Genomic DNA, 252,221 nt, shown 5'->3' with positions numbered 1-252,221 from the left:
GTCTCATAATTGATGGCAGACACTTTAAATCAGAATAACTTTTTTTATAAATCGACCAAACGACTTCAGCTTCTAGACAGCTACTAGATGACATGTAATGAAAACTCAGGAAAAATTGCGTTATATAATTGCGTTAATTGTCGAGCTAGGAAGTAGATTTAACTTTGCTGCCACTACGAATTATTTGGTAGTTAGCATGATTTTGGACCATCGTATAAAAGATCGACTGTTATCCACGGAGAAGAGCCAACAATTGCAAATTGAAAAAAGATTTCGAGATGAGAATCGGTAAACTTTTTACAAACATTAAAATATTAACTAAACAGAAAGTATGACGAGTGTTGAACGTAGACATCAGATCCTTTTAAAAGGGCCTAGCCGATTTATGGTCAAAACTGCCCTTAGAGGTTTTTCAATGATTAATGAACAATTCGAAAGCTGACTAAGAAAAACCCCTCTGAGTAAAATTTCAACCCCCTATCTTGCCCATGAGGTTGGTTACAGGGTAAATTAGATTTCGCGCTTCTCCGCGTATTTTCCGCACTCTGATGCTTCCTAAAATTCTGAAAAAATGTGACATATTTTGGATTCTAAGGCTGACTTTTGATAATTTTTTCAGATTTTTTTGTTACAAACTGTGGTCGTAAAAAAATGAAAAACCTCCAAAAAATCGGAAAAATGCAGATTTCTCAAAAATGTGAAAACATGCTATTCTACTGTTTAGTTCCTTGTTAAAGTACTATAACAGGCAGTGTCGTCAATTTTTTCTAGATTTTTTGTTGTGAGACATCTTCGTCAAAAAACAATAAAAACCGAATTTTTTCGACGTTTTTGCTATTAGGAGGAAAGTTACATTTGTTGGTTTTATCGCAGATATATATTAAGTAATTTTTAGCATTATTAAATTGAAACAAGTAATTGTTTGACCTAGAAATGTGATTTAAGAGAAAGAGTAAATTGTATTTTGTGTGATATATACCAGAATGTTCGTAAAGTTTTGTAACATCGCCAGACGTCGAACTAAGGAGCGGATACGCTGGGGTTCTTATCCCGTCGGTGGTAAATGTTTTTTCCCATACATCATCTTTATTTTTTCAATTTCTTATATTATTTATTCATGTGATTTTAACAATATTTTTTTAATGTTCTAAAAATATTGAAGTAACATTGATTAGGCAATGAATATTTATATTATTGTGTTCGTCCACGATTTCCGCCAGATATGAAATTGCTTGTGAAAATTGGTAAGATTCCGTGAAAAGAATTTTGAAATCCACTTCTGTCATTTCCAGAAAATCAAGAAATCAATACTGTTTGAAATGGAATCTTTTTGCGGTTCCAATTGTTTTGACCATCTTAATCGGCTATGCCCTTTTAAATCTTATCACCTATACGTGCACAGTACCGAATGACAGGCTGTTGGAACTTCCAACTTGTGTGAAAGGTTGTAGACTGGCACATATTGGCACGAATGCGTACAAATACATATCAATATTATACAATATTTATATATCCATTCCTTTCAAAAACTATTTAACGAAGTTTAACGTTAATTTTCAACATTATACACAATTTTGCGACAATACATTTTTACGACTGTACACTGAACCGGAGTATAATATAAAGGAATATATAAAATACCGTTCTTCACATCTAGTTATTTACATAAATCTAGGAAATAGTTGTTATTGCATAATTATTTTCAATAAGGGTTATACAAATTCTGAATCAACATTTCACTATCAAAATATATAATAAAACATCGCAAACATTTAGCATTGTCAATATACTAAAATGCTTGATAATATCGATGTGCTGATCTTCCCGCTGTAACTCGCATCATGTCATTTTACGCCTGATTTTATTTCGAGCCGTTCGCTTCGTTGCGAGCAGCTCGCATCGGTGCGGATAGCTCGCATCGGTGCGAGCAGCTCGCATCGTGCGAGTACTCGACTCGACTCGAAAAGCGAGTCCCGGCTCGACTCGACCCGAGCTCGGCTCGCATATGCGAGCTTGGCTGCAGGCCTAGTATAAGAGTAGACCAATCACCATATGCGGTTTCGTGTCTCACATGTAAACAACTGGTTTTCTTACGCCCTCTACGCTGACGAACGATAAATGTTGGAACTAGATCTACAAAAATTATCAAATATGGTCAAATACAAATGATTGACGAGTTATGTACATATCTGATGTTATGATCAGAGTTATGACTATATGTTCAAATTATATTTTTTAATTTGATGTCATTATGTTATATATCTACAATTATCTTTATCAATACAATATTAATAAATATAGATACCATGTTTCCAAATTATAGAAATACAATTTTTATAAATCTTGAACGTAAATAACATTTCTCCATACGTATAATTATTCGCATTTCTACAATTTTTTAACACTATTAATACGCATTCATTTTGAATATCTTTTGTAACTGAACTTGAAAAAGAAATTAAATTGAAATTTACTATATATTTCCATGTATATTTCATTTAAACAACATAAATTTTAGCTTTAAAATTTAAAGAATCATGTAAAATATCAATTAATATTAATTGTGAAATTCGAAAGAGTCAAGAATTAATTAATCAATAATTATGTAGTTGATCGTTTTTTGCGAGATGTCAATCTATTTCACTATTCACTCAGAACGTAGTTGTATTATTTTTTTGCACGTTTCTAATGAGAAAATAAACGACGAACGCAACGTACGACACGTACAAACACTACCGCATTCATCGAGCTCGATCACACTTGTTCAGTCGTGATGCCAGAATCGCGTGACGCCGCACAGTGGTGCCAAATGGCCAAAAAGCGGCAAAAAATCTGTAAAATGAAACTGTCCAACGAATTTGTTTGAAAATCTGTGGAAAGATTGCCACAGTTACAACGCTTATTTGGCAAAAAATTTTTGCACAAAGTTGTTAATATTAAGTAATATGGGCTAATCGAAAATCTCTGTTTCCTGCCCATTTTTTATTTATGGAAGCATAAAACAAATCCTTTAATAGATTTTGGTCTGGAACTAATCGTTTTGGCAAGGTGTAATATTGATCTAACTTTGTGCAAAAATTCATGAGACCCTTTCGTCACAATTTAAGTTTAAATATCAACTTTCAGAATTTCCAAGGGTGAATCGTGCGGAAGCTACGATTATTTGATTTTCCAGGTGAAATTTTTTAGGAATATTTCTAATTAATAAAGCAAAATGTGAAGTGCATATGATTTATTAATTTTTCATGTATACAAAAATATTTAATAACAACTTTTTTTATCTTACATAAATTATTTTTATAGCGTTCATTGGAGCACTACCAAAAAATACCTGTTGCATTTTTGCGACAGTGGTCCAGTGAACGAAAACTTTGTTTATTTAACATAAAAAATTGTTATTAAATATTTTTTTATATGTATGAATGTAATTTTTTTTATTATCTGATATGTATCCCTTAAAAATTCCACCTGAAACATCAAATAATCGTGACTTCCGCGCGATTCATTTTTGGAAATTCCGAAAGTTGATATTTGAACTTTGTTTATCCCGATCTTTGATGCTTCGGTATGTATCGGGTAGGAAGGGTTGGATCAGCTCGGTGGTGGAGAAAGTTTGAAAGGGTGAAATAAAACACTGCTTTAATCGGGGAAGCTGGGTTTCTGCGACGACCAAGAGTTATTTTAATGCTCACTGACTCGGATACAAAAAACTAGACTTGACACTTCGATGCGTCGGAATGTCTCGCGGTGATCGTTTCAGAAGCACGATTCGCTACTCTAATCTTTCAAAATCAACCCGGATCGTTAGGCGAGTCACAACAGACAGCCGGCTCGGAGTCCTCGCGGAAATAAGTTGGTATCCCCACCATCCTTGCCTACTTAGGAGCTCGTCAATTTGAACGAAAACGGTAACGGCAATAACCCCGGACGAAGCGGTAGAACATTGCTTTTGAACGTATACGACCGCGTCAAACAAACTTAAATTGCAACGAAAGCATCTCGAAGTATCTCATGATTTTTTGCACAAAGCTAGATCAATATTATAACTTGTCAAAACGATTAGTTCCAAATCGAAGCTATTCAAAGGATTTTTTGTATTCCTCCATAAATAAAAAATGAGCGTAACGCAAAGGGGCTTCAGGTTAGTCCATATTACTTAATGTTAAACAACTTTTTTTGGAAAATTTTTTTTGCCAGTTAATAGTTGAAGCCATTTGCAATAACCCATATGATTTGTAGATCCCTAAGTATTCAATTATAGGCGGAGTAATTACATAACTATCGCACTGAAAACTGATGAATTCTCAGGAACGAGGAAATGGTTATTGACCATGCGTATATCTCCATAAAACAAATTTTTTCAAAAATCTGACTGGCACATCATGCACGTACTATTAGGCTATACAAAAATAATTTCTTTTTATAAACATCAAAAATTTATAAAAAGGATTTTTTGCCGCCTTGGCACCACTGTGCGCCATCCCACGTGAAGGGTTGTGGGGGGGGGGGGCACTCTCTCGTACCGTCGTCTCCTTAAGGCTCGTACAGACCTAAACATTTCGACGAACATTGCGCCGAACAGCGAACGAAACGCAAGATCGCGCCGTTCGGTTCGCCGAAATGAATGTTGATTTTGCGTTTCGTTCGCTGTTCGGCGCGCCGTTCGGCGCAATGTTCGTCGAAATGTTCAGGTCTGTACGAGCCTTTACGTTGCTTCTATTATGCACGCGCTATACACAAGCGTACCCCTATTCTGTCCGTGTGAGCTGCCTGCTCGACTGTTCGACGCGTTCCACCGAATTCACGTTACCAAAGTTTCGAGCGCCTGAGCCGCAATCGATTCCCGGTTCGGCGAGGCGCACATTTTGCTACAACTTTTAAACTAAAAAAGATATCAATGCGAAATTTGGACTAGAAATCTTTTTTAAAGATCGGGTTTAATGGCGCATACTAAAATATGTTCTATATTTTTTACATAATTTTTTTTTTTGTTGATTTTTAAGACAGAGCCGGATAAGATGGTCAAAAGTGCCTCCAAACCAAATTAATTTTTAGTCGTACCATGCTCAACAAAAAATTACGAAAGTGTTCACGAGTATTCTACCTAATATCATACACGACTGAGATTTTTTCAGAATTTTTGGCTGCAAAATCAATTTTTAAACAAATCCGAATGCATAAAATTGCCGATTTTATATCGAAGTTTTCAGTTGACCACGTTTATTGGTCTTATTTTTTATGGGTCGTATTTTTTACAGATTTTCCAGATTATGCAAACGCGTTTAAGAAAATTGGATAGTTGGATGTCCAATCATTTGGAGAAAGTGCACATTTCGAATTGAAGTTTCAGAGATACCAGTTTTATAAAAATTCAGTAGCTAGATATTATTGAAACAATTTTTCCGAATTTTTTCAGAATTTTGTATAAATTGCATCGTCGTTAAAAAAAAGGTGTAGGTGTATTATGTAATATTGAACATTTTTATATTCAGGAAAACAGTGTAGAACCTGCAATATAAAATATTTTTTTTTGCGTTACATTTCAATATATGACTGTGACTCTCAACAGTTTCGGTTGGCGCTGGTCGTAACATCTCCGGCTGAGAATCTGTTGGTCCGGGATCGAATCCCGCATCGAATGAAAAAGTTTCAATTTTTAGATATTTTCAATACACCTTCAGAAAATTGTGGCGAGTGAATTGATGAGGGACTTTTCCTGGTGAAAATGTGTCCAAACTCGAGTGTAATCGAACAATTTTTATTAATACTTAATGTTGATAGGGAATCGAGGATTATTGGCAATTTAAGCTTTTATATTTTTAATGGGAATAATAATTTTAATTGTAATAAGTTGTAGAGCTTATCCCGATGAAAACGAGTCCAAACACGACATCATTTGGACTATCTTTAATGAGATTGTAATTTTTATCGTAACATTACGTATCAGTGAAACTTGTTCGATTATACTGGAGTTTGACCTCATTTTCATCAGGAAAATCCTCTCCATTCGCTCGTCACAATTTTTTGAGGATATGTTGAAAAATCTAAAAGTTTAGATAGAGGGAAACATTAGAGGAAAACGTTAGCTTTAGATAATGACCTGGACGATATGGATGCTATGATGGTCAACGACAATAATGACGACCTAATCTCTGACGACGAGGTGTTACTGGATGAGTTGAAAGTGTCTGGTAAGCCACCGCTGTGGCAGGCCACACATGCGCAAGAGACGAATGACAACGGGTTAAACATAGAGGCAATATGTTTATGCCCGTGGTTGATCCTTGGTGATCTTTCAGGCCTTTGATGTTGTCACGTCCGGTGGTTCGATCGCCCATGAATAAGACAAATAAAACTTCAAATAAAAATTATGCCACGCGAGGAGAGAAGAATAAATAAGATTAAGATAAGATTCTAGGAAGTAAGACGGTGTCATGTCCGGTGATTCGACCGCTTAAGAATCAAACGAATAAAACTTCAGACAAAGAATTATTATGAACTATTGTTGAAACCCAATAATGTCACGCAAGGAGAAGGAAATAAATAGGATTATGTTAGAAAAATCGAAGTAAGCAAACGGTCGAGGCAGGCCATGTGGTTTTTGTCAGCGCGTTGCCCTTCCACAAGGGAAAGTCCTTTAGCTTGGGGGTGTCATAAACAAGGAGGCATACTGTCGAAGGCGTTCTCACGGCTGAGGATTTTTGGGACAGCAGGACATTCTGATTCTGACTGTCGTCGTGTACAGTTGTCGTGAATAAAGATTCATAGTATTTTGTAATACGCCCACATTTATTTAAGTTAACGATATCGCGTTATCTATCTCTCTAATACTTTCTTACAATTAGGATAGGCGTTAAAATTTCTAGAAAATTAGATAGCGAACAAAACCATTCCAATTATCCTCCTGCGAGAGACGCAGCAAAGATCGATGTCACCCCGACAAATAAACAGAAAGTGTGTCCAGTTGCGCCAAGTTCCAAGAAGGAACACTAATCCCATGGTAAGAATGACGCGCATTAGATAAAAAAATCAAATCAATATCCTATTGAAACAATGGACTGTCCATCCTATAAAAGGGAACCAATACTTCAAAGACCAATCATTCTGTCATAAAGTTTGGACCAGACCAGTCCGTCATAGAAGTGTCCATTCAGTTTTAATAAAGTTTCAGTAAAGTTCAAGTTCAGTGAAAGTTTCATAAAGTTTAAAAGAAGCGATAATTGGAATTGGTGAAATCTGCGACCTGCGGCTGCGATATTGGAATTGGTAGAACCTGCAACCTACTACCTGCGAACCGCAACAACTGCGATTAGCGGTATTTCCGACCTGCGGTAACTGCGATCTGCGGAACCTGCGACTTGTAACCGTATCGATTACATATCGACCGGGCGGCGTGTCGCATGAGCGACGCGGACCCCCACCACGACGTCTTGGTTGTCCTGTCAACCTTCTCATAATGAAGGATTGCAGGATCCCCCACTAATTAGCGTGCGCGCGCATCGATACAGGCGGCAATCAACGGCCGTAGCTGTTGATCAAATAATAACTACAACGAGAGGAAGGCAACTGTATCGGTCCCGAGCCGAATTCTCGACAAAGGGAAGTTGATTTTCTTGCTCGTTTCGGTATACTTCCGTGCGGAGATTCGCGGTATATTTCGTACCGAGTCAGTGCGGTTAACGTCATTCCACCGACACCGGAACGCCTCCGAATCCACTGACTAGTGACGACGGAGGCGATCCTCAGGGTCGGCTGTCTGACCGACGCCTCGTACGTGTCGTCATTCGGGCAGTTTTCCTGAATAATCAGCTAGTGCTCGTATGCTACGACGACTCACGTTCGTTCGGGAGAATCACGACAAGAACGCGTAACCCCCGGGACAGCGTGACGTGAGTAACGTACGATGAAATTATAAGAAAGGGACCCAGACGTGGAGCCAGGACTGGGCTCGGGTAACTGCCTACGCGATGGCACGATTGTACGAAGTCGCGATAGATTAAGCGCGAATTGCGAACAGCATCGATCTAGCAACCGTCATATTGCGGTTATTGTACATACAACGAACACCAGAATATATCTTATTTCTACCTCCAACATCGTCTCCGAATGATTCAAAGTTAGTTTGAACCTCTCCGTCTTCCAGTGCCTGGAGGCACGAACCTTATCTTACTAGGGTCGTAACCGTCCCTATTTCTCTATCGGAAACTCAACATCGATACGTTTTTCTCTCACGCGCTTTCCTCGTGAGGAGGCGACAGCGTGCGCGTGGTCTGCGTGCGTCCACGACCTCGCGTGGAGGCGCGGCCGGTCGGGGACGGGTTCCGTATTGCCTGGTTCATTCCACCAACACCGGAGTGTACCCGAACCCACTGAATAGTGACGACGGGACAGTCCTCAGGGTTGGCCGGGTGAGCTAAGGTCTTGTACGAGTCGTCATCCGTGCATACTCCCCGAAACCTCGGCTTGGTGTACGAGTGTTACAACGACCCCAGTCGTCCGGCGGAGTCGCGACGACAAGGTTTGGATGCGGTCAAAGTCGCTCCTCCATCACCGGAGATCATTCTGACCCGCTGCAAAGTGATCGCGAATGATCTTCTCAGGATTGGCTGAGCGATCGTAGCCTCGCACGAGTCGGCATTCGTGTGCGCCTCCCGAGAGATCGGCAGCGTGTACGGGTGTTGCGACGGACCTCGATACAGCGGGCGAGATCGCTCGGACGCGTCGGGACGACCGCGTATAAATACACGGCAGTAAAAAAAAAAAGGAGAATAAAACGGTTACAGACTTGTGGACTTGCGGTGTCCACTTAACGAAGCGAACCCAACAACTCGGTAAATTAACATTATTATTATTGAACGAAATATTTGTAAGCTATCTAGTTTATGCGTTAACTACACATAATCTCTATTTGTCAAATCATATTTAAAATATCTGATTCAGCATCTAATATTGAATAAATCAATAATTTTGTTTGTTTTTGGAAAATAAGAATACAAGTTATTTAAAGAATCCTCAATTTCCTGAACCGTAGCCGGTGAATGCAGGTAGGTTCAAAACTGCGTCCTATCTCATAAAAATCATAATCCGTCCTACCTGGGACGTAACAATGTTTTTGCACTGCGAGGTGCCCGCTATTTAACTATGGATAACTCGAAGGACCACCTTCCAATGGTCGGAAGGAAATAAATGAATGGAATTCGATATTGTAGCAAACAAACTATAATTCAAACTAAGGATGTGAGAAAGCTGCTGGAAGGAGCCAAATCCCGTCGAGGCTACAAACCATGTATCTAAAGAACTATACCGAGCTAGTTGGACTTCCAGAGCGATCTAACTGGGAGAACACGAGTTACCGAAAAGCTAAGCTCGGTTCTCCCCACTACTCTAGAGTTTAACCCTGCTTCGGGGGTTTGGTGGGAGGATCTAGGGGCTGGGTGCTTGAAGCAGGCCCAGGGTGCGCCAAGGCCACACACGCTTGGCGACCGAACCCTGGGTTTTTCGAAACATGTGCAAACTATTCAAACTGCAGTTTCAAGCACCCGGATGCGCTGAGCCTAAGGGGCGAACGGTTTCGAGTGTTTTATGACAAGGGACGCATTGACGGGACCCAGGCACGGACGGTAACATTATTAGCTAAGTGGCCATGACAGGCCCATCGCCGTAGCCAAACTACGAAAAGTCACGTACCTGGTCTGCTGGCAAATGTCAAGGCCCCTGCCATAAAACCGTCGCCCAATGCGAGTCCCTACAAATTGAGTTTGTCACAAATAGATCGCGAATAATGCATTCATGGCATCCTTGACCAAAATCTCACTACAGAAAAATAAAAAAGAGATCATACGCGATCCTTACACCGTTTGAAGCGTAATAAACCCTCCAATATCAGATATACCTTTTCCAACAGCAATTTTTGCAAAATAATCCATAAAAATCTATATATCTGTGGGATCAGGACCCCCAGACCAAAAGTATGTAGGAGATCGGGAAGAACGGGAGGGTTCCGTGGGTGAGCGCGTTAGTCGATCGGCTACCACCAGTGAGGCCGTGGGTTCGGTTCCCGCGGCGGCGGTGCCCTCGTTTTTCCCGAGATCCTACAATTGGGGGCTCAGCCGGGATTGGGGGAACACCGATCGCCGCACGATGGCGCTGTGAGAAAAACTGCGAATTTGTGAGTTGTGTTACGAGTTGTTACGAGTTGACGAGAAATTACGAGTTTACGAGAAATTACGAGTTGTGTTGGTGGCTCTGTGTATGGCCACAACACGAAAGAGAAACGATGAGACGACGCTGTGACGGACATTCGAGGGCGAATGTCGTCGCAGGATGGCCGAGTGTGGGATCAGGACCCCCAGACCAAAAGTATGTAGGAGATCGGGAAGAACGGGAGGGTTCCGTGGGTGAGCGCATTAGTCGATCGGCTACCACCAGTGAGGCCGTGGGTTCGGTTCCCGCGGCGGCGCACAGTGGGCAATTTGGACGAAATCGGATTCAAAATCAAGGAACTTTCGATAGGAATGCGGTAGAGCGGTGAAATTTTTTTTAAGTGAAAGCTGAAACTTAGTAGAATATGGGAAAAATAGAGAGATTGTGGTCCGAACGTTTTTTAACCTCGAGAAAATTCGTTAAACGCGCACAAATTCAAGAAAATGTTAGTTTTTTCAATACCACGCCCGGAAAAAAATTTTTTCTAACATGCTATACATCATTTCCCATAGATTTTTTCACGCTGATTTCAAATCTGGTCTCAAAATTTGTCTACGACCTCAGGATTTTGCAAAAAATAGATTTTTGTGACGAAAAACTAATGAAGTCATTTTTTCGTGAAAATGATTTTATAACACTCTAGTTTGAAGGTATATTGTATTTTCATATATAAAATTCAATAAAAGTAATAATAATGACGTATTTGAACGTTTTGAGTTACTTACGGAACATGAAGCGCTTCACATCTCGTCACCACTTGACGTATCGCTGTTATTGCTACTGGCACTTTCTGCAAACTGTCTGTGGTTGTAATGTAGTATAAATTAGATATCTATTGTCCATAATTATATTTTCATTTACAGAGGAAGTAAGGTAAGTATTTAATCTTTTTAACTTACGCATTTTCTTCGACGAAGTTTCTACATTCTGCTGCTATTTTCTTTCTTCGGTACAACTTTAATCGATCTTTTAGTAATATGATAGAAATTTTCGGGTCGGTTAAGTGCATTGCGCGATTAAAAACATCTAAGATTCTATTTTTTCGACTATTTTGTCGTGAGTGAAGTATCATGTTTTTTCTGTACAGTTTATGCCACGATTCATTTGCATCTTCTGAATAATAAGCTATTGGCAATAGAAACTGTTTTGCTATTTCGCAACCATGCTTTAATAACTTATGCAAGGTAGGACTCATTCGAGCCCACGGGAATAATGTATAATGAAAACAATATGTCTCCCAACAGAATTCTTCGAGCTCTTTTATTTTTAAGGGTTGCTTGCATTTGAAGACTGATAATATTGTAGCAATATTTTTTATAAATTGCACGTCGATCTCCAAAGCTTCTGCAAATATTGTCGGATTTTCGAAAATATAATTATGGACAATAGATATCTAATTTATACTACATTACAACCACAAACAGTTTGCAGAAAGTGCCAGTAGCAATAACAGCGATACGTCAAGTGGTGACGAGATGTGAAGCGCTTTGTTACGAGCCAGGGCTGCGAGCAACGCGAGAGGCCGACGAGGGGGTTATTACTCCTTGAATATGGTTTCTATTATTAGTTAATATTGAAATCTTTGTTGATTTGAATTAGGATTAGTAAGCCTCGTAACTTATATATAATTTAATTGATACAATCCGAGCGGTAAGATTGTATCATGTGGGAACGTTCAATTATTAGATTAGGATATCAGGCAATAATTAAAGGTTGTAGATTACGCGAGTTAACAAACAAGACAAATATATTCTGAATTGGAATAGTTACAAGTGTAATTGTCTGTGTCGCGAGTGAATGTGGTAAGTGTACAATTAGAGAAATTGTTACCTAGTGATGCACGGTGTTGACGCACTGGCAATGCGGGGTCGGAGAGCGATTGTTGAAAGCCAAATAGAATATACACGAACTAACGGATTCTATAAGGTTACGTTTGATTCGAAAGGGACTTTTACCCGATCTCACTAGAACTGACTCTTACGCGTGTAACGCGACGTGACTGCACGATTACTATACCGCGACCGAATCACTTCTGAATCTCTACTGAACCGCTTCTCGACTGAACCAAAGAGGATGAAAATGCATGGGTTTATATACCCTAAAAATGAGAGGGGAATGTATCTGTTTTATTTTACGGTCGCATACTCGTATTTGTCGTTTCTAGTGAGTTTAAGGTTTGCAGCTGGATCTTTTGTTTATAGGGGTAAAACGAAGGGTTAGCCAGGATGTTTCCTATCAAAGACTATCTTGACAAAACATTCCAGAAGGGGATGTTTTGAAGATTTCCATATTAGGAAATCATACGGTGCTGTTACTGAATCATGCTTCGTGCCAGCTGCGTCCAGCCGGAGTACAATTATTAAACAAGGCGCCTGTTGGGACGCTTTTCGTTCTCAGAAAAAGAGATTAGAACTTCTAATCGAAATGAACGTGGAGATACGTCTCCATACGTAACAGCTTCATGTTCCGTAAGTAACTCAAAACGTTCAAATACGTCATTATTATTACTTTTATTGAATTTTATATATGAAAATACAATATACCTTCAAACTAGAGTGTTATAAAATCATTTTCACGAAAAAATGACTTCATTAGTTTTTCGTCACAAAAATCTATTTTTTGCAAAATCCTGAGGTCGTAGACAAATTTTGAGACCAGATTTGAAATCAGCGTGAAAAAATCTATGGGAAATGATGTATAGCATGTTAGAAAAAATTTTTTTCCGGGCGTGGTATTGAAAAAACTAACATTTTCTTGAATTTGTGCGCGTTTAACGAATTTTCTCGAGGTTAAAAAACGTTCGGACCACAATCTCTCTATTTTTCCCATATTCTACTAAGTTTCAGCTTTCATTTAAAAAAAATTTCATCGCTCTACCGCATTCCTATCGAAAGTTCCTTGATTTTGAATCCGATTTCGTCCAAATTGCCCACTGTGCGGCGGTGCCCTCATTTTTCCCGAGATCCTACATATCTGTACAAAAATGTTTACTCCAGTAAAAATACGCGTTTGCAAAATTAATTGATCTTCGCACACAACTCGATTATTTGAAAATTAATTCACTGTTTCATTATAGATATAAACATGCCAATTTTTATCATTGTCCCGTGCTAATTACCACGGATCCCGCACCGAGACACTTGCTCAACGCGAGGCGTTTTGCAACGATCATGCTAATTGAATTTACGGGATTAAAGCGTACGCGTTGCCGTAGTAACCGTGATTTCCATAACTGGAAAGCCACCGATTATGTAATCCTTTCTGTCTGACGCAGGGCGATGACAGTGTCACGTAATAATCAAGAAGAAAATATAAAAAAAAAAACTTTATTGCTCAACCGGAGTTGAGTACTACTCAGTTAGTTACAAAGATTATTACAATGATTGAAATACACGGAGAACGTACGTAGGCGATACTAAAACAAAACTGAACGCTCGTGCCCTGGGGCGGCGGCCTCTTATACCGTCGGAGACAACTGACCGCTGAGGATATTTGATCCCTTCTTATCAACAGGACTTCTCCGAAGGTGGTGCCGTGTGCAACGAAGGTGTTGCCGTGTGCAACGGGCCATAATCAGGTGTGGTCCCTGTGACAACAGCGTGGTCGAGTGTACGAACGAAGGCGGAGAAATTGCATTACACGTGTCTTGGAACTCTGGCAAACAGAATATGCGGCAGCCCATGGTACGTACCGCAATACTTGCGTTTGCACGCCGTTCGCAATGCTGCAAAACGCTCCCCTGGACACGATTATACCGTTACGCGATATAACGATCCGTCAAAACAATGAGCTCGGTTACAACACCGCAACGAACAATTGATTGAAACTTGTTCGATTTGTAATTGGAACGGTTAAAACTGCTATGCTTTCGAGAGGATGCGATCAACGTTGATTCCATCGTGAATTTTTATATAGTTTGATGTATTTTGATATCTCTGCTCCACCAGAGAGGTCCTCCAATTAATCCAGTTCTTGGCGAATATATAGATTGTATTCAATAGTTTATCTATTTAAATTCTTTAGATGTTTTAAGTGCTTGGAATAATTAAAAATTGAAAATGATCTCGATTTTCTAATATTCTGTGACACGCAGGTGGTTTGAGATCAGATAAATCAGGGCTGTTTAACTTCTTTTCCGCCGCGAGTCACACGACGCTCCCACCATTCCCCCTCTACAATCTCCTCGGAATGACAGCAAAATCAATTGAAAACAAAATTCTAAACAAATCCCGGGAAATCTTGTTGTCTCATTCTGCCGCGCTTCGCCTCGCTTGCTTTCTTCGTTGCGCCCAATCCCCTCCACCAACGTCCATCGCGTAGAGAAGCACACGAGCGAGACGGAGCGCGGCAGAATGAGACAGCTACGATTCTCCTTTCCCCTGTGACTGCCTAGCTTGTGGGACGACGTCGTACGCAGTGGGGGTTTCTTGTCGAAAAAGGAACATAGGAAATGGTGTTAAAAATGGAGTTTAATTAATATTGGCAACGGTAATTTTACGCATATCAAATTATCGTTTATTCGCCACGAACCTGATGATTGCAGGTAGAAAGGAGCTTCTACATTGTAATTCTAGGTATATGCAACGGTTCTGGAGAGCACACAAAATTAAGACTACAAAGTAAGAGGGGGTTTCTGCAGACGCGACAGCATTTAGAAGGAAATTGCGTTTAAATATTCATCGGGCACCCGTGCTATTGAATAAAATCTCGCTAATATATTTCGCCATCGTTGTTTCTACTTGCTGTGGACACTGCCGATGCTGTCACTAATTTATTCCTCGTTGGACTCGCCATTTCTCAATTCATCTTAACCATACCGTAAGAGAAAACGATCGACGATGAAGAGACTCGCTCATTTTCCTATTAAAAACTAACGAAATATTCGGTATAATCTGAACTACTCATTTATACTCCATGGGAACGATTGCGTGGGGCCGCGGGCCGCGGTTTTGTAAGAAACACCGTGGCGACCTTGCTCCTATTTCCGATTTCCTTTACAGCAGGAAGGAGCCGTTCTGCTGGAGTCGAGCTCCATCAAGGACGACGTGATCTCTTGTGCTTTTTGGAGAGAGAAAACGACGGTCGTTCAGGCTCGGGAATACGATCTCGTCAACACACCGTACAATCTTCTGGTCGCTGCTGGCAAGACTCTCAAAAGTATGCAATTATCCCCTTTCAATATCCATCATCATTCACATTATCATTATTGTTCATCTCAATTGAAATTCTCAGGATTTATTAGCTCATTGGACACCTGAAGACTTTATTCAATTTTTATGCCATACATTCTCAGTATCCACTGAGTGGAGGCTCTATAAAATTGGGACCCTACAAAATTAGGATTTAATGCAATTGGGACCCTATGAAATCGGGACTATATGTAATGGGAGGACTTGCAATGAGGAGACTTGCAATGGGAGGATTTGCAATGAGGGTCGGTGCGGTAGGGGGGCCTTGTAATGGGGGCTATGCAATAGCGTGTTTTTGGTAGTCGAATCTTTCTTCGGGGAACAAAAATGTCTGATGCACGTGTGAATGTTTAGGTAACGGGGTTGGTTTCCATGACACGGCGTTCGACGCGACCGGCGGTGCAAAATGGTTATCGGACGTGGGTGGTTACGCAACGGCGAGCAACTTGTTGATTCGTGTGCACGGCGCGCTGATGCTGGCTTCTTGGATCGGCACGGCGTCGATCGGGATCCTGCTGGCCAGATACTACAGGCAGGCGTGGGTTGGCTCGCAGTTGTGCGGAAAGGACCATTGGTTCGCCGTAAGTATCCAATTTTTCCTCTGACCGGGATCAGACGGGTCCAGACGGTTCCGGCGACCGTGGATCTGGATAAGGGTCTATTCATATTTTCCGGAGACGAACGCTAGTTCCGATACTACCATGTTTTCTATATTCATACGCACCCGAACCGTAGCAAGGCCACTTGAGAGAAACATGAGATGCACGCGTCAACCGCTAAGAGCCGCACACGGCGGGTGTTTGTTACCTAACACCCGAACAGTTTACACCCCCCTCTACACCACCGGGAATGCCAATGCATCCGCTGAGAGGTGGGCACCCGGTGACAATACTTTGGGTATTCGATCTCCGTCGATGCTGTCCGGCCGTCGAGTGCCACGATAGCATCCGAACAGTATCGATTTTCGAAGTCGAGAAGAGAATATTGTTTGCAATGTTGCAACGTTAACCCTTTCGCTTCGGCAGTCCAGTCCGCCGAAGAACCGTCACCGAACGGAAGCATGCGCCAGAAATGTGCACAGTGCGCGTGATTTTTGTATATACGTTCTTCTAAGTCTTAAATAATTACTATACTTAATAAAACAATTATTGACTCAGAACGTAATTTTATTATTTTATTTCACGTTTGTAATGAGAAAATAAACAATGAACGCGAAGGTTATAATATTGTTACGAGTATCGATATGTTTCGATATCGAGACATTGCGCCGAATGGTCTTCGTTGCCGCGTCGTCTTAGTGACGACGATACAACGGAGACATGACAGAGTCGGTTGACGAACGTCACTGAGGGAAGTCGCAAAGCTAAGTACTCCTCCTCTATTTAATAAAGGTCTCTTTGGTATTTCACTCGTTTTATTCTTTAAAGATGCCCCGAACCCGTAACACTGGTGTCAGAAGTGGGATTTCTCTGGCGGCGAGTTGTGAGGGAACCGGCAACGTCCGGAGCCGACAGATTTTGAATTCGGAGGCTTGCATGGAGGAGCGGTTTGCTGCCTTGGAACGGCAGGTCGAACGACTGGCGGGGCGCTCTGAGGAGAGATTGGCGGAATATCAGGCCAGATTTGATCAATTTATAAATTCTTTCGAGACTTTTACTTCTCACTTTTCTGGTCAGCGTGTTTCAAATAATGGAAATAGTGATGTTCGCGTGGATGACAGTGTAGCGGATTGTGGGACCGGTAATGTTTATAGTATGTCCTCTGTCCCCTATCGCGCTAAACCCGCGAAATTCAATGGGTCGTGTTCGTGGACACAGTACTTCACACAATTTGAGAGTTTGGCTAAGGTCAATAATTGGAACGAACGAACAAAAGTAATAGCTTTGTTGGATTCGCTCGAAGGGGAAGCTCTCTCGGTACTGACATGCGTGGAAGAATCGAACGGACCGATTTCCACGCGTTGGTTGCTGGTCTGAATGCTCGTTACGGCACTGAACACTTGGCCCAGTTAAATCGTTACAAATTTCATAATTATAAACAAGGGGCAGGAGAGTCTCTTCAAGCTATGGCAGAACAGATCTGCCTCCTTTCTCGCTCGGTCTTCGCAGATTTGTCTCTCGATTGTCAGGATAAACAGGCGCGAGAAAAATTTGTCGAAGCAATAAGAGATAATAATTTGAGAAAGGACGTCACCCTCGCTTCGATTAATGCCACTTCGTTGGGGGCGGTGCTGGATGTAGCGTTGAGAACAGAAGCTCTGTATCATTCGAGTAATCGTCGTGTTGAGCCTTTTACTAAGGCATAGTCTGGCTTTCAGTCTCGGCGCCAGGAATTTCGGAATGGCCACAATAATGGTCCTCAAAACTACATTGTGGATCGCAAAAATAACGGGATCGTTTGTTGGAACTGCGGAAAGCCAGGCCATCTATCTTATAATTGTTCCGATGCTAACTTAGTTTCAAATTCTGGAAGTCAACGGTTTCAAAATTTGCAGAGCAAAAAATTGAAAGAGGATAGAGTTCCTTTTTCGGGAAACGAAAGGGGGTCTGCGTAAAGGGGATTGCGGAGACCCCGATTATCGCACATAAAGGAAATCCCCCGTTCTTGGTAAATTCTAACGGTATCTGCGCAGAAGGTTTTTTTTTAACGAGGTTGCACAGAAGTTTTTGATAGATACCGGGTCGGCGGTTTCGCTTGTGAGAGGTACGTCACAGAGTGACACGAAAGGATCTGACATGAACTTGATGTCAGTTACGGGGGAATCTGTCCGAGTTTTCGGCGTCAAAGAAGCTCAAATCGGGATCGGAAAATTTAATACTAAACATGTATTCTATGTTGTTGATATTTCGGACGATTGTATTTTAGGCCTGGATTTCTTGACGAAACATAATTGTTCGTTAGATTTGAAACAGAATTGTTTTTCTTTTGATGGAGGAGAGAACGTTGATTTTGTGGGCTGTAGTTTTAGAAGACCGAAAGAAACAAATATAGCCGTAGTCGATTCTGCGATTGCTAATGAATCCGTAGTTCCTTCATTGAGTACGTTGAGCAACGAATGTAGCGCTGTCAGAGAGGACAGAGGGATGAATGAGAAGGCTGAAGTGGCCAAGGTCGATGTCGTGGAAGTAAGGGACGATTATGTTGAGTTTTCGCAACCTGACGGATCAACTTCGGCCGGTAGAGGAGAACAGTCCGATTTGCCTGGATATTTAAAATCGATATTTGAAAGTTTATTTTTGATTTGTTTCCAACATGTGTGTTCGCCAAAGATAGAACTCAGATAGGCAGCTGTAAGGTCGTTAACCCTTTCGCTACGGCAGTCCGCTCCGCCGGAGTGACGCCACTGAACGGGGCACCGCGCCGAAAAGTGTGCACGATGCACGTCGGTAGTCTTTTCGGTGTTTACAAGTTGCCGGATATAGACGGCACCCGTACACACAGGTCGTCGCGTGGATGCCGGCTATAGACGGCACCCGTAGCGAAAGGGTTAAACACAGAATTGACACTGGAGAACATCCTCCGATTAAGCAGGCTCCTCGCAGGGTTCCTGTTAACCGGAAGGATGAAGTTCGTCAATTGATTGCGGAAATGGAGAGCCAAGGAGTTATTGAAAGGTCTTATAGTGCTTGGACTTCTCCAGTAGTGCTTGTTAAAAAAAAAAAGATGGGTCGACGAGATTTTGTGTGGATTATCGTCAACTCAATAATATCACAAAGAAGGATTCTTATCCATTACCTCGTATCGACGACACTGTCACAGGGACCACACCTGATTATGGCCCGTTGCACACGGCAACACCTTCGTTGCACACGGCAACACCTTCGGAGAAGTCCTGTTGATAAGAAGGGATCAAATATCCTCAGCGGTCAGTTGTCTCCGACGGTATAAGAGGCCGCCGCCCCAGGGCACGAGCGTTCAGTTTTGTTTTAGTATCGCCTACGTACGTTCTCCGTGTATTTCAATCATTGTAATAATCTTTGTAACTAACTCAGTGGTACTCAACTCCGGTTGAGCAATAAAGTTTTTTTTTATATATTTTCTTCTTGATTATTACGTGACATTTTGGCGATCCTGCCAGGATCCACTAGAGTCAGTGTAAACGAAATCACGCGTTTCGGCCCACGGGAACACTCGACCCAGAGGATCAGCGGACCACACCACGAGCTGCATACGTGCACCTTTGGAACCACGCAAAACGAAGAAAAAACCAGAAGTAAGTAACTCTGGATCCCTTTATAACGTACAGAACTAGGAGAGATAGCTTCTCTAGCAACAGTTCGAGAGACAGTGTAGATTCAGTTAGAATCATGAGTAAACCACAACCGAGCACCTCTGACGCTCAAGTGAAAGAATTATTGGAGACAATTAGAAAACAGAATGAGACTATTACTCGCCAACAAGATATGTACAGCCAAAGAATTTCCATGCTAGAAGCCGCTTTACAATCGGTAGACCAAGAGAATAAGAAACGCGTTAAAGAAATTGAGATATTAGGCAGAAATCTAACGGGCTTGAGCATGACTGAAGATGACGATGCGGATTATACTTCCGTCATGACCGAAGACGATTCCGTGATTAGATCTAAAATCAAAACCACTGCACCACCTGCCCCAACGCGAGAAAATGCACCTGGCGAAACGAGCTCGCAGAGCTCTAACCTGAGAGCCAAGGATGCTATACGTTACATCCCGACGCTCAACGGAGATGATGATGTAGGAGTTGAAGATTTTATTAAAGAAGTCAAATCACTCCGAAGCATGTGTATGGAACGGATGCTATTGTTGAAAGCAATTAAAGTAGAAAAGATAGTAGGCAAAGCAGCACAAAGCATTCGTAACATGAATATTGAAACGTATGCCGAGCTTTACGAAGCACTGCGTACTAATGTAGCCACACAGGCTTCTGCAGACGAATTTAGCGAACAACTTCGGGAAATAAAGCAAGGAGCTACCGAAACCGTGCAGAATTTCAACATTCGATTCCGTAAAACTTTGAATAAACTAACGTACGCCATTACTAACGAGTATCCACAACCCATAACCAGAAGAGTAATGATGGAGGCAACCATGAAGAGAGTTACGAAAATCTACATAAACGGTCTCAAGAGAGAGATCGGACACATGATATTCACCAGCAAACCCACGACTTTGATCGAAGCTGAAAAGGAAGCTGCCGATGTGGAGAGATACCTCCGAGAAGAACGCCACGACTCATTCCGTCGCCAACGCCCAGCGATGGTCAGACCACCCGTTATTCCAAACAAGAGATACCAGAGCTACGTACCGCCGCGCACGCCGCAGATTCAGCCGACCGCTGTCACCAGACCCAGCCCGTTCAACCAGATGGAGAGAAGACCGCTCATCGACCGACAACAGGTTAAATGCTTCAAATGTGGAAAAATCGGCCACACCGCCAACCAGTGCTCAAATTTTCAAGTGCGAGCCCCACAGGAACGCGGACCCCCGCGAGTGAACAACACTGTGGTATCAACCGAGGAAGAAACGAACTATTACGAATCAACACCGTCACCGGGCAACTACCAACAATCCTATTACGATCCCCATCCGGACAACAATGGAGATTTCTCGTCGATTCAGGAGCAGGAGTCAACCTTGTCAGACGAAGACCTGCAGGAATGAAGATCTATACCGACCACGAAACCAAACAGTTTGCTATGGGACATTCTAAATTCCGAACGAACGAATTCACTAATTTTAGAATAGCCGGTCAATTTATAAAATTGTATATCGTAGACGAAACTTTTCCTATCATTGAAGACGGCATATTCGGGTTACCAGCCATGAAACAATTTAACTTCAGCATCACTAACGATCATTTGAAATTAAACGACACGATATTAACATTTCAGAATCAAACTATCAAACCAGGCGAGAGAATCCACGAACTTGTGTACCTCGAGGGAAAACCTACCACGGTATGCTTTATCAATTGTGGCGAGTCAGAAAAACAAATTACTAACAATATTGAAAATTCTAACACCTACGATCAAATATCCACCTTTAAAGAAATAATTAGACTTTCACATATAGAAAACAGTTTGAAACAACCTATAGAAAAATTGCTTCTCTTTTATATCGATGTTTTCAATTTAGAAAAAGAATTCCTACCTTGCACCAACCTCACTAAACACACGATAACACTAAAAGAAAACAAGGTCATTAACACAAAATCGTACAAACCACCTGAATGCCACAAAGCAGAAATTAGCAAGCAAATGGACGAGATGTTAGAAAAAGGAATAATTGAACCCAGCGATTCCCCTTACAATTCACCAGTCTGGGTGGTACCGAAAAAATCAGACGCATCAGGCGAACAAAAGTGGAGGATAGTTATTGACTTTAGAAAACTGAACGAATTGACTGACCAGGACGCATACCCCTTACCCGACATAGACGACATTTTATCACAACTCGGAAACGCGAAATTCTTCTCAGCTTTAGACTTATCCTCGGGTTTCCATCAGATCCCGATGGAAGAGAAATCCAAAAAATACACCGCCTTTTCTACTCCCCAAGGACACTATCACTATAATAGAATGCCATTTGGACTGAAGAACGCCCCAGCAACTTTCCAGAGAATGATGGATACCGCCCTACGTGGACTTATAAACAAACATTGCTTCGTGTATCTAGACGATATTGTAATATTCGGACAATCCATCGAAGAACATAACAGAAATTTAGCAATCGTGTTACAAAGATTAAGAGAATTAGGATTGAAACTGCAACCGGACAAATGTGAATTTCTAAAGCCAGAACTAGAGTACTTAGGCCACATAGTAACCTCTGAAGGAATAAAGCCCAATCCAAAGAAACTAGAAGCCGTTCAAAATTTCAAAATCCCTAAAACACCGACCGACGTAAAATCATTCTTAGGACTCGCGGGATATTATCGAAAATTTATACGAAACTTTAGCAAAATCGCGAAACCATTGACCGAACTGACGAAAAAGACCGTACCGTTTCACTGGAACGAACAGACGCAGACCAGCTTTGACACACTAAAAAAGAAATTATGTACCGCACCAGTTCTCAAATTCCCTGACTTTGAAAAACAATTCACTCTAACGACTGACGCAAGTAATTTAGGAATAGGAGCCATCCTTTCGCAAGACGGACACCCCTGTTGCTATATTTCACGAACTCTCAATCCGCCCGAACGAAATTACTCGACTACCGAAAAGGAGCTGTTAGCAATTGTATGGGCAACTAAAAGACTTCGACAATACCTGTTAGGAAGAAAATTTATTATTAGAACCGATCACCAAGCCTTGACATGGTTACAAAATTGCAAAGACCCCTCATCTCGACTGATCAGATGGAGACTACGACTAGAGGAATACGAATACGAAATACGGTACACTAAAGGAAAAGACAATACCGCTGCCGACTGTTTATCCCGAATTCACGCGATTACAGCACAAGACGAACCCACAGACTTACTGTCCAGATACCAAACCTGGGAAACCTCAGACGAACTTCCGAAACCACTAAAGATCGTACCCAATAAAAAGAACTTCTTCCAACTAACTTCAGACCAATTAGGCGCGTACGAAGGTAAAGAAAAATGGCTAAACATATTGAATAAAATCATCAGGAACACGAATCGAATTGGTATAGGAGACAATGATATTTCAATTCAGGATAGAAATACGATCAAGAGAATGCTCATGTTCTTTAACGACACGGACAAAGAGATAGAATTTGCATGGGAACCAGTAAAAGAATTGACCGACGACGAAATTAAACAAATTATCAAAGAAAATCACGAATTAATCGGACACCCCGGAATACAGAAAACCTATGACAGAATCAAAATTAACTACAAAATACCGAACTTGTTTAAACTAATTCAGGAATACATTGAGACATGCGACACTTGCCAACGAGCTAAACTCACGCGAATTCGCCCAAGAGAAGAACCATGCATAACCGACACCCCGATAGACTCGAACGAAAAAATAGCTATGGATTTGTTAGGACCGTTACAAAAAACGAAGAACGGTAATCAGTACATACTCTCGATTCATGACGAACTGACTAAATATCTTATACTAGTACCCCTCAAGACGCAACGAACCGAATCCATATGGGACGCCCTACTGAACCACTACATTTATGTATTCTCCGCACCCAAGAAAATACTAACAGACAGAGGACAGAATTTCATTTCCGAACTAATGCAAAGATACGAGGAAGCTTTTAACATAAAACATATCAAAACTACCGCATTCCACCCGCAAAGCAACGGATCCCTAGAAAGAACGCAAGCAGTTGTCACTGACATGTTAAAATCGATACAACAAACATCCACCGACGAATGGGACGAACAATTGAACTTTGTTTGCTTAGCGTATAACACAATGACACACGACGCCACAGGCTACACACCTTTTGAACTAACGTTTGGACACAAAGCTAACCTACCTTCAACCATTTCCAAAAATCCTCAGCGAAGTTACGAAGACGAAGTATCCTTTCGAAAAAAAGAATGGGACTCACGATTGAAAAGAGCCCGAGACACCTTGCTAAAGAGTAAACAAAGATATCAAAGAGACCAGCGACGTAAAATTATTAAACCGCAATCAATTTTCAAAGAAGGAGATCAAGTTTTGATACACAATGATCATAAGGAACACAAATTAGACATAGAATGGTTAGGACCATTCACGATTGATAAAGTATGCACACCGTATTATGTCATTAACGATAAGAAAGTACACGGTAACAGACTAAAATCTTATTTTCCAGGACGACAATCCTCTTCGCGGGATTAACTTGCCCACACGTCACTATAACACCATTAGATACCCAGAATAACATATTTTTAGAAAAGATAAATAAGGGTTATTTATACAGTAGTACCGCCAATGTGATAATAGGTCTAGACACGAGCGAGATGTTTAAGCAAATCGAAAACATAGCACAATATAAGAACGAAATCAGTAAATCAGCTACTAACTTCGACTATACCGAAGCATTAGATACTTTAGACATACGTATTAATAATATTAGACAATTAGCCAGTCACGTAAGAACCCTCATACACCAGAGAACGAAGCGAGGATTATTGAACTTTGTCGGATCAATCTCTAAAAGCTTATTCGGAACACTAGACACAGACGATTTGGATTTGATAAATAAAAACATTGACACCTTATTTGACGACAACAAACAGATTAAAATCATACTAGCTAACCAGACTTCGCTTATAAAGAAAATGCTTAACACAAAGAGTTTAGAGAATTTAGAACGTTCATATAACCAATTAACGCAGCAATTGAATACAGAAAGCATATTTCCTAAACTCATAATGAAAATCGATAATGCCATACAGGATTCGCACTTCCAACTTGACGAAATACTAAACGCGATCATTTTAGGTAAACAAGGTATCATTAGCCCACAGATTATAGAACCCGAAAAGTTTGTAAGCAACTACGCGAAGATCATAGGACATCACACTTATAACATTGCCATTGCGCCCAAAATCGAACACTTTCAATTCATACTCGACATCAGTGACTTAACCGTTTTCACGTATAATGACAAATTATTTTTCAAGATTTCGATACCTCTAGTGCTCGAACAAGAGTGGGATATAATGCGCGTATACCCCATCCCGCATAAAAGAAACAATATATTTATGGCACCCGTGATAGAAAATCCAGTATTTCTAACTTCAAACCTCCTTTACATAAACACTGATCTCGACTATATCACCAAACATTGTAAACGAAAGATAGTCATGATTTGTAAACAAACGCAGCCGATCCACAACAGTAATTCCGACAACGACTGTCACAGCGAAATTATTAATTACAAGAAGAACATCAACAATTGCGAGATATCCATTTATAAGATCGACTACATCAGTTTTATACCGCTGCACGCCGAAAATCAATTCTTAGCGATACCCTCTAAACCAGTAGAAATTGACGCGATATGTTCCACAAAACATAATATTCAGACCATTGACAGACCATCTATAATTAGTTCTAACGATTCATGCGATTTATTGTTTAATAACGAGTACATGCGAATAGGCGAAAGCAAAACCGAACTAGCTTACGATATGAAAATGAAAACCGTAGAACTTAATAACAATGATAGTTACATTCACATTTTGGAGAAGATCAAAAACACGCCGAAAATTATAAGCAACATTGCCTCGTACCGAACTTCCGCGGATCAACTCGATAGCGAAATATCAAAGCTAAATTTCGAACATAGAATAAAGACTTTGCGATCGTATGGTATGAGTACATTACAAATAATAGGATATGTATCGGTAGGATTGATAGGTTTGTACATGCTCAACAAGTTAGGATTACTCGACTGCCTGAAGAACTGCGTCCCCAGAAAACTTTGTTTCCACCTGCTCTGCTGTAAGATCAAGAAAGGGCCACAAATCCACAACGACTTCCAACCAACGCAACCGAGTGCGCCAATCAACCTGTACACCACTGTAAGCCGCCCTTTGGCAATCGAAGACAATGAGGGAGGAAGAGTCTTGATACAGCCCCAGCGGGTCCGCTTCAAAAAGAGCATCCTGAAGAAAAGCCTCCAACATCGAAGCTGCGGGACCAGCTCCACTCTAAGAAGGGGGGAATGTCACAGGGACCACACCTGATTATGGCCCGTTGCACACGGCAACACCTTCGTTGCACACGGCACCACCTTCGGAGAAGTCCTGTTGATAAGAAGGGATCAAATATCCTCAGCGGTCAGTTGTCTCCGACGGTATAAGAGGCCGCCGCCCCAGGGCACGAGCGTTCAGTTTTGTTTTAGTATCGCCTACGTACGTTCTCCGTGTATTTCAATCATTGTAATAATCTTTGTAACTAACTCAGTGGTACTCAACTCCGGTTGAGCAATAAAGTTTTTTTTTTATATATTTTCTTCTTGATTATTACGTGACAACACCTTGGATGCTGTCGCGGGGTCGTCTTGGTTTACAACTTTAGATTTGCAAAGCGGTTATTGGCAGATAGAGGTTGAAGAGAGAGACCGTGAGAAAACGGCTTTCTCAGTCGGCGAGGGTTTATAGCAATTTAAGGTCATGCCGTTTGGTTTATGCAATGCTCCGGCTACATTTGAGAGACTGATGGATAGTATTTTGGTAGGGTTAACTTGGAAGAAATGCCTCGTTTATTTGGATCACATCATTATATTTGGCAGAACTTTTGAAGAAGAATTAGAAAATTTGCGGTTGGTATTTACCAGGTTACAGAAAGCGAAGAAGAAGTAAAATATTTGGGGCATATTATCTCGAGAGACGGTATTAAGACGAATCCAGATAAGACTGCTTCTATCGAAGGTTGGCCTAGGCCAGAGAATAAGTCTGGTGTTAAGAGCTTTTTAGGCTTGTGTACTTATTTTTCACGGTTCGTGGAAAATTTTACTACAATTGCGAGGCCTCTCTTTGATCTGACCGAGAATAAGGATTTGTTTTTGGTCATCTGATTGCGAGGAAGCATTCGTGAAACTGAAACGTTGTTTAGTTTCGGCCCCAATTCTGGCATTTCCATTACCACAAGAACCGTTTATTTTAGATACCGACGCTTCTAATGTAGGTATAGGGGCAGTTTTGTCTCAGATCCAGGATGGTGGTGAAAGGGTGATTGCTTATTTTAATAAATCTCTGAGCAAGGAGGAAAGGAATTACTGCATTACTAGAAGGGAATTATTGGCAATGACTAAGGGCATGGAACACTTCCATCATTATTTGTATGGGAGAAAATTTAGGGTACGAACGGATCACGCAGCGTTGATTTGGTTGTTATCGTTTAAGAAGGGGTCCAGAGGGTCAAATGGCGAGATGGATCGAGCGTCTTCAGCAATATGATTTTGAGATTGTACATCGGAGTGGAAGGGTACATTCTAATGCTGATGCATTGTCTAGGAGGCCTTGTTCGGAAGAGGATTGCAAGCGTTGTTCTGGTTTGGAAAAGAAAGAGGCGAGTCTACGGAACGAAAAGATTCCTGTTTTTCGTACAGAATGTGATTTGTTTGATGATCAAGATTGGTTCGGTTCCCAGCAGAACGACCCCAATTTAGAATTGATTTTAAGAAGTAAGAGTAGTGGACAGAGGCCTTCTAAGGAAACCTTATCATCTTTTACGCCAGAAGCTAAATTTTATTTTCTTATTTGGGATTGTATTCACATTAAGGACGGCCTGTTATTCAAAAGGTGGGAATCTGCGGGTGGTCGTAAGATCGTTTGGCAGTTAATCGTTCCAGAAAGTAAACGGGAGATGATTCTTCGAGAGGCCCATGATTCAGTCTCCGGTGGTCATTTTGGAGTGAATAAGACATTGAGTAGAATCAGGAAAAGGTTTGACTGGTATAACTGTATTAGGGATGTTGAGAAATGGTGTCGCTGTTGCGATGTTTGTGTATCGAGGAAAGGTCCACGTGATCTTGGTAAAGGGTTACTACAGATTTATAATGTGGGCTTTCCTTTCGAACGAGTGGCCATGGATATATTAGGCCCCCTTCCTAAATCTACTGCCGGGAACCGCTTTATGTTAGTTGTTTCTGATTACTTTACACGTTGGCCAGAAGTGGTATGTTTGCCCAACTTTCAGTCAAAGACGGTTGCTGAGGCCTTTATTACACATGTTGTGAGTCGTCATGGTGTCCCTCGAGAAGTCCATTCTGACCAGGGACGTACTTTCGAGTCGAATGTTTTTAAAGAAATATTAGCATTACTAGGTATCAAAAAAAAAAAAAACGAGGACGACCCCACTACATCCTCAGTCGGATGGCTTAGTAGAAAGGTTGAATAGAACAATTCTTCAATATCTTTCAATGTTCGTTTCCGATCATCAGAGAGACTGGGATGAGTTAGTTCCTTTGTTCCTTTTAGCATATAGATCAGCAGAACACAAGACATTGAAACTGTTTCCTTCTATGGTGTTGTATGGTCGAGAAATTTTATTACCCTTGGATTTGATTAGAGGAAGTCCTTTAGAAGGGACTTACGGTCTAGATGAGTTCTCAACTGTGGCGGACCCCTTGGAGAAGGGTTGATCGGACCCAGGTAGGAGCGTCGTCCGCGGGCTGGGACCTTGGACGCACTTGGTCGCCAGGCCCAAGCTTTTCCCGAGCGCACACTTAGTCGCCGGAAGTCTGTTCCTACCTGGGGTGCACATTTGGCGACCAGGTTCGGGGTTTTTCCTTGGCGTGCACATTTGGCCGCCAACCCTTGACTTTCGCCAGGACACGGATGTTCGGTGCAAGGACACGAACTTTCTCCAAGGGGCACGTACAGGAAGCGACATCCCCACTCCAGAAGTTTCCTTGTTCGAAGGAAATTCCTGGAGGCACGGGGAATAGATATAAGCGCGGATTCTGACGGATGACAGAGGTCAGTGAGTCGTAGTCAGTCAGTCGTTGTCAGTTGTCGTCCGTTGTTTGTAGTCATCCGTCCGAGTATTAACACGTTCCGTAGCGTTGACATTTTGTCGCGTCGTTAGTTCGTTGTTTTATTTGTTCCTTGTTACGTTGTTGAGTTTTTGTTGTTTTATTAATAAATGGTTATTGTTGTATTGGGTGAATCTTTACTTAACACCCAAACTACCACACATACCAAACAACTAATCTTAAAGATAAGATGGATTCTGTTCATAAATTTGTCCGCGCACAGTTAGAGATCTCTTCACAAAAATGAAACGTCATCGTGACTCCAGAATTGTAGAAAGATCTTTCCGAGAAGGGGAATCGGTCTGGCTTTATCAGCCTCATAGGGTTAAAGGTAGATGTCCTAAATTACAGCCCAGTTGGGAAGGTCCTTACGTTGTTGTTAAAAAATTGAGTGAGGTAGTATATAGAATTCGCAAGAATCCTAAGAGTGGGTACAAAGTGGTGCATGTCGACCGCTTGGCTAAGTACCACGAGAGGTGATATTACTGGTTTACGTAAGATTCTGGGTTGACTGTGTTGCTTAAATCACTTTTTTTTTTTGAAAAAATTGTATTGTTTGCTCTGGACTTTTGGGAAGATTGTGATATGATTGTGGTCGAGAGAAAGAACAGTTAACTAGAAAGGATTACAGGTAGTCAGGATTCCCCGCTTCATTCGTACGCCAAGGTTTAGGGGTACCATGGAGTTAGGTGAAAATTTAGGCGAATGAATGTTGGTACACTTACTCCCCGCATCCTATCTGGGGTCATTGATGCTCCAGAGACGGAACGGCAGATGGGAGGAAGATCAGGGCAGTTTTTGTCTACGGTTCTTGCATGTCGAGACCGACATTAGCAGACGCCTTGATCGAAGTGTACCGTGAGTGGTACGATGCATGACTCGAACGAGAGAGCGAGTGTACGTTCGGTTATGGACATTGTTTATAATTTCGAATAATTTCGAATAGTTTCAACTTCGATTTGGGTTATTCGACTCCGCGTATGCACACAATGGCCACCTTGACGGAAGTAGGGGACAGACGAATTTTGATAGTTAAGGGGAGATAGTCTCGAGTGATGATGCGGAGCTAAGTCTGGAATTGCCATATCGTGTCTTTTCAATATAACCTACGTTACAGTGGTACTCGTGACATTCGACCCCGAAATTTTGTTGGAATCGACAACTTCAAAGGAAGGGGAAGGAGGACACCTGATACCCAGGATAAGAAGATACCTACTGTTAAACTGTTCTTTTAATGTTCTGTTAATGTTATTCTGCTTGGTGGGCCGCTAATTTCCCCAGGTTTTTAAACCGTGGTTTTCCCTGGGGCAAGAAGGGCTTGCTTGTGACGTCCTTTTTGGGCAAATGCCAAATTAGTCGTGGTGCTGACGGGTCCACGGTTTTCGTTTCTTTGTGTTTATTCCCGCGGTACCATTGGCCTTGTTGATTGAGAGAGTTGAAGATGCCCCGAACCTGTAACCGTTTTATTCTTCTTCTCCCCGTTCCTGTCGTGTCTTTCCACGCGCACGCTATCGCCTCCACACTATGAAGGCACGTGAGAGAAGTCGTATCAACGTTGAGCTTCTGATAGATAGATAGGGACGGTTACAACCCTAGTAAGATAAGGTTCGTGCCTCCAGGCACTGGAAGACGGAGAGGTTCAAACTAACTTGAATCATTCGGAGACGATATTGGAGGTAGAAGTAAGATATATTGTGTTATACTTGATATATATACAATAATCGAAATCTTTATAAGTACAGTAACCTCAGTACGACGGTTGCGGGATCAATATTGTTCGCAATTCGCGCCTAGTCGATCGCGACTACGTCGAATAGTGCCTTCGCATAGGCAGTTGCCCGAGCCCTATCCTGGCTCCACGTCTGGGTCCCTTTCTGATGCTCTGATCGTGCTACCGTATCGCGAATTTCCCGAACGAACGTGAGCCGTCGTAGCATACGAGCACTCGTTGCTGGCGCAGGAAGTGCCCGAATGACGGACACGTACAAGGCGTCGGTCAGACACCCGACCCTGAGGATCGTCTCCGTCGTCACTAGTCAGTGGGTTCGGAGACTATCCGGTATCGGTGGAAAGACGTTAACCGTACTTACTCTGATTACCGTATCGCGAATTTCCCGAACGAACGTGAGAATTGGCTTCCTTTTGAGGAGAATACGGCTCGAGACCGATGCAGTTTCCCTCGTCTCGTTGGAGTTATTATTTAATTAATCGCTACGGCCGATGCTTGCCGCTCGTAGGACTTTATGGATCCGTGTCGTGCGGTTTATACGACACTTCCTCAGTTTGAGGATATCACGAGACGAAGGAACGCAGTCGGTTTGACTGTATCGCCCCTGAGTCGGTTTGACTCGCTCGCTGCGTACCGAACAGCCCGAAATTCCCGAACCCGAACAAACTCGCGACCAGACGTAGAGTGGCCTAATTCTCTCGCGCATCGACCTCATTCGATCCGTATCGCGTGGGGATCGATGCGCGCGCACGCTAATTAGTGGGGGGATCCTGCGATCCTTCCTTAAGAGAAGGATGACAGGACGCCCAGGGACGTCGTGGTGGGGGTCCGCGTTGCTCATGCGACACGTCGCCCGATCGATACATATCGACATGTAATCGATACGGTTACAAACCCGTAACAATGTTTCGCTTGCGATTCGTACGCTCGATCCAAATTTTCCCCCACCCAGTGGCGCAAGGTCGATAAACGCGCAATTCTACTTTTCCAGTCTTCCGTACCGGAAATTCCTACCTCGAGCGCCGGTTCCCCGTCTGCTCGTCGGCATGCCCGCGGTCTCGGTTCTCGTCCGAAGTTTAAAAATGCGGGCGAGGATTGGAGTGCAGTATGGTACGCGGTATTATAGGCGAATCGGAAACTCGGTAGATTTACGTCCCAATCGCGATGGTCGCGGCCGATATACAAACACGATCATTGTTTTTAGTACGCGATTTACCCGTTCGACGGGATTAGCCTGAGGGTGGTACGGGAGCATGGTCGTGATCGCGATTCCGTACGTTCTCGCGAGCTCGTGTATCGCTTTGTTAACGAATTCGGTCCCGTTATTGGTGAGAATTACTTCGGGAGTACCCCAACGCGAGAATATTTGGTTCCCGAGGGCCTCCGAAATTTTGACCCCGGTGGCTCGCTGGAGGGGACAACATTCGACCCATTTAGTAAATAAATCCTGAACGACCAGGAGGTATGAAAATCCGGCGCGACTCGGAGCAAGCGGGCCCATGAGATCGGCGGCATTGACCACCCACGGGGGGGGGGGGGGCTTCGTCACGACGTCGTCCCATCAGCCCGGAGGGGAGTTTTTCTTCCACCTTCGTCAGCTGACACGTGTGACAACGTCGCACGTATTCCACCACGGTTCGGAACATGCCCGGCCAGAAATATCGGGTCGCGACTCGGTGGTAAGCTTTCTCCACCCCTAAGTGGCTCGCTTGCTCCTCGTCGTAAGCCTCTCGCAAAATTTCGGTAACGCGATCTCCGGGTATTACGAGTTTCCACTCGTCCAGATCGCTTCCAAGCATCTCAGTTATTAATGGATCGGTTCTGCGATAGTAGAGTTGCCCCTCGCGGATCGACCAACCCAAGTGCCCTTTCGGGTTTCCCTCGACCGTACGGAATTTTTCCTCGCACCACCCCAATTTAGTCGCGCTGACGATCGTCAACTCCCCTTCCCCCTCAACGGTAGTCTCGTACATTCGCGAGAGCGCATCCGGTACGTGGTTCAACGCGCTTTGTTGGTACGCGATCGCGAAAGCATACTCCAATAACTGTAATGCTCATCTCGCTGGTCTCCCGGAGGGATTTTTCAGTGTACGCAGCCAACGTAAACTATGGTGATCGGTAATTACCATGAAGCGGTAACCCTCCAAATACGGCCGGAACTTTTGCACGGCCCAGACTATCGTGAGGCATTCCAGTTCTGTCGCGGAATATTTTCGCTCGGCCTTGGTTAACGCGCGACTCGCAAATGCGATTACCACATACCGTTCCACCCCCTGGATTTCTTGCGCCAGGACGGCTCCCAGTCCTACAACGCTCGCATCGGTCTGGAGGACAAACGGTATATCGAAGTGGGGGCACGCGAGGGTAGGGGCGGTCACGATAAGTTCTCGAATTTGCTCGAAGGCGGATTGCTGGCCGTCTCCCCATTTCCACGCCTGTCCTTTCCGTAGGAAGATGTTCAGCGGTTCCGCGACTGTAGCGAAATCCGGGATGAATCTCCGATACCACGAAGCCATACCAAGAAATCGCCACAGTTGTCTCGCCGCAAATCGTCTTATATTCCGCTGAACAGGAAAGGACAGAACAGGCGCGACTTTTTCGACATCGACTTTCAACCCCTCCCTGCTCTCCACGAACCCCAGATACCGCACCTCCTCCCGACAGAATTCGCATTTCCCTTTAAGTCGCTTAAAAATCTTCACGAGCCACGCGACATGGTCGTCGAAAGTCGTGGTGTCGTCGAAATACGCAAAAGCATAATACGATAATGTCATCTAAATACGCAAAAGCATTCGGCACCATTTCCGGACCGATGAGCCGATGTAATAATCTTTGAAAGGTCGCAGGGTCTCCGGTGAGCCCGTACGGCATACGCTTAAATTTGTAAGCTAAGATTTAATCCGCCACTGTATATATTGTTTATGTAAATACTCATATGTTCATGTTATTGATAAAACGAACGTCGAAAAACGAAAAACGAACGAGACGATAAAAGGACGAGCAGTCTCGTCAGGTCCGATACCGGAGAAAGACGTGTTGTTAATAAATGATTTTATGCTTCCCGTCTGTTTAAATTCCTTACAAATTTAAAGGATTAGTGCTCGATGCTCAATGCGATAAATCCGTTGTGTACGCAGCCTTTAGGATTCGAAAGGAAGCGACAGGCGGTACGCCGGCGTCTTGTACGTGCGTTCACAACTGAATTAGCTGGATCATTGTCTGAATGGGGAAAAAAGAGACAGGGAAATATCAAGTGAATGCAAATACGGTAAAAATCGGCGCGTCATCCGGTTGACAATCGTTGATGTCTCCAAGGATATCTGCCTCTGTTACCTCCGCCGAGAGAAAGTTTATCTGTCAGGTAGATTTTCAACAGAAAGAAAATACGTATAATATAGAAAAAATTGAATGAGGCACATTCTGAATCTAGTAAGAACAAAATAATGGAATGAAAAAGATTTAATGTCAGTTCTTCGGTATTATATGCCACGTTCTATGGAGAAGCTGGTATCGCTGGTTGCATCCAACGCCGAAATCAAGTTTCTGGGTCCGCGAGCGGGGAGCCACTTGCCGTTGGATCAGCACGGAACCTTTATAACGCGGAAGGCCAAGCGTCCTGACCGACAACTTTCTCCCATTGAGAAGTCTGCCATACACGGCTAAAGAATCTATCGATAGTCGTGCCTCGGTTCTCGTTACGTCGAATTCCCCGTTCTGCTCTTCTTAATTAGTGTTCCTCCAATTAAGGGCATTGTCTCGGGCTCGCTCGGAAGCAACGCGTCCTCGAAATTAGCGGATGCGGCCTAGGTTTATCTACGAATCAAGCTCGATCGACTTTCGCATAGACCGAGGATTCCGTTTGCCCCTCGCGCCGCTCCCCAGTGCTTGATTCGCAATTAATTCATACGTTACAACAACCCGGCTGCTATCTTATTTCACAAAACCCGAAGATTACCACACGCTGGCAGGACACCGGTCGTCGGGGCCGACTTCAGAGAGAACTTCTCCGCGGTTCCCAGAAGATAAACTCCGCATTTAGTTGACCCGTTTCCTCGGAGACCACCTTTTCAATGAATAATTTAATTCGATCGTAATTAATGCAATTTATTTCGCCGGGGATAGTAGTAATTTAATTAGACCACCTGTGGCGAGGACACGTCGCATGAGACCAACACCGTTCGCCGATAACTCGTCTTCCTCTTTCCTGTCTTTCTCCACCGGCACGGCTGCGATTCGTCTGGCTCCAGTCTGGAAGCTAGATTATGATCTCGACACTATGAGGAGATCCTAAAACCTCCTGCTGCATTCGTAGAGCGCGCTCGAAGATCGGTAAAACTCGATTAGCGGCTTTTTAACGAGACGCCGCTTCCAGTCACTCGCATAAATCCGTGATACCCTTTGTTTCTTTAGTAATATGTTCACCAATTTATAGATATAAATGCTAGTCGAAACAGTCAATGATGAACAGAGACAGAAATGAATAGTTGAGAATTTCAGTAAAATTAAAACTCTCCGCGTAATAACTCAATCATTCGAACGCTCAATTATTTTCTCGAAGAAGTGGATCTTCAAAACAGCGAAAAGCTTCAGGTTTCTTGTTAGCAATGTCGGCGATCATTGGGACCACCTGGTCTGGCAATTTTTTTGCACAGATAGCGATCCGTAGAGTCTAATTACTCCCGATAATTGGCGCTATTATCGCCATCCCCGGATCACTGTGCAACGAAGATGAGAATACGGTGGGAAAAAAGCGCAAGGAATAGATCGATCAAAGATGCAATTAGCTGTGCCACCATCCGAACCAGTTTTGTTCTTCCTTCGCGCTCCTCTTCTGTATGCGTCTAATTAAGGCTAATTACGGTAGCCGCCTCTTTGACGACTTCACTCCCCTGAGAATGTTTGTAATTTTCCGAGTTACGCTTATAACACGGAAAGAAGCGATCGGGATGATTGGGGCTGGAGGACCGAAAAATGTTTGGTACCGTTACAACTTTCACCTGGTCCGATCGATAAACCGCACTTTTTGTCGGGAACTGCTTAATCTCGAACATCAACGACTGCCAATCGAACCCCTGCCACAGCGGCACCTGCATCGACGGAGAAAACAGCTTCAGTTGCAACTGCTTTCCAGGATTCACCGGGAAACTCTGTCAAATACAGATTGTCAACCTCTGTCAAATGAGATTTTGTTAATATTTCGTTTCTCAACTTTCAACGTGATTTAAACGGAGTAACTGGATCATAAAGGAATATGTATATTATATTGAAACATATATAGATTCCACTGACACCAACGAGTGTTAAGAACATTAAGGATTCTTTTAATGGAAGGGATTTAAAACGATAAAATTTCGAAAAAAACGAAGCTTTGAAATTTAAAAATGGTAGTCGTAATTGTATTTTTTATCGTAACGATAAATGGAGATACGTACGTATATTAAGTGAACCTAAAACAGTGTATAAACGGAAATTAAATTTAACCCTTAGCACTCGAGCGGCGACTCTGAGGCGCCATTAAAAGTATCGTTTACAGTATTAAATTTGTTTGTATATTATAAAATGAAAAAGAAAAATTATAATTTCAAAGTCCTACTGAAAAAGAAAAATTTCAGTTCCACTGGGTGTATTGGTCCGACGGCTCTTGTGTACATAGAATGGAAATATTCCAAGTCAGAAAAAATGTTTGATTTTCGAGTTAAAATGGCTTCGAGTGCAAAGGGTTAAAACTATTACAGTGACGAGCAAAAGTGTAAACCCACTTCGTTAGTTTTACATAAAACGTGATAATACAACCTATTTTTCAATTGAATGATAAGGCTTAGGTAATAATAATTATATGGTGAATGTGATAAACAAAACATAACAGTTTGTGTTAGATAATATTAACAATATATATATAAAATGGAAGCATATATATACATGTCTGCATCGGAAGTATTTGCTACCGGAGAGGGCTATTCCTTTCGTGCATAATAAAACACTGACGAATTTGACTCTGGAGAGCAACTCGCGACAGTTTTATTCTCAAATGCACACACAGTCTTAGAGTGTACTGTACGTTAAAAATGTTGTCATTTCAAATAAAAAAAATGTTTTCTTCACCATTTATTTTGCAATTGTTTTAGACAAATGCAATGTTTTCGTGGCAGGAACATTTTTCAAAATTTGAAGAATACGAGGACCTTTTTCAAAACATCGGACAGTTTAAAATTGACGAAATGAAAGTTATTGAAATGAACGCTGCACCATGATATGCAGCCTCCGACGGGTGGCGGTAGAAACTGCGGCCGAACGAGGTAACATAAGTGCAGCATTCACTTCAAATAATTTTAATTCTTAAAAAAAGAATTGCCAAGGAGACACTTTGGGCTATATCCTCCTTTTTTCAGAATCAAATCCTCAATTTTTAAGAATATTCCTGCCATGAAAACGTCGCATTTGTTTAAAACAGTTGCAAAATAAATGGTGAAAGAAACATTTTTTTCAAATGACAACATTTTGAGTACACACTCTTATGTTATCACTAGACTGCGGATGTTTATGCAATTTCCAATTTTTGCAGACAAATTTCCAGAAAATGAAATGAAATAAAAAACTACTTTTTATGGGAACAGCCTCTGTAAATCCAAAACAAATGAAAATCATGCTAAATTCTATCGAATTTTATTTTATAGCATTTTTTAAACATTTTCATAAGCCATAAATGCATAAAGAGCCGCAGTCTAGTTATCACTATAAGGTCCTAAAAACTTATTTTTATAGGTTTGTTAGTTCTAGTCATATAATTTAATGAAAAAAGAGTGACACTTTCTTTTACTTGTCTGTAAAATCAACGAAATCTACAATATAAATTACTAAAAACTACACAGTTCATAGATACTAAACATAGTTCATAGATTACTAAAAACTACAACATATTCAAACTTGAAAAAAATGCATATGTATATTTAATGATGCATAGATATATTTATACAAAATATACATTTTCTGCATTTGTCGATAGGAACAAATATCCATGTGCCATAAATGCATACAGATGAAGATTATTTCATGTGTTGCAAACATGTCTATGTTGAAAATTTCTTTTGATTTGTCAAAATGTATGTTAACAGGCAGACGCGTATCGCTGAAAATGTCCAACAGCATGCGTTTCACGAGGGAGAATAAGTCTCTGTCGTTGCAACAACGAGCGTTTTACGAGAAGAATGGATATTTGGTGTTTCCCCGTCTTGTGCCGCAAGAGATCCTGGATAAATGTCACAAAAGGCAAGCTAATGATTAATATCTGTCCAATGAGTATCGGGACTGAAGCCATAAAAAAAATTATTGAAGATATATTTACATTGGGTTGATAATCTTCAAAATATGGCCCTGCTGCATCAATGCAGAGTTACCAGCGGGTTTCCACAGCTTCCCGTTGGCAGGAAAAAATCAATCCCCATACTTATTGACCCTGTATGCCCGTATTTGAGCCCCAGATTTCAGTTATTGTGTTACAGTAGTCTGCCCGTAACTTTCGTATCGTCGGGTCTATCGAGCGACAGTTCTAGTAGAGATGCTACATTCTTTGTAGTGTGCCGAACGTAGAGAAGGAGAGCGATTAAAAGAGAAGGAGGGACTGCCGTTCGACGATTCGACTCTCCGCGTCTCTCTCTTTTCCATTCGCCGACATCTTCCGCGCCTGAAACATTGATCGCCTATTACACGAGTAATTAGAATCGTACTTGTATCGTGTTTGGTGTCATGTGAAATAGAAAAACAAGGCGAATACGATGGTAAAAGTTTGATAAAAGAAATTACAAAATTAGAAAAATTATTATCTTTTGCCTTGCTTGCATTAGTGTGAGTCTCGCCGATATTCGACCCTTTGCTGCACCGTAGAGCGTGCTTACCGCTTGACTAAATGCTTCCAAGGGGATCAGTGGTGCAGATAAAATTTGGACAGTTACGGTAGAGACCTTTGCAACAGTTACGGCGATAATACAGTGAATTCTCGATATAAGTCCCTTACGCGATTCTGGCGAGGGACATTTAGACGAAATCTGTGGTTCTTGCCGAATGTTGCATTTGCATCACACAGTGTACGCCGGAATCGTAAATGATCCTACACATTGAATGTCCCAAACACGGGACATATAGACGGATAGGGACAAGAAAGCAAAGAAAATCTCTCTCTCTCTCTCTCTCTCTCCGATACAATGTTGCATGTAGAAAAGAACAGCGAAGCTCGAGAGCCGCCGCGCCGCTCCCGAAGTGTGTAACATAACACGGTCGGGTATATCGGTGTGAGACCAGAAGACCACTACTAATCCAATTACACAACTTCTTTATTTTTCATTATTTTTTCATGAAACTTTCGCCAACATATCCGTGACATTTTTCTAATTAAAATTAAACCAAATATGATATAATTCCGATGATATTTACTTGTGTAATGAACAATTAAAGCCACCTTCTATTACAATTATATTAACAAAAATTAGTGTAAACATGATCCGAATAATATCGTGTTTGGTATCATTTTAATCAGAAAAATTCCACAAATATATTCGTGAAAGTATCATAAAAAGATAATTAATAATAAAAAGAGTGCAAGTTTTGATTTAAAGGCTTGAGTTCACGCCAGTCTTTTATCTTTCCCGAACGCTTCGACTCTCCGCATCATTTCACAAGTAAATATTATCAGAATTATATCATATTTGGTATCATTTTCATTCGAAAACTGCCACGAATATGTTGGTGGAAGTCCCATGAAAAAATAATGAAGAATAAAGAAGTTTTGGGTACCCACCGTGGTGTGGGTAGTTCAGGGACCTTTAAACGTTGAGCTTATGGGATTTATATTTTATATTGCATGCGCTTAGTAAATATCGCATTTACTATTATAGAAAGCTAGTGTTCCGTAATCTGCTTATTTTCTCTCTAATCACTTTGCTATCCTATTTCTCGCATACAATGAAGCGGAATGAACGGAAAATTCACTATAAAAAGTGTGCCTATCCCTTTTGTGGTTTAACAAACCGTACTACAACGAACAATATTTCTTTTCATTCATTTCCAACGAGAGATAGTGATAGGTGCGTAACGTGGCTGATTAACTGTGGCGTAGATGATTGGGTGGAAATGTCTGATAAAAAATTACAAAATCAATATGTGTGCAGTCAACATTTTTCTAATCATTCTTTTTACGCGTCGGGTAGACTGCGCAAAGATGCCGTACCGGAAATTTTTCATTCGTCCGATATGAATAATAATAGTTTTAGCACTGAGTCAGACACTATGTCTATACAAAGTTGTAATGGTTTGGAACAGCAGCTAATGGAAACCCAGGTGCAATTAGAGCAAGAGAAGAAAAAATATAAGGCTCTTCGCTTGCAATTGCGGGCAAAGTGTAAGGCAATGAATCGGTTGCAAGATAAGCTTTCTTCAGGCAATATCGATGATACATGTTTGAAGAACGCAATTTCTAAAAGAATTTCCGGGTACTTATTGACATTTGTCATCCTCATATTGTTTAAACTCAAATCGTGGCGAATTTTTTCGAAAAAGGAGCAACAATTATGCATTACAATGCACTACACTTCTCCCGTTTTGTACCATAAAATGCGTGAAATTTTTGGTTTTCATTTGCCAAGTCCATCCACAATTAGTCGATGGTTCGGGAAAATCGACATTTGGCCAGGAATTTGTCCAAATTTATTTAACGCGATAAAATTAAAATCTTCTTACATGGAAATTGCAGATCGTAATTCCACCCTTGTATTTGATGAAATGGCCATCAAAAAGTGTCTCGATTTCCACCCAAAACGGCAGGTCATTGAAGGTTTCGAAGATTTAGGATTTTTGGGTAGAAATGTAGCTGTGGGTACACAGGTTCTTGTATTTATGATACGCGGGCTGTTCACTAATTGGAAACAACCTTTGGCTTTCTTCGTATCAAAAACTGGTGTTAAAAAACATGATTTATCAATTACTTTAGATGAAATATTAGATGCACTGCATGAGACAGGTTTGAAAGTCAGAGCAGTTGTTTCCGATCAGGGAAGTAGTTATCAAAGCGTAGCAGATGAACGTGTTTCTGTTGAGAAGCCATTTTTTATAAGAAATGGTCAAAAAATTTATTACATTTCTGATTATTTACATTTATTCAAGAGCATTAGGAATAATTTATTAAATTATGATTTTTCTATTAATGACTGTATAGTTTCGTGGCGCGATGTAGTACTTCTCTGGAGTTTGGAGAAAGATAAAAGTACGCGAGCAGCTTACAAATTATCCGATAAACATTTTTTTCCAAATTCTTTTGATAAAATGAAGTGTAAGCTTGCTCTTCAAGTTTTTAGCAAAAGAGTGTCAGCTGCTATGTTTACCGCTTCACTCACTGGTAGCATTAATACAAATACTGTACAACACACAGCTAGTTTCTTTGAAACGCTTAATGATTTGTTTGGTAATTTAAACAGTCGATCTACCAGTGATCCAAATCCCATGAAGCGTGCTATTTCGCGTTTTAATAACATTGATCAACATTTAATTGCGCATGTTACCAACATGAGCAATTGGTTTGTACTTTCTTCTAACGGTCGTAAAACACATCCATGTCTTTTGCAATTACGGCAATCTATAAATGCCACCTTGCAGTTGTGGAACGATTTAAAAGAAGAAGGCAGTATGTTCCTTATAACATCACGCTTAAACAGCGATTGCATTGAAAATTTTTTTTCCGTTCTTCGAATGCACGGTGGCACCTATGATCGCAATCCTTCGGTAAAAGCGGTGCGTCTTGCAATTCAAAAAAATATATTATTGAATTTGAATCGTAGTATACATAGTGGTAACTGCATGCCTGATGACGATGCACCGTTAATGCCGGGGGATATGATAGCACAATGTGAATCAGCCACGTTGGAATCAGATGCTTCATTGTCTGCTATCCAAGAGAACACAGATGATGATAGTTTTGATGACAATATTGAAATCGATAATATTGAAGAACTGTCAACATCGGTGTGCTAGCTAGAATCGTGTGCGATTGAATACTTTGCAGGGTATATCGCTAAAAAATGTATTGAAAAATCGGGATGTCGTAGGTGTTACGATATGTTTTTGGAGAATAATGCAACGTTCACACGAGACGAGCAACTACTGTTATCCTTTAGAGCATATATTGTACACGATAACATTGAATTTGGGCATCTTTGTGTCCCGAGTGTACATTTTTCGGCCATTTTTAAAATTATAAATAAAACTTTTGACATGGTTTACCCATCCATACGCAGCGAGGCATTCATATTAGATAAACTATCGATATTTTCGATAATTTCACGTTCTGTGGAACAGAAATATCCAAACTGCTTTAACCAAGACGAATGCGCTGAACATAAGAAAGACATTGTATATTTTACATTAACAGTAAAAATTCATAAGGATACAGTGTGGCTCGGCAAGAAATGTAGATGTATAAAAAATTCCGCGAAAACATTTTCCAAATTATCGCATTTCAGACATGTTTAAATTTTTTCATTTTTATCGATAATCCTGTTGGTATTTCAATATACTTTTTAAGTGTGTCTATAATAAATTCATTAAAATCAGTTATTAATCATATTTTCGGAATTTCATGCATAGAGATTTGCGTATACGTTGTGTATATGAAATTCTGGAAACTAGGTTAATAAACATTTTGTAAATGATTTTTTTATAGAAGCAATTAAGAAATATATACAGCTGCATTGTAATATTTGGAATACCAATTGTAGTTGCTTTGGCTCGAGGAATATGGTGATTGTAGTAGTTTTGTTTTGTATGTTTTATTATCATGCAAAGACTTTGTATTATATTCTTAACGATTTTTTTTGCTTGATTTATTCTTTTTTTCACGATTCGGAGTACACTCAATGTTCTTTTACTTAATAAAATGTGTAAATATATAACTTCGTGTATTTTATTGTGGTGTATACGTTTGTACACGTATGCCGATGTTGGTAAACATTTAATGTACTCTGGGATGGATAAGACCTTCTTTCACGCCTTCACGTGGCCCATCCGGTTAATTTTATTACTTTGACCACTGCATGTACTACATCACTGCATTGGGAAGTAATAGAAGAACTAAGATGAAAGAGTGGCATGCTATTACAATTGCATTATACGTATAATGGTATATCTGGTTTTAATAGTAACGTGGCTTGATTTTTAAAGCCCAATAACTAGTAGAATTTATTACATATGTAAAAGTATGTTTTTATGTCTAATTGTAATGTATTCTTTCTAGGAGATCATCTGCGCATATACATATATAATGTACATGTACGTATATGTAGGGAGCATCAAGAAGCACAAATTCACCCACATGCGGAGGAATTCGTATTAAAAACATTATTATGTATTTTTGCTAGTATTTAAATATATCATTATTAATGTTACTTTTTTGGTAAATATTCCGCGTAATTATGTATATTTATTTACACTTTATTCCTACACACTTCCTTAACTTCCTTTTCATTCTATAATATTTATGGCGTGTTTGGACTCATTTTTACCAGAAAAATATTTACAATTTATTGTTCATATTTTCATAACATGACAATAAATTATTACAAAAATTAGATTTTTATTAGCAAGCAATGCTTATGAGCTTGCATTGTTGTGTCCGGCAGCTGCTTGCCTGACTGACAATGAGCCACTGAAATTCTCAAGACCACGATCGGAAGACGAAAGGCAACATTGTAACACATTGCCTATTAATAATGAACAACCAGAACTCAACTGTCTTATTATTAAAAATATCGTAATGAAAATATTATGAGCCGATTGGAGATGTTTTTCTGATAAAAACGAATCTAAATTCGCTATAAATCGGAGAATAACGAAGACTAAATTGATATTGAAAACTCTTATGGAAAACGGTTTCCGGTCTCCGCCGACTCGTAACGTCGTCTGAGCTGCCTGCTCGACTATTCGACGCGTTCCACCGATTAGCGCAATCGATTCCCGGTTCGGCGAAGCGCACATTTTGCTACAACTTTTAAACTAAAAGAAAATATCAATGCGAAATTAGGACTAATTCTTTTTAAAAATCGGGTTTAATGGTGTATACAGAAATAAGTTCTATATTTTTTAAGTAATTTTTTTTTGTCCATTTTTAAGATATAGCCAGATAAGATGATGAAAAGTGCTCCCAAACCAAATTTATTTTTAGTCGCACCATGCTCAACAAAAAATTATAAAAAAAATTCATCAATATTCTACCTAATATCATACACGACTAAGATTTTTTTCATAATTTTTGGTTGCAAAATCGATTTTTAAACAAATCCGAAAGCATAAAATTGACGATTTTATATCGAAGTTTTCAGTTGACCACGTTTATGTTATTATGTTATTTGTGTCTCATCGTGATTATTAATATGAATTTTTTTCGAAAAAACGATTTTGCAAACCAAAAATTATGAAAAAAATCTCAGTCGTGTATGATATTAGATAGAATATTCATGAATTTTTTCGTAATTTTTTGTTGAGCCTGGTGCGACTAAAAATTAATTTGGTTTGGAGGCACTTTTGACCATCTTATCCGGCTTTATCTTAAAAATCAACAATAAAAATTATTTCAGAAATATAGAACATATTTCAGTATACGACATCAAACCCGATTTAAAAAAAATTTCTAGTCCAAATATCGCATTGGTATCTTTTTTAGTTTTAAATTTGTAGCAAAATGTGCGTCTCGCCGAACCGGGAATCGATTGCGGTTCAGGCGCTCGATATTTTGGTAATGTGACGACGATACGTCTGAGTGGGGCCAAGCCGGCGAAAGGGTTTGCCCCCACCCCCGCCGCGTGGGACGGCGCGCCGCGCCGCGGCGACCCATGATTCTGGCATCACGACTGGACGAGTCTGATCGAGCTCGATGAATGCAGTTGTGTTCGTACGTGTCGTACTACATATTGCGTTCGTCGTTTATTTTCTCACTACAAACGTGAAAGAAAATAACGCAACTACATTCTGAGTCACATAGATTGACATCTCGCAGAAAACGATCAACTACATAATTATTGATTAATTAATTCTTAACTCTTTCGAATTTCACAATTAATATTAATCGATATTTTACATGATTCTTTAAAGCTAAAATTTATGTTGTTTAAATGAAATATACATGAAAATATATAGTAAATTTCAATTTAATTTCTTTTTCAAATTCAGTTACAAAATACAGGGTGGCCCACATAACTCTGAACAGCTCAATATCTCGAAAACTATGCCATCGATTTTAAAGTTCTTAGTCTTAAATTGCATGGAACTGAAGGGCCTTTCTGACTACATAAACGTGAAGTGGCCTCCCTTCCCTTTTAACGGGGGAGGGGTGGTACCTTTATAAAATGTTACATATTTAGATTCTACCGGAAAAAACAAGTCAATTTTGTCTGAAACATTTTTTTGTCAGATACTTCCATGATGAGATATAACAGTTTGAAGTTTCGAGTTGTAGGTACTTGAAGCGCTCGGAAATAGCGTTATGGAATTATGCGCGCTTGAGTCCTTTGCTTATTCGTGAAGAAATAAAATGTACTTTAAATTAAATGTTCAAAATGTCCTCCACGGGCTTGTAAACATTTATTTACTCGAAACATCAAAGTTGTTCTAACACTTTTTAACATTTCGGGAGTCACTGAAGCGCAAGCGTCATGTATTCTTTGTTTCATATCCTCTTTTGTCGTCGGCGGTTCAAACATAACTTTGTCCTTTACATATCCCCATAAGAAAAAATCTAATGGTGTTAGATCGGGGGATCGAGGAGGCCATTGACGAGGTCCCCCACGATCTATCCATTTGTTCCCAAATTTTTCGTTCAAAAATTGCCTGGTGATGATTGCAAAATGTGGAGGAGCGCCGTCTTGTTGGAACCACATTTCTCTTCTAACGTGCAGTGGCACATCTTCCAAAAGCGCAGGCAAATGATTTTTTAAGAAATCACAATAACTTGCAGATGTTACAGTTTCTTGAAAAAAATAAGGTCCAATCACAAAATCTCCTATTAGGCCACACCAAACATTTAAAGACCATCGATGTTGAAAGGGAACACATCGCATCCAATTTGGGTTTTCCACGGCCCAATAATGCAGATTATGTCTATTTACATGCCCTGAATTCATAAAAGTGGCCTCATCGGAAAAAAGTATTATGCACAAAAAGTCATTTTCCACAACACCCTGCAGCCACTCACAAAATCTTACGCGGTGATCGTAATCTGCTATCGAAAGCTCTTGTGATAAAACCATGTGATATGGATGATATACTTTTGCCGTTTCAAAATTCGTTGAATTGATGAACGACTAATATGTGATGTTTGTGCAAGTGTACGTTCACTAATATGAGGATTTAATGTAATTGCAGCAAGAATACTGGCACTATTATTTTCATTAGTGACAGCTTTAGGTTTATTGCGAGTTTTTTTTACACAATTCACCGTGCTCGCGAAGCCGCTTTTCTAAATTATGAAATGTTGCATGACATTTTTTGATCCCATAACGTTCAAATAACACCTAACGTTAATAACATATTCACTTCTGTGTCAAAAGTAGCCATAATCACAATGTTACTGCTTGAATAACAGCTCTAAACTGAAAACATTTTCATAGATAAGTGAGTCAAACTCAAGTATTGTAAATATTGTTGTTTGTGTTTCTTCATGAATAAGCAAAGGACTCAAGCGCGTATAATTCCATAACGCTATTTCCGAGCGCTTCAAGTACCTGCAACTCGAAACTTCAAACTGTTAGATCTCATCATGGATGTATCTGACAAAAAAATGTTTCAGACAAAATTGACTTGTTTTTTCCGGTAGAATCTAAATATGTAACATTTTATACGGGGTTCCATTTAAAATTACAAAGGCACCTCCCCTCCCCCATTAAAGGGGAAGGGAGGCCACTTCACGTTTATGTAGTCAGAAAGGCCCTTCAGTTCCATGCAATTTAAAACTAAGAACTTTAAAATCGATGGCATAGTTTTCGAGATATTGAGCTGTTCAGAGTTATGTGGGCCACCCTGTATATTCAAAATGGATGCGCATCAATAGTGTTAAAAAATTATAGAAATACGAATAATAATTATACGTATGGAGAAATGTATAAATAAAATGTATAAAATAAATGTATGAAAATTGTATTTCTATAATTTGAAAATGTGGTATCTATATTTATTTAATGTTATATTTGTAATAATTAATATTATATTTTTTATGACATCTAATAAAAAAATATAATTTGAACATATAGTCATCCCGTACATAACTCGTCAATCATTTGTATTTGACCAGATTTTATCATTCTTGTGGATCTAGTTCCAGCAGTTATCGTTCGTCAGCGTAGAGGGCGTAAGAAAACCAGTTGTTTACATATGAGACACGAAGCCCCATATGGTGATTGGTCTAGTCCTATACCTCGTCTGTGCTGGGACCCACTTTGAGACTCACAGTTTAACACGGGGGCTGGCAATCTTTGTTTATATATATCTCGTCGGTGCCCCAACGTCGAGATACTCTCGTCAGTTGTGGAACTAAGAACGTGGAACTATCACTGATCCACCGACGAGATGTATATAAAGACTGCCAGCACCGACGAGATATATATAAAGACTGCCAGCCCCCGTGTTAAACTGCGTGTCTCAAAGTGGGTCCCAGGTGGGTACTGGGAGCGGTCGGTAACGGCCCCAATGTCGAGATACTCTCGTCGGTTGTGGAACTAAGAACATTTGCTCGTGAATTATGGAAAAAACGTCAGTGACAGAGGCAATAAATAAACGTATAATGCGTAGAATGAAAATAATTATCTTTTATTGTATAATTTCATTACACTCTTATTGCCTTCTTATTTTCCATATTGTTCACCATTGTAATCATTATTTTATAATCGATAATTTATAGGTGTAATTAATTAATTTGGAACTTCTTGCGATATTTATAAAATAATGATTATTCAACAAAATATATTCTGTAATAGTTATAGAATAAAAAAAAAGAATAAATACAATATTCAAGTAATGTGGCGGACCCCTTGGAGAAGGGTTGATCGGACCCAGGTAGGAGCGTCGTCTGCGGGCTGGGACCTTGGACGCACTTGGTCGCCAGGCCCAAGCTCTTCCCGAGCGCACACTTAGTCGCCGGAAGTCTGTTCCTACCTGGGGTGCACATTTGGCGACCAGGTTCGGGGTTTTTCCTTGGCGTGCACATTTGGCCGCCAACCCTTGACTTTCGCCAGGACACGGATGTTCGGTGCAAGGACACGAACTTTCTCCAAGGGGCACGTACAGGAAGCGACATCCCCACTCCAGAAGTTTTCTTGTTCGAAGGAAATTCCTGGAGGATATAAGCGCGGATTCTGACGGATGACAGGGTCAGTCAGTCAGTCAGTTCAAGTCAGTCAGTCGTTGTGAGAAGTCGTCATTCGCCGTCAGTTGTTCGTAGTCGTTTATCCGTAGTTCTTGTTTCATTGTTATTTCATTTTCTTTGTTCCTTGTTACGTCGTTGAGTTTTTGTTATTTCATTAATAAATGGTTATTGTTATATTGGGTGAATCCTTTACTGAACACCCAAACCACAACACATACCAAAAGGAAATAAAAATTTTTTTATCTTTTATTCGTTACTCGAAATTTTTATTTAGATAAATATTTTGCCCAACTCTGGTTGAGCTTAGCTCGGCTCGATTGTGCGAGTCGAGTCGAGTACTCGCACGATGCGAGCTACCCGCACCGATGCGAGCTATCCGCACCGATGCGAGCTGCTCGAAATAAAATCAGGCGTAAAATGACATGATGCGAGTTACAGCGGGAAGATCAGCACATCGATATTATCAAGCATTTTAGTATATTGACAATGCTAAATGTTTGCGATGTTTTATTATATATTTTGATAGTGAAATGTTGATTCAGAATTTGTATAACCCTTATTGAAAATAATTATGCAATAACAACTATTTCCTAGATTTATGTAAATAACTAGCTGTGATCTGTAAAGAACGGTATTTTATATATTCCTTTATATTATATTCCGGGGTTCAGTGTACAGTCGTAAAAATGTGTTGTTGCAAAATTGTTTATAATGTTAAAAATTAACGTTAAGCTTCGTTAAATAGTTTTTGAAAGGAATGGATATATAAATATTGTATAATATTGATGTGTATTTATACGAGGTCGCCGCCGCGTCTACAATGTATGCTGGCGGTTCGTCGGCGTGCTCTTTGCACAGGCCGCCACACTGGTACTCGCACCAAAGGTCAAAAGACTGAATTCTGGTAAGCTGAGAAAAACTGTTTGACATAATCTGAGCTAACTAACCTGAGAATAGATTGTCTTAGACTTTTATATTTTTCGATAATGAATAACTAAGCTAGTGGCTCGATGGGGAGGGAAGAGCAAAACGCATACGCGTGCCGGTAGATTAAATACTCAGAGCGGGTGACCTAAGTGGGCGAGTGCAGGCGAGCCGGTCATAAACCTTAGCTCGCTGATGAGAGCCCTACTGTCCCATTGTACGGAAGTACACTTTTTAGAAGAAATGGCCGAGATAACGAACCAAAAAGGCAGTAAACCATTTTCACACTGCACAATTATAAACATGGAGATAGCGCAGGTTGCTTAGCGAGAAACGTGCGGCCGCTTCTCGTTATACATTATGCAGTCAGTCTCATAATTGATGGCAGACACTTTAAATCAGAATAACTTTTTTTATAAATCGACCAAACGACTTCAGCTGTTCTGCCAAACTAGATAGATTAATTTACTAGATGACATGTAATGAAAACGCAGGAAAAATTGCGTTATATAATTGCGTTAATTGTCGAGCTAGGAAGTAGATTTAACTTTGCTGCCACTACGAATTATTTGGTAGTTAGCATGATTTTGGACCATCGTATAAAAGATCGACTGTTATCCATGGAGAAGAGCCAACAATTGCAAATTGAAAAAAGATTTAGATTAAAATATTAACTAAACAGAAAGTATGACGAGTGTTGAACGTAGACATCAGATCCTTTTAAAAGGGCGTAGCCGATTTATGGTCAAAACTGCCCTTAGAGGAAAAACCCCTCTGAGTAAAATTTCAACCCCCTATCTTGCCCATGAGGTTAGTTACAGGGTAAATTAGATTTCGCGCTTCTCCGCGTATTTCCCGCACTCTGATGCTTTCTAAAATTCTGAGAAAAATGTGACATATTTTGGATTCTAAGGCTGATTTTTGATAATTTTTTCAGATTTTTTTGTTACAAACTGTGGTCGTAAAAAAATGAAAAACCTCCAAAAAATCGGAAAAATGCAGATTTCTCAAAAATTTGAAAACATGCTATTCTACTGTTTAGTTCCTTGTTAAAGTACTATAACAGGCAGTGTCGTCAATTTTTTTTAGATTTTTTGTTGTGGGACATCATCGTCAAAAAACAATAAAAACCGAATTTTTTCGACGTTTTTGCTATTAGGAGGAAAGTTACACTTGTTGGTTTTATCGCAGCTATATATTAAGTAATTTTTAGCATTATTAAATTGAAACAAGTAATTCTTTGACCTAAGAAATGTGATTTAAGAGAAAGAATAAATTGTATTTTGTGTGATATATACCAGAATGTTCGTAAAGTTTTGTAACATCGCCGGACGTCGAACTAAGTAGCGGATACGCTGGGGTTCTTATCCCGTCGGTGGTAAATGTTTTTTCCCATACATCATCTTTATTTTTTCAATTTCTTATATTATTTATTCATGTGATTTTAACAATACTTTTTTAATGTTTTAAAAATATTGAAGTAACATTGATTAGGCAATGAATATTTATATTATTGTGTTCGTCTACGATTTCCGCCAGATATGAAATTGCTTGTGAAAATTGGTAAGATTCCGTGAAAAGAATTTTGAAATCTACGTCTGTCATTTCCAGAAAATCAAGAAATCAATACTGTTTGAAATGGAATCTTTTTGCGGTTCCAATTGTTTTGACCATCTTAATCGGCTATGCCCTTTTAAATCTTATCACCTATACTTGCACAGTACCGAATGACAGGCTGTTGGAACTTCCAACTTCCAACTTGGTTTAACGTTAATTTTCAACATTATAAACAATTTTGCGACAACACATTTTTACGACTGTACAGTGAACCGGAGTATAATATAAAGGAATATATAAAATACCGTTCTTTACAGATCACATCTAGTTATTTACATAAATCTAGGAAATAGTTGTTATTGCATAATTATTTTCAATAAGGGTTATACAAATTCTGAATCAACATTTCACTATCAAAATATATAATAAAACATCGCAAACATTTAGCATTGTCAATATACTAAAATGCTTGATAATATCAATGTGCTGATCTTCCTGCTGTAACTCGCATCATGTCATTTTACGCCTGATTTTATTTCGAGCCGTTCGCTTCGTTGCGAGCAGCTCGCATTGTGCGAGTACTCGACTCGACTCGAAAAGCGAGTCCAGGCTCGACTGGACCCGAGCTCGGCTCGCATATGCGAGCTTGGCTGCAGGCCTAGTGCCAGGTGGGTGCTGGGATCGGTCGGTAACGGCCCTAATGTCGAGATACTCTCGTCGGTTGTGGAACTAAGAAAGTGGAACTATCACTGATCTCTAATACCAACATCGCTAAACATGCCGCGCTCGCTACCTAAATAGAACATTTGCTCGTGAATTACGGAAGAAACGTCAGTGACATAGGCAATAAATAAACGGATAATGCGTAGAATGAAAATAATTATTTTTTATTGTATAATTTCATTACACTATTATTGCCTTCTTATTTTCCATATTATTCACCATTGTAATCATTATTTTATAATCGATAGTTTATAGGTGTAATTAATTAATTTGGAACTTATTGCGATATTTATAAAATAATGATTATTCAACAAAATATATTCTGTAATAGTTATAGAATAAACAAAAAGAATAAATACAATATTCAAGTAATGACAAAATTCAATCGTTCTTATTGTGATCCGTAGTAACAAACAGAAAATTATTTTTTTTTACTTATTTAACCGATAATACCACTTCTAATGCTGGACTGCAATTATTCAAGTAAAGGTAGTAACGAAATAAAAGTGTTATGTAATGAAACTAACTTTCGACGGATCTTATCCATATAAAGCTATTTGGTGGCAGTATTATTGCTATTTGTACAAACACACAGATACACAGATTCTTATATCTTGCAATGCACGTTGTTTTTTTCTCCGTCAACCGATTTCGATGAAATTTTCAGCTTGTGTATCCCTAACATAGAGCTAGAGATAAAAGTTTTGAAAAGTGTCTGTCATTTTAAGTTTTAATTATAATTGTATTGATTGCTATTTTTTATACCTTATAGAATTGTTTCTTTACATTTAATATTCTTTATATTTTATAAGCAATAAACTTTATGTATAATCATTAATTGTATTGTTAAATTTAACTTTCTGTGAGTAATTGTCAATACATATACATTAGTAACCACATCTATTTGTCCGCGGCGAAAACCAAGCTGTCGAACTCGAGACGGGAAGGACTCGCCGCGTCTCTTTCTTTTCATATGCTGTCCTTCTTTGCGTCCGAAACTTCCGTCGTTGATTACACAAGTAAATATCATCGGAATTTTGTCATATTTGGTACCGTTTTCCTTAGAAAAATGCCACGAGTATGTTGGTGAAAGTCCGATAGAAAAATAATTAATAATGAAAAAGTTTATTTTTTTATTTAAAAAGGCCTGAGCTCACGCCAGTCTTTCATCTTTTCCGAACGCTTCGACTCTCCGCGGCTCTTTCGACCCTAACCCTAACCCTTTTTTTTTTTTTTTTTTATCGTGAGGAAATGTTTTATACATACCCCGACTCCCTGGGGGAAGCCGGGGTTATGTGGGATTCTCTCCGGGGGGCGAAGCCCCCGGAGACTACCCACTAAAACCTCACGCCCACCTAAGCTACAGGGGAGGTGCCTGGATCACGCGAGTACTCAACAGGACACCTCCCAGCTAATGCATGCCACCCCGGGGGAGGGGGTTAGCCTCCCCCACTGCCTACTCTGTAAGACCCCGGGCGGAGGGACCCGCCCGGTGTCCCCATCCCTGGAGCCTTCGGATTGGGCATCCCGAGCCCCAGCTCGGTCCACCCACAGCTCCCGGAGTCCTCGTGCCCCGCTCGGGGCCGGTGTCCCGAAGGAACCAGCCCCGGCCAGAGCAAGAGGACGCCGCCACCGGAAGGAAGGGCCGTCGGAGGCGCGATCCGGCACGCCCCGACCCTTCCTTTCCCCAAAAACCCCCCACGGTCCCCCTCCCCTATCGGGGGGAGGGGGGACCGACACCCCCCACTAACCGGGAAAACTATCCCGGGGGTGTCGGCCAATCACGGGGGGAGCTACGCTCCCCCCCGGGGGCCCGGGTCAGCTCGCACCCCGGGCCCCCAAATTCAGCGCCCCCACAGGTGGGGGCGAAACAGGGCGCGGGGATACTCCCCGCGCCAAACCCCCTCCGCCCCCCACTCCCGGGGGCAATGGTTGACGCGGGGGAGACCCCCGCGCCCTCCCATCCCTCACCGCCCCCCTCGTGGGGGGCACACGCCGGCGCGGGGGTCGTCCCCGCGCCCACACCCTCCTCGCGGAGCCCGGGTCCCGTTCCCGGGCCCGCTCGGCGGCCTCCTTCTGCTTGATAACGTCCTCGCAGAAGGAGGCCACCGCATTCCACGACCCCACGCTGTCGACCATGTGGTCGACCACGGTCGGCAGCGCGAGGTCCCACCCGCCCACTGCGGCTCGCAGGACACGGCGCGGCCCGGCCCAAGCAGGGCACTCCTCCAGAGTGTGCCGCGCCGTGTCGACATCTTCGCCGCAGTGTTGGCACTGCGCCGTCGGCTCCCGCCCCATTCTGTGCAGGTACTCTCCAAAACAGCCATGGCCGGAGAGCACCTGCGTGAGGCGGAAGGTCAACCTTCCCCGCCTCCCGCACCATATATAAAATATGGGCAGGAGGGCCCGGACAATCGGACGTGTGGAGGGCGTTAGCAGCGCCCTCCACTCCGAAAAAGCTTCCGTCCGGGCCTGGCGATTCTGGCCCTCGAGCTCCGACTCCTCCTCGCGCGTGAGTTCCACCCCCGGCGGGCGGCGGAAGGAGCGGGCGATGTGGTATAGCTTCGCCCGCTCCGCCGCCACCACAGTGAAGGGTGGAATCACGGCGAGGAGTCCCGCCGCCTCGGTGGAGATGGTGCGGTACCCCCGTATGACCCGCAAGGCCAGCCGCCGCCGCACTCTTTCAAAGAGCTTGCGGCTGGGCGTGCTGGCCTCGAGCGAGCGGTGCCATACGGGGGCCCCATACAAGGGCTATAGACCGCACCACCTCCACATAGAGGTGGCGTACATTCAAATCCGGCCCCCCCACATTCGGCAGCAGCCGCGCCAATGCGGCTGCCGTCTTCTCTAGTCGGGGGGCGAGGAGCTCGAAGTGTCCATCGAATCGCCAGCGGCCATCTATGATCAGGCCCAGGTACCTCATCCTGGGCCCGATCGCGACGGAGGTTTCAGCGACGCGAATCCACAGGTCCCGACCACGGGGTGGCCGCGGCGACCGAGACGATCCGTATAACCAGATCGCCTCGGTCTTTGCGGCGGCCACCGTCAGACCCATTCTGCGGATTCGCCCGACCACGCAGTCCAGGGCGGCCTCAGCAAGGTGCCTGGTCCTCCTCCAGTCCTCCCCCTCGGCATAAACCAGGGTGTCATCTGCATAACAGATGACACCCGTATCCGGGGGGAGGACAACCCGCAGCTTACCGCGTCATACGCTAGGTTCCACAGGAGTGGCCCAAGGACCGACCCCTGTGGAACCCCGCGGTGCGTCTCCCTCGTATAAACCATGCCATACCGGCCGGTGAACACCACCTCCCTGTCGCGGAGATAGTCGCCGACCACCTCCCGGAGATAAGGGGGCACCTGGAAATGGTCCAGGGCCCCCATTATCTCCGACCAGGGCAGGGTGTTGAAAGCGTTAGATATGTCCAACGAAACAGCCATCAACACCCCGCCCCGAGCGACAGCCCTTTCCCGGAGGAGGCGCAGACGCTCTAATGCGTCTATTGTAGAGCGCCCCCTCCGGAATCCATACTGGCTGTCGCTCAGGTCGGGACCACCCCGCGACAGGTGCTCGACGAGGCGGGCGGCAATTATTCTTTCGAATAGCTTGCCCGCCTCGTCGAGTAAACATACCGGCCGGTATGCAGAGGGAGACTCTGCGGGTTTCCCCTCCTTGTGGAGGAGAACCAGGCACGCTTGCTTCCAAACAGTGGGGAAGACTCCCCGGCGCAGGCTCGCGTCCATGACGCTCCTGAACGCCGGGGCGAGGACCTCTATGGCTAAGACCATTACGCTCCCGGGAACCCCATCGGGGCCAGGGGCCTTCTTGCCCCCGGCCCGGAGCTCCCGGACGGCCCGGTCAAGCTCCAGCTCGGTGACCCGGAACTCGTCCGACCATCCCATGGTCGGACCTGGGGCGCGTACCCACCTCCCCTCCTCCGCGAGGGGGAAGAGGGTATCGATAACGCGCCCCAGAAGTTCCGGGTCCAACCTCTCCGTGACAGGGGACGCCCGGGGGCGGAGCTTCCCAAGCACCGCCTTATATGGGCGTCCCCACGGATCGTCACGGAGGGTGAGCAGGAGCTCGTCCCAGGCCCTGGCCTTAGCTGCGGCAATAGCTCGCTTGAGGGCCACGGCCGCCGATCTGTACTCCCTGTACAGCTCGGCGACCCTCGGCTCCGCGTCGCCGCCCAGGAAATGGCGGCGACGGGCGCGGGTGTACTGGCGGCGGGCACGGCCGGCCGAACAACGGAGTTCGGCCAGCCCGCCCGACCACCAGTAAACGGTCTTTCTCGGGGGCTGAGCCTGGACCCGGGGCATCGCCACGTCACAAATCATTTGTAACGTGTCCCGAATCCAGGCCGCCCCCTCATTCACCCCGCGCTCCCTGGCCGAAGGCCAGGCGGAGCCGATAATCACGGCCCTCAACAGGTCCCCGTCTAGTCGCTTCAGCGCCCATCTTGGCGCTGAAGGGGTGCCACGTCGGAGGGGCGTGTCCAACGGCGGGTCCGAGACCACTGCCACGTCCATCAGGACGTAGCAGTGGTCCGACAAGGTCTCTCCATCAAGGACCCGCCAATTGGACACACGGCGTGAGGCGGCGGCCGTCGCAAACGTAACGTCCACAATGGACCAGCCGTTCCACCTCACGCACGTAGGCACGGAGCCCCGGTTAATCAACCGGAGCTCCATCCCCTCCGCCCAGTCTTCTAGGACTCCGCCTCGGGTGTTGGTCCTGGGGTTACCCCACGTGGTGGACCTCGCATTGAGGTCCCCCAGGACCAACACCGGACCGGCTATATATGGGGCTATCATCAGCCCCAGCCGGTCCAAAAACAACCCGAGTTCGGCGGAGTCGCAGCTGGGTGAGTTGTAGCACCCCACAACCAGAAGTCCTCCCCACTTCACTAAAATCATCCCCCTGCCCCGTTCGACCACGGAGCAGGGGGGTACACTCGCCGAATGGCGATCCCACCACATCGCCACGGAGCCGTCAAGGTCACCGGACCAGTTGGATGGTCCGGGACCCAGTACGGCTCCGTGGCGACGGCCAGGCCAACCCCCCACTCCGCCAGGCATTGGATCATCAGGTCCTGGGCCCGGCGGCAGAGGGTTAGGGTATCCTTGGTTAGGATTAACTTTTTAGGGTTAGGGTTAGGTTTTCGATAATTAGGGTTAACTTTTAGGATTAGGGATAGGTTTTAGGGCTAGTGTGAATGGTTAGGGTTAGGTTTATTGGAGGTACGGTTAGGTTTTTGTTGGTTACGGTTAAGTTTTTAGGGTTATGGTTAGGACTATTGTGTGTAAGGAAACTTCTCTGTAGGAAGTCATTAGAGAAGAAAGTTAGTTAGAGTTTTGATATTGCATAAACCGCGAGTGGAGTAGAGTAGAAATATTGAGGAATGAACAATCTTAGTGTTTCTTAATAATTTTCTAAACAAAATAAAATAAAGTGGTATAGTAGGGAGTGATATCAATACACACATCAATAGTTCATTAATATTCATATCAATAGTTTATCAATAGCTACCAATTTTGAGCGGGAAAAAAAAAAATTTTTTTTTTTTTTGCGGCTACGGATTGTCGATGCTAAACCAATACGTCACGGCGTAGGAGGTTTCGGGGAGCAAGAAAAAATTTCCAAAAAGTGCTTAGAAATAGCAGGAAGATGCTTTTTCTCGGAAACGAAGGATTTTAGGAGAAAAAAGGAAGGGGTCGAAAAGAAGGAGAAGGACGCACAGATCAATTTAAGACTTGTTTCGGAAGATTAGGCCCCTCCTCGGCGCGAAGTTGCTGCATCGCGGCGACTTTGCGCCTCGTCGGCTTCGCCGACGAGTCCGGACCCTTGCTTCTCGAGCACAAAGAGGGTAGATAACAGAGTTGGGCAGTATCCGATGAAAAATTTATTTGAAGCGCCTTCGGATACAAGTTCTCTGTTCTTTTGTTTCTATTCGAAGTCGGATGAATCGCGAGCAGTTATTTGTATCTTTATTCGACGAGCGTCTGGTTTCGAGATTTGTATTCGACGTGCCTCCGGATGATTTTCTGGCTACGTCAGGATTTATTCGGATGGTCGATTGCAACGCCCCCATTTATTCGACGGATTTATTTGTAGATACTCGGCGTCCGCCGACCATCCGAACGATTTTAGGCGTCGAATAAAAATTAATTTCAGAATGTATTCGAAGGCAGATGTCGCGGCGAAATTTATTCGATAAAGTTCGCGGGGAACTTTTATTCGATATCCGAAGCTCGATGTGGCCAGACGATTTATTTGAGGATTTATTCGGGACGAGTATTTGGCAGAGATGAAAATGAAATGTATCTTTTATTCGAAATTGTATTCGATGTTCGGATGGCCGACTTTTTTATCCGACGTTGCCAAACCATAATACGTAAATACGTACCACGGTACAGTGACTACCATTAATAATCGAACACTTTTTATCGTTTAAACTTTTAACGCTTGTTTACATAAATAAATTTTGATTATTTAAACAATTGTTTAAACAAATAAATTTTTGTTATTGAAACAAATGTTTACACCAGTACATTTTTACTAGTTAAACGCTAGCTTACACAAATAAATTTGTACTATTTAAACAATTGTTTAAACAAATAAATTTTTATTGAAACAAATGTTTGCACCAGTACATTTTTACTAGTTAAACGCTAGTTTACACAAATAAATTTTTATTATTTAAACAATCGTTTAAACAAATAAATTTTTATTGAAACAAATGTTTGCACCAGTACATTTTTACTAGTTAAACGCTAGTTTTCACAATTAAATTTTTATTATTTAAACGATTGTTTAAACAAATAAATTTTTATTATTAAAACAAATGTTTGAACCAGTACATTTGTATTATTGAAACAAATGATTAAACTAGTACATTTTTATTACTTAAAATATTGTTTAAACAAACACATTTTTATTACTTAAACAATTTACGTCACGTTTTGCAGTGAGTAAAACTCTTTATAAGAAAAGGAAATGTCATTGGGTTTCACCATTGGTACTCTGCTGGATGTTAAGTTATTAAGACAATTTTATAAAGAACTCTTTAGATTATGTATTATGTACAGGTACACGTACATATGTAGGCATTGCATGCTATGGCATTTTTCTGTCTGCTCGTGGAAATTAAGAAATAAACTTTCTTCACAGAGTAAATGGCGAAAATTGTTATAGATTTTATTGGTAGTTCTTTGGGATGTAACTCCCTCGGTTCTACAATGAGTTCTGTCTCATCCTGGAGCTTCAAATCCTTTCCCCGCTTCTTCCTTCTCGTCTCGCTTCCTTAGCCAATAGGAAAATTGGGATCTTCTGGCTAGGCGTTGATTCGTCGGATGACTCGTCTTCCGGGTGCTGCTTGATGGTGATTGGCAGTGGATGGATCTTAATAGCGCACGCACGGGAGTGGAGTACGCATGAGGGTGAAGCCCCGCCAAAACAAGGGACGTGGGGCCATGTGGGACCGAACAAGAGAGAGGTCCGAGGGAGTTCCAAGAGATCCTTGACTGAGAATTTATGACCTCTTGTCCTTAACTGATTCCGGACTTCGACTATCCCTAATTTATGTAGAATTGGAGAAGCTACTCTAAGAGGCTGCGTGACTTTCTCTAAATTCCGCAATTAGTCTCGCCGACTCGAATTTCGTCAAGGATCTCTATGGAACTCTCCCGGTCTTTCTTTACCTACTCTAAACTATCGCGCCCAAATAAAATACGTATGTATGAAATACGCGATTACATCTTATATTTAAATTTCCCTCTCCGCGCCATTAATCGATACTATATATATCTAACTATGTTCGCGTGGTCAACTGGCCACGCTACATAAGCAAGCGATCGCTAGTGTTGATCTCAACATTATTACAAATAGTTCAAGAAATCTTGTCAGGGTAGTATACAAAAATAGCAGACAATTTGAAACTATTGAATGATTTTAAATAATGTACTCAAGATAAGTGGGAAGAATTTATCCAGAAAAGTATTAATGTTTAAAATCTGCATCGGCGGATTTCTCGTCGCCGTCTTCATTATAATTCGATTCCCCGAATTAACCGTTTAATCCGGGTATTATTGCCACCGACACCGGCGTCGTGCTTGAGCGATCACGCATCGGCGTTTTTGCCCGTCGCCGGTAAACACCGTCTTCCTCGCGCGACAACAGTCAGCTGTTCGAATTTGTAAACACCGGCTCTCGTGCGATTCTCATGCACGCGCCGCGCGGGCCGTTGGTTGTTTTCCAAACTCCGAAATCGACCACCTCTACCCTTTGTTCCCATCGCCGCCCCGACCGTTGGGACGCCGTTAGGACGTCCTAACGAACGGGCTGCTCTGCCTCATCCTTGCCTATTTCGAAAATCCCACTCCTCGTCCTGCCGAAACCAACGGCCCGCGTTAGTATAAGTAGACCTGCGTTTCCGAAACGGGTCTCCTTCCTTTGACTTCTGCTCGTGATCGACTGATCCTTGCATAGCGCTGATTTATTGTCTTTACGATCGACTGATCGCCGTCTAATACAAGTGTCTGCGGGCTTCGCGTTCACTCCTGTACCGTTACTGTTACCGTTCGTGAATATATCTTTTGTTTTCATTATATACTCTCTCGTTCTTCACACTATCCTCCTTCCTTACATATTTCACTTTTCTTTCTCTACTGCACCTTTTCTGAGTCCTTCTGACTCAGCACTTGGCTATATTCCGCAACAATTAAAAAATTATATAAATCTTCACCCAACAGAACCACTCCTGTCATTAAATATAAAAAAAGCGCAACAAAATATTAAATACACAATATCATTCACTTTGTAGATATTTTAAGTTTCTATACACGTGTGCTATCATTTTGTTCCGCCAGATATTGGCAAAAATGTTATTTTTGTCAAATAAAACTAAACAGGTTGGTAAAACCCAAATTGATTTTACTTATTCAATATATGTTATTAAACGTATCTTGAAATAGTCTATGGAAACAAATTTCAGTTGTAAAGTGAAAATAAATTAAAATCATGTATTGGGATTTGGGGTATAAATATAGGAGACGAAGTATTTGATAAGTTAGTTTTCTTTTATTATCCTGTAATATAAGATACATTGTTCGACAAACGATTATACAGACGTATAGTACTCAGCAATTTGTTTTTTTTTTTTTTTGGAGTATTTACAATGACGCCGATTGCGCTCCCATATCGTTTACTTCCTTAACTATTTACAAATTATTAATTGATGTTTATATTTCTTACACGATACCAACTGGAAACACTGCTTCATAGGTTCCAAATAGTATTCTTCCTCTCTGTTTTATTCGCTTTCACACATACTTCTGTCAATGTACATATACCGCCGTTACAAAAATTGGGCGCTGATATAAGCGATTTAATGAAAAAGTGTGGGAGACGTTCCAATGTGTTTCATACACCACGATTTTCGCAAAAAATCTGAAGACTAAATGATACGTACAAAGATAACGGATGAAAGGAGAAATTTTCATAAGTGAACGAAACTGCATAACTTGATGATAAATAAATAAATCTTACGTATAAGTATGTATGGCACTCGGCCTCCATTTTCCACGAAACTCATTTTGATCGACGATCCGCGGCAAGTTTGAAAGAAATATTTGTTATCGTATTTTTATTCTTTCGGTATGTCGTTTGCCATTCTTTTAAACTCGTTCGATTTGTACAAATATGTGAGATGATTTATTAATGAAAGTGAGGGTATGGGGGAACTGTGAACATTATTATTGTTATCGTTCTTAGCCTAACGTTCTTAGGATCGGCGTATTTCTCCATTCAAACGTTTGGTATTTTAAGTTAATGTAATAAAATTCAAATGCGACTGTGCAAATGCTACAGTGCTTTTATAATAAAAACGACAATTCATAAAATATATTTATATGTGTACAATTTAACATTATGTCAGTGAGTACTTGGCTTCTCTCCCTCTTTTTTAATAGACTGTTATGAACATTTTGTTGTACATAATCGAATGCGTCAAAAAGTGTAAAAGTGATGTTTATATGAATTTATAAAATTAGGAGCATTTGCTTGTTAATTTCCTTTTCGAAATTTCCACACTTTTATACAACAATATGATTGTGTAATAGATGCCCAATCGTTTGCGTATTTAATATTAATTTCTATAATTTCGAACGAAATGATAATTATGCTCACTGTCATCATCGTGTAAAACATTAACATCAGTTTCTATTAATCATACACGTGCGTACATTACACAAATAAACAAAACGGTACTAAAAATTAATGGATTGTTTGTGAAATAGACTTTAACAACGATGTAAATAAACTTTAATGCTATTGTTAATACCATTTAATTCGAGACATTGATCCTCCTGTACAAAGATTTACATTCAATGGAACGAGTAATATAGTGAATTCTATGAAGTGCATAAAAGTGTTCTTTCGGAATGTCGATAAACCATGATCAGTCTATAAGAAACTTTGATAGCACGTGTTTATGTGAGTCCTTACAGCTTTTGTTTAGACGAAAATGTTTCCAAAGTGAAAATAGAAATTTAGTCCTAATGTATCGATAACGTTTCTCTAACATTAAATATTACGTTATGTATCGTTCATATTATACAACGTTCAATCTTATATACAAGGTATTACAGAAGAGTTCGGCAACGTTTCATCTCGTTATGAGTATCAATGTCTGTCTACGACCCGTTAATAATGTTTTCCATCTGGCAATCATTTACCAATTAATAATACGTGCTTATCCTCGAGTGCTTACAATTAGTTACATTCGGCAGAATGTCGAGTCGAGTTTGAGTACAGTATGTACGCCGCGATTTCTTATAGAATTCGCCGCATCGGAAGGACGGTAGAAGCAAATCCCTCCAATTCGATAACTGTGCAAATTGAACGGGCATAAAGTTATTTGTATCATTTCTCTTTCCTTCAAACATCCTTTCCGTCTAACACCTCATTCGCACCTTCGCTTGAGCAATGGACACACATTTTCTTTTGCATTTTTTTAGTTTTAGATTATAAAAGAATATTGAACATCAGTGGCCGTTTTTCTAGACAAAACAAAACTGAATAATCTAGAACAGAGCCGGGGAACCGACCGCCCAGAGCCGCCAGATCAGGGCAGTTGACTCGAATTGAGGGGAAACATGTACCTTGTCTCTGCCAGTACCGGATCACAACAGATTATTACAACGGATTACAGTGGCAGAAGCGTGGGGTAATAGCGTCGTAGAAGGGGAAGGGTAGAGTGGAGGACAAGTCTTAATCTGGTGACTCTTGACCCACGAGACACACACTGCTTCTTTTCCCTGTTCTCGTTCTCAGTGCTTACCAGCGTCGTCCACCATTTGACTGGTATCGTATGATAGAAACAGCGTGCGACCCGCGTGCCGCCGCGCCAGTCCCCCGCCTCTGAAGATAAAGTCAAGCTAGGAGTGGTGCTGAAGAGTGGGAGGACCCGAAAATTAATGGCGGGGGTCATGCAGAAGAAGTTCCCCGGCTATGATTTACGATCTAAAATAAATAAAAATTATATTATCACTAGACTGCGGATCTCAATGCAAAATAAAAATTGTCTGCATCAATTGTCAGAAGTAGTAGCTGTATAGATGTTTCGTCCTTTCTTTAAAAATTCTAATAAGTTGCAAATGATATGTTGGCATTCTTAAATTCTTTCAATGTTTCTACCGTTTTAAATTGCTCCATCTCGATCTTGTCATGATTGCATAACACCCGTATTGTAATGATCGGGTGTAACAGTAGACATTAAGTTGATGCAATGCAAAACGAAATAATTTAATTTAATTTTCTGACATTCGTGTAGTACAATACCCAAACATGAAAAATGACTATAAAGTTTGGTTAAAATTTAAATTAATTTAGATTTGAATGTTCTTCTGAATAAATTCACAGAAACACAAGATATTTAACCAAAATTGTATTAAAGTGAATGATATCTCCGGTGGAGTATTAAAATGATTCCCTTTGGAAACTACAAACAGCGCAGTAGATTTATTAACTCGGTAAGGTGGCCAGACGAGGTTTAGATTTTCCTGTTTGTTTCGAAAGCGAAAATCTATAAATTAGAATCTGGCTGGACACTTTCTTTGCAAAATTATTGCGTTAAACTTTCACGGCGGTCGACGAGTGCTTTGAATTTGGTTATATTTCTCTCTCAGGTATAGGGGAAGAAGCTAGAACGTAAGGACGCAAGGTCAAGAGATTTGTGGGAAGAAAATCTTCAATGGGAATACACGCTGGACCGGAACATGATAATAGTATACGGTCATGAAAAAGATAGTTCTTTTGTGAAAATGGATTCGACGTGTCGGTATTGTTAACCGCAGTATGCGCTTCTGTAAAATAACATTGGAACTACTTAATCCCGATAATGCTAATAGAAAAATTTTATCAGATTATAAGGGTGATTCAGCTAATGAATGTGCTCTTTTATCGAGATATAAAGGTCACCTTGAGTTTCTGTAAAGGGTTCTTCCAAGGACTTCTTCAAGGTTCTTCAAAGACTTTCAAGGAATTTGAGCATTACTTGCATTAAAAATCATTACTAGAGAAATAATATCTATCTATCTCTAATCTATATCTATCTATTTATCTCAGTAACTATTCATTTTTCATTCCACATACACTTATAGTTTTGTTTATTTAGGATTCATTTCTCCCTTTGACCAGAAGATTACCCTTCACGATAAAGAAACTCGAAGGTGACCTTTATTTCTTGATAAAAGAGCAAAACGGAAAACAACTAATTATTCTACTCTTGATAGTATACAACTTTCATTTGAACCATTTTTTCATATACCAAATAGTTTACATATAATTTAGGTGGCACACTTAGTTGAATCCTGTATAGCTTTTAAAAGAAAACTTGCCGATACATACTTACATAAGATTACTTGTTGCTGTTCAATATGAATTTTTTGAATTTCACAGAAAACGAATTTTGTTATACTATATACTATATGTATACCAGAGTGAAGAAGGATAAAGGCACAGTTTTTTATCTTTGAAGAAATATTAACAACTTCAAGTGAGGCAATACGGAATAGCAATTGTAAGATAAAATAAATATAGATGTTAGATATTGTGACCAAATCGTTCGAGTAACCCCATGAAGAAAGGAGCTGCATGTAAAATAAGTTAAGAATGATTCTACGCAACATACAGAAAGATATATACGTGTATTCACATATATGCCATATTTTCATACGGAGATTAATTTTCAAATCAGTAACTATCAAAAATTTGACTAATGGACATGTATTGGTGCTTATAATAAGTAGAAATACTATACAATAAATAATTCTTTTAGATAGACCTTACTTAATAATACACATATCTACCCGTTTAAAATCTAAACTTAATTTTTTTTATATTTCAAAATATGGAAAAATTTAATTCTAAAACTATTTCTAACGTTCAATTATCAGCATAGATTTAAAAACTGCCATTTGCAATACCTTCGGTGATTTCATTGATAAACAAATTAAGTAAAGAGTGTTTAAGATAGAATGTTTGGTGTGTTCGTATACATTTGAAAAAGTAATGATTGAATTTTATTATTTTAAATTTATTAGGTATAAGATTTGTTAACTACCTTAATATTTTATTAACGGTATGCACTTGTGATCTTGTTTCAATTTCATTGTGCAAATTGGTATACTCAAGGCATAACAAGTTTACAGATTGGAAAACTCTAGACAGAATTTTATCGCTACCTGCTCCAATGTTCGTGTCAAGTGACTCGACATAGTTAAGTTGTGTACCGACACTGATAGGGATATTTCATATATTAATATAATGTGCATATTTAAAGTCAAATAAGTTGCTATCGTCACTGTACACAATATCAAGCTAAAGTACTTAGCACAAGTACATTAGTATAGATTGATTATCCACTTGGGAATTATTAAAGTTTAATACTGAGCCGAGAGAGGAGATATTATTGAAACTGCGAATGTAGTTCCAAAATTATGTAGGTCTGCTGTGGATTGTTAGTTCAGGTTTGTGAACGTGTGTCAGGCAGAGTTTAGTGAATATAGATTTACGCTAATTTTAACAGAACCAAATCACGGAAAAAGATATTTGTTTAATCAACGATATTGATTTAGAGAGGAACCGACTAAGATAAAAGGACATAGATCGTGTGTTATAAAGGAACACTGTTATTAGTTATACAGGGTGTCCCAATAATATTGTACTTCCCCGTAAGGGGTGATTTCCAAGCTCATTTGAAGTGACTTTTTCCTTTGAGAAAATCGTCTCCGCGGTTTTGTTAAGGAGTTATTACCGAAAAACACGAACCAATCAGAGCGCGGCTACAGTGGACAGATTACAACTCGGCCAATGCTGACGCCACACTCAACGTGAGGCGCTGTAACCGCGTTCTTATTGGTACGTGTTTTTCGGTAATAATTCTTCAACAAAGCCACGGAAAACATTTCCACACAAGAAAAAGTTACATCAAATGACCTCGGGAATCACCTCTTTCAAGGAAGTACAACATTTTTGGGACACCTTTATAATCGAAGTATAGTATCAGATGCATAGTTGTTTGGCGATTGAAGTAAGAAACAGACTGATATCTTTTTAAAAAGGCTTACAGTTTTCTATGTCGAAGTTGTAACAAAATATACTTAAGCAATGCTATTCGAACAATTAACCCTTTCGGTACGAGTGCTCTGTCGCCGTGACACTCCGGCTGTACGAAGCGAAGCACACTGCGGACAAATGGCCTATTTTTGGGCAGTTCTCTAAAGGTCATTAATGTATATATAAAGGTAATTCTTCACAGAAAATGAAATTTACCAATATAATTAATAAGTTTAACAAGAAATTAACAATTTTTATTGAAAAAAATGTATTTATAAAAACTAAAAAATTAAAATAAATAAATAAATAAATTAACCATACGTAAAGTTAATAATAAGAAACTTAAACAAATTATAATAGTAGTAAACAAAATTAACAAACTTAACAAATCGCTACTCGCTATCCGACTCATTCTCAGTACTTTAAATGTGATCATAAAATAAAACATATATTAAAAACAAATTCAGAATGCGTAAAAATGATTATTATTTGATTATTAATAATAATTCGTGATATACACGAATATTGAATTTTTCTATAAAAGTAAATTCCGCACTGTGAATGTGGCGGATAAATGGCAAAATTTTCGACAAAAATCCAAATTTGTTTGGAAACAGAAAATTAAATTTAACAATACAACTAATATATTTAAAAAGAAAATTAAAAAATTTTCCACAATAGATCCTAAGCAAACAAAACTATAACAAGTAATATATCCGAATAAGAATCTCAGGATGTATTTTGCCGTTTTTGTTATATGTTAATTTGAAGTTTTATATGCAATTAATAAATAGAACCACCGTTGAAAATTTATACAAGTTTAATGTACATGTAATGGTAATTATTCACAAAAAATGAAATTTAACAATAAAATTAATGACTTAAAAAAAAAATTAACAATATGTATGTATAAAATTGATTGTTAAATGATTGTTCAATGATTAATAATATCAATTTCCTCCTAATATGTAATTTGCCAAAGGAATTTATCGTACATCGTGATATGCACGTGTAGTGAGATACATATGTATATCCCGCTTGTCCACACTGTGCGCCGCTCCGAAAATGCACACATAGCGCGTGGTCAGTTGTTTTTTGTATGAAGATTTTCCTAAACGTTAAATAAGAACTGTGTTTAATTAAACAATGTTTCCTCTAACAAGTGGCGTTTATAGTTTTAATATTAAAAGGCATTTATATAAAATCCGCCATTATAGATGGCGCTCGTGTATACAGGCTGTCACATGGATGCCGGATATATCCGACGCTCGTACACACACAGGTCATCAGATGGATGCCGGATATATCCGGCATTCTTGCCGAAAGGGTTAACAAAAAAGAAGTTAGTTTTAATAATGCACATATATGCCTCATAATTTTATTTTAATTCTTATTGTGGCCTAATTCCGGGATTTACATATTGTGTTGCAACACCAGAAATTATACTACAAGACGATCAAAGGGTGTACATATTTTTAGCGAAATTAACATTTTTTTGCAGAGAGTTTTAAACGTAATTTTTGCCAATCTAAGAAGGCAATTCCAAATATCGTTTGACTCAATGGGTACTTGTTGACAATTTTGCAAATTCAAATTAGAAATACAATTGTTGTAAAACTAAACTTCTTACATCTCTGCAGGTATGAAATTCAAGATATTCGTCATTAATTCTTTTTAATGATGCATATGCTCATAAATTTAATTTAATTATTAGACTGCGGATTTTTATGCATTTACGAAAAATTGGCCGAGCGTTAAATAAAACAGTAAAAGATTAGAACAATCTAAGAAGATCGATACGTTTTTTTCAATGTATCAAAATTATTAAGGGATGAAATACATTTTATACAATTCCTGCTTCTCATAATCGATGAAGAACATGTTCGTTTTGAATAAAGTTTCGCAGTCTAGTAATTATTTAATCTTCAGTGTTTCATCTTCCCTTATTCTAGTATGTTAAGATGAAAAATTTTATCAACAGATAAAGCATTCTCTAAACAGAACATGTAATTTCATAAAATAATTTTTACTTCATATTTATAACAATTTGAAAAAGGGAGATTACTTGTTTGAATAGTAGAATTTTACAACTTCTTTAAACAAGTTCCGTTGTCAGACCGTATAACGTCTTGAAGCAGCAGAGAAGCGTACGCCATCAATCCTATCGTTAAAACTGAAATAACGTAACGAAGCTTCTAAAACATATTCCTTACGTTCTGATATCAAATTTTATGCGACGTATAAACGAGTACGTTGGTACTATAAACTTTCCTTTACTGTTTACTTCGATAGCTATGTTCGCTTTACTTCCGGACCGTCTGCAGTTTCAAGAATTTTATTGGATACTCTGAATTATTTTGAGGAAAGAATTTTGGTTCACCGAACAAATTCGACGAAGTTGTCCTTAAAAAGAGTAATCTTAATTGCTTCAGCTTAGATTTAGCTTCACCTTATCCGAAAGACGAATGGTTCCGATTGCTATAGAAAACAAATAAAGTTCGTTAAACAAATTTCGTTAAAAAAATATTGCAACAATCTAGCTGGACTACTCATTTTAAAGATAGAAGCCTCTACTTTTGCCATCCATCGTTCATTTTTATTTAAGATATTTTTGTATGTCACAATCGCTCGTAAACTGAAAATATCTGTGGTCTCCAATATGTTGCAAATTGAAACGTCTGAAAAAACATTGACAAATTGTTCCCGCGACTGAAACCGCTGTAGATTTAAAGATTGAAGTTTCCTCTTTACAACGAATGCTTAAACCTTGATTTACGATTTTTTTCTAGCCGATTTACTGAAATTCGAATGGAAGGTCTATTGCCATCTCTGCAATAATACAAGGAACAATATCCTCACACAATGAAACTCATTACTCATTTTTGTTTTATAAAAGAGTCAGAAGAAAATCGTAAATTAAGTTTGAAGCAGTCGTTGTATAAGGGAAGATTGAATCTTGAAATCTGTAATCGATTCATTCAGAAAACAAAATTTTTTATGCTTTTTCAGACTTTTCAATGTATAGCATTTTCGACCAAAAACTCGTCCTCAGTTTTTCACCTCTCATATTATGCACAAGTATCCTAAAAAGAAATGAATGGTGGTCCGCGAAAGTAGAGGCTTGGAGCTTTAAAATCAGTCCAGGTATATGTATTGCTGTACTATTTTTTTAAACAAAATAATCCAACTATTGACAATTTGTTCATGTACTTTTTTTACTGTATTTATATAAAATTATGTTAATCATCGCATAAATGGATAAAGAATCAGTACATAAATAAACACGGCCACAACTGTTTCAGAATGACTCTGAATGTACTATATGAGGATTAAGATTGTTTCACAAGTGTGCCTGTCACAAATCTTTAAACTTAACGAAATCATCGATATGTCCGCTGATTCGTTGTCTCCACTGTTACGAGATTAAAAGGGAAATTACTACTCCTGGTAGAGTAGTTCCAATCAAAATTAATGTGGGAGCGCGAGCGTTCCCTCTCGAAGGTGTCTCGATGCGACGTTTCGGAACGTTGCGATGGGAGGCTTCGAGAAGCATGGCGACCGTTACGATCATGGAAAATTCGAGAACTCGGAAAAACAAATAAAATGCTCAGAGGTGCCGGGCCTCGCGGTCTTTTGTCGCCGAACCACGAGCGTGAGAGGTTGATTGTATCGTTGATCATATTTTCTGGACATTTTATAATAAAATTTTGTTTTATTAAACAATTTGTTAGCCCATTACCCGTCTCAATCCTACATTAATTAGGCGATAACTGAAGCAATTATTTGAATGAATACGGTAAGAGACTCAATTACTGTACCTACATTAATCAGACGTATTCTTAAAGCATATGTAAGTAATGAATATTAAAAAATATGTATATATCAACTGATTTTAATGGAAAAAATGTAATATTTCTTTTTTATATTCATTATGCTTTAAAAATAAGTATAATTGATATAGGCGCACAGTAATTCTTACCGTCACAGTAATTGGGTCCCTTACCCTGTTCGAAATGAAAAATGATCCTTTCGTAGTTTAAAGAAATAGAGAAGAACAGTCGGCCATATACAAAGAAAACAATCAGTTTCACTTGAATGTGAACGTTACAGAGAATGATGTAAGCAATGTGATAAATATAGACCACTTTTAACCCTTATTGCTTCGATTATTTTTTCGTACCACCGAGAAAAAGGAAAACATATTTCTAGATTAAATTTTTATTTTTACTAAAGATGGCCATTTCATTAGCATTGAGATTTTGTATGTGAATAATGTTTAGAAGAGATGCTCGATTTATTCGGTGGAATACTTTCCGACAGAGGTAGTATAATTGTGACTCACTTATAAATTGTCGAAATGTCGGCACCTAGAAACGCCGCGTATGGTCTTTCACAATGATATCGAATGAGTGTGAGGAAGTTTGCTCGGTTAGCTGGGTTGAATCGGTGGCTGGATGGGCTGGTGCAAGTACCAAAGTAAAGTTTGGCTTGGTTACCGTCCGTGATCCTCCATCGAATCACCAACGGAGTGATAACGATAACTCTAGCAACTGCTCAAGCTAATATCGATTGTTATTAGACGCCGCCGTACGAAATTCGCTTGCCAATTTTGCTGCACAGTCGAAACCAATGGCCCGATGCTAGGCGATCCAAAGATTGGGACTGTGTCGATTGTTTTATCGGTCACTCGTTTCTTCTTCTCCTCCTTTCCAATGCGAAAAGATCTCAGCATTTCATTCGCTTACATCTTATGATATGTTACAAGAAACAGAAAAAGGTCACTTCTAAGTCACCACTACACACTATGTTTTTTCGTCGGACGTACCGAGCAGATGCCACACACTATTTTCAGGATTGCAGAATAATCGTTTATCCTTTATTGTAGGCTCGTTGGAATTAACTCTCCTTTTGCAGATTAATCGTGCAACATACATAGCTGGTATTTAAGTTTGGCGTAGTTTAAGTGACGTAGCGCATTTTACCATACTATGTTACCGTCATCAAGGTAATCTTAGCAATCTATTGCAGTATGAATTTTGGATGACTAAAAAGTTTGCTTGTTAGTAGGAAAATGCCAGAATGTTGAGCACATATTACCTCAATAATTTTGCCGTGTGTCATAAGATTGATCGATTATAAGTAAAATGTTGATAAATTACTGTTTGTATTACGTGCACTGTGTTTTTATTGGATTTCCTCGTAGCTAAAATATCAGAAATTAATCGAATATTCTTCGATTTGTAAAAGTAATATTTTAAAAGTTACCGGCAAGGAGAAGGAAGGCAAACAATTGCATTGTTATAATTTAGCAAAAAGTATTACGCGAGTGTTCTGCAATTTATGCGATCTGCATTGTACTCGACGAGGACAACAGTATTTTACAGCTAACTGTAACAGACTATACATTACGCACTCCATAATCTCATAGTCTATGACAAATATCAATATTAAACAATATGGGTAGTTTCATACGCAACACTCTTAAAGATTAGTGCTTATCTTGTAACAGTACTTTAGTTATTGTTCTTGAGCACAGTAGTGGAATGTGATTTCATTTGTCACAGATAATTTCTGCGTCTAGTCGTTGGCTCGGTGGAATATTTATACTAGGAGTGATCGATTCCATTCTCATAATTGTTATTTGATTATCGATCACGGTATTGTGGGCAACCTGCGAACTTATAGTACAAACAATTTGTTAAAAGTATTATAGAATATAAAAACTTTCGAGTAAAAATCGATAATAATGGTAGATATGTACAAAAGTTAAAGTTTCCTTGAAAAATTGAACTTTTACAGATTACGGGTATAAAAGCTTACCGAATTCCCTTCCTCGTAGAAAATTCATCCGTTACGGTATTAGATTTATCAGCGCTTATACGTTAAAATTCGTACAGGTAACAGTTTTTGTTTACGGCAGTGGTGGAGAATATTTCAATCAAATCGTTTGTACGTGAACAATCGTTTAATGCGTAGAACATGAGAAACACTGGTACATGTGTATACGCATGCACATACATATTTTATTACATAGAAACGTTCCATCTCACGGACTAGACACAGAAATTAATACAGTTATATTACAAGTAAGAATGTTTTTATTTTGCGAATGTTTAAATATGGAGTTACAAGGTTTATCTGTGTGGGGATGTAATGTAAAAACATTGAGTCCGTTTCAATGTAAGTTGGTATGTCATTTCCGAGTGCCGAATAGAAACAACTATGCAGCTGCTGAACTCACATTAAAAAGAAAATCGTTCGATATTGTTATATCAGCGATATTGTTATATCACTTTTATATCAGCAGTTAGAAAATATTTCATTTGATTTCTCATGTCGTCATTCATTTTCAAAACTGATGTACAGTAACAAAGTTCGTTAAGAGCAATCTTGAATTAACGTAGAAACGTTTGTAGACAGTTCTCGAAATTCGTGGAACATTTAGGATACACTTCGTGCACCTTCAAGACATCCTACTTGCTGCTAGAACTTCTACGGTACCATTACCGGACTTATCAAACATGGTGCCGATGAGTATACTAGCTCTATATGCTTAAGCTTGAGCTCGGTTTACACGGATATCGCCATTTCGATTGGTTGACTGAAACAAATGAACTTGGCTGCTATATGTTTTCGATATACCAATTGATCGGTGTAATTGGTGGTACAACTGAAAAGGGGGCGATTCTACGTAATAAAATAAGTCGAAAATGTAGAATAAAATTTGTTCACACGAGGCTTTGTATTCGAGAAAATTGTCTTTGAAAACCCGTAAAGTCCGCGCGCCTAGCATTTGCAGAGAGTAGAATCGGTCGGTCGTGAACAGACCTGTCACATGATACCTATTCAACAGAATATGACATAATTTCATTCTACATTTCCCACTTATTTTTTAAATGTGGAATCACCCCTTTTCTTATCGTAACACAAAAGTTGAAAAGTAATTGTAAAAAAAGTTTGATGCTAGTTTGTAATTGTGAAACATTGTATTCGATAAGAGCGACAAGATTGAAATTGACTGGGATAAAGAAGCACTTTTATGTTAATCTCGGAACCGACATTGCACTTACGTACTTTCTTTGAAATCTCTGTGTTTCTCGTGTGCAATGCGAATACATTGCTTGTATTTTGCGTTTCGCTCGGAATTATTTCTTCGGAGCAGTTAATGTACAGTCGAAAATAACTCTGCACGACAACGCTAGTTAAATATCTGTTATTTAAATGAGTGTTTAAAAACAATGGATTCCTTGATTCTCTAGAATACATAGTGCTGGGCACGTTTGGGGCCCCTCGAACGCTTGCTTCCCCCATCAATCGGTCCTCCGTGCAGCGCACGCTTTCGTCGCGTTCGCTGGTGTCTCGCGTTTTCGTTGCCCCACGGTAACGGCGCTCACTGGAAGGGGATAGTGGGCGGGCTATGGTGGGGATGATTTTGCCTGAATTGAAGCAAACGTGCCCGGCACTGGTCTAGAAGGAGTATTCTCTTCCCGAGAAGATTCAGTCGGAAAGACGATTGAAAAAAATTGTTCTTGCGATCAACACGAACGATGAACTTTATCGAACGACCTTTCGCTATACGCTGAAGCACGCGCTTGCACACGTTATATCGTTATAATAGAACGAGTATTACTCTATTTTTAACATACATATATCTTGCGTTTCATCTATATCCGCCGGGTTACTTTTCACATTGTTGCCTAGATCAAGCATACTTGTTCGGACTACAAGAAGTGTAAAGTTTTACATCTCCGTATTCTCCTCGGTCTCTTCGTCAACTTTCGGCAACATGTAAACACTAGGAATCGACGGCACGTGATCCTCGAGCTTCAGAATCGGCTTGCAGTCTCTAGTGACGTCTACCTGATTGAAACAGTCCTTTAAGATATTGATTTCGTTCTCGTGGGCGAACAGACTGGTAGGTGGATCTGTTCCGCATATGTCGTTCTCGTCGTTGCCGTTCCTGTGGCACAGGTTGCCAGACGGAAATTGTCACGAGGTCAACGCGAAAGGATCCGTTGACAGCTCGTCCACACTTGGACTGGCTTTGATCGGCTCCGGTTTTTCCACCTGATGGCTGAGCCTATGGACGATCTCATCATGGAGGATGTTGAAGCACATCGCGGTGATTGCGATCCCAGACATTATGTAGCAGGAGCAAAACCAAATGGTTACGTTCCTCGACTCGTAAAGATTCTGACGGGGGTAGGAACCGGGAACCATATCGCCGAACCCAATCGTGCTCATGCTCATGAAGCAGAAGTAGCTTGCATCTGCGATCAAATAAGAAACAAGACGGTTAAATGCACAATATAACCCTTTCATTGCTGGCGTAATCTTAAATGAAAATCTATCGGTTCTTCAATCAAAGTGCCTTCCGATTCTAGATTTAAGGGGGTATTTTGGTTTTGAACTTTCGAAGAATCCATTTTCTTTAATCCTTAACATTAGGATTACGGAGCGTTAAAATGGGATACTTTACAATACTTTATAAAAATAGCAAGAATTTATCTATTAAATTTTGAGCCATTATTACAATAATATATGCCCAAAGAAATAAGTTTGTTGAACAAATTCTCATAGATGCATCGGTACAATCTCAATAATTGTACATTATTAATATTACAACTGAATATATTAAAAATACAATTCAATTCAATTCTATCGAATATTCATTTCAGATAAATCGTCTAAATACACAAATGTTTATATCATTAAGGGCGAAGGGTAGTCACGTGACTTTTTCAGAGTCAGCAGGTCGGTAACTGCTGTATAATTTCCGTTCACAGTCTTCAGACACAGACTTAAGATCCGTTTTGGTTTGATCCGACGGGTCGTTGTCACATGTTTTGCTCTGCATTATCGATATTATGAATTCTGACGCCAGAAACGTGTTTCAAGTTTTTGGCTTTATTTCGCAGAGAATCAAGACAAAAAATAGCTCAATTTGTTTCTGGAGATATTTTCTAGCGTGCGCTACTCTCGATTTCATCCAGAAAACTAATCCAATGGCATAAAAATGCTTGGATTGCACGGCATGTACATTGTGCGGTTTTTGGTCTACTTCTAATATTTATATTGCCAAATATCTGCATAGTTTCGTCTGTTCATGACCAGCGCGTTAGATTGAACACTCCTCTTTAGAGTGAGCCCTTCCCCAGTGAAAAATATTCTCATATAAGGACGAAAAGTTGAGACACGTAAAATCATGTTCCGCCTAATTTTGTCGGTAACGTAGTCGCTCTACCTCATTGTGAATTACGGAGTCTTGGCTCTTAATAGTTACACATTAAATAATTATATTAAACGCGGAGAAATATTACAAAAATCAAAATTGAAAATTCCTCCATTTTGTAAATAATCAAGATTTTCAATTTATTTTGATTCGGACTTAGTCACATTTATGTGTACTGATTAAATATAATTCATCATTTTTTGGTTTTCAATCAACAGAAGCAAAAGGATCAGAATCATGGCAACGCTCAACAAATATTTTCTAAAACATACTTCATAAAAATGTATATAACTCGTCATTTTTATTGTTTTTGATTTAAAAAAAAAAACAATTTATGTACTTCAAATACCCATAAATGTGTGCGCAAAATCGTAATGTAAAAAGTATAATAGTTCTGCTGAAAAAATTTCTTCCAAAAATAAGTTAATTTTGGGATTTTTCTAAAAAAGTTTGGCCTCATTTTCTAGAAACATTTTACAGGTATCAAAATCTCAATTTTGGAAAAATTGGACTCTTTTTGTTACTGATTTTCAACACACAATATTGCTATTAAAATAAAGGACCACAGTGTAATGTCCCTATAAATATATGGGAGAGAAAAATTTTCCCACGATAGTATGACATGATATAGGAGTAGATATATCGTTGAGACATTACTAATGTAATGACAAAACTTTATTGGTTTTACTTATTTTTTCATGAGATTTTCACCACTATAGTTGTGACATTTTACTGAACATATAGAGGCCAAACTTAATACGATTTGGATCATATTTATTTGTTTAATTGACGATGTAGCATAAGCTCGATTATCCGAACCGATGCTATCTGAATTCTTTATTGTCCGCATTCAATCAGTAAATCAGTAAATATTTCATCAGGTAATCGTTTTTAATTGGAATATACTAATCTCTATGAAAATTAGAAATTCACTTCCGTGGTAGGTAAGGCACGTTAAATAATTTTTGACATTTTCTGATGCATATCGTTGACTATATATCCCTTTTGAGGCAATGCGTTTCGTTCGGGAAAAATCGGGATTCTCTTTTGCAACGTACCCACAAAGGACCAGTCGTCCAACTTGTGCAGAGTAAAAGCGCCTGCCACAATGTAGCACAGTATTGCACCGAGACAAATGCTGATTGGTGCGAGTATAGTAACGTTTGGCCTGTCACCGGAGCCAAGACTCGACACTTCGTCCTTTGGGCTGGCCTTAATTTCCACTGTGCTCGTGAACGTTGACGCATTTGCGCGGACATAAAAGGGCTCCTGTAACTGCAATTGCTGTTGCTGCTGAGCCAGTTCTTCCTGCTGCCTTTTCTTCCTCATTCGCCTCTCCTTCTCCTGGGCCCATGTCAATTTAAAAGCAATTTTAAGATCGATCTACCAAGAAAGTGCCTTCACTTTCCCGCACTGTTTTGCAATATTCCTTTCCAAATTTATCTTATCAAGATCAACATGGAAAGATAAACTTTGTGTACACGGATTTGCAAATAAAAAAATACACAAATTATTCGAGGATTACATACATCTAGAGACGCCAAAGGAAGGGTTATACTTGAGAATTGTTTCGTGAAATTTCGCTCAAACAAATTCTTCTATGCTTCTATTATTATCATTATTCAGTTTTTCAATGTGGAAAATATTTTCATTTACGATAAACATTAATGCAATGAAAAAACGAAGAAATAATTTTTCATTAAAGTTACGTTAGCACAAAATTTTCGAGTTTGAGGTCATTTCAAGGTCATAGTATAAAACACTGTTGAATTCATCTCGACGTCAGCAACAATTCTATTATGTCCAAAACATGTGGTGCCATTTAAAAAAGTCAAGGTGACCTTTACTTTTTTACGTAAAGAGTATTTTTTTAGATTTAAGAATGTAACAGACCTGGCTGCGCCAGGCCTGTTCCGAGCCGAACACGGCCGACGGATGCCGAGATCCGCCGGCACCCGCGAGCGCCCCTGCGATCCCCGCACCCCCAAACCGATCTTGGCGGGAACCGGAACCCGCCATGACGAAGTACCGCCGCGCCGGATACCGGACGACGCCGGAAAACCCGTCCGCGAACCGCACCGCACCGCACCCCTCGCCTAGAAGACGAGAGAGACGAGCCGGAAAACGGCCTCTTTGGCTTTCCGCCACGCGTGAGTACGGACGTATGCGACGACGAGTACGAACCGCAACGAACGCGAACCGCCGAGACCCTGCCGAAGACCGCTCCGCCGCGACACCGAAGCCGCCGGAGAATAACACGCGTAGTCCGCGTACCGGGAAAACTGATCCTCGGTTACGAGAGTGCGCCGACGTGTGTCCGCCGACCACCGCACCGGCCACGCCGCAGCGTACCGGACATCCCGAAGCGCCGACCCGACCGCCGAGCGATCGAGACCGGACCCAGAGTGAGTGCCTTACTTTCCCATTAACCCGGTACCTCCGCTCCCGCCCACACACCCACGGAGAGCGAACCACCCGCAGCCGGCCCCTCGCCGGCCGCCCTGGGGCACGGGCTCTCCGCCCGCCGAAGCTACCCTGGTCCGGATACGCCGCCGCGTACGGCCCCGACCTCGCCGTAACCTGAGGCACGAACCGCGACCGCCGACCGCCGAAACGCGAAGCCGGGACAGTGACGAACGTTCGAAATACTCGCGTCGTTAATCACCCGTGCCCGACCGTCCGCGACCCCGCCGTAACCCTCGCGTTATCCTGCGAGAACCCTGGCACGGCGAGCCAAATCCGGCCGCGAGGAAATCCGTTGTGACGAGATCCGCCGGGAAACGGACTCGTTACAAGAATATGCGGACGTGTAACTCGCCAAGTATTGACAAACTTTTGTCTAAAACCATTTTTTAATTGCACTATCGGAAATGCCTAAAAAATGGTGACATAACTTAACGGGGGGACCCTGTATATATGTATATTGATCAAAATAATATATGTATGAATATGATGTAGGTGCCTTTTTAACATCACGTAAATAATAAGTGTTGTATTTCATGTATTTTAAAATATTTAATCTCTCATTTGCTCTACTTATCAGTTATTGTTCCTCTGAGAAATATAACTCCACTTTCCTGCTGTACCACAGTTTACATTCACTCTGTATAATAGTGAAGATATTCATATTTTACCGTGCAAGAGAAATGTATCGCTTTTCGGTCTCATGAGGATTGAACATCATACATCTTTTCATGCATCAGTACCTAGAGTCAGTCAAAGAAGTCTCCGTACACCGTACAAGAATTTATTTAATGTTGCACAATTTTAAAGGAAATGGTAATAAATAAATAATTCTTGCGTTATTATGTTCACTAAACGTAACATTTATTAACAGTGCAAAAAAAGCTATATTACATTTATTTGTTAACAAATAAACAAAGGAAAAAGTAAAACTCAACGAAAACGAGGTCAAAAAAGTCTCTGTACATGTAACACTATTATTCATAATTTGTTAATTAGTGATCAGTTGGACCGCCTTTTAATTTTATAATTTCTTGCATCCTCTTTGGCATTGTTTGAACTAATTTTTGTATTGTACTTGGCTGAATATTTTCCCATTCCAACAATATATTAGATTTTAGGTCTTCCTTGTTTTTTATTGTGTATTTTTTCAAATTTCTTTTTATTTCTCCCCACAAATGTTCGATTGCATTAATGTCGGGAGATTGTGGAGGTGTATGCAGCTGTTTCGGGACATTGTATAATACCCATTCCTTTACTTTCTTAGCCATGTGCTTAGGGTCGTTATCCTGCTGGAAGATAAACGACTCTTCAAGATGTAATTTTCTGGCACTGTTTTTTAAATTTTCTTTCAAAATGTTCAAATATTTATGCTGATCCATTATACCGTCAATAAAGACTAAATTTCCCACCCCTGCTACACTCATACACCCCCACACCATCACGCTGGCGCCTCCTTATTTAAACGATGGGAGTTTTTTGAGTTTCATCTGTTCATTTGGTTTTCTCCACACTTTAACATTTCCCTCCAAAGTAAAAATAGTGAATTTACATTCATCACTAAATATAACATTATTCGAAAAGCTTTGATCCTTATTAACGTGTGCCTTCGCAAATTCAAAACGTTTTCTTTTATTAACTTTACTTACGAACGGTGTTCTCCTGGCTGTACGACTATTGTATCCAGCTTTTCTCATAACATTTCGAATAGTTTCAGGCACTACTTTTATATTATAGTCATTTTCTATCATACTGGCCAATATTGGTGCACTCGTTTGTGGATCACAACGAATTGTTCGTAGGATTGCACGTTTATGATTAGTATCTAATTTTTGTGGTCGACCTGTACGTTGTAAACTTTGAATAGATTTAGTTTTTGCGTATTTCTCAAGAATATATTGTACCGAAGAATGTGTCCTTTTTACTATTTGACCTATTTTTCTAATGGATAATGAATCTTCTCTTAATTTTATAATTAAATCTCTGGTCGCAAGTGGTACTTCCATTTCGGAGAAATTTTTTCGCGAAAACGTCTTTTATTCTTGCTAACAGTCAAGCAACTAAATTATACTTGACCATAGAGTGTTTCCTTGAGAGTTATTTGTAAACATTCAGCTGAACCGTTAACAAAGGAAATAAATTTACACGCTCACAGTCTCTGTACGGAGACTTTTTTGACCTCATTTTTGTTATGCTCGTCATTTTAGTTCGTTTATTTGTTAACAAATGCATGTAACATCTTTTTGTTTGCACTAATAATTAATGTTATATTTCTGAATATAACAACGAAAGAATTATTCATTTATTACCATTTCCTTTAAAATTATGCAACTTTAAATAAATTCTTGTACGGTGTACGGAGACTTTTTTGACTGACTGTATATACATATGCCTAAGGAATTTACGTGTGCAAGACTCTCCACTATTTTCTTTTTTTTCACGATCGTGTTGAATTCCTCTAAAATTAATAGGTTATCACATTGTTTTACTAAAACTTCCAATAATTTCTAATAATCTTTAAATTGTAATATATTCATTTATAAACAGCAAATATATTTCCTTGTCCTTTCGTTCCTGTACGAGTGCAGAGTTCATGCAAAATCTGTATCTATTTGGGATACAAATGACTTCCACCTATCAAGACATTGTTAATTGGAAGAGAGCAACAAAGCAAAGAGCAATATATGTATTGTATATGTATGAAAAGTAAAAAATCTTTAATCAATGCTCGTTTGAATTCGAATAATATGGAACTTCCAGAGTTTAGATTCGGGACAATGTAATAGTTAATTGTACCTGTACTATAGATGTGTTTCATTTGACATTTTACGAGAAATATTCTATCAATTAATGTTTCTTCGCTCACCTCCATTCTTCTTTCATCGTAGCAACAATAGCCGCAATTCGAACAAAGGCAGCAGCAAAGAGCACGTGTAAAGACACCTCTGGCACATCTGGATAACAGACCTCCGGCGCTCGATAGGTAAACCACAGTCAACGGGATCCCGAGGCTGGCGTAACCCATGGTCGCGATTTTACCCCACGTGGATTTCGGCGTTATGCTACCGCAACCTGGAGAAAGATCATTAAGTATTTAGATAGGGTAAGTATTGCCGAAATTACGTTAGGTTTCCCAAGTAAGTACACACTGAATGGAAAGTGTGTTTTTATTCAAGTGAAGCTTGAGTAGCTTCCAAAGTGAAACTTTTTAAGTTTTCAATAAACTTCATCAGTTTATTAAAGAGTCGAAACGCCTTTCACGTATTTAACCCTTAAAATATCAATTATCTGGTAGCCTTTCAAGCGTTGAATTTTTTAAAAGAGATACTTCAGGTCTAAATTCTTAAAGCGTTTTTTTCAGTTTCAAAGTACAGCGGTACCAGAAGGCATAATTGAATAGTAAATTTCCAATTTTCGATAAGTTGTCGATATTTAAACTATTATATTTTCGTAAAAAGAAATCGTATAACAATAAACCGTGGATAATGCTGACGCTTTCATAACCCATCAATCATTTTTTTCAGATGTGGTGCATGATGTAGTGGGTGGAAAACTGAAGACACGGTTTTTCTCGAAAATATTATAAATTGAAACTTAGTAAAGTGTAAACTATACAGATTGAAAAGTTCATGCACGTTTTTATACAGGGTGTCTTACATAACTCGAGCATCTAAAATATCTCGCTTGTTTTTTATGATAGAAAAAAATGTCAACGGAAAACATTAGTTGGTTCAGGGGGACAAATATTACGATAAGCAACAAAATGTGTTCAAGGTTATATTTTTTGAGATTTCAAGATCATCGAAGTTTTTTTTCAATGGAATGATATATTTTTAGTATCGCTATATGATATCCGAGGTCAAGACGAATCCAACGACCTGTAATATTATGACCTTCACGTGACGTCGAGTACGCAAAATTCATAAAAGTAGGACACTTGACCTAAATAGTGAAACAACGATGACATGTCCCCTAGGGTTTCACGAAATGTTCTTGAACTTTGACTATTGACTGTAAACACGCTTACAATAAATTGTAAACACTGATACAAATTCTTCTCCTTATGATGACTGATATCAGTACGTTTAAGAAATTCTTCGGGATTTATTTGATTGTGAAAGATAACGTTACTTCTCTGAAACGATAGTGTACAGTGATGCAGAAAAGATAGAGATGATTTTAGTTTATGGGTGAGGCTAAAAGTAACTCAGTACAATCATCTCAACTGTACGCAGAAAAATACCCTGAGAGAAATCATCGTCCTCGACAAAGTTTTGACCGCATAGGTCAATTGTTTTGTAGAAAAGGGAGTGTTAAATCACTAAACAGAAGACGAGCAAAGCCTGAAACTGGAGAAGATGCCGAAACTTTTGTATTGGCTACAGTCAATATTGATCCTACTACAAGTTGTCGAAAAATTGGACGCTCTTAGGCATTTGCAAAGCAAGTGTGTCCCGAATATTGCAACGTCATTTTCATCCATACCATATTTCCTTACATCAGGAGCTTGGTGGCAATGACTTTGAGAATCGTGTTGCTTTTTGTACATGGGCATTGCAGCAAATACAAAGAAATGAACATTTCTTTTATGACGTTCTCTTTACTGACGAAGCTACTTTTTCTAACCATGGACAACTGAATACACATAATATGCATTATTGGTGCATTGAAAACCCGAAATGACTTCGACAAGTTGTACACCAGCGTCTATGGAGTGTAAATGTGTGGTGTAGAATCGTTGGTGATAACAAACTCAAGGTCACGCGGAGGTGATAATATTACAGGTCGTTGAATTCGTCTTGACCTTGGCTATCATATAGCGATAATAAAAATATATCATTCCATTTAAAAAAACATCGATGACCTTGAAATCTCAAAAAATATAACCTTCAACAGTTTTTTTTGCCTACTATAATATTTGCCCCTCTGAACCAACTAATGTTTTCCTCTGCAATTTTTTCTGTCATAAAAAACAAGCGAGATACTTTAGATGTTCGAGTTAGGTGAGACATCCTGTATATGAATTTATAAAAAAACTTTTCAATACTTTTATTCTACTGCGTTCTTGGTCACGCGTTTTTGGTCTAATAATGACAATGATATTTATGACCAAAAATGCAAATTAAATATACTATCAGAATCTGATTTGATTTTGAGGGATCAATGAACATGGAAGGAACAACGGGAGGAAAGTGGAGGGAAGAGAATGACAAAACCGTTAGATAAAAAGTAATTATCTTTAATATATAAAAATAAATTGTAAGAAATGAGTGATAATAAATTAACAACAAATATTAATTACAAAAAGTTACTTATCACTGAAACAACGATCATTATTACAGTGTTACGTATGGAGACGTTCTCCACGTTTATTTCGATTAGAATTTCTAATCTCTTTTCTGAGAACGAAAAGCGTCCCAACAGGCCCCTTTTATTAACGAAAGATACTGTATGCCTTCTTTATACCAAAATCTCTAAACACTCCCTTCTGGCATCCGTTAATCAATATTCTGATAGGAAATAGCCCGGATAACCTTCATTAACCCCTTTCAACGAAAATCTAACTGAGGCCTGCTTTTCATTAGAAACGACAAAAAATGTGACTGTGACCCTACGTGACATTAAATCTTAAACAGAGTACCCCTTTCATTTTCAAGGTATATAAACCCGTTCATTTTCATCCTCTTCGGTTAGTCGAGAAGCGGTTCAGTCAAGATTCAGACGCGGTTCAGTACTCGTGCAGTCACGTCGCGTCAAGTCTAGTGAGATCGGGTTAAAGTCCCTTTCGAATCAATTCATAACCTTATAGATTCCGTTAGTTCGGTATATATTCTATTTGGCATTCAACAATCGCCATCTAACCCCGCATTGCCAGTGCGTCAACACCGTGCAACATAGGTAAACAATTCCTCTAATTGTACATTTATTATATTCATTCGCGACACAAACAACAACACTTGTAGTAATTTCAATTCAGAATAAATTGTCTTGTTTGTTAACTCGCGTACCCTTAATTATTGCCTAAAATCCTAATATAATAATTGAACGTTCCCACACGATACAATCTAACCGCTCGGATTGTATCAATTAAATTATTATATAGAAGTTACGAGGCTTACTAATACTTAAATTCGATTCAACGAAGATTTCTCCAACCTAGTGGCTCCTCGATTTCGCATTGAGTGCGTCCACGAAATTATACCATCCTAGGCGGATCCCCGATTTCGCATTGGGTTCTTCCGCATCCTAGCAGCTCCCTGATTTCGCATCAGGTGCGTCCGCGCTCTTATACAACCTCCTTTCGTATCGGGTTCGCCGCGTGTTCCCTAGTGACTCCTCGATTTCGCATCGGGTGCGTGCACGAAGTTTCATCCTCCTAGTAGCTCCTCGATTTCGCATCGGGTGCGTCTGCGTTTGACACCAACCTCCCAGAGGTTCCCTGATTTCGCATCAGGTGCGTCCTCGACGTCAACTATCCTAGCGGCTCCTCGATTTCGCATCGGGTGCGTCCGCGTACCTAACTAACAATTGAAACCATATTCCCGGGGTAAAAATCCCCTCGCCGGCCTCTCGCGCTGCTCATAGCCCTGGCTCGTAACAACAGTGATTTCAAGAAGCGATTATCATTTCTTTTATTGACCAGTGAGACAATCCAAATGCATAACTAGGCAACGCCTTCAAATGGAGTGCCGTTAGTCCCTCTTATTATTATCTATCGTTAATTTATTATTATTTATTTATTATAGTTTATTTTTATATATTTTCTTCACTTCTCTTCTTTCGTTTTTCCGTTTTTGTTGCAATTTTGCGACAGTGGTCCAGTGAACGAAAACTTTGTTTATTTAACGTAAAAAAATTATTATTAAATTTTTTATTTAAAAAATTAATTCTAATTAACTATTTCAGATTTTCTCAGAAATTTTTCAGAAATTCTGAAAGTTGATTTTTAAACTTACATTGCACCCAAGGGTCTCAAAGTTAGATCAGTATTACACCTTGCCAAAATGATTAGTGTCACATCGATGTCTCTTAAAGGATTTTTTGTATTCCTGCATAAATGAAAAATGAGCGCAACGCAACGTGGCTTCCGGTTAGTCTATATTACTTACTGTTAAACAACATTTGTGAAAAATTTATTTTGCCAGTTAATAGTTTAAGCTATTTGTAATAACCCATATAACTTATAGACCCCTAAGTATTCAATTATAGGCGGAGTAATTACATAACTATTGCTCTGAAAACTGATGAATTCCCAGAAGACAAAAGGTTATTTCCCAGGCGTGTATCTCCGAAAAAAATTGTACTATTAGGCTATTCAAAAACAATTTTTTTTCATAAAAATCAAAAATTTGTCTGTGCGGCGCATTGTAGCCGGTTTAGAAAAATATATATATATGTATATATAAATGACATTTAACATTTCGCGAAAATGAAAATGCGACGGAAGGAGGCCCTTACGAGGGAGGAGGGACGGAATCAGAAAAAGGAGAGTGGCGAATCGATTGGTCTGACGCCGCTTAAGATAATGGATCGCCTATTGGAATTGCTCTGGACCGTGCATGATAGCGGTTTCGAGTCCATTGCCAATGGAATTGCACTCGCGAAAACCTCGCGGAACTGCACGGAAGCCTATTCGTCAATGTCGTTCCGCCTTATCGTTCACAACGGTGTGACTCTTTTCGTATCCGTTATCTGTTACCATTTGTTAGAACCTACGGCAGATTGTCAGCTCGAGTTTTATTAGTCGAAGAGCAATAATGTGTAGAGCAAAAATGAAACTAGAAATCCGTAAATAGTTCGATTCACGAATGCTTCTTAGGGGAAGTCTTATTACAATGCCCCTCTCCCTGATGCTGAATTCTATTAGGTGTGTATTCAAGAACGCATTAACATACGTTTAAATTATAATTGTGTTTATTAAGTATTTAGTAAACACAGAATAGGGAATAAATTTTTAAGTACCACTTAAGAAAGGTACGTTTGTTTAAAGATGTACAGTGAATTCAAAAAGTATTTGGTCACAAATACAACACATATAATAGTCCCTAAACCAGAGCTGATCAATGTCTGCACGTACGGGCAGCGGTTTTCTTGCCCCGAGGACAGTGTCGCCAGAAGAGGGGAAGGAGCACAAGTTGAGGGGAAAAACTTACCCTCTCTCTGCTCGTACCGGAGTATGCACGACAGAGACAGTGACCGGGCAGCGACGGAAGTGTGGGGAATAGCGCGGTAGAAGGGGAAATTAGAGTGCGAGAACAAGTCTTGATCTGGCGACTCTGCTTGGGCACATACACAGAACGGCACGGCGGACGCGAAGCCACGCCTCTGCGGGCAAGGCTGCATGCATTTGTCACACGCTTTGTCACAGCTACGTGGCCAGCTACGGCTAAGCTGCCGACTCCGCTAATTGTAAGTCACATGTCCGTAGCTTTGCCCGTTGCTGTACCCACTGGCATCGGCGTGCCCACTTGCCCGCTAATACACTCCTCGTCAAAAAGATAGCCCAGGTGTGCTATCTTTAATTTCTCAATGACGCATGTAAAATTTTTCGTCTGTAACGTACAATATCAAAACAATATTATGAGCTCAGAATATGCGGCTTGCTGGAAATAAATCACAATGTCGTAGATGTTTGTATACAACAAAGAAAAACTGTTCCATACTAAGGTCGAAATGATAGCACACTCTGTTAATATGTTTAGAAATGCTCAGTATTTCATGATCTATCAACGAGTAAAGATTACAGTACAATATTATATAAATTTGTAAGTATGGGACGCGGAAAAAAATTAAACGAGTCTGAAAAAAAGCAAATTCTTGAACTAAAACAGCAACAGTTATCAGTAGCGAAAATATCGAAAGTAATAAAAAGAAGTCGTAAAGTAATACACAATTTCTTAAAAAAATGTTGAAGATTATGGCAAAAAGAAAAGTACTGGTCGGCCGTCATCGAGCAATTATGCGTGTAGCTTCCAACTCGCAGTTAACAACGAAGCAAATAATGGAAAATCTAGTGTTAGTGCCAGTGTTTCGAGTGTTCGTCGAGTTCTACTATCCTGCAAAAATATTAAGAGGCTAAAATTAAAAAAGAAACCTCCGTTAACAACGAAACACAAAGCAGAACGTTTACGCTTTGCAAAAGAAAGAGTGCATTGGGAAAAAAATGGAAAAGAGTACTATTTTCGGACGAAAAAAAATTTAACCTGGATGGTCCTGATGGGTTCCAATATTATTTTCATGACATAAGAAAAGGGACAATGTCAGCAATCCGACGATAAATGGGAGGAGGCAGCGTAATGGTTTGGGCCGTCATCGGTTATTTCGGCACGACAAGTATCAAGTTCATCAATGGGAGAATGAATAGTGTCCAATACATAAATTTAATCAAAGAACAAATAAATAATCATGCAGAATGCATCTCTGGACCTGATTACATCTTTCAACAAGATAATGCATCTGTACACACATCAAGATTGGTCCAATCATATTTTAATGAAAATAATATATCTGTTTTGCCGTGGCCTGCACGCTCCCCGGACCTTAATATTATTGAAAATTGCTGGGCAGAACTTGTTCGCGGCGTATACGCGAATGGAAAGCAGTATCAACACGTACAAGAATTAAAAAATGCAATTGTACGCGAATGTCAAAATTACATCCAAAAACTATATAAATCGATACCAAATCGTACAATAGAAGTAATAGAAAATAAAGGAGGATGTACCCATTATTAAATAAGTATATACGTTTGATAAGTAATTATTGTTAGTTAAAATTTATATTCATTATTATTTTCTTATTGTACATGTGCTATCATTTCTTTCTTAAAGTAAAACAATTTTTTTTTTGTTGCACACTAAACCTTATAATATTCTTAATTATTTTCAACGACCCGCATATTCTGAGCTCATAAAGTTTTGATATTATACGTCACAAACGTAAAACTTTACATGCGTCATTGAGAAATTAAACATAGCACACCTGGGCTATCTTTCTGACGAGGAGTGTAGGCATATTGAGCAGCTCTGTTCTAAACTGTTCTTCTTACTTATTTCACCTCTGTAGTCTTTAATTTTCCTATCCCCCTGTCACTTCATTGCATTAGCCTTCCTTCATTTTACTAACTGGTTAAATATAATTCATATATCTAAAAATTAAAAATAATACGAGTTGATAAGAGACGATTGATCTTACTATATCCAGGATTTAGAAAAATGTGTCTCCACGAAACTTTGACGAATTTTTGTTTGGCTAACAAGGGAACATATTCAGATGCGAAAATCCGATTTTGATGAAACTTACGGGAGCTTATAGTTCTTTGAAAAATATTTGACACGTGTTTTTTTTTATCGGCAGACATCCACTTTGAAGGGGTGAAAACAGCCCTCAAAGTTGGGGGTCAAAACCATATTTTTTGAGATATCTCGGAAACCAGAGGTCGAAAAAATTTGAATTTTTTTTTTAAATTGTGTGTTTTTCAATGGGAAATGTAGTCGCGCAAGAAAATTTTAACAAAAGTTTTTTGTTTAAACAATATATTAAAAATTTGATTTTTTTTTGCAGTTTCTTTTATTTATTGTTAGTTCATTTTAATGTAAACTTGGGTGTGTGATCTTTGATCCAAAATAGGGGATACATGTTTCAGGATTTTCTTTGTTTTTGCCATTTAACAATAATTATGCATAATGGAAGATAGTCTTGCACCTGGCGTGCGTAGGAAGGAATTCTGGCTTGTTTCATCGAAATATAAGCATTTAGTATAAACGTGTATAGTATTTTAAACAATACCACTGGGTTATGTGTCGTTTATTGTTTTATTAGTAGCTAAAGAAGGTGACGCAGGTAGCAGCGTGACGCGGTGCTAATTACCGCGGTGGAGTAAGGGTACCGACTTTTATAGCCAATTCGCCTGTGAATTTCTGCAGTCGTTGGGCCTTCGGTTAAAATATACCTGCAGCCTTTTTAAACTGTGAATCCTCGAAGCTGGAGTTTCCCTCGTCGTTTATGATAGCTCTGAAAAGAGCTGGTGGCAAATGCCGCACATCAGTTTTACCTCGGTTATATATAGCATTTCAGAAGAACACGAATATTTTCAAATATTTCTATTGGTTGTTAGGGTGAGAGAGGGGGAAACGTAAAGTGTCTTAAGAATGTATAAAACTGTATCCCTTCAAAGTAGATGTCTGCCGATAAAAAAAAAACACGTGTCAAATATTTTTCAAAGAACTATAAGCTCCCGTAAGTTTCATCAAAATCGGATTTTCGCATCTGAATATGTTCCCTTGTAAGTATGGTCACCGTCACAAAGTGAGATGCTTGTTCATGCTTTACGAGTTCGAATTCACTTGAACGTGGTGTAGCGAAACTCAAAGTCTCGTTACGCCTGCCTTTTGAACTTCCACTCGATCCCGGTAAATGACAGTTGATTTCAATTAAACATATCCCAGATTAATGCTCCAGAAGAATGTTATTCGCTGTACACAGTGAAAATGCAGCAGAAATCAAATATGTTTAACCCAGTGCCTAATTTCAAGTCTCAGTTTTGTACAATGTAATGGACCCCATAACAACAGAAACACACGCACCTCCAGTCTATACTACATGCAGTATAGCACGCAGGGTGTCTTGTCTAACTTGAGCAGTTAAAATATGTGTCTCGGTTGCTTTTCATGATACGGGAAAAAATATTCAGAGAGAATGACCGGTGCAAAGTAGCATATAGTCTGATTGAGAAACACGTGGTTGACATATAGTCTATTATGATATTTTTGTCAGTAATTTTGTTTCCTTTAAGAACTTAATAGGGTTTTCCACCGTTCAGCTCATAGAAAGGCGAGTTCAACGATACAAATATATGTTGACCTTCACATGACCTTAAAGGAGAAAAATCATATTTATTCCAAAAACAATCTAAACTTTATATACTGTAGCTGTTTGTTGATATTTTATTTCAGCTTATCGAAATTTTATTTCGATAATATACTAGATTCGTATTGCGCATAGTGGTCGAAGACAAAACAAACTTGTGAGACAACCAAGTAGGTTCGATAACTAATTATGCTTTTATAATTCCTCAGAAGATAGAGGAATCGTACGATGCTAAAGTTGATTACTGTCGAAAGAATTTGACTGTTGTATAAGTTTGCGCGTGCAGTTCGTTTAGGAACATACGAGTTCTAATTCAGTTTAACACTAGGTTTACGGAGCACTAAAAGCGACTATTTTGCATTACTTCATAAAAATAACAAGAACGTGCTACCGACATTTTTAGTAATATTTTTAAAATAATATATACCTAAAGAAATAAATTTTCTAAATAATTTCTTATGTATGCATCCTTAGAATCTTAATAATATTTAATTAAAAATATTAGAACCCGTCATTTTGACGGGTCCCGTAAATCTAGTGTTAATGTACTAGCCCCACAACTTCAACTCTGCCAACGGAATTTAGTCGGTAGTAACGACATACGATGAGAAATCAATTAAAGGTCTTTACACCAGGCTGTACGTAGCGTATTGATACCGAAACTTCCGGAGCATCGTCGAAAGCATAGGACGATGTGATGTTACGGAGTAAAGTTTGCAACAACTGCTCCTGACGTTGCTGCATTTCTATAATATACAGTAAGTACATAGGTCTGAAAGTTTGACCCCTTCTCGAAACCGTTGTGGTAACCGAAAGTTCATAGTTCATTCGGATTACTTTCCTTAAGAATTTTAAAAAATCTGTTATAATGGCAAGGACAACCGTCTGAATCACTTCTATTCACACTTAAAAGAATGTGGACGACGTGTCTCTTTTTTCGCGTTAAGAACATCAATATTCGTTTTATTATTTTCATTCAGAAACAGAATTATTCATGAAACTTTTAATTTATGGTAGTACATATGGATTAGGTACGCATACACGTATACAGCTGGATACACTGTCTGGCATAACTACAGCACCACTAAAATTATCAAGCGATTTGAACATTTATACATATAGATTTTCAAATGATAATAGCGTTACGTGGAAAGAGTTCAAAAGAAATTATAGAGGGTAGGTCTCCGCATATTACCACTTGATTTACATGGTATCAAGAGGGGCACATTCTGATGTTAATAGTTTTTTTTATAGGTGGACACGTACAGGATATATAAAGGTCATTAACTTTTTTAAAAATGGAAACATATATTTCTTGTTGTAACACTTAACGAATCTTGATAATCTTTACAAGAAAGTGTTAACCTACTTATGTGAAAAAATCGAAACTTCTTCATTATTTGTCTTCCCGTCTCTTCTTCTCTTCTAAAATACTTCTCCAATATTTGCGGATGTTAAGTTGTAAATGATCGTCACATTGAACCTCTCATATCTCTTAAATAAATCATTTTTTCATGTAAGTAGGTTAACACTTTCTTGTAAAGAATATCAAGATGCATTAAATGAGGCAACAAAATAGGTTTCCATTTTTTGAAAAAGTTAATTATCAAATGTTAATTAATAAAAAGACTGTTAACGTCAGAATGTGCCCTTCTTGATACTGTGGTGGCAATATCACCACGTACGCCAATGCATATATTTCTTCTAAGAATTTCTCTTTCCTTTCCAACTCTGTCACGCTATTATTCTCTATTTCCTGTCTGCTAGTCGCACGTTTGGTAACCGGCCCTTCACGAATTTCCAATGCATCCTTGAGAACGTCGAGAGGGTTCTGGTTTTCGTTAGTCTCGGTCCTTCGCCTACCTCTTAGCTTTGTCTGTTTATGACTCTTTTCCGCTGTCCCTATCGCTGTCACTGTCTTCTCAATTTTTCCTTTTCTATTCTCTTTTCTTTTTCTCCCCTATCTTTTTGCCTTTTCTAACTCCGTCGTGTTTAAGATTGCAACGAGAGTCGCCAGTCGATTGTAAGCTTCCGAGACAACAACACCAGCACTGCAATGACATTCGCGCTTGCCGATATTAGTAATAAACGAAGCGAGGACAATCTCTGCTATTTTATATCTCCTTACCCACTTCAATACCATTCAACTCTACGTGAACCATTTTCCGCTACGTTTGTGAACTGCCGATTATTTGCATAAATACGTAATATACCATAATACCCCACAAACTAATAACTAATAATTTAAATTAAAATTTTGTTGGAACTAATTTTTTTATGAACTTATTATCAGTTGTTAGAAAATGAAGATCCGTGTAATTATCGCCTTCCTCGAAACGGCCATCCAGGTCATCGCCGTGTTCTCCGGATTTGTTTTTTGGGCCACGGCTCGATAAACAAGCGCGCGATTTGTCATCCGATGATTTTCAAAAACACCATATTACATTCAGGTAGAAGGATGCGTGGATGATAGAAGCAGCAGAACCACGAAACGAGGACGGAAAAGCCGGAACAGTGTAACGAGATGACGGTATCACGATAAAAAAGGTAACAGACACGAGACACGCGAAGCGGAACGAAACGAGAAACGGAAGAGACTTCGGGGATTATTTATTTTCACGGTAACCGCAATCCGCGGCTGCATTTTCCGCGAGACGACCAACCAAACTGTCTGGAAAACGAGGAGAAATTACATCGGTAAAAATAATAGAACCTGGCCACTATTGGTTGGACCCGTAACCAATTTGCGCCTGCACAATGAACAGCAGAACGATAGAGGATATCTATATTTCATGCCACAGCGAAGAATTCAATCTTTTCACACGACACCGTTCCTTCCAAGTCAAAAGGTCAGCACAGCGAAATTCATTTCCAAAGCGTGTATTTTATTGTATTCGTATCGAAGGTACAATATCAGTAGAAAGCGTGATTGGATTATTTGGCTTAACTTCACCTTGGTAACCCAGAAATTGTTAACTTTTTACTATATAATCCTGTACACCTTGATGAGAAAATGCCAAAAATTGAAGTTTTAAGGCGAGGAATTCACTGGTCCAAGCGTTATGTTTAATGAAAACATATGGAGGTCAACTCCGTTTTTTTGGATAGATTGATATATTTTTCTATGTATTATCTAGTAGGACGTTTTAATATTAGATAATATTAAATATTAAATTTAATATTAAATAATTAAATAATGAAAAACAATATAAAAGTATATTTAATTGCAATTAACTTTGTCTTTAATCAATTTTTAATAAATTTTATCCGCTATAAACGCGGAAAGGTCAGCGTATTCATAACTTGTGTGTCAGTGGCTATGGAATTGAAACGGTAAAAAGGTCAATTGAAATGCAATTAACTTTTTATACAGCCAGTTTGAGGCCTTACATTTCTTTTACATTCACGAAAACAGTGCTTTTTGCACTGCATGTTTCGTAACAGTTTAATAAATTGTTTTATTAAATGTTCCATTTCATTAACGTTTTCAAAACTTACCTGTCAAACGCATAAAGGCGGTTTAGTTATATCGATTGGGAAGTTCCTGCGTTACTCGATTGTCCTGGGATGTGTGAATATTGCTATTTTAGTAATGAATTATACAGGGTGTCCCACATAAATGGGAGTCCCACCTAAATATCTTTCGTATTTACAGTCCTATCAGAAAACTTCGGAGGACAAAGTGACACTATTGCAGGGGGCAATATAATGGTGAAGAAAAATTTTTTTGATGTCGTGTTTTCTAATGAAATTTCAAGGTCACCGATGTTTTTTTAAATGGAATAGTATATTTTTTTACGATAGCACGATAGACAATAAAAAACTGAATTTAGTGGATACCACCTTTTTGACTTTGAAATGACCTTGAGCGTTTCAATTACCAATGACCTTCGAACATTTACTATGATATGTAAAGGTCAACCCGACGTAAACAACGCGCAATCTTTGCTGAAACACGTAAGTTTTAAACTTCTACATTTCTACAAAAAATAGATAATTATGTCAAGTATTCCTGTAAAATATTTAAAAAATATTGGTCTAGTTTTTGAGATATGATGGTTACCGTTTTGAAAAACTGCCTCATAAACGTGGTTTCCGTTCCACTTCTATTGGATATTTTTTAACGAAAATGTCGTATTTTATAAGTGAAAGTACGACACAACTTATGTACCAAATGTTTTTTTAATGTAACCATTTGTTGGGTTAATAAATTCTCAAAGTAAGCTCACTTCTCGACCTCGTAGGTGTATTGCCCCTCCCCTCTCGCCTCCTTGAAATTCAAGACATAAAACCGCAATTATTTTTGCAGTAACGTAACGGTATGTGTCACGAGGTAACAGTGAGCTGGTACACGATGATTTACGAACGGGATTCTCTCGACTTGCGTCGTCGACGGGACCGACTTATCTTGCGGGTAGCATCTACGTCCCAGTTTGAGCTGTTTAGTTTGCCGCTCGAAATAATTTGCATACGGCAGGACGACGACGGGGCGCTTTCGTTGCGCAATAACATCTCGAAGATGAGCCGTATGTCGCGTTAGGCGAATGCAATGCGGCCAGCAGCACACGCTGTCGACTAGTACTCTGAGAGAGGAGCCAACAACCCCTAACCTGCGCCACCCTCTTCGTTGCCCGGCTCGTCGGCGTCGTTTCATGGCACAGGCCTGTCGAGATCCCCAACGTAACCTCCGAGCTCGTAATGGTAAGTCTCTCTGTACGAGGACCTGAAATTAATAACGCGACCTGGCGCAAATACGGTGCACATAATTAAAGCGATATTACGATCTGGGACAACGGCTGTATCGTCTAGCAACCGGCTGGCTCCACGTTGGATATTATTTAGCTGGCCGCTGCGCTGCATTGCGCTGCGTTGCGCCCGGCACGCCGTTGCATGCGCTTTGATTTCTAGCTCGGATGGAGCTGTTTGCGAGCAGGTGATTTATATTGATTCTTCGTTTTGATGAACAAAGAGGGACGGAAGAGAACGGCTGTGGGATAACAAACAGCCCCGCCGCCCCCCCCCTCAACTTACTCGATGCTTTTTGTCCGGGATTAAGTAATGGATCCCGGGTTGATTTAATTTCCGTTTTAAAACTGTTTTTACTAGCGGTTTATCGTTTACAGGAATATAGTACCGGATAAATGTTTTTGGATAGACAATTTTTCATATACAATATACACTGAAATTTTTTGTACATTGAACTTTTAACTGAGCACGACGAGTTAATTTGTCATCGAATTTGTTGTTACTAGACTACGGATTTTATGCATTTATGCGAAAATGAGTGGATGAAATACGAACCGCTGAAAATGTCGGGCAAATTTAAAAACACCGTTCTGTTATTTTCATTTGAGGAGGACGATTAAAGGCTGCTACACACGCTCCATCTTGTTGTCCCTTTTGCTTGCGCAGTCATAAGTTGTAATGCAAAGCGGGGCTTATGTGTGGCAAAATTGTACGTTTTGGAGCGTGCGTTCCGTCAATATTGTCCGGCATGAACGCAATCACCATGATGTTGATTTTTTCCGTCTTGCAGTGCAACTTGTGACTTGTGACAAGCAAAAGGGACGATAAGACGGAGAGTGTGTGGGCGGCCTTTACTTCATCGCTGGCGTTCAAAATTGGAAAGACACCCACTGATGATTTAAGTAAAGTATGAAGGAGGGGATTAATGTAGATGACGCTTTGGTAGAACTAAGAAGTTTTGACAACAAATATATATTTTTCATGACGTGTTCAGACGATGTTTACTGTATATTACTATTTTGGTCCTTTTGTCCTAAAAAAATTGTTTTCTCAGTTCGATGTGATCTAAAAATTATTGGGGCCCTTAAGAGTAAATAATTGAAGTAAATGAATTAAGTTCCGCGTTTTTGTAAATTTTCAAAACTCTCTAATTAGTTGAATATTTATTGCAAAATATCACAGAAAGTCATCTAATTCTATTTAACAGCGAGAAATGTTAGAAAAATTGTTAGAAGTATTAAAAGCCTCGTATCTCTCTCGTGCCGTATTTTCAGTATTTGTTAGAAGTAAATTAATATATTTTGTTATTCATAAGCAAAAACACCAGAAAACAATTTGTCTTGAGTATATTTAAATGCTATTCGAATCTTTCTCGAATGTATTCTATTTCTTCGTTTTACGCGAACAATGTACTAATGTTTATTAGTTCAGATTTTTTTTTCTTCCTCGAAATGGAATAGTGAGAAATTTTAGCGCTGCGCAAGATAATATGATTTTTTTATATCGTCACTGAGAATAAAACCGACATTCAATATTGCGCATTGAATCGGCTGCGTAGGTCGTGAAAAATAAGGCATGATAGCTATGCGCAATGCTAGTACATAAAAAATGTGAAATTCGATTAAAAAGGGGCAGAAAATACCAGTTGAAAAAATAAGGTTGGTTTATTATGATTTTTACATATTGTACACGTTGAAATAGCAAAAGTGTTTATTCAAACGTATGTATGTAGGTTCCGGAACGGTTAACGTTGAAAGCTGAATTGAAGGAAGGTGTTGCGTCATTCCATGCACGCAGGGATGCGCATTTCCATCGATTGTCGAAGTCGTACAAAGATTTCGGGATTAGCACGAACATGTTATTTTTCTTCATTTTCACTCTTTCGTTTTGTAAATAATTCATACTTCAAAGATTGTTTATGTTTTTGTCTTTCAACAAAAATTCTAAAATAACCGATGAAAAAATACTGCACATTCAAGCGTATCCGAAAACAGATTCGTATAACAATTTTTAAGGTGTTGTTGTAAATAGAAAGCTTTAATCTTTAAATCTATGGTAATTTCAGTGATCGAAAAAAATTTTTCAGAGTTTCCGCAGAATGTATATACCTAGCATTTTTTGAGAAAAAACGCGCCTTCAGTTTCTCGTCCACTACATCATGACTAGAATAAAATTAATAATAAAAATGAAAAATTCAAATACTTCTTGGATCCACTGTAGCTCTCAATGAAAATGAGATCATGATTTACGGATTGACGTCAGAAGACCTTTCTTTTTCTTTCTCATATAATCGCAAGTCACTTAACGCCAGTACTTATTCTGGTTTTACATTTTCAAGTACAAGTGTTGCAGGATATGTGTGCAAAAGGATTTGTTTGACTTCATAATATTAACATAACTATAGGCGTTTGAAGAATGTTTTTCTCGAAACCACTCTTTTTCCGAAACTGCTGGAAACTTCTAGTTAACCAATTGACTTGAAAGTTCTAGAGGATCTTCAGCACATACCCTGTTAAAATCCGTCGTTTTCTTCTTATTCGTTTAACGTGCTGAAGACGGAAAATATAAAAACATTAATAACCTGAATTGAAAATGCCGCCATTTTGTAAATAATCAAGGTTCTATACAATCAAGGCTCTATATAATCAAGGTTCGATTAATATATTTCCTCATTTTTTTGTTTTTGATCAGTAGATGGACCGGAATAATGGCAGCAGTCAACACATGTATCTTAAAACATACTCTATAAAAAAATATATTTTTAATTTAAAAAATAACGTATATACTCCAAAATATCCATAAATGCGTGTGCAAAATTCTGATGCCCAAAGTTCAATAGTTCTTCTGAAAAAAATTCCTAAAATTTGTGTGTAAGATCGGTCTCGAAATCCTTAATACTTCCTTCAGTTGCATTCTTTTAATGCCTATGATTAAACTATTTTTACGAATTTAATATACAAGAAGTACCTACAAAAGTATATTTCAAAAAATTTATAAATGGAGCAGTGAATGGTCCTAAACTATATAAAAATGGTCCGCTGTTCGAGGGTTGAAAGAAGCGAATATCACTCCTGTATAGGAAATTCTATTTGAAATGTCCATCGTGGGTCGGGTTCGATATTATATGGCAAGGGGTTAATAAATAAGGATAGAGGAATTGTCATGGGGAATGTACAGAGGAAGGATGTTGACGCGAAAAAAAGAAAAGAGATGAGGAAGACGTGAGAAAGTGGGTTCTTACAGAGGTAGGAGAGAAATCGGTAATAGATTATGCGGCTGGAGATAGACATCCATATGGGGAGGTAGAAAAACGGTAGACGGGGAGGGAGTGGAATTCGACCATTAACCAGCGGAGGTGCACCTAATGTGTGAGGATGAGAGGTAAAGTGGGAGAGACAAAGAGTGGAAGGTGGGGAAGATATAGATTTGCAGGGGGGAGCAGGAAAGAAATGCAGGGGATGATTGAAGGAGGAGTGAGAGGGGGAGGGGAGAGGGAGAAACAGAAGGAACGGAGGGACTGTATTGGACAAGGGGTCAGAGCTGACGAGGGAATTAAGGAAATTGAGGAGAAGGAAAGGAAGAGAGGATAAATACGAAAATGGACCAGCAGCTATTTATGAGAGAAACGGAGAAGAATAATTAGAAGAGATATCGAAGGAGGCAGAAGAGGCAAACGTAAATACACATAATTTTCGAACATATTTAATAATGAGAGAAAGGAAAATGGGGAGGAACCTGAAAAGATAAAAACGGAAAAATGAGGAATTATTTTATAAAATTACACTGTCCAACAAAACAAAACTTTTTTTGTGTTATGCAATACCTGTTGGGTGATTCTAAACTTTGTCATTCTAAAACGAAGTCTAGAAAGCAGAATTGCTCTATCACGCATCGTTCTCGATAAACATTGGTTTCTGTAAAAATGCATGATTTTGATAAAAAATGACGTGTTACGCAAAAACTAAACATGCGAGAAAGTTCAGGTTTGAGTCAAAAGATAGGGGGGACTCTCCTACAGGCGCGGCTGAGGCGCAGATAGGTTTATTAGCGTAGTAATAAATTGTTATGTTGTTTGTTATAACGTTTAAATTCCTTAACAACGTATTCCTCATCTATTACCACGACGAACTCTGAAAAGTGCTGGTTGATAGCTTTTTAAATAAATACATCTTGTTCATTCTGCCTTCGTGCCGCCACGCCAGGAACCTGCCAGGCTCTAGCATTGGCCTGCGAACCCCTGGGGTTCTGGAATTCTTGATGAACTGATATGTAATAGAGATGCAATTTTTGGGAATACAGTATTCGTATAAAAGCATAATTTTTGACTGGCTAATTCCACTTTCTCGAACGAGCTGTCTACTGTTAATGTGTGGATTCATATTTACTGTAATTAAAATATTCACCGTATTTGCTGAATTTGTTGCAGTTTACGTTCGCCCATATCTTTTATTTTCGACACTACCAGTCTCATTAAATTTTTTAATTGAATAATTCGAAGGGTACGGACAATTGCGTTCAGGCAATTGCTCCTCATGCAGACAAACGGCTCCTCTAAGTCACTGATGACTCTCATTATACACAACAATTAAATCGATCTTTTCTTGTGTTGAAGAATGCACATTGAGACGTCTATCGACGAACTGATACTGATACACTGCTGCAATGAGTAGACGACAATGACACGTAGTAAATGTTTCAAAGTTGTGTATTGTTTGAATACATTTAGATGTATGTATGTATGTATGTATATTTAATGTTCCCTTACGGGTTACATAGGGATCCCGTTCCCTTTACATTTCTTTCTTTTCGCTTTCACTCACTCATTCTTCCTTTCACTCACTCATTCTTCCTTTCACTCACTCATTCTTCCTTTCACTCCTGCATCCTCCTTTCTCACCCTCTCATTGATACTTTCCGTCCTGTATCTCTTTTCTCTCCCGGTCTAATTTTTTCATCCACTCTTCTCCTCTCCCGTCCTCAGCCAGTATTTCCTTCACCTTCTCTTGCATTCCTACTTCCATCCCTTGATCTCTCGAGCACCTTTCCAACACGTGTTCCCACGTCTCTTCTTCGTACCCGCACCTTCTGCACCGTCTCACCTCCTCTTCCCCCCAGTACCTTCCTCCCCTCATTTCATTCCCCAACCTGTACCTTGCTATCCTCGTCCATTTTTCTTCTTTTGATCCTTTTTCTAGGTATTCGGGTCTTTCCTTTGTCCTTATCTCTTTATACCATGTATTATACCTAGACTCCATTACCCTCTTCCAGTTTTCCTCTTCCTCTTTCTCTTTTTCTCTTTTCTCTATCCTTCCCCACTCTTCTTCCCTCTCTTCCTTATCTCCCTCCTCTAATATTCTTCTATTCCCCCTTTCCTCTATATATTTCTTCCTCCCTATCTCCCATTTTGACATCTTCTTTCCTCCCGTAGCTCTCTCTTCTATCTCCTTTAGACATTGTCTTGCCCATTCGCTTCCTTTTCCAGCTCTCAACTTTTCTTCAAACTTCCATGCCCTCTTCGCGCCCCTCACTCTCATTTTCTCTCTTTTCGTCTCTTCCCTTACCATATACCCTGGTGTTGTCCACTCTACCCCTAGCACCCATCTTATATACCTTTCCTGCATCCTCTCTATCTCCATTCTTTCCTCCCATCCCCAGATCTCCACACCGTATGCCATCACTGGCCATATCAGTGCGTCGAAGAACCATTCTCTTCTTTTGTATTTGTTTTTAAAATATCTTTTCCCTATCCCCCACACACTTTTCATCACTCCTCCACCTTTCCTTGTTCTGTCCTCTATCTGTCTTTCTTGTCCCCCATTTTTCCTGAATACGTACCCGAGATATTTTATCTCGTCTACTTCTTCTACCGTTCCATCCCCCCATCTCCACGTCTTTTTCTCTTGCCTTCTTCTTTCGAATCTTATTATCTTCGTTTTTTCTCTGTTTACTTCTAGTCCCTTCTCTTTTATATATCTTCTGAATTCCTCTATCATTAATTTCATCCCGCTCTCCTCTTTCGCCAGCAGCACGAGGTCATCCGCATATTGTAAAGTGTATAGCATTCTTCCCCTAATCTCCACCCCACCTTTCCCCCTCTTCCTCATTCTTTCCTCTAGGTCGGCCATAAGCAGTATAAAAAGCTTCGCGCTTAGCGGACATCCTTGCCTTACCCCTCTTCCTACCCAGAACTTTTCTCCCATTTCGCCTCCTACTTTCACCTTAGATGTTGTCTCTCTATACACTTCTTCTATTCTTTCCCTAATTCCTTCACTCACACCTCTCTCCTCTAATGCTTTCCACAATATTCTCCTATTCACGCTGTCAAATGCTGCCTTCAGGTCTACAAAGCATCCTATTAACCTTCCCTTTTTCTTCGCCAGTTCCCTGTTTACTATATAATTTACTACATATATATTGTCTATCGTCCCTTTCTCCTTTCTAAATCCTGTCTGGTTCTCTGGCACCATCCTCTTCTCTTTTACTTCTCTCTCCAGCCTCTCCTCTAATATAATTGTATATATCTTGTACAACGTATTCAGTAGCGTTACCCCTCTATAGCATTCGACTGACTTTCCATCCCCCTTCTTTTTTATCGGCACCACGACACCTACTTTCCACTCTTCAGGCCATCCTTCTCCATTCCATACCCTATTACATATTTTCCACACTTCATTCCTTATATTTTCTCCTCCATATTTCCAAATCTCATTTCCCATCTCATCCTCCCCTGCTGCTTTCCCATCTTTCAATCCTTTTATTGCTCTTTCTATCTCATCTCTTCCTATCTCTTCATTGCTTTTCTCGCTTCTTTTCCTCCTGCCTCCCCCCTCTATCTTGTTTTCTACTCCTCCTAGTAGCCCCATAAAATACTCCTTCCATTTTTCCATTTCTATCTCTTTCGTTTGTGCTTTTCCTTTTCCACCTCCCATCTTTCTTAGAAAATCCCATACCTTTCCTTCTGTCCTCGCTTTCCCTGCTTCCGTTAGTATCTTTTCTCTCTCCTGCTCTTTTTTCTCTTCACACAGTTTTTTGTATTTGTTTTTCATTCTTCTATATCCCTCTTCTTCATCTTTCCCTTCTTTCCATTTCCTTAATGCCCTTCTTAGTTCCTTCTTTCTTTCTATGCATTCCTTATCCCACCATCCTCTCCTTTTCGACTCTTTCATGCCCTCAGTACTCCTTATTTCTTCTATTACACTCTTGATCTTTCTTTCTAGTTCTCCTAGTCTTTCCCCTATCTCTTCCCCTGTTACTTCTATTTCCTCTGTTAACCTTCTAAATTTTTCTTTTCCCTCTCTTCCCCACTCTACTCTTTGCGCTCCTTTCTTATCCTTCTTTCTTATCTCCCTTTCCTTTTCCTTTTGTCCTTTCTTCATTGTTAACACTACCGGTAGGTGATCTGATTCTACCCTTTCCTCTATCACCATGCTCTCTATCCCTTCTCTTGTTCTTTTGTCTCCTATCACGTAATCTATTACCGTCCTTCCTCTCTGTCCTATATATGTGTACTCTCCTCTCTCGTCTCCTTCTATCCCTCCATTCATTATTTCTAATCCTAATTCTCCTAGCGTTCTTATTAGCTTCCTCCCTTCTCCATTTACTTTCTTGTCTTTTGACTCCCTGCAGCCTTCCCCCTCATCTTCTTCCTGCCTTACTTCTCCTCCTTCCCTGCCTGTCCTCGCGTTAAAATCTCCTCCTACAATTAGTCTTTCGTCCCTTCCTGTATCCCACCAGTCCCTCAGTACTTTCATCTTCCGTTCAATGTCTTTGTTTACATATACCCCTAGTATCTTCCATTCTTCTTCTCCTATCCTTACACTTCCTTCTATTATTCCTTCTATATCCTTTGACTCTCCCTCGCTCTTCTTTTCGCATGTAATTTCTTTTCTCATTCCTAACACCATTCCCCCTTTTGCTCTCCCTATTTTACTATCCCTAACTGCCCATTGCTTTTTCCAAACATACCCCTGTGGTAATCTTCTTTCCACTTTTTCCCACATCTTTTCTTCCACCCATGTCTCCAGCAGCACCATTACATCCCATCGCTCTAGGTCCTTCCAGAATCCTTCATCTTTCCCTTTCATTCCTGCTATGTTCCAGAAGCCGATTTTCAGTTTTTTATTTTCCCTTCCCTTCCCCTTCTTCCCTCCCTCCGTCTTCAGCTCCTCTTTATCCCTTTTCTTTACTTCTCTCTCCCCTTCTCTCTCGCTCCCCACTCGTTTCCCTCGCTGTCCTTCAATGTCTTCTCCTTCTCATCCCATCTCCACATCTTTCCTTCTATCCAAATCTTCATATACCCCATTCTGACCCTTTTCCCTTTCCCTCTCTCTTTCTCCATTATCTGCCTTAGCCTCCATTGTATGTTTCTTTCTTCCCATGTGAGATCATCCTCTATCCTTTCCCGTCTTCCTGCTAATTTTTTCTTTTCTATCATTACTCTTCTTTTCTGTTCCATTGTCGCCATCTTTACCACTGCCCATTCTCCTTTTCCTATTCCCTTTTTGCCTCTTTTCTTAACTTCTTCAACCTCGAATTTTTCTCCTATTACTTCTAATAACTTTCGCACTTCCTCCTGTCCGTCTCCTCCATCTTTTATCTCCAACCCTTTAATTACTATGTTCTTTCTCCTTGTCTCTCTTTCCTTTCTTTCCCAATTCATTTCTATTTCTTTCAGTCTTCTTTCGATCTCTCCTCTTTCCCTTTCTCCTTGATCACTTCCTCTTTTCCTTTCTATTTCTTCCAACTTTTTGTCTATCTTGTCCTCTATTTTCCCTTCTAACTCTATCTTTTTCACTCTCGCTTCTAACTCTTGCACTGATTTTCTGTCTCTCTCCCTTTCCTTCTCCCACTCTTCTTTCATATCTTTCATCTTCCTCATTACTTCCGTCATCTCTTTCCATCCCTCTGCTATTTCGCTCATCTGTTTTATTGTTCCCATTAATGCCCCCTTTATTTCCTCTCTTATTATCTCCCTGATGTCTCCTTGCTCCCCTCTCCTTTCTTGCTCCCCTCTCCTTTCTTGTTGTTCCTCTCCTTTTCCACCCTCCGGCGATCTGTCTGTTTTTCTGCTTTTTCTGAAAGGGTCTTTTCCCTTTTCTTCTCTTTCCTCATTCTCTCTCTCTTTTCTTTTCTTGTCTAACCACTTCCCTAATCCCTCCACTTAGGATAGACTGTTGCACCTTGCTCTTTCTCTATTTCTTATCTTCATTAACTTTCTTGCCGTCTCTCTTTCCTGTTCTTTCTCTTCTTGTTTATTCATTTCCTTTCTTATCCTCTCGTCTTCCTTCTTTACCTACTTTGCAGTTGTCTGCCTTTGCGCTTCTTTCTTTTCCCGCACGTGGCGCTCTCCCTTCTGCTTTCGCTTCTCCTGCTCTCTTTCTACTGTGCGCCTAACCTCACTTTCTTGACTTATCCTTTCTCTATTGTCCTTTTACCCTTTCTTGCACTCTTTTCTTCCTCTAACTTCTCCTCCGATCTCCCTCTACCCCTGATCTCACTCACTCTACCTCCACTTTATTTTCACTCGCTCTCTCACCACTTTCTCAGCTGCTCTAAATTTCCACCTTATCTCTTTCTAACCGGAAACGGAACTGAATACATTTAGATGGAGATTATCTTTCACCAGGCGCTCAGGAATTTCAATTTGAAACGTTGGGATTTTGTGTAATGGAACTCAGATTTATGGACTTAAGATCATTTCAAGATCATAGTGCCCTAGGTCGTTGAACTCGTCTCGGCATTAGCCATCGCATAATGAGATTAAACATACATTGTTGCATTAAAAAAAATATCGATGACCTTGAAATGACGTAAAATAAAATGTTGATCGCACAATCGATCGATATCATTATATTGCCCCCTTTGAACGGTTTCATTTCACTTTTGAAACTTACGTTTATCTTTCATACCAACAGAGAAAATCAAGTGTTATCTTTTCCGTGACTCACCCTGTGTTTGACTCTGACGAAATTTTACGCTGACGGCAGTCGCACCGGTAGGTCTTTTTAGACCCAGACACATTTCTAATATTTACGTAAAAATGGTTATTTAGTTAATTTATTTCATAATATATACTAGAGTACACTATTTTTAAAAAGTTTACATTAAAAACATTTACAAAATATTTCATGACACCTCACAGTTTATTCAATACATTCTACATTTGTTTAGTCGTGCACCTTGTGATTCGTGCAGCTTCTGCAAAGGACACTCTTGTGCGTGTCGGCTTGCACCTTCGACACTGACGCTACAGAGCCGAAGAATAAAGAATACGTGAAATTTTCGATACTGGACTCCGATTCTACACTTTTAGTCGATTGGAGGAAGACTAATTGCCTTGAACTTGACTGCGTTAGAGTGGTTGATCGATTGACATGTCGTCTCTTGTGTCTCTTTGCAGCTAGTCACGCTGTCTTCTAATTTGCCTGTGATTGGTGATTGACTTTTGTCAACGCCTCCCTTTGCCAAAGGGAGGGTAACCTCGTGCGCGCGTTTACCAGCAATCTCACCCCCTTGGGTATGGGAAGAGTCCGAGGTGGCCGCGTGGTACCCTCACTCGATGGGCTCTTAAGGTGTTGTATACCTTGTCCCGGGCCGCTACCTTAATTGCTAGTACAATTGGAAAAGTGGCAAACCGAAGGTAAACCGAATTCTGCCATCCAGATGTTTGCATATAATAAAACATATGTTTCGTCTTGAGACGGAACAACATTTGTCGTTTTCCTTGAAACTGTGAAGCTGGGTCTAGGAAGACTTGCTGACGGCCGTGCGAGTGTAGAGCGTCAGTGCTACAATCACATATAAAACGAATCGTGAGTTATGATAAGGAAAATACTCTACAAATAATGTACAAAAATATAAGAGGAATCGATGAGGAGGGATTCGAATAATGAAAGAGGCAGATGCACAGGAGACTAGAGGATTATAGAGAAGCGACGTTAATGTGACAGGATATAAAATATACGTACGTGTCAGTATTTGCAAATAGGCTAAAGAAGGAAATGAAATGGTACCGGATAACCAGTCTGGCTTTAGCAAGGGAATGCAGAAGGTGCATGCACGTATTGAACTCGATAACGAGGAAAAATGAGTGATAGTTTATTCTGTAGTTTATAGTTTTCGTTTCAGAATAGCTTCTTTGCAAGCATGATCATGCTTTAAATGGTTTTATCTAGGTTTACAATTAAACTTTTTATGACTATTATTATCAAAAAGTAATTATACACCATGAATTTTGATTGGAAAATGAACAAATTATTTGCTTCAACTTACTTTCCGGCTGGTAAAATATGGACAAGGATTTCAGATATTTGTAATTACTACGCTTACTGCGATCCTTCGATTCGAAACTTTGTGCTTAACTGCGACAGTGGTCATGCTCAATGGTAACAGAAGCAAAGGACGAGAAGATCAAGTACAACATGTGCATTAGAAAAACAAAGCAACGGGTTCTTGGAATTCGACCGCGTCAACTTAAATACAGACGCGACTGTATGTATGTTGTAATTATTTCCCCAATTATGGTCTACAATTATTATATCACTAAATTGTTTAAAATAAATAAGTTTATGTTTGTACGTCGCAAGTATAACGTAGAAATGAAAATGTTTTCAACATACTAGTTTCATAAATATGTAAAGTATGACAATTCAATGGCTACATAAAATAATGATAGTCTAATAAATGTATAAAATAATAAAATTTTAATAATTATGAACCTTGAATCTATAAGAAATGTACAGTAAAACATGGTTCATATATGTTCAAAGATAGACCAAACAGATAAAAAAACAATTACAGAAAGAAATTTTTATTTTCCGGGCGTCTACAATTTTACGGTACAGTCGAGAGGCTAGTGTACGTCCATTTATCTTTTAACACTAAATCTACCAAGCATTAGAAGTATCTGGCAAAGGATGCCTTATAAAAATGGCTAAATTTATCGAGATTGTCCGCAATTTTTAAAATAGACGTTTGGACAGGTTTATTTCATTATTTTCTACAAATGAATTTTTTTAATTTCAATAATTGTAAAATCTAAAACCGGTCATTTGACCGCGGTAAATAAGGTCGTAGTGTTAAATATTCATTACCGTACTTGACCTCAAAATCTTCGTTAAAAATTTTAGTACAGTCGGAACATTGCAGCTTTGCTTACGGAACTAAAGAAATTAACCATACGTCACTCATTGTCAGTGGCAAATGACACATCGTAAGCTTACACATAGTGGAAACGTGATAATGATTTATGGACGAAGATCCTTGCACACGGGACCTTTATGTAACATTCTGTGTAGCCTAGGTAGCAAAACAAAGTTAGGGGTTAGTAGATATTGCACAATTTGTGACGACGATAAACGAACGATGCTAAAATGCAGTTCTTTATCAGTTTTTATTTGCATTTACTTTTCTATTATATTTATTTCGATTTGTCTTTCATACTCAAGGTCACATAGATGTCTTAATATCAACTCTCATTGAATTTATTTTGACGTTTGCTATTACGTGACAGTAATAAAAATATACAGTTATTTTTTAAATGACATCGGTGTCCTTGAAATTTTTAATTTTTTGTTAACACCATTTTGTGCCGCTTTAAACCTAATCACGTTCTTGTCGGGCGAGTTTTTCTATTATTATTAATACGTAAGATATTTCTGGAACTCAAGCTTGGTCGGATGAACTTTATGTAATAATCAAAATATTAGAGTCACAGTACAAAAATACATTTTTTTACCATGTGGTGATTAATGTTGTCTACAGTGCTGCTAAATGTGCTTTTGTATTTTAAAAATTCAGCGTAGCTAAGCTTTCATTTAACTTTTAAACAATGTTCACTCACTTAGATTACGAAGCATCGTACTAGGACCTTTTTAAAATTTTGTATAAATTTTCTAAGATACCTTTGAATATATTTTGTATAATTTCAGACTAAATAATCCAAATGTTCTAAAGAAGTGAAAGAGACTTGATATTTACAATTATCGTATAACACAGTAGCGAGAATTAGTTGTATACAGCAATTTTGTTGGAGTCATGAGAAACCCTAGGATACAATTGCGGTTAAAACTTGATCGTTCTAACGTAAAATCGTCAACTAATGCAAATGGATCTAATAGTTTTACCATCCGCTGTATATTATTTTTCACTGTTAAATACTCAGAATGCAAATGATCAGAGAACCAGTGGCGGTTGTAGCCTAGAACGAAAGAAAGAGTGCTAAAAACCTGTGCTTTAATTTGGTAGGCAGGGGATTAATAAAGTCCGGTTTGCGTGACGCAAGTCGATAACCGTTGGGCGAAAAAAGTCACATAAACGCGATGCCACCGTCGCGCCGTCGCGCCGGCCGCTGAAGTACTCGAGTGTGACGTGTCACTGCAAACACGTGAAGCTATTTGAAGTTGATATAGAAGAGGACATAGGACAGAAAAGAGGGGACAAAAAAGTGTATCGAGATAAGGGGGAAACGATGGGGCAGAAAACAAGGAGCGCTAGGAGCACGGCAAGAAGGTATACAGATCGAGAAATAACATGAAATAGAGGGGTATGTGGATGGAATAGGGAGATTGTTTGGGGTTTCATGGAGACGGTGTGTACTCCTGGTGTATGAGATACTTCCCCGTAGCTGCTTGTACACGCCAACACCGCCAAGGAAATGTTACCCCATAAAACATATCTCTCTCGCGTTAGCTTCTGCTGTGCAGAGGCCGCCTAGATACTTCATAGAAACGCACATTCTCTAGCTGAGCGTGTTGCAGGCAACACGTCAAAAGATAAGGTTGATGATAGGGTTGAAGGATAAACCACCCGGGGGTCGTTCGATGCGTCACCGTGTTTCGCAGTTTCTGTGTCAGAACTAGTCTTCCTTCTCGAGAATTTCTCGAGAAATTTTATAATTGATTATTTCTCATTTCTCGTGAAAAATTCCAGTGTTTCTCAAGAAATTTAAATTTAGGAAAATTCTTATGAATCTCATTTATTTTATAACATAAATTCTTAAATTCTCTTAACTTCTTATTTAAAACTTTAGAAAAACTGAATACTGAATCGAGTAATGAGTTTCTTGTTGTTATTAAAGAAGAAATATCTAAATGAAGAGACAAGATTGTTGTATCCCCTATAAAATATCTGCATAATCCAGAATCTCTGTAAAAAGATTCAGAAGATACATTTTTTTGTTTAACATCCAAGGCAGATACGTATTGTTCCGTCACAAGACGAAAACAAACATCTGGGTGGCAGACTTCGGCCTACCTCCAGTCTACCACGTTTGTAATGCACTAGCATTTATGGTAGCGGCCCGGGACAAAATTTACAACACCCTACCGGGCCCAGGTTTATAACGCCTTTCCGGACCCATCGAGTGAGGGTACCACGCGGCCACCTCGGCACAAGGTCACCCTCCCTCTGGCAATGGTAGGCGTCAACCAATCACGAACAAATTAGAAGACAGAGATTCTTAGACCCCACCCACACCGAGACTAGCTGCAAGGAGACAAGAGACGACAAGACCAGTCAACCAAGTAGCCTCGAATAAACCACTACTCCTCCGAGCAACCGTAGAGTCGTAGTCCACCACCAAATCCGCGTACTTCTTTTTATTTCTTCGGCTCTGTTAATGTCAGAGTCGAAAGTGCAAACCGACACGCACAAGAGTGTTCCTTGCACCAGCTGCACCACTCAAAAGGTGCACGACTAAACACGTATAAAATCGCAAAACAAATTCTAAGCAGACTTTTTGGAAAATATAACAATGATTCTTATGAAAATAGTGAAAAACTTTCAGATTCTCAGAATGAGGAACTATCACTGGAAAAACAGTTAGAATTAGAAATTGCAGATAGCCTTCAAGAATTTAGTGTCAAGAGTTTAGCGGCAGAAGAAAATAAATTCCAGGCTCTAACAAAGGAATTCCAAATTTTTTAGTCCACTGAAAACAGGACACCCAATCTTCTGTTCTGTATACGATAAAGCCAACATCCGCACAAAATGGAAGAAATTTTTCTACGGCTACAGATTTTGTTACAAAAAAAAAAAAAGAAGTAGATCGTCTGATTCTACATTAGAAGCATTATGCTTCTTAAGAAGTCATTTCAAAAGAAAAGCGTAATGTTTCACTTTATAAAAGTTTGGTAAAAATTTCCCAATATTTTTTATTTTATTAAAAATTCTCGAGAATTATCGAGAACTATCGAGAAATATAGTCTTATTTCTCATTTCTCGAGAAATGAAAAATGTTGAGAAATCAGGAACACTAGTCAGAACGTTACCGTAGATTATTGACGAAATTTCCCTGTTAACGCACATAATTTCATCATCCGGTGAGGATTATTTACCTGTGTTGCAGAACACTAAAGACGTGGCTCACATTTTAATTGAGATCCCATGAAATACACTCCTGGACAAAGTGATAGCACAAGTGTACTATTTTTAATGTCTCGGAAACTACATATGTAGATTTTCAGGATGAAACACACAGTGTTAGCAAATAAAGTTCACCTCGCTCTTTATGGGCTGCAGTTCAGGATCTAATTCAGTCAAAGGGTCCCCTTCGCGGTCGAAAGAATAAAAATAAAATCAATTTAAATGAAAATCTTAGGAAAAAATAAATTATACTAAAATGTATGGTACTTGAGTTAATTTGGGTTAATTGGTCCCCAAACAGTGTTAGACCAGTGCCCCAAAATTAACGGTCGCTAATTTGCGAATGATCACGCAATCAACAGTTAGTTTCGTGTTTTAAAAGTATAGTTCAGCTCAACAGACGTAACCTAAGTCAGGCCTAAGTCAGGGTTTTCCCACCATTGTACCAGATGAGGGGAGGGAGCACAAATTGAGGGGAAAAAGTTACCCTCTCTCTGCCAGAGACCACAGGCACCACAGAGACGGAACGCATCACGTGACCGGGTCGTGGCAGAAGCATGGGGGAATAGCGTGGTAGAAGGAGAAATTAGAGTGGGGGAATAAGTTTTGATCTGGCGACTATGTATCCCACTTCTTCGTTCCGCTCAGGTGGGAAGTGACGTTCCCCCGCTATTTCAGACGGTCGTATCACCAGAAACGCATGGCATTTGTTTCTATCGCGGCCCTATTCCTATCGTATACTATAACACTCGCGAGCCATAAGCGAGTCTTGTTCCCACTCCTTAGACACCCCCCACCATGCTCCTATGGATTGTTGGAGAAGGGGTCGCTGGGCTAGAATCCTATGTGGAAGGTTGTCTCCAGGAGTGATAAAAGCACGGTAGGGTAGTATGAAGTTGGAGGAGGCCATCGCGTCGCTCGTTGCGGGTTGGTCTCAGGTAGCATAGGTTCGGAGGAGGGAGAGGACGAGTACACCGGATCACGGGTATCCCCAGGAGCTTATGGACGGACATGGAGGATTTAGTGCGGTATACGTTGTCCCGTCGGCCGTTCTTCGGGTGTCCGCCAGGCCGAGGGGAGTCCCACATAACCCCGACTTCCTCTCGGGGGGGGGGGGGGTATCCGTAATACTGATTACCTCCATGATAAAAGAAGGGTGATATGAAGTAGCCAGTAGTGGGGGGGAACCTGTACACTGTTGGTAGGGGTCGTGAAGCGACAACGGGGAAGAAGTTGCCCAGGCCTGTTGTTCCGTCGCAAGGAACGGTTCAAGTGGGGTTTGCCTTTGGACAATTATTTATGATACGCTCGTGACTAAGTGATCACCTTCATCGATTAGGCACGGCGCAACATGTAGCGACCATTCAAGTGACAAGCCTGCCTTTCGTTTGTTTTCACTTCCTATGGTTACGAGACGTCACAAATGAAGCCTTTACGAAGGATTACCCAAACCAAAAGGCACTGTTCTGAAGTGTCAAGGGTTAGCCTTGTTGAGAGACCGGCATCAGCTTACGCTCTCCAGGGCAAGCCCCACTTAGCTTACCTAAACAAGGTGACAATCATTCAAGGATGCGCTGATTGGGTAATGTAGCATTCAGCAGAACCAATCAGTGCACTTCCTCTTCCATGAGGACCGTCCTCTCAATACATAGAGGAGCCTCACGAGACAGAAGAACTGAAAGTCGAAATCACTCTCGAGTTTTACTCAAACTGAATTGTTTCGTTCGTGTATAAATAGATCTTTATTAATAACGTAATAACATAACAACTGTTGCCTGCAGAACTAACTTTAGGCAACTAATTCAAGGAGCCAGTAGACTCACGCGGTATAAGGAATATCGAAGAATTTCCGAGTAAAAGAGACGAGTTTCTAACGAGTCGTCATACGCAAGTCGAGTGTAAGTCGAACGAGTGTCGAATGTAAGTCCCGGTCCGTCCCGGGGTCCGCTCGCTGGTCACCTCGGTGGTGCCAAGAAAAAATCCCAACTTGGGGGAAAAGTCCTTCTCATTCGCTGGCTGACCCGAGGGGGAAGAATCTTCCGGGACAACCCTCCCCGGTGGAGGAGTGTTCGGATACGGATTTTAGAAATGAAACGCGGACGCGTCACTCCCGATACCGCCGAGGAATACTGTCCGCCAAATTAATTTTGGACAGCCGTTTCAATATTTGATCGAGTAATTTTATTGGAAGCGCGTTTCGTCCCAGACCTGCTAGAGGACTCGTCGGTAAGGCTGATCTAGCAGGCCCTGCCTTAGACGCGTCGGTTCGTCTCGTGCTTGGTCGTTGTTTTCGATTGCGAGAGCGTTCCGCGTCGGATCTTGGTTATTGGAGATCCATCTTTTTGAATAGATTTGAAACTGAAGGTTTCACGTTGAAACTGAATGTTTCACGTTTCAAACTGAATGTTTCACGTCGAAACTTGTTGAGCTATATCGAACCTTGGATGCACGCGCGACGCACGATGTTATCGCAACGCGATCACGAACAGAAGAGAGCTCAGATCGAGCGGTCCTCACGAGCATCGTTTTTGACAAAAACCGCTCGTCCTCGCGAGAATCGTTTCGGACAAAAGCTGATCGCTTGCCAGGCTCGCATAGCCCGACGACGAAACCCCGTCTTCGCAAAACTGAATGTTTCACGTTTGAAGACTTGGAATTGAATGTTCGAAAAAGACTTGGAACTGAATGTTTCATGTCTGAATCAAACTAGTGAGAGCGTTTGATTTTTAGTTCTTCCGTCTCGTGAGACTCCTCTATGTATTGAGAGGGCAGTCCTCATGGAAGAGGAAGTGCACTGATTGGTTCTGCTGAATGTTGCGTTACCCAATCCGTGCATCATTGACTGATTGTCACTCTGTTTAGGTGAGCTGAATGGGCCTTGCCCTGGAGAGCGTAAGCTGATGCCGATCTCTCAACAAGGCTGACCCTTAACACTTTTGAACAGTGCCCTTTTGTTTTGGGTGGTCCTTCGTAGGACTCAATTTATGACGTCCCGTAACCATAGGAAGTGACTACAAACGAAAGGCAGGCTGTGATACGAGCCTGGATTGTCGTCACTGTTGCGCCGTGCCTAATCGTTGAAGGTGATCACTTAGTTACGAGCGTATCATAAACAATTGTCCGAAGGCAAGCACCACTTGAATTGTTCCTTGCGACGGAACAAGGAGGAAGTCTCCACCCACAAGTCAAACCAGGGAAATTGGAAAAAACGAGTTGCAGGACCCCGGAACAACCCGAGTATTTAGCCTAAGTGGCTCGCTAACGAATTTATTGCCCCTTAGCTTGGGTCCGGTGACGACGGTTAAGGGGCACGCGCACGTGTGGCACAAGAGAGGGCTCTTGGCCTGTTAGACGCTTGTGCGGGCTATAAGGCCCGCTTTGTTCGAATCCGGGACCTCCGGTACATTGCGGGCGGTACGCGGAGTGAGGATTTCCCGGATTGACATTTATGGCCACTTTTCAATGCCATCAGCTAAAAAACCCTCGGGAGCCGTGCGTACGGCCTTCGAGCACGGCCTATTAGCATTCTTCTAATTTTCGAAAGATGGCTAGAAATCGGAGAAGGGCATAAAATGGCTTTCAGCTTGTACTCTATGCAGCTGTTGCCTCGCGATGATTGACAATATGTAAAAGAAAAACTCGGTGGGATCGAACACGAACCGTGAGACATCCAGTTCTGAGTCTATTCGAAAACGGGTCTCAGACAGTCAAGATCCGACGCGAAACGCTCTCGCAATCGTACACACACAAACAAATCACACGAAACGAGAACCGACGCGTCTAAGGCAGAGTCTACTAGATCAGCCTTACTGACGAATCCTCTAGCAGGTCTTGGATGAAACGCGCTTCCGACTCAATCCAATCACTTAAATATTGAAACGGCTGTTCAAGATTAATTTGGCGGACAGTAAACATCGGCGGTATCGGAAGTGACGCGTCCGCGATCCAACCGGGCCCAAGATTTACAACCTTGGGTGGAACAATCGTCCGCGTATCACTTCTGAAATCCGCAACCGAACATCTGTATTATAACATAAGAAGGAGTCTGCGGAGGAGCGGACAGATTGATGGTGGGAACCGTGTGGCCTGCGACGAAGAAGAAGTCAGGTAGGCCTAACCTACGTCGACATGGGTCGCAACGAGAAATCAAGTGAAACCAAAACTGCAAAAATGATTGAATAAAAAAGTCAGCAAGCAACTGTTCCCATAATTTCAAATATTAAAAAAAAAATCGCATGGTAATTTGGTAAAAGATCTTGCAACTTATGAAAGGAAACAGTTGTGGTAGACCGTTAACATGATCAAAAACCGGGGAAACGATTATTCGAGTTGCCTCAAATTTCTTGGCTTCTGTTTCACATAATTGTATGTTAATTATTTATGTTAATTATTACACATATTACATGTATAGTATGTTAATTCTTTTCCTACAATTTGTACGATTTTTAATTAATATATTTTATTAAACAAAAAGGTTGTTCTCCTGTTACGTTGATTATATTTTGCTAAACATGCGGTACAATTTTTATTTATTGATTCAAATTGGAACTGTTTGTGTACGTAATTATGTAAATTACGTGGATAATTGTAAATCAACATTCATGGAGGGACACGTTAAGTCCGCGCGAATAATTTTGCAGAGTAGATTAAAATGGATTAATAAACATTCGGTCGGACTCAAGTAATAAAAGTATGCTGCAGTGAAAGCTTGATTTAACGGACTAATTGCGGAGAGATGTACGTTACATTCAAATGTCCGTAAAATAACGTCTACGCGAAAACAAAAGCCCAATAAATAACGTACTATCTATGTTCAGACACAACGCAATCTGTTTTCACATTAAAACGAGAAATTTGGCTACACTCGTAAATATTATGTATCGTAAAAGTAAATATGACTTGAGATAATGATTGATCGTTATATTCTATCGGGAAATACATACCAGAATTGTTGGATACATCTGGTATTGTGGGTTTGTATAATCGAATGTAAAGTACAATTGTATTACTATTATTTATGTTTTATGTATTAATAAAATGTCATCAAAACTACTTTTATGCTGAGAAAAAGTCACGAAAAAATATTTCTTCGTATATATTTGAATAATTAGTCACAGATGCAAACAATTTAATACCAATGAAAATGAATGTAGTACTGGAGAAGATGCTCACATTTGGATATCATTATAAGCTGAATCTCGTAACCTGACGACTTCAAGTAACTCTTATGTTATTTGTGGTACGAATAAATTGTTCAAACAAATGTTGCATGGTTTTCAGGAGGACGTACAGTGCTGCAACTTCTTTTTTGTTACATTTCTTTTTTATCGAGATACGAGGGTCACCTTCAGTTTTTTGAATGAAATGTCTAATATATTTCCTTAAATTCGGATAAAGTACCAAATTCTCCATAAAAAATATTACACCAGATAGGGCTTAAAATGGATAATTTCTAAAATATTTTTAAGACAAATTTATGAGTAAAGGAATAATGTTTTCTAGTGTTTCTGCAGTTAATAATAATACGTCCTAATAATTTACGGCCATCGTTGATAGCTCGCGATAAACTTCATTTTTAATGTTTAAAAAATGAAACGAGTTTGAGAAAGTCCCTGCAGTTATTAATTTTGAGCCCTCTGTGGTATAATACTTTTTTCACGCAGAACTTGGTGCTTTATTCGAATTCGAGGAAAACTATTGTGCATTCTATTGACATAATCGAAGGTGACCCTTATACGAGACTCAATGGTTCAAAACTCTTGAAACTTTTAATCACGCTATAGTTTGTTCCACATTCGTGCGATCGCTGAAACGTGTCGCATCGATACTAACGATACCGTCGATAACTTCGATAGCGGAGGTGACCTATCAATTCGAACCGTTGTTGGCAATTTCCAATCTGTAATTGTTTCTCTCGTACGGAACGCAAGATGCTCGCGTCTCATCGAAATGCAAGCCCCGCTGGTCGTGCCCGGAACGTTGCAATGAGTTGAGGGAATAAAGACGCGATAAGATCGGCGCATAAATCACGGGGGAAAGCCATTCGGTGCTACATACATTGCAGGCTGTCTATAGGGTTGCCATTATTGTGGCGATTTTCTCACCGGCGCCGAGCGTTTTACGAGTGAACGGGTCGAAGCAAATTGCCGACTTTTTGCGAAATATGGCCGAGATCGAAGATAGACCGGCGAGGAACAGGTCTGCAACGTTTTGCAAGTTGGTAAAGTGCGGAAGAACATAAATGGTAGAAAAGAGTACCCGGAAGATTTATGTAATCCTTGTTTCCGTGGGCAGGGGTATCTACCTAGCCCCCGAAATAAGGACAAGTAAATAATTCTGGGGACACTGTAAGTGTGTCGTACAAATTTGGATGGGGATCAAAAAACTTTTCCAGAAGATGCCCCATTATATTCTATCCTATATTGAAACTTTCGAGAAGAGTAATCGTTTATCAGATTCAGACTTGGACACTGCCCAAGATTAGTTAGCATGTGTATCTAGCGCCATCTTATTAGTAACGACCAACATTTTTACTTCAATCACACACAAATATAACGGACAATTTAACACGTTCGCTACTAGCATTTATTTCAGTGATAGTCTTCGTAATTACAATTTTTTTAACCCCAGACTCGCAATGAATGTTTCAAACAGAATCTGTTATAAGATCTGATTAAAATGATCTGATTAATTCAGATTAAAACTGGTGAAGATATTGTCTACAGTCCCACAAATAGTACTGTTTACTATAAATACAATATGAGGCCATCACTATAATTTCTGAGGTACTTCATAACTTTGTTCACTAATCTAATGTTTAATTTCCTGATTTCTTACAACTGTATAAATGATAATCAATTTTATGTTGTCCTATAATATTATTATAGATATTACTATACATATAATATTGTAACGTAATATAACATTAGTTTATAACAGACGATAAAAATAAATTGTATCATATATCAAATTCTTTATTTTTATATTTTAGGTACTGCATTTTGGAATTTTCACGATTTCTGTAACTTAAAATACTATACATTTTAAATATTAGAAAGGAAAATACTAAATATTACCGATAATGAAAAAACTGCTTAATTTTCTGACGAAAATTTCAAATTCGATGGAACGGAGTCTGCGAGCAGAAACTGTCGAAGACAAACTCATCATAGCGCTCGCACATATGGTATCGATGGTAACCATCGATTCGCATTTTATTCGGCGCGAATTTGTTCCAATTTCGATATACTTCAGTCAGTCGCATCTTTTCACTCTTGACGACGAGTAGTAACACGACAATCGCTCGAAGACATTTCCTCTCTGGGTAATAAGGAGCGTCACCGAACATCTACAAGGAGCTCGAGGAGTGCACGAAAATTCCTCGGAATCCTGGAAAAATTTATGGTCCGGATGTTTACCGACGCGCTGAATTCTCTCGGGCTCTCTCAGGCAGCGCCAAGATACCGGTGGCTCTATTTCGTTTCGCTCCTCCGGCGCTAGGGGGTGGCTATTAGTCGTAATTACTGGAGGAATAAGTCTCAGCTTAATACCTCCCGCTCGCACCCCTTTCATCTTTCACCTATCCGAGACGATATTCTCTCACCACCGTCGTCTTCCGGGGGTGTGAACCACTCTCCAGCTGGTTCTGCCGACCTTCCTCGCAAAATCTCTCTCGTCCGTACGACCTTCGTTTCAGCTCAAGCAGAATGGGACAGTGAGCAGGACTTGTCGCTTGCAGCTCAACGTTTTCTCATTCTCCCCCCTTGTCCATGCGTGTCGTTAAATCGAGAACTTGAACAGGACTGGTTCCTTTTTTCAAACGATTTCTTCGAATCTCGATCCGTATTCCGATTATCGAGCCATGCTCTAACCCGGTAGACTCCGGCATAACGCGATCAAAAAACTGTTTAGGAAAACTATATATACAGGGTGGGCCACCAGATATTACCACCTTGATTTAGGTCATTATCATTATTATTCGCACCGAAAAATGTTTGGATGGATATTAAATGGTTTCTAGAGATGAATATACTGGAATTATTAGTTTTTTTTTTTTTTGTAGGGGAACACGTCAAGGACTTATGAGGTCAACTTTGATCTTTTAAATGGAACTACATATTTTCTTATGCACCGATCGATGCTGCTTTTTATTCTTTATAAAGAGGTGTTAACCTATGTATGTCGAATGATTTAATTTATGATTTATCCCAAAAGTTTTGGGAGAGAGATTGCGGTAGCAAATTTTCGTAAAAGATCGTCTATTTTTGTTGTGGATTATTCATGTTGTTTTCTCTCTAAATAAAAACCGTGTGTGCCAGAAGTGCATGAATTCTGGTTACATCTTTGACGATTTCTCAAAAAGGGCTAAAAGAGCGGCGATCAAAAAGCTTTGACAAAAGGTGTACAAACTGGTTACCCCCACCCTATTTGCTCAACTTAACCAGGATTGAATATTTTTTTTTCTTCAAATTGAAAATGGAAACGGAAGGAGGCTAATCCGATATGATTTTGCATATTCAATATATTTCGGTAGCTATCTTTTTTTATCATTTTGAATTAAAAATATCAAATCGGTTTTCAGAGTTTGCATTTTGGTAAACGTGAATTCTTTCGTAAGTTTATTTGAGCGAGTAGCAAATTAATCTACACGATAGATTGAAACAATTACAAAATTATTAGTTGATATTAACATCAATTTTTAGTAAAATATTGATATTTCTATAATTTTTTATTTGTTTTAATCTATTGAGAAAATTGATTTTTTATCCCTTAAATTTATTTTTAAATATTTGATGAAAAGTTTAGCATCATCTGTGTACTCATCCACACATTTTTCTTACATATAAATTCTACATTATGAAAAGACATATTTTATACAATAGTGGGATGAATAATATATTTTGATTGTATGTGTTCCGCAAAAGTTTAATTGTTTGCTTTTCTATTTACTGCGATAAAAGATTACTATTCATCAATACTATCAATACTATTCTAACTTAAATCTAATTAATGCAAGAAAAAGAAAAAGATATTAAAACTGGTAATCCTATTTTGATTAATATTTCAGACTACTTCTTTCTTTCTTCCTCTCCTATCTGTTTATATAAACTACTAATTTGTTATAAAAAATAAATTGAACTTTCAGAGAATAATTTGTAATAAAAAATGAATAATTACTTGATATCATAGAATTGTTACTTTAATTGTAACTTGCAGGTATTAGATATCTTTTGCGAATAAATAGTAGACGAATTAATCTAGGCAAAGATGTATGCCATTATTATATTATATATAATATATTATACGGATGAAATAAGTCGAGATGTTACCGTAGCAAATTCTAAATTTCAATTAAAATTCATATAATGCAATTCATTACCATGTTAGGGATCTCCATGGTGTTCAAGCTGCTAGCAGACTTCCATCTTTTTCGACTAATTTTGATCGACATTTGAATGTCGTACCAACCGGTACCCCACTGCGGTGAAGACAAGTTTCCGGTGTAATAAGAGTAAATCGACACCCTTAGAACTCTGTCAGTTCATCTTCTTCCCCCGGGATTCATTAGTCTATGTCAGAAGCCGTTGTAAATGCAGCTGTGGCGGTCATGTGTCGATATTATTAATAGTAACGTCAATATAATACTTTAGTACAGGAAAGAAGTATGGAAATACGTAATCATCGTGTTTCCAATATGCCGTGAATAACTACAAACGAATTACTAATAATCTGATTCTAAAGATGCGTATAGCAAAACTGAATCAATAATTAAAAATTTTGTGTGAACCTTTATTTATTGTCAGAAAGAGTAATTATTACAGAAAATAAATACGACAATAACATTTTACATTTAAGCTGACATATACAATATTGTAGAGTACTCCATTTTTTTTACTTAATTATAACAAAAAATATCATTAATTAGATTTTGCACATTGCTATAAGATAAAATATAAACGTGAAAACGAATGATTGAAATGAATGAAAATTTCCGTGATACTGTTGGAAAAATCGTGTCTCCCGTAAATGAGAAGAGAGAATCATCAACACCTTTAGATTTGCTTTACGTAATAAAGATGCCTGACGATTTGATTAACTGTAATGATTTGACTTTGAGGTTAATATCTACTAAACTTTGCTAATAGTACTGCATTTAATGTATTAAATTCCTTTCTCCCGCCATTTTACTTGTGCTCTTTTTTTTTCTTTCCGCTCATTGTTATCATTTTAGATATTCTTCAACATGCTTCACTCCATTACGCCCCTCTTTTTATAATTCTTTCTCTATTGCTCTTTTTTCCGTCCCGACATTCATTCTCTTTTATCTGTCACATTTTTATTCGCGACGCGCACCTCGGTTCTATTCTCCTGTCTCTCCATCAGTCACGATTAGCGGTTCTCTTTAACAGTTGAGTTATCAACCAACATTTGGCTTTTGTTCCGTCCTATGTATATAGATGTTTCCATTGGGAATGTGTGCATAGTCGGTTAGAAGCTTGACGACTGCCGCAAGTGATAAAATCGGAGAATCGAATCGGGGAGGGAAATAACACATAAAGATAAGGAGAAAAGCTTGGAAAGAGAATGGTTCACGCGGGAGGTGAGTTAAAGCGGTGTTAGAAGAAGAAAGAAGAAAATGGAGAAGCAAGAATGTATTACTAATCATTAGAGTAAATCAGAATCTTGAGCGAAAGGAGCATAGCCTGTTATTCAAGTACTTTTCTTGATTACTGTTCTTTACTTATATTCGAATTATTAATTTGTTACGATTAACAGCTTCAGAAATATTTGACATGAACGACTAGCAAACCCTAAACATTTTTCCTGTATCATTGCCGAAGATTAAAAGCGTTTTTTTCTGAATACAGTGAAATGTACAGTGTGAGCTATACAATATGTTACAATCTGTTTTTTCAAATCTGTAGCAGCTACTAACTTCATATTTGTTAAATTAAGTGGGGCAAGAGGGGTGGGAAGAAATTTTTGTAAGAAGGAAGGGCTACAAATAAGATATCTACAATTTTTTAGAATGCGTCAGCATATTAAGCCCTTTCTATATTATTTTCTCCATAGCTGCAATCATTAGAACTTCTTTGTCCTTAATAATTTCTTTGTAGAAACATAAAATTTATTGTAGGTCTATAGTTACTTTACTTACTTTACAAATACTTCAAGCAAATGTTACTCATTGTCAGTTCGATAAGTCTTAAAAATTTGTCATGTCTCACATTTTAGAAAAATCTTATGTAGACTAAATAATCAGCCATCATTTAATTTAAAAGAAATAAAGTCGATAGCTGAAATAATTTTAGAACAAATACTTAGTAACAGTACACTTAACTCATTCTGTATAAGTACTAGAAGTAATACATTTTAATATAATGTATTACATATTTTGTATTAATATAATTTATATGTACATATATTAATATATATGTACAGGGTGTAAAGAAATGTTTGGTCTTCGCTGCCATAGGCGTATTCTTCATCTACGGAGAGATGAAGATCTGTAAAAAGTCAAATTTCTTTTTATTGTATTATATTCTACGTGTCATGTCAATAGAAAAAATTTGAGCTTAAAACTCAAGGTCACGGACAATTTTGCGACAACTTTTTTTTGCAGATCTTCATCGTTTCGATGATGCCGAATACGCCTATGGCTCTGTACACTCTGTACATATATTCATATAATTCAAATAGTACATTCAATTTCCTTTGTAAATTGCATTTTGTATGAACTTATTTATAGCTTACAACTCTCCACATACAGAATAATGATATACTTCATAAATAGAAGATTAAAATTTTACTGTACCACAGTTTCACAATTTTTTACTATAAATTTATAAATTTCTGAGAAAATGTATAGTCTAATTGTAATAGATAGATTACTATGGGGGAGCCAATTCCTGTGCCTATATTAATTATACTTATTTTTAAAGCATAATGAATATTAAAAACGAGATATTAAATTTTTTTCATTAAAATCAGTTAATATACATGTACGTTGTATTGGGTTGTCCGGATAGTTTGTGCCGATTTTTAAAGGAAATTCAAACGCAGTACATTTAAATTTCGATATACATTTATTGAATTATTATAAGTGCCATTTTGTCCCATAATCTTTCTCCATCTTTCACGGAACTTGTGTTTTTCGGCGAAAAACTTGTAAATGTGTTTTTTTATGTCGACCAAAGAGTTAAAGTTTTTGTCATTATGGGAATTTTGTATTGACTTAAAGAGATGAAAATCTGAGGGTGTAATGTCTGGTTAATAGGGCGAATGGGGTAGCACATCCCAACCAAGCTCCAACAGCTTTTGGAAGAAAAAAGCATCAAATGCCTAGAATTCACTCTGTTCCCTTCCATATTTAAGAGCGTATACAACTAAAAAAATTAATGTATCCTAATCAAACTTATTTCTAAAAATGCCTGAGAGATCACCTTTTTGGACTATGTTACACATACCATTTGTTTTCAATCATTCTGACATATTCAGACTTATCCTAATGCCACCTACAGAAAAACAACACGAACTTTCCGGACAACGTTAATGTTCGTTATGCTTTAAAAATATGTATAATTAATATAGGCACAGTAATTTGCACCCCAAAGTAATTGGGTCTCTTACCCTAGATACCTAATAATTACTATGTATTTAGATCCAAACTACAGAGTGTCCCAAAAATGTTGTATTTCCTTGAAAGAGGTCACGTGAAATAACTTATTCCTTTGCGAAAATGTTTTCCGCCGCTTTGTCAAGGTATTATTAACGAAAAACATGGTCCAATCAGGGTGTGGCAATAATGATCGGTTTCCGACTAAGCCAATGCCAAAGCCACAATCAGCGGGGCCCGTCGCCGTGCCGAAATATTATTTGAGACTCTATTGTCCGGAGCATAAATATAAAGTTCAGTGAATGTATTATTAATCGCGCGAACAGAATTTTCATTCTGTAGACTTTTGAATGTATAATTTAAATAAAGAATATAATTTGTTGGGATCATGGATGCGGTGAGGCAAAGGTACGAGACACTTGCTGATAATTGCACATATTTCATAAAGGAAAAGTACTGTTAACTGATACATAAAATCCGACTCTCTCATTCAAGCGCGCGTACATCATCCGAGAGAGTTTCAGCGCACACCCCCCACCACACACACTCGTAGGGCGCGCATGCCCCGTCGCTCATCACACCGTCTATGCATGTTTGACCATGTATATTGTAATTAAATATAACGTAATCACGTAGTGTGCATCGCATAAATAGGAGTATTTATTTTTCAACGATTTCGTTATTTCATTTATGATTGCGATAGTGCATTTAAAAGTTACAAATACATCGCTAACAACATGCAAGAGACGTACTAAACGTTCATATCAGTATCTTTGCTCGTACCTTTTTTTATAGAAACTATTTTGCAGCATGCCTCAACGTACTTTGTCGTTGTATTGAATAAAGGTTTTGGATTAGTCTTCACCAGGTTCTCTGGTTATCGGATATTGGAAACCAGAAATTTCCCAATTCGTTGTTACCTAAATGCACATTCCAGATTTATTTGTACGGCGTGTGCTCACACGAAAAGTATAAAATAAATATTCTTCCTGATTAAGAAAAACGTGGAAAATACGTGCAAAGAAGACGATAGTGGTACATGGGTAATGGCGGGGGGGGGGGGGGGTGGTGTGTGTTGGATAAAACCCTTTCCCTGATAAAACACGTTTGTAATCCACGCTGCGAAACGCGACGTTGCAAAATCGCAAGAGCAAAAAGCATCCGTGCAGAAAACGCGAAAATCGCCTTGCTCCGGAAACTGTCGCATAATACATGATACTGGTCGGTATTGCTCCGCGATGATGGCAAAAGCATTTCGTCTGCTCTTAGCACGCGTTACTCGCATCACGTTATCGTATAATTAGAAATTAGCTTTTTACGGAGCTTGCCTTTCACATGTCATCGTAAGACGCACAATGCTGATACTGCGGATTTTATGCATTTACGATGAAAATGAATACTGCGAGTCAAAGTAATATTCGGACACTTTTAAAAGGACGATCTCCTTTTTAATATCGGACTGAATTTTTTTGAGAAGTTAGAACAATTAGTTTACTACATGACGTGTAAAAAAGAATTTTGGAAAAATTGCAATTGGTCGGAATTACAGCTAAAATACTAAGAGTTGTATTTCATTCCTTTATTTTCTCTGGAATTCCGACCAATTGCAATTTTTTCAAAATTTTTCTGTCTTCATACCATGTGTGTAGTAACCTAGTTATACTAACTTCTCAAAAGAGTCCAAGTCGTATGGTTCAATATTTAAAAAGTTATCGTCCTTTTGAAAGCGTCCGAATATTACTATGATTCACTGTAGGTGTACTAGTGAACAGTGAAGACATTAGAAGAATTTAAGAATATTGAAAGAAGGAACACATTTTCATTTAATCTGTGTTCCTCTCAAAACCCTCCTTTAAAAATGAAAAAAGAAATTATAGTTTTCTTTATAAGCAGTTTATAAAAATTTCTGCTGCTTCTCCCACCAACCTCTCTTTCCTGCAGCACGCACCTTCGTCGCGTTCGCTGGTGTCTCGCGTCTTCGTTGCCCCACGACAGCTGTTATTCATTCGCGACAAAATGTCAGATGTAATACGAAATTTATGAAAATCGTGCTTGGAAACTAATTACAGAATGTCATCATTTAATGATAGGATACTTCGCAGACGGTTAACGGTGTTCGAAGCAATATTTATGATGCGAGAATCTCGCCATTGTTACCGGAATCCAAACGTTGGCGGACGTATGAAATATTAAAAAGCAGCGAACTCAACGCGAAATCAAAGTCGCCGAATTAATCTGATACTGCATGTAATTAACGCAAGCTGTATATCGACGAGTAACATGGATTTGTATGCCAAAATTAAATTGTTCTTATCGCCATTATCGCCCTGCTTTTAAACAGATTATTTTAGATATTTGATTTAAAGATGGAATCTAATTAAACTGAACGTCATCCGGAAAATTATAGCTTCAGGGTCATTTATAAACGAGGATCAAAAGTATTAACGACCTACATATTTTGCTCTGATTATTAAATTAGACGGTAAAACTTTATTATCGTATAAACGGTGCTACTGAAAGTAGTAATCTTATGATCTCATGACTTGTTATACCATTTTGTGTTATACTACCCCTGCGAAAAATTATTCAATCAAACAAACCAAGTGTCTATCAATTCATATTTTGACCGATAAGAGTGAATCCAATGATGAAACTTGTCACATACATATGAAGAAAATATTAATATAAAAATGAATATGCTTGTTTTTTTTTTTTAAATCTGGGTTAGGTCGTGTTGTAGGTTAGAAAACGGAGTCTGTGCAGTAGCAACAGTTTTTTTCCAAATATCTCGGACACGAAGGTCGTCCGGCGGTATCATGTAAAAAAGTTGTTCACAACTATACCCCCAACAATCGGTGGGTCTATATTGAAAATTTAAATAATATTACTAATTTTTAATTTTGCTGATCTGTGTCCATTATATGTACATATCCTGAATATTCCATCAACCCCGGTCAACGTTGCAATGAACTGCAAACTTAAGAATCGTGAAAATCAGGATTTTTATATCTTTCATGCCGGTCGTTTTTTTCGCATCAACCAATTTTGAAGAAATTTTCAGAATATGTGTAATTGACATAGATCTACAAAATGTATTTATTATGTTTTCAATATAGATCCACAGAAAAAGTTGTTATGGTGAAAGTTTGTAAATTCGTATGGTCTATTATTAAACAAAGTTATCGCCTTTTTAAATAAGTCGAATATTACTGGGATTCATTCTGTGTATTGTACATTATTCATATTTAATATACGCCCGTATAATTTGTTTACCAATCATGTTCACGATTTTGATCGAGTATTTCCTCCCAGGGGTAATATGTTACATTTAGATAATAATACATTTTTCATTACTTCTTTTTCGAAATCCTCATCTTCTCGCGCATTTTTGTCACAGTATCCGTTTTTTGTTTTCACTCTTCATTTAATCTTCCACAATTTTCTTTCTTCTTTCTTACAACTCATTCAACCATCTGTTTCCATTCTTCTTTTTTGCATAATTCCTAACTTCCATTATATCCCACTAATTGTTTCCACCCATCTTTTCTGTTCCTTTACCTCCTTTCTCATTTACTACAATTTTCTCTAGTTACATTTTTATTCCAGCTCTACTAGCTCTTCCCACGTGCTTTTTACTTCTATTTTTATGGCCTTCTCCGCTCTTACTCTCCGCTTTATCCCTTTCATTTCGCTCCTAATTTCTTTTAATATTGCCGCGAACTCCTTACCTAGTGCGCCTCTTTCTTCTCTGTTAATCCTTGAATAATTTTTTCTCATTCTATCTCACTTTTACTTCTACATTTCTTATAAACCTTTTGTACTTTCTTTCTTCTTCCCACTTGTACTTTTTGTGTTGTATCTCTCCTGCCTCCTTTACTCGTTACACTTACTTCTGTTTGCTAATTTTATATTTTTCTAGATTCTCTAATCTTTTACTAATCTTTACCATTAAATAATCTTATTATTCTTTCCTTTGTCTGTGATTTTACATCACAATTTGGTCGTTCTTCTTTCTTTCATTTTATTACATTTTTAGAAGATTTTCCCCAAATTTCTCACTGTTTTCTTTTCATTACATAAACATACCATTTTCCACTATTTGTTTCACTGTTTGCACATACGCTTTTCCATCGTAAGTGGCAAAGACTGCATAAATACTTCAACAATATGAATATTACTACAAAAATTTCTGATAAAACAATGCATACAGATACAGTATACAGTGAAGAGCAAAACTGAGTCCACACTATTTGAAAGAGCATAACATTTTTAAAATTAGACTAAATGATATAAGCGTTTTTGAGAAGCTAGAGGGATTAGTTTATTAGACGAGGTGTAACAAATATTTTTTTAAAATTTGAATTGGTCTTTTACAACTTTTTTATCCGAGCCTGTATTGAAAATTTAAAAAATGTGCCTTATTTACTCGAATAAATTATATCCACGGTGAAAATTTTACCCATATTGGCTAATTCGTTTACGAGTTATAGACAATTAAAAATGGGAAAAATTTTCGTTTTTCAAGATTTTCTTCTCATAATCGCAGTTTTAATCGTTTATAACTGAGTGCTGGAGAAGAGAGCGGAGAGGGGGAGGGGGGCATATAGGAACCTATATACGAGGTTAAAGCACGGTAGGGTAATATGAAGTTCCATTTGGAATCTGCATACTGGTAGTGGGGGTCGTAAAGCGACGGCGGGGAAGATGTTGCTCAGGCCTGTACTAGAGCACACGAACTTGGCGAATATTCAAACTCGTTTTTCTCGAAAATGAGGCGTCGAACTAAAAAATGTTGCTCCTTCTTTTCGACTACTTTTTGCATATAGAATCACCATCTAGCCACTTGTACCGCGATTTCGGAAACACCCTGTAGTCAACTAATGGCGGGACTGGTTATTTTTGTGAAATGAGAATTTCAGGTCTACAGTTTCGTTATTCAGAATGGCGTGTTACAGTCGGAGGAATATCCGAAATACAGATGAAAGGGCACTGGTATATAAATTATTCGTCGCAGACAGAAATTGATCGGTGTTTCATTGGTGCTTGAAATATGCTGCCGTAGAAAGGGTACGGAAATACGAGGATTATAATTTCGTGAAAAAACATTGTGCAACGGTGACGGCGGCCGTTTAATTTCGGTTTACAGAACGAATTGGACAAAAGGTAATCGGACACTTTTGTGTCCGCCCTTCTAATTCACTTCGGCTGTCAACTAAATTCGAGTTCATCGTCGCACGTTGAACGTTGCAATCCGTCGGTCTTTTACAAAGGAAATTAATTTGGCGAACACGCTTTTTCTTTTGCATGGTTCCGTAATTACAAAAGCTCACGCGTGCGCGGCCAAAATTATACTCCGGAGCAGAATTACCCAGGCAAATGAGATTTATGATAACGCAACGACGCCGGTGTAATGAAATGCGGCCGGGCTAAACAAAATGAAATTCACTGACCGATTTTTTAAGCCGAAGAGCAATTCAATTTCTTTTTCGTCGGAGTATTTATATTACGCTCGCAATTAAAATTTATGTGTTTGCTACGAATGCTCGGTGAGGACTGCCGGAATAGTATACATACATACGTGCAAACACTATGAATGACTGCGCTTGTATAGAAATATTATTTAGCGCGTGGAACGAGTATCAAATTCATATTTCAACTTTTCAGTAACCTATAGCATCGTATAAACACTTTGCTTCATATACAAGGTGTTCATTTGATAACTTTCCAGCCGAATATCTACAAAAGTTATGAAAGATATTAAAAAAGTGTAAAACACGTGTCCAAGGATTTCGAGGGGGAAAGAGGGAGGCAGTATCAGTTTTTTATTTGGGTGGCGTTTTCAAGGTCATTTTAAGGTCAACTTTGTTTTTTCAAATGGAATCCTATATTGTTTATTGTGGGATCTTATTCTACGTAACAAGACCAGCAATTTTCGTAGGATACTTTTTTTTTTATCCTTGCACTAGTTTCGGAGATATTTAAAGGGAAGTAGAGCGAGGCATATTATTGTGTAAAATTCTTTGACGCAAATCGTTGATCTTTTTCAGTTGTACTAGCACGTACTTTTGAAAACAAAATTGTCCTCTATTGATCTCTTGTTTATGTTGTCTGTCTTTCAATATAAGATTGTACTATTTAGTCAAGTGTGAATCATCGTAATAAGAGATATTATATCGTAGTACAATCAATTGTATAAAATGGTGTATTCTTTAAAAGAATGAGTAGAAATCATTTTTATTGATGGACCTGATGAGTGTGCTCGTCGAACTGCTGCTACGTTTAATGACAGACATCCTGATACACATGTTTCTCATACGTACGTGTTACAATTAGTTGCAAAGTTTAAGGAAACAGGATCGGTGACAAATTTAAAAAGAAACCAGCCAAAATTCATAAAAGAAGCTGATAAAATCGGAATTATAGGACAGTTCACTGTGAATCCTACTAGTTCAATTCGACAAGTTTCAATGGTAACTGTTGTATCAGTGGGATCTGTGCACAAATTACTTAAACATAACAAGTTTCATCCTTATAAAATGCAGTTGCATCAAAAGTTGTTGAAAGATGACTTTGACAGGCGGATTGAGTTTTGTGAGGAATTAACAAATATGATCAACGTCACTCCTAATCCAATTAAAAACATTTATTTATGTTAGGAAATGTTATTATAGGTCCTCTGTTTTTCCAAGAGAATTTGAATGGCAATCTGTATTTAAATTCACTGGACGACATTGATCCACTTATAACAAAAAATCTTGAAAACCAAACAGATGAAGACGGCAATTTTCTGTTAAGTGAAAAACTTTTGTACTTTCAACACGATAGTGCTCCCCCACGTTACCAGTTCGCCAGTGGTTAAACAATCGATTCCCACTAAGATCTAACTCCAGTCGACTTCTTTTTGTGGGGACACTTAAAGTCTGTTGTTTAGAGAACACAGCCAGAAAGCGTCAACAATTTGCATCGCAGAATTGTACAGGAATGTAGAGCTATTCCGACAGATACCATCAAAAATGTTCGTTCAGAATTTGAGAATCGTCTGTCTTATTGTTTAGAAAAAACGGAAAACATTTTGAAAATTTGTTATAGTTATAAAGTAATTACAAACTTTCTCGCAGTACAACTATGGCTCGCTCTACTTCTCTTTAAATATCTCCGAAACTAGTGCGCGGATAAAAAAAAAGTATCCTACGAAAATTGCTGGTCTTTTTAAGTAGAGTAAGATCCCATAATAAAAAATATAGGTTTCCATTTGAAAAAACAAAGTTAACCCGCAAAGAGTTAAAATCAATTTCTTTTTCTTCTCTTGTTTACGACTCAACAACAGCGCGACGCTGACGGTACGTTCCGCGTGGCTTCTCGCCGAGTAGGTGTTAGCCGCACTCTAATTGGTTTGTATTTTTCATTAATATCTCGAAATCAAAATGCTCCAGCGCGAGATGGCAAAGGTGCCTCGATGAAGAAGCATAGCCCCCAGGGTAACTAGGAGGAGGTCAGTGGAGGGAGAATGTTTAGAGGGTAGTCCCAGTTTGCAAATAGTACCCCTCACGGGAACAATCACCGGGGAGTCCCTCGCTTTCCCGGGGTTGCGATGATCCCTGGAAGTAGTGCGTAAATGCATTTCAACCCCCTCTACTCAAAACAATAAAAAGAAAAGAAATCATCCCTTTCCGGATTTTCAATACTTTTTGACACACTCTGTATATCTGACACAAATCTATCAAACGGAAGTTTCAAATTTTTAATATAGGCCCAGACAAGAAACTTAAAAAGCATCTACTAATATTTTTTTCGCGATTCCGACAAATTGAAAATTTCTTAAAAATTTCTTTTATGCGTCAACTAATCGTTCTAACTCCTGAAAGCGATTCAAGTCGTTTAGTTACATTTCAACCCTTAAGCAGTACAGTGTTCACTCGGATTACGAAGTGTTGTACTGGGACCTTTCTAAAGTTCTGTATAAATCTTCTCAGATTCCTTTAATTGTACAGGGTGAGACACCTAAAACAGACCTCCTGAATAACTCGATTGCTATTGGCGATGGAATAAATGCATCAGACGAAACTTGCGTGGTTTCGAGGGTGAAAATAATTCTACGCTAATAGTTTTTTTGTAGATGGACGCGTAGAGGATGAATGCAGGACAACTCCGTTTTTTAAATTAGAATGACGTACTTTTCTATGTACTATCTAATAAGGCGTGTATGACACGTACCAGTGACCTATGGCTCAAGGTCATTCAAGATCGTTGAAGGTCAATCGCGATGGAAAATATTCCCACCTTGAAGAACTAAATAAGTCTTTGATCTTTGTAAGAGTAAATGGTCCAAATGTTCTGGAAAGAAGTTGAAGAAACATGATAATTGCAATTATAGTAGAATACAAAAGAGAACGTTAGTGTACAGAAATATTGTTGGGGTCACAAAAGACCCTAGTATACCAGTTAGGGGTTAAGCAAGTTATTCTATTGTAAAGAGAGCTTTCTTTCGACAGTTATCTATTAAGAACGATAAATGGGATAATGTGGTTAGGTTAGGCAGCGTGGTGAGGCAGCGTGTATTTTGTCCGGCTATTCCATCAACGATATACTAAACAAAATATGTCAGCCCCGTCAACAGGCGCATTAGGGGATTCTGTATTCGGAAAATATTACGGGCTGCAATTTATTCCGAGAAGGCGTCCGCTTCTCGAAAGGGATAGACCAATCACGAAATAATTAGGCACTAAAGCGGCTTGCCTATTATGCGGGGGTAATATAATTAATGCCGATATTACACCTCACACCCGTTTACTCACGCCGACAAGTCCCTTCCTATATTCCCGGGAGATTCTGAAAATAAAATCCCGGGGATCATCCAGCTAGCCTCGTACGTACATAGCGGGGGGTTTCTGGGCTAGCGGCAGGCTTTCCCTGGATTTACGAGTGGATATTATGCAGATGGTACTTGCATTAAACGCACTGACAGTGCAATACTGCACGGGTGAAAAAGTAAGACTGATGCGATAACCAATTCGTAAGTGGTTTATCATATATCACTCCAAATTGACGGCTTTCCTCGTTGAAGTGGAATGAATTACAGAAGAAACTCCCGTGTCCGAATTAAGGGAGTAGACCATCTCGACTATCTGAGCACGTACAATGTTTTCCGGATTTTTTCAATGATAATTAGTCAGTGAAACATTACGATTTTTAACAGTAACATTGACACAACTCTTAACTGTATTCGCCATTTTTTTTTAAACGGCCTTTTGTTGATGCAAGATGTAAAGAAATGTTTGGTCTTGGCTGCCATAGGAGTATCCTACATCTTCGGATCGACGAAGATGTGTAAAAAAAAGTTGCCGCAAAATTGTGCTTGACCTTGAATTTCAAGGTCAAGTTTTTTGTTTATTGCATTGTATTCTACGCGTCATGTCGATAAAACAAAATTTGGCCTTGAAATTCAAGATCAAGGACAATTTTGTGGCACTTATTTTTTACAGATCTACATCGATATGAAGATGTAAAATTTTCCTATGGGAGCCAAGACCAAATATTTCTTTACTCCACGTACATCGATGGATGACTGCCATTGCTGACAATCATTGAAACGGCTGAAAGGAAAACTTTTTTTCTTGTCCTCAAACTAGAAGCCTGCTGAAAATGTAGATTGACTGAGATTAGAAGAATTTAAGAGTCTAGTCACAGACTTTGACAAAATTTATTCATATCATTAAATGAAAAGGTACAGTTTTATTTTATTACAGAATTCTGACTGTCACAATTAATTTAGAAAATTCGTATTTCTTATTTCCAGTTATTATATTATCATTGTCGAACCAGAACCTTGTTTGCTGGGTGTCTGGTGTGTGATTATAATGTTAATTATACGTAACCGTGTTTGGGCAGCAAGTTTTCGAAAGATTGGAATACAAAGCCGAAGTAGCTGGTGCAAGATGATTTTCTTAGCGAACGACACAGTGCTGATCGATACTTGGAACTTTTTCAAAGTGTCACCGAGCTTGAGATAATACGAATATACAGATAGAACCTTCTTCGCATTTCCTACTACCAACTTTCCTCTGTTCGACCCGGTTGTCCAACCACGTGGCTGCAACTGCTCGTCTACCTTTACCAAAAGTTCGCTTATCCTCCGTTCTCCGGGGACCGATCGAAGTATGATCGAAAAAAGAAAGTATAGAGATGCTGACAAAATATAGTCTGAGTTCTCCACCACGAGCTCCGTTTATTGAAGTTACAAGAACGTTCTCGCTGCGTCATGAACATTAATAATACGGAAATATAAAACTTGTTCTACCAAGGGGCCATGTCCACTTAATATGTAATAGAAGTGTGAATTATTATTCGTAACTTTATTTATACAATATAATTAATGTCGTGGACGAACCGTCTTGTAACGATTGTAATGCACTAAAAAATAAAAATAGCAGTACGTGCTACCATATGAATAATAAAAACAAAATGTGAGCATTTGGTTTTTAGAAAAACATTAGCAGTCTTCTATTCAGTATTGGAGCAGCTCGAAATTGGTGTTTATATTTTTATTAGTATTTCTGTTATAGTTCGTATGATTATAAATTACAATTTAACGACAAATAACATGTTATGAGCTAATCTTTTCACAACACAGATTTGTATGGTTTTGTACATGCTACTACATGAGCCTATTAGATTGTTGCATATGAAATGTTCAATTTATAACAGTAACATTAAACGAACGTAACTTTCTTTCTAAATGAACATATTGGTCAAAGTAAGCACCATTGTAATCAACTTATTCTGTCAATCTTGATTCTATTACGCTAAAAATTGACTTTTTTGGTCATTCGCATTCTTCATTTACAAGATTGTTATCTCTATTTTGTAGTCCTTTTTACCATGAACAAATAGTACCTTAATCAATCACCACATTTTAGCCAAAAAACACATAATAGTCATTACGTTATTTCTCATTTTTTTTTTTTTTTATTTAACAGTAAACTTATACATCCAAATTAAAATTGAAGATAGGATACTAGGGATTAGCTTTATACCTCAAAGTTTTATATAATTAACCTGTAGATTGTAATAGAAACAAACATTTTATAAGTAAAAGTAAATGTAAAAAGTGAACTCACTCTCTGTTTTCTATGCTTAAACTGACGTTAACTCATATCTTTATGATATGAATGGGTCTTTTCTTAGAAAAGTTAGAAAAAAATATTTCGATACCATTTATAGCAGTATAAATATTAATCTGTAACATGTATGGGGAAGTAGTCTGTATCACTTATAGTCTATGTACGTAGTTCACTTTATATTTTATGTCTTAAGCAATTATTACACGTATTTGAATGCAGGAAATGATTAGACATAAATATCCAATTGATTACAGATCTTTGTTAATACTAGGATTAACAGACAGTTCGCGATGACACACATTGTTGTTCGACAATGATTGCAAATATGAAAATGTTTCTGTTCAAAATTATCAAACGAACTGATCTATCGATACACGTTATGATATAAATTAAATTTCAGCAAATCTACTCTTGCGATTTTTATAAAAAGTTAAAAGCTGGGCATTTCGGCTCATCAGTACTTCCAGTGTTAAAAACAAACCTCGGTGTGGAATAAAACGTTGATTGGGATTTATTCTATACACGGACTAGTAGAGTTGTGTAAAACTCACGCGTACATCGTGGCATGTGACGCGTGAAATAAAAAAAAATTGTCGAAACTTTTGCAAAATTGTGAAACTCTTCTGAAATGCTTGATTCATGAAAGTAGAGATCCGAGCTTAAATTGGATCGTATCAACGTGCTGTCGATAAATTGATGGAATTTAATTAAGAACGTTATCCAATTAGCAATTCGAGACGCGTAGAATTCAGATTGATGAAACGAAAATAAAAAAAAAGTTTGGTGCATTGTTATGATTACAACGTCGCTATTTATAGATTGCCCGACAAGAATCGAGTTTGACTTTTACAAACTGTTTGCCCATTTCGACGAAAAATTGGAAACAAGATTGCAGATATAGTGCATTTGCAGTTTCGATGAGCATGCGGAATCTTTAACTTTTCCAATGAAAAAGCAAATGACACGATTACAAATTTCCTATTCTTTAATTCATTTAAGTTGCTCTTTTTATGGTTTGCGGTCATTTAATTGCTTCACTCCGACACTCCATGACTTTGAAAGAGTATGTTTGTTGCATGAGACACCGTATCAGATCGAAAACCATATTTACCCTTTCTTTCATAATAGTTCATTGCTGGACTGCAGATTTCATGTATTCATAATTGATTAAACTTATTAACAGATGAAATCGATTTTTTATTTACTTCTGTTTTCTTCAATTAATACAGAAAATTTTTATTTCGCATAAAGATCGTTAGTCTATCTATTACATACGTTTTTTCAAATTATTAAACTGCAAAGGTATACAACGTAGAATTGTATGTACTGTAAATGAAATTTTGCATTTGTATGGAGGAAAACATTTCAATGCATACAGGGTGAGTCTCGTAACGTGACGATCTCAAATAACTCGTAAGTTATTTGCTGTACGAAAAAATGTTTCGAACAAAAGTTACATGGTTTTCTGGGAGACATACAGTGCTCTAATCAGTTTTTTATTACTTTGCTTTTTCTTCGAGATATGAGGGTCACTTTCAGTTCTTTAAATGGAATATCTAATATTTTTTCCCAAATTCGGATAAATTATGAAATACTACGTAAAAAAGTATTATACAATGTGGCACTTAAAATGAATGATAATTATACCAATAGCCTGGTATAAGATAGAACCCCCTATCTCCCCTATCCCCCAACCCCTAAGATGAGAGTTTAAGGGTGAAAGTCGCAGATTTTTCGTTCCTTATGTGATCATCTTGAAACGTTTGTAGCTCATTGCAACATTGACCGATTTCTGAAATTTTCAGTATGCATATAAGTTATCGAAATCTAAAAAACGCATTTTTTAAATTATCATTATAGGCTCAGATAAAAAAGTAAATAATCATAATTTTTTCATTTTTTTATCATTCCAATCAATTGCAATCTAAAAAATGTTTGTTTAGTTATTCTCTAGCAAACTAGTTGGTGTAACATCTAAAAAAGATTCAAGTCGTTTGAACCAATTTTAAAAAAGTTATTCCGCTTGAAAAGGTGTCAACATACTTTCCGGCGCGAGTGTACGTTTCACTGTTACTGAACATCGTAATAATAAATGTAAAATTATTTCCATATGCAAGTATTATTTATATTAAATTAAACTTCATGTAATCGTTACACATAGACAAAGCTTTCACAAAAAGAAAATTAAGTTTGCGAGCAGGTCGCTTTGACCCCATGTAAATGGCGTGGCCATCAATATATGAACGGACTCGGATGCGCCCAGTGAATCAACAATCTCAGGTTAGTGCGTTCGAAGGGAGCGGTATGAAAAAAGCATGAGACACGCGCACTATGCCGGAAGTGCACGGCAGAGTTACGATTAGAAGGACACTATTCGTTCAAATCATTTCGACTAGATCGGAAATTCGATTTGATTCGAACCGTTCCTTTTTGGTTGTTTGCCCCCGCGGATGCCGATAGTGTATTTGACATTGACTGAGAAATGTCCACAACGCGTTTCGATTTTTCCAATCTGCGTTCGAACAACCGGGGGGAGGGGCGCCATTTAATTCGTCGGCTTCGGGCAGAGTACGACCCCATTTTTTACTGTGTCGTAACGAATTACTGGTAACCGCACGATTTGTATAACGACGAACGATCCACCGACGCAGATCACTACTGATCTGTCCCTGTATTTGGGCTATATATAATGTAATTTTTTGAAGTCGAAATGTAAGAAAAGTGCTTCATTGGCTGACACTATAGCAAAAAACAAAGTAACATTTCAATCGGTATGAATAATAATTATGGCATAGACAAAACGAAATTAAATACTTCATTATTTACCAAAATGGCGACCTTCTGAATTTCGAATTTGGTTTTATAAGCTCCTTCTTCGCATTTATATAGCAGAATAATGTATCATTAAATCGTGTTCGTATCATTGAATTACAATTTGGGAGCATTAGATTATAAAAATTTCTAATATACATTTGTGCAAATTCTATTGTGATATGTAAATAAGCTAATTGGTCGGTTATAATGAGTGTGGGACATTTTTCCCCCATTTATGTTTTTAATATACAGTTCTACAGATTCTATTCTGATGTTTGGATAAGTTAATTGGTAAATTAAAACGAGTGTAGGTTATTTTCCCCTCTAATTTCTTCTGTAGAATGTTATTTCGCGAATATTAAAAAATGCGAACTTTGTATAATGTATGAAAAAGAGTGCGCCACACCGTCGCGATTGACTGTATTGATTTCACGACCCGCCGGTGGATTGTAATCTGCAATTTGCAAAACACTGAGTTAGATAATCAGCATACACTCGCCACAGCAAATAAAATTTAATTTCTACAGAGTGTACTTCATTACACCTATGATCCTCGCTAAACACCAATATTTATATAATCGATATTACACATACAATCTGAACACATTTTTCTTATTCTTACACATACAAAAATCTGAAAAAATTCTCAAAAATCTGCCTTAGGATCCAAAATATGCCACATTTTTTCAGAATTTTAGGAAGCATCAGAGTGCGGAAAAGCGCGAAATCCAATTTACCCTGTAACTGCCCTCACGGGCAAGATGGGGGGTTTTTTCTGGTCAGCTTTCGAATGGTTCATTAATCATTGAAAAACCTCTAAGGGCAGTTTTGACCATCTTAATCGGCTAGGCCCTTTCAATTACTACGCTGCTCTTAATTGAATTTAATGACTTACGTGTATTGCATTGCGACAGATTTAGATCTGTAAATGTTAACACAGGAGGCAAACTGGAATGATAAAATTATCTATGACATCTTGATGGATGATCGTCCATTTTGTAACAACACCTTGTACTTATGATTAAAGTATAATATTGAAAAGGAGACACAATTTTGAGATAGACATTATTATATACATATATTATATAAAATTAATAATAAAAATATTAATAATTATTATATTAATTTCATTTATCAAAATCGATTTTATATTCAATATCAGAGAAATATAAAGAATATGTCAAATGAATGACAAAACAGGAAAAGGACATTCCCAAAGATATATCTAGAAAGAACTGGGCATTTAAAAAAATGGAAAACTAGAAATTTCACGTGTCCACTGTAAAAATGCAATTTCGTTTCTAATTGTTAACAGCTGACAAGTATTCGTTTCCAGCCATGTCGAACAATGGTTGAAACTGTTGGATGTGCTACGCGTTTGACATGTGATGGTTTGTTTGTTCGTGACAATTGGAGTTGCCAAATAAATTGTACTTTCTTTAGTATAGGTTCGATTAAGCTCTTCAAGTCCAAAAATTTCACTATTTAATTTGCATACTATTTGCAAGCGCCACTTTTGTATAGACGCACTCTGTTTTAAATGCACTAGGTTTTAAATAGGACATTTATGTTCTTTTATTTATAATTGTTGTCTAGTATATTGTGACATTTCTGTGATAAACGATTGGCATTTATAATACCTATGAATTCTTTATATGTGCATTAAATGAAACCCTATGGAAACATTTCTGGTACCACAAAAGGAGTTTTGCAGAGATAACTTTGGGAAAATGGCTGCCACGTCTTTTTAGTTCAAGAAATTTAGCTCGATGTTTTTGAAAATATTACTTAAATATCATATAATGTGATGTACGTATTGATTTTTTCAAGAAACATAATTTCATATACAGGGTGGTCAATTTATCTGAAGACATTGAAATATCTCGAGAACTATGCATCAGATCAAAAAAAGTGGGTAGTGAAAGTTGTTCGTCTCGAAGGGGGACACCTAATGATACCAAATTCGACCTGGGGGAAGATAAAAAACTTAAATGGGAACCCCCATTTTTTATTGCAGTTTTGGATTCTCCAGAAAAAAGTACCCCAATTTGACCTACGAGTTTTTGCATTTTGGTTCATAGATGGCGCTGTAATCGACAAAAATCAAAATGGGTAAAAAATCGTTGAAAATTGGGGATATCTCGAGAAATACACCTCCTGGGGGGTGGGAGAGGGATTTATCTCAAAGTCTTCAATAGGAAACCCCTTTTTTATAGCAAATCTTGGTTCTCCATTGATTTGATATTATTGGTGTAATTTCTTTCACAGACGTGGCTGTAATCGAAAGCAATTGGACAAATCCATTGGTTTGTTTATCAATGAAACAAAAACTACTTTTAGCGTTACCCGGGAACAACGACGTGGACGTAGTATTTTTCTGTTCGCTTTGGGGTGCTTGTTTTAAGTGAGTTCCCTTGCCTGTCACAAATCGAGGTGCTTTTTTAATGTGAGTCCCCTTGCCTCTTACTGTTCACTTAATTAGAGTAAGTGTTCGAAATTTTGACCTTTGTGGCGGCCGTTAACCCGTCAGCAAAAACAGCTGACAGTGAAAGCTAGGAAAGAAACCGAGAACATGTATTCGCGTAAGCAAATCCGCGAGGCCGCGAGGACTCAGCGACGTGCGAACACGTAAACGCATCAGCCAACGGTCATTAATCCGTCAGCAAAATAGCTGATGGTTGCGACTCCGATAAAGAGTTCAAACGTCGGACATCTAGAATGTTCGACCCAGCGCACGTATATAAACGCGAGCGGACGCGCGCTAAGAGCTTCTTGTGTGTAACTCCTCAAAGGGATACCTCTCTCAATAAAGAATAAATCGCTGTGGTTGCCGAACACGTATAATTCCCTTCACCTTCAACTTCAATACACTTATTGATCCTTTCTTCAAATGACTGTACACAGGACAGAAGCATATCTGCGGGAATTTCCGCGCAAGCGTTCCTTATGCGTTCTACCATGTTTTCACGAGTTGTTGAATTTCGAACAGTCACACAGTTCATTCACAGTCACAGCCCTTTCTCCGAGCACAAGCAACAGACTATAATGGTGTTAATATTTCTTTTCAATATTTTTATTTCACTTTCCATTGGTCTTAATACTGAAATAAATGTAAAATATAATTTGGTGAAATTACATCTAAGATTATACCGATAGAGATGAATGTTTCTATTTCATAGAAATCTTATGCACTCTAATCTTATCTTTTTGCACTCTAATTATAATATTTGTATGAAAATTGTCATTAATTGGAAATTTAATTATACTTATCAATAACTTCTCATTCTGTTTATTGCATGAATAGTTAGTTGGATAATATCACGGTTAACATTAAGAAACTCAGAATAGAATTGTATTATATGGAAGTACTACAATCTAGACTTAGACTTATGTATTGATAGATATATTGTGCGCAGAAAAAGTTATTAATATTATAATTTTTTTTATTTTCAGTTTATTTTAGCGTGATGGCATTAACAGCGAGGTCGATAGTGTCCACACCGTTTACACTTGTGTTCCGTTGCAAAAGAACCGTACAAGTGGGGTTTGCCTTCGGACGATTATTTATGATACGCTCGTGACTAAGTGATCACCTTCAACGATTAGGCACGGTGCAACATGTGGCGACCGTTCGAGCCATACCCTGCCTTTTGTTTGTTTTCACTTCCTATGGTTACGAGACGTCATAAATTAAGTCCTTACGAAGGATCACCCAAACCAAAAGCCACTGTTTTGAAGTGTCGAGGGTTAGCCTTGTTGACAGACCGGTATCAATTTACGCTCTCCAGGGCAAGGCCCACTTAGTTCACCTAAACAGGGTGACAAATCATCAAGGATGCGCTGATTGGGTAATGCAGCATTCGGCAGAACCAATCAGTGCATTTCCTCTTCCTTGAGAACCACCCTCTCGATACATACAAGAGCCTCACGAAACATGACTGCAGAAGGGGAAGTCCGACTTTCACAACTTTGAGTTTTACTCTGAAAATCGTGATACCCAGTTCTCAGTTTAGTCGCAAACGGATCGCATCGGTCGAGATCTGACGCTAAACGCTATTCGCAATCGTTCACAAAAACGGATCACACTCGACGAGATCCGACGCGTCTAAGCCAAGGCCTGCTATATTAGGCTTACTCTGACGAATCCTCTAGCAGGTCTGGGACGAAACGCGCTTCCTAAGCAGTCCAATCACTCGACCATTGGAAAGGCTGCCCAAAACCGGGCCCAAGATTTACGACCTTGGGTGGAACTATCGTCCGCGTATCGCTTCTGAAATCCGCAACCGAACACTTGGTTATAACATATTTGACGTGTAATTTTTATAACAGCATATAGTCGTTGTGATAATTGAACTGTTTCCATAAAAATTTTGCCACGTTTCTTTACGTTAAATTATTATACAGGGTGTTTCGTTTATCTGAAAACGGAAATATTTCGTGACGCACTGAAGTTCCAAAAAAATTTGTTTATAAAAATTGTTTGGTATGAAGGAAACAATCGTATGGTGTCATTTTTTCCACGACTCGAATGGTGGGGAGGGAAATTTCAAAGTCAAATTACTTTTTTTAAATGGATTGACCATATTTTTTTTGTCATAATACGATAGCATTTTCAGAGACGAGTTCAACGACATATCACATTATGTTATTTACTGTTACAAAACATTAGAAATTATATTATAAATTTGAAACTTCTTAACACATCTTGCGCGGCTACTTTGCCGCCAAAGTCTTACCGTGTTGCATTCATTCTTGCAACGCACGTTTTGTATTTTTGCAACGCATGTCTATCCGATTTTATTGTAATAACACATCGATCACAAAAACCCATCGATAATCCGTGAAAAGCGACTTTAGTCGCTTCCCGCGCAAGATGTGTTAAGTATCTATCACTTGAATTTGAAAACTACTTAACATGTTTTATTGAAACCAGTAAGGTTCGTCCAGAAATTTCGTTCACTGTAAACTTGATAGATTCTAGGGCAATGTTTCCTTAGCGTTCGCAATCATTGCAACGTGTCCAAACGCAAATTGAAAAGCAACAAAACTAAAATTCCATTCACCGATCATAAAAAGTTAATCGGCAATCATCTGAAACGGGCATGGAATCGTTCTTAAACGAGCTGCAATTTCCCCGAGATCTCTTAAATAATGCACGACTGAAATTATTTTCATAGTACAACAATGCGGTGCATCCATGCGTTAATATCTGCCGTATTACTTATAAATCACCGTTCATGAGTAATTTCCTTTCGAATTCCTCGGGTTTCCACGGGTGCGGCCTGGTAAACGTCGAAGATCGCAATATTTCTCCGCTTTCCGTCGGAAGCTTCACCGTGCCGAGAGCAAACCCCCACCCCCGTCCCCGATTATTTTTCCCCGTGCTGATGCGGGGGGTGAAGAACGGACCGATAGATGAAGGGGAGCCAGAAACTTATTATGCTGGGCTGCTTTCTGCCGCGGTTTATTTGAATATTGCTACGTGACCGTAATGCATGTCCCTAGTTGCGAGCGCAAGACCAGCCCGTGGTGTTTGCACCTTTATACGTGCGTATCCTTATGGATGCACATCCGTTTGGTGCGTATTTGCGCGCGTGGCAACGGCTCGAAACCAATAACCACGGCGTGTCAAGCAGCCACGCGAGTTGTGACAGTCAATAAACCCTGTGTATTCGAAGGCGAAAAGGTTTTAACCCCGCGAGCTCTCTCGGAAGGTCTCTCCTTTCGGCTCCCATCAGTGTCGCCAGATCAGGGGAATTGACTCGAAATTTAGGGGAAAGTTACCCTCTCTCTGCCAATACCGGATTAGTCACACGTGACATCGTGACACATGCTCGACAGAGGTAAAACGCGTCACGTGACCGTGCCATGGCAGAAGCGTGGGGATGCTCACCGCCGGAAATGGGGGGATAGTGTCGCAGAAAGGGAAAAGTAAGGGGTAAGGGTGGGAGATGTAGGGACTAGAGAAATTTAGAAAACTGCTGAATACGATTTATGGTATACGTGACTAGACAAAGCTATTTTTGAGAGAACTGTTTAGTTTCAGACCTTAGCATGATTTTAGTTCGAGTTAGTCACAGTCTCAATAGCTGCACACGGGTACCATAAATCGTGGAGTGCCGAAGGACCTTCGACAAGAGGGCAGCGGTCGTCCACGACCGGAAGAGCCCTACGTGCGTAAGGTCTGGAGGACACCAGCATTATTTGGAAGAGATTTTTCCCGTCCACAAAGGACAGAGAGAAGTATAAGTAGACAGGGCGATGGAGACCTGGTCAGTCAGTCATTAGCTACCAGTCTAGACGTCACTCTGCCAGTTGTCCGTCCTGAAATAAATCCTTACAACAAATATCCGTGTTCATTGAACAAGACCTTTACCACAGAGACAAGTCTTAATCTGGTGTGACAGGGCGCGCGACAGTCACATATCAAGAAAAAGATACCTGCTTACCTCAGGTGTCATTTGGGACCTCAACGAGGTGAAAGTGTTTTAAAGATTTACAACTTAATCGTTGGACAACATTGAGCCTGTCTTCTCGTTAAAATCCGCATTTCTAATATCCGACCTATGGAATTATCGAGTGGAGGCGGTGATGGAGAACCATGACTTAAATTTTCTCTCACCTGTTATCGAACACCATGTATAAATCCTTATCAAATAGAACGTTTGAAGTAATTGAAAGCAAAAGCAAATATACCCGTTATTAATTACCTTGTAAGTAGTATGTAACTTTCTTCTTTGCGAAAATATACGGTTGATCGAAGAATTATTTGAATACTAAATATCCGATTCTCGGAAAAAATTCCTGCTATTTAAACTGTAGTAATTTCGAAAAAAAATGATTCGTATAACAATAAATTTGAACTCATTTTAAAGCTACAAGTGGCTAGTTTCATATTCCACCATTAATTTTATTCGAAGATTTTTTTCATAATATTTGGGGTGAGAATCTGAAGACGCGTTTTTTCTCGAAAATGCTATACATTCAAACGTCCGTGAAAACTTTGAAAATTTCTTTTCCTGATTAAAACTACCGTAGATTTAAAGATTGAAGCTTCCGTTTTACAACGACCCCTTAAAAATTGATGTACGATCTTTTTTTAATCGTTTTATCGAGTTTTGTATGAGAAGTGTGCCGCGAACTTTGCAGTAGTATAAATTACACCACGAGGGCTTTGCACGACTGAACTTGTACCTCATCTTTTTTTTCCATAAAACAGTGAAAAAAATCGTGCATATATTTTTAAGGACTCGTTGTAAAGAGGATTCTCCAATCTTCAGATCTCTGGCAGTTTCGTTTAGGAGAAACATTTTTCAAAGATATTGGAGACGTTTGAATTTGCAGCATTTTGTAGGAAAAATGGATCTTCGGTTTCCCACCGGCTACATCATGTAGAAATATGAAAAGAGGTAAATGAACATGGATTTGCGAAAGCAGAGGCTTTAAAATGATTCTAGGCTTATGGTTGTACTATTTGTTTTCACGAAATTAATATTTATCAGAAATTTTTCGAGAATTGGAAATGTTGCGTTCAAATAGTTTTTGGATCCACTGTCTATATAAATCTTGTCTATATAAACTTTATGTACTAGCAGGTTCTTCCTTTCTGTGTGGTAACAATTACAATACTGTGTGCTTCATTCATAAATTCTATGTAGATTTCGAGAAATTAAAGATAACACACATGCGCTATCATTTTGTCCAGGAGTGTACCTTTGTGTCGTCCACGTCCAAATAATGGAGAAACGCGTCCGTCGACGTCTCGATCGTATCGAATTGGCTTCGTGAGACCAGAGTATTTTTGTAATGAGTGAGTGTGTGTGTGTGTGTGTGGGCGCGCGTGTGGGAGATAGCGATGCACGGATCAAAGATCATTCGTTGGACTTTACATCGTGGAAAGACAATTGCGTGTGATATTGGATGCATTGGATATCAGAGGTCCGTGTTTCGCGGCCGAGTGCCGTTGGAAGAGGAACAGTTTGTGTTTCGGATTACGATGGGATCTGCGTTCATGATGCGGATGTGACACCTTCGCTATTTTAAGGATTCGGAATTTCAATATATCCTTTCGGTATTGAAGTGTTGCATGCTTGTATCCTTGGAACCCTGCTATTTTTCTACTTAAACCCACATAGATCGCAGCTGATCCAATAGACACACCGGGAATTGTTCTGTAAATATTGTAGCAATTTAAGAAGGAAAATGCTTATCCAGGACTATCCAGTTACGATTGAATATCAACTGACTCTTATCTTTTTAAAAATATTTTCTGTTATGCTTAATTCTGGAATACTGTTCCATTCATTCACCACTTAGCCAGTTTTTAATCCTATGCCAGATTTTTAATACAAACTGTAACCGTCAAATGTTATTAGAATTGTGTTCTAAAATGTAAGATCTTAACAATAGCATAGCCTTTTTATCAAAATAGCACTCAGGATATTAAATACAGTAGGACCTCGATTATCCGAATCTCAGATGTCTGAAGTCTTTAGTATCTCAACAAGCTTCAAATTGACATAGCTCAATCTAAATCGATCTATTAGGGGTACCCATAAGTAATCAATTATTTGCAAAGAATTTGTTTTGCCTTAAGTTCTGTACCGATCGTTGAGGAGGAAGCACGTATTCTTTTACAGCATTCGGTAAAGCAGCCTGTGTTCAAAATATTCTAAAAAGTAAAATTTTTTTTACAACCCTGTAATAAAATGGCGGCATCCGTATCTTCCGAGGATCATATTCGTCATTGCGTACTTTTTCATTTTCATGCGGGATTTAATGCAACGGTAACAACAAAGAAAATTTGCGATGTTTATGGAGATGTATTGAAGGTCAACAAATGTCAACGCCTTGTATAAATCGATAATAATTATATTGTAACTGTTGTATTAGGTCGTTGGATATGAAATATCCGATTTCAGAATGCAAATATTATGAATTATTTTAATCAAGACAAATACTGTTATAATCCACAGATTTGTTATAATATTGTTGGATTATTTCTATATAACTGTTTAATTGTTAATAAACGATACATAATTGATACATGTTAAATGATCATGTATACAACACGTGGCATCATTCGATGCCTTGCGATAGTCACACACAAAAGAATACTGCTCACGCGCACACGCTGCTGCGCACACTCGCTCCTCGCTTGCATGTTACTGGATGTGTGACAAATTCCCATCAAATATCATTTGGAGATACCAAGCTAATCTTTTAAGTCCCATGTTCAGTTTCTATTTACATATCCAACTTTACTTTCAAATGTAAATTATGTATTCTGTTTACTTAATTTAATTAAGTATTAGTAATTATTATTTATTTAGTTGATTTAATTGTTTATTTTGTTTATATGAGTAAGAAAACAAACATATTGAGGACGACATTTGTCAATGATAGAAAAAGCTCAAAAATAGAGATGACAATCTCATAAATGAAGAAGGTGAACGACCAAAAAGTAATCGTAAAACTTATCATGTTTTGCCAGCATATGATGATTCAAATGGTGCTTTAAGGCCCACTATTAACGTCCTACAGTATGAAATGTTAGTGGAAATTATTGATACGATTTTTAAAATCGGAAATGCATAAATGATATACATATAATTTACTTCATACGCTATTATAGAGTATTCCAGCAAAGCATAGTACTTTTCGAAATATCGACCGTGATTTTGTGTAAGCTTCACAGTGGATGTAGTAAGATGGGTGAAGTCAAACAACTCTGTAACGATAAGGACAACGTTTTAGGACAAAAGTTTTTCAGCTCTATTATACTGAGAATTCACGATGCTGTTAAATTTAACTATAAAAAATTCCGATTATCCTTCCGTACCAAGTTCATACATGTCAAACTTCTCTCTCTGGTCAAGTTTACGATCTTTTACTTTATAGATGGAAAGAATATTTTAGTCATATCCATTATTACTGTATTATTATTTTACCTAATTTATTAAACACTGAAATTGGCATTCAGATTTCTTCCGGCTATTCAATTTTCATAATCACTGTTCCCGTTTATGATTTAAAATAGTGGTGATATTTGTGGTAAGTAGAGTTAATGCGACACTCTGTGCAAAATAGTTGTGGTTACGTATTTGATTAATACCAAGCTTATGGAGCACTAAAAGTGACTACTTTCATTACTTTATAAAAATAACAAGATCTGGCAGTTAATGCAACCGCGTTAAAGTAAATCATTAATAAACAAAAAAAAAAAGAATGTATTTAGATTATCAACGAATTTTATTGTAATATCTGCTCAAAGAAATAAACCTATTGGACTTACGCTCTCAATAATCGTAAATTAAAAAATATAGAGCCAAATTGTAGAATCATATTGTCTTTTTTTTTTTAACTGAGGAGACCATAATTTTCTGGTGATCATCTGTGAGCGCAGGCAGAGAATTGCTCGAAAGACTTCAATGGTCCACTTAGTTTCGGAAAATATCACATACATGAATATGCTTTTCAGTTGTCCGACATATAAAAGGAAGAACAAACTAGAAAAATTAAATACTAGTACACTAGTAGTGCAGAATACATTCTGCATAAACTACGTGAAAAGGTTTTTCTCTTTGCAGAAAGCTCGGCAGCTAGTCCGTGTCGTGCTGTCCAAATATTGTAAAACTCGTGGCTCCAACTTTTTACCAGCAACCTCTCCAGCACCTTTATTTTCCGTCTACGTGTTTACGTTCCATGTACCTGTCACCTTGTTTCCTTTAAAAATATGTAACTGGAAACCTTTTGAGAACCAGACATGCATTCAATGTGCTTCAATGAATGTGCATCCAAACGAAAGTAATACCAGTATTCATGAATGTTCAGCGAATTTGTCTGACAAATCGTGGTCGTATTGCATTAAAGAAGAATATTATTTTTCCAATTTTTAGATAAAAACAATAGGTAACGTGTTGCGCGTACTTCCTTCCAAGTGCTATTTGAGCCTAAAATGTGTGTACAGTATATTAAGGTAGTGTGAGAACGACTAAATATTTTACATGAAATTAAAAACATAAAAAAATGTCTTCTAGAAAAGTTATTTCGATCTCTGAGCTACACTGTATGCAGTTTTAAAAAGTCTAATATCGCTACGCCCATTCTCTGCACTATAAATGTCTTCCTCAGAGCTGAAATTAAATAATTTTCATGGTATTCTTAATTTCATAATATGACTGATAATAAGAAACATTATTCATAGTAAGTAGACTCTGGATCTTTATACAAAATAAAAAGTTTGTGCATCAATTGCAAGACACAGGAGCTAAATATAAATTTATATTTTTCACAAATAATTTGAATGTAGCGAAAATAATATATTAATACTCTTAAAGTCTTTTTAAAATGTGTTCACTGTTTTAAATTGCACCTACTCATTTGTGTCAAAAATGCATAAAATTCGGAGTCTAATAATAAGAAACAACTTAAAGACAATAACCATTCTAGTTATTCAGTTCTAAGTACCTCCAATTTTCGTATCTTACTTGTTGCAGAAAGTATCCGATGAATTATGTTCAAATTTACACCATTTATATCACTATTTATAACAATTATTTGAACATGTTGTAATCAATATTGTTAATATTTATATCTCCAATTTAATAACTCGTATATGTATGTGGATAAATACAATCGATATGCATGCGTAGAAGGAACACGAAATGTATTACGTATCATGTATATACAAGTAGAATAATCTCTCATAACTCAGACATCACAGTACGTAATATGACACCACGATCAGTTTTAGGTAAAAAATAGTTTTAAATATCTAATAATAAATATTCAATTCGTGCATTCAATTCGTGTATTTTTTATTATATCGGTCGAGAAAAGATTAAAGAAACACATATTCTAGAATAGAACTGTAATATCACAAAGAGTATCGTGTGCTACGCCATTGTATACGTTTCAATGTTGTTGATAGATCCAAAGTATTGATTTGAGCTCTTCCCTACTGTTTGTAAACATTTCGTTCTGACAAGATGAAATACAAGAACTTACTTTTATGCATCCAATTATTAAAATAAAAATATTTTGCTTGTCGTAATTTTAAAATATCTCTAGAATACTCAGAGAAAATTTAAACCATATATTTTAATATTTATATTCCTTCTTTTTAAAGCAGTTGACAGATTCAAAATATGTAAAAATATTAATGTATTAGTTTAGATTGATTAAAAGCATTAATAAATCAAAGAAATTTCTACTCAGCTCCTGTTTCGTCAATTTGTAGTCAACAATTTCTATTTTGTATAAAGATCCGTAGTTTAGTTATGATTAACAAGAACCCACAGAAACTTTTGGTGTTACCTGATATTTTTTATGTCTATTTCACACAGTTATGACATTTCGTATATTTAACCATTAGTTACTGGCGCCAACGTATACGCGATACCAAAGGTTTGCTCCTTGTCAAACTCTTTCTCGTATTTTTCAATATAATAATTCTTTGTTATATGTGTTTCTGTGTGCAAAGGTTTCAAGAGAAAGTGAGTTTAATACGCTAGGTAAAGTAATATCTGCAGCTCTATCTTTTTCATGAAAACTCGCATCCACGTTTTACATGTATGTAAAAGTTATAGTAATCGATACATCGCAGAGTCTGTACATGAAATATAGTATACTATGAATTGCAATATACTATAAAATATTAAGCAATTAAACTATATTTTTGCAACGATGATAGAAAATATAACAAATGTTTGTTATAAATAATAATTTTACTGTATCCTTTGCAATATCCACAATCAGTCAGTTAGAATATTCATGTGTAAATAGAACATTTTCGTGTTATAGTAACTGCGTAATATTCTCTTTATAATGGCTTAAAATACGTTCTATGTATCAAAATTGTCTTGCGTAAAACAACGTTTCATCTGTCGGTGCAAGCGTGAAGGTGTACTAATAATAACAACGCTTCTACATTTTATTAAGTTACCCCACCAACACTTTGTTTCAGAAATTATACAAAATGTATGTAGTCGCGATGTTAATACTGTTAATATTTACAACCAATGTGCGGATCAGAAAGCGAATTCACTTAGAGCATACTTTCAACTTGCAATAGATATGTTCTCGTTTTATCATCCAATAGGGTACATAACCATTCGCCGGAGTGATGGAGAACCAAAGGGACCTATAATAATATCAATAACCCCTTCTACTCAACCTACGCTACTCTTTGCCTTTCCACCCTTACTTGCGCAGATCTCATGATCCCCGCCTCATACCATTTCTGTCAAACACTGGTGGTCCTTTGACTCTCCCTTTGATTTATCGGACTAATTTCCTCCCTGTGTAATCATATATATTTAATCGCAGAGTTTGTCTGGCCGTGATCACTTTAGATGTATTAGATACTCGAATTTTCTGCTGTTCTTTCGGTAAATAAACGTCCTTCGTCTGAAAAGAACAATAGAGAATATTTTGTTAGAAGTATTTGTTTTGTTCCTATTTCGTTGATTTGTTTGTAGGGACTTTTTTGCACGTTTTTGCATGTTATAATTATGTGTTGAACATTTAGTGTTGACCTTGTATGTCCAATTAACAGTCCGAAAAAGTAATCCTAAACGAATAGATTACGTTGTTTGGGTTGACCTGTTGGTTCATGATTGAAATTGCTATCGCTGTCGAAGTGTCTAACAATCTTCAGCCATGGACCATAGATTTTAAAAAAGTATGCAATAGTCGCCGGCAGATAACGTGTTAATATTATATTCAAATCGAAAGAAAGAAAGAAATTTTTTTCGTTTGACACCTCGTTTTTGAGAAAATCGATTTTAAATATCAGTCAGGTTCGTGTGCTTTAATATGTATATGCAGGAAGTAAGTAGAATTGGTCGATCATTATCAGACGCGCAAGACGATTCCTATCTAATAGCACGCGTATTCGCTGCATTTTCACTCGTACTCACTCGATTTTCTCGAAAACGAAGCATCGGATGAAAAAATGTTATACCGAAATGTTTTCCTTTTTTTTTTATGTAGAATCACCCCCTGTCCGCTTGTACTACAATTTCCGGCCCACCCTGTATGTAAAAATATAAATATATAATTATAATTCTAGTACTGAGCCTACTAATCGTAAGAGTTAGAAGTATATTAGTTGATTAGTTACCCTACGATATACACGTTTATTCGTTCCCAGTATTTGCTGCAAATTTTTATTCATCTTATACAAACTGGTATTCCAAATATGCTGCACTTCCTCCCCTGTAGGGAAAAATGGATATTTTTACATTTTTAAGAATGTAGTGGAAAGAGACGAGCATTAATGTAACACAAATCGTTCAATTTTGGCTCCGTTCTATATGATTACGAGATGGGCTGTAGCCGTGAAGTGAAAGAGGCCACGCAAACCGTCGCATTAGGAGTTTCCTAAAACGAGCCCCGTAGATTGGTATTAATTTTTATGGAAATTCAGACGCGACCCTCGGTTAGGTGGTTGCCGGAGCATGATGTAGGGAAAGTGGAAATATCGCTTCCGTGTTCGCTTTTCTTACAGCGATAGCTCGCAGCAGATCATTTAAATTTCATTAATATTATTTAACTTTTTGTAACACCCAATTTCTAAGACGCGTACAAATATTTTCGTGTTGAACATTGTTAACTAGAGATTATGATACATTAGTTTATCACTATGTGTCATACACCCCTTACATTCTATAATCGACAAAAAAATAAAAGACAATTTCAACATATTACATTATGATTCCTACATTGTGGATTCTATGCGTTATGAAAAAATTAGATCAAATGTAAAGCACTACAAAATTTAAAGAATTTAAAGGTAGTATTGCATCATTTCTTGCTTACTAAGATTATTAGGACAAAAATAGATGTCTATGTAGTGTCTGTATCTTGAAATTGATACACAAAATTTTTGTTTGCATTAGAACCCGCAGTCAATGATTTGTGTTTTCACAAGTTTTATAAAGTTATGTGTGGTATCCTTTTCAGTACAGGTATTCAAATAGCTATTCTTGTTTTTATCTCGCAATATAAATAATTGCATTATTGAATAAAAATGTGCTAAACTATTTTTGTATAACTTGTGACCTATTTAATTATATATATATATATTATTCAACATGTTGAACAGATATATTTCTACTCATAGTACTGCTCTAAACAAACCAGTATACACATGTCAGAAAATATTAAAAAGATGGAAATTAGGGTGCGGCCAAATAACGATCATACACGTCTGACGATGAATATCGAATAGTATGCTATTCGCTGAGTTTTCAAACTGGATTTTCTCGAAAACAAAGCTCCGGATGAAAAAATTCTATTCTATATTTTTTTCTTATTTTCTCATAAGGTATCGCCTCGTGCCCGCTTGTACATGTTATTCGGCCGCACCCTGTACAGGTATATTATCTCCTTACGCTTTTCGCTAATTAGGTCGTTTTCTTTGTTTGTGCTACTCAGTATTTTTCTATCAATTTCTCATCTCGTGTAACATTTGTTAATAAAATTACTATTATTAAAAGTTAACAGTGCTGTTGGATACTTAACGATGCATTCAGAAGATGCTCGTAGGCAGACTACAATGATGCAACTTCACTATCACAAATAAGCTTACATTGTTTCCGCTGACGATATCAGTTCACGCTAATAATGTTGTAAAATGCAATATTCAAAGCATAAATTTTTTAAAAATGTTGAAGACTACCATAAGTTTTATCATATTCTCTATAGTAATTAGAATATAAAACACACGCGTACTGTTATATGGAATGGTGCGTTTAGCCCATTACATATAAATAACTCTAAATAACTCTAACTTTAAATAACTCTAGCACTTATCGTTTCAACAATACACAATAATAATGTATTAGTCAGTTTCTTAGCACAATGTCCGTTGACCTGACGGGAAATTAATAGTCTTGTTGCTACCAATTTTGGGCATGATCCTTCGATAACGTTGTCAATCAGAATTCCAGAAGGCACACAAGGGACAAAGGGCACTGTCAGTGTTTACGGAGAGGTAGGGAAAACCTCTATCCAGTATGTAGAGCTGTCAGTTCCGGAGGCGTTTCTGGTACAAGGATATTGGATTGTCTTGTTACACACCGTCCTTTCTCTTCCATCGTTCGGTTCAGGCGTCGAGATTCTAAGCTTCAGTTACAATCTATACGAGGAAAAGTGATACGATGTGCTCGCAGTTTGCCTTCGTCTTGTATTCCGCGACGATCGATGGAACTGGAATCGGTGCTGTCAGATCTGGAATTGCTTTGGGGATCTTTCAAGGAATTCTGGGTGTCCATGCAACGCTCGTATCGTTTTCTGCCAGGGTAAAGGCTAGCCACGAATCGGTCCAATTATAATTGCGAAATATTGACGTTCTCTTTAATTGTGCCAACTTCCCGAGCAACTTGTTACTTTGATCACTTGCGCTCGAAGTCATCAGGCTACTTGCGACAGGATTTCAACCAAGAGCAATTCTGACAACACATGACTTTCATCGTTTTATGATTGGGTGTCTCAAAATTATATGTCGCGACCACTATAGTGTGATTCTGCACCTCTGGATAGGTGGAGATCTGTTTAAAAAATGCACCGCATAATTGACCTCGGTCCTTTTTTCAAGGTCGAAATTGTTTTTTATTGCATCGTATAATACTCATCGCGACAAATAAAAGTCTCAAAGGAATCGGTCTCTTTGTGTTCTCGCTCCCGCGATTTGACTGTCCCTACATGAGAAAATAAGTCGAAAATATAAAATCAATTTGTTTCATTTGTCGCGTCGTTTTCGAGAAAATTGTCCAATATTCGTCTAAAGCAATTATTGAACCGTTTGTATCGAAATATGTGGGATCTCATAATGAAGCGTATACCCGTAGCGGAGGAGGTGGCCTCTAAAATTTTTATTATAATATACATATTTACTAGTATCGTGGCCATCGGGAATAGCATTTCCACGTATTTCGAATATTGCTCAAAGTAGCTTGATACTTTTACGGGTTATTTCTGCCATTTATCGGCGGGCCGTGTGCATTGTGCAACAGAAAAATTTAAATTTACACGGGTGCAACGCGTGGAACAGACGGGTTCTCGCGTCAGTGCAGTGGAATATTCGTGTGGCGTGCAACTGCGTCTAGAACCGTAAAAGCAATGCAACGTTCGCGGCCGGGAACTATCAGCCTGCGTATGAGACCTGTGACGGCGCGATCGTTGCAACAAATAATAAATAAATAACATCTCGGATTTGCGCGTATGTCGGAAAGATGCGCGGGATCCGTTTCGGGGTTTCCATGAAAGATGATCGGGTCGGTGACTGTTTGTAATAGGGTCACGGTGTCAACCATCGATTTCCCCCGATACGTATGCATATACATTGCCGTATTTCCCCCGTTGCGTCGGACGGCACGCAAATATTATATGAGTGCAACTTGGGTATTCACGTTTAAATGTTTCCGCGTTGACGGCCAATCAACCGTGTTTTGGACAGTTCAATTCCTGATGGATTCGGGTCACGTTGCGTTGTCGCTTACGAGAATTTCAGTTACACGACCGGTTAAGTGATTATTCCTACTTTCTCGTGGCGCGATGCACACTGCGGACTAGCGGCGCATATCCCACTACAGGTGTATATCATGATGTACGATAAATTCGTTTGGCAAAACTGCATATTAGGAGGAAATTTATATTATTAATCATTTAACAATCATTTTATGCATAAATAGTGTTAATTTTGTATTAATTTATTCATTTTACATTTGTTTACAATTTGTGCATCTTCCGTTGAAAAAGGATAGAATATGACATTCTCGTTCTGGCACTAACAAGGAGAAGGCACTTATGTAGTATAACAAAACACTTAAGTTTCACGTCAAGTTTTTGACGTACCTGGTAATCCAAACATCATTTTGAAGGTTGAAGTTTCTAGTTTCTGATTTTTTATGTCAATTTTGTCTAAATGGTTTTCTGGGGATAAATTTCACCTTTAAGGTGAGTGTATCAAACTGTAAATATTTTTTTCATAGTTTTTTAGTGCTTTGATCACCCAAAAATATTTTCTGTAATTTTTAGGTATATGATCGAGAAGTTTGGCGATTTCTCCTTAAAATAAGCCAAATTTTAATTTGAAAAAATAATTGTTAGCAAAGATATCAACATTTGAAAAAGAATCTATGTATTACAAATATTTTGTATACGACACAGGCTGCAATCAGCGGTAAAACGGTAAGCAATCTATAGTCCATAAAGAAAGTACTAAGAAATAATAATAAGTCAAATAATTATAAAAAATAACAACAAATAATGAATAAACAATATAAATAAAAATAAATAAAGCATAAAACATATATGAACAAAACTTTAATTAAATAAAATGAAGGAAAAATTAGACGAATGTCAGATTGGACAAAATTAACTATTATCCTTGAATCCGGACGAATCCGGATATAAATATTCCTGTATTGTCACCATAAATCCTTAAGAAACACAATCACACGAGAAAAATCACTCGGATTCACTCGAAAATGAAATCATTATGAAATTTTTAAAATGAAGAAGAAAATTACCAAATTATATATCATCAATTATTGATAACCACAAAAATATGTATGTTAGAAAAGCATATGTATGTTAAAACCTGTGCAAATGTATTGTGAACGAAAAGGTCTATTTTCGAGATTACACGTTGAATATTCACCGAATGCTTGTTAAATTATGCTCGACTAATGTGTTTGTTTCCTACGAGCGGTTTCCTATTGTATGCAGTAGTGCATGCACAACAGGTAACTTCTAAGGGTCGGGGTTGTGTAGAGATGTAGAACTCATTTCTTCGTAGCATAATATGAAAATTTGCTTGATATCAAATTATAAATTTTTCAAAGAAAAGAAGGTATATATCGTCTATAATAAAATTTGATCTGTGTTGCATAAAAAATAGTATTCCTATAATATCGTACTCTATTATCTAGTCACAATTGTGTCACTGAAAAACGGGCAAAATTTCCGTTCAAATGTAGTAACAATATTTTTTATTCGTTTGTTTCATTTCGCTCTCATTTTACTTGAAAATTGAACGTTCACAGCACATTGATCCTAAATTATGTATATCGGTTTGCTCAATTTCGCTTGCAGACAGAGCTATGCTATGATATATCATATCAATACGAATTCATCGTATAACATGGCTCTGTGTACTGAAACGAAATTGAACGAACTGATACTTTGTAGTAAAGGTAAAGAATGGAATGGAACTAATGAACCAACAGTTCCTTCGTCAAAGTATTCACTTTTTCAAAATTGTTAACATACTGGACACATTTTTGATTCTCTCCGGTCATTTTATTTACACAAAGTAGTTTGTGAATTTATTCAGGTTTGTTTTCTGTACGATTATTTTTTGCGAAATTACATCAGGTGAAATATACTTTTGGATCCACTGTATATAACTTCTATTACACTTACTATTTCAATAAAATCTATTTACGAATACAGTACCCGGTCTTCGTAGATTCGCGATAAGGTAGAGTGACTACATTACCGTCCAAAAATGGTTTTACGTGCCTCAAGTTTTCGTCCTTATACAGGGTATTTCACCTAACTTGACCAACTTAAGTATATCGCTTATTTTGTGTGATAGAAAAAATGTCAGGGAGAGAAAATATTCTGTTCGAAGCCGCCAATACGGTGATGGATCGAATTTTTTTCTCAAGGTCATTTTTTCGAGATTTCAAGGTCATCGTATTTTTTTTAATGGGACTGCATATTTTCACTACAAAAGTCTTATAGTTTATAAAAAAAAAACGAATCCAACTGGGTGCAATATGTTGACCTCCACGTCACATTTAGCGAGGAAATTGTGAAATGTTTGTCAGTAACTTCAGTACGCGTTCGGGGACGAAAAATCAAGACCAAGATCAAGACCAAAACGGATCTTAAGTCTGTGTCTGAAGGCAGTGAATGGAAATTATTAATTAAAAAGTCATGTGACTATCCCGGGCCCTTAACATCATACATGTGGGATGTCTAGATTCCAGCGAAAAACAGGCGAAACGCGCTTCCCGCGAAGAACAGGCGAACGCGTGTTCAGAGAAAAAACGGACGAATAACGTCGAGACAAAAGACAATCGAACAACGTCGACAAAAAATGCGAAGGAGAGACGATCGACAGAGTCTCGCGTCGGTCGTCGCCGTGTACGGTTGTATCGTTGTACCCAATCTTTGTTCCATCATTTTATTTTCCATTAAATCATAGTATATGCTCGTTGCGAGTCGGCTCATTAATTGATCCCTGCCCGCGTAGATCGATTACTTAATTCGATCGCAACATCGTGAAAATAGGGAAATCCTACATACATTTCACCTACAAAAGCAAACTTAAACATAAAATTCATAAAATTCTATGAATCTCATTATTTCAATAAAATCTGTGTACAAATACAACATTTAACATCATGTAATTTCTAACATCAGTTAGTACTACTTGCAAGCAGGAAAATTATTTGCAGAGAAATCATTAAGTTTATGTAATATGTACACAACCTAAAAATAAGCAATGCTTGTAGCATACTATACCTAATTATTTTGAATCTAGTCACACCAATTGCTAGCAAATTGAAGCGTCTTTAAAGAAATGAGGAGCAAATTTTGTTCGCGGCATGACGAAATAGTAAACGGGTGTAAAGAATAATAGTTTCATTGCCTTGTGTGCGAAAATATTTTCTTTCCAATATATTAGCCGTGCTGTAATTTACCGTGGGAGGGCTTACATAGAAAAATGGCGGAACAATTGAATCGTTAACTCGTCCGTTCGAGTTTTACATTCATGGAAACGAGGCAATTTACTTTTCACAAGCAACTCACGTCGCTCAGCTTCAACGGAAATACATATGTATATAACACTTTTAGTCGTCAAACAGCTCTTGAATGGGAACTTATGTCCAATTCCAGAATCGAAAAAGATATTTTTGAAAAGGTAGAATCCCATGAAACCAGCTGGACCGAGCATGTATAACGAAAGAGGACGCGACACAACGGAAAAGGAAATAAACGATCCTTTGTATAAACAGTGGGAATCCGTAGGGTTCGAAAGTTTTTGCGGTATTTCGCGAAAAAAACTCGAGGTATTTCACTCTTTTTAACCTCACGAAACTCTGAAAATTGGCATCAAAGTTAACGATTTCCGTTACTTTGTGCCCTCCCATTGAATCTGGCGAGCTTTGCCGATTCTAAGGATGCACGGGGCCAACGCCGAAGCCTTAGAATCGGAAAGGAGGCGTCTGGCTTTGATAGCTGCTAAGGTGAAAAATATTTCTCGTGGTAGTGGCCTTTGGGAGAGGTGTGCTCTTCCCTCTCTCTCTCTCTCTCTCTCTCTCTCTCTCTCTCTCTCTCTCTCTCTCCCCTCTTTTTTCTCTCTCTCTCTCCGTGAATCGTGTACCTTCCACCATTTTCCTTCCTACTTCCCAACGATGACGCAGAGAATTTGAGAAACTGTCTCGAAGAGAAACTGTTTCGAGCAAGAATATTTGCGCAAACAAGATACTCGCTGCTGTGTAGTTAGCCTACGGGACATTTTAAAATCACATTAACACTTAAGTGGGGAAAAATCTATATTCAATACCGCAAAATTTCTTTTTTCTTCATTCACTGCATGTATACTTGAAGAAAGTTGTTTTTCCTCGCGCAATGAATCCAAAAAGTATTTGAACATGCAAAGTTTCCATTCTGGAGAAACTGTCGATGTTCGAACTATGATAATTTACGTTAAAAATATAGGACGACAATGTACCTGGACTCATTTTAATCTAATCTAATCTCATTTTTATCTAGAATATTTTCGCATGATACAGCGGCTGGGAAACTGAAGTCACTTTTTTAGTCCAGAATATCACAAATTGAAACGTCTGTAAAAACATTAAAACATTTTTCCTGTAACTTTTCCTTTTTCTTTTCCTGTGTTTTCTTAATCTTCTGGCGTTTTTAAGGAAATTAGGAGACAAGTTGTGTAAAGAAGTTTAAATAAAATGTCAGTAAACTGTGTATTTTTAACTGGATAATGTTGTTGGCCTTACATTAAGTTACTTCTTTATTCTCCTCTTGAACAATTTCTTATTCAATAAAAGACTTTTTATTGGGATACTAATATAATTATATTATACTGATTTTATATTATTATATTTATTTTATGTATTATGTATAGATGTTCACGATTCATTCAGTGGCTAAGTTTAATTTTACATTATATCTATGCAAATTCGAGGTATTGTTTAAAAGTGCCAGGATAGCTTCTATAAAATAATTTTCAGAATAATCTGGAAATCACGCTCTATTACGTCTAAATATATTCTCTGTTTTGTTATAAAGTTAAAGTGTTCTACGAAATTATTGAATTCCGCTTTTCTTGCAATTAATCCTGAATTTTCGTTGTTTTTTCTCAGATTATTGTATAATATCTCTCGCTACTCGAATCAAAATCAGTGAATTATGTTTTGCAGAAGACAAATTATCTGAATAGTTGAATTCAGAGGCCGACGCTATCGCGGAGCAGAATTTATGCAGGCAATCGAATCGAGACGACACAGAAGGGGGGATGGACCTATAATTAATATATGCTGAATATCGCTTGTTGAACCTACTGAGCGGTTGATTATGCTTGTTACTGTCGCAGCATAGCACACTAGTCTGCGATAGAACAATGTTAGGCAAGCAGAGCTTGCTCTACATGAATACGCACATATTTACCTCATAATACTTGATCTATTGAACTAATGAATCATTTGACACTGGAAAATACAGGCACGCTTCTCCTAAAAAAAAAAAAAATAACAAAGGATGCGCTAAAGGCTAGCCTTAGATATGTGATAAATTTTTGTATTTTTGTATTGCATGATACTTAAACATCTTGTTATACACTCTAGAACCTTTTTATCGTTATACACTCCCAAACTTTTCGTCGATACTATAACTCATCATTAGAATCTGTACTAATGACATACTTGTTCAAATATCATTTAGGTATGTTCCAACGTACAGAACGAAATGTTTACGAACAGTAAACAAGAGGTCAGAACAAATTTCGATTTGCCAACAACATTGGAACGCGTACAACGGCGTAGCATATGATACTCCTTGTAATACAAAGTTCTTAATTTTTTCTCGACTCAGATGAAAAAATGTTATGTTCCGATATTTACCGAATTCGTCTTGATATCCTCTAACAGATAGGCGTAAAAAAATATATGTTTATTTGCAAAAAATTCAAGGTGACCTTGAAAAAACATTGAAAGAAGCGTTGACAAATAATTTTTTATAATCACATTAAAGCTCACTTGAACCATGCAAAAGTTGATAAAAATATTTTCGAGCGGACTGCTAATGACAGAATATGTAATCTCTACTGATCACGATTCGTGATTCACCCTGTATAATCCTGTACATCTTGAGAAGAAAATGCCAAAAATCGAAGTGTTAAGGCGAGGAATTCACTGGTTCAAAAGTTATGCGTGTTTAAAGTTGAGCGATTAGAACAGTTGAAAAAGAAAATTAAATGTAAAATCATTAAAAATGCAAAGCTTTGCACGAGTATATGTTTCACAAAATTAGAATCAGCTTTATGCAATATCACTCCGTTTTCAATTCTAACATCGATTCCGTAATGGCTTGCAAAACGTTGATGTCAACAGCGCGTTCAATCGAAAGATCGGAATAGTCGTAGGTTAGCGCGAAGGGGATTAAATATGTTTATAATTGTCTATGTATATTCATCGGTTCGATGTAACAGCATGAACGTACGATCAAGGGGAAAAAGCAATTTTTCTAGCGATGCGCGTGTCAAAGAACTTTTTTCGATCATTCAATTTCCTCGGCGTCGCGTATTCAACGGAATATTCGTACCATAAATAATCAGGACGCGACACAACAGCACGTGAAAAGCTTAGCGGTTTTTGCTGTGAATATTTAATCCCCACATCGATACTTTAGCTTGTACACTATCTTGTGACAAGTCGCGTATATGCCGCATGTATTTTTTGGAGCCTCTCGTCTGTAATGAAGCGCAAAAACCAGTTTCGTGCCAAAATAGATTCGGTCACTATTCCAACCCTACTTGCAGTCATGAAAAAGAAACACGACTTTGCTGCGTCCTACAGTGCAGAAAGATGCGTGAAGATAACGAACCACGAACAACCTTAAAATGTCACTTGTAAATATTTTCATGCGCATGTACTTTGGTGTGTGTTATTTTCTTACGTTATGGATGGATGGGATTTTATTAATGATTACCTCGCCTCTCCATTTTGAACTCACTATATTATATATATATAAATATAGATTATCTGTTTATTTCTAAACTTTGGTATTTGGAAACTAACAACACTCATTTCTTAATATTATGTTCCGAAGATAAAAACACGTCTTCTCTCTGAGATGTACATTGCAAGAAGAAGGAGACACGCGCGAATACACGCTCACCAATTTCACAGAACATCAGAACAAAAAATAAAACATTGCCAACCTCTGAAAACCTAAAACTTAACAGTGTGTATGCAATTTGCCTGGTTTATTCCTGATTTTTAACAAATAAATATTTTTTTGGAATTATAAATTCTTTATAGCCATAGTAAATAATACTAATCTGCGTTATCGACATCACCTGCGTGCTTGTTGTGCCATCTAACAGCTCTGATCGTTAAACCAGGACATTGAGTACATACCCATATGGTGGCAGTCTTACCAGTCAGGAACGCTTAAAATCACTCGACTTTACATACGTATAACTTTTGAACTAGAGAATTCCTAACATTAAAATTTGGATTTTTGACATTTTCTCGTTAAAATCTACAGGATCATATGAAAAAAGTTAAAAATTGATGGGTTCCGGAAGTGAAGTTTCACCTTAATATCTTACGTTTTATATAGTTTATGAAAACCCTTTCTTAATTATATAAAAATAATGTAATTGTTCTGAATTTTGACATGTACTGATATGTATTAGGATAGGTGCTCGTCCTCAAAAATTTGTATTTCTAACAATTAAGTATTTCTTCCATATACGAATTAAAGTTTTATAGTTGGATTTGCAAAAAAATATAGTCCACTAACCTCGTCCAAACAACGCACACGCAACGCTCATGGATACAACAGAACTGGTTTGAAACGTTTTCGCGAACTCACAAATATTCATATGAAAATAGAAACACAGTACAGAAAAATAAAAGGCGCAGTGTGGAAGAATAATAGAAACACTAGTGGAAGAAAAACGATCAAATGTAAATGGAACGCACAGATGTTTGTTAATAACTGACCAGCTAACGTTGGATGAAATTGAAGTCTGACCTCGAAACTTACAACTTGCCTGACTTTTGAGAAGATTAATTAACAATAAGCAACACTAGGTTCATATGGTCAAATTATCCGAATTTCCACACAGGCTTATATGTGAATGTACGTGTTTCTGTATTATAGTAGGCTAAGATAGTTGCTTCATGTTATGTGGTTCTTTTTTTAACACTAGGTTTACGGGACCCGTCAAAATGACGGGTTCTAATTGTTCAGCCGCGAGTAAACGGGAGATCCCCTTGAAAATCCGCGGCACGCTATTTCAAGGTGGGACCAGGGACCGATCCCTTTGACAATAGTTTTATCATTTTACTCGCGGCTGAAAAATCGGCACGACCCAACATTTGGCGTGCAGATGGTCAACACGTTTTATGACACGGGTCTGTAGGGCTGCTTTTGAGAAAGTCGCCTTCATGAAACCTTTCTTAATTGCTCGGTAGAATTTTCTTCGCGCCCTCAACAGTTAACCGTACTGTCGTAAAACGTGGACTTACAAAGGTGGCATCGCGGGACCATCCGACGGTCCCCGGCCGGTGAACATCGGGCCCACAGCTGTGATTTCGCCCGCCGAAATCCAGCGACGTTGGCACTCCGAAATTGAATACCCCCACTCCACACCGAATGCACGGAGTGGAGTTGGGGTAAAAATCAGTCTAAGTGCAACTCCCGCATAAGCAACAACTGTTTAGGCTCCGGAACTGGCAACCACGCGGACCAGCCGTTGTAGTTCCGTGTTGCACACTGCAACAGTAACTTTCATTCATAGAATTAATTATAATCCTTATCATCCGAAGGGATCGTAAGGTCGCACCGAGTAGCGTCGTCGAGAAACATCGATTGAGGAATTTACGCCTCCTCATAGGCTCTACGCCAAAAGAGTCTGCGCCGCGAGACTTGCCCGAAACGTCGGAAAATACACTAATATTTTTAATTTACGATTGTTGAGATTGTGAAGATCCATCTATGTGGAGTTACTCAACAAATTTATTTCTTCAGGTATGTGTCATTTAAAAAATGGCTAAAAACTTGGATAGACACATTCTTCTTATGTTTATAAAGTAATGTAAAATACTCAATTTTAGTACTCCGTAAATCTAGTGTTAACAAAAAGTGGAAATTTTTAAGTTAACTTCTCCATTTAACTCTTTGTACTGAATGTTGAATGTGACTCAACACTTTTACATAATTCACCAGTTTAAATATGCATTATATTTTATAATAGTAAATTTCATAAGTATTTCGCTATTTTGAATAAAATTAGTATGGAAAATGGTTTCGAATGAGTACCAATTGAATATGGAGGAACTATCTGTTGAAGTGGATGTGAAATAATACACTTAAAATAATAGGGAATTATTGGGAACAAAATTTAAAGAAATCCCAAATGCAAATCTAGACTTGAAGATTACTGAAGTTTTGAAAAGTAGGGAAGCTCAGTCACACACTATATAGAGAAACATTTTAATGTTAGCGACCACGATCAACGCGTGCGCACACTAGTTTTCCATTTATGTGTTCGATATCTACATACATCAGTTTTACTTGGGTCGCCTTTACCGCAAAGGCTTCCTTGACATATGGGTGGTAAAACGGTGCCATAGATCTTGCAACTAACACAGTTCTATGCGTACAAAGGGAAGTGGAATTCTCTGTAAAGAAGCTCGCAGGTCATCGCGACAATTGCCTCGTGCGTCCTTCGAGGTTTAGTAATGAGTTCCCGGTGTAAAGCTTCCTTTGGCAGACACGAACTTGAAAATTGTTGTGATTGTAGTCGTCGGGGCGTGTTTGCCGCTAGCAAATATTCAGCGAGTTGAAACCGAAACGCTCGAAGGACAACCCTTACTCTGCAATCAATAATATAGTATACACTTTGTCCATCCGAACACGCCGAATTGTAAATTCTGCATTTCTCTGCTGGTACCATTTGTTTTCGCAAACTTGGTTTTGTTTTAGGGTGGTGTGTAAAAGATTAATTATTCTTGCGCCTTGTAATTTCAATTGCAATTACATTCATCAGAACTACTTTATTATTCATCCGGCTACATCTTTATTTTAATATAACTTTTTTAATTTGTTGAGTATATGACTATAATTTTACAGATACACTTATTTTTAAGTACATGATCAATGCCTACTTCAAAGTTCATTATACATGAACATTATTGACTCGATACGAACACCATAAATTAAATGGTCAAAATCATAATGTACGATATATGGTCAGATTGCGAATTTTTATGCGGAATAGAAATAGTTGGCATTGATTTTAAGATACACGAGATACGTTAACATAAGATAACAGCAACTTTAAGTTATTTGAATTCTATCAGTTTATCGTTTCCATAATTTTATTTTTTTTTAATTGTTTTATCATTTTATCATCCTTTTAAGTTTTCTCTACTTTATATATCATGGACTTAGTTAATTTGATAAATGATTGGTTCATATGTAGAATATTGGCAACGAGTATAAATGTTTGCTACTGTGATATTTACTTTGATCTCTCTTGTCAGAAACAGTACTAACAATATTTAGCAATACCAATATGTTTGCAAAATTTATTTTTAATCTTTCGTATTCGCAAAAATTGAAGGAAACAATTTGTTTTTCTGAGAGCTTAGTATTATTTCGAAGTTACCCAGACAGTTGTTAGTAAATCTCCGTGCAGAATGTGTATCATGGGATTTCCTTGATAAACATAGCTATGGGTAAAAAGACTATTGCAGAACTTTTTGTCAAAAATTTTCAAACTTCCTCTAACAACAAAAATCCCATTGGACATACAGAGGTGACATCCATACATGTGACAACTAGTCGTCCGAATGTCCCAGTTTACATCGTTCAAACAATGAACCGAGAACGTAGAACTCTAAAAGTTCAATATTTGGAGAAAAATAATATTCCATTTGTACCGACAAGAGAATAACCTCAACTGGAAGCGTTCAACCCTTTAGACAACTGGTGTACAAGCTAGTTCGAAGTCAACGAAAAACGAGATGATAGCAAAAGTACTAAACACCTAATTTCAAAAGCTTGTCAAATATTTTTAAATTATAGTAACAAAAGAAGAAGTAGAATCAATATTAGACATCTGCAGAACCAGTAAAGAAGATAGCGAAAATTTTACATTTGTTGTTATGAAAAATGAGTATATTTCATTTTTGGAATTTATTATAGCCTTCTACTTGTAAATATAATTTAGCGAGCAATAGTAAAAATTTTCTGTAGGTCACCCAGGATGGTATCTTTCACAATATACAGGACAAGCCATGGGAACAATTAAACATCGCTGTTATTAATGATTTTATGGGAAAAGTCCTCAGGACAAAGTTGCATTATTTCAAGGGGCACCTCGGTGGCCTTGAAATTTCTGAAAGAAGTGACCTTGACTAAAAAACCTTATTGCTACCTATTAAAATAGTATGACTTTGCCCTTAGGACTTTTTCCAATAAAATCATCAATAACAGAGATGGGGTGTTCCCATTTAAATGGTCCTCCCCGTATATTAAAGTTGAAGTGATGGGAGGTAGGTCTTCCACATAGCATTTTAACCCTAAACTGATATGTTAGTTTCAGAGAAATAGTACACTATAATATAGGGCTACTTCGTTGTCAAAATGATAGAACGATATTAGTTACATTCTGTTCGATAGGAATTAAGACATCAGGTTAAGATCGTTGAATACTGTTAAGTTTGAGAAGGCACATCCCACTCAAGTTGTGTGCTATACTAACTGGTTAGGGTAATGGAATTAGAATTTTGGTTTTTGGCCTCCATGTTAGATGCGCCTTGCACACGCAATGGTAATATCTCATGGGTTTACTAACATCTCCGTTACATCTGCATACTTCATGACCTTGCTAATTGCTCGGATGTAGTTATGTGTAAGGTACGCGGAGAATTTTCATGCATGTCACCGCAGGGAGCAATTCTGTACTCGACAGTGTCATTGCTTTGGTCATTTTGTTCTAGCCAATCGAACACATGCGTAGTCGTGAACAACGAAGTATGCATTAATCAGTTATACCCACTGTTGCGACCTAACTCGGCTAGTCGAGAGTCTAACCAGCACTGGTACCTCCGGTCCGTTCACGCAAGCTCAAATAGTCATTAACCAAGGTTCCCTAGCATCTGTATAACCCGCGTAAATGAATCTCACATTTAGTATTAAACAATTAATGTGCTGGAATCCCAGAACATGGTTACTAATTTCTCAAGGAGACTTCTGTACCAAATTGACACCAATCGCACAAGTTGAGTAATTACAAGGAATTCTTATTATTTTTGTAGGAAGTACTAATGTTTAAAATCACATGTATTTAGCAGTCCTGAACAGAACAATATTCATTATGTATTTAAAAAATATATTTTTCGTACTGTGGCCCTAATAATTTAATAACTATGTCTATAGTATATTACCTACTATAACCTCCTTTCAAAGAAAGAAATAGCTCTTGTGAATTGCAGTGTTCAAACGTGTCCGAACTGCAAAAATTTTCAAATTTAATCTTGTCAAAAGTGATAATTTATTTAGTATTATTTTTATTATAATAAATTCGTTCTTATCGTTTATATTCAATATTTTAATATATTTTTCACCGAACGAGTTTATTTTGCTTATTTAAAGTAACCAATTTCGTTTATTGATTGAGTCGAAAACAAGAAATAGAGCTGTAAAAACAAATAGACGATAAGGATTTAAATTATGCACTTATGACAAAAAATAATAAGTGCAATTTATAATAATATAAAGAGATTAAAATAATTTAAGAATGTCTGTATATGTATTCATTTCAATAGACATCAATTTTTCTGATAGAAATTTTTTATTTATTTTTCTGTACCTTGCAATTGATGTACAAACATTTTATTTTGCACAATGATTTACAGTCTAGATATAAGTAATTTTATCTTTTGCTAATCAATTGACTTAAAAATTGTAACTTCGACAGATTAGGCAATATTATAAAAAAATGTGTCCAATCCTCAAGAAATATATGAGTAACTGACAAATCCTTGGTTTTATTTTATGTATTTCGTCGTAATATATCTTCTTGCATTTAGAGAATAATTGACGGTTTAATTGCAAAATGATACTGTAGCGGCTAGCGGGGCGCCGGAAGAGAAATCTTCAGCGCACCAGCACCAAGAAAGATTTATGGTTTGCACAGCATAAGACGCTATTTGTGAGAAAACGTCTTTAACGTTTTTGGCCACTTAGCGGACAGATGTGTCCTTGTAGTTCCTAGCGACGAACTCAATAGCGCAAGTGGACGCCATAAATTTTGGGTAGTCTAAGGGTCTCCAGCCTAGAGTTTCCCAGCGACGCGTGCCTGGTTTCTATCACCCGGGAAAGCTGGGCCCGTTGACGTAAGCCAGCAGTCACGTACCGCACTTAGCACGGGGCCCGGAAGACACCCCGCTGCATCACCAAAATTAGATTTTTAACAGAACGACACGCTCACCCTTCTCACGCACGAGAGGCGTGGAACGTGGGCGTGTTATGCAAAATGCACGGATTGGTGGAAGTTCCCCGCAAGGACTTCCACCAATCAGCCGACAAGCATTTTTGAAGATATAAGGCAGAGACTACCGACGCGAAGGGGAAGTCACGAAGTCGAGACACAGCCGCGTATCCGCCGAGTGACTTAGAGTCTAGTCCGGTCGTTGCTAAGTTGCAATACAGTTCAACCGCGAGTCTAAGCGAATCGCCGGTTTTAGTTGAACCACCCCGGACGCTCTCGCGACATCACTCTTTATTGTAAATAAAGGACTCAGTCACGTAACCTGATTTTGAACACTTGTTCTAAGGCACCCGCCTTATATAACCCTGTTCCTTCAATACAACTGAAATGTCAACGTTGTTTTTCGACGTCACAGTCATTCGTCCTGGCCAATCATAATTGGCAATCTTTCACGGTTTACGACTTAATTAAAAATGTAAATGATGCACTTGCAGAATAGATTATTTTGACGATTGCGATCGGAACGGTACAAATTAATTAGAGTCCACCAATTCCTGTGCAACAGGCAAATCACTTTATGAATTACTATGGGACAATTAATACAATTACAATGTCATTAACTAAGTTCAAAACGTGACTCGTTTATTAATTACTATTAATCTGGTACTGCGCCGTGATTCACAATCTCTTACAAAAGAATATAATATGTAAATGAAATTTCTGCAAAGCTAATTAATTTTCCGATTTCCTGTATGCGAAGAGCCTTTTAACAAATAAGTATTTTTTAAATATTTAACTTATTCTTTATTTTGTATTACATTAGTTCTCAAAGAAATTTGCTTCGTCAAAATGACCATCTTTTTGATAACGTTTTAAGCTATTTTTGGAATTCTATTTACTAATTTTATAAAAAAACATGGTCCTACGTACTAGAAAAATTATATCAGCTTGAAAAAAAAAAAATAATAAAATAGTAGTCTTATATTTAAAATGAAATGAAATTTATTTGAGATAGAAAGGACTTGTTTAACTAAAAATTATAACCGCTGCCAATCATTTGAATGGTAGAGTATTTTCATAAAATCGTGCCTTTTTAGTTACAGTGGGTCCAAAAAGTATTTCAACACTAAATACCCGATCCTCGGAAAATTGTGATAATTTCGTAAAAAATGATCGTATAATAATAAGTTTGGTCTTATTTTAAAACTAGAACCTTCTAATTTCATAATCCATCGTTAATTTTATTCTAAGATTTTTTCCTGTGAAAACGTTGAAAAATTTTTTCCCTGACTGAAACCATTATAAATTTACGGACTCAAGCTTCCTCTTCACAACGATATTTTAAAAATTGATGTACGAGTTTTGTTAGCCGTTTTGTCGAGCTTTCAGTGAGAGGTGTGCCGCCAGCTTTATAGTAGTACAGTCTTCTTTCGATATAAGACGACGGCTCGGCACGGCTTCCGACGTATTGTGGATGAGGGTTGAGTGGATAGAGAGTTTATGGGTTCTGTAAAGATGTCCGGAAGACCATAAAGCGATCGGCCGTGCAGCGATATCTTCCGTTGGAAAAGGATAGAATATGACATATACTCTCGTTATGGCACTAAGCGGTGTCGAGCGGACAACTTCAAAAGAAGAAAAGGGGATAGAATACTTAAAAAAAAAAAAGAATACTTTATAAGTTACATCATGAGGGTTTGACCCGACCGAATTTGTTCGTCATTTTTGCTCCATGAAACAGTGGAAAAAATCGTACATCAATTATTAAGGAGTCGTTGAAAAGATGAGGCTTCAATTGTCATATCTATGGCAATTACATTTACGATACAAATTTTTGAAAGTTCTCGGAGACGTGAATTTACAGCATTTTTTAAAGGAAGCACGGGTCTCCAGTTTTCCACCTATTGCATCATGCGAGAATATCTTGGAGGAAAATGAACACTGCTTTGAAAAAATACAGGCTTCAAGCTTTAAAATGAGTCAAGGCTTATGGTTGTTCTATTTCTTTTTACGAAATTATAATAATTCATATGTCAACAATTTTTCCAAAACCGGAAAAGCAGTGTCCAACTACATTTTGGACCCACCGTATGTCATTATTGCAGCAAACGACCAATATGTTTTTAAAATATGTTCTTATAAAAGCGTTTGTTTATAATCCTATTAAAGCATGTTCAAATTAGAAAAACGAGTAATACTAATTGAGTAAAATATTTATTAACATTAATTAAAGTGGTAGTTCGAAGTTTTTCATTTTCTGAAACGCACACGTTGTCGTCGTCAGCTGATTAATCGAAAAGAACGATGTATGACGTTGATAAGTTACGAGCAGTCGACTAAAGCGATCGAATTTATATAATAAATGAAGGGTGACGAAAACTTCGGGAAGAAGCGTTTTGGTAAGAATGGAACGGTTTGAGGTCGCCGATGATGGTAGCGTAATCCATAGTACCAATTGAAGCTTCTTTCGTAGATGAAGAAACAAAAAGGTAAATGGAAAGGGAACGAGAGATCCATAGAGCAGATAGTGGGATCTCCTAAGGTAAAGAAAAAGTAGCCGAAAAGTGTCTTCATTCTTTAACGTCCGACACGGATTACAGTGATTGATATAACGAAATTCACTGGCTTTGTTATACTGTTCCATTTTCAACAGCTGACGAGTGGCGGTATCGATAATTTGAAAGTTGTGAAATTTATTGGTTTGCAACGAGAAAATAAAAATGTATTTAATTTGCGAAAACATTTTATATTCAACTTAACAATAAGTCATATACTTAATTCTCTTCTGTCCATCATTTTCGAAACTGAATTTGTACTTCAGAGTAACATTTTTTAAACAATGTAATTTTGTTGTACAAAATTTCGTATAACTTTCACTATTTTAAAGCTGCACTCTGGATCAAATATGTGAGGTACTCCTGTTATACTTTGTTCTGATGTACTACACTATAATGCATACATCGCAATAAAGAGATATAGACACTTTTTTCTAATACCAGGTAATAAAATTTACAGTTTACATTGCTATATAAAACTAATTATTTGTTTTACTATTTGACACATATCTACAAAACACAGTTTTTAAATTTTCGATACAGAACCACATGGAAGAGTTGTAAAAAACAACCTTCAGTCTTTTGCACAGCTCAGTGCAAAGTTTCCCAAAATTTTTTTCACGTCATCTAGAGTAAACTAATTGTTCTAACTTTTCAAGAAAGTCTCCCGATTCACTTTTCAAAACGGGATTCTTAAGATTTTTTCAAAACGTGCATTTTAGACGTTTTATAATCTTACATTGCAAGGTAAATATTACTTTCATATAGAGATGTGCATCCTTGTATTATCTTTCATTGAAAATTAATTTTTACATAGAAAGCTTGTTTTTTAAACGATTTTATAAAATGTTCTTCTTGTTCTTCTCCATCGTGTTCCCACAGTTTCTATACAGTCGCGTAACGTTTTGTACAAAAATGGGAAATATATAATACCGAAAGATTTCGTTTCGCACTTAGCTGTTAAAAATGTATCGATAATCCTGTAACGAAAAATCAGAGGACTTTACAGTAGAAGGTTTAACCCAAGGTTTACCTGTAGGAATAACAAATTGCGCATCCAGTTCCCGTGAACCCTCGGCCGATGCTTGTTTTCGATCACGTCCGCTACACTGTCGCTATCTAGTCTTTTCGCTTTGACATCGATTTTGTATCGGACAGGTAATTACGGGTTTCCAGTTATCTATGCGAATCCACTGACAAGACGAGCTCCGAATTATTACCGTGAACTTCGTTCCGGGTATAATCTTTTTTTCCACTGATTATGTTTTCTAGTTTAGTTTATACCGTGAGTTCTCTTCTCATTTGAAAGTTATCTGAGGCAATTATCAGAAGACACGCAATTTTATGATTGTGAGAGATTAAAATCCAAAAATATTGTACCTCCTTAAACGAAAATAACATACAACATTGAACAAAATGGTGGTATATAGTTGGCGAAGATATATGGTGGTTAAATGGTGGTTTAAACACGCATAACTTTTAAGCCAGTGAATTCCTCGCCAAAACTTTGGTTTTTGACATTTTTTCGTCAAGATGTACAATTGTACAGGTTTATGCATATACGTATAATAAAAATTTAAAAATGTATGGGTTGCCTAGGTGAAATTTAACCTGTATCTCATTAATACAAATGAAAATTTAAAATAGCAATTCTGACATGCTAATGCTAAATGGACCCCATATCAGAGTAGACTAACTTTCACGTTTAGGTACCACGTAATCATTCAATTACATAACGACGAGCATAAATCCATTACACAGTTTTAAGACTCTTCTGTCCTTGACCTTGAATGACCTTGGACTAATTATAGTCACTGAATTCCTAATGAAAGGGACTATCATTGTAGGTGTTTAAAAAGGGTGGTTCCATTAAAAAAAGTCAAGGTGACCTTGATATCTCCAAAAAAATGACATAAAAACAAAATTTTTTTTGCATCGTGTCAGCCCCATTGTACCATTCAACTTTGTCCTTACCATATTTTACGTATCTTTAGAAACAACAAAGATATTTGAGGTGCTAACGTTTGGTGACTCACCCTGTATATACTATAATTGAACATTAATGAATAATATTGAACATTATTCCATGAATGGAGAATGAAAGAAGCAAACGAATACTAAGGTATATTTTTACTTAGTTTAGGGTATAGAGAAAAGATTTGTCCAAGGAAAAGAACTCGAGTGTTTCGACCTTCTACAATATGTATATCAGGTTCTCCCCTTAATCCCCTCCCCTGTACTATCGAGTCAGACTCGTAATTCAGATTTTGAATTCCAGTCTTCGAACGCCTATAACGGAATTAATTTTATGAATTCGAACAAATCGTTTTGTAAACATGTTCAACGGCACTTACACTTTTAAAAAATGCAAGAAAATTGATTTCTTAAAAGTTCGATATCAGGATATCCTCTTAACCCCTTGTCTTATGATTACATGTACTACGGATCTTTATGCAAAATTAAAGTTTTGTACCTAAATTACAACAGATAAGTGTCCAATAGAAATTTATTTCCATTATTAACCCTTTGCACTCGAAGCCACTTTAACTCCGAAACGAAACATTTACAATGAAAAGTGAAGAAAATGGTGCGATTTACTCGTACAGTATTGAAATGTTTAATAATTTAAACATTTAATTTGTTTACAAATTTAATAATAATAATAATTAATAAATTGAATAATGTAAAAAATATTTTGAATAATGAGACAGCAATTTTTAGTGGCGCCTTGTAGCCGCCATTCGAGTGCTAAGGGTTAATCCATAGCCCTACATATCTTTTGAGGTGTCATCCGCCACCCGAATTGTTAAAGCGAAGCTATTAAGAACCACAAATTTCATTCCGAGATACAAAAATTCCAGATGTAATTGAATCTTTATTTACTTTGATTTCTCTTATTGGTTTGTTTTATTGTAATGTAAATTAAGATAATATTACTGTAGTCATGTAGTAGACTAGTTGTTCTAACTGCTAAAAAAAAACCAAGCCGTATGATTTAATATTAAACAATTTATCGCCTGTTTAAAAGTGTCCGAATACTATTGCGAGTGACTGTATATCACATTTCAAAACGCTTAACCTATAACAACCTAACCATTTACAATCATATTCAGTATAAATATTGACGACTCTAAATCGGAATACAGTATTCACTCCGTAACTGTCATGAAGGCCTCTACCGTAACTGTCAAAATTTTATTCCCACCACGGTGGTAGGGGGGGGGGGTCCTCGTTGGAACCAGTCAAGCGTTAAACACACTCGATGACGAAGCTAGCAGGGGAAAGAGTATCCGTGAGGCTAGCACTAATGCAAGCGAAGCAAAAGATTGCAACTTTCCTAAATTTTTATTTCTTTTATGAAACTTTTACCATCGTAATCGTTTCGTTTTTCTAATTAAAGTGACACTATAAACGCGACATAAGTTACGATCGAGGCAAAAGAGACACAGAGTCGAAACGTCGAACCTCAGTTCCTCTTCTTTTTTCAATCGCTATCCTTCTCTACGTTCGGCAGGCTACAAAAAAATGTAGCACCTCTACTAGAACTGTCGCTCGGCAGGTCCGACGATATTACCGTTACGGTGAGACTACTGTGCCCAGTGTCCTCAGATTAGGACTTGTCTCCCACTCTATCCTTCTCCTTCTATTTCGCCACGCTACCGCCACGGCACGGTCACGTGACGCGTATCGTCTCTGTCGTGCACGTGTCACACTGTTACGTGACTAATCCGGTACTGGCAGAGAGTGAGGGTAACTGTATTCTCCTCAATTCGAGTAAATTTCTCTGGTCTCGTGACATCAACGGTACCGCTCTGAAGGGTTCGAGAGTGAAACGTTCCGTGCGTCATTAAAATCGGAAGTCGCAAGTCGAACAAAGAACTCGTTACAGAACCGGGTACAATCTAGTGGATAAAAATGATAGCACTCGTCCAATTCACGGAAGGGATAAGTAACAGATCCGGGATTGGTGGAACAGGGATCAGGCGCCGTCGGTGCTGCAGCAAATCGTGAGAAAGGGGTGAGTTTATTTTCACGAGGCCTGCAATATAACTTCGAGACTGGCGGTGTATCTCGAGCATTAAGGAAGCATTCGCCGTAGAAGTTTATCGCGTCCTGGGTTCGATTTTTCGGTCTCTTCAAGCATGTCGGTTCGACGCAGTTCTAGATTGCGAGCGGCTCGTGAACGGAATAAGAAGTAGACACGATATTTCTTCTGTTTAGCCAGTTTTTTACCCGTGGAAACTTACTCTCGATTCACGTCCACTACAATAAAAGTTCGTCGCCGGACACCGACGAAATTGAGGTTAACGTTTCCGTCTGAAAAGACGCTTTTGTCTGCTCGATGAACATTTATAGAAAGTGAAAACCATAAATGCGAATGACGGGACAACGAGGGAGGAGGGAAGTGGAAATATCTTTCTTTAACCTCGTTCTTTTCAAGTTTTCTCCAGTTGCTTTCAAAGGTTGGGTTGTGCGTGAAATAATAAACGCAGTCAGATAAATGAAACGACGTTTATAACCGGTCAGGTGCTGTTCTCTACTTTCTGACCATTCATAAGATTCACCGAACAATATTTTTTCCTGTTAGATCGAGAATTACAAAAATCGCTATATATTGTATTTCTATTTATTGCCAGCGTTAGCTACTTATTTATTACGACATTAGTAACAGTAGATAACTAACAGTACCTAACAAATAGAATTAGGAAATACTTCCCTAATTTTTATTTTTTAGTTTGCTCAATTTTTATTTTTCATAAAACGCTGACAATATTGAAATTCAATATTTACATTTGCAGACAGATTACTTATATTTAATTTAATAATAAACTCTGTGCTTTTTCATACATTCCATTTCCTCGTCCATTGCTCTCTTCCAGTTTGACCATTGATCTAAATTTCTTGCCTCTTCTACATTCTTTGGTATTTCTATATCTGTTACAGACATTGCTGAATTTTTACTCCTAATTCTTAATGACTTTACATTTTCTCCTTTGGCTCTCTGCTCTTGTTTTTCTCTCTCCAGACCCCTAGTTGATCCCTTAGGTCTTTCTCTGTTTCGTGACATTTCATCCCTTATTTCTTCTATTCTTTCGTTATTTTCATCGCTGCCTTCTTCAATTCCTGTTCCATTCGCATCATTTAGATTTTCTAATTCTCTTGCATTGTTTTCTTCTCTTGTGTCATTACTTGTGTCATTCTCTTGTGTTTTACGCGGTCGCGCACTTAATGTGAACTTATGTATTTTAGCGGTGAACAATAAATGTGGCTGGAATAACCTGTGGGTTGAATTAAACTTTAAGAAACTAATTCTCGGTCGCACGTGGTTGCGCTACAGCGGAAGACGGAACGAGAGCGAGACGAACGCGTAACGAACCGACGTTCGTCTTGCCTAGTCAGGGGGGAGGGGACCACCGGCCTAATTATTTGGCACGCGTATGTGCTCTCGGACGGTAATCGCGAATTACGACGTCGCGGACGCGGCCGAGTCGACAAATCGCGTCATCACGTTCGCGACGGCTGATCCGCGAAATCGGCGCGATATTCAAATCTGAACACTATCAATTTTCACCTTAAAAGTCTGTAAACTTCTCAACCGACAGTAAATTTGAATTTAAATCTGGAACGCGTAATACACTAGATAATCTTTACATTTGTTTGGTCTATCACTACCGTCTCCTATCCGTCTTGAAACTATTTTTCTCTCCCCTTTGTCTGCTATAATTATTTGCCTATTGTCACATTCTAATTTGTCAAACATACTGGCCTCGTTCAGCATATGGCTTGTCAAGCCAGAGTCCAAGAGCCATTCAACATGTGTCTTGCTACAGTCTATATCTCTTTTCTTATCGCTACACTTTTTATTATTTAGATCCACGTACTCACTCTCGTATACACTCTTTCGCTCACACTCTCTTATACTCATCATAGTTTCATTTGTTCTTGTCGCTGTCTCTCTTCTAGTATAGTCTCACCCTCCTTTAGTGTTCCCATGGTGATTTCCTCTATATTCTCTTCATCTTCCTTGTATATTTGGTTTCGGTTTTCTACACTCCGCAGCAATATGTCCCATTTCATTGCAGTTAAAGCATTTTTGCCGTGCTTGACACTGATCTGCGAAGTGGCCTCGTTTTCCACAGTTAAAACATTTAATGTCACCTTTTATGTTCTCTCGTACTCTTCGGACACTCTCTTTGTCCCAGACAGTCCTTTCACCTCTCTTCCTTTCTCTGCGTATTTCCTCTTGTTTGAGAGCATGTCTTATATCATTTATCGATACATTTGATTGACTTTCCAAAATTCGGATGTTCGATTCAAATTCAGCTCTCAGACCCTTTAACAAAAACATTTTTAACTCATAATCCTCTATATCCTTACCCAATTGCCTGCATTTATTTCTCATTCCCTCCGCTCGATTTATGTAGTCGTCCATGTGTTCCCCTCTTTTCATTTTTAAGTTAGTCAATTCGCTTAGAGATTTCGTCTTTAATTGTTCCGTCTCAGCCGTCATATTGAATTTTACCAAATTCCACAAATTCTCAACGTTTCTTTCATGGTTATATTTCTTCAACTGAGCCTCACTCATGGTGTTCAACATAATTATACCACTCGTTCCATATGCGGAATTTCTCGTGATAATTGGCATCCTCCGGTTCCGGGTTTTCCGGTGCCTTTACACCCATTGTCTTCTTCCAGAGTTTCTTTGACCTTAATATTCTCTCGATCTTTTCCCGCCACACACACACGCGCGCACACGCGCACACGCGCACACGCACGCACACACACACACACACAATTATGATACGTTTTTCTGTGATTGGTTTTATGAATTGGGACTAAAATAGTAGTATCGTACATCATTAACTGAAGTTCCGATTCTAATAGGGCATCCTTATTTCAGTTGGTAATTAAGATATGTCTTTGGTGGGGTGAACGAACAACTTCTAAAACCCAGATTAATTCGAAACGTCCAAACTCTGGTGGAGAATGGACAGGGAAGGCGGCGGCGTTATTTTCCAGGACGAAGGTGGAGATTGCGTTTAATGTATTCCCCAGGGTATACAAGTTCTTCGTCCTCGCAGCCGCAGCCATCGTCGAGGACAAAGTTGTCGTCCCACCATGGCAGCGGGCCGTTGCACCGTAACAATCGCTATTGCCATGTTAATGACTGCAAGCTTACGGTGCCGGCTTCACATTGCCTCGTTCAGCTTCTTCATCGCTGGCTGCGTAGAAGTTTACCACGTTATCCGCACTTTTTCTGAATACCTGAGGGAGCTAGAGGTGGAGTTAGACTAGTTTGAATGCAAATTTCGATGAAGAAAGATGGCACTTTTGAAGCTGACCGGAAATTTTTGTCTCGCAATCGCGCCGGATATTTCGTTCTAGGTCGCCACGAATATTGACCCTATAAGTGTCCGTACAATTAGAGAAAAGTAGTTCGATATGGAATACCATTTTGATTTTCTAATGTCAATTCTTTCAAAATCAGTCAAAAGAAGTAAGAATTTTTGTGGTTCCAGTTTTTATCATTCTACTACGTGAATAACTTTTAATATAGATTCACTGTAAAACAAGACATATTTTCATAGAAAACACACAAAAACAATTCTAGTCTTTTCATCGACTAAGATTTCGGTTATGAAGTCATGATTTCCAGTCATGGAAATCCATATCTTGGTTTAAAGCAATAATAAATAAATAAATAAATATATAGTTTTCTCGAATCAGTTTTCAGCATCAGCCATATTTTCTTCGCCCTCTACTATTCATTTTGGGCGTCATTTTCTCATGCTAGAAGGCAACCTGATACCTAACAAAATAACCTACAAGAGAAAAATTTTAATTCAAATATTTCTTAATTCAACCACCACTGAGTGTCCATATTTGAAATCTCACGAAGTTAAAAACGCGATGTCCTGAGAAAAATATTCTTCCCTTTAAAAAAGGAAAACTACCAGAAAACCGTCGCTTAAAGATACTTATATTCATATACCAGCAATAAACAGAAAAAAGTAATTACAGTAAGCACGGTAAAATAGTATTAAATTCGAGAAATACGTCAAAATATACTTTTAACGGCTTCGGAGAAGTGGCAAAATGAAACGTTGCTGTCACGTCACTAATGTTGGTTTGACTTAAGCATTTCAATATATATGAAATAGTCTGTAGTCGATTGACAAACGTTCATTTGTATGATTCTTACAAATAGCAATATTCCAGATTGGTTGTACTACTCCATGTTCGGTCACTTGTTTCTATTAGTACGATGTCTCGTTAGTACTCTGCTGTCCGATATTCAATAAACTAATATTGAACTGAACAATGATGGTGAGATTATCTATCTTCCACGAATTTCGAAACACGCAGGAATTATCGGCAATTAAACAGCTGACAAACCTGCCACTAAAACTAACCTTGAGTGAAGAACAGTTTAGGATAAACGTGCAAAATGCCAAGACAGTAAGACAATGATTTGATTCCTCTAAATTCACAAGGATCAACAGTGATCAAGTAAAATTACGTAACGTTACGAAAATCAATTATCAGGAGGAACCTAAACTCACAATTTTGGATTAGGAGAGCCTTTGTTTCTTGTGGTGTAACGCTAACGATTGAACACATAGTGACACACATACTTAACCATACACGCTTTAAATCAGAATAACTTTTTTGTAATTGCACTTCAAGTTTTTTGCAAAGTTAGAAGGATTCGTTTAAAAGTTTAAGACATGTCTATCTGAATCTGTAGCTAACATTTAAAAAATATGTTTTGTAGATTCATATAAACTATGTATTGGGTTGGTGCGAAAATAATTGCGAATTTCAGCAGTTTAAGTTTTATCAATTGCAAGAGTCTGGTGCCAAGCAGAAATTTCGTTCCTTTTTTGATAACTTCAGAAAGCTGATAACAATATTTGAAAAGTGAAATGAAAATTAAATTCATTCAATCTTTGTATTCTTTCGAGTTGCACCTACCCACCTTTCCCATAAACGCATAAAATCCGCTGTCTACTTCGTGACTATTTGGCGACTAGTGTAGGAACTGTAAATAGTGTAGGGGATTTCTTTTACATACATGTAAGTACTTCGTACACACACAGTTAATAATTATAATTACAGTAGATTTAAAAATAAATTGTTCATTTACGTTTTTATTCTGTATTTTATTAAAAACATATAAATATCATAATAAAAAGTTCACCTTTTACAAACACAAATTTATTTTATCACAATACCTTTTCAACCTTTTTTTTTTTTAATTAACAAAGAACAAAATTTATTTCGAGGAGCACAAACTATATCACTTACCGTTCACATTAATCACCATATTTTTTTCAAACCTATAGACATAATTCGATTTTTCGTTCCCGTATCATTTCTGTGGCAGAAATAAAATACAAGTTCTACATTTTTGTGGATCTCGGTGATAAATTCGAATGAAAAAAATTAATTTATACAATTATAAATGCTCTTGTTTTAGCAATAATTGTCAATTAAAGTTTTATTATTTTTAAGGATGTGTTCTTTTTTTAAAACTCGAATAATGTCCCAATAAACAATCTGCTCTTGATTTGCTATGAATTTGCCACGAAAATTTGTCTACAAATTGCGATCCATCTGGTTCGGCATGTGGTTCGAATTTGAGTGCAAAGTTTCAGGCGGAATTCGATGGCAAATCCAAGGCAAAGCGAGGGCGGACTAGTGTAGAGGGCAGGTCGGTCGCACAAAGAGCGAACCTAACCTTGCTCTTAGAGTAAACATAGGGTAAAATCTAAATAAACCTTGTTGTAGGAGGTAACTAAACTATTGAAAATACACGAAACATAAAATTATACAATTTAGAAGTTTAAATAAAATTCCGTTCCCCCTTCTACAGCAAGGTTTAAGTCCGCTCTTAATATGCCCGACCTGCCCTCTACACGAGGGCCCTCTGTCCTCATTTTGCCTTCAATTTGGCCTCGAATGCAAACTTTGACCTCAAACTGCGGCGGTCATCCGTATCGGCATAGCACCCCATTTGTCAACAAGTTTTGGTCGGCAAATCCCCAGCAAATAGGGACCAAATTCTGCTCCAAGCATGGTCTTGGCACCAAAATGACCGCCTTTTGCTCGCAAAGTACAATTACAAACATTGATTAAAATTTGCTCGAAGCGAATTTGGTTGACTGGGGTGTATACAGAGAAAAGAAGTTTACTTTTACTGTGCTATTATTAAATCAGATTATCGAAAAATATCTCGAAGAGGAAATAAAGCAGAATATTAACTCCAAATTCAAGAACAAAGATCGCAATTATTTTTGCACCAACCCAATACGCATGCTGTAAATTTCATAGAAATTGTTTAATGTTGCAATTGGTTACAAACGATTAAAACTGGTGAAAATCACAATTTTTCATGATTTTTAATCGTCTATAAACCATACACCAATGTGTCTAATAAATGAAACATACTTTCGTGTACTGTAGAAATAGAAATTGTTTAATTATAACTCTTGCGAATTGAATTGAGTCTAAATTACACTTAAACTCTCATAGAATATATTCAAATGTTTCTAATGATTTACTGTCAAATCCGCCTCGACCCAAACACTAACATGAGTATTTTCACTTGCTATAATCGGTGTTTTAGAACAATAAACAGTATTCGAAATATATTGTGTAGCTGGGAGAAAGGGATTGAGTTTAGCATGCAATATAATTTAGTACCTACGACATACTAGACTATGTAACTACTTTTCTCTATGCAGTAGTACTTGGGATATGCTCTTCGATTATCATCTTCACATTTTAATTCATTTCAAGAGAGCGGCGCAAGCTTTGACTAGATAGGTATGCGATCCCATCGAGACACCCCGTCGCAACAAGTTGTAGACAGGTCAGTTTCCGTGGTTTTAGGGTTAAGTCTCACCAGTACCTTTTACTCATTAGTAGACTGCGGAGATCTTTCTACAAATTCTAGTGTCTAAGGGCATTCCCTCTGGCAACGTCGTTTGAAGGTAAATTCTTTATATGTTCTTGCACTTTTATGTTCTTAAAATACAACTTGTGTTCAAAAATTTCGTGGGCAGCGCGTATGAAACGTAAAAGATGGTACTTCAGGAACTGAGGGGGGTCTGGACAGGGGATTATCTATGTATAAACTATGGATCCACCCAATGTTGTCAGTGCTAAAAATGATAATAAACTAAGCAATAATGCCACCAATGCAAAAAATTCGTGAAGTTTGGTAAAAAAAATGGCATTCAAAACCCTTGGCCCCTTGAATGTTTTTTGAAGAATTTCGAAATATACTATTTCACTGTTTCCAACTCGTTCGAAAGATTAAGAAAAAACAAAGTATGTCTACGCAGTTCATGTATCTTGATTTCGTATAAAAACAGACACAGTCTACTAATCACAGCTGCCCATGTTTCGTGGATCAACAATCGAATAGCAAACAGAGTCGAGCCCGGTTGATGACATGAACGCAGGAGAACACGGAAGACACAACGAACCGAGTGGTAGGTAATTAAAGATGATAATACCAAGATGCGTGAAACTGAAAGAAGAAGAAAGCAGAACAGGCAGGGTGAAAGAGGGGAGACTTTGAGAGCAACAGTACTGCCGGAAGTTCCGTAGATACGGCACTGCCGGAAATATCGTCAGAATATGCTAAAAGCCGACCAGGCCACCCTCGCGGTCTTAGCATAACAACGGGCTGCCATGCGGCGCAAAACTTCTGAATATGCAAAGGATACCCAGGGCCTGGAATTAAAACAAGAGCTACCTCGGTTCTCGTTTGTTCTATTTCTCCCCGTCTACTGAACACGCCGTCTAGCGTAACGTCGAAACATATCGACGGAATACCTCTTTGGTGCTACTTGCCACCTTGCTCAATTGCAATTTTCAGGGCGCGACCGAGTGCCTACTAGAGTTCAAGCTACTTCGAATCTGTTCGCCTCGATTGGACACACAATATGTTGTTTTTATTAAAGGAACGGTGAGAGTAAAGAAAGGACACTTCACAAAACAGTCGAGGATTCCGAATAGACAAGAAACAAGACTTTATTAATTATATCCGGACCGAAATTACAACCGTCGATGTCAGCGTGTCGCGTATACTTGAGCACTAAAAATCTCGACACACCGAAAACACTTCTACAGTCCGAATGTTTGAATCCTAACTTTCTGCTGCGGGGTCAGCTCTATTTAAACTAAAATTGACTGGGCGGAGGTATCCGCTAACGGGGGAAAAATCATCCCTATTCGCTAGACGACTTGGGGGAGGAGGGTCTTCTTGATCCGTGGAGGAGAAAGTCACTCCCTCAAGTCGTTTTAGTGCACTTCTAAAAAGTATGACCCCCGGAGCAGCGCGTTTACGGTACCCTAAAATGGGCCTCTTAATTTATGGCCCCCTCGACTGGCGCAGGCCAAGGGTAGTGCCAATTGCACGGATGGCCTGCACATGTATTAGGACCCACTCTGTCCGTTCGGGGCCTTCGTTTACCATTTTATGGCCTCCTTTTCCGTAGTCATTTAGAAAACGGCGGAAAAAAGGGAAGGCCTGTTCGGAAAAATATGCTAGATAGTCGAGGGGCCATCTGTGCCGCTTGTAAATGCACGTGCATTTCTCACATCCTCCCACCTTGAGTCCTGGACTCAATACGCTTTCGCTGAACGACGTTCATAAATCGCTTAAGACATAAAACGGAATACCTACTAAACAACATAAAATGAAAATACATGGAGGTCCGCTTGGGATAATCTTCACGAAACATAATAATCGGGTTTTCGAATAATACGCCCGCTTCGAGTCCTAACAACGTTTTCGATATTATAAGTAGGTTGAGCCTCGCGGTTTTTTTCGTTGTCGCCGTCACGAATGGTTTGCTCGTTTAACAAAACTTCACGCATATCTTTCCCGTTTATATCACTCCGTTCGATCTCTAACGGGTGAATTCGCTGTATCGGTCTCTTTAATATGCCATCTTTGGTTTTTAAAATCGCTACCCTAACTGTACCGTCGCGACCTCCGATCAATTCTTCTATTCTGGCCAGCGGCCAGTCGATCCGCTTGCGATTATCGTCACCGATCAAGACAATATCCCCCAGTTTTATTGTGCGGGTTTCTTTCACGTTACTTTTGAAAATTAACTGGCTGAGGTACTCTGTACGAAAACGTTGACGTAGATGTTCTATTATCTCTTGTTTACGTCTAAGAACTCGATTCAGGTCAGTTTTTCTAAAAAGATCTATATCTGGACATTCAGATTCTCTTACTTCGTTCAAAAACATCGCAGGTGTGAGAGGTTTTGGGTCATCCGGTGAATCCGAAACGTATGTTAAAGGCCGCGAATTAATCGTACGCTCGCAGTTAATTAGGACGGTATACATTTGATCGTACGTGAGGCATGATTTTCTAAGCACTTTGCGTAGAATAACTTTGACCATTCCTATCAATCGCTCCCACCAACCTCCCCACCACGCTGCCGTTGGTGGATTAAAAATCCACTGTATACGCTTAGGTGAACTGGTCTTAGCGATAATATCCCAATTCAGCTTTTCAAAAGCGCTGTTGGCTCCTACAAAATTTGTGCCGTTATCGCTATAAATGACGGAGGGTCGATTGCGACGACCGATAAAATTATCTAACGCATCTAAAAATGCTGCCGTCGACAAAGATGTGACAAGCTACAAATGTACCGCGCGATATACGGCGCATGTGAACAAGCATATCCAGGCCTTTTGTTGTCCTCGCAAATATAGTGGTCCCGCGAAATCTACGCCTGTAACCTCGAAAACCGCCGCGTCCCTTACGCGATTTAGCGGTAACGCTCCTGGACTTGCTTTCATCGGCTTGGAGCATTGTCGTTTACAAATGACGCATTTTTAAATAATTCGTCGTACAGTTTTGCGCATCTGAATTATCCAATATTTTTCCCTTAATTGGCACATTACTGATTGTACCCCAGCATGGTTCATGTTCTCGTGTGTCTCACGAATCAGTAACTCTACCACTTCGTGTTTGTTGTCTAATAATATTGGGCACAGAAAAGGAAAACTGTCATCCCGTTCTATTATCCTTGTTTTTAGTCGTAATAGACCATCGGTGTGCTTGAAAACTTTAATGGCAGACAACTTTGGGTCCTTTTTTGGTGAGAACATTTCTTTTTGCAAACATTTTAATAGTTTTACTTCTGTTTCGTAAATCTCTTTATATGTCAAATATCTCTCTTTTATGCTTTCTTTTCTCAAAAATTTCTTAAATCTCAGCATAATACTAAAAAATCTTATTAGCTTGTTGTACGATGAAAATCTATTTACCAAGCTTACATCTATGTGTTTGACATTAAGCATTGAGATCTCGGCGGACTTTTTTAGCTCACTATTTACCTCACTTTCGTCAATTTTGCCCTTTATACTTGGCCAATCTTGCTGACGTCCGCGCAACCAATCAGGCCCCTCCCACCAGCGCGAATCGAGTAACTGTTTAGCTTGACATCCGCGCGACGGAAGATCGGCTGGATTTAGTGGTCCGGGTACATATTTCCACGTCCACGATTCTGATAGACGGCGAATCTCGCGTACGCGATTCCATACAAAAATACCCCATTGACTGTCTCGATTTATCCAGGTCAAAACTGTAGTTGAATCGGACCAACAAAAAACGGGAATGTCTCTACAACTGAGGGCTTGTAAAATGTCGTCAGTTTGACGGCTACCTATGCACGCGGCCAGGAGTTCGAGACGTGGAATAGTTGCGTTATCCGGTGCGATTCGCGCTTTCGCGGCAAGTAAATGCAGTTCTACACGACTATCGTTTTCCACGCGCAAGAAGGTGACCGTAGCGTATGCTGCCCGGCTTGCATCACAAAAGGTGTGCAGCGAAAAGACGCCCGTGCCGAATTTTCTCGGCAGTTCGATATCACTTAAATAGTGTAATTGTTTCTGCCAATTACAAAACTCTTTCCGCGTATTTTCGTCTACCGGTGTGTCCCAGTCATACCCCGCGTTCCACAGACCTTTTAATATTAGTCTCGGAATTAGTGTGACCGGTGCCGTAAAACCGATGGGGTCGAACACCCTATGTGCCATTGAAAGAATTTTTCGTTTCGTTACTTCATTACCGCGGTTGTCGAGAATTGCAGGATTGATCGATATCGTATCGCGAGCTTTATTAAATAAAATTCCGAGTACGAGTGTGGTTTCTTTTCCCGAAAAATCGTGAGTATACTCCCACCCTCGTAATTCAAAATTACCCTCGGCCATTATTCCCTTCGCTTGTTGCATAAAAGAGCTTAATTCTGAACGAGATCCGACACTCGTGACACAGTTGTCCACATAAAAGGATTTTGCTAATTGGTTAATAACATCTTTGGACCATAACTGTTGATTCTGCATCTTCAAAATTCTCGCGAAATGGGCTACTTGTAAGGCCAAATACTACGCGCTTATGACGCAATGTTACTAGTTTTCCTTCCGAAAACCATAGAAAACGCAAATAATCGCGGTCTTTTGAATTAATCTCGATTTGTAAGAAAGCTTTACGAATGTCCGCAAGAACCGCTATTGCATTTCTACGAAATCTCAATAACGTCGCTGGAATCAACTCGATTAGATTGGGTCCCTTCTCTAAACACTGATTCAATGACGGAAAACCCTTCTCGCTCGCCGAGGCATCAAATACTGGTCGTATCGGCGTAGTACTTCCGGGTTTTAAAACGTGACGATGAGGCAAATAGTGGGCTAAGTTTTTCAATTGATTGTCTGGTACGCGCTCAATTATGCCCTGTTCGAGCCACTCTGCTAATATTTTATCATATTCTTCATACAGGCCATCTCTGTTTAGTTTTTTCACTGTACCATTTAATCTACTTTTGGCTAACTCGAAATTACGTGAAATTGGTGCGTGGTTCTCGACCCAGGGCAATCCAACTGTGTACCTTCCGTCTTTGCTTAAAGAAATGTTTTTTAGAAAATTTTCCTTAACCCTTAATTCTTTAGTGATCTGGGTCGTTCTTTCGATCGGATCCTGTATACCTATGAGGTCTAATCTCCAAAGATCCGAAATACCCATCTCACCCGCGAACATCGTCAATGCGGTAGAGGAACAGTTTTCCTGATCGTTTGTAGGGTTTTTTCCCATAACTACCCAGCCTAATCTCGTCTCGAAGGCTGTTAAATCGCTCGGTAGATCGCGTTTCTTCCCGGTAAAAAGTTTGCCCGCCACGTCAGCGCCTATTAATACATCTATATTCCTATCCGAAACATTCGTAGTCTCCAGATCGGTGAGAGAAACGTTGGCTTTTCCTAATTCTTTTACCCAAGGACCCGATTTAATCGTTGGGATGTCCGTGCAAATCGTATCCTCGTTCATGACTTGAAAATTGCATGAATACTTCCCATCTAAACTCTTCATACGAATCAAATAAATATCGTGTTCCTTGGATCCAGAGTTCGCACCGCCAAACAGTGTGTGAGTCACTGCTCTTTTTCCGAGAGGTTCATACCCCATAAATTTCGCTACCTCGGAACGAACATACGATCTGTGTGAACCCTGATCGATAACTACGCGTGCAACCTTTCTCTCTGAATCGGAATACAGTACGACGCGCAATGTTTGCAAAATGACGTCAGGCATATTAACAAAACTCGCGAGGCTCTGTTCGACGTTTTCTTTTCTATCACGCGTTTCGCTTTTACTCGGAGTCGCATTTCGCGTTGCGTTACATAAACTCGGACACATAAGTACCGAATGACGGTTACCACAAAATGCACACGATATCCTAACTCGGCAATTACTCGACTGATGATTCGGTTTTAAGCATTTGAAACAGCATCTTTTTTGTTTGATCAAATCTTTTCGTTCGTCATATGATAATTTTTTAGCCTTGTCACAATTCGCATTTTCGTGATTACCGTCGCAAAATATACATTTTAAACGTCTTTCCTCACCCGAAAACAAAACGCTGGCGCTCGGCAGTTCCGTCAGTGGTCCGGTCTTCTCCTTTCCCTTGCTGTCCCTGCTTCTTTTTTCGCCAAGGGTTGATGATGTGAAGCCGCTGATCGCCATATTTATTCTCTCCTCATTGCTGACCTCGGCCTTGAGGAACTGGAGAAGTCGTGTCAGACGATCCGGAACTTCGCCACCGTCCACTGGTTCGTTGCTGGTACTGAACGCCGACCGTTGCCACGTTCGAAGAATTTCCTCTGGTAGCGAGGATTCGACGAGTGGGTACAACATCGTTGCACAATTGTCCGTTTTGACGCCAAGCGTCTCAAGTGCGCGAATATGCGCTGATATTTTGTCGTAGATTGTCGAAACATCTACTTGTTTCCCTTTATTAGTCGCATTCTGCAACGCAAGCGAAAGTAGCTCTCGGGTGTAAAACTCGATGAGCAAATTGTCTCGACCAAAACGGTTTTTGAGACTCTCGAAAGCTTTGTCGTAATTTTCCGCCGTTGTCGGGAATCCGTTGACGACACTTTCCGCTTTAGAGCCTTCTTCCATCATCTGTTCCAAGTATTCTAATTTATCTTCCTGGGAAACAGATCGGTCCTCGTGAATCTTTCGGAAATGTGACCAGAATTGCAGCCATGTGCTCACACTTCCGCTGTATTTTACGACCTTCAGGAACGGCCTCTTAAATGGTTTCTCGGTCTGGGTCGATGGTTGACCATTTGTTTCTTGTCGACTGTTTGTGGTGATTTGTCCTATAAACCTCAACTTGGCCTCCAGAAACTTTTCTTTATATTTGTCCTGAGCCTCCATGTCCGTTACGATGTCTTCTTCAGTGGCTGTCTCTGATAGAAAATCTACATACTTCGAGTTAGCAAGTTCCAGATCTTGCATCCTTGACTCGAGCATCTGCAGCGCAACTTGTCGATCTTCGAACGGAACAGTCGCGTTGTTGCATTTTGCAATAAAGTTGTTGAGGCTCTTCGTAAACAGCGTGCGGTGGACCGTCCTTTGTTTCTTCGAGGTGTCCATTTTTTCTTGAGATTGTTCTACCACCACTAGTCCTGTCACGGTCGCCAGATGTTGTTTTTATTAAAGGAACGGTGAGAGTAAAGAAAGGACACTTCACAAAACAGTCGAGGATTCCGAATAGACAAGAAACAAGACTTTATTAATTATATCCGGACCGAAATTACAACCGTCGATGTCAGCGTGTCGCGTATACTTGAGCACTAAAAATCTCGGCACACCGAAAACACTTCTACAGTCCGAATGTTTGAATCCTAACTTTCTGCTGCGGGGTCAGCTCTATTTAAACTAAAATTGACTGGGCGGAGGTATCCGCTAACGGGGGAAAAATCATCCCTATTCGCTAGACGACTTGGGGGAGGAGGGTCTTCTTGATCCGTGGAGGAGAAAGTCACTCCCTCAAGTCGTTTTAGTGCACTTCTAAAAAGTATGACCCCCGGAGCAGCGCGTTTACGGTACCCTAAAATGGGCCTCTTAATTTATGGCCCCCTCGACTGGCGCAGGCCAAGGGTAGTGCCAATTGCACGGATGGCCTGCACATGTATTAGGACCCACTCTGTCCGTTCGGGGCCTTCGTTTACCATTTTATGGCCTCCTTTTCCGTAGTCATTTAGAAAACGGCGGAAAAAAGGGAAGGCCTGTTCGGAAAAATATGCTAGATAGTCGAGGGGCCATCTGTGCCGCTTGTAAATGCACGTGCATTTCTCACACAATAACCCTTAATCGAATATTAAGGGAGCCGGCAGGGATTTGGCCTTGACTGTCACGCCAATCCTCGAACGGTCCTCGAACTGATTGTGGAATGGTTAAAATTTTCTCTGTGGAACTACGTCGCATCTACAACGTATCGGTAAAAAAGAATATATGAAATGCCGACTTGAGTAGTAGCGGAAGAGAGAAACGAAAATTGAAAGGGGTACTATTCCCTTATACTACGTTATTTGAGAAATAATACAATAGAAATAAATGTTAAGTACAGAAATCATTTTCTAAATTGATCTTTCATATCAACAATATTATAGAGTCGTTATGAAGTATGTTATGGAGTTATGGAATATGTTAACGGAAATGCATAATTCACCAACTTCAGGAAAATCATTTGCAACATATTGTAATTTTGTATCAAACGTATTAGATCACTAAATTACAAAACTTAAAAGTATGAAACATTGTGGATGCAGATCGTATTCAGAGCTCGTTATCGTACATTTTCAAATCGTGACGTATTTTTAATTATAATGAGCTACAAATAAATGGAAATGGAGGGGACAACATTTTCTTCTCGACCGAATTCTCCCAACAAACAGCGGTTCCTGATGACAGGCTTATTGTTTATGGATTTATGCTGTTGTTCTTGGATAAATACCTTTAAAAAAGACGGGGTGAGGCAGCACACCGTCTGCGCGAAACGGTTCTCGGAAACACGGTGGATTACATGGCTAAGTTTTTGCGGAGAAAACTGTTGAAAGAAATACAGAGTCCAAATCGACGGTCAACTTTGTATTTGCTGGTACAATGAATGTGCAAGACTGTCTGACTGTCCGACTGTCTTTGTGAAGCATGTTGCTGCAATATTACATGGAATTATGGCACGTTCATTTTTACGAGATAATATAGGCTTGAGCTGTTACATTCGGGCACAAGATTTATGGTAATTTTAGAAGTTTCAGACTTTATCGCGCTATTTTCATGCAGAAAATCCAAAATAAAATAAATTGTGACCTACTATATCAAAAGTTTCAATAGATTAATATTAATTTAAAACTGTAATAAAATAAGATTGTCATTTACATATACCGGCGTTATTTTAATTTCTTAATCTTACGATTTTTATTTAACAATAAAGCAGTAGAAGCGTATTACGAAAGACATTTTGTTTTTAAAGTGCTTAAGGTTGTCAATTTCATTTTCTCAACTTAAAATTGAGATCCGACATACTACATATGTATATATCAGATTCAATGTTTTCTTGATTTTAATACGTCAGATGTATTTTACGGCATCAATATTTGATGTTGTATTAAAATATTTATAGGCTCCAATTTTTTAAATAAAATCCGGTATTTTTTTTAAGAAGTCCTTTTTTGTACTGATGAACGTGCATTATTGTGGTTCAATATCATTTATAAAATTTTGCATTTTAATGCATGATCTTCATGGGAAAGAAGCAAATGTCAAGAAAGGAAAAAATTTTTAACGCTTTATTCTTCAAACTCTGTTGTATTCGAGTCTCAAAGTGTTTTCATGTGGAACGTGAACTAACTTTCCCTACAAGAGGCGTATCGCATTAATCAAAGGCAACTATTCTCGCTATCTTGTCTCGTGTCGACATCGTTCAACCCCCTTGCAATCTTTCTACCGAGCAATTCTCACCCGTTCTATCGTCTCTTTTAAAGTGCTTGTTTGCTTAGAATTGTTATTTTCATGAACTGTTCTATCGCGGTTACACTTGTCGAATATAAACCCTTTCATCGCCCTGTTCCACTAGAAATAGGATAACAATAAATTCATTTCTTTATTTACCTACTTTGTTTTGCAATTTTGCCCTAAACACATACATTTGCTATTACCGTAATATACTACTTCAGAAAAGTAAAGGATCACTACATTGTAATTAATAACGAATGGGTGGAGAATCTAGGAGTATTATTCTATTATTTTCGACTTATTAGAGCCATTAAGATGAAACTTTGCATATAACTAGAGTAAGTTATGCCTCATACAACCCTATTTTTTGACGTGCTACTTCTCGTATTAAAGGGGTGAAATCAGACCTTAACAAAATTTCGATATTTTTTTCGTGAAGCATCTCAAGAACAACAAGTGATATTAAAAATAGTTGAAACGAAAGTTGTATAGTATTATTGTGTTTACCTCCGAACACCCTCCTTCCATATCTGTTAACGATTTTTGTAATACAATCTTTTTATGTGGTTATATAAATATAATGATCAAATTGAAAGTCTATTTCGACAACAGTACTTAAGAAAACATTTATTTTCAGTTTGTGCACATGAAAATTATCAATATCAAATTTATTTATAACATTGCAACAATATTCACATATTAGTGTATGAGAGTAAAGTTCGAAGGAGCTACAAAGAACATTATAAAAATTCCGTGATTCAATATAATAAATCACGGAATTACACCGACAGGTGTAATTTTATGCTGCAACATTTAGTTAATTTTCTACGCAGTCATGAATACATTACTGCCGCAGACATAATTTTAGGGTACCAGAGTTATCACCTCGTGAAAACACAAGATAGCATAAAATGTTACTATTATTTCTTCCATCAAGATGAGTATGTGTAGGCACAGAGTGCGGATTTTTTCACGCGTGAATTATCCACGAAAAAGAAAAGTAGAGAAGAAAAAAGAATATGGTTCCCTTCTGTATAGTGACAATAAATCGATTTAATTTCGATACCTTTGTTCCCTTTTAGATAGCGAGTTCTTCAACTCGATTAATCTAAAAATTAATTAGCAATTTTGAAATGGTAAAGATGTTATTTGGATTTGTACTTTACATCTGATTTCTACAGTACGAATTTTTATGCAAAATAGAAATTGTTTGCCACATAGAATGTTCTTTTCTTTTCAGTTATTTCAATCAGTTGACAATAGTGTGGTATCGGGAATATGCGGGCACCCGGTACATAGTTTTAGGATATAGACTTTAGGTGTAGACTTTAGAGACACTTTAGAACAGGCATGCAGCGAAGGCCGGAAAAAGGCCATAAAAAGGGAAAGCGACAGTGACCAGCGTTAGATTGCGAGCGACGATGGGCCTTCGGCCCATTGACGATGTTCATGCCCATATTTGGGCATGGTGAAAACTCCGGAAGGGGCGAGCGTGGGGATGAACCGAGTCTTGCGAGATGAGGGATGAGTGAGTCGTAGCAGTAGTCGTTGTCTGAGAGTCGTGTCCGAAAGTTGTAGAGTAAGTTGTAGGAAGTTGAGGGTTTTAGTTGTATAGTTGCCATCGCGTAGTTTAGATTAACAGTTAGTAGCTAAGCGCGCATCTATTGTATACTTAAGTTTATTTCTTTCGGTTCCTTAAATAAATAATTAATTATACGTGATACCACACACATAATTTGGGGGCTCAGCCGGGATTGATTGAGAAAGACTCGGTGGAAAATAGCTGTTGCGCGGTTGTGTTGTGAAAGTCGCATTAAACCTCAAAATGAACACTGGAGAACCAGGTCCAGACGACACCATAGTCGAAGCTAACAATCTTGCCGGCAATATAAAGTTGATGCGCATTGACGCAATGAAGTTGGCGGAGCTAAGGCAGGAATTGAAGCAACGGAAGCTGAAGAGTAGCGGGAATAAGGCGGAGTTGCAAGAACGATTGAGAGCCGCTATAAGGTTCGAAATACAACACGGAGAGGACGATGCGGAAGAAGAAGAAGAGGAAAGCGAAGCGGAAAGTGTTGTCCAGCCTCGTAGTAGAGCTGGGAATAACCGTACGCATCTCTTAACGTTTAGAGATGTTGAGGAGGCTCTGAGCACGTTTAGCGGTGACGACCAGGTGGACGTTCGCCAGTGGATCCAAGAGTTCGAAGACATGGCCAAATTGTGCGATTGGGCCGATGTGCAACGAATAATTTATGCGAAACGACTGCTGCGTGGTTCGGCGAAACTGTTCATAAACTATGAGAAATGTAGCAGTAGTTGGTATTCAATGAGGAGAGCCTTGATTGAAGAGTTTGGAAGAATGGTGGACGCGTATAAGATCCACAAGGAGTTGTCTCGTCGAAGCAAAAGGGCAACCGAAACGTATCAGGAGTACGTTTACAAAATGTTCGATATTGCCAAGCAAGCTGCTATAGAAGACGTGGCCGTGATAAAATACATCATCGACGGTGTTCAAGATGAGGAGGTGAATAAGACGATTCTGTACGGCGCTAGGAATGTTCGGGAGTTGAAAGAAAAGTTTCAACTGTACGAAACGATGAAGGAGAACGCAAAGGTGAAAAGCAGACGAAGCGATGAAAGGCAGCAGAAGACCAGCGGGAGGAGCAACACGACACAAGAAGCTGTGCGGCGGTGTTTTCTGTGCGGTGACAAGAATCATTTAAGTGCAGGGTGTCCTGGAAAAAACAAAGGATTCAAATGTTTCAAGTGCGGACAGTACGGACACATCGCTCCACGCTGCAGTGGAACAGCCGAGTCGCCGAAGAGTGCGTATAGTACGTCGCGAGATTTACAACCAAAGCGCTGCAAGGAGGTGGAAATTTCCAATTGTAAGTTGGCTGCTTTGATAGATACCGGTAGTGATTTAACTTTAATGCGAGCGGATCAGTACGTTATGGTCGGTGCACCTAAATTAGGAGATAGAGTTGTTAAATTCCGTGGTGTTGGAGTAGACTGCAATTACACTCTTGGAGAATTCGTAGCAAACGTAAAAATAGACCATGAACTTTATTCCATGACAATACATGTAGTCTCTGACACACTAACTCAGCATCCACTGATTATCGGCACAGATTTCTTGAACAGCGTTGAAGTTTGCATGAGAGAGGGGGACATTTCTATCCATAAAGTTGAAAGTAGTCGGCATGACGAAGCTTCAGAAGTTTTAAAGATTGACATAGAAATGGAATGCAATAGAGTAGATTTATCTTGTATCACGGGTGCCGATCATAGACAAAAAATAGAGAATTTAATAAATAATTATGAACCGCATAAAACGCGCGAAGTTAATGTTAAGATGAATTTAATTCTCCAGGACAGTGTTCCAGTCTATCAAAGACCGAGGAGACTATCACCCCAGGACAAAGTAGAAGTAGATAAACAAATTGCGGAATGGATGAAGAACGGTATTGTAAGAGCGTCTGAGTCAGATTATGCGAGTCCGATTGTGTTAGTTAGGAAAAAGAACGGTGCCACTAGAATTTGCGTAGATTATAGGCAATTGAATAGAAAAGTCGTAAAAGATCGGTACCCGCTGCCGCTCATCGAGGACCAGTTGGATTTGTTGCAGGACGCAAAAATATTTAGTACGTTGGACCTTCGAAACGGATTTTTCCATGTCCCAATAGAAGAAAGTAGCATAAAGTATACAGCGTTTATCGTTCCAACCGGGCATTACGAATTTTTAAAAGTTCCTTTTGGTTTATGCAATTCCCCAGCCGTATTTCAAAAGTTTATAAATGCAGTGTTCAAAGACCTAATAGCTGAGAAAGTCGTATTAACATATATGGATGATTTGATTGTGCCATCCATTGATTTCTCACAAGGGATCAAAAGGATCGAATTAGTTTTACAGATTGCCGCCGCATATGGGTTGTTGATAAACTGGGAGAAATGTCGTTTCTTGCAAACTAGAATAGAATATTTAGGTCATATTGTCGAAGGTGGAAGTATACAGCCGTCAGAATACAAATCCAAAGCGGTCACGAAATTCTCGGAACCACGGTCGGTAAAGGATGTTCAAAGTTTTCTAGGCCTAACGGGATATTTTAGGAAGTTTATATATAATTATTCGATAATTGCGAGACCTTTAACGAATTTGTTACGAAAAGATGTCGGTTTCAAGTTTGAGTCCAGCGAACGTGAAGCGTTTCAAAAGTTGAAAGTAGCGTTAAGTAATAAACCAGTGTTGCGATTATATAATGTAGGTGCAGAGACACAATTACATACGGACGCGTGTAGTATGGGGTATGGCGCTATTTTATTGCAGCGCGATAGTGTGGACGGAGCGTTTCATCCAATATATTTCGCGAGCGGGAAAACTTCGGTGGCGGAAGAAAAGTATGCGAGCTACGAGCTCGAAGTGTTAGCAATAATTAAGGCGTTGAAAAAATTTCGAGTTTATTTATTAGGGGTAGCGTTTAAAATCATAACGGACTGTCAAGCATTTGCGCTCACAATGAGGAAGAAGGACCTTTGTGTACGGGTGGCGAGGTGGGCCCTTCTTTTAGAAGAGTTTGATTACCAAGTCGAACATAGGTCAGGTAGTAGCATGCGGCACGTCGATGCCCTGAGCCGACATCCGTTACCTGCGGTAATGGCGATAGAAGAGGACGCAAGAGGCATTATTGCAAGGCTGAAACGCGCGCAGGTACAAGACGATGAATTACGACAACTCCGAGACGACATTGGGCGCCACGAAGCAGAGGGGTACAGATTAAGAAATGAGCTGTTATACAAAGAAGCCGGTGATATACTACTAGTAGTTGTACCAAGATCGATGCGTATTCAAATCGTTCGACAAGCGCACGAGCGCGGTCACTTTGGCGTAACAAAAACAGAAGCTCTCGTAAGAAGGGACTATTGGTTTAAAGGAATGCGCCATATAGTAGAAAAAGTAGTGCGTAATTGCGTCAACTGTATTCTCGCGGAGAGAAAACATGGGAAACCAGAAGGCATGTTGCACACCATCGACAAAGGGGAGGTCCCTTTCGACACCTACCATGTCGATCATCTCGGACCGCTAGCTTCGACGAAGAAAAGCTACAAACATATTTTTGCAGTTGTTGACGCGTTCTCCAAATTTGTTTGGTTGTATGCTACAAAGTCCACAAGCTCGGCAGAAGTAGTCACCCGTCTCAAAAACCAATCCGTTAACTTCGGAAATCCGAGGAGAATTATTTCCGACCGGGGAACAGCTTTCACCTCCGCAGTGTTTGAAGGCTACTGTCAAGACGAGAACATACAGCATGTATTAATAACAACGGGAATCCCGCGGGCTAATGGTCAAATTGAGAGGGTGAACCGTTCGCTAATACCTCTGCTAACAAAATTATCTGCACCAAACCCCGAGCAATGGTATAGACACCTTAACGTAGCACAAAAATATTTGAATGCTACACCGAGTAGAAGTACGAAGGCTACGCCGTTTCAGTTGTTGTTTGGAACACATATGAAAATGCGTGAGAATCCACAAATCCGCCAGATGATCGAAGAAGAATGGATCATGATGTTTGAAGAGGAACGGAATCAGTTGCGAGCAGTAGCGAGGGAGAATATTTCTCGAACGCAGGCGCAAAATAGGAAGGATTTTAACAAGAAACGCAAGAAAGCAACAACGTACAGCGAGGAAGACCTAGTGGCAATCAGAAGGACTCAAGGCGGACCAGGACTAAAGTTCTGCCCAAAATTCTTGGGACCGTACCGTGTAACTGCTGTTTTACGTGGCGATCGGTACATGGTCGAGAAAGTTGGAGAACATGAAGGACCACTAGCAACATCTACAGCGGCCGATCACATGAAGTTGTGGACCAGCGGCGAAGAAACTGATAGTGTCAGTGAGAGTAGTGACAACAGTGATCGCGAGAACATCTGAGGTCAGATGTGATGTCAGGACGGCCGAGTGTGGTATCGGGAATATGCGGGCACCCGGTACATAGTTTTAGGATATAGACTTTAGGTGTAGACTTTAGAGACACTTTAGAACAGGCATGCAGCGAAGGCCGGAAAAAGGCCATAAAAAGGGAAAGCGACAGTGACCAGCGTTAGATTGCGAGCGACGATGGGCCTTCGGCCCATTGACGATGTTCATGCCCATATTTGGGCATGGTGAAAACTCCGGAAGGGGCGAGCGTGGGGATGAACCGAGTCTTGCGAGATGAGGGATGAGTGAGTCGTAGCAGTAGTCGTTGTCTGAGAGTCGTGTCCGAAAGTTGTAGAGTAAGTTGTAGGAAGTTGAGGGTTTTAGTTGTATAGTTGCCATCGCGTAGTTTAGATTAACAGTTAGTAGCTAAGCGCGCATCTATTGTATACTTAAGTTTATTTCTTTCGGTTCCTTAAATAAATAATTAATTATACGTGATACCACAATAGTATACGATGTAAATATATTATTTTAATCTTCCCATTGTTTTAAATTCCACCTACCCATTTTTATCTTGAATGCATAAATTCCGTATTTTGCTTATATCTTACACTTAATTGAAACAATATTTAGAAGAAAAAATATACATAGATAAAAATATTTATTTATTGTGTTCGTAGCATATATTTTAAAACATGAGCGAGTGGACGAATAATTGATTAGAAAAAGATAATACGTAACATAATCGCACTCTCATATTACAACTGTAAACACGTACACAGATGTTACGTTAAATACTTTATAAACTAAATATTCATAATAACGAACTTAAATATTATAGTATAATTATTTTCTATATATATTCGTACGCATATATAACATTTACATAGCTTTAATTCTTATAAAATTATGTTTGTCATCATATTTTACTCGAAGTGTGTAATGCCATGGTTTGACAACATGTGCAATAAACACTTTAGTTAGAAGTACAATGTTATCATATAATATTTCATTTTCTTTTTAATCAATTTTATTTGTAGATCGCATAAACATCAAGTGATTATTGGGGATTTCTTTTTATGTGCATGTATTAATTGGGTTTTTACATTAAAATTAATTATGTTTCTTGTAAATTACCATTTTTTATTTATATGTTAAATTCTAACAGCAACTGAACTTCATAAGTAAACTGCAGATTATATGCATTTATGGAAAGAAAGAGTTGGTGGAATTTAAAACAGCATAAAAATTAAGAGTTTAAGAATTTCGATATATTATTAACGATATAAAGGATTACAATCAATCTATTATAAAATCGTTGATTGTAAGTGTTTTTATTTAATCATAGTTATCTGTATTTGTAATCGAAGGAACCGAAGGCATTTACAGTGGATCCAAAATTAATTTAATTACTAAATTTCTGATTTGCGAAAAGTCGTCGACATTTAAACTGTGATAATTCTGTTAAATAAAATAGAACAACAATAAACCTAGCCTCATATCTTAGCTTGATATTTCTCTGCGTGAGTAGGTAATGTGTATGCATGTAATGCATGAAAATCAATTATTGTTTTTGTTAGCTAAGTAATGTAATGCATGAAAATTATTGTTTTTATTGCGGCGAAATAAATTATGTATGAGAATTATTACTTTTATTGTAAACGAGAAATATATATTCAATAAAAACAAGAGAAGTGAATGTGTGGATATGCGTGATTAGCGAGTGAAAGAAAAATGTATGAAGTGAAATTGGTTGTGTGGAAGAAGAAATCTGTGTGCATGAGCGAGCGTTTAATTATATCGAGTGAAATACATTTCTCCGGATTTTTCTTCGATAAGGAAGGTTGTAGCGCCGCTAGACGTTTAGTAGCAAACTATCAATATTTCTTTCGGAGTAAACAAAAACGAATCGGTGGGAGGAAACGGGGGAGAGTTAAAGTGAAGCACAATATAAAGAAATGTTCTTCCTCTCGTAATGCGGACCCCAATGGCAGGATATAGAAAAACCGTGCAGGTCGTCCGAGGCTCCGCGAGCCACGTATACGTACGTTCCATGAGACAAGAAAAATTAGGGGAGATATATTTTCAGATGTTCGTTTCACCTATTCAATCTACAATTTATGAAGCATGGCTGTCGGAAGAAGAAGCGTAATCGGAAAGTTGCCCCTGTCGGTAATGTCATGAAGGAAGCAAGGGAATCTGCGAGACGGAGATTCGAAGGGAAGAGAACGAGATTAAAAAATATATCCTGCGAGGGCTACAATTCCAGAAGCGATCGATCATTCGTGTCAGGGGTGAATCACGAGAAACGGAACAACTGAATGTCTCTGTTGGGATTGTAGAGTGGAGAAAACTTGTACCGTTCAAAAAGACAAATGAGAATATAAGATTTGTTTGGCGCCCGTCTGCTCGACATCATCCTCAGAGTTATTTTAACTTATTCGCCGTGGAAGCCGAGTTTACTCGTCGTTCGTGTTCCCAATCGCCTTTCAGTAATTTACAATTTTTTTCATAACCCATTTGTATTATAAAGGCTGGTACGTACGGAGACTTTGCCTACCTAACTCTCTTACTCCCTTCTTGGAACCACGTGTTCATATAGGAGGTCCGGCTCACACGCCCAAATAAACAACTCTCCCATTGCACAACATCCCATGCATCTGGGAAAATTCTGAGAAATGTCTTCCAGATTTCCATATACCCTCACTGTCATTTCTAACAGAATTCAACTATATAAAGGGTTCAAGCTTGCCCATAGTCATAGTAGTTTAATCAGTTTTAAAACGCTACAAACCGTTACCGTCAAGGCAAGTCGACCAAATCAACCCCCGCATTTCCCATTGCGTCAAAACAGAGAGCTCGGGAGCATAGAATTCCACGACTACAATTACGTACACTTTGATACAAGTGTACCCACATATAACTATACAAAATATATGGTAGTTTGATATTAGACATTTGAGAGTCTTTAACTTTATTTCCATATCCATTAAAACTCCAGTAACTAGCAATTCTCCCAATTCCATAAACCTTTACCGCACGAGGTTTATCGACAATTCTTAAAGGGTTACGAGTGCCGACTTTTTCCGAATACCTTTTACCTTCACCGAAATCCTGTGACACCCGATGGTGAAAAAGACATCGGCGAGTTCACGATTTTCTATCTAGTGGCGACCCGGTGGTGCAACAGACTTCGGCTAGCTCACGATTATCCCTTTCTTTTCTATTTAGTGACGACCCGGTGGTGCGACAGACACCGACTAGTCCACGACTACCCAACCTGTGAAACCCGGTGATAAAACAGGCACCTGCTAGATCACGACAAATCCCGTTCACACGAACAAACCTCGGTCACGTTATCTCGTAACAGAACGAATAAAAAATCAGGTTAAACTTCAGCTTGGCAACCCAGAAATTTTTAACTTTTTACTATACATATAATCCTGTACGTCTTGACGACAAAATGCCAAAAATCGAGGTTTCGAGGCGAGGAATTCACTGTGTTATGTATGGAGGTTTTCTCCACGTTCGTTTCGACTAGAATTTTCTAATCTCTTTTCCTGAGAACGAAAAGCGCCCCAACAGGCCCTTTTATTTATGGAAAGATACCGTATGATTTCTTTATGTGAATATTCCTAGGGTCATAACCTCTCGCGTTGCTCGCAGCCCTGGTTCGTAATAACTGATTCAAAAGTTATGAGTGTTTAAAGTTGAGCGATTTTAACACGTTAGGAACGGAGCTTGTATCTATGGACTCTCCATTCACGCTGCAAATAACTGCAAGTGTGTAGACACAAACAGAAGTCACTTCTCCGAGTCGATCGACGTGTGAAGAGTTTTTGACAGGTAGGGGCGCCGCCATGTTGGTGTGTGCTCGGCATTGCGCGACGTTTGATGAGCGGAATCGCTGCATAGCAGCACAAGCACGCGCTGATTTCGATAACGTACATTTGCAAGCGTGATCGGGTACTCCCCCCCCCCCCCAACGACCTAATCCCAACCAACCTGGATTATACCTCCTCTTTGAAATCGCGTATATGATTCTATATATTTTAATTACTGTTCGATGACAGCTTGTCCCAGAACAAAGTGCAATCGCTCAACTTTAAAAACGCATAACTTTTGAATCAGTGAATTCCTCGCCTTAAAACTTCGATTTTTGGCGTCTACTCGTCAAGATGTACAGGATTATATAGTAAAAAGTTGAATATTTTGTGGGTTGCCAAGGTGAAGTTAAACCAAAAATAATGCCCTTATCACCATTTTTTATTTATTATGATTAAAAAGAACAGTTTCAACCAGTAAAAAAGAACTTCATATTGCCTGGTCATTGATACCAGGCTTGGGCATTATCGCAGTAAATTATTTGAAAAATAATCGTAAAAATAATATATTATCTTATTTGACTACATGCCATTTGAAATAATGGTTCGTTGGAACATCCAAATAATGTTTTAAAATCATTTCATTATTTGATTTTGAAATTAATCAACTAATTCGTACTCTCTAAAATTCTATTTATTTCATGTACTACTAAACATTAGCATCTCTAAATTTCGCGCATCGGAGAAACTGGTGAGCATCCGATTAGATTTTCGTTTGTTTTGACGAGACGAAGAAAGGAGGAAGCGCAAGGCAACAGAAACTTTTCTCTCTGTCTCAATCCGATCTACTCTCAATTGGAATTACGTTAAATTGCTTTCGATACGATGGATTTCGCGATGGTGCTCGTAGTCAGGGCTAGCGAAAATAGAAAATGAAAATCGGAATTTCACGGTGGTGAGACGCAAGCGAAAACAAACGAAGTAGAAAACGTTGAAGAAGCGTTGCGTAACGCGAAAGAAAGGGAAAGAAAGAGACACGTGGAAAACACAGGGTAGCGTCATTCGAACTCAACGGAACACGAAAGGAAAAGCCAACCTCTTTGCCACTACGAAACTTCACCACGATCCTCTCAAACGGTTTTATCTCTTTTTTTTTTACGCTCCTTACTCTGTGCTTCGCTATTAGATTCGATTGATGCACCGTAGCGGAAAACCGAAGTACCAACAATCAAGAATTGGTTTAAACAGAAAGAACGTGGAACATCCCTTTGTTGACAATCGCCAAGTAAATCCTTTGATATTTCAATGTTTTAAAATTTGATTGGCCGCATTGAAAGGTCGTTGAAAGTTGTTGGCACAGTAAATATTCTTACGAGTATCGATATGTTTCGATATCGAGACATTGCGCCGAATGGTCTTCGTTGCCGCGTCGTCTTAGTGACGACGATACAACGGAGACAAGAGTGAGTCGGTTGACGAACGTCGCTGAGGGAAGTCGCAAAGCTAAGTAAGTACTCCTCCTCTATTTAATAAAGGTCTCTTTGGTATTTCACTCGTTTTATTCTTTAAAGATGCCCCGAACCCGTAACAATATTTTCGTGGTAACTTTTCATTACGTGCACATGATTTATTATTCTATTTATTCTATTATTTCTATTATTATATTACTCTATTTATTTGGACACTTATTTTCCGTAATTATGTAACAATAATAGTTGAATTACAAGAAATGTATGCTACTCTTTATGCGTGTACTGTATGTTAGAGCAAGCAGAACGATGTTATTAGTTATTGAGGAAGAACCTAAGATATACAATGTAAAAAAATACATAAACAAATAGACCTTGAAGAAGATACACTGACAACAAGTAATATCCCTTGTATACATGTTTTGTAAACCAGTTTACAATATTACTGGAAATATAGTTTGGGCAATTACAAACAATATTTTTGTAGTTTTATCTAGAATATGATATTATTAATTTCTGAGTTGCTATACATTCATATTGAAAAGCATTTTTAATCATTAGGGTTTCTACTTTCCTGCATTTCTTTTTCTAAATTTGAACCCAATATGTAAATAAAAGATTATAGACAATAAATACGATTTTTACACATTACTAAGCAAATGGATATTTCGGAATCAAATTTTAAAATCAAATAATACAGCAGCTCCGTTGAAACACTTTTTAGATAAAATAGCTGTTGGTATACCGAGGAAAAACTTTTTAGTCCTAACCGAAAAGATTTTTTGAATATAGAAACACGTATGAAACATTTTTGTTTAAGAATGATCTCATATGGCAGTTTTATTGTAATCCACGTGTTACACTCAAGCGACGTGTAATTAAGCGTTTGGTATGATGTGTCTTGTACGATTTTCGCTGCGAGTGACACGATATACGAAATATTTCTGAGTCGTGGTTTTCGTTTAAGAATATTAATGTTGACGGGCTTGTTCAACATAAAATAACGAGCTCCTTCATGAAACATTTTTATTTTTTATTAATCCGCCGACGGCAGCGCTTCGGTCTACTTTGATCTAGCTCTCCAAAGGCTTTATGTACCCAACTTTTTAGGTTCTGGCTGCGAACCTAAGCTGTCGCTCGTTCACATAAAGCTTAATAAGAAGATCAACGCATCTCGCAGATGCACGTTCGGAAATGTGCTTAGAAAAAAACGGTTAAATCGGGATTTTACCATTAACAAGAAACCATTAACATTAACATAGTTTTGATTGGAAAAAACCTAATAAAATACAAAAATAAAAGTTTTCCTATACCTGGCAGGATCGCATATTTCGTTTATCAATATAATTAAAGTTCTTAAATACTATAACTATTAAATAAAATGCTTACAGAACTCGCACGTGTTAGTCGTTACAAGGTCCCACAGAGAGTGAGGGCGCATACGTCGCACGCACGCTCGCACGCGAATCCCCAGTTCGGCTCGCGCGTTGCCAACCTATAGGATTTCTACATCCCTACTGTTTATTTCAATATCCAACAATAACAAATATTGAATACTATTTAATGAATATAATTACAACAATATTAAATGAATTTTCCATTTTCCTATTACCTATGACCTATATAATTGAATTTTAAGTTAGTTTTCTGAATATTTCATTAATAATCATCTTCATATTCATATTTATCTTATTTCATATTTTTTTTATTTTTATTGCATATAATATGCAACAAGACATTGCATTGCAAGATATTTTTTAAAGCATGCCGTAAACCATATTGCATGACAAGATGTTTCATCCACTTATGCGAAAGAGATAAATGACATAATAACAAATAGATGCATGTTTTCTGTCATGAAAGTGTATACAGAGTCACCTAAGACTTTCACCGGAACTATAGTTATGCTTTCTGGAGAATAATGCCTTCGAAGGTCATTTAAAGGTCAACATTTTTATACATTCTTGAACTTGTCTTTTCATTAACTATAACGTCACACTAATCAAAATAACTCGTCCTATTAAAAGAAAATGGCAATGACCTTGAAGTAACGGAAAATATGACCTAGAGAAAAAAATCTTTTCCGTCATAATAATCGCCCCACTGAAGCAAACATTTTCTTGCTGAAACATGTTCTCATATCAGGTATTAAAAACAACGGAGATATTTTCGGTGAAATATACGTTATATTGTATTATTACCTATATAATATTGTATTATAAAATTTTTATGGTTACATTTTATTTAAATTATTCAAAAATTTTATTTACTTTTTGGAAAACCAGGAAAGAGCCTGGAAAGAGCCTACCATTCAATCGTTCTTTCAAAATTAGTAACTATTATTTACTGTTATGATTTTCATTTGATTCATGTGATGAATCGAAATATTTTTAAAACAATGTCAGTGTTTGACCTCAAGTTTTTTTTAACCCATTTTCAAGAAAGGTCTATCATTTTGAAGTGTGTATGGATTTTTTCAACTGTCTGTCTTTGTTTATCACCAGTCCTTGCATCGTCGGTATAAGTTTTTCCATTGATTTCCGTTTTAACGACCATCCTCTATCACTTGAACTTCGACGGGATCCTCGGATGTGCCCCGAGGACTAGCAATCTTCCCCGAATATTCTATATTCTCCGATCCCACTATTTCGTTAATTCGCAGTCGTTTGCTAAAACCGAGTACACTCCAATTTTTCCGTGCTATTCAATTTTCTATCGAATGAACGGCATGGCGCTGTGGCGCGGGATCGGCGCGGGTTCGGTGGGCTCGGCGTGGCACGTCCGAGCACCGATTTGCAATATTGAAGTGCAATCAGCCGTGTCGGAAGGAAAAGAAAAGGGTGTTACGAGGCAACGAGCAGGACGGGGTTGGGAAAGAGTGGCGAAAGGTCGATGAGATAACACGGCACTGAAACGGAGAACAAAATTGCGATTAGTTCGCGACCTCTTCTCGCCTAGCAATCCATTAGCGAGTCGCGGAAAGGTCGAATGCTCCCGACCGTCTTAGGACGCCTCGGATCCTCTGATTAAAATTCGTGAAACTGCCGAGAATGAAAGGCCGTGTCTTTGGCGCTCGCCAGGCCTGGCGGCCGGTCGGTTGTCGATGTCACCTTCGTTCGCGCTTCGTTTTTCCATTCCCGCGTTCTTCGAGCCTGTGTGCGACGCCAACAGAAAACGGCGGAAGAAATTATAGTGTCCATACAAAATGCCCACGTAGTGTCCTCGGTAAAAAGCAGCCGAGATGATAGGAGAGAAAAATGTGACACGCCCGGCTCAAGAACCACGGATCAGCCTCTCCTCTCCCCTCCCCCTCTCGCTTCCTCACTCTATATATATATATATATATATATATATATATCTCTCTCTCTCTTCTCTCCCTCTCCCACTCTCATTTTCTCTCGTTCTCTATCTCTTTTCCTTCTATCACCCCCGTCTTGGATAAAACACCGCCATGGATGCGCGACAACCTTGACAACGAACAGTGGGACGCAAGTGCGGAGATTACGACGACGTGAAACTAACCACCTGAGATGATTAATGGATTCTCCTCATCTGACTATCACCATTCGAAGCATGCTCGTGCCAGGGAACAAGATCCGACAAAACCTGAAAACGCACACCCAGCATCTATTATATTGCGAATAGTGTGGATTTCACTGGCATGATGCATCGAGACCAAACACAGGCTAATTTAATGGTGATTTATGCGTTGCTGCGAAGACTGGCAGACCGTGCTGCCGAGACAGTTTGTTCGACTACAAATGAATTACCCTTTAGGATTGTAATGGATATCAAGGGGAATCGGAATGAAACGTGCGGGATCGAAAGAAATTTAGGGGAGGCCTGAACAGATTGATACATAGGAAGTTTTGATATGATCCTGTCTAGTTTTATCCCATGTAAAGGAGAAAACAGAAGCGTTCAATCAAAATGTTCAATTTACGTATTTCTTTCATTCCTGACCTTCAAAGTTATTGTGCTACGTATGAGTGAAATCATCTTGATGCACACTTCCATATGACATTAAAAAACATACAGCGTTATATTTAAAAAAACGCAAGGCCACCTTCATTTCTCGAAAAATAATGTAAATACAAAAAATTGACACAGGTATTGACATCAGGTATGGCGAAATTTTGTCTCTTAGAGAAAGATAAATACGAATCGCATGAAGCACGTAACTACACATTATGTACTAATATTCATCTGGATTCATAAATTCGCTACAATATTCTTAGTTAGTAGGAGTTTAGTAAAATAAAGTAGTCTCACGGAGCTGTACCTCCATTATGAAATGTAATTGATATAAAAATTTGACGAATTTTGAAACATATTTTTCACACCTTGTTTTCCTGTAGCAATAAATATACATTTTACATCATATGGAAAAGCTTGTAAGCGATTTCTGTGTCCATTTCTGTTCCATTTGAGTTCTAATAGAAAGCTCCATGTCGGTGACTACAAAGTGTGTCACAATATATGGCAATAATTTTGTCGGTAGCGGACAAAAATAATATAAAAAGTTCATAAAGTATTTGTCATATCTAACCTCGCTCCATTCCGGCGGGAAATGAAAAATTATAGGGTCAAAGTAAAATTTTTGCGTAGATTCATTCGTTTCGAAAACCAACTTTTCCCAAGCTAATTAGATTTTGATTCGACTACCGATAATGTTATTTACGAGTAGATCCCATGTAAACTGCTCTCAACGTTGATATGACGGACATTACGATGGACGTTGCAACGTGCGCCGCACAGTTCGGACAAAAGGCCTGTTTTCGCCACTTCTCGTAGTTTGGTTATTAATGTATATATAGAGGAAATTTTTAACAGACAATTATATTTACCAATATAGTTACTAATTTTAACAAAAAAAAAATTTATCATTAAAAATTACCAAATTTATGTTTAAAAACTAACAAGTTTAGAACAAAATTAATAATAAATTAACCATATGTAAAATTAACAATAATAAACTTAAACAAATTATAATACTAGTGAATAAAATGAATAAACCTAACAAAACGCTATTCGCTATCCGAGTCATTCTCAGTACTTTGATTGCGACCCAAAATCATTGACTCTCGTGATCTTGCACATCTCGATCTATCCTTACATACTTATTACTTTTTCAATAGTTATAAAACGTATATTAAAAACAAATTAATAATATATAAAAATGATTGATATATAATTATTGCAAAATTGTATTATGCATAAAAATGGTTATTATATGATTATTATTAACAATTTCCATCCTAATACGCATGTTTTGCAAAAGAAATGTATTTCATATCGTGATATACACGAATATTGAACTTTCCCAGTAAATTCCCCACTGTAACTGTGGCGAACAAATGGCAAAATTTTTTACAACCAAATTTGTTTACAAATGTATACTTATTGTTAATTATTCACAGAAAATGAAATTTAACAATATAACTAATACATTTAAAAAGGAAATAACAAATTTTCCACGATAGATCCTAAAGGAAAGGTATGGACACTTCTTAAAAAGTTTATAAAATTGAGAGTCGCAAAAAGTCGCAGACAAAACTATGAGATTCTTAAACTATAATAAGTAATGTATCCGAATATGCATGAATCTCAGGATATATTTTGCCGTTTTTCTTTTATGTTAATTTGAAGTTTTATATGCAATTAACAAATAAAACCACCGTTGAAAATTTGTACAAAAAATAAATCTACTTTATTAAATGTATGAAGAATGCATATTCCTTGGTAAGCACTTTCCATTACATAGAATTATTATTGCACACTCATTTACAGTTAATATAATATTTTTCGATTTTTGGCACTTTAGATAATGCCTCCATGGCCAAATTTTTTTACAAAAATCTAAATTTGGTTACTAATGCATATGTAATGGTAATTAGTCACAAAAAATTAAATTTAACAATAAAATTAATAAGTTGGAAAAAAAATTATTTTTATGCATAAAAAAATTGTTAAATGATTTTTAAATGAATAATAATATGAATTTCCTGCTAATATGCAATTCTGCCAAAGGAAATTTTCGTGCATCGTCAAATAAAAATGTAGTGAGATGTGCCGACTTGTCCGCACTGTGTGTCGTGGCGTTGCAATTTGTTTACGTAGTCTTTTATTATAGTCATTATACTTATTATGCGTACACCGTCGGCATAAACTCATCAAATGATGTTTTACATTTTTGTACTATAAAGCAGCAAAAATAAAATCGTAGATAAAGTTTTATGCAATCGTAGTAAAGGGGAAGATTCAATCTTCAAATCTGTAATAGACTCATTCAGAAATAAATATTTTGGTTCTTTAATAGACGTTTCAATTTGTAGCACTTTCGATCAGAAACGTGCCCTCAGTTTTTCACCTGCTATATCATGCAACAATATCCTAGAAAAAATGAGTGGCGGTTTACAAAGTAGAGGCTTTGAGCTTCAAAATTAAACCAAATTATATTATTGTACTATTTTTTAAAGGAAATTATCACAGTTCAAATATCAACTATTCCTCAAGAATCGGAAAGTGAGTGTTCAAATACTTTCTGGATCCACTATATAATTATTATTATTTATTTATTGCTTTAAACCAAATAATGTTTATATAGAAATTACCTCGGGAATCGCCTATTTCTTGTTCCTATACTCTTTCTGGGATACCATGCATAATTAAAAAAATTTTTTATAGTGTCGATCTTAACAACATGCGTGAAGGACATTGAAATCGGTGGAGATTGTAAATAATTGCAAACCTCCTTGTAGATATTTACTAGATTACTTTATTTAGATAGCAAGTGTACCAAGTCTCAGTTTTAGAAAATTGCTTCATAGTCTAGCATCAAACTAGACTTCTCCAATCGTATTTGGAATTAACGCTTCTGGGAAGTGCTAGACGATAAACTGGACGTACTCGAAGAATGCGTCGAGTAGATGATATACAAGGTACATCGTCCTTGGGAATAAAAATTGTGTTTGGTTCCTAGAGATCCGTATTTCCCAGGCCTTGGTCCTTGCGCAGAGACACTCGAACTGTTTTCTGAATACGTAATACCGGCTCGCGGAGAGGCAATCGGCCAAATATTTATGCGACCTCATATCGAGAAATACAAACAGACGATTCGTCTCTCGCGATACGTAAACCGGATTATGTGCCTGAGGGCCGGACCAGATTTATCGTAAGTGTCGCGTGATATTTGCAAATGGCTTTGGTATACAAACAGCTGCGGGTTCTAGGGAAACTTTTCCTAAGGTATCTCGGCTCCCTCGAGTATTTAGGAACCTGTGGCAAATGAAATTTCATGAATTTCCGTTCGGTAGCTCGATCTCTACCGATTGTCGATTAATTTTTATTTCCGTGGAAATTCTTGTGGAATATCCGACCGATATCCGAGCGGCGTTTGACTTGCGAGGAGAGCGGGGCTTTCGTCAAGGTGATTAGGGAAATTCTGTATTATAGATTACTGTGTTTCTCTTCTAAACTTGCATTTAGTTTTAGAGGAATTCTAGATTGTGATCCTCCAGGCTTTGGGAATACGATTCATAACAATCTTTTGCCATTTATATATTCTTAATCAATTTTCTCATTTTCTTATCATATTACGTAAACGATATTTACTATAGTGACATTGACTCAAAAATTGCTTGCAACATATAGAAAAACTGTCAATAATTTAAAGTAAAATAAGAAACCAAACGTTCTGCCTGGACGGATCGTGGGTGCGGCTCGTTTTGCGTACCGTGGATCGATAAAGGGACTGAATGAAAACCGTCATAAGAAATAAACAGATGAGAACATTGTCGATGTGTATACTAAATGCGTTCAATGAGTCCCACAAGTATTATATGTAAAGTGTTATATGTAAATATTCGTAATTGAAAGCAACGATAATCTTACAATACAAAATAATATTGAAAATTGTTCGATAAAACTACACAAATATTGCTCTCGAATTTATTCGATCTGCATTTATTATAAATGAATCGGTTCTCGTCGATTGCGCCAAAAAATAATGCGTTCACAATTTTTTAAAGCTACTCGTCGAGTCAATGAATTATACATTTGCAACGAGACACGTACGTCTCGTTGCTATCGAGTTTTCGACCAGGCCCGCGCCAATCAACGACTAGGACCAGCCGCGCGCCAATCCGCGAAACCGGCCCGGGCGCGGACCAATCGACGTGTGCCGAAGATTCGCGAACGAGCACACGAGGTCCGCGCTCGGGCTATAAAGATCGCGACGGAACCACACAAGAGCGGACATCAGATCGGGGCATTCTCAGTCTCGCGCTACCCCTCGTCGTGAGCACACAAGTCTATACCTGACACCTCGAGCAAAAATTCGCAGGCTTTCGCCGTAAACCACTTCGCGCGCGCGCACCGCGAAAAATCACACGCGCACCGTAACGTTAAACCCAATTTCACCCCCGGACAACAACGACCATCACCTACTGCGGACCTCTCTCCTGCAATTCCCTCCGATCACAGTAATCAGCTGCTCCCCAAGCTGGAGCTTGGGGAGGAAGACTCCAAGAAACTGGGCCCATGGGCCAAAAGGCACTCAGCCATGAGTGACACAGACTGACACAGACTGACACAGCCATATACTCCTCCTCCTGGCAACCTACACAAGCCGCAAAAAACCTACAGGATCACCTAAACACCATCTCACAATACTTCCAGGACTGGAAACTCCAACTAAACGAAACAAAAACTCAAGCTATCATCTTCCACCCCTCCCGCAAAAAACCTACCCTGGCTCCAATCACACTCAACCAAATCCCAATCCCGTGGGTCAAACAAGTAATCTACCTCGGACTCACACTAGACCAAAAGCTCAACTGGGCCAAAACCATACAGGACCGAATCCACAAAACAAACCCGTTATTCAGACTCCTATACCCACTCATCTCCCATAAAAGCCCTCTCACATTAAACACCAAAAAACTCCTATACCAAACCTGCGCCAGATCAGCCCTCATATACGGACACCAAATCTGGATCACAGCAGCCAAAACACACCTCCAAAAAATCCAAACAAGACAGAACAAATTCCTAAAAATAATACTAAACGCAGACCAAGAAACCCCGGCACACATCCTACACGAAACATTTCAAATGCCCCCCATTTCACAATACATCACCGCTTCCCTACATACAGCTTTCACTCCCGACCACCCAAACCCACTCATAGCCAACACAACCCACACAACCTCTACCTCAAAACACGCAGATACAGCACCACCCCCAGAATGATTCAGCACACTCTCCCAAAACCCCCAAATAAACCTTAACCTAAACAAACCCCACCATCCCCCCACCATGTATACAGGTTTTTGAAAGTTTATCCTAGTATCCAGTCATGAAGGTCATACAGACCCCTCCCCATCCAACACGCCGCCCATAACACCTCATCCCTCCACGTCTAATACAGGTTAAAGGGAATCTTCTCCCCAGGTACTGTACAACCCCACACGCAAGTGAAAAACAACTAAAAAAAAAACACACACAAGAGCGGAGTTGGCCTGGAGCAGCTCTCGGGCGAACACCCGAGCCCAGGTCCTCTCGCAGCCGCGCAGAAACGTGCGAGCCTCGGTGTATCACCGGACGAACACGCAGAAGCGCCGGGATCGGCCGAAGCGTACGTGAGTATACGTCCCCTACGTCGAAAACCGAGACCGCGAGTAGGTTCTGGGAGGCGGTCGGTCGATCGACGGCCTGTACTTTTCAGTGCACCGTCGTTTCGACACTCCGGCCGTGATCCCCACCCCTCGGGCCCGTTCCTGCACCCCGCGTTCCTGACCGGAGATTTCGCTTCGCGCTCCAGGAGTCTAGTCACCAACCGACCACGCCGGCATCGAGCCGTAGGCACTAGGTATACGTCTGTGCATACGAACTCGGGCCGCGGCCATCCGGGGACGACGAACGGAGCGTCCCGCGAATCCCGCGAATCCTCCCCGCGCCCCGCGAGCCCAGCCGACGTAAGGAACGTCGCCAATCCACAACCACGTGCTGGGCCGCGGCGATTCCCGATCACCTCGCCGAGGCGACCGCGCCAGAAGGAATCGTGGGGATTCGGGCCCGCGACGGGAACACCCGACCGCCGCGCCGAGTCTCTCTCGCACCGACACTAGGCGAGCCCGGCTCGCCCCGCGCTCCGCGCGCCACCGAACACCGCGTACCGCACCGAATACCGCTCCGTTTCCTGCCGCCGCCGTCCACCGGCGGACGGCGCTCCGCCGAGAAATTCCAGGAACCGCCGCGAGGTTCGACCTCGTCCACCGATACGGAGCTCCGCCGCTCCCGCGTTAATACTAGCGTCTAGATTTAGGAAACATCCGTTCTTTGGGGTTAACGAATAGGTTAAGGGTTCCTTCGTTATTAGGGGTAACGAGTAGATTAAGAATTCGTTTAGTAATTAAGCTTAGACCAGTAAGTTGTTTTGCATCACGCACCGAGCGTCCACCTATAGTTTCTTTTCTTTTCTTTCGTGTACCAGGCCGGCCGAGAGGCGGATCCGAGTGTCGGACCGACCCGGACCGGACCCACCGGCAATCCGGGAGGAACCTAGTTACTCGAGTTGAATAAATATTCTTTTGTTTTTCACCGCAACCAGGTATTTCACTTATTCACCTGTTCTCCTCCCTCCCCAAAGAACCCTGGCCGCTGAGCCAATCCGGGGAGGGCTTACCCGCCTCGCTACGCTTCCCGTACGAGACGCGTACCGTTACACATTATTATTAATTATTAATTATGACATCTATGAGGAAAGTTTCTACGGTAATCACAAGCGTCACGAATCGCGTGTAACCATCGTTTCCGAAGCACGTTCATACCGTTCTTTATGACATTCCAGAAAGACACTCGTTGCCGCGACATACGAGCAGATCAAATTTTTCGAATACAGAGGCAACCAATTAAAAAGTTCGTTACTCGGAATAAAGAAGACGAGACTGGGGGTAGCTCGTCGTCGGGAACTTTTAGTTGGAAAACTAAGAGTTAATTTAGAAGAGGCTACCGACGAGACAAAACACGACAACGCTCGTACTCAACCGCGCCCGGGAATATAATTAAGTGCGACACGTTAATGCAAATTACTTCGTACCAGTAACTTCGCGTTATTCATTTACTCACTCATCCAAGTTACATTTCTATGTAAATGTTCCTGAAACTAGACATTTTTCATTTTCGTAGAAAGTAGTTCTTTGTGATTTTAAAACGACATTTTGAATGACTGTGTTGGCGAAATACTTTGTCGTGTGGTCCCTTATATAGCCTTTAAAAAACTCGATTAGTAGACAAAGTCAATTTAAAATTAATTCAAATCACGAATTTTGCATAAAGCGAGTTTATACACTTTTATTGTACGTGTGTAGCTTTTAATAAGCCTTTGTTATTCATTAATATTTAATTGTGCGCATTGCTTGTACTTCATGAGAATTATGGGATATCATTGTTACAAAATCATTTATACAATATCAATAATCTTTTTTTTATTTAAAAATTTGTATTCCAGTTCTGGTAAATATTTATGATTTTACATAGAACTTGTGAAACATTATTTTCCAAGCAATAGTACTAATAAAGATTTATTAGTATTAACTATACAACAAAACTAAATGTTTTAGAAATATGAGATTATTTTTATTTACTAGTGGAAGTGCTATATCTTTTTAGTTATAAATGAAAAGTCGCTTTAGAAGGAAAATTGATCTGGTTAAATAATTATTACTCTGCGTGTACAGTTGTAATTATATTTACAGCTTCAAATAGAGACAACATGATTTTATTTTGTATTGACGTTGTTTTGTTAAGTTATTCAATAAACGCCTTGTAGCTTTTGATATTTGATTTCATCAATCATCAGCTGTCATATTACAAAGTACCACTGAGAAACTAAGCGTACGTTGTTTTTGTGGAAGCATTTAATCATATTCGGGTTGGTGGATATGGTTCCTGAAATTAATTCTAGTCTGGCTTTCACGTTAACGCGCGCACAGTTGTGATTGACCCAAACTTGGAAATGGTTGTATCGTGTTGTGCGAAATGCACAGCTTTATTCAATTATAATTTCTCGAAGCGAATGTGTCATTGAAATAAATGCATTGTACTGAATCTAAAATAAAATAACCATTATGTTTTACTTATTGCATTCGATGAAATTTGTTTATAACAAGACGACTAAAGAATTGTTTAAACGGTTTTATAACTGTTTTCATTTGTAGCCTTTTTACTGGCTGACTATACAATTCCGAATGCATACAAAGACATAATTTATTTATACCGATATAACACGACTCATCGTCATAGAGACATTCGTTAAATAAAGAGAAAATGAAAAAAATCTGAAAGGTGATGGCGAACTTTAATGACGAATTAACTCGTCACTTCCAGTTAAAAGGTTAATTAAAAAATTCCTTATTCATGAGTTACATAGAATTCTATTTGTATATTAATTCACAAGATAACGTATAACGTAACTTTGAATATAATACATTTACACTTAAAAATTTTGTTAAAGTGATGACAATTTTTACATATACCTATATTACCTATATTAATCTATGTGAAAAATCTTAGTCAAAGTGGAAGCACTGTATACTCCGTAAACATTAAGTGTATACGCTAAGAGTTTCTGAAAAAATGTGTTTTAAGAATGAAGTAAATATGTTCTTTATGCTAATTTTGCTTCCTCTTTTATTATATAGTGACCTCTAGCTTTTCAACACTTTGTTATTCTTGTTGGTTCTTCTCAAGGCAAATATAGAATGGAAATTTTGCATACCAGTTATAGTTATATATGTTGTTTCATGATTACAAAATTTAATATTCTTATTTGAATGACTTTAACATAGTCTTTGGATATTCTTTTCAATGTTTATTGTACTTTGTAAATTCCTGAAAAGTATCATCAAAATACTTTTCAACATTCATAACATAATCTACATATGAAAATATGTCCTGAAGAAAGCTGTACTTGATAAGTAGTGAAAAATATGATGTGATTTTTCCTAAATAGCAATTTTTAAAACAAGGCTAAAAAATTTTAGACAGTACCACCTTTTCAACTGTACTATAAAAATATAAATACTGTATACATAAAATTTTAATATAATTGTGCAAACACTGTTAAAGTCAGAAAATAATTTATAAATTCATATTATATGATTTTACACGATATAATAATTACTCTGATATAATAACAAAAAGTAATTTTTAAGGTGAGAAAATGTCTGATTTAACAAAGATGATTCACCAAATTAACAAATTTTACTATTGGGAGAATATACGTTCTTGTCGAATATTTTATGAAAGATACCGGTAAATAGAAATTATTTTATGTTACGAACCGGAAATCCTACGGATTCGCTTATATTTATTTAACGGTTCATTTTAGAGGGCTTTTTGAAACGTAGTTCTCTTTATAAGACCTTCACCCTTGATAAAGTGGAACTTGAACATTTTTGTGACATATAATTAAAAAAAAAGAAATATATGCAATTTCCTGTAAAATAATATACAATTAAAACAAAGTAAGTTCCGCAAGTTCAAAAAAATTCATATTTTTCGTTAATGTTCGTTGAAAAGTTAGTTAGTTTTCGATACAGTCAATACTTTTTATACATATATACAAGATATTCGAGAAAAACGATTTTATGAACATTTAATTAATTATTTTAATGTTTAATGGCCCGGGGCACGTTATCCCGTTATTCGCAGGTGTTCAAACTATGCACAGTTTTTTTTTATTAGTTAGTACACTCTTGGGGAGAGGGGAGCATAAACAAAATTCAAAAGTCGAAAATAAGAGCCACCCTGGTATGGATCCTATGAATGAACAAAATATTGTACATTTGTAAGAACTTCAAATGTATTTGGTATCATTTTATAATTAAATTGAATCATCTACCTAGTTCTTGTGAAGATAATGGTGCTTTTCTTAAAGTTTAAATCGGAGTTTAAATTTGTCCCATCTTGTGACTGGCCATTTTCCATCTGCGAAAGGAAGTAAAAGAAACTGGAGGAGTTGGGTAAGGGATTAAGACAAAATAAAGGTTCGACAGAAAGTTGAGGGAGGGCTTAGACGATAGAGAAAAATAGAGAAAATGAAAATTAGTAGAATGGTAAGGTAGAAATCTCAAAGTACAGTGAGAAAGAAAATCGTGAAGAAAGTATCGATGAGAGAAAGAAAGATTTAACAATGATTCTATGCTTCTATGATTCATGTTCTATGATTCTATAGAATGACGAAGCGATGTTTTTGAGATCTTGATGCTAAAAACAAAGAAAATAAAAAAAAAATTACAATCAATTAAATTTGGTATCTATCTTTTTTATAATCAACTAATATTGTACACTGGATATTTATTTAAATTTTAAAAGAATTGAACACACTGGATCTCTGAAATGGTGAATTAGTGGCGAATTATTGTAACTCTATGTGCATTTGTTATGTCAGATTATTCTCACAAACTGTACACAGCTGATCAATAAATAAAAGTGCATATACCATTTTTAAGTGATGTATTACAAAGACTTTATTCAACTTTGTGTTCTTTTTACATCTAAAAATAAACCTTTAGATTAAATTAATTAGATTTTGTGTATTTATAGAATATGTAGTTTGTAGAGATTTATTGTTAGTAGAATTTCAAGTTGAAGACAATTCAATAAAAATTTAATCCTAATAAAATAAACAAATTGTTGATTTCATTGTTTTAGGATGACAAAGTGTAATCACCTAACAGGTATTGCAAAACGATTTTGGTGTTCGACAGTGTAATCTTATATTACAGGTAATACAGACGAATTATTTTCCTAGACAAACAAATATGAAAATTCATAAAAAATTTACATAGATTTTTTTACATTTGTAAGAAAAATTCGAGCTATACACAGTCAATAATAACTAGATCGCTGATTTTATGCATTTATGACAAATTGGTCGAGTACAAACCTGAAAAGGTATTAGATCATTTTCAAGTAATTCTTCTATTATTTTTGACTTTTTGAAATTTACCAATTTACCTTTACTTTCCTACAATTGGCCTGGGCAATTTTTATTCTGAATAAAGATCCACAATCTAATAATAACTTCCAGAAATTTTGTACTAATTTATCAAGAGTGATTTCTTACAGTAACCATTTAATCACACTAACCCATATTAATATAAGCCTCACCCTTTTTCGAGTATTGGCGATCGAGTGTACGTACATATGTTTGTACGAGAAAGACATATTTTTATGACTTCCACTCATTAAACCAAGTCGAAGTCTACCATGCGAATTTGCATATATACCGTACCCTCACGCATACAAAGCGCGAGTAAAGAGCTTCCGTGGCGTAAGCCAGCCGAATATCCGCAGTATAAATCGCCGATGCATTAGAAAGTCAGAAAAGGAGTAAGCGAAATATATATTCCAACGATAATTCGATAAGCTGCTTCGTATTCCCATTCGTTCCTCCATTTCGTTTCACTTCGATTTTTTTCTGGCCCTCTCCTCCCTTTTTTTTTTGTAATATCCACAAAACGCATAAACTTCCAATCTGTTTCAGTAATAACCAGAGTAAACGATCGGACGTGACGTCACTCGGTTCGAACATCGGTAAGCCGGACCGGTTTGGAATTGTCGAGCACCGAGTCGATGGTAGGCGGGTTCTGATATTTAAAGCGGACAACAGATGTCCGGCCGAGGTCGGTGGCCATTACACGTTAATGTTGGACTTTGTTTGCCTTAAAAATTGATGCTGGCCATACTAGCCTTCCTCCCCCTCCCCAACCACTGTTTCACCCTTCCGGCCCCGCCGACCATTGACTCTTGTTGCTTCCACGCTATTTTTCCATTGTGCATTCCCACCCGCCATCAAATGAAAATCGGTCGATATCTGCATGTGCGAAACCAGTAGGTTTTGGCAGGGATCGTCCGGGCGTGAAATTCTTCGTCGTCTCATTTCGTATTTACGAAGGGGATGACCACTTACCTTTGAAGCGTCACGCGGCACTTGAATGTTTAATCATCCGATTAATTGTCTGTTTAAACTGTTCGGCCCGGTCTGGTCTACCGTTTCAGCACGGTGTTTATTCAAGGACATACTATCTATGGCGGAACACACTCATCTTTAGGCTACTTTGAGTCTTGGATTGCATAGTAACGTTTAACAAACTTCTCAACAGTCATATTTGATCGTGGAACGTGCTGGACGTGCTCTACGCTCTGTTATTGCTGTAATGCAACCGTATTCATAGCAATGTACTGTTTAGCGTTCTCTAAATTGAGTTCAGAAAATTAGATAGGACTGATGCAACTTTTATCATTTACAGTGGGGGATCATATAAACTGCGGATTTTATGCATTTATGACAAAAACTTCACTCTTTGGGACCAATAAACACGCATAACTTTCGAACTAGTGAATTTGACTCATTAAAACTTCGATTTTTAGCATTTTCAAGTCAAGATCTACAGGATAATAGAAAGGAAGTTAAAAAATTTTGGTCCCAAAAGGTGAAGTTCAACCGAATTTAACCCTTTCGTTACCATGGACGAGATATCTCGCTACCACTATGTCGCGTGTATAACGCTACGGGCGATATATTTCGCGTCAAAACGGTCGTTACTCAACGTCATGGACGAGATATCTCGCGTTGCAGTTTCTGTTTCGTGCTGCTATGGACGAGATATCTCGCGTATCGTTGATATGGTATCTTATACTAGAGAATCTGGTACAGACCTGAACATTTCGACGAACATTGCGCCGAACAGCGCGCCGAACAGCGAACGAAACGCAAAGTCGACATTCATTTCGGCGCGATTTTGCGTTTCAGACGCTGTTCGGCGCGCCGTTCGGCGCGATGTTCGGCGCAATGTTCGTCGAAACGTTCAGGTTTGTACGAGGCCTTTGATGTACGTCGAAAAACCGACAAGCGATGGATCGACCGCGCGCACGAACGCAAACGGGTGGTTCCATTTAAAAAAGTCAAGGTGACCTTGATATCTTTAAAAAAATGACATAAAAACAAAATTTTTTTTTGGCATCGTGTCAGCTCCATTGTACCATTCAACTTTGTCCTTACCATATTTTACATACCTTAAGAAACAACAAAGATATTTGAGGTACAAACGTTAGGTGACTCACCCTGTATATCATTACGTGTGAAAACAAGATAGGAAAAACCTTCCTGACGCAAGTATCTGTTACTTCTGATAATCATTAAATCTATAAGTTCATGGTTAAAAAATGGTTGAAAAATAGAACAAGGGCTACTATTGACTGATAAGTTCGTGTTTCGATAAAACGACCGTTTTGACGCGAAATATCTCGTCCGTTGCGTCGTACACGCGACATAGTGATAGCGAGATATCTCGCCCATGGTAACGAAAGTGTTAATATGACTGGTACATTATATACAACCGATTAAAATTATTAACAGAAAGTATAAATTTTTATGAGACCCCCTTTTCTCGTAATTGATTCTGTCAAATTTAATTTGGCATAAAGTTCCGCAATCAAACAGTAATAAAACTATTAGAGCTACTAGCATAATTTGACGAATTTATATTTAAACAATTCATTTTTGTATGCAAATATAGCTACAATGAAATCTTTTTATTTTTGTTAAGTATTTTGGGAAGTATTAATGTGCAAATATTTGTTTAACAATACTGCAGGCCACATTATAAAGCGATGTAACCTTTCCTATACAAGCTTTCTTCTCAACAAAACTATTGTTAGTATTTTGCGGTGATCGTACCTGTAAATTTTTCATAATTCCTATTCGTGAGACAAGTTAAGCGTGATATACGATTTCTGCACCCAACGAAATTATAATTTCCATTAAATATAAGGAAAAAACATAAGTTGTAAGAATTCTTTTTTGCAATATCTGTTGCAATGAAAGAGTTAATCAATTTTATTGAAAATTTGTTGAAGGATTAGTTGAATATCATTTTCCGAAAGACATCAAAACAGTAAAGGATAAATATAATAGAAATAAGTTGATAAATTGTTGCATTTGTTAGTGTATGTTGGGCATCTTCACTCAAAAATCAAATTACAAAAATGATGAGTTGTTGGATACTTGCACTCACATTTAAAGAATCATATTATTCACACTACCAATGACAGATTTTCGTCAATAAAATTACATATGTTACGTGTGAAATGGTGTTTCAACTCCTAGCTGATAAATCAACATATTGATTAAAATGAGTACTACTGTAATTAATATATTTTGTTCCAGACTTTTCATATAGCGTATGTGTCTGTGCGCAAGTAATGCTATTTATAAACAATAGGAAGGCAGGCATTATAATGCCTTTGTCACGTGTCATGCGAAGGCTTAATAGCGATAAATTTATAAATTTAACATTGGATTTACGAACATTTTCTGCCTATATTTACTGAAATACGTATACAAACGCATATAATATAGAAATATTCGAAATAAAAAAGTATAAATAATACACATTTCGCTGATTAAAATTTACGTAAATCCTCCTTGATAACCCAAATGGATTCTGTGATTCTATTGTTAAAAATTGTATTGCCTATAGGGCACCTTACGAATTGTACTTGTTTATAGTAGCTCCTTCGGTAGTGGCATAATTTACCATTAGTCAGGCATCCCTCCTATTGTACCAAGTTATACACTGGCGGGCAAAATAAAGTTTCAATAGTAACGATCACAATTCTTACAAACTGAAATTTTATTTTAAAGCAGTAATGAATTATTTATAAATACTTACATTTTATAAAATAATGCAAACGCTCAAATTACAAAAGGGAAAGTCAGCGAGCAATGAGAGGACGAGTAAACACGCGTTCTTTCGACAAAAAGGGGGTAATTGGATGACAAATTGGCCAATGTTTTACGTGTTTATAGAAGACTATAAATTTCTAGTCTGCCTTGAAATAAATACCATCGACGAAACGCTGGCGCAGCGAAAGAACGTCGCAGCAAATTGTGCAAGTTAATTTCGAGCGGGCGAGAAATTTTCAATCGGTCGGCAAAAATCATGGAGGCGAAATACTAGAGTTTGGCGACGAGATTACACGCCTGTAAGAACTTGGCGTCTAACCGGTTAAATAATGTACCCCGGGTAAAACGGGCGAAAACCCGGCGTTGAAATCAGAGGAGATAAGTATCTTTCGCTACCACCACCACCACCACCACCACCACCACCACCCCCCCTCCCGCCGTGGTACCATTATCGCTATCTTGTGTTACTGGCTGCTTCACTGCCACCGTCTAGAAATGTTATAGTATTTGCCTCCAGTAATTATTCGTTTCTGAACGGGCTCCTCATAGTTTACCAGTCGCGTTGGTCTATCGACCTACTAATTACATCGCGCTGTAACGTTTACAATTTTCTTGGCCTGGTTTCCGCCTGTATGAAGCGGCACAGCCCACGAGAAAATATTGATGATAAACTCACCATTCTTACGTTGAATGGTTATTTCGCTGATTGCATGCCAGCACAAATTGCATTAACCCATTGTGATTTGGCTCGAATAATGGTAATATTTTTAAGGAGATAGTCGAATTCATTCCGCTCCCCGGGTTCAATTACTTTGCGTATTTGCTTCCTATGGATCAGACTACAAGATTTGTTTTCCGTGGAATTTACGGTTCAGTGATTTTATATATAAAATATGATTCTTGAATTTTATACACAGGGTGGATTACCACATATTATCATTTCCATTTACATGACTATTTATTATTCGTAGCGGAAAATCGTTCACGTAGAGTTGAATGGTATCAAGAGGGGCACATTCTGACAATAACAGATTTTTTTTGTAGGTGGACGTGCAGAGAACATATTAAGGTCATTCACTCTTTTTTAAAAATGGAAACATATTTTTTATTGCACCACTTAATGTATCTTAGTTGGTTTTATACAACTGACTTGCTTTAACAGTGATTAATAACGAAAGTGGACGCACGAGTGCGAGGTAAACAAAATATATAGCTCCTAGCGAGGACAAATGAAAAGAAGAAGCGAGAAAGTATATTTCACGACTTTTGTTTATAAGTATATATATATATATTTGTTTTAAATTTCTGTTCGCTTTGAATTACTAATATTACTAATATTAGAAACATTAGATTTTATTGAATATTGTAGTTAAAAATGTTTGTAAAGTAATGTAAAAATTATACTTTATTTCTTAAATATCTATGTGCTTAAATTACAAATGTAACCTATCCTCAACGTTAAAGTTTCGAAATTTGATAACAAGATAGAAAATCTAATATAAATTAATTAATTAATTAATTAATTAATTAAGTATTAAGGTTTATTTGTGTTACGTGTTTTATTAAGTGTTTTATAAAGTCCCCATTAAGTGTTATTTCTTATTTTCTATCTAGTTCTCTTCATTCCTACCTAGCATGTATTTGATGTCAGTAATTAGTATATAGAACATCATATGTTTGACAATTCGGTGGCAAATATAGTTCATTTATCACATGCCATAGCGATGAAACAGCCTTGCCAACGAAATTATTTTCGGCTTTCTCCTTCAATTAATTTATCCTAAAATCCATGTAAACCACAATGGTGGGAATACCCTACAATTATCATAGAAGTGACTTACTAATTCAAAGGAGACCCATTACCGCGGCAATAAAATTTTACTAAGTATTTCAAAACCGTTTTTCGAAGAACAAGAAATTATTGTGACCATAGTCAATCAACAACATAAGCAGCCCCGGTTTTGGAGCAGTTGCTGATACCGAAGTTACAGTAATCGAGTCACGAATTCAATGAGGACGACGTCCGCCGTGACACCTAATATCACGTTAATGCAGTTAAGTACTTACCGATCGAAGTCGCCACCGTGAGAGAATACAAGAATGCTTTGGCGAAGTTCCATTCGTACTCTGGGGCACGTCGCTCGGTCACAGGATCGCTGGCGGAACTTCCAACGTAGGTCCCGACGTTCTGGGTCGCCTTCATGTCCTCGGTGATCCTCTTCACTAGTTGTTCCTGAAAACGTGCGATCTCCTGCGCGGCCAGCCTAGTCCAATTCTCACGGTAAAGAACGTTCAGGCTCTCCGTGATTATCCAAATGTTCTCCACGGTCTTTGCTCTGGCCTCGTAATTAACCTTAACACGAGAAAACGTCCCGTTGAAATATTGCACACTTAAATCCAACCGAACGTATTTTAAATCTAATTCCTAACCCATCGCGCTCGGAGCTATTTTAATTCCAAAACCAAATTTTTCTTCCGACCCAGAATATTTCCATTTTACACGATTTTGTTCATTTTATTCGTACGGCACTGATCCAATTTACACGCACAATACTGAAATGTTTAGTAGTTTATAAAATAGGAATTTAATGATGTAAGAAATATTTTGAATAATTATATGCCCATTTTTAGCGGCAACTCAGAGTCGCCACTCGAGTGCGAAGGGTTAACTTAATTTTAGTTCTCAATGAGGTTTATTTATAAAGTTCCCTGTTCTTACAATAAATGAAATAGGCTTCGTAGTGTGAATGTCCTACAAAATTAGTCTAATGACTAGACTGCTGATCTTAGTAATAGAAACTTATTTCCATTTTTAATAGTTTTAATAGGTCAGAAGTGATGTAACAATATCCGTAAATTCTTCTCATGTATTTATCACTTTATATTCCACCCCATTCTTGTCATAAATGCATAAAATCCGCATTCTACCAATGACAAAACTTTTTAATTATTTTATTAAGAATCTTTTACCAATATATTCGCGACATTTTTTTTATTAAAATGAGTCCAAACATGCTATAATTTGAAGCATATCCGCTTGTTCAATTGACGTTTCAGTAGAGCTTCGATTATCCGAACTGATGATATTTGAATTCTCCATCATTCAGACACGTGGTACACATGTAAACAGTTCAGTCCGAAGTGATTCGTGCACAACAAAATTTATTGTATAAATTAGTAAAGATTTGACAGAATGAACGTACAACTCCACTGACTGGTACTAATCGATCGGTAATAATCGAGGTTTTACTGTATCGTCAATTATATAAGAAAATATAATCCAAATTGTGTCATGTTTGGTGTCATTTCAATCAGAAAAATATCACAAATATATTGATAAAACTTTCCTAAATAAACTTATTAAAGAAAATTATTTCATTATCAACAAACTTTATGAAGAAGTAACATTTTTTAAAATCAGAGTCGTAGAAAGTAGCATTTTTACCTATTTTAATAATTTGTTTATTTCATATTAAAAACCGTATTTTACGAAAATAGCTAGGTGCCATGTGCCGTCCTGTCTGATACCTACACGGTTTTGTAATGAACAAAATTTTATTCTACGACATAAAACGACTGCCACAATTTTCGAAAATGTAGAGCATTTTACTGTAGGTAAAATTTTGAGAGCAGTACGTCTTGAAGAATTAAATTTCTAACAAAAATAAGAACTGTTCATGACCATTGAATTTTAATCTCCACTTGGGTGCAATGCACACTGTAGAGGTACAGGTAGAAACTCAATTATACTTGTGAAAATAAAGAACGATATAAAAGTATAAAGAGGAAGAAATGCTAAAAAAGCATTAGAGCTGGCTGCAAAAATGCCTTCTATATTTCATTTTAGACTGCGAACACCGCAGTGTTGTTTTAAAGAACATTGCGGCAGATATTGCATTTGCGTATTTGTTGTACGAAAAAATGTTGCGAACAAAAGTTGCATGGTTTTTTGAGGGACATACAGTGTTCTAATCTGATTTTATTACTTTGCTTTTTTATCGAGATATGAGAATCACCTTCAATTTTTTGAATGAAATGTCTAATATTTTTTCTCAAATTCGGATAAATTATGAAATTCTGCGAAAAAAAGTATTGTACAAAGTGGGACTATATTTATAGGGTATAGAACACACTGTGCTGAGTAAAAGAGCCTTAGTAAACATAGGTCAAAGGGTGAACCGTTTCTGAGACATGAATATTTTTGTTTGCTAGCATTATGATCAGCTTACTTACTTCCTTGTAACTTCCTTGTTACTTTCTTCCTTGTGTTGACCTATCGACCTATGTTTCCTAAGGCTTTTTTACTCAGCACAATGTGTTCTATATACCAAATAAATATTGAATGGTTTTTTTAACACCCTGTATGTACATATATTTTTGAAAGCTCAATAGAACGGTTGAAAACGTCATACAGTAATTGAGGGACCATTTTAAAAGAGAAGCTTCAGTTCTTGGGTTCAGGCATGACAAAAATTTTTCCATCTCCATAGTGTCGTTTGAATTCGCAAACTTTTTGACGAAAAGACTATAATTCCCCTCTCTGCTACATGATGTACAAATATTAAAGCCACAAACTAACGAAGAGTTCTGAAAGTACAGCCTTCGATAACGCTTTAATATGATTTCAGGTGGATCGTTGATCAATTTTTTTTGTCAAATTATGATTGTGTTGGTACGACGTCAGCACCAATCACCGAATGCAACCATCGCATTGCGTTTGAGTTGGTATAACTGCCGCGTCGAGCGGTCTTCCCGCGTTTTCGTCGCGTCCTCCCACTACTCTGCGAGAGCATCGCGTTATGTTAGCGCGTCCGCTTGACCGCGTCGGGTTCAAAATTATATCTAATTAAAGGTTTTTCTAACACACAAGTGTTCTCGTCACTGTGCATTCTTGATCCCTAATCCTAACAAATAGTTTATATACCAGCAATTGAAGATCTCAGGGCAACAAATGGTTAGCTCGATTTCGACGTGATGGTAAAAGAACAAATTCTTTCGATAATTCGGTGCAACAAACGGTCATATCATGAGATGTTTGTAACTGTTTGTTGCCCCGAATGTTTACAGTCGCTCAGACTATTTGTTACTCCGAACGATTGATCTAAGTGGGCAGTCACGTCGAAATCGAGCTGACCGTTTATTGCCCTGAGCACTTCAATTGTTCAGCAAAGAATTATTTCAGTGTCTGGAAATTACGTGACCAATTTCAAATCGGTGTATAAGAAGCAGAATCAAAATTTGAAATAATAAGAATAAAAAGTTGAGAAGTACGAACATTGTTGTGAAGTTATACATAGATAGACTGCGGATTTTATGCATTTATAGCAGAAACGTAAATAAAATACAGAGTAGTGAATACATAAAAAAGAAGGGTATAATCCTACATTATTTTCAATTTATTATAATTAGTAAAATAAGAAACACCTTTATTTCACTCCTGCTTCTTACAATTAATGAAGAAGACTGTTATTTTGCATGAACATGTGCAGTTCAGCTATAGGAATTTCAGTACGAGTTTTGTATTTAAAAGTAGAAGGCGTGTTATTTTTTCATATTTACATCTAATAATCTTAGGATTTGATTTCATATATTTTATATCTCAAAAATATATTATTAAAACTATATATTCTCTTTTAAATTTTTAATAACTTACACATTGTTCCTTTATTTTCATACAAATGAACCCATAAACATATGTATATCAACTTGGAACCTAGTTGGTTTATAAACTATTTGAGGTAACAGCAAAGCCTATTGTGTTTTGTTCTCTGGTAAAGCTGTTTATTTACTTTTCTAAATGCTTATAGCTTGTGGCTTAGATATATATTCTTTGTGATTAGAACTTCGTTGTTAATCATAATTTGTTAGGAGAAAACGATGCGCAATTTCACGTGCAGCTCTGTCAGAAACAAGTTGCGGCCTACCCTTTCTTGAAGAAGTTGACACACTACCATAGGTTTTCTTTATTCTTGCAACCATCGTATGACTTACACCACATTTCACTGCAATTTGCCTTAGTGAAAAACTTGTATCGCAAAATGCAATGATACTGTTTCTTTTATCTGCACTAAGTGCTTTCATCTTGCCTTAGGCGTGTCAACTAACTTTCAAATAGGAGAAAAACTGTGTAAACACCAGTCTAAACGTGTCTTACTATAGTTGGCTATCAGTGTTTGTCGACAATTTCATTTCCCTAGCATTTGTGTACTATCTTGACTGTTTCTGATGAAACGTGCAAAACTGTAAACATTGCTTCAAATCCTTATTTTTGTAAAATATTATATGTATTGTTAATATTGTCTAACATAAACTGTTATATTTTGTTTATCACATTAACCATATAATTATTATTACCTAAGCCTTATCATTCAATTGAAAAATAGGTTGTATTATCACGTTTTATGTAAAACCAACGAAGTGTGTTTACACTTTTGCTCGTCACTGTATGTGTTGTCAATTCGGCTTAAACTTGTGTCTCTAACGTAGGGCATAAAAGTTTAAAGGAGTGCCATCGTCAGGGGCCACGAAATTTAAGACTAGTGACAGTGAATAACATCGTGAAAGTGGATATATTTTTGCAGCATACGGGTCCCTGCAGGACGGGTTTGACTTTAAGGGGGCCGGCAGGCATTTGGCCTTGACTGGCACGCTATGTTACGCTGTGCATTTTGTTCTAGACATTTTACGTCTTAAATAAGTAAGTAATCAATTAAAAATGCATACCACCGTGTTTGTACATGTCTTTGCTACGTCTGTCCAGAGCCTTTTTTTCGATACGAACACTAAATCTCTCGAAATGGAGAGAATCTCTCTGCGGCAGCCATCTTGTGACGTCATACTTGCTTCAGAAAGCGAGTTTTCTGCCGAATATTACAAATTACTCCGCGATGAGGTAGAAATTCGCAATTTGGGCTCTGGACAGACGTAGATTGGACTTTTAGGAAACACAAGTGACCACTTTTAAACTGCTCATTGCAATATTGAAGCGTCAATTTGTCAAGATTTTGACCCTTGCAAGTTCATATACGTATATTGCAGAGAGATTCTCTTAATTTCGAGAGGTTTAGTGTTCGTATCGAAAAAAAGGCTCTGGACAGACGTAGCAAAGACATATACAAACACGGTGGTATGCATTTTTAATTGATTACTTACTTACTTAAGACGTAAAATGACTAGAAAAAAGGCACAGCGTAACATAGCGTGCCCGTCAAGGCCAAATGCCTGCCAGCCCCCTTAAGGGAGGAAGAAAGTGAATGGGACGCTAGATCGATAAAACTTCGTTGAAACGAACTTTAACGGGAAAATGCGCAGATAATTCGATTGTCTTCGACTTCAATGGGAGATCACTGAAGATAGAAAAAAGGAGTAATAATAAATATAGTATGATAAATCGAGATCCATTTATGTCGATGCGAGTGAAAACGTAATAATGAAATGAAGGCGATACGCAATTGGCAAAAAGATTATGTTTTGCTGAAAATTTCTTTGATTTCGATTATATTTTATTTAACCCTTACGCCAATAACTGGGTACCCGGGAAATTACTTTCAGATTCTTTTTAAAACTTTTTTAATGTTTTTGTTTACCAATAGTAAGACTATTACAGGTTTTTATGTTGTTGAGTGAACACAGATTAACTTATATTTGGGGCGTATTCGTTGAAACTTTCAAATGCAACACCATTGAACATCATCATACATTTTGGTTCTTGACATAAGGGTTAATTTTCATACTTTAGCAACATCTGACTTTTGCGATTATTGTTCTTTCTTCGACGTAAGGAACACAAATATTTGCGATCTTATCCGATCTTATCGGAAATAACAATATAATAACGATAATATAACAATGTGATGGGCAAAAATTTGACTAGAAACTGCAGCTTTAAAATTTGTTTCTGCACCCAATTTCTCGAATTTCCCTTATTCCTCCGATCACTGTTCCATTGTTCAATTCAATAAAAAGTAAATATTTTCAGTTTGATAAAACGCACTAATTTAATAGTTTTAAACTGTATTTATATTCTAACTTTTCTTCGCAAATGGTCTTTTTGGGAATTATTGCGTGTTACCTCGTTTCTATTTAATGAAACGTTTCCCCATTGAATAATTTTATATTCCGAAATAATTGCTCCAGTTCAAAGAATACGTATACACGCGCGCACGCCAAACAATGCAAACCAAATTAGTTGTTTATGCCAGCAATTGAAATTGGATTACTCTGATGTTGACATGTTTGCTTCATTTTCATTTTGACCCCTCATTGAAATGAAAATAAGATTATAGAAACATCGCATTTGTTACTGCAAATATAGGGAATTTAAAGCGAATTAATTGCGCAGCAAATGTACATTTCTGGTATTCATGCGTTTGTGGAAAACGTTAATAGACATTATTGCAAATTGCGAGCGAAATATTCTTCCCTATGATTGGATTACTTCTGTGTATGCAATTAATAACCGAACTATGTGTGTACATTCACGTACACAATCTTCTCGTTTTTATTTCAGTGTTAACAATTGTATACCCAAACTATTACTTGCATACACTTTTTTTATATGGACGTATATTTCTTTCTAATTAATTACTGAAAATGCACCCAAAAATTGTTTTCTTTCAGTTGTATTTCATTTGATTAATCTTACCAGTTACTAACGAGTGGTATTGAATAAAAAAGCTTATTTACAAATCATATTAGTGGCAGGATTCTTCGACCAAACTATAGCAATTGGACAATTGAAAAATTCTAATTGAAAGTTGATAGTACGACGAAGTAGATTTAGATTTACAGTAATTACTGATTTATTAGATAGGAAAACTATGTTCATCCAGACTTTCTGGTTATAAGATTTTACTAAATCGTAGCGTATCCTACATAAAAAATATATAAAACTGTTACGAAATAATCCATTGGTTTTTCATAAAATGAGGACGAAAAAATTAAGCATAGAACAAATTTTGTGCAAATTTTGGAGGAATACGTATTATTTATTCACAGTATTAAAAAGTATAATATAGAAAAGTTTAATACGTTGTCATACTACTTCATACCGTTCTATAATTTCCATGCATTGGAGAATAGTAGGATATTTTATATTTAGCAAAGGAACAAAAGCAATCATCAATTTATTAATATTTTTTTTAAATATCAACTCTTCAGTTCCATTCTTTCAATTAACACGTAATGCTACATTTCGTTTTAAAAATTCGGTATTTAGACGTGGTGTATTTGCAGGAAACCCGTGATTCAAAATCTCTGCTGCAATATTATTTTTTACAGGAAAGCTGTCAAAAATTTATGAAGTACGTTCAGATAAAATTTATAATTATTAAGCGAAATATAAACACTCATTTGCAACAAGTTACAACAAATATACGCTGCGAATGCAACAAAAAGCGACCAATTTCATTTAACATAAAATTGAGAAAATTTTCAGTTCATGGATCTGTAAATAAAATAAAGTTACAATTCAACGTAATTATTTTTACGCTAAAGGCACAATAATTTTTCATAACATCGACAATAATATTTTGAATTATTTAATTATTAATAATCTGCTGCAATTGTTTTTATTACAAATATAGATCAGAAAAGTATTTTACATGATTACGTTGTATTTTATTTTAGATGTTGTTAGGAACTGAATAATTTTTTATTTCCATATTTAAAATATGGTATTAAAATACGATAGTATGTAACATTTATAACGTAATAAGTAAAATTGTACCGTTTTGAGGGATACATGCAACGATTCGATACATCGACACCTTATACAGCTCTTATTTGATGACCCTTTACACCAACCGGTGACACAGAAGGAAATGGGAAAAGAAAATTTCGGAGTAAGAACCAGCAGGTGTACCACTCACCTGTGTCAGCCAAGCTGTTGAGTTTCGTCTGGTAGGTTGTCCGCCCGCTATTGTGGTAGCAAGTGTCCTTTGTTGTATCCCAACCTCGGCACCGCTTTCAATGGCAAGGAAGATAAAGCTACCTAGCAGAGCGTAACCCACGAGGAGGGCACATATCCCTAGGTTTATAATAAAACCTTTCAGGAAGGAGTGCTGGCTAGCCTTGTCCGGCACTCCGCCGAAGCAGAGACACTTCACTTGTCTCGATGGATGTGTTTTCGAGCGGTCCGACGTGGATCTCTTCAAGGACGACGTATTGCCATTATTCGCGGGCTTGAAGCCCTCGTAAGCCCTGTAATGTCTCGCGTTGTCCTTCTCCATCCTCTTTTTTCCCGTCCTGTCGTATCACCTGGTTCTGTCCTCTAACTCACATTTGTCAAACTTGATTGGTATCTCAGCGCGGTCTGTCGTTCGCATTTCTCGGCTCACCTCGCTGATATCGGCCGGTTATCGACAAAAAGGCCCAAAAAGAAGAAAAATACGCAGACAAGCGTGGATCTCTAACCTGTTCGCAGCCCTCCTGTACGGCTAGCCTCGCGTTAATCAGACGGCACGCTACCGGAAATCGAACTTTCCCAAGCTGAAATGTTCCTAAGCACCTTCTCCAGTTCCCGCCCCCGTTCCACTATTATTCATTGTTCACTCAGCTCCCGGTGGCGAATATTAATCGTGTCGGTACGTCAACGTCGGCGGCGGACAGTTCTTTCCTCAACAGTTTTCTTCGTGACCATCGTCGAGATCTGCGCGAGTCTATTCGCGCCGGTCGGGACCCGTTCGCATGATCTGCCGAGTTATCAGATTTTCCAGTGCAGGCAAGTCTCGGTTCGAAACACTCCATTGGACGAGGCCAGCCGTGACAAATTACGAACGGTTTACACAGGAATGTCGAACGCGCCGGAACGGTCTAACATTTTCGACGGAAATTTCGCCGCGCGAAGACAGAGGGCCGTTGTCAGGGTATCGACACCTCGATCGCAGTCACTGTCGATTTTTATTATCCTCGTAGAAAATGGTCGTTCAACGGGTCCGGGATCGCGAGAGGATTTCCCAGGATCGGAGGTTCGATCGCGAGCGGGGCGGGCGCTCCCGTCATTTTTCTAGGGGACTGCCATGCCGTCCTCCGTGGAACGCGTTCCAGAATTCTATAGATAAAATCGATGTTTGAGATATTTGCTAGGATATTAGTTTCTCTTCAGGGCGAGGCGGAGAGTCTCTATGGACACCGGTCCTCTCTTACCTAGAATATTACCCCGCTAAGGGACGCATACGTTTAAGAAATGTTTATGTACGTCCGCGGCAGAGTAATGTTGAGTTTTATTAAAGAATCCACCATTACGCCGGGCATAATGTCCCCCGGTAAGTTCGAACGAGGCGCATCGGCGATCGCATCTCTCCGATCGGGCGGATTCGTTCCGACGGAGGAGATTTATATTTTACAGCGACGTTCCTTGATCGAGCGTATAGCTATTATATCGTCGAACGTGTCCCCGTGCAATTCTAGTCCGAAACCGTTGGCTGAAAGTTTCCTTGCCGTGGATGCACGCGTATCGATCAATCAAATTCGACGCGGCGATAGCAGGGAAAGTCGCATCACCGCGACAACCAGCACTTCTAGTACAAGGTCTCTTTCCCTCTGTTGGCAGGAAAATAGAAACTTAAGGAACAGCGCGGAGTGAATTTCAAGAGTGTCTCCATAAGTCGCTTAAACTTTCTTTCGTAGCAGATGAATGTAAAGCCACCGCGACGGTTCCTGCTATCCCGTCTATCCTTCGTGGTACGCGCAGAGTTAAGAGTAGCGTCGTCGCCGCGAGAGCTGGAGTCGCGAAGACGAAGACGAAGAAGAAGAAGAAGAAGAAGAAGTAGAAGAAGAAGAAGAAGAAGAGGAGTAGAAGGGTGCAGTCGGAGAACGCAACCGACAAAGAAGTGGATGGCAATTTCAAGGCTTCATTCCGACAAACCGGATTTCCAGAATAAGTATTCCCGATGCAAGTCGCGACTGCGTGGTTCCGCTCATCGCTCGAACCTTCTCCGTTTCTCCCATCGCCTTTCTCAGCGTCGTTTTTCCCTTCGTTTCCGCTTTGTTCGTCGACCTGGCAATCCCAATTTAATGCGGACTCGTTCTACCTCCAGGTGAGAACTCGCTGCGAAAAGCCGATTAACACGGTCAGACTTGATCCAGTAATTTGCCTGCGCCTTTCATGCCGTGCCACGCTGTTTTCATTCCGTACGCTCGGCGAATAAATCAGCAAAGCCGCTATGCGACGCGAGACAGGGGCGAGGCAGAGCGAGGCAGAGCGAGGCAGAGCGAGGCGACGCGCGAGCTGCCCCGTCGTTTTCCTTCCGCTCGATCGAGGTAATCTGCAAACAGAAACGAGAAAATAGGATTGGTCGATTGGATTTCACGTTTACTTTTCTTTACAGTACCAGCCCCGCGAGATGTGGCGCGAGAACCATCTCCGATGGAAATGGAACTGACCGTTTCACCGTTCCCATCCTACAAACACCCACCCACCCAACCCCCCTCCCCCGCCAGGCTTCTTCTTCCAATGTTAAGGTAGTTTCGATATTCGAAACAGCGAGGCGTGAAATTTGCAAAGCGAGACATTATCGACGCCGCCGTGTTCGAGATGTGTTTGTGGGACAGGCGATTACGGAACAAAAGACTTAAGAAATATTAGGAAATAATATTCTCCGCATTCGATTATTTAGGAGGCTGTACGCGCCGATAATTATCGAAGTGCTCTAAGTCAAGAATAAAAAAATATTTGACTAATAACCCCAGAATATGCATCCTTCGACACAACATTTTTATCTACGAGTCATAATAAAGAGAAAATAAAGATGTCTGAATTAGGTGAGGAGACCTATTTGTAATATACATTACAATATACGGGGTCGAACTCCCTTTATATAGAGTGGTCCACGCAACTTGCACACCTTGAATATTTCCGTTACTTCCAATAATATGATAGAACTTTTGAAAATTGAAGTGCAAAATAAAACTGTGAAAGAAATAGAAAAAGAATTTGGAAACTCCTAATTGCGCAAATTGCAGCATAACTTCTGTACGTTTAGTAACGACTTTTGTAAGTGAGGATCATCGCCAAACACATGTGCGCCGATTATAACGAAACTTGGCACGTAAGTAGAACACCAAAAAATATTTGACACGTTCTTTTTTTTTTCATAGGTGTCCAGTTTCATGTCACATGGTCTGAAAGTACCTCCAAAGATTGAGAGCGAAAACCCATTTTTCGAAAGTAAAATAATATTAATGAAACTAAAACCAAATATTAAGTATACAAATTCTTGACCCGTTTGTAAGACATACAGTGACGTAACCTGAATAACAAAAGATTATTTGAGCATTATTAAACGTGTGTGCAAATCTTTATTATTGGTATCGCTTTATTCTTTATAAAGCAACTTTTATATTTAATATTTTGTTATATATCCACTTACGATATCCACTTATATCCACTTATCCAGGTATTTTATGACTTACGTTTTGCATCCACTATTTAGGAAAATTTTGTAATTCTTAAGAGGGAGATGGCAAAGGAAGTATTCTGTATTATTCAAAGAGAAATTTTTGTGATTAATAAATAGTATCTCTTGGGACTTACGGACAAATTTTACATTTTTTATGTTTTTGTATGTGAAATGACTTTCTACTCAAACGTACCGCTTGCCTCGTTGTGTCCAGTATACGCACATAAATTATTTAAAGCAGGACGTAAAATTTTTTTGGTTGTAACTCTACAAGTGTGAATTTATAATCTAAATTCTTACTCCTTATCAGTGGCAATAATTCGGTATTACTATTATATTTCAGTAACATCAAGTTTACCATCACGTAACCTGAAAATCGTTTGATTATTAATTTCGAGGAATTAATATTCATATTTTATATAATTAATATTAATATATTTAATTTTTTTCTTATTTATGTTTGTATTTAAAATAATACTAGATATGGCGATACGATGAAGTATAGATTATATCGAGCACTAGTTAAAAATAATATACAGTTGAAAAGTTTTTGACTTTTCAAAAGTCAAAGAGTTCATTTTAATTAAATATTCTTACGTAAATGATTCCTATGACAGATTATGTGTCACAGGTGGGAGGCTGAAGACATTTTACATAATTTAAAAGATAACATTCTCTACATACATTTTTCGTTTGAGTTACAAAATTGATGTTTCTTTTTTTAAAAGAATAGAATATTGACTGTAATCGCACAAAAGTATAAACCCTTCCGAGGTTCTATATGCAACAGTTACTTGAAGTAGAAATATAACTTTTGGATATAGAGCAGGCCTAGGCCTGCAGATCTTTGACGTAAATGGGAATTCGATCAAGCTGTAAAGGTAAGGATTATGGTCGGAGAAAGACTGCAGACCGGTGGTCTATCGTAACTTCATAGGTGTGCTCGAACGTTTCTTATCCTCTCACTGGCCCTATCAAATTTCAAGAAGAATCAGAGATCTGACGCCAACGAGAACGACTCCGATGTGCCCAAGAAGACAGCTGAATTCTGGGTGGACGTGGAACGTGGAATTATCGTGGACGGCCCTTTGGGAAATCGCGTAGAAGTTCCTGGATGTTCCTGTTCCCTCGCGTACATCGAACAGGGTCCTCAAGAACCTTCCACCGGAGAGACCATAATCGACGATCATCCTCGAATCCGCTAATACAGGTCCCAGAAAATCGGACAAAAGGAAGCGGAGGAAGGCCCTGGTCGGATGAAAATGGAAGGAACGACGGCCGGCGGCGTGGCGTGGATACCGAACGAAAAGTCGATTCGTCGTAAGCGGAAACCGTACGATATACTACGTCCTTCGAGCCTTCGACATCCATAAATGCATAGCAAGATCAACTGGTTTAAAGCCCCGGAGTTCTTCATATCCGAGCGTGATTCAGGAGCCGTGGCTGGCTAGATGTTCAGCGATATTTAAATTCGAAGATTCCGCGGAAGCTTTTGTACCTCGTACGAGGATATATAGGAGAGAAGCTCGACGTCACAGTTGAAAACTGAAAACGTTCCTACGGTATTTTTAATACCGTCGTAACATTGAGTTATTGAAATTCTTGGCCGAGCGGAGCCGGGACCGGCGTGGCTACGTTTCGAACGTGACCGATAATAACATCAGTATATTAACAATTATGATAGAGAACTGTCGAAAGATTAGAACTATTCAATTCAGAGTTTAGCGCACGTCCCTCAGAGAAATTCCATCGTACATGTTATTTTAATAATATGCAACATATTAAATACACACGAGATCTGTCAGAAAACGACCTTACGTTGTAGCGGAAAGAAGTTTCACCCCTGGCCAATATTGATGATGTTCCCTTCAAAATATTGTCCTTTGAAAAGACGCAATCTTCTTCGAGCGATGCTTCTACTTATGGAAACACTCTTAAAATTATCTTTAGGAATAACGAATAGATACCTCGTCGCGTTTCGTTTGTTTGCCTCAACGTCAGCAAATCTTTTTCCTTTCAGACGATTTTTCATTTGGGGGAACAACCAGAAATCGCAGGGAGGAGCTATAATATATAGATCAAGTTAAGAGGATTAAAGTGAAAAATAAATAGAAAACAATATAAATAATATAGATTTTGCCGATTAAAATTAACGTGAATCCTAATTGATGAAGTAAATGGATTCTGTATTTCTGGTGTTAAAAATTGTATTGCCTATAGGCCACCCTGCGCGTTGTACTTCTTCATAGTAGTTCCTTCGGTAGTGGCATAATTTACCATTAGTCAGACATCCTCGTATACCAAGTTATACGGTGGCGGGCAAAATAAAGTTTAAATAGTAACAATCACAATTTTTACAAACTGAAATTTTATTTTAAAGCAGCAATGCATTTTTTAACAAATATTTACATCTTGTAAAATAGTGCTACGGTTTGTCAAAATTGGACGGGAACTGGCGAAGTTGCAAAATGGCGTGTTTCATCAGGAACTGTTGAACACTATATATGTATATATCCTTTTTAATATTCATTATGCTCTAAAAATAAGTATAATTAATATAGGCACAGTAATTGGTACCCCCCCCCCCCTCGGTAAATGGGTCCCTTACCCTATTGTCACGTGAATGGGTCACTCATTAAGATTTTATTTCTAATATAAGCACGCATTACCTACGATAGCTCGAAGACCTAGTATATCGCAATGTTAATTACATTGAAAACACAAAGGAAGTGCCTTCAAGAAAAAGAAATCTCTTTCTGTTGCTTTTGTTGCACAAGATTCTACGATGATTTTTTCGCTTTCTAGAGCCACCTAAATTTAGAAAGGCAATTTTGCTTCAATTTTGCAGAACTCGAACAAAAAAAATCACACTATGTTGGACAACTAGGTGTTTTTTACACAGGAAAACAGGCGCTTTCAAATGGTGGTAACGCGATGTATCAAAAACTTTTATCTCTCCCCATGTTATGTCTGGAATTTGAACAAAATTTTTTGTAACTGTCAAAGTCTTCTTTATGACGCTCTAACCATGTTAAAAAGCAACTTAGCTGAACATTTGAAAAAAGCATCTGAAAGTAGAGACTTGAAGCTTTCAAATGATTATTTAACGATATCGATACAATAATTTTTGCCCGACTTATGATCACTTGAAATTGACTCAATTTCTCGGGATCGTAAAGGTGATCCTTTAATTTTTTAAGGAATGTACAAACAAAAGTTCGATATCATTTCATTTTTACAATTTTTTGTCTGACAAAATGAAAATCTAAGATGTTTGTGTTCAATCAAGAGATTATGTGCAATATGCAGGGTGTACAAGGTGTACATTTCCAATCTTTAAATGTACGAAATATGTAAACATTGTCTTATTATTAGACTGCGGACTGTATGCATTTATGATAAAAATGAGAAGGCATAATTTAAAATAGTAAAGACAATAGAAGAATTTAAAAATGCTGCTGTATTATTTTCAGCCTACTGAATACATTTAAAAAAAAAAACAACTTTCTATTTCACTCCGGTTTGTCGCAATTCAGGTAGACGATTTTTATTATGCATAAAGATCCGCAGTCTTCTTATTATCTCGTCCAGCGTCGTATTCAAAATTCTTGTGAGCTGCAGAATTCGATACAGTTAATGCCGCAATTGATTCGTACAAGTCCGAAACGGAACGAACACTGATCACTTGATCTTGAGAAAGATCCCTTTTTAGGAAAGAGGATAGGAGTAGGGATGTTTTGGGGGAAAGTAACAGGAAGGAGATTGGAAGATAAGGCCCAGACGCATAGATATTGGAAGTCCGAAGTGGTAGTGCCAAACGCGAACTTAACAAGGATTGATTAAGAACCTTATCGAATAGGTGAAGTAAAGGGTTAAGCCATCAATATTGTAGATCGGGGTCGTTACGTCAAGAGCGGGACTGATAAGAATTGATTAAGAGCGTTATCTGATAGGGGGAGCAAAGGGCTGAGGCATGAATATTGACGAAGTTGTAATCGTAGCGCCCTATGGAATTTGGATCGGAGAGGAAAGAAAAAAGGGGTTACTTCGGTACTGACAAGGGACATTACCCAAGTGTAACAACACCGATTTTAATGAAATTTATACAGGATATAGTTTGTTGAAAAATATTGGACACGTACTTTTTTTTATCTGCAATGATCCATATCTAGGGAGCGAAAATATCCCCTGAATTAACTACATTCCTCGATCTAAAACATACAAATTAAAAAAAAACCATTGTCCTAGATCTTCTAGTTCTCAAGATATTAGCAAAAATAGAGTTTTCACCCCCCCCCCCCCCTCTACTATACATATCCATATAACCAATTATATTTTTATGTACTTCTCAATAGTTGTAAATAGTTGTTAAAGTTTGAAAAGGTGTTGACGCGAATACTTTATACGCTCTATTTTTATATTTATGTGAATATTGCATTTGTATATTGATTTGTATATTGATATTTGTATATTGATTAATACTGTATTTGGATTTGATCTGTGGGAAACTGGGTAAAATAACTGAAGGACTCCGTAGTAAGTTTCCTCAACACAAGTACATATATTTTAAACCATGTTCAAGGCAGCGTCAAGGCCGCCACAGATCGGAAGTCGTAGTTACTTTTAAATTATTGAGTTGTAACGTAAATATGTTCGGTTGCAAGTATAAAATGTTCTAATTTTAATGACTTATAGTAGCTATGATTAGAAGCCACCTGTAGTCAACAATTTTAGAATTAATTGTAATGTTGTACTTTGTTAATAAATGAAATAAGATCCTGAAGGTAATCGAATTTAATGATACAACACAACAGTTTAGTTTTTTTTTTTATAAAATAGAGGTTAATATTTGTAAGTAACAACATTCAAAATGTTAATTTCGAGCATGTTATACATAGCTTTTACACTGTGCACATTATTATAATATTTCCCTAGTTGTATGTGTCTATATAGTGTGATTACTTGAACTACAATTACGCTTGTTAAAACATATTTCTGGCCTTTTTAGTCATCATTAGACTGGATTTTATGTATTTATGATCAAGAGTACATGACATTTGAAACAGTAGGAAGATTAGAAGAATTTAATATAGAATATGAAATAATATGATCCATGTATTGTTTTCACCTCGCTAAAATTTGGCTCCTATTTGCTGCAACTAAAGAAGAAACATTTTGTCTTTTTGAAAATTTCTCACAGCATCAAATTAGTTGTTATCAAAGAGATTTCATGTAATGGCGCTGGTAAACTCGTAACCGCTGCGACCTAATTGTAACGGGACGTAGTACGTACTACGAAAACCGTAAAATTAAATAGTTTAATTCCCGAAATACCTCTCATATCTTGCCCACCGCCGACAAAGATCTATCCAGTCAATGTAGCACAATTACATTTCGATGGTTCGTTTGTGATTGGACGATGGTGAAAGGCGGTGAACCTTTCAGAATTCGATACCAACGACGAAAGAGCTCTTTCACCGTTCGCCTTCGATCGCTTTTGCCAGTCAGATATTCGAAGAATAATGCTTCGAAGGATTTATCGTTCTCCGACTTCAATCCTATACGGCGGAATCCGAACGAGTTCAAGCCAAAAGCTCCACAACACGCGGCTACGTGTGTATTTGAACAACAAAATTGAACGCGTACATCCATCGAAATCTTTATAGCATCGACAGTACAACTATCGAACGGTACAGCCGATCCGCACGGCCAAAATAGGCCAATGAATTTGAGCGGGTCCGATACTAATTCAATGCTAATTTATCGTCGGAGCTGATCGATCGTTGCGCTCGGTCCTCCTTTTTATCGGCGAAGAAACGAACACCCTTTCGAACAAACTACTGAAGCACGTTCACGACTATAAATCGGTTCCAGCGATGGCCCGGCATGGATCTGACCTCTCCCACTTCCGTTCCGATTTCCAACCCCTCTCCTTTTTCGCTTTACGGCCCGTTTACGGGCTCGCCTACATCCTCATGTAAAAGACTGATTGTTCCTCTCTGTATCTTTTATTGTAAACAATCAAAGAACCAATGATACCGAACTTTATAGCTCATCAAAGCGGTGTTCGGGTAGCGGTGGTTTTATGGAGATACGATATAATGCGTGGTTATCATTCTTGTCAATAGTTATTACTGATCACGTTGAACAAATATTGGCCGATAAAAGTTTTACGAGACATGCGCTTTGCTAAAGCGAAAGTGGTGAAATTACAATACATATATGTGGTACGAATATACAGGATGTTCAACTACAGGTGGGAGAAAATGTAAGGGGTGGTTCTTCATGACAATATAAAGCGAAAATGAAGATTAAAAACTTTCAATTTCGGCCACATTTTTCAGTTATTAACTCCGTTCAATAATTCAGTTATTAATATGTACATTTTTATGAATACTTGCACTTGCGAGGATTTCATTAAATATTTATGGACATAATGGTTATATACAAACCATTTTATAGTGATCACGAGTGAATTACTTATGTGAGCTTGAAAGTACATTGAAAAGGCATTGATCCCTTCTAGTCGATAATTCCATAGGGCTGATATTAGACATGCCCTTGTGGATTTTAAAGAGTAGACAGGTTCAATGTCGTTCAACGATTAATTTCTAAATCCTTAAAACATTTTCATCTCGCTGGGGCCTCAAATGGGAACCAATTTAGGCATGTATTTGTTATTCGATACGTGACTGTCGCGCGCCTCTATGACGTACACCACGGACACCTGTGTTGGTCGGGTTGCTGCATTTTTGGCTGCATTTCAATTGTTAATAACTAAAAGATGTAGCCGAATATCGGCATACATTATATTGTCATGGAGAACCAGCTCTTAAATTTTCTCGCACCTGTATTCGAATACCCTGTATTACACAGTGGATCAGAACAGTATTGATGAACTTAGTTTTTTTTCTGGTGTTATGCATGTTCAACCAGTAGCATAATAATACAATTTATGTAGATGTTTAAGTACTTCACTCTATGTAGGAATAATATGCTGCTGTAGAAACGTTAATAGTTTGCCATTAAAAAGTGTTGTACAAATAGAAAAAAATGTATTGGTACACTCGATTTATCTGTTACAGGAAATTTTGAATCGAACAATCAGAAGATAATCGCTCATTAATTATTAGGATAGAAAAACAGTTTGTAGTTTGAGAGAAATTTATAATCTTTCTCCAATTATTTTGTTACGTTTTAGTATGACATAGTGTAATTACAAAAAGTAACAAGATGGCTAATAAACGAGACTCATTATCGTCTGTACTGTCAAATGTAGAATATAATAGTATAATAATGTACAAAGGCCAACAGTATAAAACTGTAGGAGAAAAGAGAATGCCACAGGCAAGAGCAACGACTACAAGAGAAATAATAATTATAGTACTCCACAAAGCATAATAAGGCTGCGAAGTAATAAAGAATAAAAGCACTTCTTCACTGTATTGTGGTCAGCAAGGAAAAAGCAAATCCAGCCATGCAAACGGAAAATACGAGTTTTGAAAAATCGATTTAAAAAATGTACTATGAAGTCCAACGATTACAGTGTTATTAAGGGCCAAGGGTAGTCACATGACTTTTTCTGAGTCAGCAGGTCGGTAACTGCTGTATAATTTCCGTTCACAGTCTTGGTCTTGATCCCGCGGGTCATAAGTCTGTGACTAAACTTGTAACATTTTTTGCTGTGTATTATCGATACCATGATTTCTGACGCCAGAAACGTGCTTCAAGTTTTTGGCTTTATTTCGCAGAGAATCAAGACAAAACACAGCTCAATTTGAAGGTGGAGATATTTTCTAGCTCGCGCTACCTTCGATTTCATCCAGAAAACTCATCCAACGGCATAAAAATGCTTGGATTCCGAGGCACGCACATCATCAATTTTTGACCTATTTCTAATACTTATATCACAAAATATCTGCATACTCTCGTCAGCTCATGACCAGCGCGCGCTGCATTGAACCTTCCTCTTTCAAATGAGCCCCTTCCCAGTGAAAAATATTCTTATATAAGGACGAAAAGTTGAGGCACGTAATGCCATTTTTCGCCTAATTTTGTCGGTAACGTGGTCACTCTAGCTTATCGCGAATCTACGAAGTCTTGGCCCTTAAGAGGGTCGCCTTGCCGCCTTGATGACTCGATATAACCGCACATACATAGAAGAAACCCATACACGTACACGAAACTTCTAAGAGTCGCGCGGGCTCAAATTGATGTTTCAATATAGCAACGAGCAATTCAGAAGTGGTCAATTTTGTTTTCTAAAAGTCCAATGTAGGACTATACGGTTTCCAAAATGCCTATTTGTACGTTATCGTGGAGTAATATGTAATATTCGGCGGCATACTGTCTGTTACGAGGCGTCTGAAACTGCACCTCGCGGTTCCGACATTTTTCACTATTAGCTCCACCATGACTGTCAGGCCTCTTAAACGTTGTAGAAAATTTGGTTACTGATAGAAGGGTTAGTGGGTTGATTGACGCGGGAATTTTATATGTTTCGCATAAATTTCAACTACATATTTCATATAAATGAAACCGATCAACATCATTAATAGCAAATATTAGTTACTTTATAATGAAGTTATCGCCTTACACTATAATCCAGTTATTTTCAGCACTGATAAATTGATATTCAGTGTCATGACAATCATTTCAATAATTCTGTAGCGCCGATCATCAATGATCTCCATGGTGTTAATCTTTTGTCAGTTGAATGTCCCCTCTGAGGCACCCCTAAAAATGCCAACATTATAATTCAAAGCATACATTACTAAATGTCTTTGTGTTTAATAAATTGCTAAACATCTAATACGAAGTAAAACACCACTCAATTTCATATGCACAGAATGAAAAAGATCGCATGTGACGAAAATATTCTAGATCCAATGAAATGTCCGAACTCTGAAGTCCAAACAGCTTCGAACGCAAAAGCTAATGTATCACGCAAAGAGGAAACTGTTACAACACATTCAACAGATTATTATCTCAATATTCATTCAATCTGTGCCACAGCTTTAATAGCACGTTTCGCTGCTCCTCCAAAGGGGACCATTCGACCACATTTCCTTAACTCTCCAAATTGTTTCCCACGCAGTCTGTCTTCGGGCCTGATAATATATCGTGACATGGTCAACCTTAAAATTGCACCTCGGCCACGTTTCATCCGGGAACGTTCATTCTCGGAGATTGCACCGCAGCTGGCTCGTACATTAGCATTTATAACCAATTCTCGGGAAGAATCGAGAGATAACTGGCTCAGAAAGTCAAGTGCACGGGTCCACCCCCCCCCCCCCCCCCGCCCCCGATTGGCATCTTGGTCGTTGAGGATCACGGATGTGCGGGTTTAATAGGGGGTTGGCGACTTGTCGATGGTCACGGGGGGCTGAAAACGGGCGAACAGGGTCGGTCCTAAGGGTACGGCATGGGAGGGGAACGATGGGAAAGGGGCGGTTAGTGTGAAATGCAATTTTTCCATTTGGCGCTCTCTCCGGCGCGGCGCGGCGCGGCGCGGCGTGGCACGGCGACGGGAGAACCACCTGTGCTCGTCTCAGCGACTTTTAAATTCGTACCATTGTCGATTCTATTTGCTGAAAAATGTTTATTCAATTCCGTTTACCGTCACTGCAAGATATTTACCCGCTCGCTTTTGCTCGAACAGCCCCATCGCACCACTACAGGCAATGGAAATTGGATGAGGTCGAGATGCGAGGCGGATGCCGCGGTGGTCTGGGGTGCTGCGACAGGAGGGAGAGAGAAAGAGAGAGAGAGAGAGGTGCTGGGAGTGGCCGAGGATGAAAGAGACCGCGATAATTTCTCGCTAAGCAAAGTGGAACAAATTTTCCGGCAAATAAAGCACTGCCAGGTAAGTGTTAAAACGGTTTTGGTTTATGAGTGGGAGATATGACGTTTTAAACCCCTGCCTGCTGACTGTGCTAATTCGATATTGGCGAAGGCAATATTTCTTACCGCGTGTGCGTCCAGACTGACACGGTCACATTCATTTCGTTGGGAACGTGGACGCACATTATGTGGATTTCATTCTGCTAGTCGGACATGCAGGGGCCGGGATTAATCCTGCCCTCGGTAGAAAATATTCCATCAACATCGTGAACATCGTTGTTGAACAAATGATTTCAGCGTATGTTAAAAATGAAAAATAGGACACACGGTGTTTCGAAACATGTGGGCATAATTTCGGGGATGACTTCAATAAAATGAAAAAAAACAAATTTCTGAGAGCTCTATTCCGAATTATAGCCGTCTTTGTATTGTACCTGTTATGATATCATCTCCTCCACGTTTATACAATTTTGGGACACCCTGCAGACGAATGGAATAAAATAGTTTAGGAAATGTTAAAAATGTGTTTCAGAGAACGGTTGACTTGAGACTTGTAGTTCTCTTGAGGGTTTTCTTCGTCGCGATTAGTACTATACGATGCAATAAAGATCAATTTTGACCTTCAAAAAGGGGTCAAGGTCAATTTTGAGGTCCGTTTTTTTAACAGATCTCCACCTATCCAGAAGTGCAGAATATTGGTCGTAACATATAATTTTGGAACATTCTGTACGTTTGGCGTGTGCGACAAAGTTTGTAGAGGTCGAACACATCGAAGAATAAAAGTTCTGCGATGTTGTATCTTTTCTATTTTGGCAATTACCCGATTCCTGTTTCGCAATGATCGTATACCGAATAAGAGTTACAGGAACGGGATAATAGGAAGGCATACAAAAATCTTCGTATAAGAAGGGAATTCAAAGTCGATCAAGGATCCTCGAGGAACTTGGAGAGTTTACAGCATCTACTCCGTCTTGTAAGTAGCCCGAGCGGAAACACCTCGTTACTTCAAGTGCTTGCATTTGTAACTTTTTACAAAAGTCTATTCGGTTACCCTTACAACCATTCCCGCAAGAACCAAACGTGATGAAACGCTGTTGGACGGCGCGGCGGTTGGGAAGCCGCCTGCAAAAAGGAACCACGCGCGGACAAATAACGACGATACATTCCCCGCAGCTGTTCGCCAAACTTTATCACCATCATTTCTCCTTACACACGCGCGTATCTGCATTCGTGTCGCGGCGAGTTACACGTGTAGAACAGCCTGCACGCAGCCACGGCGTTAACTTAAGCCGGTGCGATGTCCTGGAAGGATATCGTAAGTTGCAGACAATTTTCCACCGGTACATGTGACGGCTTCTCTTATCGAGCCGCTCAACGGGAATACGAGAAACTGCGAGGCGATGGAAACAGATATCTACTATTAAGAATTAGATTTCTAAAGACGATCGAATGCCATGAACGGCACGTTTGACAATTCGTATTATACAGTAGATTCAAAATATTGAACCCCTTAACTTGTACGCTCGAGTTAATTCGAGCGCGCTAAACAGGCCAAATTGTGCACACTCGAGATAATTCGAGCGGCGTTGTATTTTATGCTGCTATAATTTTTCACACTCGAATATAATCGAGAATTGAAAATAACAATGTGAAAGCAAAGAAAAAAAATCGTTTTATTGATATTTATCATTTACATGGGATTGTAAGCTATAACACTTATTTATTCAAGAATAAAATATAACCTTTTTCCATGGAACAAGAGTGCAGTATATCAAAAATTGATTCTTCTTGGCCGGTTTTTGTTAAAAAAAACTGTGCGTTAGGGAGTTAAACACTAAATTTCCAATCCTCCAGAAATTGCCAATGTTTGAACTATGATAATTTCATTAAAAAAAATAGTACGTTGCTACACCCGTCAAAAAAAATTAAAGGATTACCTCTACGATGATCAATTTCAAGGGATTATAACTCGAGCAAAAATTATTGTATCGATATCGTTAAATGATCATGTTAAAGCTTCAAGTCTCTACTTTCAGATGCTTGTTTCAAATTTTTCGCTAAGTTGCTTTTTAACATAGTCATAGTGTGACGAGGTTTGACACGAAAAGATACTCGTATTCCCCGCCATAATTGTGCGTGTAGGTGGCGCGATATGCGTTAGAGTGAAGTGCGTCCCTCTATGCTTTCGTGTGTGTTCTTTTCTGTTCGTTCGTCACTGTACGTAGCCTATAAGTGTAGCACGTGTATAAGCCCATATGAAATAAACCATTTATTCATTGTTGTTAAACCCTAACATAGTGTTTGAAGAAGACTTTGACAGTTACAAAGAAATTTGTTTAAATTCCAGACATCACATGGGGAGAAATACATTTTTTCGATAAATCGCGTTACCATCATTTGAATGCGCTTGTTTTCTTATGCAAAAATCCAGTTGTCGAACATAGTGCGATTTTTTTTCTTCGAGTTCTGCAATACTACGTATCACGAATATTTCAATTAACATCAATATAATTGTGAATGTTATGGATTTATGACAAAACTAAACTATGAAGACATTACAAGAATTTGTGCATGTTGTGACATTATTTTTGACATAGTAAAATTCTGAACAGAAGAGATACATTATCATTGAACTTATGCCCAAACGACATAAAAAATAAATTATGTACAATCGAGAATAGAATATTTTTATTTTGCATAAAGCTCCGCGATCCAGAGTTGGGCAGTATCCGATGAAAAATTTATTTGAAGCGCCTTCGGATACAAATTCTCTGTTCTTTTGTTTCTATTCGAAGTCGGATGAATCGCGAGAAGTTATTTGTATCTTTATTCGACGAGCGTCTGGTTTCGAGATTTGTATTCGACGTGCCTCCGGATGATTTTCTGGCTACGTCAGAATTTATTCGGATGGTCGATTGCAACGCCCCCATTTATTCGACGGATTTATTTGTAGATACTCGGCGTCCGCCGACCATCCGAACGATTTTGGGCGTCGAATAAAAATTAATTTCAGAATGTATTCGAAGGCAGATGTCGCGGCGAAATTTATTCGTAACTTTTATTCGATATCCGAAGCTCGATGTGGCCAGACGATTTATTTGAGGATTTATTCGGGACGAGTATTTGGCAGAGATGAAAATGAAATGTATCTTTTATTCGAAATTGTATTCGATGGTCGGATGGCCGACTTTTTTATCCGACGTTGCCAAGCCATAATACGTAAATACGTACCACGGTACAATGACTACCATTAATAACACTGTCCAACACGAAAAAAATTTTGCAATACCTGTTGGGTGATTCTTATACACTTTGTCATCCTAAAACCGAATCTGAAAGTAGAATTGCTCCATCACGCAACGTTTTCGAAAAATTTTGGTTTTTGTAAAAATGCCCGATTTTGATACGAAACGACGTGTTACGCAAAAACTAAACACGCGAGAAAGTTCAAATTTGAGTCAAGAGATAGAGGGGACTCTCCTCTACATATTCATATAGTCAATTATATTTTTATGTACTTCCTAATAGTTGTAAATGGTTGTTAAAGTTTGAAAATGTGCCGACGCGGGTACTTTGTACGCTCTATTTTTGTATTTATGTGAAAAATCCTTTATCTAGCAGGAATTTACTATACAGGAATGCATTCTACAGACATTTCTGGTAAAGAAACCATTCACGAAAAGTATTTGGTTCCCTTAATGTACGAGAAGGATCAGAAAATGTTAATTGACAGCGTGTGCGCGACGCGTTCGCGCCAGACGGCCATTGCAGCCTTTTCGCGACTCGCCAGGGCCGTCGCTATGCGTAGTCGACGTTGGTACCACTCAAGTATGTCTTTGCTTACTATGCTTAATTAAATACATTTTTTTTTTGTCTTTTTGGGTGCCAATCATTACAAAAGATTATAAAAATACGAGTTATATTCACATGTCATTGTGGAAATGCTTAATAAAGAAAATTGAATACAAAAACTTACCTATTTCTGATGTAAACAAATTAAAAATGTTTCCGCCTTGCTTGACGCTTGTTCCTGGTATCCCGATTTTCAATAATAAGTGTCCAGCAGTAATCAGCAAGCATCGCACATAAGTCTTTTCCTTTGTAACGTTTTTCCATTGTTGAAATATCTTGATGAAACCGTTCTCCATGTTCATCACTCACGTCACCGAGGTTTGCAGGAAAAAAGTCTAAATGCGAATGTAAGAAATGCATTTTTAACGACATGTTGCATCCTAGCTTTTCACAATTTTTCAGAAGTTTATTCACTATGGATACATAGTTTTCTGATTTTTGTTTCCCAAGGAAATTTTCGATTGTTTCCACAAATGAAGTCCATACTCGTTTTTCTAATTTATTTAATTTTTTATTAAAATTTGTGTCATTAATTAACTTTCTTATTTGGGGTCCGATAAATATGCCTTCTTTTATTTTGGCGTCAGAAATCGTCGGAAATTTAGTTTTTAAATATTCGAATGCAGGCCCAGTTTTGTCCATAGCTTTGACAAAATTTTTCATTATGCCTAATTTTATGTGTAACGGTGGCAAAATCACGTTCTCTGATTCAACAAGATATTCATGTTTTATATTTTTTGTTCCTGGAATTAATTTTTTTCGTTGTGGCCAATCTTTCTTCTGGTAATGTTGATTTCTTGCTCTGCTATCCCACTCGCAAAGGAAGCAGCAATATTTTGTATATCCGGTTTGAAGGCCGAGTAATATTGCTATTACTTTTAAATCTGCACAAATTTTCCACTTACATTTGTTATATTTGATTTTACATAATAAAGTCTTCATAGATTCATAGCATTCTTTCATTGTTGTTGAATATGCAACGGGGATGGAAGGATATATGTTTCCTATATGCAGTAATACAACTTTTAAACTTGATTTCGATGAATCAATAAATAGCCGCCATTCGGTTGGAACATGTTCAAAACCTAATGTTCTTGAAAGTGAATTTATGTCACTACAAATGCATAGGTCATCGGACATACAAAAATATTGCTGCAATGTATGCTGCCGGGTTCTGAAGTAGGTGATTTTCGTTGTATTGTCCAATAAATTCCACTCTTGTAGTCGCGATCCTAAAAGTTCTGCCTGGTCTTTCGTTAAATTTAAATCTCTTACGAGATCATTGAGATCTGACTGCGTTATTAAATGTGGTTCTTTTGAATAAATTGCAGTATATTCTTCACCTTCTTTTTTTTTCTCCTTTTTCTTCTTTTTGTTTTTCTTCTTCTTCGGTAGAGTAAAATGCCTCAGGTATCATTGCAGGAGGTTTAGGCACAGGGAATTCTTCCGAATGCATAACTGGCCGAATAGCAGAAGATACATTCGGATACACCATTTTTTTCTTTCCTTTTGCGTTGAACCCACATGTTTTGGTTAAACAAAAATAACAATCTGTCACGTGATTTGTAGGCTCCGTCCATATCATTGGTATTGCGAAAGGCATTTGCTTTGTATCACGTCTCATCCACGCTAGAAGACCCGAGGCACAACGCTGGCAGGAAGTATGAGGAGCCCAATATTTATCCTGATCCCCAAGTTTACATTGAAAATAATTTTCATATGCAAATTTTAATGTAGGAGTTATATTTCTGCATTTTGATTTTACAACAAATTCACCACAAATATAACAGAAAGAGTCCGGCAGATTTGTACACCTTCGCGACATTGTATTATGTAAAATAATATCAATAAATAAATATATAAATATATATATATAAAATACACACACGCACACTACACTATTAAAATACACTACTAACGTAAGCTACTAAAATACATATATTATATGTACAAAAACTAAAATACTATAAATAACTATAAAGTTTTTTATAACGTTTTATCGCGCAGAAATGCAGATTTAAAATGCTTAACACGACTGACTTCGACAAATTTCAAACCGAAACTGAGCTCAGACATACGAAATTTTCTTACAAACTGCAGCCTACAGACTACAAAATAGTTACAATGAAAGGAAAGACAGCAATGCGGTGACTGGAGTATTTTATTTTCAGTAATTGTTGTCTTATCTTTATAACTGTAATACCAATGGACATTCAAGATTCTTCCGATTAAATTAAGTCCAAACACTATGTAAATGGGACTATTTTTATCGATTTTATTGATCGAAGTACACAATTAATTAATTAATTAACTATATTAAATCGATAAAATGTCGCGAAAGTGTATAAATCAGCCGGACTGTTTTTGTTATATTCATGACGAAATTATTTTAAAATCAAAACAAGGAATGCAGTTCCAGCATTAATCTTTCATCAAGATATTTCAACAATGGAAAAACGTTACAAAGGAAAAGACTTATCGATGATAAAAGACTCAGCGATGCTTGCTGATTACTGCTGGACACTTATTATTGAAAATCGGGATACCAGGAACAAGCGTCAAGCAAGGCGGAAACATTTTTAATTTGTTTACATCAGAAATAGGTAAGTTTTTGTATTCAATTTTCTTTATTAAGCATTTCCACAATGACATGTGAATATAACTCGTATTTTTATAATCTTTTGTAATGATTGGCACCCAAAAAGACAAAAAAAAATGTATTTAATTAAGCATAGTAAGCAAAGACATACTTGAGTGGTACCAACGTCGACTACGCATAGCGACGGCCCTGGCGAGTCGCGAAAAGGCTGCAATGGCCGTCTGGCGCGAACGCGTCGCGCACACGCTGTCAATTAACATTTTCTGATCCTTCTCGTACATTAAGGGAACCAAATACTTTTCGTGAATGGTTTCTTTACCAGAAATGTCTGTAGAATGCATTCCTGTATAGTAAATTCCTGCTAGATAAAGGATTTTTCACATAAATACAAAAATAGAGCGTACAAAGTACCCGCGTCGGCACATTTTCAAACTTTAACAACCATTTACAACTATTAGGAAGTACATAAAAATATAATTGACTATATGAATATGTAGAGGAGAGTCCCCTCTATCTCTTGACTCAAATTTGAACTTTCTCGCGTGTTTAGTTTTTGCGTAACACGTCGTTTCGTATCAAAATCGGGCATTTTTACAAAAACCAAAATTTTTCGAAAACGTTGCGTGATGGAGCAATTCTACTTTCAGATTCGGTTTTAGGATGACAAAGTGTATAAGAATCACCCAACAGGTATTGCAAAATTTGAAAAAAGTTTAATTTTGTTGGACAGTGTAATCGAACACTTTTTATCGTTTAAACTTTTAACGCTTGTTTACATAAATAAATTTTGATTATTTAAACAATTGTTTAAACAAATAAATTTTTATTGAAACAAATGTTTGCACCAGTACATTTTTACTAGTTAAACGCTAGTTTACACAAATAAATTTTTATTATTTAAACAATCGTTTAAACAAATAAATTTTTATTGAAACAAATGTTTGCACCACTACATTTTTACTAGTTAAACGCTAGTTTTCACAATTAAATTTTTATTATTTAAACGATTGTTTAAACAAATAAATTTTTATTATTAAAACAAATGTTTGAACCAGTACATTTGTATTATTGAAACAAATGATTAAACCAGTACATTTTTATTACTTAAAATATTGTTTAAAAAAACACATTTTTATTACTTAAACAATTTACGTCACGTTTTGCAGTGAGTAAAACTCTTTATAAGAAAAGGAAATGTCATTGGGTTTCACCATTGGTGCTCTGCTGGATGTTAAGTTATTAAGACAATTTTATAAAGAACTCTTTAGATTATGTATTATGTACAGGTACACGTACATATGTAGGCATTGCATGCTATGGCATTTTTCTGTCTACGGTTCTGAATTACCGACTCTGTAGAACATGCTCTGGTACGGCAGCGGACTCTATCGAAATGGAACGGTCAGCTAGTGAAATAAAATTCGTTGATAAACTTCGAAGGAAACGTTTCAATACTGGCACCGTCTAACTTATCAGATTTGTGACGTGTTTAGACTTGTTTTCATCAGCAAACTATTTGCAATCGATTAATAATGTTCCCATGGCAGAATTATGAATTGTAACACACATTTTATTGTTATTAATAAGTGATGGTGAAACGCTTACATTGTTGTCTCCAGGCGGCACATGACGCGACGCTCCATATGGTCGTGATTCAGTATCAGAGGCAACATTGTAACCAGTAGCGTATTGGCGTTTACCAACTATACCTAATATTATTTCTTATTAACGTTACCATAATGATATCATTACCTACCGATTGAAAATGTTTTCCTGAACAAAATAAGCCCAAACACGGTACAAATCGAATAATAATATCATCGGGTTGTGCTGCCTTTTTCTAGCGCCTTCGGCCACGCGGCCGTGTTTGCATGCTGTCCTTTTCTATCTACGTTCGCCGCAGTCGAAGCGGCTACAAATATATGCATATATATGTGCAATAATAGGCGACGATATACATATGTATATGTGTGCAACGACAGACGTCGATCCCTGCCGAATGATTCCGAGAGTAGAAGAACGAAACATGTGTTACTTTCTTTTTGGCCGAAGGTGTGCGTTGTTTTCAACAAATGCAATCTTTTCATAGAAGGGAACTTTTTAAAAATTTGCAAAAAAATGAGGATATAGCCCCAAGTGTCCTCTTTACAGACCTATTTTTTAAAAAGATGAACATTTTAAAATTAACGAAATTAAAATTATCTGAAGCGAATGCTGCATCGCGATACACAGCCTTGGACGGCCGGACACTGTGCTGGGTCGAGAAATTTCGTGACATTTTACAATAAATGTTGAACCGTAAGAGATATCAGCATGAAATTTGCAGTAAACTTCGTTAAAAAATTATGCCTATCCACTGATAATTGTCGTCATAAATATATATTTTCAGTAATAATTTTTTAATTCATTGTTTCAATGGTTAACTTGTTATTTATTTAGTACTGTTCCAGATAATTTAAATCATCGATGTCTTTGATTCTAAATTTCTGCATGTTCTACAGAGTCGGTAATTCAGAACCGTAGATAGAAAAATGCCATAGCATGCAATGCCTATGTACGTATACCTGTACATAATACATAATCTAAAGAGTTCTTTATAAAATTGTCTTAATACCTTAATATCCAGCAGAGTACCGATGGTGAAACCCACATTTCCTTTTATTATAAAGACTTTTACTCATTGCAAAAGGTGACGTAAATTGTTTAAGTAATAAAAATGTGTTTGTTTAAACAATATTTTAAGTAATAAAAATGTACTGGTTTAAACATTTGTTTCAATAATAAAAATTTATTTGTTTAAACAATTGTTTAAATAATAAAAATGTATTGGTTTAAACATTTGTTTCAATAATAAAAATTTATTTGTTTAAACAACCGTGTAAGTAATAAAA

At 38.3% G+C, this 252,221-nt stretch overlaps 2 protein-coding genes across 2 annotated transcripts; both read right to left on the bottom strand.

Moving 5' to 3' along the window:
- Positions 1 to 73,693: 73,693 nt before the first annotated feature.
- LOC143363184 (potassium channel subfamily K member 6-like) lies at positions 73,694 to 231,141 on the bottom strand. The gene is made up of 5 exons (XM_076803782.1): positions 229,506 to 231,141; positions 221,704 to 221,989; positions 80,308 to 80,549; positions 76,073 to 76,355; positions 73,694 to 74,052 (listed from the first exon to the last, which is right to left on the bottom strand). The coding sequence occupies exons 1-5, from the start codon at positions 229,863 to 229,865 to the stop codon at positions 73,772 to 73,774; spliced, it is 1,452 nt and encodes a 483-aa protein (XP_076659897.1). The 5' UTR covers positions 229,866 to 231,141; the 3' UTR covers positions 73,694 to 73,771.
- On the bottom strand, positions 78,473 to 79,483 carry LOC143363194 (uncharacterized). The gene is made up of 2 exons (XM_076803791.1): positions 79,127 to 79,483; positions 78,473 to 78,700 (listed from the first exon to the last, which is right to left on the bottom strand). The coding sequence occupies exons 1-2, from the start codon at positions 79,481 to 79,483 to the stop codon at positions 78,473 to 78,475; spliced, it is 585 nt and encodes a 194-aa protein (XP_076659906.1).
- Positions 231,142 to 252,221: the final 21,080 nt, after the last annotated feature.

This window comes from Halictus rubicundus, unplaced genomic scaffold, assembly GCF_050948215.1.
Source record: "Halictus rubicundus isolate RS-2024b unplaced genomic scaffold, iyHalRubi1_principal scaffold0027, whole genome shotgun sequence".
Lineage (NCBI taxonomy): Eukaryota > Metazoa > Arthropoda > Insecta > Hymenoptera > Halictidae > Halictus > Halictus rubicundus.
This window is presented reverse-complemented; position numbering and strand designations above follow the sequence as displayed.

Coding starts and splice junctions, on each gene's coding strand:
- LOC143363194 (XM_076803791.1), bottom strand. CDS start 79,483: ATGGAAGTACCACTTGCGACCAGAGATTTAATTATAAAATTAAGAGAA. Junction 78,701..79,126: donor CAGCCAGGAGAACACCGTTC/GTAAGTAAAGTT, acceptor GTCCCGAAACAG/CTGCATACACCTCCACAATC.
- LOC143363184 (XM_076803782.1), bottom strand. CDS start 229,865: ATGGAGAAGGACAACGCGAGACATTACAGGGCTTACGAGGGCTTCAAG. Junction 221,990..229,505: donor CAACAGCTTGGCTGACACAG/GTGAGTGGTACA, acceptor TCTCGTGTTAAG/GTTAATTACGAGGCCAGAGC. Junction 74,053..76,072: donor GGACGACTGGTCCTTTGTGG/GTACGTTGCAAA, acceptor ATTTGATCGCAG/ATGCAAGCTACTTCTGCTTC.